At 45.9% G+C, this 288,358-nt stretch overlaps 1 protein-coding gene across 1 annotated transcript; it reads right to left on the bottom strand.

Annotated features, from left to right (window-relative positions):
- Positions 1 to 119,783: 119,783 nt before the first annotated feature.
- Positions 119,784 to 232,965, bottom strand: TMEM50A (transmembrane protein 50A). Its single transcript, XM_069622700.1, has 7 exons — positions 232,776 to 232,965; positions 214,637 to 214,740; positions 212,423 to 212,535; positions 184,253 to 184,320; positions 155,970 to 156,062; positions 120,972 to 121,038; positions 119,784 to 120,191 (listed from the first exon to the last, which is right to left on the bottom strand). Exons 2-7 carry the CDS (start codon positions 214,727 to 214,729, stop codon positions 120,146 to 120,148), a joined length of 480 nt encoding a protein of 159 aa, XP_069478801.1. The 5' UTR covers positions 214,730 to 214,740; positions 232,776 to 232,965; the 3' UTR covers positions 119,784 to 120,145.
- Positions 232,966 to 288,358: the final 55,393 nt, after the last annotated feature.

The following is a 288,358-nucleotide window of genomic DNA, read 5'->3' as shown; positions in this document are numbered from 1 at the left end:
CTGGAAAGCGTTCGTAAATGCACATCAGTAGAATAAACAAACAGTCTCTCAGTATGCGAATACAGTTAATCAGAAAGTTGGAGCAAAGGCAGTCCTTGATAAGCAGCACTGGTAGGAACGGTCTTATTCCAAATAGATGATTCAGATAGAACAGGAAGAAAAGGACCAAGCAGCGTAGCACTGAAGCGGATCTCAGCAGATCTTGATCAAAGAGCCGGAACTCAGATGGAAAGCAAAGGCGTTCGTGCAAGCGTAAGATGAAATGAGAACAGGAGTTCAGTTTTGAGCGAAAGTGAAGAGCCGCAGAGCCCGTAGAACTGAAAGTTGAGTGGGGAGGCTCCTGCGGTTTAATGGCAGTAAAGGAAAACTACCGTGGCAACAAATCCTAAGAGTAATCCTGATAAGCAGAAACAGAATACAAAGCTGAGGTCTGGTAACGAGAGTTCACAGTCAAAGGTTCACGGAGGGTAATCCGAGGAAGCCAAACAGTGCCGTAGGTGGGGCTACAAAAAGGCACGTAGTAACGTACAATTAGCAGCAACGAAGTTCCCACGGCTGAAGGCCTTAAGGAACAAGGGGGCGTGGCTTCCGTGTAAGTGAAGCATGTCCGATCAGCTGACTAGCACGTTTACGTGACCTGAACAGTTTCCAAGGCAACTCGTAACGATGCCAAAGCGGATTCCATGGTCGAGAAGTTCTTCGTAAGAAAGCTCTTTGCTGCCGCTGCCGTAACGTAACACAGCCAGTTCCAGTTGTCAACTTTCTGATTATCATTTTTGTGGCCAGGTTTGCTTGTTGCACCATCAGTTGATTTTTGATTACACTCAACAGTGATTTTGATCCGCTCTCCCAATTGTGCTTCTTGTAAGGGGCTGTCAGGCAGGCAACGAACAATGATGTTTTCCTTCTCACCTACCCAATCATCCATGGGTGCAGGTTGTTGTTCAATGTGTCTTTTTTTGCCTTATGTTTTTTTTGATAGTCACTGGCATCCTTGTTATAGCTCTCGACGTTTTGATCGACTCTAGTTTCAAAGATAACAAATCCAAACAGTTGTAGAAAAGATGCAGCGCCCAGCAGCAGTTCACAAATTAACCTTGAATCAATGTGAGGGCACACTCTATCATAGTGCGGCTCTTCAACAAATTCAACGGTCTTGATGATGGTGGATTCATTAGTCCTCAATCATGGCACGTGATGTAATAAGCGCAATACGTTGTTTCTATTCAGAATTAAACCATCTTTTATGGGTATGATCCATTCAAGTATTAGAAGGTATTTAGAGTTTGTTTTGTAAGATCCTTCTGAGCCATTAGTTTTGAGATGCTTACTCTCGTTCTTTGTCATGTTTTTTCTTTCAGTTTTCTTTTCATGATCCATATTTTGTTTCTTACAAAATACATTGTGTGTTTCCGTCATCATTTTTATATCCTGCTTGAACAGCAATTGTCTCTGTCCAACCACCTTCGTGTTTCATCCTCCTACTTTGGGCTGCTGCTCTACTAATCTTTGTCTTTTTTCATCCAATGTGTAGAAACTTGAGTCCAACACCTCAGCAATCTTAGGCTTTGTTGTCTACTTCAGAAGTATGAGTCTACACACTTGATTAAACCTTACTGGTGGTCCTTCTTTATGTGCCAAGATATCCTCGCTTGACTCCTCAGGATTATCTTCAGCATCGCTTCACGCGTTTGCAACTTTTTGAGGACACTCTTCTTCGGGCTCCTCTTCTTCCTCGTATATTGATAAATGTATCAGTTCCACTGTCTCATTCTCTTCTCGATCAATTGCCTCAGCATCACACTTATTTCCATTTGTATTGGCAGGAGGTATGAGTTCCTTTGGGTCTACTAGATATATTAATCGTACGCTCGGTTTTAACTGTGACATTCACTGTTTTGATGTTTCTTAGGCATTTTCGTGAATTATTAGTCATCCTGTTTTTCCTTTTAGTTTGATTTTTTGTTTTTTTGATGTGATTGCTCGTGTTTGGCTTCCTTCCACTTGGCTTTGTTGTAAAGATGCAAAAAATTCCTTCCTTATCCATATGTTGTTTAGTTTTGTCGATCTCATTGGTTTCAGGGTTTCCAATTATTCCATCACCATTAGCCGAGGTAGATAGTATAGAAAAAAACACCTCCTCCAAACTAAGTTGTTTTGTCTCTCGCCTATTCACCATGGGCGCCACAATCTCTGGTTCCTCTGTTATTTCAATCACATTTCGACAACTTTCTCTCTGGTGCCATTAGTTGAACTTCCGCATTTTCTACTTTTTTGTCAGACCCTACACTTTGTATTCTTTCATGTTGTGTATGTCTCAGTGTGTTTTGGTTACAGGACTCCTGTTCTTCATGCGTAATCAAGCTGGTCTGAGCATGTATACCCTGTTGATGTTTTAGTAAGCCCATAGCTTCCCTAGCCACTTCTGCAAATAATCTTTTATCCTCATTGTTATTTCGCCCAAGCTCAGTTAAATTCTTTAATGTGCATTCAATTTGCTTGTTTTCAGCCATCAATTTCAATGTATTCATATTCGATTCAACTTCTATATTTACTAGTTTAGAATTCATTAGAGCCGTTAGTGTATTTAAATCTTTAATGTTTTCCTTCAGTTGTTCATACATTTTAAGGTATGGCACAACAGTGATAATCACTGTCGACATGACTATAGGTTGTAAGACTCGAAGGACTAGTTTAGGCAAGTCCGTCACATCAGCCTTAGAATCACATGTAGGCATCTTTCTTTTATATGCAGATCGTCTAATTTTGGGAAAAGCTTGTTCAATGAAATAGGAATCCGACGAGGTCTCATTGGAGGATATCGAGCTAGAGCTTTGTTCAGCTGTAACATTTACAGCCTCAATTGAATTCACTTTTTCTGTTTTGGAGGATGTATACGTTTGTTTTTTACCAGTGTTTTTGTTGGGCTCATTAGATGGTCTCCAGCAATGACTATCCTTTCTTTGTGAGCAGTTTAATGTGGGTGATGAGCTAAGATCAATTATTCTGCGTTTTTGCGCTCTTTCATGCCATAAAGCGGCTGTCGCTGTTTTAGTCCCTGTGTTAGACCCTACTGTTACAGAGTCTCTCGAAACTCGAATTCTAAACTCTGCTTTCCCATTCTCTTTTGTGTCTTTTTGGGTTTTATTGTTCAGGTCATTGTTCATTTGTGTTATGTCACATAGCAGTTTGTCAGCTACAGCCAAAGATTTTGTTCTTACATTTGAGCCCAACAGTATGCATTCCGCATCAGCTCCCAACGCGTTGTGGCTTTGAAAGCTTTTCATGCTGTGCTGTATGTTGTGGAACACCTCATTCAGCTCATTCGACTCAGGAACCTGTTGGAAATCCAAAGCTGGAGCTATTTGCCATGCCACAGCTGCGTTGTTTTTTCGGCCAGACTCACACATGTGAGATTTGAAGCCATCAGTCCTTTTTGTAGCTGAGATGTTCATGGGGGCCTTACACAAATGTCTTTTTTCTACTTCCACTGACAAAGGTTGAGATCTTCGCGTTATTCTCACAGAGGTCCCCTGCGTCTTCCTCGTCATAAACCGGCATAAGATTTTGATGTCGCATTCCCCTCCTCATTTGGAAGCTCATTGCCACAGCTTTGCATCTTCTGTGGTGACATACTAACAGATTCCAAGGGCACGGCGGCCGGTAGATCCCGCTCTATGAATGCACATGACGTTTGTATGTTGTCTTCTTTGTAAAACTCTCCACGCCCAGACCTTGTAATAACAGGTCCAGGGCTTCGGAAGGTGGACAATACAATATCGATTGGGCGCCACCACCTCACAATTGGGTTTGCTTGCCTCCGTTGATATACTAGGCGTGCCACTTGCATAAGGGATCTCACTGCCGTGATTGTCTTTTGAAAGACTTTTTAACTTTACACTGCTGCAATTGCAGTGACATTTAAATGCCCCATTCAATCTACTATGCAAGACTCCTTCCTTCTCTCCTTCATTGACATTTGAACGGGTGAGTTCACCGGGAGACAATACAACATCACACTCGCTCAGACAGCTCACAGACTTGCTTACTTGTGACATGCAGCATTCCCTTCTCCGCTTTGGTAAGTCAACCGAAGTGTCCCTTAGATCCACAGCTCCTCTCCGCAATCGTGTCACCGGCTGTGGGGGCTTTCTCGTCAGGTGCGCCTGCGTCGGCAGCTCAGCTTCCATCTGCGGCCTGCCCAGTTATACAATCAAGCATTGTAAGGCAGGTCGCTTACTCTAGCAGTAGTTTCTCCTGCCGAGACCACCCACCGCAGAACCACCAGAGCCTCCAAAGACTCACAAGACTCTGTACCGACTCCGCGCCGCTCCGGAGGGTGGGGATGCTTTCAGAGTCACGCACCTCCTCCGGTGATGAAAACAGTGGAAAGACTTCCACAAAGTCAATTCTGCTGCACAGAATATCATTCACCTCCACCTCTCACAAGACTCTGCACCGACTTACTTTAATTGTTGACTGTAACATTGTTAAATTTTGTTGTTATTTTTATGGTTTGTTTTGTATTAGCGAAATACACTTTTTTGACTTAACTCGACTTGATAATGAATAACATTTGGTGTCTCATTTCAAGACACACTACTAGGTCATGTTATGTTGATTGATGATTGTAAATTGCACATCTACCGTGCATAATGCACACATCACCCCCATTGAGCCGGTGGGAGATCTAGCTGCGACCCTAAACACGTTGACACTTTGGGGTGATGTTGACACAGCGGTGGGCGGTGATCTGCCGCCCCGATTTTGCACAGGTGTGCTAGAAAATAATTAGGCCCTGGCACTTTTTTATTTACAAATTAAGCCCTGGTTACACCCCACCTTCCGCAGGTGCTTTACACAGGCAAATTGCTTTACAAACTGGGGCTTCCATAATGCCTTTCTTTCCCTTACAAAGTACCATACCTTATCTTTCACCCATGCTTCTCTTTCTCTCTGAAAGATGTCCATGGTTGATTATTATGGCTATGGAAAATCACACTCCCGGGGTAAGGCAGACCAATTTTCCCTATAGCTGGACAAAATACCATAAACTGTCAGGCATCCCGCTCTTATAGGGATATGGGTCTCCATCAAGTGCTATATTTTCAGTACAGTCATGTAGCGTCACTCTTTCTTGGCTCAATTAAACAGTCACAGGGATATAGCGCCCACCTGCTTCTTCATGGCTCACTCTGACGTTTGCATGGGCCATTAGGAGCATTTGCTCTAGGCAGTATTTCCAGGGCTCAGGTGCATCTACCGGACTTTGTTCACAGGGGTTCCTGTTGTGTACATCCGGCTCTCACAGGGGTAGTGTTTCTGAAGCAGGGTGGTGAGAAGGTACAACAAAAACTTTGATAGTCACACAATGAAAGATTGACCCCACAGCATGTGCTTGGAAGAAATGTAAGCTTTACATAAATAATGGAAAAAGGGAAAATTCACTTCCTTTTCAGGTAAGTAATGTTTTTGAAGCTAAATGTATAAATCAGGCATCAATAGTTTAAAGTCTGTGAAGGTTATGGAAATTCTTTTTCGGAGGTTGGCTCGAACTTTTAAAAGGTAAATAAAGGTTTTCTTATCTTTTCATAAATCGAGGGAAAGGGTTTGTGGAAAAGTGCTGTTGTTTGCGGAAAAGATCTCAAACAGTTGCAGACCCAATTTTCTGATCAGATCTGAAGGATCACAGACCCTTGGATACAAATAGGAGAAACTCAGTGCCAGAGGAACCAGGGTACTTGCCAGCTGTCCCCAGATGAGGACAGTCAGATCCAGCAGTCACGGGTCATCTGCACTAAAAGGGATCCTGCTGTCAGAAGTCTCTTGAATATGAACTCCCAAATCCGTAATATCTCCCTCCTCCTTCTCTTCACCTGATCCCTCGGAAGATGACACAGGTCTTCTGTCCTTCCTTCTTCTGCTGGTCTTCTTCTTTTTGAAGAGGTATGGCCTTCCTCGGATGGAAGCCACTGAGCCGCCGGTTTGTGGCGACACAGGACACCTGTAAGAATAGGAATGAAGCCAAAAAGGCTGAAAAAACACTCTTGGGAAGTAGTCCGATGGATTAACTGAAGAATAGACGTTCCTTGGTCTTGGGCTCTGTAGTATGTAGAATGGAAGTCACAAGAATACAGTCCAAAGTGCAAGGAGCATTTGCCGGGGTGAAAGGGCGAAATGGTGAATCAGGAAAGGTAGGTCCACCAAACTTAGAACAGAGGAGAAAACCAGGAACGTGGCAGTCTCCGAACAGCAAACAGAAAACGGAAGGAAGAGGCAAGGAAAGAATGAAAGAGCAACGGATCAGAAGGAAATAGACGAGAGGAAAAACAAATGGAGATGAGAAAGGAAAGAAAAGAGGACGCTGCGGAAGGAAGGTGGCAGCAGACGAGCGGGCAGAAGGTGGAGGAGCAAACCAAGCGGAAACTGAAGCGAGACACAGAACAAGAGCAAAGGTGAGAAAAAACAGAACAGCGGGGCAGTGGCAGCTACAAGCAGAAAACTCAGTAGCGTCTTACTCAAATCGAAAGAAACACAGGGGGATGCAACGCAAAGCCGGAAGTGAAAGGCAGGGTTAATAAAGGAAACCAAAATCGGCCCAGAAGACTAGACCGTAGAGGAACAGAACGTGAATTACGTGCAGAGCTACTCAATGGCGGCAAAATCTCCATGTCTGCTACAAGCGCCAGGTGAGCATGCGCATGATACCTGCTTCTGAGACATGGGATGAAGGCATGGCCATGAGCTTCGGGGAGATGGGAGCTTTGGGCAGGTGAAGTGATCCAACTGTCCCCGCCAGTTCAGAGAGAAGTGGCACCACAAATGGTTTCTTCTTCATAGCTGGAGAGGCAGCAGAACATTTGTGTTGTGGCAGCATGACCAGATGAGTGGGTAAGTGGTCTTCTTGTATCCCTACACTCTAGGCTGGGGTGACCCCAGTATCCAATCACTCATCAAGATACAGTCAAACATTTGGCTTCCACCAACTGCAGAATCCCCAAGTACTCAGGGTGGGGGTACATTTTTATTGAAATGTTTTTATTGTGCCTTTAAACTCGTAACACTCTTACAAACATATAAGCACTGTCCCCTGTTGAAATCGGTCGTGGTCCATAAGTACCCACACCTATTGCCAAATGTTACACTATTTCTACAAAGTTATATCCAAAGGTTACAAAGTTCTCGTATCTAACCTAGGCCATGCTCCCAACGCATTCCAGTTCGTTACCAACATCCCAGTACAGATCTCTAGATCCTATCTGTGGCATCAATATTGCTCCAGGGGAGGGAATGTATCATATCCCACATTGCAGCTGATATGGGGTTTAATTATGGGGTTTATCATCTGGGTTCATCCAGCTGCCGTGGTACCGTCCTTCGCTCCAAGAACAAGGCAGCATCAGTGAAATCCACACAGCCGGTGATTTGGGGAGACCCATACAAGACCGGTCTGTGTTAAAGGTAAGGTTGCAAGCAGCAACATTGTATGGCGAGCGCTGGAACGAAAATTGTGGGTGATCAATCAGAGATCTCTGTAAGGTATCCAGCTGAGAAGTGGCAAAAGCGAAAGTGAGGAAAAGGGCATATCAAGAAGAGAACGAGTAATTGTATTTCATAGTGGTCCAGCGACGGGTTGAACAAAATTCTGCACACAGTCAAAAGTCTTTGATTTTGATGAAGTAGAGAACGTTTGAAAAAGTAGACACATTTGGTCCGAACCCGGCAGAGGGAGACCAATTGAAAGTTTTGTGTTAAAATGGGTCTGAGCCCGGCAGAGGGGGACCCAGGGTGAACACTAAATCACCCTAGAAGTTGTACATGTGAAACCCTAAGAGGAAAGGAACTTTAATGTTTGTTGTGTTGTGTCAGGGCCTCTGAAATAAGAGACTTTGGGCCTCATTACGACCCTTGCGCACCCGGAATTAAGGGTGCCGGTACAGGACCGGCCCCCTTCATTCCGGGTGCACGTATTACGAGGTTCCCTTCGCAGGACCCGGATAAGACGTCTGGTAAAACCAGACGTCTTTTCCGGTTCCCGCAAGGGGAAGAGGGAGGAAATAACGGGCCAGATGTAATCTGCCCGTTATTACCTCCCTCCCTATTCCCATTGAGCCCTATGGGGGCTCAAATGGGAACGGGGATGGGTTCCTGCAAGGAGGAATTACCGGCTCCTCCTATGTTGGAATGACCCAGTTATTCCTCATTGCAGGAACCCAGTAAAGGAGCCCGGTTTGGAGACAGCCATGGAGCTAATAGCTCCATGGCTGCCTCCAAACTCGTAATGAGGCCCTTTGAATTGCAAAGAGACGTTGGCACAGAAGGCCCTGATGTAAAGGGTTTGAACTGCATCCTCGTGGTAGAGAAGCCAGAGAGTGTGCTAAACTCAAGTGTGCCGCCTTGTCCCATGCTGAAAACGTGGGGAAGGGAAGCCAAGGGCTTATATTTCCTGACCTATTATTTCCTGAACACTTTTATTTTGCATAACATTGTTTCCCACACTATTTGTATTTAGAAGTAACAATTGGCAATAGGTTTATTAGTATAGGCCTTTTTATTTTGACAGACTCGACTAGGACTGCGTTATTATTATTTGATGGTCGTAGCTTGCTCCCATCTTTAGATTTAGGATTAGATAAGCATTTTTCAAACCCAATTGATGTTCAATAAACACCCTTGAACTGTGATCACTTGTGTCTGTCTACTGTTTGATACCATACCTTCTTTACAGGGGTATGAAATCAAATAGACTTACAACACATGGATAATGAAATGAATGAAAGTTATCTTTACTGAATACCAAATTGAATGATACATACACAACTCTCCTTATTGAACAAATGAATGAAGGAAACACGAACAAGTGCCTTTATTTATTTACTGCATTGAATGAAACTAGGAAGGAGGCATTTATTTAAGCAACATCTTTGGCAAATTGAACTACTTATCTGATTACAATGAACAAGTGAAAGTAACTTACCTAAGTGAAAACCACATTTATGAGTGAAAGCAACATCTTTGGGAAATTGAACTACTTATCTGAATGCAAGAAACTTTGAATAAAGCAGAATTCAGATCAAGAAACATCATATGTGATAAAGTTGTGAAGCTGTGGCTTATGAAACTGCCTGTTGATCAAACGTTTGAACTCTGAAAGAAACCTGGAAGTTCCTGATTGCGTGACCTGTAGTGGGTGAACCGTATGGTCTGAAACTGCACCAAGACCAGAGAACTACTATATGGTGAATCAAGAACTATTGAAAGCAAATGCTGTGTTCCTGGTTGCGCAACCTGTAATGGGTGGACTGTGTGGTCTCAAACTGCACCAAGACCAGGGAACCCCTAAAAGATAACAAGGAAGTTTGCTGTGGTGAAAGAAAGAAAACAACAGATGGTGAATACCAGACTTGGGGAAGGGAGCCCTGACTTATAAAGTCTTGTGAAAACCCAGTCTACAGATAAAGCTTCAAGATACTTCTTTTTGTGTTATATTTGAACATTGAACTTGGGAAAGGAAACCCTACGCATTGGAGCCTTAGAACTGTGTTACCGTGGAACTGTATTAGATATGGGGAAGGGCACCCTGATGTGGAATTATATTTCTTCAAGTCTACACAAAGGTAAATTGAACATTGTGGTGAACCTATCGACCGTGGGGGGAAAGAAGGTGAAGAGTAAGCCAGAGCTGGAACACAGCTCAGAACTTTTTGTTTGAATCACAGCTTAGATTATGGTTGACATCCCTCTGCATTGTTTTGTATTAGTTGTGAGGGCAAGCATAGGTTGAACATTCTGACACAGACTTTCCTTAGTTTCTTTAGGTAGGGAAAGCCCGCCTTAGTATAGGGCAGGTTAGACCTTATTAAATCCTGACATTTTCTTTAATAAAGATTTGTTCAGCTTTGAATCTGTTGTCTGTGTCTACTTATGTGATGCCAATCTCACAAAACATAATCATTTTCTTTCATTTCCCCCGTTCCCTAATGAGTAAACCCAAAAGACACACTTTTGAGACACATTCGAAGTTACCCTTTCCAGTTTGTTCACGTTTTCGATCACCTTTTGCCAGAAACATGTTTTAACCGGACATTCCCATACCATATGCCATAAATCAGCATTTCCAGTTGACACCTAGGAGTGCATCTGTGTGTAATGTCATTGTTGACATTGAAATGCATTCTTTACGGGATCCTATGTATAATGTAAAATTGTATCAGTTGAAACCATGCATCACATGATACTGTCTTAATCTGTGAGCATATGTTTAACCATTCCCCATTGCCTAATGGTTCTCCAATATATTTTTCCCATAGTTCTTTCACATTAAGCTGTGGTACCTCTACCCTAACTGCAGACTCTGATATAGTTGAGATATTTCATGTCCTGTCACCCCATATTTAGCATCATATTTAATAGTGGCGTTATCAGTGGTTCCTCCGTTATCAATTCCCTCCTGAACGCCAGTACTTTAACAAACCTATACTAGTACAACAATTGTGCTTGGGTCATTCTGTATTTTCCCCTGCAATATGCGAAGGGCATAAATCATCCACCCTCAAAATCAGTCTCCCACCAATTTGAATCCTTGCCTAGCACATCCTTCATCATCCCTGCCCCTACTCATGTCAGCTATCTGTGTAATTTCTCTGAAAGGGATATCCGGGCTATATGCTGTATTTAAACGCAACCTAACACATGTATGCTTCCACACTTGTAACTACCCATACAATCCTGGAGGTTCCTGTATCGTCTACCGGTCTCCTAATCAGTTCTGACCCGTTCCGATAGGAAGGAAGTTCCCCAACAGTTTCCATCTGCCCTGCCCTGCAACTGGCTCCACCCAATCACAAATTGTAGTTGCACTGCTAAAAAGTATCATTTGTAATCTGGGAGTGTGAGCCCACCATCCTGGTATTTCCTGCGTATCGTGGATAGCGTTGCCCAATTTTTTTTTTCGGCCCATAGGAGTTCAGCAATTCTGCTGTAGTTTTTAAAAAAAATGGGTTAATCATATAGGGTATATTTAAGAACATGTATAGGAGTCTTGGAAGGGTCACCATCTTGTATATTGCCAATCTGCTCATCAAGGGAGGGGTTTCATGAAAAAGACCAAATGCACATTCTCCCCAGACAGGCATCTGCATATGCCAATAAGAACTGGTTTAGGTTGCTGTGGGTGCCTGCTGCGGGAGGCAGGTATACTGTACTGTGGCCATATATGTCCTCTTTCTCTAACACACACATAAAAGGACAAGTTATAGTCATCTGGCCCCTCATGGCTTCTAGTGGGACAAAGATAACCTCCATTTTAGGTACCTGGAGGCGTGGGTCAAAAGGGACTTAAGCTAGACAAAATCGCTGCATTTTGCACAACGGAAATATGCCACCAGCCTAACCAAATGATTAAGGGGGAGGATACATCCACCCTGGCACAATGGGGCATGTTTGGGGTGCCTCTGCATTAGGGGTTTGAGTACACTTAAGGCAGAGCACAAAAAGTACAGAGCCACTCTCCCAGAGAGGCTGGGAGGAAAAAGGGAGTCAGACACCAAAGAACTGAGCACCACCAGTAAAAAAGAGGACTTTCCACCGAAAAAATTCCTAGCCAATTCTCTGCCATAATTCACATTCACAGGGATATTGCGCCTAGCTCGCTATTTGTAATGCAGCCAGGAGAGAGTTTCTGGCCTATTTATGCCTGATCCAGGGTTTTACTTCACTAGTGTGCTTTTAAAGGGATGTAGAACTTCATCACACTGATTATAAGTGGCAGGATGTCAGTGTCAATCCCCGTTTTTGGAGATCCATAAGATTACATAGCGATTGTGCAGGAATTACTACGGGTGGTAAATCTGCTACAGTAATACTTCCAGGTTTGGTGTCAATGGGTGGGAATACCTCCAGCCAAGTGCTGGAGGTATCACCTCCACTTAAAAGTAAAGTAAAGTGCAGTAAAAGTGGCAGTAATTCCATAGTATCAGTACAGCAGTGCAGTCCAAACGTGTCATTGCTATCCTCGTAATATGGCCCAGTGAGGGATATCCTGCCCTTCTCCCTGTCCCACCTTCTGAGTCCCTTCAGAACCTTCAGGGGGACCTGCTCCTAGGGCCTTTCACCTTGCTGAGCATCAGAGCTTAGTTAGCCTTCCCAGTTCGCACAGGACTCTGAGGACCTCTGTCTTTTTCAATCTGCAATCCTGTGTCCCCTCTTCTGCAGCACCACTGGTATCTCTCTTCTGAGATGCTCCCTTACACTGGAAGGATTGCTTCTCTTCCAATCATGCCATGCCTTGCACTTGCCTTTGTACCTTATTCTAATTCCTTTGCTAATTGATTATGTCTTGATTCTTGGTAAATCTTGCGAATGATCTGGTTTGCTCCAGCTTAAACGGTTCGCAGCTCTTCATGATTATAAAAAGCAGGGTGGGCATCTTAATGTTAAACGAAATTCTTGCCTATGCTTTCTGCCCTTGCGCTGCTTGGCTGTGGATACCTGCCTCCACTGGTCTCTCTGCTTCTCTGTTCTTCCTGAAGCTCTCAATGCTGATGGTATCGTTCCATGTACCTACAGGCGTCCTGGTTTGCTAGCAGGACCCCACAGGGGCAGAGGCAATTTACAGTTTATCTGGTTATTTGCTCAAGTGCTCCCACCAGCTCTCGCCGATCAACACAGGGATCCCCTCTTGTATACGTGATCCCGCCACACGGGATTCTTGGGGAAAATTTCCATCCATTTATGCTTGTCCACGATAGGCCACATGGGTAAGAGTCTAGGGTCCTGCACTGGATATTGAGTTTTCCCCAAAGCTTCTACAATACAAGTATTGCCCTATGTAAGCCTAGTTGGGATCGCCAGTTCCCAAGTGCATGAATGAACTTTGGATAGGGCTTTGACATGGGGTCATGATACACCCTCGAGTTTTTTTGCATGGAGTCTACATCACTCGGATCAGTGCAAGGCCATGGAGGGGCACTCAGCAGTTCACAAGCTGTGCCACCTCTAAGTAGCTCAAGGCTCTGGCTAAAATGCCTAGTATGATGGTTTTTCTAGGCTTCAGAGTCTCCTTCAGTCTTTGCAACATACGCTTGCCCTTCTGGGAAACCTCTCCCATATATTTGTATTAATTCTTGGGAGATTAGTCTGGCTCATTATCATCTTATTCCACATTCCTTCCTAAAACCAAAACCTCCTCTAATGGTGTATTTGTTCTGATTTTACTTTTGGGGGCAATCATTTGATTCATTTACTGTTGCCTCCTGCAGGCAAGAGTCTCTTTTCGCTTGCCGGTCTTCCAGCGATCAAGTGATTTACCCTCACAGCATTAATGTCCTGGCAGGCGAGACAACGCAGAGGGTGCGCCTAATGCATGCCAAAGTGGTGCAAAACGCAAGCCTGTTTGTGCTCGTCCGGGCGTAGCTCGGGCCATGGGTGCCCTTGCTTCGTTTTTTCTAAAAACACTAGACAAATATGGTCTTGTGAGGACCTGTTGCATTTAGCACCTCAGGTCACAGTTATGCCTCTTGGTATGACCCCCACCTCCAATCGTAACCACTAAAGTTGGTGTGGTGACCCGCCCAGAGTCACCAGGGTGGCTCGCCCTGGATACCAGGATCACCCAGCGTTACCAACGGAGCTGCGGGAACACTGCGGACGGAACGCAGGGGGACCTGTGCAGGGTCCAGATCACCGGACTAGAACACTGTGGCTGGGGGCACGCAGCTGACAGCAGCCTTTGGCTCTTGGGGGCTCCCAGGCCGGGGCTGTAACAAAGGACGTGGTCATACGGCGACAGACACACACAGACAACACAGACTCAGAGTTGTCACTTCCTGGGGCTCTGCTGCAGTGACCCTCACGTGCCAGCAGTGCCCCTTTTATTAAGACGAGTCATGACAAAGTCATGACTCGTTCCTCAAAGGGGCGATACGCCCACAGTTAAATGGCCAATAGACAACAGTTGGTATTTTTAAAGGGCTATTGGTGAATGCACGTTCGATTTTCTCACATGCAGCCTCCTGCCATGATTTCATCTTGGAGCTTAGCCCAGATCTTGTGGGGGTAACTGAGACTTGGCTGAGGGATTCCTCGGGCCCTGAAAAAGACCAATCCCTCCCCAACTCTTACGATATTCTTCACTTGGACCGGATAGCCACCCACTCTGGTGAGGGCATTGCTTTAATTTACAGAACCCCAATTACTGCCTCTCTCGCATGACATAAAACTGGAAACTATGCTTGTTTGTATTATGGTTTCCCCTGTCCTTATCCTTCATATAAATTGCATATAGGCCCCCTTGGGCATACTCTCTATTTTACAATCAGTTTCTTGATTTAGCAGCTAATCTGCATCAGCATTTCTCCAATCTTATAATTATGGGTCATTTTAATTTGAAATGTAATCTCCCTGTTTCGCTTGTGGCAGCCCAGTTCTTTGTAGCCATGGCCGATTTGGGTCTGGAACAGTTAGTTACTGGCCGTACTCAATCTCTGGGCAATGCGCTTGACTTGATCTTTCCAGCCAACTCTTTGGTCACTGCTTTCCTCCCTTTTCCATTGTTATGGTCTGAGCACTCTGTGGTAACATTTTCAGTCCAGGCACATAATGTGGAATGTGTGCTTAATCACCCAAAGGATCTTGTCTCTTTGGTGCGGTCTCTTTAATCTAGAATTGACACACCTGCTAGCATTACTCCTACCCAAGCATTATGTGACGAGAGATCTTGAGGCGCACTTGGCACAGGGTAGCCAAAGAGGACATTATAGCTGACATTCAAGCTGAATGCAATGCGACCCGTTTGGTGGACTTCGCATTTTTTAACGCAGAGGTTTATTTTAGTTGTTGATCTCTTGGCACCACTTAAACAGCTGAGGGCCGCATGTCGACCCTCCGAACCCTGGTTTAAGGGTGAGCTGCGATCTCTCCACCTGTAAAAGCGCCAAAAGCAACGCAAGAGGCGGTCTTCCTATTCTTTGGAAGACAGGGGTTCATTTAAAAGCAGCTCAAATAGTTGCCACCAGGCAATTAGTCTTGCAAAATCGGTCTTTCATACACATAATGTGGAATGCGTGATTAATCACCCAAAGGATCTTTTCTCTTTGGTGCGGTCTCTTTAATCTAGAATTGACACAGCTGCTAGCATTACTCCTACCCAAGCATTATGTGATTTGTTGTCTGACTTTTTTTATTAAGAAGGTCAATGACATCTGCAACCTGATTGTCTCAACAGGGTTGCGTACTGATACCTTTGATGTCCCTTGACCCTAATGTGCCAGCTAATTTCCTTCCTATTTCTCTTCTTCCTTTCCCCATGAAGCTCTTGGAATCATTGGTCTCTCCTTTACTCACCTCTTTTCTCAAAAACTCTAAGTTTCTAAATCCTTTCCAGTCAGACTTTCGACCTGGTCGAGGCATGAAGAACGTCCTCCTCTTCATCTTAGATGACATGACGTGACTGGTCGCCCGGGGAGGGGGGTGGGGAAGTAGGTGCATTGATTCTTTTATATTTCTCTGCATCTTTTGATAGAGTGGATCACCCTGTGCTGCTACAACGCCTCTTCCTGACCAGCCTTTGCCGGGCTGGTTCTTTCCTGGTGTTCCTCCTTCCTGACGGATAGGACACAGATTCCTGCACTTACCTCTTTTCTGTTGCAAACCCATACATTTGTTTGTGGTGTCTCGCAGGGCTACGCTTTGTCCCCTGTTGTTCAACATTTACATCCAGCCTCTTTTGCTGCTTATCAGCTCCCACAGCTTCTGTTGCTACTCCAATGCTGATGACAGAAATCATCGTCCGGCTTGACTTGGCATAGCCAGACACAGCGTCTCAGCTTAGGGATAGTCTGGCGGTGGTGGGTAGCTGGATGGGTAGCAATTGGCTAAAGCAGAATGGAGACAAGATGAACGTGTTGGAGGTGGGTCCCCCTTTGGTCCCCTTTCTGGCTTTCCTTCCCCCTCTTCCATTAGGTCGCCTGCTTGTTGTCCTGCGGAACTTGGCCGATGCCCCTCACCTGATCCTCAGGTGAAGAATCTTGGATTCATATTTTCGACAGCAGACTTCTATCTCTAAGGGTGTGATGATTCCAAATGTGTTTCTCATCCTTCACCCGATATCCAACATGGCCGCCGATTTTGCACCAAGAAATCGCCCACTCCGCGGTCCTGAGGAGACCAACTCCAAGATGGCCGCCGCAGCAGTAACCATCGCAAACGCACAGCACAGGCTAGTTGTTTTCTCCCAGGAAGCCTCTCAATCTTCCACCTTAACTTCCTGTTTACCTTCTTATAGCCCAGCAACTTCAGAAGGAAGATGCGTTGATACTCTCACAGGAGCCGGCACACGCTTCGTAAGTTCGCTCGCTAGAATTACGGAAAGCTCTCTCTCTTCCAAACTATTCCTCTACCTCATACTCACGTTCTTGTTTTTCTCTCCTATCTTTGGTTTCAGAAGGTATTACGGAATCCTTCTTTTTCATTTCCGGGGTCGGATCTTCATCCAAGCACGCTTAGAACCGGAATCCTCTTCATACCTCCTTCTAGTGAGTTCCTAGGTATAATCTGTGGTCCATCTTTTGTTTTCGGTTTTGGACTTCGGATCATCATTCTTCATTCTTCCTTTTTAGCGATATCCTGTTGGAATTCTTTGGACGCTTCTTTTCAACTCAGGCTGGCTCAAAAAAGACTTGAAAGGGAAAGGGTAGGCTTTCCTCCTTATCCATCCCGCTATTTCAGGACAATATTTGTTTATCCTAATCTTATGGGCTTTTTCTTTCTATCATTATAGAGCCACTTATCTTTTTCTTTCCAACGGAGATCCTTTACCTCTCCGTACTTTTCCTGTTAGACTATGGTAAGCTCCTAAACCTTTCTATAGGTATTCCTCTTTTCACCAGACTATCAGGATTAACTGTGTTTCTTTTACCCACTACATATAGCCCAGTTACTAAAGCAACTCGCCTAATCAGCCAGAAGAATACCCAGATCAACTCTCTTCGCCTGGTCTTCACAGGGAAACAACGTACACCAGCAGCTCTTCTAGGGTTTTATTCCCCACGAGGGTTTCCCTCAGGGTTTCACGAAGGACAAGCTCTTGCAGGTCCTTTGAGAAATTCTCAGGAGAATTTCTCTTATTCTTCAAAGGATCACACCCTATTCGTAGAATCACCAGGGGTTCTTCGGGTACCTGTTCATCCTACGAGATCTCAGGTAGGTGGTCTTTGCTTCTTTCCCAGAGTATTTTGGAACAAATTTGTTGTTCATTCTTAAACAACTATAATAGGCATAACAGTTAGCAACGCCCGAGTGTTTTATTTGTTCCTATTTACGCTGGGCAAGAGGCATAAGAATCACAAATCATGGATTCACAACAGCAGCAACAGCAAATCCAACAGCTGATTGCTGCCGTTCAATCCTTAACAACTGAAGTACAGCAGTTAAAACATGAGAATAATTCCTTAAGACAACTCCAACAGCAAACAGCCCAACAGGCTGCAGCCCCTCGTACCCCACACTGCTCAGAAGTTCCTCCAGGACCCTTACCTGGAGGACAGTTTGATGGTAACCCGCATAAAGTTAAGGAGTTCTTGGACTCCTGTACTGTGCAATTTGCTTTTAAAACAGCGTATTTTCATACCGATAGAGATCGTGTGGGATATATGGTCGCTCAAATGACTGGACCAGCACTGGCTTGGGCCACACCATTAATCACTAACAATAATCCCATTTTAGATTCTCATACCGCATTTTGCAATAGCATCCGTACCATGTTTGGCCGTCAAGAGATTCGTGTGGCTTCACAGGAACACCTCCTAGATCTAAAACAAGGAAGTTTAGACATTTTGACCTATATAACCAAATTCAAGCAGATGGCAAGTGAAACCACTTGGTCAGATGACGCTCAAGTCACACTCTTCAGAAGGGGTTTATCTGAAGACCTCAAGGATGAGGTGTCTCGGGTCCCACGTCCCACTACACTATCTGAATTCATTGCATTGGTAATGCAAATTGATTACCGCATGAAGGAAAGAGTACTAGAGAGAAAAAAGGGAAGGAATCCACGAATTACGTTCGTTCCTTCTTCACGTTCACAGTCTAATGATGAACCTATGCAATTGGGTACAACAGCTCGAGGTCCCTTGACTCCCGAGGAAAGAAACCGTAGGAGGACCTTGGGTTTATGTATGTACTGCGGTTCGAATAACCACATAGTACAGGATTGCCCAATTTCACCACCTAGGCGTTCGGGAAACGCCAGCTCCCGGCCGTAAGAGGAACCACGGTACGGGAACCAGCATGTAAACAAGGTTCCTCTCCCACATCTTTCTCATCCTTCTGTACCAGTCAGAGCAATTCTCAGATGGTGGTACTCATGGTATCCTTCTCTTTTGGTAATCGTCTGCTTCAAAACATACCAGCACTAGTGGACAGTGGTGCGGCCGGAAATTTTATTGATGATCAATGGGCCATTTCACACGGTATTCCTAGGTCCTCAAAGGTAGAGCCCATTCCAGTGGAAAGTGTGGACGGTAGTCCCTTAGTTTCCGGGCCCATCAAGGATCATACCAACCCCTTCATGATGATCATCTCAACTCATCAAGAGATCCTCACACTGGACATTATTCGAACAGCCCACCATCCGGTAATTCTTGGATTACCATGGTTAAGGAAACATAACCCGTTTATTAACTGGACTGCTGGATCTTTCTTTCTGGGATCTGAGTACTGCATCACCCATTGTGTCAAGAATCAGCAAACTGTGAAGGTTGATTCGACTCCATTACCCTTGAACAACCAAGGGGTAACCTCTCTTAACCAGGTTTCTGGGCTTCCAGAATGTTATCATAAATTTCAGGAAGTGTTCTCTGTCTCGGAATACACCCAACTACCCCCTAACCGTAGGGATGACTGTTCTATTGAGCTGGTTCCCGATCAGCCATTACCATTTGGACGAATGTACATCTTGTCGGAGAACGAAAAGGAGGTTCTTCGTGAATATCTCAGAACCCATTTAAAGAATGGACTGATTACCGAATCCACTTCACCTGCTGCTGCCTCTCTGTTTTTCGTTTCTAAAAGAAACTCCAAGGAACTCCGTCCGTGCATAGATTTCCGTGGACTGAACAAGATCACAGTTCCAGATAAATACCCTATGCCATTAATACCTGACATTCTTGAAGCAGTCAAAGGGGCCAACATCTATACCAAATTAGATCTCAGGGGTGCATATCATCTCATCCGGATAAAACCGGGTGACGAATGGAAGACGGCATTTAGAACTCCATTTGGACATTTTCAATACAGAGTAATGCCTTTTGGATTGTCCAACGCCCCGGCTATTTTCCAGAGGTTTATGGATCATATCTTTGCAGACCTGTTACTTCACAATATGGTCGTCTATCTAGATGATATCTTGATATTCTCCTTCAGTGTTCAAGAACATCAGAAACATGTTGAAGAGGTGTTGCGGCGGCTCCAGCAAAATCATTTGTATTGCAAGATAGAAAAATGCTCCTTCCATCAAACTCAGGTTACTTACCTAGGATATGTTCTTTCGGCCAGAGGAATGGAAATGGACCCTGAAAAGGTTTCTGCAGTTCAAAACTGGCCTACTCCCTCTTCCGGCAAAGACATTCAACGCTTTGTTGGATTCGCAAATTTTTATCGAAGGTTTATTCCTGAATTTTCAAGGCTCACCCAACCTTTGACAAATTTGCTCAAAAAGGGAGTAAAGTTTTCATGGTCTCCTACTACAGACCAAGCATTCAACAAACTTAAGGAGTTGTTTACTTCAGCTCCTATCCTGTTGACACCGGATCAATCCCGCAGGTTCATTGTTGAAACTGATGCTTCTCAGTACGCCCTAGGTGCTGTCCTGCTTCAACTTGATAATTCTAATCAAGAACGCCCTGTAGCGTATTTATCCAAGACACTTGCCCCTGCTGAACTGAACTATACAGTTCTGGAAAAAGAACTTCTTGCCATCAAGCGAGCCTTTGAGGAATGGCGCCATTTACTCTTAGGGGCCAAACACCCAGTTGAAGTCAGGACGGATCATCATAATCTTCGGATTCTTCAATATGCACAAACCTGCAATAGTCGCCAGGCTCGTTGGGCGCATTTCTTTTCTCCATACAGAATTACTTTTTCATTTATTCCTGGAAGGGACAATTCAAAAGCTGATGCTCTTTCACGCAAGGAACACCTTCCTGATGAACCTTTTAAAGCGGAACCCATCTTTCCTCTTACGGCTTCAGGTTTACAAACCACATCGGATTTCTTGTCACGACTCAAGGTTCAATCCAGACACATTACCAAGGACCAATTATCACGTGCCAATAGAATGACTTTGACCAAGGTTGATGATTGTTATTTTCATGAAAATAAAGCTTTCATCCCCACTCGACCCCTACAAAAAGAAGTCTTGGACATGTGTCACTCTTCACTGACAGCGGGACACCGTGGATTCCTATCAACTCTAGAATTGATGTCTCGTTATTTCTGGTGGCCGACGTTCCGGAAGGATGTCAAAGAATATGTTGGATCCTGCCCTGTCTGCTTACAAACCAAAGTTCCTCGAAAAGCACCTTTTGGGGAATTGGTAAAGATGCCATTACCCTCTCGCCCTTGGCAGATAATATCTACGGATTTTATCGTTGACCTCCCACCTTCAGAGGGTTGCTCCACTATAATGGTAACCATCGATACCCTGACCAAAATGGCTCACTTTACTCCACTTGTAGGAGTACCCTCAGCAGCACGGATGGCTCGAATCTTTATCAGTAACATCTTCACGTTACATGGTTTACCCGAGACTATTATCTCTGACAGAGGGTCACAGTATACCTCACGATATTGGAAGCTTATCTGTTCCCACCTTGGTATTTCTCGGGCTCTCAGTTCTGGCTATCACCCCCAATCCAATGGCCAGACTGAGAGACTTAATCAAACACTGGAAGGATATCTCCGAAGTTATGTATCAGCAGCTCAAGACAACTGGAAAGAACTTCTACCCATGGCCGAGTTCACATATAATAATTCATACCATTCTGCCATAAAAACAACTCCTTTTAATTGTACTTATGGATTCAATCCCACATCTTTTCCCACAATGAGGAAATCTGAAACCAAATTTCCAGATGTGGACTCTTTAATGCTTCAAATACGTCACGGACATAGTTCAGCCTTGACAGCATTACAAAATTCTCAAAACAAAAGAAAACATTTTGCAGATCGACACAGAACCCCAGCTCCAGTGATTAAAAAAGGAGATTGGGTTTGGCTATCATCTAGATTTCTTCCTCGCCATCTGGTACCATCCAAGCTCTCTCCACGATTCTTTGGTCCGTTTCGGGTCATTTCAACTGTAGGTACAGCTGCCTTTAAACTCCGACTTCCGGTCTCCTGGTTCCGGATTCATCCTGTCTTTCACGTCTCACAATTAAAACCAGACAATCGAAGTATTTTTCATCCTGTGGTCTCGGTTCGCCCTCCCCCAGAAATGTGTAAAACCGGACCAGAATATGAAGTTAAAGAAATTTGTGACTCCAGATATCATCGGGGTCGGTTACAGTACCTAGTGGACTGGAAGGGATATTCTCCTTCCGACCGCACATGGGAACCTGAAGCTGAAATTCATGCTCCTCGCCTCGTTAAACAGTTTCACCTCAAACACCCGTCTAAACCGGGAGGAAGCAGATCTAAAAAGGGGCATACTGTGATGATTCCAAATGTGTTTCTCATCCTTCACCCGATATCCAACATGGCCGCCGATTTTGCACCAAGAAATCGCCCACTCCGCGGTCCTGAGGAGACCAACTCCAAGATGGCCGCCGCAGCAGTAACCATCGCAAACGCACAGCACAGGCTAGTTGTTTTCTCCCAGGAAGCCTCTCAATCTTCCACCTTAACTTCCTGTTTACCTTCTTATAGCCCAGCAACTTCAGAAGGAAGATGCGTTGCTACTCTCACAGGAGCCGGCACACGCTTCGTAAGTTCGCTCGCTAGAATTACGGAAAGCTCTCTCTCTTCCAAACTATTCCTCTACCTCATACTCACGTTCTTGTTTTTCTCTCCTATCTTTGGTTTCAGAAGGTATTACGGAATCCTTCTTTTTCATTTCCGGGGTCGGATCTTCATCCAAGCACGCTTAGAACCGGAATCCTCTTCATACCTCCTTCTAGTGAGTTCCTAGGTATAATCTGTGGTCCATCTTTTGTTTTCGGTTTTGGACTTCGGATCATCATTCTTCATTCTTCCTTTTTAGCGATATCCTGTTGGAATTCTTTGGACGCTTCTTTTCAACTCAGGCTGGCTCAAAAAAGACTTGAAAGGGAAAGGGTAGGCTTTCCTCCTTATCCATCCCGCTATTTCAGGACAATATTTGTTTATCCTAATCTTATGGGCTTTTTCTTTCTATCATTATAGAGCCACTTATCTTTTTCTTTCCAACGGAGATCCTTTACCTCTCCGTACTTTTCCTGTTAGACTATGGTAAGCTCCTAAACCTTTCTATAGGTATTCCTCTTTTCACCAGACTATCAGGATTAACTGTGTTTCTTTTACCCACTACATATAGCCCAGTTACTAAAGCAACTCGCCTAATCAGCCAGAAGAATACCCAGATCAACTCTCTTCGCCTGGTCTTCACAGGGAAACAACGTACACCAGCAGCTCTTCTAGGGTTTTATTCCCCACGAGGGTTTCCCTCAGGGTTTCACGAAGGACAAGCTCTTGCAGGTCCTTTGAGAAATTCTCAGGAGAATTTCTCTTATTCTTCAAAGGATCACACCCTATTCGTAGAATCACCAGGGGTTCTTCGGGTACCTGTTCATCCTACGAGATCTCAGGTAGGTGGTCTTTGCTTCTTTCCCAGAGTATTTTGGAACAAATTTGTTGTTCATTCTTAAACAACTATAATAGGCATAACAAAGGGTCTTGCGAAAGGTTTTGCCTTTCCTTCAGGCGCATCTTTGTACTCTAGTAGTATCCTCCCTTATTCTGAGCTATATATACTACTGTAATTCTCTCTTTTTGGCTCAACCACTCCATTTTGCATCGCTTACAGCTACTGCAAAATGTTGCGGCATCGAGTTGCTACTGCAACTCCTTACGGCTCACATATTTCTCCGGTTCTCTTGTCACTTCACTGGTTGCCGGTTCAAATACGGATTACTTTTAAATCTCTCTGTATAGTTCACATGGCATATTACTGGCGGGCAGCAGAGTACATACAGGAGAGGTTTCTACCATACGTGCCTAGCCGCTCACTTTGCTCATCTGATGCTCGCTTTTTTGTGGTTCCCAGATGCCGTTTTACTCGAATGGGTGGCCGCTCATTCTCTATTGCAGTAGCCAAATTATGGAATGCTCTCCCCTTTTCTCTTCAAGCTACGGAAGACCATTTCACATTCTGTCACTTACTGAAAACCCATCTGTTTTAGGCAGCCCTAATCTGGTCAGTCTTCAGCCAGCGCCATGATGCCTTTCGCGAACGTGCGCTTTATAAGAATATATAACATAACATAAAATATAACATTCTCCGTGGCTTAAAGCTAGGGGACTAGGGGGAATGTACCATAGAAATTATTCATGAAAATATCCCTCTTCAGAGGCCAGGAGGGATTCCTAATGTCTTTTTGTTGGAAGGCAAACTCTATTGAGGATGATGGAAGTCTTTTTTGGGTTACATGCTGACCCATTCTTGTAACCACACTCCACATCATTCTTTGAGCTCAGCCCATCTATGGGGTTTAGGTTCCCAACTGAATTGTCAGCTTCTATCAAATTGCCGATATTATGGGGTTGGGCAGACAAGGCATGACTGCTTCTTTCATGGGTAGCAATGTGTCACCTATCAGGAAGGACGCCTGTGCCTTTTGGTAGGTTTCTTGGACCATGGCCACACAAAGAGAGTCTCAGAGGCCTACAGTAACATGCCTCGCCAGAGACCCCAGGCTCTTGTAATTCTGAAGGGCATATATTTCTGTCTCAGATTCAGGTACCCCCTTTAGGCCAGCAGGTCCTTCTCCATGATTTTCCAGTGTAGCTCTGATTTTTCTCCCAGGGGCCACATCATCCCTCATTCCATAGGTTCTTCTCCCTGGAGTTTGGGGCACTGCCAAGTGATGTGCCACAGCTTCCTGATGGTGAAACATAATGATGGTCTTTCCAGAGCGGGAAATCCTTTTGGAGTATCACAGAGGGCATAGAGTGTGGGCACAGCACAAAACAAGACAAGTTGATCAGAATAACCCAAGTGTTTTATTAGTCAAATAAACACAAATTTGGTTCTAGGAGGTGAGGACAATAACTAACTGATAGGTGGAAAAATATGCAACTAAAAGTAGGCTTGAGTTAAGCGGAGACAGTGTTCTCTTGGGTGTTCTCAACCCCACACCAAAACAGAGAAGAACATCAATTCAGGTGGTGCAGAGATTCAAAAGGTGTGACAAAGAAATAGGTTTCTTCCAGTAATTCCATACAAACAAGTGGAATGTGAAATCCATAACAATGAATCATGAGCAAAGAATAGGTCTCTTACAAAGTTCCTGGCTGTGTCTGGCTTTGCTCCCTGTAATGTCCAGTGTCGAAACCCTCTGCCAGAGAGTCAGTGGTTAGGTCCCTCCAAGGCCAGCATCCCTAGCATGGCAGAGTTGTAAGTTCTTTTCCAGTCTGAAACTGAGATGGGGGTGTCTCGTTAACAGTTGTTTCTCCTAGGGATTCTGGGATGTGCTTGGGAAGTTTTTCACCTGCCCACCTTCCTGTTTTATGGGCCCTAGACACCTGGACCTTCCCCTTCTCGCTATCTCTGTCATAGCCGTCCTAGCCTTCTTTGAGAGCACACCGTTGTGTACCTCCTCCCACCTGTAGAGTCTGGCCTGGACTGACCTGGTCCACAAAAACCTCCCTATTCTCTCTGGCTAGTACAAAGGTATATGTTCACCTCCCACTTTTGTGGTTTTGCAACTCTCTCTCTAGCCTTTCTCTGCCACAGATGCCAGATGGTACTGGCTGTCTCTCACCCCCCTCTTCAAGTCCTACTCTCCAGATGGTAACTCCCTTCCTCAACCTCCTCTGTAAAATGTTCTCTAAATGGTAACTCTCTCTATCCAACCTTCTCAGTATCACTTTCCCCAGATGGCTGCATTCTTCCTCCAACCACCTCAGTATAACCTTTTCCGATTGGTAACTGTTTCCAGATGGTAACTCTCTTTCCCTACCGTAGTTTCCTCCATGCCAACAACCTCCTCCCAGCTGCCCTCTCAATAGAGCTCTTGCTTATCAATTATTCTATTTTATTTATTTATTTCAGTTTTTGTAGTGCGCTACATGCCATTAGGCCTCAGAGCGCAGCATGAAAGGTACAGAGAGAGGGGTCGAAGGCAAAGGGAGTTCTATTCAGGTTGATTAAAAAGGAAGGTCTTCACGCATTTCTTAACGGCGGATAGTGAATAGGAGGTTTTAATGCTTCCAGGAAATGCATTCCATTCCCATGGTGCATTAAACTCAAAGCTACAATCGCCTACGTGTTCAGGCGGGGTTTCCGCTGTTTGAGCAGATGTGTGTCGAAAGAGCGCATAGATCTGCTGAATGGTTTCTCGATAATCTGTTCAATGAGGCTATTACAGTAATCCAGGCATGTATCTATCCGCGAGGTATCCAGGAGAGATCTATTTGGGATGTTGAGATGAGGTCTAATCTTGTGTAGAAGTTTAGTTACATAACCGCACGAAGGCCGGATTTGCGAGACATGATTTTTCATGGAGAGGGTATCGTCGAGTGTCACTCCCAAGGTTTTCACAGATTTGCTCATGGGAATAGAGTTCCCGGCAATGATAAAGGATTCATATTGTTGTGCCAGACTCTTTAGTCTTGGACTCAAAGACAAAATTAGTAACTCTGTTTTAGCGTCATTGAGAGCTAATGAGTTAGTTGCCATCCATGCTTGAAATTTTGGATTTATGAAATTCACTGCATCTACATCTTTCTGGTAGTTGCCTGAGAGTTCAGAGAGGATCTGCGTGTGATCCGGGTAATGTGCAAATTGGACACCATGATCCTCCATAAGATCAAGAAAAGGTTGAATGTAAATGTTAAAAAGCAACGGGGAAAGGCAAGAACCCCGCATGTATTTGGCCTGCAAACTCTCCACTGCCACTCTGCAGCTTCTTGGACCCAGGAAGGATGCAATCCATTTTGCTGCCTTGGTGAACAGTTAGCAATGGATAGTAGTCTATTGTGAAGCAGACTGTGGTCAATGATATCGAAAAGCTGCAGAAAGATCTAATAATTATAGCAGCGCAGGATGTTTCCTTTTGATGATATCTGTGATATTGGATTTAAGGTCCAAAGGAGCAGTTTCAGTGCCGTGCTGTGGACTGAAACCAGACTGATATTGTTTGGGAATATGCTGTTCCACTATGAATTTCTGCAGCTGAACATACGCCACTTTATCTATGACTTTCAATAGATAGGAGATGTTAGTGATGGGTCTGTAGATTTTAGAGATGGGAGGGTCAAGAGAGTCTTTTTTCAGAAGGGGAGTAACCCAGGCTTCCTGATTGTTACTTTGGCGCTTTGCATTAAGGCCATCCTTTTCACCAAAGTTGGCCAGTTGTTTGCCAATAGCTTGACGATGTCCTTTGATTTTATGTGTAAATTCGTCCTGAATTTGTTGACACCATGCATTGTCCCTATGAATAGGTGTCAAGGCAGAAGTGTGATCTTCAAAGTCTTTCAGGATTTTGAATAGCTATTTTGAACTGGATTTGGCGTTATCTATACTGGTGTTATAAAAGTTCTCTTTGGACTCAATTATAATCCTCTTGTATATTTGAAAAGATTGTTTGTATTTTTCCAGAGTGGTAGGACATGGGTTCTTCCTCCATTCTCGCTCATTAGTTCTTTTATTTTGCCTGGCTACAATGATCTTGTCAGAAAACCAAGGTTTGTTAATAGCTTCGGCTTTAGTGATCTTTGTTTTTTTTGGGGCTAAGGTGACTATGATGTAATTTTTAGCAGAGGTTAGGCGCTTATAAAGTTCAGATGTGTCTCCGTTATGTGAATTAATATCAACTGGTTTGGTAGATACCAAAGTAGAGACTCAAGTGGGTGTGACATTTTTAAAGTTTCTGGCAGTGGTTTTGGATCTGATGTTAGTATCAAGTTTTGGGAGAGGACTAGGTAGTATAATTGTCGAGTTGACAATGAGGTGATCAGACCATGGGCAGCCGAAGTGCTGGTTGCGCGAGTTTGATTATTGTGCACTAATAACCAATCCAGGCTATGGCCCCATGAGTGAGTTGGTGCATTAACCTGTTAGGTGAAGCCAATTGCTTCCAAGGCTGAAAGAAGCGAAGTGGCGGGAGCATCTAAAGGGTCTTCTGCCCAGAGATTGAAGTCACCCATAACAATAATCAGTGAGTTCATTTTAGTTATATTGTTTAGCATTCCAGGTAGTTATTCTTCAAAAAGTGGCATGGATTGCAGTGGCTTATAAAGCATAATGAGAATCAGGGAGGTGTTGTGGTGCGTTTTTATGTTTATCATAAGTGATTCACGGTCATCCAGGTGCTGCACCTTAGAGTTATGGCAATTAAAGTTTCCTTCACAATAATTGCAACACCCCAACCCTGCTTGTTGATCCTATCTGTCCTAAAAATGTTATAGTCCGGCGGAATTGCCGTATTCATTGATATCTGAGAAGAGTCAGAGAGCCATGTCTCTGAAAGTGCCAGAATATCCGGCATATGCATAGCTAGATATTTATTTTTTTTAATGATTTTATTAATTTTCCAAAAACAAACAAACCAAACCCAACTTACAGTGGATACATCATGTCAATCATAAATACACATACATTGTTACATTCCAGCCCATTGTATCTCCCCTTCCCTCCCCCCCTCCCAAGCCTACTCCCCCTCATTTTCAGTCTCCACCTCTTGCTGTGGGGATTCCTCTTCAGCAGAGCCCATTGAGTCTCCATCACTTGATCCATCATGCGAGGGCCCAAATAGTTCAGCTATCAATTGCCTCCAACCCGCTAGGGATCCGGCTTCTTCTTCTGTCTGCCCTTTACACGCTTCCTGCCATACCATTGTTTCCGCCTCCGCCCACTTCTGCAAATCCCTCCACCACGTTTCCATATTGGGCCTATGACATGCTTTCCAGCCCATCGCAATCCTTCTCTTTGCCAGGACATACGCTAGATCTTTCAATTTGCTTACATGTTTAAGCTTATGCGGTCTGGGGAACCCTCCTAGCAAACAGGCCCACGCAGTATCCACCTTCATGAGGATCCCCCTATCTTCCATTTTCTGTGCTATTTCTATATGCATAGCTAGATAATCCACAATTTCGACCGCATGTTTAACCATGGATCGGGTATTTAAAAGGGAGATAGTGAGGTGATTGGAATCCGGAGAGTACACAACATTAGCAGGAAGGCCATAAGGTTACCATTTGTTATTACAGGGGTCGATCCTTTTAGAGCAATGGATTGGGGCTGTAAACTTAATGCTGGATGCATCGCCAAACTCCCAGAGTACACCAAGGTAAAAAATAAACCAGTGGATAAGAATCTGTAGTGAGACAAGGCAAGGGAAATCAGTCAACCGGACAATGAAGCCGTGCAGAGACTCAATTTAGGAAACAGGGGCAACATAATGCCCTGCACGCCCCTTGCACGAACCAGCACTAACCGGTTTAGTCGCACTGTCGCAGTTGCGCCTGGAGGTGGACTATAAACTCACAAGGACTACAAGAATTATGGGGGCTGAAGTCCAAGAGCGTGCAGCGTGGCTAGACCAATGCTGATTCAAATGGCACTTAAAATACAATAAGGCGCAGCACAAAAGAATCTCCTCCAAACACCTTCCTTCAGCTCCTTCTCGAACAACCCGCCTCTCGCCCCCCACAAAACCCTTTGACTGAGCAAGCTGGCTCTTATAGCCTGGTCTCTTTTCCCATTGAATGGTGCTTGGGGGCATGGACTGTACCTGCGCAGTGTGGAGTGGGTTGGTCTGTGACTGGGCCATGTGTACGCGGGCTGAAAGGGGACTTCCTTGAGCTTATATCATTCCCATTGGAATCCTGCTGACACAGCCTATTATGAACTGGATCCTTATGTTTTCCCAGTGTGTAAATCAAAGAGTTAGAAACAACTTTGGTAAGTAAGCGGAGCTGATCAGTATGCATGTAACATTTCACTACAGGGAAATGGCAACATGTTGCTTACAGGAGGCTGGTGGAAGCAGGAGAACATGTTTTGTTTGTTTTGTATTTTGCATAGGTAGCACACGTAAGTTAAATTTCAGGTGTGTTTATCAAGTGCACCTTCATATCCATGGTAGTGCCAGCTCCTGTGCTTGTCTGACTACTTTTGTTTAATGGTTCCTCTGGCAGCGGGCCAAAGCAAAGGAAGAAATGTATTTCCACCATCATAATGAATTTAGATTGTTGCAACTTTGTTTCCTCAAGTCATTAAAGGAGAAGTTCTTTCAGGAATGTTATTAACCCAATGGATAGGGCAGGTATTTGTGAGCATACATCAATCACAATTATTTTCTTTTCAATGCATCTTACCTTCGATTTCATGACATTTAGACATACGAACTGCATGGTTTGGAAACCGCCATCTTGTGATAATCTTAACCGTTGATCAATCGCCCTCATTTCAAGTGCCCTGGTGACAGAAAATCATAACACAACCCCCAAGCTGACATTAGCAGATGCTAACTTTAAGTTTACTCCCCTTGTCCCCACATCAGTGCATGTCTCTTTCGAAGGTCCTCTGGGTGTAATCTATTGACGTGTCTCCATGGAAATTACAAGACACCTGTTTGCTCAATAAATATCAACAAACCATTTCTGATCAGACAACATTGTAGTTTGTGCTGTCTTCGTGTCCGTCTTTTTAATTCTGAGCATCCATGACTCCTTTTTGCTCTGTTAAGCTACCTAACAAGTACGACAAATAGAACCTAAAAAGGTACTTACACTAGCTCTAAAGACTTTTCTCTACAAGTGCTTTCACTTCCAATAATTATTACATAATTGTCAAATGTCTTAACTAAACCAGGTTTAAATTGTATATTTACATCAGTTGTTTTGTTCATATCCCAATGAAAACATTTAGACTGGCCGATTCCTGTTGTCTTTGCACTATGGATTTTTATAACATGTCTGTTTCTTCTCCTCATAATTTTCTTAGACATGCCATTTTAAAATAAAACATCAATGCATTATTTTATCCACATTACAAAATATGCATTTTTCTGCCAGAGTCCATTTTCTGTTTCTTCAATCCTCAATAATGATGGCATCAATGCAACCATACCTTTACGAGCCTGAGTATACCGGAGAGGAAATGCGAGTGAGAGAAAGTCACCAAAAAGATGGTGAATCGAATGAAAGTGGTGACGATTGCTCGCAGCATCCTGATCCTCGCATGGAAGTTGTTTACCCTTGGTGTACGTGCCATCGCTGTGAGATAATGCCAACTTTGGCGGAGAACAGTTGTTGCAGGGAATACTGCTTGGCCTACATAGACAAAGAAGAACCTCCACCACTAAGGTTAAACAAGCTGCAAGACTTCAGGGCAGGCTGCCTTACACGATCCGTGTTGAGAATGCTGATAATGCAGATACACAAACTTAGAGCGACTGTTCGCTCTCGTGCTCCTAAAAATGAGTAAGCATTGTGTCTATCCACATTTTTATAAAACCCTTATTTCAGAAAATTTGACTGTGAATACTTTAATCACAAGGTGTCTCACCCGCTGATCCCTGGAGATCTGTCATCCAGGTGACCAGGACACGGCCATCGCTATTGGATCCAGTTCCTGGATGTGGAACAGTGGGAGGGGATCACCTGGATGAGGGGTCTTCAGAGAGTGGAAGCGGGACACTGAGGGTTGAGACGCAGTATCCCCTTCCCTGTAACAACTTTTCCCCATCCTACCATGTAGGATATTTAGAAGCTCTACCCCTACCCCCTTTTTCCCCACACAAACACTTTCTTAAACAGTAACGGACAACGGACTAACACCAGAGCTGTTTACCTGACATGTCCCAAAACACGGGTCAGGCATAATCACGCACACCTGACGGCCCTTTACCTTCCCTACAGAGATAAAAGGCGGAGCATGAAAGCACACTTTGAGCAAGGCCGAATGCACCAAGAGACAGCGACAACAAACCAGCAGTTCAAAAGGAGAAGAAAGGCAGTGAGACCTGGAAGGATGACGAAGGGGGAATTGCCCTTGCCTCCGAAAGGGAAAGCATAAGACTGGGAGTTGCAGCTGGCATGTGGAACAGGAGATGTCAATGGTACACGGGGGCCTCCAGCTTTAATAACTCAAACGGAAAGGCAAGCTGGCTACTGTGGTACTATCCTTGACTCTAGAGAACAAAGGAGTCAATGGTTTCAGCACAGCCGGTGAGTCGGAGGAAGCTGATAGCAAACAGAACTGTGTTGAGCCCAAGGTTGCGACTATCAACATTGTGAATGCAAGGAACTTGTACATGAAAGAACTTGTGTGTGTATTTGAACTTTAAAGAAAGCCCATTTATGGTCCAGGTGCAGAGTGGCCCGGCGCTACGTGGGCGCTCATTCGTAAGACTCTGACCGTGAACTGTTTTGAAACTGCAAGTACCAGAAGGCCCTAGGAGAGGGTGGTGTGAGGCGTCACAGTGGTCCTACAAGGGTCACGTAAAATACTTTGTACAATCGAAAGTCGCTGACCTATTACCAAGAGAAAGCAAGGGGAAGGGAACCCCCCCTCGCTTTCTGAGAAAGGTTGTGAAGTTGTGAACTAAGGCAAGTGTGAACACGACGGAGGGATGCCAAAGGGAGAGCTAACAAGAGTGAATCCTGTACTGTGATAAAGCAAGTTGAACTGTGCATGTGAAAAGGATGTGGTGCAGCCGATGGAGGGAGGCCCAAGTTTCAAGGAGGATCCAAGCCTGGCAGAGGGAGATCCTTGGGGCGAAGATCAATTGCCCAAGGTGCAAGATCAACGAAGGAACTTTTTTTTGTTTGTTGTCTTGAACCAGCAGGCCTTCTAAGGCAAGAGACTTTAAGGTGCTGGTATTGTTGAACCGTAACTGTAACCTCGTGCTAGCGAGGTCCAGGAGTGTGCTGTGCTCAGATGTCCCGCCTCGTCCCGTGTCTAAAACGTGGGGAAGGGAGACCCAGTCATACCATCCTAACCTATCATTTTTGTGAACACTTCTTTTGTTTTTTGGTAAACATTATCCCACACTCTTTCTGTAACTTAGCGGTAAGGACTGGCAATAGTTTTTTGTTTTTTTTAGCATAGCCCTTTTTTATTTGACAAGACGCACTAGGACTGCCTTATTATTGTTATTTGATGTTCGTTCCCTGCTCCCATCTTAGATTTAGGTTTAGATTAGGCGTTTAGCTCACCCATTATAAAGTTCAATAAACACCCTTGAACTGTGATCACTTGTATCTGTCTTTACTGTTGCCACCATGAGTTCCATACACAAAGTATGTTTTTAAATTCCTACATATACCTTATTTTTTCCAAGATAGGCCACTAAAGATCAATGCAATTATTTGATTCATTCAACAAAACTATTTCTCTATATTTTACACAGATGGTATAGGTTTGTGGTTTATCAAATATTTACTTGGTGGATTCCCGGAAGACTGGGATTCTGCGTCTGACGTGTCATACCGGCCTGTGTCATTCGGCCCATCTGTGAACAATTTCTCAGTGCCTCCGGACAATGCACAGGATTTGTACAGTCAGAACTACCACCAGCTCAGTATAATTTGTATCTTGTATATACTTTCAGATATATTTTTTAAAAATTCAGTTTTTATTCAACTATTTTACAAAAAAATATGTCTATACTAATTTTGTATTGTTTATTTTCTAATTATTTCAAGTTACTGTATTTCATTTCAAATTCTTTTGTTTTCCTACAGAATTTCACGTGTTTCTTATATGTTCCTAGACAACATAAACCAAAGCACTAACCCTAACATCACAATACCCAATACTCAGTACTTGCATTATAAACGGGATTGCATTTCTTATTCTTATTATTTCTTCACATGTAATTTTTTTGTTTCAGTACTGTAAAATTCATTCAATTGTAATTAGGAGTAGACAAGTCTTTTATTAAATGTTAACAATCCTCACACTTTGACAGTCATATGAAAGAAAAGCAATGAAGTAATATGATGACAAGTGAATGAATGTCCAAGTCACCAACACTGCCCTGAATACATTTCCAATATTTAATCAAACTAGATCTATACAAACACTTCTCAATCACTATAAATGCACTGTTATCACTTTGTCCATGCCTTTTCGCTTGGGTTGAATTTTGGGCCAGCAGGTACACCAGAGTGTCAGTGAATTTACAACTCAACATGTTCTTGCGTCTATCGACACTCGTCCACCCAAGACCTGGTGTCTCCATACGGAGGGGTCATGCATCTAGGGACCAATGGCTACCCCAGACCAAGTCTCCATACTCCCCTTTGAAGACCCTGTCCCTGCAATCAACATATGTGTGTGTCCTTTGATAAGGTGCTGGGCCTATTCCGCTTGCTATGTCCAGATAGACCTCCCACCCTTATCAAAGGCAGTCTCACTTAAATAATGTACTTGCAATGAGTATGGGTAGATGGGCATGCACAAGTGCTGAATACCATGTACAACTCAAAGGGGTCTTGCCTCTAAGGACCAATGGCGACACCATACCTGGTATCTCCATACTCCCCTTTGAAGACGCTGTCCCTGCAATCAACATATTTCTGTGATCATTCATGAGGCCCTGGGCTCTTCTGCTTGCTTCATCCTTACCCACCCCCACCCTTATCAAAAAGCAGTTCTCACTTGGAACAATGGGACCAATGCGCTTGCAATAGTTGTTGGTATATATCCACATTGTTTTACGAAATTTGACATCATCAGTCCTTCACCTCCATCAATCATTACACATGGCCACATGCCAAAATATGGCCATGTAACGATACTATATCACACCCCTAAAAAATTACCAACAATATTCAGGGGCAGTTGTTCCACGTGAAATATTCACATACACACTCACTTTTAAAAGTGTTTATAAATTAATTTAAATCCTTAACAAGAAAACATCTCTGCAGTCTACTATGGATATCATCATTGCACAGCTTGTTATCTTCGTTGCTGAATCTCCTCATGTATTTCCCAAGTACAGGTAATTGAACTCTTGGTTATTACAGTGTTCTCCTTTTCAACTTTGTACATTTATAGTGCATTTTACTCAATGTACATCCAGATTTGCTTTTCATATATCTCAATTTCTTCTCCCTTCTCAATCTTTCTATATATTATTATATCTTGAATTCCTACATTACAAGATAGGGTCTTTATTGAATGTGTAATGTTTTGTCATCGCTCTTACCTTTTTGTGGCACAATGGATGGTCAAAGTACCAGTAATACGTTTCTTTGTGTGACAGACCCTTGACATAAAACCAGGTGGTTAGTCTGGTGGGTCAGACTAGCTTATAGGGCAGTTACCAAACTCTAAAGCGCTTTGTATTTGCGAGGTTTTTATTGTTGAATCAATCACTGTCATACTTTAATAATTATTCACTTTTTATGAGATCTTCCTTAGCATAAAATAATGCCTTTGTGTATTTTATGGGGGTGTCTTAATATCAGCCATGATAACACTACTGCTACAGTGATGCACATTTTCCCTAAGGATATGTTGTTGATACAAACATGGTTGCTCAATAGTGGCTTTCCAGTATCTGAGCTTGACAGCTGTAAGGGAGGCAAGGTACCACATGTATGACACTGACACAAGAGTTACACGTTTCAAAACCTTTATTAGATTCATGGGGTTTGAAGAAACTCCTACTTTGCCCTATAGCTAGGATGGAAATAGTCTCTGCCATCAAATAATAAAGAAAACACAGTCCTAGTCAGTCTTTATCAAATCTAAATGGCCTATACAAACAAAACCTAATGCCTGCCCTATCTCTTATACAAAAAGTGTGTAAAGGGGAATGTGTATGTAAAGGAAAGTCAGTGTTATCACATACATTAAAGATCAAGATGGCTGAATCAGCTCTCCTCCCCACGTTGGAAAGCACAGAGTAAGGCGGCCCCCGTAAACAGGATGGCACACTGTTGCTCAAGTTATCAACAAAAGGCAGTTCAAAATGTGGATCGAGGCCCACTTGGCCTTCCACGTTAAAGTCACTTAGTCTAATGTTCCAAAAGTTCTTTCAAAGTTCAACAAAAGTTCACGTAGGTCTCCCTCTGTCGGGCTCGGACCTCTCAAGACATTAATAGTTCACGTAAGTCGCCCTCAGTCACGCTGGGAACTTTCAACCAAAAAGTCCCTGATTCAACATAGATCTCCCTCAGTCGGCCATGGACCTTGCAATCACAGCACTTGCAGGGGTTCCCTTCTTCAAACTTTATTCAGATTTGTTAGGGGTTCCCTCCCCCTAACTTATTTCACGCTTTCGGTTTCCCTCAGTCGGGCTCAGACCTTTCACTGATGTCCAACACTTTCGAATGTGCAAGGCTTTTACCATAGACCTCCGCATGACCACTTCGACTTTCACTTCAACTTTCCCTTATGTTATTTGCCCCAGTGTCTCTTGGTAGTTCCATACCACAAAAGTTCAAAAATAGCTTCCTCTTGAAGCAATTACCTTTCAACTTCCCCTTTCGTCTGGGTTAATCTTGACCATTGTACATTTCAGAGTTTGTTCACTTTATATCAAGACATTAATCATTTTGCAGAGACTTTCGAGTGGGCTACTTCCTTTTGCCGGACCACTCCGCTACTGTGTATCACGGACTTCACAGTTATCGGTAACTTAAAGTTCAATACTGGTTTGCTTTCTTTCGCATCTCATCAGCATGTGCACAACTTTCAATTGTAAGATACACTGTTGCAGCTTCAATGTTTCCTTCACACACACGGCCTTTCGTGTCTTTCGCTAACTCACCAGCTGTGTGCATTCCTTTCTTGTCTTTGAGGCTTTAATTAACGGGTCAAGGTTAATGCCACAGGCTTGGTCTCACCTTCCCAATTCTGTCGTTCACCGGGAAGGGTCGCCGGCGTCCTTGAAACACAATACAGGTTTCCTCCTGTCTGGGATTTGTCTTTCTCCACGTATCCTTCACGCTTTCCCAGAGGCAACGACCTCCAGCAGGGATCGTCAGGGTTTCCCTACCCTTTGCTTTAGTCCCTTGATCGGTAATCCTGCTCCAGTGGTTTTGCCAGAAGATCTGCTCCTTCTTGTGTTCGACCTTGCTCAGATTGTGTCTCAACGTTCCGCCTTTTATCCATGTGAGGGGTGCTAATGAGTATCAGATGTATGTGATTAAGGTCAAGTGCCTGACCTGATTAGTGGGACATATCCAATGAGATATGTATGTGTTGGCCTCTCTTCCTCGGCCCAGTGTTCGTGTTGAAAGGGGGAGATTTGGGATGCTGGAGCATCCTATAAAATAGAATGAGGTATGTGCACAGGAAAGGGAGGGATACCACGTCTCACCATTGTACACTCCCCGAAGACCCCCCACCCAGCTAATCCTCCCGCACTGGTCCACTCCCAGGGTCTGGATCCAAACACGATGGCCGTGCCCTGGCTCCCTCAGAGAGAGATCCCTAGGGACTAGTAAGTGAGACACCCTTTGGTTTCTCACACAGCAGAGCCAATGATTTCTTCAAGCATGTGAGGGGTAATCGATTCTGTGTCTGCAGCAGGCGCTTCTCGGATCAAAGTTCACTAAAAAGTATCAGCCTAGACTAGAGGTTTTCAAACTGTGGGACGCCCCCCCCCCCCACAGGGTGTTGCGGCCACATCCCAGGGGGGGCCTGAGAGCCCAGCATGAAATGTAAAAGAACATTTATTTATTTTTAGATTGGAGGAAATGGGCAAGGGCAGCTCACATGGTCAGACTGGACCATAACAAAAAAAGTGGCCAGCAGTTGCAAATGGATATTCAGTCCTTTAGTCAGAGGGCCTCATTACACGGACGGCGGTGGACCAAGGTGCTATTAGCACCTTGGTCCATGCCGGTAAAATACCGGCACCGCCTTGGTGGAAAGGGGAATTACCGCCCTATTCCAAGGTTGGTGGGGCAGTAATTCCCCCTTCCCCCATTGCCCTTCCCCATTCCCATTTTTGCCCCATAGGGCATAATGGGAATGGGGAAGGTGCTAATTACGGCACCGCAAATTGCGGTACCGTAATTAGCTCCCTGGTCCCTTTGCGGGTTGGTTTTTAACGCCTGCAAAAAGCAGGCGTTAAATTCTCCAACCCGCAAAGGGACCTCGTAGTAAGGCGGTAAGGGTTTACAGGTACCGGTAAAATACCAGTACCGGTAAACCCTTACCGCCTACCGTGTAATGAGGCCCACAGACTGTTTGAATAGTACCCAAGTGGTGTTTTTGTTCAAATGTAAACAAATTGTGATATTTAAAGAAAATGTATTCAGCAACAATGGTCAAATCTACTAGCTGCATAGTGAAGTAACTCCTCAAACTGGCCCACATTGGCCAAAAAAGTGGGCCATTTTGACTGGCCTACACTAGCATTTTCCATTTTTGGTACGGTCATTGCTCTATTACCCTATAGGCCAGACCAAGCCTGGCGGCTCATCCATAATGGGCGAGGGGAGGTGTCCACCTACTGCCCCCCCCACCCATTATGGAGGAGCAGAGGAGCCAGCCAAGTGAAACACTGAGCACTTCCTCAGCTGCTTTTTCCAGCTGAGGGAGTGCTCCTGGGCTGGCTGAACTGTCAAAGGGAAACACTGTTTGCCTTTGACAGTTCAGTTCCCCAGCCGCACATGATCACTGAGCCATGCAACGCTGGGGGCGTTTTGCTTCACCAGTCTTGCATAGCTCATTGGAAATGCTGGGTGGGGCACTGCATGTATGTATGAGCGAGGGGGTGCTCCTCCGCCTCCTCGCACATACGGGCGGAGCAACCTAGAGCAGGGCATTTTAGCAACTACGCATAGGCCCCTGCAGAAGGTACGTTTATGGTGATTTATTTTTTATTTAAATATGTGTATGGATGCGTGTATGCTGTGTTATGGGACTGTGGTGGGAGCAGGATGGGTGGGAGTATTGGGATAGTGGTGGGAGCAGGATGGGGAGAGCCCAGGGTCTGTACTGGGAGTAGGGTGCGGTGACGGCGTGCAAAAGTTCACCTGGCACATTTGGGGGGGCCCGGCCTGCCCAAATTATGCTCAGGTGGGGCCCAGGCCAACGAAGTTTGAAGACCACTGCCCTAGACTCACTCGTAAATTGCTTCCCAATGCTTTTCTAACTGTGTTTCATCACCCACAGAGTCAGGTGAGTAGTAAACATGAATGATTAATGTATGTTTATACATACACATCTATATATATATATTTATAAAAATTGATCACATAATCTCTTGACCTTGTGTGCCAATTTCTAATGGGATGATAGGCTGTAAGTTTATTGGAAATATTGGTGTAGATATGTTATTGTACATTTTTGTATTATGTTTCAATTTACATATGTCTTTACATTTTAGACTTTGAGCTTGAATATATTCATTATTTTTGGAAACCCAAAAATGTCACTGCAATGTGTGCCTTTGTGAAATGTTAAATGTGAAATGTTAACATGTATCTGTCCTTACTATGGTAATTTTTCAAATGGATTCATAAAAATATCTGTCATTACGTAGCCACACTGATGGAAGTCCAGACCATTACCTCTGAAGAAATGACAGACACTTGCAATAACCGAACAGTGAGCCATACTGACATGAACAGAAACTGGTATATAGTGTATTCAATTTTCAATGTTTTAGAAATAATATATCTTTTCTATTGATGTTAAGGATTTCAATCAGGCGACACACACCTTGGTCACGGCCTAGTATGCAGCGCACGACTGAAATGCTTATCTATTTATATATTTAGATTCAATATTGAGATGGTACACCACTCATATCACACCCCCTTTTCAAATACCCCGGGTCACAATGAACCATGGACCAGGCTGGTTGGTAAAATACAATATTTATTTCTTTATTTTAAAATTCAAAAGAAATCATACACTTTTTAGTATGGGGCAGCAATCACCAATGGGGTGATAATTACAATGAAAATGTGAGCAATGCACTGGGTTTAACCGTCTAGTGGAACATACACAGCACAGCGGAATAGGAGCACTTTTTCATTTAGGAAAGATAGAACTCAAGTTAAAATTTTCCCCTGCAATGTTCCCTCAACCTCCAAATAATTGAATTCTGAAGGGATAGAAAGACACAGCAGGTAATCAGGAATAATAAGCAAGAATCAGAAATCCAAATCTGACCTTCCCTCCCCAAATAAGAGATAAAAACGGATTTCAAACCCCTTGCAATGTGATGAAATGACACTCGGAAATGGACATATAAATAATGAATGTGTGTTAAAAACCTTGCAGCAAATACAATTCCTTAGTAGAGCAACAATGCATCGACACTATCAATCACAAAGAATGGAATACCAAGAGCATACAATTCGAAAACGAGAGGAAAGTTTAAAACAGATTGCAGCCAAATGACATGTGTGAAAGTTGAATTTTTTTCATTCCCGCCTAAAATTAACCAAACGGTTTTTAATAAAAATGGGTGAAATACACTGTTTGGAGTGTGGTTTTTTGGCTGGGGAATAGAGGTAAATCTCAGGTACAATATGGAAGGGAAAGTAAGTCTCTAGCTGGAAAATTGACAGATATATGGAAGGTAGTGTGAGGTTCCTTTTTAGGAAAATAGAGCAGTGGAAAGAGGAATCGGTTTTAAAATTGAAAGGCAAATCTTACTTAAACTAGATTTAATGGCTAAGAAAAGAGGAACGCCACCTGTGAATATAAAAGTGACGCTGCAGTTGTAACCCTTCACGCAGTGTACCCCTTTTCTTAAGGGAAAATTAATTTATTTAAACACAATATCGCTAATGACTTAGGATCTATGTAAAACAGAAATTAAGAGAAACGTGGCGCTAACACTAGAAATCAAGGGCAAGGTTGCACAGATAATTCAGACAGTTCTACAAGTTATCAGGATAAGGATAGGATGACTTAGAGTGGGGATAAGGATCAAGGCAAGAGAAGGTATACTATGGGTTTCTACGGGATGGTTATTTATACTTACAGTCCACTTTTAGTTTGGGATTTTTGGACCGTCAATGGTTCTGGTCACTACACGGCAGCGCGCCTGGCAAACAGCAGGGCAGTTCTGGTCACCGGATGGCACTTCTGGAATGGCAATTCTGGTCTCTGGATACTAAAGGTCAAGTGGATGGTAGGATGGCAAGATGGCAGCATGGCAGGATGGCGGCGTTTAATGGGCAGCAAGCCAGGCTGGTTCAGGATGCTTCCCAAAAGAATACCACAGCTTTCCCCTTTGCTTATTTGGGAATTTTAGTGGGATTTCAGTTCTCCAGCATGGGGTCTGGCATGGATTCACATGCTCATGAATATTCCCCGTCGTCAGGCTGGGAATCCTCGGTAAAGAAAAAACCAGTATCAGTTTCGTTTCTGATCTGTCTTTCGTAGTAGTAACCAATCACTGATCTCTGCGTCATACTGACCACAGCCAATGACTGCCCTCTACCTAAGCCCCGCCTCTGGCAGCCATCTTCAGATTTTTACCGCACGTTCAAGTGTTGGGATCCTCGTGCTATTGCTCTCGAGCGTTAGTGCTATTTTTTCACGTTTTTTCTCAAAAACTTTGTTTTTTCGGTCAAAAAGAGCCTCAAGCTCCACCGACTCTTCATCCGATCAACGGGGACCCGTGTCAGATTCGTCTACGCCCCTCAAGAGTGAAGATTTCGTTGAGCTACGCTTTTGGAGGACTCCAGAAGTTTCTCAGGCCCATCTCGGACATGGCCCAGGAGAAGGGAAGCTCGACGCCCGGAAAACTGTTCAGGGTCTGCCCTGGATGCCAGCTGCAGAATGTCTTTAAGGAGGACGAACACTCCTTTTGTCTTTACTGCCTACATGAGGACAAGACGCACGTGGAGAAGGACTGTGCGTTTTGCGGCAACATGTCGGAGCGGACCATGAAGGACCGCCATCAACGTCTCACCAACTGGCTGGAAGGGAAGAGCCCGTCAGGCGAGAAGAAGAGGAAGAAATCCAAGCGGTCTTCTAAGACCTTTGAGGACGCCCCGGCGACGGGGGTCCAACACAAGGCCAAGCACCGCGAGTCCGCTGGCACCGGGAGCACCGAACGGTCGGGCTCTATGGGCGCCAGGCAGGGCGCATCCTCCCCGGCACCATCAACCACGAGCCAACGCTCTGGTTCGGGTAAGAGGAAGGCCGAGCACCCGGCAAAGCTCCTGGAGAGGCCCCGGTCGAGCTCGAAGGCCCCATCAGAGGGGGAGCGAGGCAGTGTCCCCCCCCCAAGGAGAAGGCGGTGAGCACACCTAGGGTGGTGAAAGCCTTAATCCATCCGGCCAAGGCCTCTATCGAGACAGTCGCGGCGGCCCTGGCTCAGCCTGTGGAGGCTACACCAGTGGTGGCGACCTCGGGGCTCAGAGTTTCCCTGCCACCGCGGAGGGAGTCCTCTTTTATGCCCATCGACAGGACCCCTGTGAAACCCCCGGCGGAGAAGAAAAAGGGGGGGCAGGAGGTCGTCGTGGATTCGGCCTCAACCTCTGAGGAAGAGCTGATCGAGGTCTTAAGCCCCGGCGTTGGCGTGGAAGAAGACCAGCCCGTCGGGAGGGATCCCGACGCAGGAGACAACGATATCGTCGAGGGTGCCGACGGGGCCCATGACCGCCCGTCGGACTCCCCTCTACCAGCGCCGCAAGACAACTCGGCGGCCATTTTGTTGGCTATACAGTCCTTATGCTCGGAGATAAGGACGAGACTGCCGTTACCACCAGCGGAGGAACCACTCCCGTCGGGGGACCCGGAGCCAGGCCCTTCTGGGAGCCCTCCCCCTAAGAAAAGAAGGATTCACCCTCCACCTCCTTTTCAGCCGTCGCGCCCCGTTCAGCCCTCCTCCCTGTCCACGACTCGTGGGGATGATACGGGGACTGACACGGCCGCGACGGGTACGGACGACGAGGTCTACGATGAGGATCTGCCGTCGCCACCTCCCACCCGGGCTTCCCCGCCCGACGAGATTGGATCGTTTCACTCCATGATCGCCAGGGCATCCGAGCTCTTCCAGCTCTGCCCGGAGGAGAAAAAGAAGGAAGGTTTCCTTTATCAACGGCGCGAGGCCAAGAGGAAGACGGTCCTCGCCGTGCCTCTACTGGACGATATTTAGGATGAGGGCCTCGCCCTCCTCAAGAACCCATCCACGACGCCGGCTAGAAGGGATCGGTACGAGAAGAAGTACCGGGTCCCGGACGCGGTCCCCTTGTGCCTCCGGGCACAGCCGACCCCGGACTCCGTCGTCTCTGCGGCGGCCAGGAAGAAAGCGGGGGAGGGGTGCAGCCTCCACGTCGACTTCCCCGCCGGACGGCGAGGGAAAGAAATTGGATACGATGGGGCGCTGGGTCATCTCGTCTGCAGCGACGACGATTAAGGCGGCCAACGCCTTGGCTATCGTAGCCCGCTATGACAGGGAGCTGTGGTACAAACTGGCCCCCCTGCTGGACTTCCTACCGGACGACAAGAGGGCGGATGCCCTAGAGATCTTGCAGGAAGGTGAGGTGGCGTCGGACCACGCCATCACGATTGCGACGGACATCGCCGACACTGGATTTCGCCAGTTGGGCAACGGCGTGTGCCTTAGGCGGCGTGGATGGCTCAAGGCTACTGACTTCCGTCAAGACGTGCAGACCAGAGTCTTGGACATGCCGTTCGATGGAAACAACCTGTTTGGGAAAACAGTGGACGATTCCCTTCAAGCCATCAAAGCAGACACGGAGACGCCCCGGGCTCTCGGGGTTCTCCAGCAACGGCGGCCGCCCTTTCGGAGCGGCGGAGGCAAGGGCGCCTCCAAAGGTTCCGGCGGTGGGTTTTCCACCTACCATCAAGCGGCCCGTTCGTCATCGCAGGAAGCTTACAGGGGACGAGGCAAGTCAGGCGGACCCCGCCGTCATCGCCAAGGAGGTCAAGGCGGCAAAGCCTCGTCGAAGCAGGACTGAACCGGCCGTGGGGTCGGGCCCCCACCGAAGCACCCTGGTGGGAGGCCGGCTGGCGAGCTTCGTCAGCGTGTGGGAGTCCATCTCCACCGACCGTTGGGTGCTGGACGCCCTAGCCCAGGGCCACGCGCTCGAGTTTCAAAGAAGGTGCCCGTGCGTCCCCCCTGTGGCCAGGAAAGAACTTCACGTCCCTCCACTTCTCTTAGAGGTAAAGGCGATGCTCAAGAAGGGTGCCATCGAACTCGTCCCAAAGAGGCTTCGGGGCTCCGGAGTTTACTCAAGATACTTCCTCGTGAAGAAGAAGACGGGAGGATGGCGCTCCATCCTGGACCTTCGACGACTGAACAAATTCATCAAGGCACAGAAGTTCCGGATGGTCACCCTCCAACACGTCCTGGGTCAGCTGGAGGAGGGCGATTTCCTGTCGTCGTTGGATTTGGAGGATGCCTACTTCCATATTCCCATCCTAAAGGGACACCGAAAGTTTCTCAGGTTTGTGGTCCAAGGGCGTCACTATCAGTTCAGAGCCCTTCCCTTCGGACTACGGTCGGCACCCAGGGTGTTCACCAAGTGCCTCGCACCGGTGGCGGCGCAGCTGCGCCGAGAGGGGATCCACGTCTACCCCTACCTGGACGACTGGCTCATCCGAGCCAAGACGAGGGAGCTCGCCGTGGAGCACACAGCAAGGACCGTCCAACTTCTCACGGACCTGGGATTCTCCGTAAACTACGCCAAGTCCCACCTGGTGCCCGCGCAAGACGCACTGTTTCTGGGAGCGAAGCTCGACACAGTGTCCCTTCTGGCCTCCCCGTCGGAGGAAAGGACGAGGGCCATTCTGGGCAAGGTACAGCGGATGCTGGTTGTGGACGCGGCCAAGGTGAGGTCCATCAAGTCCCTCCTCGGAATGATGTCTTCTTGCATCTACCTCATCCCCCTGTGCAGGTTCCGGATGCGCCCGTTGCAGGAGTTCCTGGACGCGCACTGGATCCAGACGACGGGCAGCTTCGAGGAGAGGATCACACTCGACGAGAGTTTCCGACAAGCGATCCGGTGGTGGGGCACCCGCGCGCATCTGATGGCGGGCATGGACTTCCAGACCCCCGGCCACCAGGAGACTGTGACCATGGATGCCTCCCTGGAAGGTTGGGGAGCGCACACCGAAAATCTGCACGCGAGAGGCCTTTGGCTCCCGACTGAGAAGTCCCTCCATATCAACGTCCTGGAGCTCCGTGCAGTGTTTTGGGCCCTCAGGTCTTTCCTTCCATCCCTCAAGGGCAAGGTGGTGAGGATCTTCACCGACAACACCACCACCATGGTTTACATCAGGAAACAGGGCGGAACCAGGTCCCCAGCCCTGTCCAGGGAGGCGCAGGACCTGTGGCATTGGGCCGTCGCCCAAAGGATGTTTCTGGTGCCGTTTCATCTGGCAGGGATAAAAAACACCATCGCCGACTCACTCAGCAGGGAGCTGCGCTCGTGCCACGAGTGGGAACTATGACAGGATCTAGTGGACCGCCTCTTCCGACAGTGGGGCACACCCCAGATCGATCTGTTCGCGACGGCGACGAACTCCAAGTGCCGGAGGTTCGCCAGCAGGTTTCCCCAGCCGAGGAGCATGGGCGATGCTTTCTCGTTCCCCTGGGAGGGCCTGTTCCTATACGCGTTCCCTCCATTGCCATTGCTGATCCGGCTCATCAACCAGCTCAAGAGGTCACGGTGCAGGATGATCCTTGTCGCACCTGCGTGGCCGAGGCAGATATGGTTCCCGGACCTTCTGGACTTGTCAGCGTCCCCGTCAATCAAGCTGCCAGTGGACGCAGATCTGCTCTCCAGGGAAGGAGGCGCCATCCTCCATCACGACCCGAAGTCACTGAACTTGCAGGCCTGGCTCCTGCAGCGTTAGAGTTTGGAGGATATGACATACCGGCCGACTGCAGAGAGGTTCTTGCAAAGGCCAGGGCGTCCTCGACTCTTAAATGCTACGGACACAAATGGAAGAGGTTCTCTGTCTGGTGCCACGCACAGAAAATTAACCCTCTACGGATTACAGCTCCCCAAGTACTGCCGTACCTACTGACGCTGGCCAAAGCTGGACTGGCGCACGCGTCCATCAAGATTCATCTTGCTGCGATCTCCCGATACACCAGAACCACGGGGCGGACGTCCTTGTGGTCTCATCGTCTGGTGAAAGAGTTCATGAAGGGACTGTTCAGATCGTTCCCGCCGGTGAAGGCTCCGGCCCCGGGGTGGGAGCTCAACGTGGTGCTGACCAAGCTCATGGGACCTCCGTTCGAGCCTCTGCACTCGGCCCCGTTGAAGTTCTTGTCGTGGAAAACAGCGTTTCTTGTGGCCATCACCTCCGCACGATGGGTGGGAGAGATCCAGGCCCTTTCCTGCAAGGCCCCGTACTTGACTTTTCACGACACAAGGGTAGTGCTCAGGACGCACCCCTCCTTCATGCCCAAGGTGCCGTCGGACTTCCACCTCAACAAACCCTTGGTGTTGCCTGTTTTCTTCCCGTCGTCTTCGTCTCCGGCTGAGAGGACTTTGCACTCGCTGGATGTGGCTAGAGCGCTGAAGTTCTACGTGGACCGCACAAAGTGTTTTCGGAAGACGTCACAACTCTTTGTGAACTTTGGACCTGTCAATCAGGGGAAGGCTCTCTCGAAGGCTTCCATTTCCAGATGGCTCTCTGGCTGTATCATGTACTGTCATCGGTTGGCAAACCGACCGCTGCCTGGCCGTCCGAGAGCCCATTCCACCAGAGCGATCGCAGCTACCACGGCGTTCCTATCTGGTGTGCCCCTGCTGGACATCTGCAGGGCTGCTACGTGGAGGTCGACGCACACCTTCACGAAATTCTACTGCGTCGATCGGGATTCCAGGGAGGAGTCCAGGGTCGGTCAAGCAGTGCTGCGCAACCTGTTCGCCTAAGGTGAGCCTGGTGAGGAGGTAAGGTTTGCTTAATGTTGAGTTTGATGTAATGCTTAATGTTGAGCCTTTGCCACCTCCCGTGGTTGTGCATGTGTGTACTGCTATGTATTCTTTATTCATGAGCATGTGAATCCATGCCAGACCCCATGCAGGAGAAGGAACAAGTTACTTACCTGTAACTGTTGTTCTCCAGCATGGGTCTGGCATGGATTCACATGCGAACCCTCCCGCCTACCCCTCTGCGGCTCTTCACTTGGTCATATTGCCACTTCACGTGCTTCCAAATCTGAAGATGGCTGCCAGAGGCGGGGCTTAGGTAGAGGGCAGTCATTGGCTGTGGTCAGTATGACGCAGAGATCAGTGATTGGTTACTACTACGAAAGACAGATCAGAAACGAAACTGATACTGGTTTTTTCTTTACCGAGGATTCCCAGCCTGACGACGGGGAATATTCATGAGCATGTGAATCCATGCTGGAGAACAACAGTTACAGGTAAGTAACTTGTTCCATTTGAGGCCTTGCTGGAGCAGGATCAGCACTGCTTGAGTTTTGCAGTGGGCCCTGGAGTAGGGTCAGCAATGCTTTGGCCTTGTAGTTGGGATCTGGAATCTGGATGGATGGAACAGGAACGCAGCGCAGGAACGTCAGGAAGAGTGTGATTAGAGTCTTGTCAGGGACTCTTATTTATATGGCATAGTGACATTATAGACTATATTGCGAGGCTGGCTTAACTAAGCATGCCTCTAAACAACTCAATTGGACAGGGATACTAGTGCCCGCCTTGCTCTAAGCTGGCTGGATTTCCAGAAAATGATGTCAGATTTATGACGTGAGTTTTACAATGTCCAAAAACCTCCCACAGTTATTTTACTAAAATCCGATTTTGCCACAAACGTATATTTATACAATTGCAATCTCTTAGCAAATTATATACACGGGTTACACGGGTTACATATTTTGTGCAGCACATAGCAGTCCAATCCTCCAGTCCGGGAGACCTTGTTTCGCCCTTCTACCAGTTTTTCACGATTTTCAATGGGAATTATATTACTCAAAATTCTATAACTTTATGCATGTGTGTGGATTATCATAAGGGATGTATGCACAAAAATTCACATTTTCAACATGGATGCTTTTCTTATAATCCGCAATGCTTTGCCATTTCTGTCCTTTTAAACTGCAAAAATCTTACATTTTTACAAAGTCTTGCTGCAGAGATAAACAGTCTTTAAAGTTTATTTATAGAATAGTCTTTGGAAACAAATGGCAGTCCTTTGTCACTGGATCATTTTTTTTCTTCCTTCAACTGCTACCAACTGTCATTTCCTTCAAAGTAAGGTGGGGGTTTCTCAGCTCGATTGAAGGTTTATTGCCCCTTCACACTTCAAACTTCCTTGCCCTGGGAGTTCCATTGACAGTGGGTTAGCCTAGACTAGATTCTTTCCAACCTAGCAATTATCATTTAGGTGTTAGTATCTGCTGAGAGTTTATGGTGTGGCTCCCTTCCTTAGGGGAGAAGATATTAGCTCTGCCATCTGGAATATCCTGTTTTTGAGAGCTTTCAAATCCAGCCCATGTGGTTTAAAATCTTTATTTTCTCATTTTGGGTCCTGAATTAAAACAAACCTGTGGAATAAAATAGCCCCTTTGTGTGTTATCACCAACAACACAACCCCTTTACATTGCTAAATAAGGCAAACTTTCATTCAACAATTTACTTTTTTTTCTTTCATTTGCAAAGGCCCATTTTTACATGTGTGGTGAAAAGCTAGCATTTCTTTCTTTAAATTCAGTTCTGCAGCTCCATCAGATTCCCACACTGTCTTTGCAGCTATAGTCATTTTCTTGAATGCAGGAGTTTTATCTGAAGCACAGATACATTGAAACTGACGTGGCTCAGATAGTTAGAGCCTCTTTGAATTGCTGAGCTTTGGATACTTTTGTAAAGAAATAAACGCGTGTTCCCGTGCAAGTAAAATAAAGTTCCTCGTTGATTTCTTTCAGAGTTGGTTTGATAGGGCCTGTCATTCAGAAATCATGCCTGGTTTTGGTGGAGCACAATGAAATATATTGGGCATGGCAGGGCCTTATTAATCACAGTGGTTTCAGAATGAACAGATGGAATAAGCGTCAAAGCAGCATTTTTTTAAAGGGGAAAAATCATTTTTAAGTGGGATTTTGGGGTTTTGCAGCAAACCAACACTGCTTTTTCGCTTTCTTCCTTTTGTATGTGTCAGAACACACTGGCATGCTCCTTCAGTGTGTCCCCTGGTTCCATCCTGCCCAATGTATGCTTGGCAAGAAGGTGCAGCCATCTTTTTGTTGCTGCAAACGCAGTTTTGATGCCATGGCTCTCACAGGAGCCGGCGCAGCCATTTTGCTGGGAAATACTCTTGAGTGGGTCAATATGTCCCACATTGACCATTGTTATGAATAGATCAATTAAATAAAGGACCACACTTCATCATAGACAACTATTCTGGAATCCACATAAAGCTCACTTCCCTTCCAATTAAAATGTTTTCAATTCTAAATTTGTCTCCAAGTATACTATAGAAGTCTACGGTAAACTTTTAACAAATTGATCATTATTATTGATTATGTGTCTTTTTGACAATATTTTGAATTTAGAATTTTATGACAGTATTTACTCTCTTTTAAATTAAATTTATATTGCTATACTTCTCTCAAACATTATAATTGTAAATAAACATGGCACCTTCTTATGCCAACCTTTATATGGGCAGCCTTGAACTAAAACACGCCTGGCTGCACAAAGCATTCACAGAAGACAACAACATCGTCTTCTGGGGCAGGTACATAGACGACATTTTGGTAATATGGAAAGCAATCAAACAACCTTGCAAGAATATCACAGATATCTTAATGACAATAACTATAACCTCAAACTGACAATGGAAGAAAGCACCAATCACATCCATTTTTTGGACCTGCAACTATACATTGAAAACAACAAAATACAAACTACACTCTATATAAAACCAACTGCAGGAAACAGCATTCTTCATGCCCGTAGTAATCACCCATCGCACACAATCAAGAACATACCATATGGGGAATACATCAGGATAACACGCAACTGCACTCAAGATACAGAAACGAGAAAACATATTGAGACAGCAACTGTAAAATTCCTCAAAAGAGGATATAATAACAAACAATTGAATGAAGCACAAGCCAAGGTCAAACAATGCAACCGTACAGATCTTTTGCAAAATAAAAAGAAACAAGACCCCATAGAAAAACAGGACAACAAAATCTGATTTGTGACCACTTATAGCACAGACAACAAGATCCTAAGGAAAATCCTACACAAACACTAGAATATATTGACACTGGACAATGACATTAAGAACTATGTTGGAGATCAGCCTCTCATTGCCTATCGAAAGGCGAAAAACCTCAAACAAATCCTATGCCCATCACACTTCACACAAAATGTCACACCAAAAGGGAGAAGTTAAATTTGGTCAAAAGACAAACTGAAAGATTTCTACAAGTGTGGACAATGCAAATACTGCAAGTTTGCAGAAAACTGCAAAAAAAACAATCAGTCTGCCCAATCGCAAAACATATACAATCATGGACTTTATGGACTGTAATACAAACTATACAGTCTATGCTGTCATCTGCATATGTGCCAAGATTTATATAGGAAGCACGGTAAGGCCCTTGAAAATCCGAATTTCAGAAAATCTACGAACCATCTGAAATAAAGATATAAGATACCCACTTGGCAAACATTTCTCACTGGAACACGCGACAAAAGACACAGATGGGATAAGATTCTTTGGAATAGAACAGGTAAAAACTGGACAAAGAGGAGGAAATAGGGAGAAAAAACTTCGCCAACATGAAGCGAAATGGATATGTATCCTTGATTGTTGTAATCATGGCCTGAACTCAGACACAGAAATGGGACATTTCTTGTACACTAAAAGCAACCTAAAAATCATGGACTAATGCAATTTTAGATTCAAATAGACCAATGATGTATGAAAGGAATGATATATTACTGTGTTAATTGTGTAAACTAACGAACCTACATCAACTAATGTTGACCATCAACTTCTTGTAAACAAACAATGCAGCAAACTCTGGTATAAACATTAGCTTAAATTAGAAAGCTCTGATATAGTGACACTCTGTGAGCCGTGTAACCTACGGCTACTAGTGGCAACAGTTATTGTTAGGTCAACAATTGGCATAGTCAGGCAATTATAAATAGTAATGTCTCCATCTCACCCTTCATCTTACCTTATAACATCCAGGGCTAAGGCTTCCTTTACCCCACACTACTATAGAGTATAGCCCAAACATATTAAGGGCAAGCAAATTCCCTGCATCGCCCCAAAAAACAAACGTTCCCGATCCAAAATGGCGATCGGGCCGTTTTTGGAGCGCATTGACGTCATTACGTCACGTAGCGACGTCGCAGACGCAATACAAATGGCGGCCATTTCCAGAGATGCATCGGACACTCGTATCCGATGCATCTCTGTAAAATTGGAGCGATGAGCGAATGAATTGAAAAATCACAGGTAAGCCCAATACTGCCACTGTATCAACTTTAGATTGCAGCTTAATAATAGGGGGACCAAAACTGTAACTAACAACGGTCCTTTTCCTTACAGAGACCGTTTAGCATATTGAAAACAAACAGCCACAACAGGCGACTTTGAATGCCATGATAATCCCCTATGAAGTAGTACCACAAAGTAAGTGTCTTTGGTAAATCATACTATAAATTGACAATGGGCACTTAAGGGCTTACGTGTATTAAGGATATTTCTCTTGTTCCCTTTCTCTCCCACAGTCAAATTGCATGATCTATAACTAAGACAGCTCCTCACTACAATTCCCTCCTGAGGAACCATGCCTAATCCAAGCATGGGGAAACACGTGTAGAGGGTACTAGAAGGTATTAGAGGGTGCCAGTAAGAAAATATGCAATAGAAATGCAACAATCAGCAATAAGTGTACAAAGAAGAAATGTTTTGAAAACCACAGTAAGACATGACAATGAAAATGAAATTGTTTATATAATTTTCAAACAAATAGAAATCAGAAAATTAAACAATATTCATCAAAAATGGAGCAATTCTAAAAAGTTTTTGAACATAATATACAATTTGGAGCGCAAAGTGGAGTGTCTGTGGTGTTTGTATGTTACATATTATTACTTACATTGGTCAGTCGCAATGTTTCCAGCTCCACATGTAGCAAACAAATAAGCCAAGCAAAGTATAGATACTACTTTGAAAACCAAGGTAGCTCGCTACAGTTGCTACAGACTGAAATTCTTTCAAATAAACATATTTTATATACAGAAGGATGCCAGTACTTCGGCAACATATTCTTCTTCAATTGCAACCGGTCAGGCGGAGAAGGTATGACATGTGATACAATATTGAATGATATTCATTCGAATTGGAACTATTTTATTCTAAATAATAGAATGTATGAGAAATGAATCAAAGTTAGCTTGGATTGTGGAAATAATTGAAAGTTTCGCATTTTGTTTACAAGGAATAACATATTCGAAAAATATGAATGTATGCAATCGTCAATGTAGTGTCACTCTCCTTGACAGTAATCCATTCCTAAAAGTATGATTGTTGATCAATTACATGGATTCTTTTATTCTCCAAATGCTCTGTGTATGTATTTATATACTGTTACTGTACAACTAAAGAGCAAGAAATGAAAATTTGCATTATAATCCTACATATTTTTTATGTAAATAATTTTAAAGGATGAGAGTCTTGTGCTAGTTCTAACGCCAATTCCCTGTTACACCACTGAAGTTCAACAGGTACATTTCAAAGTCAATTTTTGTTCACAGTTTCTTTTTTTATATTTTTACCTTTTCTTTGGTCTTTGCATCACTTGTTGAAATTCGTCAAGCATAACATAGTCACTTATCAAGATGTAATTCTTGTTAACAAACAAGTTAGTTATCGATTAGCTAATTATTATCCGATGTTTATTGCACGTGTTTTTATGTACAAGGAGCCTACTACTGAAGCAATCGAGATGGAAGAGACACAAGGACCACAGGTATATAAATAATAGTGACAGTCATCATTTATCATTCATTTGACTTTTTAACGTTCCTTTATTTGTGTAAAGTGTTCATCAACGTGAAAAAGTGTATTTGTTGTAACTGTATTTATGTTTCCAGGCACTGAAGATATTTACAACCCTTACTCTCACAAAGAGAAGACTGTGTTCATCCCTGACAAAATTGCTGTATGCAAAAGGAGTCCGATATGGATGGGGATTTCCGTTCTTGATCACTTTTGAATTGGAAGGACATAAGTACAGGCTGGTTACAGAAGAGGAACTAAACAGAGTCTCAGGAGTGCTGTTTGAGGAGGGGGAATCGGCCTCAGGACCACAAGGGGACAATGACAGAAATAGACTATGGCGAATCAAGGGGCCTATTAGGAGAAGAATCCACAGCTCAAGGAAATTTAGGAAACTGAACACCACACCAGCCAGCACATCCTGAGCAGGCTTTCCGACGAGCCTGTGAGTGTGACACTGGTAGTCTTCGACATGATTGAGTTTACTCTCATGACTTAAAGTGGAGGGGTTGAATGGGAATGTGATTGATGCATTGAAATTGATTAGGACTGTTGGGGCACGTAGGAATAAGAGGCAAAAAAGCAGTTTGTGGTTATTTGGTTGGTTGACGTTGTGGGGGCTGGGGTGGGGGCATCGTTGATTGAGGTGATAGAAGTGGGGGCCTGGGTCTCAGATCTGTTTGGTGGTTTGGCACTTGCCTAGTGTTGGTAACTGGGAGGGTCTGGACGCCGGGGGGGTGGGTATGGGAGATGGCAGGGAGAAGGGGTCTTCTAACTTATAAAATGGCTCTTACAACGTTCACACAAGGACTTTGTGGGGGGGGGTTGACTCTGACTCAGAGATTCGGTTGGGGGGAAAGATTTCTTTATGGCTGACTTGGTGGAGGTAACCAGGGGAGACAGTCTGCAGGTATGTACATTGAATGTGAAGGTGCTCAGCTCCCCTACCAAGAGGTCTTTGGTCACAAGGGAATTTAGAAAGTCTGAGATTGACGATTTATTCCTTCAGGAAACAAAGTGTCTGAGGGGCGAGGAACGTAGGATTCCCTGCTGCCTGATTGGATGTGAATATTGGGTATCAGGGATTATGAGAAAGGCAGGAGTCAGGATTTCGGTCCGGAAAGGACTCAGGATGGAAGTTACAAAGGTGTGGTCAGACTTAGTAGGAAGGGGGCACTATTGATCTCAGGTTGGATCAAAAAAATAACGTTCACGTTTGCCACAGTTTATGCGCCAAATCAGGGTCAAAGGAGATTCCTTCAGGGAACCCTAGAGAAAGTAATGAATGAGGGACTTGGACATTTTATAGTTGGTTGAGATTTTAATCTGTGGATGGATGTCAGTTTGGACAGGCAGACTAAGCACTCAGGGGAACAGGAATCCCAGAAACAAGGGGGCATGGAGCTATATGGGCAGCGGGACATATGGCATCACTTCCACCCACAGGAAAGAGAGTTTACTTTCAATTCCGCCAGACATGGAACTTTAACGAGAATAGACTATCCCTACATTGCAAGGGATTTATGGGATTTGGCATTGGGATCATGGATTCACCCAGTTAGTTGGTCAGGCCATGACATGGTGTCAGTGGATATTGAATGGAGTGGTCTATGCCCTAGGAGCTCTTAGTGGAGATGCAATGAGTCTCTGTGGAAAAACACTGTGTTTAAAAAAGAAATGGAGAGTGGAATCAAAGAATTCTTCCTTATTAATGATACAGGGGAGGTGCGAAAGGGAATCGTATGGGATGCTGCAAAGGCCACATGGAGAGGCATGTTGATCAGGGAGGGGCCCGTAAAAAGAGGGAGCGTACCCTTATTGAGAAAGGACTATGGATTAAAATAGGAACCTTGGAAAGGCTTGCACAGTTATCCACTAGTGGCAGGGAGGACCACATTATGGAGGCTATGGACATGACAGAGGAACTGAGATTGTTGAAACAGAAATTTTGTGAAAAGGGAGATAAGGCAGACGCTCTTCTTGCAGCGAGGTTAAGGGGACAAGGCGTAGAGAGATGGGTCTCGGAGACAGAGAGAAGGGAGGAGACAACAGAGGTTTCAGTAGAAGGGATTCAGGAGGCATTTGCCTCATTTTATGAGGTTTTATATAGTAGCAAAGGGACCCCCGATACGGAATGGATTAAGAATTACTTAGACGAGTCAAGCCCCCCATTGCTAACTGAAGAAAAATCTGGTGCTTTGGATGCTCCCATCACCAAAGAAATTAAGAATGCTATAGAGCGCCTTCGGCTGGGGAAAGTACCAGGGGAAGATGGCTTTACCTCAGGATTTTATAAGTCCTTTCTGCCGGTCGTGCTCCCCTTCCTCCCCTTCCTCACAATACTGTTTATCGACATTATGGAGTCAGGTAGAACCCCAGATTCATTTGTCTAGGCCCTCATTACAGTAATACCAAATGAGAGCGGGCCCTAGGTCTTGTGGTTCCTACCGCCCAATTTCTCTCTTAAAATATAGATGCTAAAAATATATACTAGGGTCTTGGCTGGCAGTTTGGAGGGACACTTACCGAGGCTGGTTCACTCTGACCAGGTGGGATTTGTCAAAGGGCGCCAGGGAAAAGGCCTTTGATAGGGTAGAGTGGGACTTTTTAAAGGCAGTGCTGACCAAATTTGGGATAGGCAAGAGACTTATATATATATTTTTTTTGGTTTATATTAAACCTTTACAAACTTTATAAGAGCAGTTTCTTTATATCATTGTAAGATAACCATAAAATACATCAGAACAGACAAATCCTCAAAAAAAACACATTAAACAGAAGTCAACACAATCAAGCAGGCTAAATAAAAACAAATCACCTAGTTCAAACTATAGGTTCTTAGCACTGTCAGTGAACATTAGAATCTTCCTTACAGAAACTTAGTAAAGGGCACATACATTTCTCAGAAAGGTTGCTACACATATGTTTAAATTATCACCACTATATTATGTAACATTCCCGTAAAAATGAATTCCCTATTAACATTGGCAGTATTTTGAACGTACTGTGCAAAGTACATAAGCCTATTGACCTTCAATGCCGGACATACCAACAAAATGTATTGTAGAGCTTTAACCATCCCTTCAATTAGACAAAATCGACACCAACACCACGCTTCAGAATTACTATTGCTGATGACGTTAATTTGATTAGTAGGTATGATGTTGAACCTAAAACGCATAAAATCGTTTCGGATTCGTTTAGAGGGGTATTTCATTAAGTAGTTTTCCATAACCGGATACCATTTATGTGTCGAACATACTTGATTATACAAGGTTGATTCCAAGATGTTGTTTTTGGTTTTTAACCAATCAAAACCAAAGAGACTCTTCTAGGTTTGTTCAGTAGGGTAATAATGAACATGCCTAAAGTTTTGAGAATGTTCAAAGTCTGCAAGTTAAGGTTGTGAATAAAAGGGTTACCTGAGTCCTCACGTACACATAAGTACAATTCCCTTTCCTCCCCGAGTTACATTTCTGCCACAAGCCCAATCTTTTCCATCTTGCATGTGCCAAAAGGGAATTTAGACCAAATTCATATTTTATCAGATCATATGGTATGCATTTTGGTAGGAAAAAAAGAACTGACTTCCAAATTTAGCTCTCAATAAATGACAAGTCACCCTCACAGTTTTTCAACTGGAGTTCAACACCGTACATAAGTCTAGGGATAATTTTTTTAAGGTAGAATTCCCTAAGCGGTACTATCGTGAATTTGCCAAATTTACCTTCTAGTGCACGCATTTGTCTGATGGCTACATCTGCCTTTAATTTTAATTGAGTCTTCAACAGGGATCTAGCATTAATTCCTGATATAGAAAAACCTAAACACTTGAATGCCTGTTGTGCTTTGATAATTTTATTTCCACACATCCAAGTATATGCATTCTCTTTTTTGTTCGCTCTCCCAAGGCGTACAATAACCATTTTGAAGGGTTGATTTTAAGTGAAAGTCCACTGACAAATTCTTCGAATGCTTTAAGCAATCTTTGTAGGCCCACTTTAGTATTATCCATGAGCAGAAAATCATCCACGTAGGCCAGCCAAGGGAGTTAAACCGTCGACAATCTAGGCACTACTAGACCCTTGTTCGTCAGGACAGAATCCGCTCCACTGACGTATAGATTAAATATCGTCGGTGCCAGCCTACAACCCTGACGGAGCCCATTGTGTATTTTGAGTTCATTTGATAAAGTGCCTTCAGCATCCAATCTAACTCTCATTCCAGTATCAGTGTAAATGGCCATAACAATATCCAGGAGAGAGGAGGGCATATCTAGCTTTCTTAGCACAGCCCACAAGATATTTCTGTCTACAAGGTCAAATGCAGAACTTAAATCCATGGATGCGACAAAGGTCGATCTAGCTCCCTTGCTTAATCATTTAGCAATCAAACAATTTATAATTAGACCCCCACAATCCGTACCCATGTTTTTTTGGAAGCCTATTTGCCTAAAATCGAGAATATGTTTCTCTTTGATCCATTTCTGAATATCTTTAAGCACCAAGGCAGAGAACAGTTTCGATTCTGGATCTGCAATGGAAATGGTCCTGTAACTAGAGGGCCATTGAAGAGGACCCTTCTTAAAAACTGGAATAATTATCGACACCCTCCATGATTGAGAAATAATTTTTGTATTTTCGATGTTTTTAAATAGGACAAACAATATTTTGGCCCATATGTCCAGGTCTAACTTGAGAATTTTGTTCGATAAATTGTTCGGGCCTGGTGCCCTTGAGTTTTTCGATTGAATAATCAGGTCCGCAATGTCCCTCTTTGTATAGTCCATCTGCCATAGAAAGTTACTATTTGATTTTGCAGATTCAGTAATTCCCTTAGTATCATACAATTTTGAAAAGTGCCCCAGCCAATCGTTTTCACTGATAGGGTTAAAAAGTACCTCTTTCTGCGGTTTGTTGAGGTCATTAACTAGGTTCCAAAAGTTGGCAGAGTTCGATCCACGTAAGAAACTCGGTGTCCGGTCATTTGGTCGAAAATAAATGGTCGAATGACCATTTGATCGAATCAAAATGGTCGGAAAAAAAAGGTCGAATTTATTTATTTATTTATTTACATATTTTATTTTAGTTTTGGTTGCTTAACAAATATGTTTTAATAAAGAAAAAGGGGGGTTGGGGGGGGAACCCCCCCTAAAATAAATAAAATTTAAAAAAATCGACCTTTTTTTTTCGACCATTTTACTTCGATCAAATGGTCATTCGACCATTTGGTTTTCGACCAAATGACTGATAACCAAGGAACTCATCATATCCTCGCCATCCCGCTGAAATCTGCTACTTCTATGATAAATATACCAATTTTTGTAACTTTGTTTTATTTTATTTTTCATGCTGGTCATACAAGCTGAAGAATATCCTGAATTGTTGATGTTTCTAATCTCTTTCCTCTTCAAACGTTTGCGATCCCAATCTTCCTTATCAAAGCTATTGGTAATAGGGCTCCGCAAAGTTTTCTTGTATCTGAAAAACGTCTCCATTTTGAAAAGAGACGTCCCTATATATTCTGTAAACTTTAAGGCAGAATATTGTTCTGCCCTCTGGTAATAAGGGAATCTCTCGTGATCTTTTACCATGATTGCAATGAAGTTGACATTTTTTTTACCAGTCCATTTTATTATATTGCCTACACAATTTGTTACCAGACCATGTTTATATATAGTTTTTGCAGATAGTTGAGGAAGAGTATGGATATCTATTATAAGCATACAGCGGTCACTCAAGTTGTTTTTCAACAGTTTCAAATTTCCCCATACATTTGAACAAACCCACCGAACAGAAAATGTAATCTATAGTAGATTCATATCCTCTTGCTTTCCACGTAGAACAATTATTTCTTAATAGTTCTAGTCCCCAAACCTTGGCAAAGTGTAACCAAATGCTACCCCGGAGCTTGGAGTTTCCCCCTGATTTACCTGAAAGGTCTAAGTTAGAGATGTATAAATCACCCACTAACGTATCAACAAGACAGTCTGCCTTCAGGTCACCCGCAATTACAAGGTGATCCCCTGGATTCGCTACCAACCAAGTTTCTACTAGAGAGCCTAAATTACACAATTCCTTCCAAAGTTGGGAGTCAGAAAGTTCTGAGGGATTCCAATAAATGAGTTCTGAGGGATTCCAATAAATGTTAACTAACAAGAAAGCGGTATCCACTGCATTAAACTTAATTAAATACCCAACCACTAAAAAGTGTTAGGCAAAATACCATTCCCCTTTCATTGTTGACCGCTATAATAAGTCCTCCCATTTGGACGACCCACATTGCCACCTTGTGCACATAAAGAAGAACAGTGTAGCCTTCCCAGCATAAGTGTACCCTAGACCATGATTCTTGAATGAAAACATAGTGGCATAATGAGAGTTTCTTCATAAAGTTCACATTATGCAACAAATTCACTGACCCTCTTGAATTCCAACTGAGTAGTTTTAAAGTTTGAAAAGGGCTAGAGGGGCTTCCCCACTTGTTTAAGGGAATCAATAGATCCACGTAAAGACAGTGCTAGCCACCTCCAGTCCTGTTTTTCCAGGTTATCATCTGATGCCTGGTTGCCTGTAGCCGAAGAAAGAGAAGGAGCTTCCTTCTCACACGTAGTCGATTTCAAGGAATTGTGTATGTTGTTGGGCAAAGTATGTACAAATTCAAAAATGTCGAAGCCTCAACATTGGAGCTGTGCGGCCTCCTTCAGTAACAGATTTCTCACCAGTGGCGAGGGAATCAACAATCGTACGTTGTCTAGTCTATACTTGTGTATAAAGTCGACTAGCTCAATATCTGCTGTTGAAATAAGGCTTAGTTCCTCAATTTGGCCCAATAAAGATAAAATATAAGGCCTGTTTAGAGGTGTGTTACCTGGGTCATTAAATAAGGTTGTCAAAACGAGCCCAGGCAACTCAGGGCGAGCCGGATCTTTCAAGTCTGAGACCCGGTTGACCGAAAGTTGTTCCATACCCCCTCCCAGAGGAATTAGTTACCCCCCTACCAACATCTCCCAGGGTATTATCACTTGCTGAATTAGTTACCCTCCTACCAGCATCTGCACAGTACTCCTCATAAGTCAAAACTGGCTTACTATCGAGGGGTTGCCCAACCAAAAGGTTCCTGATTTCCAGCGGCTGTTTCTCTCTCAAAACCTTTATAATCGATTGGTATATCTCATCATCCTTAGTAGACTGAAGAGACAAGGCAAGAGACTTATAAGTGGTATAATGGCGATCTATTCCTCCCTGAGGGATTGTGTGGCGCTCAACGGAGGATACTCACACTGGTTCGATCTAGGCAGAGGGACGAGGCAAGGTTGCCTACTTTCTCCAGCTCTCTTTGTGCTTTCATTGGAACCCCTGGCCCATAGGTTGAGAGAGGACTGTAGAGTAGAAGGATTTGGGGTGGGAGGGACAATATACAAAATTGGACTGATTGTATGCGGACAACATGCTCCTGTATGTGGTAAACCCACTGATCTCTGCACTGGCTGTGGTCTATTTGATTGAACAATATGGGCACATGGCATAGTACAAAATGAAAATGGGCAAATCAGTCCTTTTCTCCTTGCACAGAAATAGGGGTGACGATTTGGGGCGTTTCTCAACTCTAGGCATGAAAGCTAATGTGGGAACACTACGTTACTTGGGTATTAACGTCACAAGAGAACTTAAGGGACTGTATGAAGAAACTTGTCCCCCTGGATGACAGAATTGGAGAAAGACCTAGAGAAATGGAACAAGCTGACATTCTCTTGCTTGGGGCATTTGAATGTGCTTAAAATTGTGGTTTTGCCTAAGATTTTGTACCTGTTCCAGATGCTGCCCATTCAGATTCCTGACCTCTACTTCAAAGTAACTAATGGAACTCTTCCACGATTTCTGTGGCAGGGGAAGAAACTCAGGGTTTCCGGTTAGGTCCTAAGTCTTGCCAAGGAAAGTGGGGGGTGGGATTGCCAGATGTACATTTGTATTACAAGGCCGCTCAGCTTAGGATTCTGATTCCACACCTTAGATTACAGGGAGACCTACAATGGGTAGGATTGGACAACCATCATCGACAACCAGCTACGGTAGGAGAATGGTTGTGAGTCCCTAGAGCTAGGTTACCACGAAGGATATAGGAACATCCCATTCTGGGAAATATCTGGAGTATATGGCAACAAGGTGCAGGGTTTTGTGGCGTTACATCGTGGCCTTCACCATTGGGTCATCTCTGGGTACTGGCAGTCAGGGACGCTATTCCAAAAGGGTTGGACAGATATGGATAGACGGTAGGTTTGTCACAATAACAGAGCTTGAATTGGTCCTAGAAATAGGTACACTCTCCTTATTTTCTTACTTACAGTTGAAGGGCGTTCTAACGAGACTTAGAGTGAAAAGATACAGAGGGAGCTCACACCCTTCGAGAGGATCTCAGATACCGTGTCAGATTCCAAGGGATTGATTGGTACTTTATAAAGGACCGTAGTTGAGAAGAGAAGGGGCTCCTCTGATAGGCTGAGGCAGAGATGGGAGGGAGACCTGGTGATGGAGCTTGACCCTCAAACGTGGCAGAGAATGTGCTGGGGTGCCTTCCAGATGTCGAATTCCTGCCAGTACAAACTACACGCCATTAAACTGTTGCATAGATGGTAATATGACCCAGTTAGGCTTTCCAGAATTTACCAAAGTGTGAGTCCAATGTGCTGGCATGATTCCGGATCAAGGATCGACTATTGGCATATGTGGTGGGGATGTGCCGTGGTCCAATCCTACTAGGAGGAGGTCTTAAACTGGATTAGGGACCTGGAAGGGATCACAAGAAGGAAAACACCAATGCTGGTTTTGTTTGGTTTACAAGAACTTGAGGGAGAATACATTAGACTACCGAAAATGGTCCATGTTTTACTACTTGCGGGAAGGGCATGCCTGGCGGCACATTTGTAGAGAGAGCTGCTGCCCGGTAAGAAATAATTGATCATCACAGCCCGAAATCTATATTTAATGGAACGCTTAACAGCAGCAATCCACGGAGACCCCGGATCTGTTGAAATGGAACAGACAAGCTTTTGCTGTAAATACATTCAACAAGGTTGAAGAGAACCCAATCTGACATTGTGTAGAGAGGGAGCCACAACGCTTCCAGTACTTTACTCTTTTAATGTTATGAAACGATACTCAAACTGCCAACAAAACTGGTCTTAGAGAACATTGAAACCTCAAAAAGGTAGACAAGTGAGATTTTTAAGGAACTCGTGGTAGCAACAGTAAAGACAGACACAAGAGATCACAGTTGAAGGGTGTTTATTGAACTTGATAATGGGTGAGATAAACGCCTTGTGAAACCTGATAGTATGGCGAAGCCTGGTTTGTTATAATTATGGAATCATTACTCATTGTTATGGAATCATTACCCATTTAGGGATTAGTTATCCATCATTCATTCTGATTAGTACATGAAGTAGCATCATTAGACTATCCACATTATTCTGCCACATATATGCAGCCATTTGTATTTGCTTATAGAACGAGGCCTGTTATTTTTGAAGTGCCATGAAGAGCCATGTAGAGACACGTTATACATCTAGAGATATGTTATGTATTATGTATGCATTATGTAGTGCTTGGGTTTGTGTGAATGAGAGAGTAAGCACTAGAGAAAGAATGAGGCCTATGGACACACAGAAGCGCCGTGGAGTGCGAAGTTGTTATGAGTTAGTGTGAAGAAAGGAATGTAAACAGTTTCTTGGCAGGAAGGTCGTAACTTTGTCCGAGAAACAAATGAGACGGCCTGGCTTATCAGCATCCTGGAGGCCTTGTGTTTGCAGACAGCAGAGACAGAGAAGGTGGGGGCCAGGCAGCAGGGAGTGCTTTTGCATGGAGAGGAGAGATGGTCTGTTCTTTGAGGAGAGAGGGATTTCATGGATAGTGAATGGAGAAATATGAATAGATGGTAGGATGCTTCGCAGACAGAAGGCCATGGTATAGATATGATGGCAAATGTCACGATGACAGAACACGGAGTAATTGAACAAGTAAAGTACATGCAACACAGACATTTAGGCACTACTCAAATATAGAATTGCTGACATTGACAGAGAGGCATTTTAGCTTAGTGAGAGACATGTAACCATGGAGAAAGTGTGACGTGAATTGACACTATAACTGGAAGCCTGAAATTGAAGTAGGGAGTTTGATGAGAGAGAGACATCTAGTTGTTGGAGATGGAGATTTGAAGTAGTTGCTAATCTGCTGGTCTGCTGTATGGGATGTTGTTGAAGATGCAGTTCTAAGATTGAGGGAGCTGACTCTAAGATGGGAGAGAGATGTTTGGCGGTGGCATAGGTGAGACGCTTGGATGACTTTGAGAGAGGAAGCTTGGGAAAACATTCTGCAGCAGAGCTGATGAGATCTGGCAGAGAGAGGCCTGGCCCTGACACTGACTGTCTGGTTGCAGAAGTTAGCGGGAGAGGAGACACACGGAGCTGGAAAGGGGAGTATTGCTGAAAAAGACACGTGCATGGGGGAATTAGAACAGACACTCACACAGAGCTTTGGGTTTGGAGAAGGGGAAATCAGCCAGGGATTGTCTTAAAGAGAGAGAGAGTGAGGAATGGTGTGGATTGGAGAGGAATGCTGAATGCTGACACTTGCCATATGTATATTGCATTAGACATGATAGATCCAGCTAATCACAGGCTTGCATTAGAAGCGTGTAAGGCTTACAGTTATTTCACTGCATGGTAGATTTGCACCAAAAGCATAAAAGGTGCATTATAGTAGTGCTTGCATCATGCATTGTTATGTATGAATAAAAGTGTTTCTATTGTTTGAATCGATTCATGTGTTTTCTTTGTGTCTTATGTTAATGTGTCCATTGGAGTAAGATAGGAGTATGTTGTTAGGAGTAATCTAGGAGTAACACAGTGCACAAAGTCCCTGAGATAGACGAGCAGGGGGGGCATAGTGATCCACACCCCCCTAGGAGATTGTCTAGGATTGTCTAAGACTGATGCATGGTCACCCACTAGGGGCAGGCCAAAGTCAGATTTGTATTACGGTCTCACAGCCTAATCTAAACCTAAATCTAAGATGGGAGCAAGCTACAACAATTAAATAATAATAAGGCAGTCCTAGTGGCGTCTTGTCAAATAAAAAGGGCCTAAACTAAAAAAAACTATTTCCAGTCCTTACCGCTAAGTTACAAAAAGAGTGTGGGATAATGTTCACCAGTACAGAAAGAAGTTTTCACAAAAATTATAAGTCAGGATGGTATGGCTGGGTCTCCCTTCTCCATGTTTTAGGCACGAGACATAGTGGGACTTCTGAGCACTGCACACTGCTGGGCCTCGCTAGCACGAGGTTACAGTTCCAATTCAATGATACCAGCACCTTCAGGGGCCAAGTCTCTTTCCTTAAATTCTCTTGCCTTAGAATGCCTGCTGGTTCAAGACAACAAACAAACAAAAGTTATTTCAGTGATCTTGAATCTTGGGCAATTGCTCTTTGCCCCTAGGATCTCCCTCTGCCGGGCTCAGATCCTCCTTGCAACTTGACCTCCAGTCAGGTTCAACACAGCCTTTTCAAATGCACAATTCAACTTGCTTTATCACAGTACGGGAGTCACTCTTGTTAGCTCTCCCCTTGACATCTCTTCGTCGGATTCACACTTGCCTTAGTTCACAACTTCACAACCTTTCTCAGAAAGCGAGGGGGTTCTCTTCTCGGTAATGGGTCAGAGACTTTCAATTGTACAAAGGATTTTACGTGACCCTTGTGGGACCACTCAGATGCCTCACGCCACCCTCCCCTAGGGCCTTCTGGTACTGGCAGTTACAAAACAGGTCCGGGTCAGAGTTTTTCAAATGAGCACCCACGTGGCGCCAGACCCCTCTGCACCTGGAACTTAACTGGGATTTCTTCAAAGTTCAAATACACACACAAGTTTTTTCTTGTACGATTTCCTTGCATTTACAATGTTGCTACTAGCAACCTTGGGCTCAACACAGTTCGGTTTGCTATGAACTTCCTCTGACACACCGGCTGTTGGCTTCTTTGTTCTCTGGAGTCAAGGAGAGTACCACGGTAGCCAGCTTGCCTCTCCGTCTGCATTATCAAACCAGGAGGCCCCCGCGTACCATTGACATCTCCTGTTCCGCACACCAGCTGCACCGCCCGGTCGTAGGCTTTCCCTTTCGGAGTCTTCGTGGGTCTGAGTTGCAAAGGGCAAGGGCAATTACCCCTTCGTCGTCCTTCCAGGTCACACCACCTTTTTTCTCCTTTTGAACTGCCGGTTTGGTGGTGTTGTCTCCTCCAGCATTCGGCCTTGCTCAAAGTGTGCTTTCGTGCTCTGCCTTTCATCCCTTTGGGGAAGGTAAAGGGCTGTCAGGTGTGTGTGATTATTCTTAATTGCCTGACTCTGCCTGACGCGTGTGTTGGGACATGTCAGGTAAACGGCTCTGGTGTTAGTCCGTTGTCTGTTACCGGATAAGAAAGTGTTCGTGTGGGAAAAAGGGGGGTGCTTAGAGTTTCTAAATATCCTACCGGGTAGGATGGGGAAAAGGTATTACAGGGAAGGGGATACCGTGTCTCACTTCCACTCCCTCAAGACCCCTCATCCAAGTGATCCTCCCCCACTGGTCTACCCCCCAGGAACTGGATCCAATAGCGATGGCTGTGTCCTGGACACCTGGATGACAGATCTCCGGGAACCAGCGGGTGAGACACTGTCAGGTTTCTCACAGAATGAACACGTGAGTGCCATACAGAGTTGTAATGAGAGCGGGCGGGGTAGGTGCGACTTTAGGGAAGTGGGACTGGGGGCAGAGGGGATAAGTAGAAAGACACTGGGCCTCATTACGACCCTTGCGGAAATCAACAGACCGGACCGCCATAGCGTAAATAGCGTTTCCGCCATTGCACGATGGAGCAAAGTGCGGCTAATTCCGACCCATCGGGCACGAGCATTACGCCATGGCGGAATCCGAAAGGCTGCGATGGCGGAAATGACCCCAAAACGCCCCTTACCGCCGTCGTACGCCGCACTAGGTGCAATTCCGCCACCCATCTTAGCGGTCACCGTAATGAGCGGTCACCGTAATGAGCGGGCACCGCAAATTACGGCCACCGTAAATATACGGAAACGGAAGTAAAAGCATGTAGCCGGAACGGGAAACAGCACGCCGCACAACCATAAAATGAGAATCCCAACACAACCATTAAAAATCCGACCCTGACACACATCCCAACTCGTTAGCAACTCCAGTTAAAAATATAAATATGGGAAAAGTAGCTAAGAAAGCGTGTGATCGCAAGCGGCAGGTCCACTTCTCCTGTGAGGAACTGACCGTGCTGACAGAGACCCTCCAGGAGAATGCCGCCGTCGTCTTCTCCAGTCAAATGACCAGGACGGCCCTTGCCAACAAGAAGACCATATGGGCCCTGGTGGCACAGCGCGTAAGTGCGGTGGGGACCACACCCCGCACGCCACAGCAATGTCGAAAGCGATGGGACGACCTGCGGATACGCATCCGCAGCATACTTTCTGCGAACAGAAACATTGCCACAGCTACCGGGGGAGGATCAGATTCGCCCATCAAGTTGACCCCCTGGGAGGAAATCTGTGCCTCCACCATAGGAATGGAGAGCATAGAGGGAGTCGGAGGGATGGAGAAAGGAGTGCCGACATCCGGAGAATCAGGTAGGTCGGCCAAAAGAAACAATGCCAAATCCACAAAGTACGAACATGTGCAGTACCATGTGTGCCCATATTGCAATACATACTTTGGCCTGATAGCGCCCTCTAAAACTCAGAATAAATAAATTAATTAATTAAGATCCTAAAAACACCCCCTACATGTGCAGCATGCACCCCCAACTGCAGGCTGCCAAATAAAAGCATCATCAATGCACACAAAAATGAGACCACCTCCAAGGGCCAGTCCCAAATCACCCTCATGTACCACCCCAATGCATGTGATACATTGCCATTCCAATATCCACAGACCCATAACTAACGCTCGCCCTCCTTTACTCCACCACAGGGTCCGATTCCAACGACGAGCTGCAGGACACCCCTACCAGCACACCTGCAAAGAGGGCCAAGACCAACGTCCAAAGACCCTCCACCTCAGGTGCACGGATCAAGACACGGCAGCAGCAGGAATCAAGTGGCAGCACACTTGAGGGGACTGCTACAGGCACCCCAGCAGCCAGCATGTCCACAACACCAGCACCACAGGTCCCCCCAAAGGATGTATCAGATGGCACTGCTTCTGGTGGTAGCAGCACCATAGGTGACACAGCTGTCATGCCAGCATGCTCCGACACAGAAAACAGTGCTGGCGACGTGGGACCCATCCATGACCTGTCCCAATCCCCCTGTATGTTCCATCCCCTACACCATGATGAAACCACGCAGGGGCACCCACAAGACGACGACTGGCCAACCCCCACAAGCCCTGTGCCAAGGCAACATGTGTCGAGCAGCCCCACTGTCACACCACCGCAAATGTCCATGGCCCGGCAGAGGCAACAGTCCCTCGACCAGCTGATCGAGCAACAGCAGCAAGTGGCCACGCTACTCAAGGATCATGCAAATGAATGTGGGGGTTCTAGGGCAGCCATGGAAACATCCACTGAGACACTCAGGGCACAAATAGAGCAAAGTAGTGAGAGCCTTAGGGGAGAAATGGAGAGAAGCACCGAGAGCCTGAGAGCACAAATGGAGAAAAGCACCGAGATCCTGAGAGCACAAATGGAGAAAAGCACCGAGAGCCTGAGGGGGGAACTGCATGCGACGTCCAAAGACGTATGTGCTGAACTTGCCGCTGTGCGCCGTGTGCTCACTGAGCTCTCACAAACCCTTAGGGACATGCATGGACGCGAGCAGGCAGAGACATCATCCGTTGCAAGTTCCGTCCAGGGCAGCCCCCAACGTAGATCTGGCAGGAACCTGCGCTCCACGGGCAGGGGTGCCCCTGACACCCGTAGAGGGGGCTTGCAATAGCGTCTACCCACGGACAAAATGCATATTTGGACACTGGTGTTCGGGGGGGAGGTAGGAGGGTGGAGGGAGTGTGTTGGGCTTTTCTGGGTGGCGGGTCCATAGGGTGTATAAAGCAAATCACATTAGCAATACAGTTCATTATCATCCAATGTGATGTGTGGACATTTATCTTTGCGTACGAGGCCTTCATAGGCGTACAGTCCAAAATGTGCCTGTACTACACACACACACAGTGCCACAGGTCCCCTTTCCATAGAATAGGCACCATGCGTGAGTGCTAGAAGCATGCATCTATGATGCTCTGTCGGATTTCACATGCATCCTGTGCCTCATGGACTCCTTGAGGTGCCGCCATATCCCCACCCTCATCATGACCATCTTCAGGTGCTTGCAGTTCTGCGTCAGGGGGCATGGGCACATTTCTACGTATGCACATGTTGTGCAGCATGACACATGCCATGACCATCTTTGAAACCTTCTCATGGCTGTACATGAGTGCCCCGCCAGACCTGCTGAGGCAGCGGAAACGAGCCTTCAGTAGGCCGAATGCCTGTTCAATGACTACGCGGGTACGTGAGTGGGCATGGTTGTACTCCTCCTCATGCTGGTTCTGTGGGTTCCGGATTGGTGTAAGGAGCCATCTCTTCAGTGGATACCCGGCATCACCTGTATGTGGCAAATAAAGGGTGTTAGTGGAATGAGAGTGCTATGTACGCCCCCCCCCCCCTTCCTGCAAGGTCATTGACGCATAAAATGGGCCACGATGTCATGCATGGAATGAGACTCACCGAGTAGCCAGGATCTGTGCCCTGCGTGTCGCTCCATGTAGCGTGGTATTCTTGTGTTCCTCAGGACCATTGAATCATGGGTAGATCCTGGAAATCGGGCACAACAATGTGTAAAGATCTTGTTGGAGTCACACACCATTTGCACATTGATTGAATGATATTGTTTCCGGTTGCGGTACTGGACCTCCATGGCATGTGGGACAACCAATTCAACATGGGTGCAGTCGATGGCACCAATGCAACCCGGGATTCCGCCAAGTGCATGGAATCCCACTTTTGCGTTGGTAATCTCCTGGTCCGTGCGTGGTAGTGTGATGTGGTCGTCGGCGTGCTTCAGGAGGGCATCGAGCACTTGGAAGAGTGTCCGTGAGAACAGTGGCTGTGAAATGCCATGCAACTGTCCGACTGTGTGCTGGTAGGTGCCTGTGGCCAGGAAGTGGAGTACAGACACCACCTTCAGTAGGGGTGGGATGGCGGTTGGGCTATCTATCATGCTGACAAGGTCAGCGTTTGTCATGTCCACAATGGCGATTATGGTGTCCCGGTCCAAACGGTAGAGGGTGTGGATCTGCTCAGCACTGAGGTTGAACGGATTAGCTCGGAGGCGTGGGATTGCGGGCTGCCTGCGTGGTGGTAGTGGCAGTGCTTGTGGGCCTTGCTGACCCTGCCTTGCCCTCCTTCTCCTGCATCTCCTCTGTGCGGCTGGTTGTTGTGGCTGTTGTTGTTCGTCGTCTTCTTGTAGTTGTAGTACTTGCAGTGCTATCTGGTCCCCCAGGGCCAACATCGCTAGTCCTGCCGGTAGCATTTTGGAGTGGGTGTGGTTGTGGGAGGGGTTTGGGTGTGCTATTTATGTGCTGTCAGGCTGTATGGGCTCCACCTGTGCTGATTGATTGAACCTGTGGCAGCTGCAATCCCTTCTGGGCGAGCACGTCCCGCACGAAACGCTGCATTTGGCCGCATGGCATCTTGCAATTGCAATCATGTATCAAATCCCGATGGCAGTGTAATGTACTTTGAATGAATATTATGCTATGATCCCATTGTTACACATACTATATTTGCAGTCGCGAACATACTTGTGAAGGGTCAGTGGTATGTAGGGCTCGATCGACGGCGGACCCTCATGCAGCACAGTAACGAACTTCACCGACGGGCGTGGTGTCCCATTCGTGATTGTAGCCAGTTAGCATTATCACACACAGCCGCACTACATAGATGTAATTGTGAATGCAAGCGTTCACAGAAGCCTTTTCGACGTAATGTTGCAAATGAGGAATTCGAAGGACAGCGCTTTTGGTTTTGAACTAGCGGCGAGGATACGCCCACAGGTCTGCCTGGAAATGTAACGTTCTATTGTAGAATGTCCTTGGGACAGGGCCCATAACGAGCAAGCAATGAATTATATGAATTGAATGGGATGCGCAATAGCGTAGTGGACGATAAGGCAGGACGTTCCCAAATCCATGTTGCTTCACAACACTACAGATCCGGCCAGGAGCACAGTGGTTTTTGCAGACTGCACTACGCACAGACGCAATGGAAGTTTCCAATATTATGTGAGTGAATCTTCATGCGTTTTCATGGCGGGATGAGGGGATGTTGAATGGATGCATGGACAATTGATTTGATTTGAATCTGCCATGTACATGGGTTCTATGAATCGATCCCCTTCCCCTGCGCTATGTGATGCAAAGCTGCCATAGTGGGACCAACGTCTATCTGCCCTTGTTGGATCCTCCCTGTCTCGACGCGCCTTCATACACTTGTGTCTGAGCACGTTACTAATCCCATGTTATGGGTTCTGTCTTGACGGACGCATGCACAGTAACAGACGTTAGTAATGGTGTATTCACCTCGATTAATTTCGTTATGATTCGCTACTGATTTAGGGGTGTATATATTCCTTTGGAGTGGGCTAGCATGCATATGGCTGTGGATTTGGTGTGTTGAATGAAGTGTGTGATGCATCAGTAGTCCTGAAGGCCATACGGTTAATTTGTCTTTCATTTGGGTGACAGGTATCTCCTGCCCTTTTGCAGATGCCATCTGTACGCCACTCCTCCAGATGGGTTTTACTCTCGACACCTGCAGCTTCGGGTTAATCAGTGGAGCACCATTACGATCTTATGGGACGATCGCCAATGGGGCACATGCCCTTACGCAGTACTGGTGGCTAGGTGCAACATTACAGCCTTTCAGCTGGACTAGTGCCTACCTCATGGGACGGACCTGCGGTTCTGGGCGCTTCCATGTTGCCTTTTGGAACGTTAATGTAGGCCCTGTGTGCCATGAAGGGACAGGGCGTCGCACAAGTGGAAGCTGGTCAATTATTGCGGATGCAGCACTCGGTGATGATGGATGTTTTGTTGTTAATGCGCAAATTGCTGTATGTCCTTTGTTATTTGGATGTGCATTTAAATTGTATTCCGATATTTGCCGTGTTGCGTAATTCTTTACAGGTGATGTAGCAATTTTCGATTTGTGGCGCTATGTATTGTGAGATGATCTGCATTGTGTTCCGGCTTCTGAGTTGAGTTGCGTGGTACTGTACTGGCCGCGTTTGCCTACGTTGCACAGTAAGGTCACGGATAGGGGCTGCCATTGTGACTGTTTTCATGATGTGCTGCTCAGGGGCGGGGGATTAGCTTTTGCCCAACTGGTGCCTGTCAGCCAGGTCGATTGGTGGAATGCTGGGATTATCAGTATATGGCTGGTCACAGGTGCCTGTGTTTGCGTGCGTTTGTTGGCGGGAGACTGGGGTCATGTCCATTGGTATAGCTTCTGTATTCGTGCCATCTGTGCCCTGCAGCTCCCATCGGCCCCTCTTGAGATGGCCTGGCTGCTCAGTCACTCTGCCAACTTGTGTGGTACATGCTTGTGCTGATGGTTGGTTTGTTTACTGGCAAGGGTACAGGGCTGGTGCAATCTCCCTCAGGGTACTGCTTTGGATGTTGCCTTACACTGGTGGCAAGCGATGGGGGACTACTGTTGTTTTGTGTCTTGTAATCTTAATGTTCATTTTGCTGTACTTGTACCTTCACATGCCTGTGCTGCATCAGTACGGCAATGGTGACATGCCGAATATGGATGGCCACTCACGAGGCACTTGGAGCCCCTGCATGCATTTCTACGTTGGCATGCATGGGTGACTTGTACATTTCACTGGTAGCATAGTGTGACTACATTGCGCCTGCCAGGAGTTGTGCAATGTGGCCAGGGAGTGGAGTACAGGCACTCAGTAGGGCCATTTGCGGTTGGTTCACGATGCCGTATTTCTCACCATGGCGGTATGGTACTTTCCGCCATGCTTGATGGCGTTCAGTACATGTCCGCTAGGGTCAGAATTCGCGTACCGTTGCGCCATGGCGGAAATTCCGGTTTTGCAGGGCGCGCGTGCGCGTACTTGGTGCAGTTAGCGTTGCCGTTCACTGCGGTGTCGCTAATGGCATCGTACTTTATGGTGACGGGTCATAATCGCAACGAGCGGTATTCGATGGCGGTATTGCATTTCCGCCATCGTTTTTCCATTTCCGCAAGGGTCGTAATGAGGCCCACTGTTTGTTTTGTTTATGTTGAAATGTTGCTTATCCATGTTTTTCAGACGTCTTGTATCTAAAGTGAAATGTGCTCTTTTCTTGAAAAATTTAATAAAGTAGAAACAATTAAAAAAAAGGCGTGTATGTCATGGTCACCATTTGCCCGAGGATGGGTTCTTCAACCAAAACTGGAGCATCACCATCACAAACTGAACCATCATCTCGATCTTCTGGGACGATCGTGCCGCTCCTGCTTTTACATTTGCGGTGCCTGTCATCAGAACCAACATGGCCGCATATCATCAACGAAACCAAGCAGAGAGCATCTTTTTATTACAGATGTGTAACAAATCATATTTTCTCACAAACGGAATGCCATTCACTTCGAGAGAAAATGGATGATGGAATTGCATTGAATTCTATTTTACTCCAAGAAACATTCACCTGCACAATACAAGCACTTGGATTAAAACATAGAAGAAAGGAATCTGAAAGATTGCATGGAATGTGACCATCAACCTAAAGGTGATTACTGTGGCTTGGAGTAAACAATCTGCTCATCCATTGATTATGCGCGACAAAAGTTGTAATGGCTCCGTTGGATGTTGTGAGGGGTCAGTAATGTGAGGCACACAACTGAGTTTAGAGTTTTCAAAGTTTAACCTTTTAATTTGAAATGAAACAATATAAAAGCCCTAACTAAACCTACTCTACCAGGGGATTCCCTACCTATTCTAAGATCTAAGGGAAACTCTCCTAGCATACACAAATCTAAACCTCACACTAAACAATCCAACAATCAAAATAAAGCAACAATAAAATAATTAAAAGATTACCAAATAATTAAGGTCTTGGTTGACTTATGCTTTCTCTGGGCAGATTCCACTCCCCCAGAATTGTCCAAAGTAAATTCTTTCCAAAGAAAACAAAGTCTCAAATAAGTTCTTGAAAAGTTCCAAAGGAAATAGAAAGTCACTCAAATGAAAATCCACAAGTAACAGTTTCTTCTTCTCTGGATGAAAAGCTCCCTTTTTTCAAAGTTCCATAAACAAAACAGCACCAATGGTAATCCTGGATAAAGTTAAAAGCAAAAATAGCACGTCCACTTTAACAACAACGTTACTTTCTGCAACGTCTTGTATACAATTTTTCAGGATGCTTCTTTTAATGAAATTGCTCTCTCTCTGTGACAACTTCCTTTTGTCAGGCTTACTATGAGAGCAGGCTTCACTGTGTAGGGGAGGCATGGTATCACAAGTATGACACGGACACAATTTGTTAAATCTTTATTAACTTTGTGGGGTTTGGAAAAACTCATACTTTACCCTATAACTCGGATGGGTGTCATCTAGGCCATCAAATAATAAAGAGAACAGTCTTAATCGTGTCTGTCAAATCAAAATGGCCTATGCTAACAAAACCTAATGCCTGCCCTGAAGGTGTCTCACCCGCTAGTCCCCGGAGATCCAGGTGGCCAGGACACGGCCATCGCTATTGGATCCAGTTCCTGGGTGTGGACCAGTGGGGGAGGATCACCTGGATGGGGGGGTTTGGGGAATAGAAGTGGGACACCGACGGGTGAGATGTTGTACCCTCTTCCTTATAATACCTTTTCCCCATCCTACCCCATAGGATATTTAGAAGCTCTTTGCCCCCTTTTCCGACACAAACACTTACTTACACCGTGGCAGACAACAGACTAACACCAGAGCAGTTAACCTGACCTGTCCCAACACAAGGGTCAGGCAGAGTCAGGCAATTGACAACAACTACACACACCTAACGGCCCTTTCCCTTCCCCACAGGGATAAAAGGCAGAGCATGAGAGCACACTTTGAGCAAGGACATATGCACGAGGAAGCAGCTATTCCAGGACGGCAGTTCAAACTGAAAAGAAAGGCGGCAAGACCAAAAGGATAATAAGGAGGGAAGTGCCCTTTTTGACCCAAACCTGCGAATCCTCAGTGAAAGGAATCATAAGACCAGGAACTACAGCTGACCTGTGGTGTAACAGATGCCAACGGTGCACAGGACCCCCCCGCACTGAGAACCGAGGCGGGGAGGAGCGCTTGCAACCGTGGTACCGTTCTTGACTCTAGATGCAAGAAACGACAAGGAGGTCAGCACAGGCAGTGATTCGGAGGGAGAACCGATAGTATACCGGACGGTGTTTAACGAAAGTTGCAAACAGCAACTTGTTATGAACAAAGAACTTGTGTGCTAGTGAACTTTTAAAGCCCAGGGAAAGACCAGCTGTAGAGTGGTCCGGCGCCACGTGGGAGTCCATTCGAAAGACTCTGGCTGGTCCCCTTTTCTTGTGTACGTTATAGTAATAAGAGGACGTAGGAAAGGCCAACATAAAGAGTTAAGGTGGTCATACAAGGGTCGAGCCAAAATCCATTGTACAATCGAAAGTCCTTAACCCATTATCACATTTTTGACATTGTGAAACAGGCATGTGCACCCGGCTGAGAGACACGCTGTATGAACAATAAGTGGGGAATTCCTGACTGGGGGCTTAATAGAAAGCCTGACTGGGGGCTAGAAAAAGCTAGGGGAAGGGAATCCCGCAAGGTATTACGAATAAAGTGAACTGTGTGAAACTGGCAATTGTGAACCCGACTGAGGGAAGCCAAGGTTACAAAAAGGATCAGAGCCCGGTTGAGGGGGACCCACGGGTGAAGGGAAATCACCCGACGGGAAGATTACTTAAAGGAACTATTTGTTTGTTGTTTATAGTACATCAGGCCCTCTGAGGCAAGAGACTTGGTGTAGAAGAGACTTGGCCACAGAAGGCCCTGATATTTTCCAAACAAACTCTAAGCTCATGCTGGAGAAGCCCAGGTGTGTGCTGTGCTCGAGAGTCCCGCCTGGTCCATTGCTAATGATGTGGGGAAGAGAGACCTCAGTAATACCATCCTGACTTATCATTTTGTGAACACTTCTTTCTTTTCTGATGAACATTATCCCACACTATTTTGTAACTTAATGGTAAGGATTGGCAACCGTTTTATTTAGTATAGGCCCTTTTAATTTGACAATACGCAACCAGGACGGCCTTATTATTATTTGATGGTCGTAGCTTGCTCCCATCTTAGATTTAGGTTTAGATTAGGCATTTTTCTTACCCATTTATACAGTTTAATAAACACCCTTGAACTGTGATCACTTGTCTCTGTCTTTACTGTTGCCACCATGAGTTCCTTACACCTATATCTTTTACAAAAATGTGTGAAGGATGTATGTGTATAAAAGGAAAAACAGTGTTCGACAAAGAATAAATGTGGCTGAACCAGCTCTCCGTCCCGCGTTTAGACAGCACGGAATAAGGCAGTCTCTATAGGCAGGATGAAACACTCGGGCTTTAACACTGAAATAGTTTGGAACGTGGATCAAGGCCTGCCTGGCCTTCCACTTCAAAGGCTCTTGTTCAAGTCTTTCCCAAATAACGAAATAAATGTTCACACCGATCCCCCTCTGTCAGGCTCAGACCTTTTAAAAAAACAATAGCAAAAGTTCAACATTGGTCCCCCTCTGCAGGGCTCAGACCTTGCACAGTTCAACGTTGGTCTCCTTCTGCCGGGCTCAGACCTTGCACAGTTCACCACTTGCTGGGGCTCCCTTCCCCAAGCCTTTTACAATTCGGGTCTCCCTCTGCCAGGCTCAGACCACTTTTCGGAGGTCGAAGACTTTCAAATGTGCTGGGCTTCTTTGACAGACCACCGCAGGACCACTTTGACTCAGAATTCAATGTTCAATTTTTCATCTCTCCCCTTCTCTCGGAGTTAACTTCGTTCACTTTCACTTTTACAGTTCATTCACGTTTATCGCCTCAAACAATGCACCTTTCACAGAGACATTCGAGTGGGCTACTCCTTTTCGATGGACCACTCTGTTACTCAGTATTGCGGATTCCACAGCTGTTTTCATCTTTAAAGTTCATTCACAGGTCTGCCTTTCCTTGCGTCTCATCCACACTAATGCAGCCTTCACTTGTGATATATTGTTGCAAACTTCAATCATTCTTAGCACACACCGGTCTCTCAGGTCACTTGCCAGCTCACTGGCAGTGTTTGGTTCTCTATTGCTTTTCCAATTTCCAATTCACAAGTCAAGGTTAGTACCACAAGCTTGGCCTCGACCTCCCCAACTCTATCGTTAACCGGGGAGGGTCGCTGGCATCCTTGAAACACAATTCAATCTTCGATATTGGGATCTGGCCTTTTCCACGTATTTTTCACGTCAGGGACGCCGAGTACGCGGGTGCTCCGGGGCCCGGGCACCCGCCGGCAAAATGAAGTCGGAACTGAGCCCCTTCCCAGGACGGAGAGAAGAGATGCAGTATGGATGGCCCTTTGTTACATCCATACTGCGTCTCTCTATGGCCCAGGTAAAAGCTGCGAACATTTGTAACTAAACCCTCCCCTCTAGGCCTTCATATTGGTGGATGGTCCTGGAGGGGAGGGCTTAGGGGCTACCGGAAGCTTCTGTTGTTTTGCTTCCGGTTCGCCCGTGTTTAAGGAAGCAGCGTCAGGCAGGCACACGGGACAACACCACCAGCCGAAGCAGAGAGTAGCAAGTTCAGGAAGCAGCATCAGGTAAGAGTTTGTATTTTCCTTTTTCTTTAACAGTTTAGTCCTCTTTTTCCTTAACCCCCAACCATAGTTATTTAATTTCCCCAACACCCCTTTCCCTTCTGCTATGTCTGTGCCTCCATTTCTAAAAATCATTTTGGGTTGGGTATACTTCTACATCCGTGCAACCCTCAGGTGCACAGATGTAGAGGTACACCCAACCCAAACGATTTTTAGAACTGAGGCACAGATGCAAAGCAAGATGTTCTTGCTTTGCATCTGTCCCTCAATTTCAAAAAATCATTTTGGGTTGGATGTATATGTATATCTGTGCACCCCTCTTGCATTGCATCTGTGCCGCCATCAGTTTTGGGTTGGGTGTACTTCTACATCTGTGCACCCCTCTTGCCAAGGGCCATCCACTACCTGTAAGCGGTAGTGTGGGAGAATTGCACAGTGCTCCTCCTAGTCCATGCCCCCCTATACATCCGTTTTGGGTTGGGTGTACTTCTACATCTGTGCACACCTCTTGCCAAGAGGGGTGCACAGATGTAGAAGTACAGCCAACCCAAAACAATCTTACCTCTACAACTATGCACCCCTCTTGCTTTGCATCTGTGCCTCCGTTTCTAAAAATCGTTGTGGGTTGTGTGTACCTCGGCATTTGTGCACCCCTCTTGCATAGATGGGTGCACAGATGTAGAAGTACACCCAACCCATAACTGATATTGCCCCATAATCTAGAGCTTCAGAGTCTAGATCACTGGACACAGAGAGGGCATGGACTGCAAAAGACACTCCGGCCTCCCAGGATGCGTTCCTCCATGTAGAACATGGCTGTACCATTTAGACCCTATTATAGGATGGCTTCTCTGTGTGGCAGAGTTGCCACCTTTCCTTGGGAAGGGGTCAGGCAACACACCTTTTATGGCTTAAATATCCTACAAATGGATCGTAATAGTGATTTCCAAACACACAGAGTTAGTTGGATGGCCCTAGTTGGCCAAGGGGCTGAAATGTAGCTCCTGGAAGCTGTTGGTGCCAGGCCCACCACGCTCTACTAGGCTACAGGAATGACCTGAATAGCTCCCTGCATTTTCTATCCTGTAGCAGTGCGCAAGACGTGGTACATTACCCCTGTGAGGGGTAAACTCAGCATCAGTTTATGTGTCAGTGTGAGTGACACCGTATGACGGTTACTTACTCAACATTTGTCCGATTTAGGGGGAGCTTCCCAAGCAGAAGAGTAAGCCTTCAGTTTATAGGCCAGCGTTTCCTTGGTACTGAATGCCCTATTCAATCCTGATCTGGCCGCAAAGGTTTTATCGAAGATAGCGATTGGCAAGCGGCAATCTAGGGACAGGGCTTCCGTTGATCTGGTGCCTCCATGAATCAAATCTTCTAACCCATGCACTCTACTCTAGCACATTCAGAATGCCCTGAGCCTTAATGTTCCCAGTGAAACAAGAGCTAGCTGACTGACAGCCACCAATTAACATTGCCCCTAGGATAGCCTTTTTTTTAAAAACTTTATTTTTCAATTTTCAAAACATTTCAAAACAAGCGCACCCATTTAGGGGTGCAATAATAATGCGCCATCCCGAGTTCCCCCACCCTCCCACCCCTACCACCATCCCTCCAGGTTCGCTGATGTGTCCGCAGTAGTTCAGTCAGTATAGGTGCGGATATCAACCTCTGTGATTGGGCAGACTAGGAAACATTGTCCTGTACGCTTAGTCTTTCTGGCGAGTACGCTGTGGATTCCTCTGCTTCATTGATTAGGTATGTAATGAATGGTCCCCATATGTCTGGGGGGCGGGCATGTTGAGGTAATGTCTTAATAAAGTCCGTCTCCACATCTTGGCAGTAGAGGACATCTTTGCACCAGTTTTCTACTGTCAGGGCCGGGCCTCGACCCCATGACATGGCTATCCTCCTGCAAGCAAGTGTCAACAGAACTCCTGCTAGTTTCCGTATTGCTGGTCACAGTTGCTTGGTCATCCCGAGTAGTTTCACTGTCGGGATGGGTTGTAGGTCTTCCCCCACTATTGCCGATGTACTCTGTAGGAGCTGTGTCCAGAATGTGATCAGCCTGGGGCAGTCCCACACCAGATGAAAGCAGTCTGCAGCTGGGGCACCACATCTTTTGCACACCGCAGCGGATTCTGGTTGCTGTAGACATTTCTTCGCCGACATAAAGTACGTTTGATGCAGGAAGTTGAAGTGGATTTGTTTGAGCCGTGTGTTTAATGCAATTTTTTGCGTTTGCCTTAGGATGAATGTCCACTCCTCATCTGGGATTGATGCGCCTGCAAGGGTCTTTCCCATCTCATTTTTGCACGTGTGTTAGATGGTACTGTGTCAGTTACAAGAGATCTGTAGATAGAGGCGACCAATCGTCCTTCACCCTGTGTCTGGATCACATTGTGTAGTTATTGCCAAGTTGGTGGCTGTGGGAATGAGGGAAGAAGTGCTTGGAGGGTGTATCGGAGTCTGAAGTACAGGAAAGTGTCCAGGGAGGTGACACCCCCCCCCCTCTCAGTCACCTGTACCTTCGTTGAATAGGTCCCCTAGCGTGTTTAGCTGGAGTTTCGCAACCCACTGATGGAAGACCCTTTCCGATGTCAGGGGGATTCCTGGAATGAATTTGATTGGGAGGAGGGGGGAGAATCTGACCTGAATGTTATATTTTTGGGCCATCTTTTTCCAGATCCCATAGGTTGCAAGAACCAAGTTCAGAGTGGTGTGGGGCACAGGGTGTTGACTAATAATGACAGCTCTCAACAGGTGGGGTGTCGCTAGGGCTCGCTCAATTTGAACGTGCGGCCTGACGAAGTGTGCGGCGTACCAGTGGCCGAGAAACTGAGCCTGGGTCGCCCAATAATATCGTTCCATATCGGGAAATGCGAGGCCACCACTGGACACTGGTAGTATTAATGTCAAATAAGCTACTCTTGCTGGTTTGCCTGCCCAGAATAGGTTTAGGGTTAAGCTTTTAATTTTTTTCAGAAAGGACTGTGGCAATATGATGGGTATATTGGAGAAGAGGTGAAGTAGTTTCGGGAGAATAACCATTTTTACCAGTGAGGCCCTCCCCCACAAGGTCAGTGGGAGCGTCCTCCAACGGATCACTCTCTCCTGCAATGACTTCAGCGTTGTCTCATAGTTGTCGTGGAATATATCTTGGTAGTTCAGTGACATCAGTATCCCCAGGTATCGTAGATTGAGACCTCCCATGCGAAATGATAGTCATCAGTGAAAGGCTTAGTTGCCGGGGTTCGCGGGAATATGATTGATTTGGTATGGTTGATTTTCAGGTCAGAAACTGCGCCGAATGTTATTACTTCCCTCATAACCGGGTTTAGGTTTCCGCTGGGGTCATGAATGAACAACGCTACATTGTCCGCGTAGAGGGATATTATTAGCCTGTGTGGCCCGATAGTAAGCCCTCTGTGGAGTTGCTGGGAACGCAGGTTAGAGGCCAGGGGTTCCATTATCAATGCAAATATCAGCAGTGAGAGTGGACAGCCCTGCCTGGTGCCTCGTTGGAGATTGATCGGAGCAGGTTTTGTTGACCCTAGGACAATGGTGGCTTGGGATTTAGTATACAGCAAAGAGATTAAGTTGATGAAATGAGCCCCGACACCCAACTGGGTAAGTACTGCGAAGAGGAAAGGCCACTCGACAGAGTCGAAGGCCTTCTCGGCGTCGAACAGGACTGCAACGGCCTGGTGGGTGGGATCAAGTGCTTCAATGATTCCAAACAGCCTTCTGATGCCAAAGGTCGTGTTGCATCCGGGCACAAATCCTGCTTGGTCTGCGAGCACCAGAGCCGGCCTCAGGGGGAGCAGCCTGTGGGTCAGTATTTTTGCTAGAATTTTATTGTCAAGGTTTAGTAAGGAAATGGATCTGTATGATGTACACTCCTCAGAGGGTTTGCCTGTTTTGTGTAGAAGGATTATGTTGGCTTCGCGAAGGGTCCGAGGCAGGGACTTGGTGTTTAATGCCTCTTCATACACCTCCGCAAGGAGGGGGGCAGGGAGTTTGCGAAGGCTTTGTAAAATTCCCCCGTGAGGCCATCAGGCCCAGGTGCTTTGGTATTGGGTAGGGTTTTGATCGCCTCTGCGATTTCCTCTGCCGTAATAGGTTTGTTGTGGGGTTCATGTAGGTCTCTCTCTACCCAGTATAGTTCGGTGTCTGTTAAGTACTTACATAAGGTGTCTGAGTTGGAGTTGTGCTTGGAGGTGTACAGTTCTTGGTAGAAACTCCTGAATTCCTCCACGATTTCTCCCTCCGTATGTACCATCGTGCCTTGTTTAGTGTGAATCCTCTCGACCGTCGTCGGCTTCCTGTCGGCATTGATCAACTTCGCGAGGAGAGCTCCCGGTTTTTGGCCTTCTCCATATTGACGGATCAGTCGTCTTCGTCCTAGGAATTTTAACTCACGGCCCCAATTCCGAGCCCAGTGATGTTCCTTTCCTGGGAGGAAATGGCCACATCTACCTCGTGTCTCTTCAGTTATTGTAGGATTTTCCTTGTTTTGGATGTAAGGTTACCCCCCACTAATGTTCCATGTGGCGACCTTGAATTACCTTACTGGTTTTCTTATGTAAGCAAGTTTTGCCTGGCATGTTCTGAGGGGTTGTGGGGCTGTGCGAAGGATAGACATGAAGGGGTGTAGGAGTTCCTTTTGGTGGTCTGTGGCAGTATACCGTGACTCCCGGGGGGCCTGGGTGTGAGCGGGTGGTGGGTGGCACATTTCCCAATTTAACCCTCATAACTTTCCTTTCACGGACAACCCCCAACTTATCCGTTTGGATACCCCTTGTGAGCGGGGGCTGCATTGCTGCGTGTCCATCCCATCTTTACCTTCCCAATAACATTTAACTAAAGTTAACTTTTGACTGTGCAAGAGGCACCACGGGCCACCCAAGTTGCGCGGCCCTGGAGTACTTAGCGCCGAAGTTAGTTTTGGTTGACTTGCCATCTTCTATTTTACTGTTGGCTCTGGTCGGTTAAGTCGGGTTTCTTTAGTTTCCTTCTCTTTGTGTGTGTGCGCGGCTGGGGTATGACGCATCACATCCAGCCTGGTCCAGGTACGTGCTGGTTTCCTCAGGTGACGGAAAGAAGTGGATTCTCCCGCCATGTTGTATTCTGAGCCGAGCCGGGAAGAGCATTGAGTAGGTGATTTGATTATCTCGGAGCCTTTGCCTGATGTTCACAAAGGATCTCCTCTGAGCTTTGACCGCCGGTGAAAAGTCCGGATGGAAATGTATTCTGTTGCCATCGTGGTGTAGTTCTCCCTTTTCCCTGTCGAGTCGAAGGATGGCGTCTCGGTCCTTTTAATTGAGCACTCTTGCAATAATTGGATGGGGGGAGCTCCTGGGACGGGCTTAGTTGATGAGATTCTGTGGTCTCTATCGATGATGAAGAGGTGAGATAGAGCTTTACGTCCGAAAGGAGTGGTTAACAGCGTTTCCACATAGTCCTCCATTTTTCGTTTGTAGCTAGTGTTCTCTTACCCCGACAATACTGATGTCATTTCGTCTTGAGCGGCCTTCTGAGTCTTCGCTCCGGGCGTTAGCCGCCTTCATTTGAGCTTCGAGCTGTCACCCTGGTCTCGAGGGCTGATGCTCCATCATCGAGGTTGGACACACGGTGCTCCACCTTATTTAGGCGTTCTGTGTGAGTGTCTAGCCGATGTTGAAAAAGATCTACCTTGGAGGACAGGCCATCCATCTTGTTATTCAGGCTCCCTATGCCTGCCTTCAAGTCCAAGAGGAGCTCCCTGATGTCTGTTGCACCCGCTCCTCCGTCCTCCTGGTGTGCTTTGCCCGTTGGGGGCTCATTATCCTCCAACAGTCTGGGCGTCTTGGGCACCGAACCGGCCTCAAAGTTTAACTTTCTCTGCATTTTGTCGGTTTTCCCCATTTTGTTTGCGTACTGAAGGGTATTTGTTAACAGGGTTTGGCGTCTATGCTCGGACTGCAAGTCCGCCGCCGTTATTTGGTGGCTAAGCATTGTGAGTCACTTGTGGCAGCTGTTCAGGTTTGTAGAGCTGTCTCTCGGTTGGGCAGCCTCTGCTGGAGTGACTAGTGGTGGCTTGAATCCCCCTTGTACTCGCCGGGTTGTGAGGCGACAGGCTTCAGGGAGATGCAAGTCCAAATACCGGCGGCACGCTGCTCGTGGTGGTTGGCCTGTTTCCCCCACAATATACAAGTGTCTCACTAGCTGGGTTTTTTCTCTCCCCCTCCCTGGCTAAGTCGGGGGTTGGTCTGTGGGCTTGTGGTTTCACACTCGGAGCGGAATGCTCCTCCGGCAGCATTTTTGGAGCCTTATAAGGCTAGGGGCCTCGGTTTTGAGGCGCTCTGCGGGAGAGTATGGCAGGGTTGGTTGGGAAGCATGGTATTGCACTTGCGTATTGCGAGCTCCGCCAAAGCTGCCAGTCAGCCGAGAGCCGACCCAAGTGCGCGCCGTACCTGCCCAGTTCTCCGCGTTGCCTAGTCCGGATTTGGACTGTCAGCGGGGCCTCCGTCGGTGTGCTTCGAGAGACGTCCCACATGTTGGCTCTGAAATTCTGATTCCTCCCGTCTCCGCCAACGTGGCTGGTCCGGCGATGCTTTCTTTTGCTCCGGCACGCGGGGGCTAGGGTTGCAGGGACCACAAGCGATCTGAACGGTCCACCTGCTCTACCGCTCCTCTCCGGTCTGCCGGCTTGAGGGATGGGTCCGCTTCCGTGTGCATGGGGGCTCGGCTGAGAGCGGGTCCTCCGTGCTCTGTAATCTGCGCGACTGCACTCGGCTGGGTTTGGGAGGCACAACGCTCGTGAGTGCCCAGGGAGGGCTCAGTTAGCTGCTGGCTCGGCTGAGAGTGGGTCCTCCACGCTCTGTAATGTGCGCGGCTGCGCTTGGCTGGGTTTGGGAGGCCCACCGCTCGTGCATGCTCATGAAGGGCTCAGATAGCAGCTCTCCACTCCGCCTTTACTGTCCACGGCGGGCCAGACCGCCCCTCCCTGCGCGGTCTTTGCTTGGCTTTGGGGGAGAGCGCAGGCCCTCAGCTGTCCGCCGATCCCCGGTGCTTGTGTTGGCACGTAGCAGCACAAGGTGAAGAATGAGGGGTCCAGACCTCCGATTTTGTGCAGGATTTCACCGCCTTATAAGTTGCAGGCTTCCCAACAGCGATGTTCTCAACATAAAGGCGTTAGTCAGCCAAAACTTGCAGGATTAATCAGGATTAGTTACGGGCCGCGCGGGAGCTCACTGAGATGCGGCCATCTTGGTCAGCTCACTGGCGCCCTCTGCACCTAGGATAGCCTTGACTAACAAAGGTTCCTGCTTCAGTGCCAGCATTCAACAAACAGTAAACATCCACAAAACCAAGACCAGCTCCATGAAAGGGTCTACCTAGATGGTTGGCAGCGTCTGTGTTGCTCCGCGTCATCTTGCTCCCAAGGCAGGCCCGTTGCCCCTGAGCTATCCACCCAAGTTGCATCCACATTGCAAGGTAATGAGGTAATGAGGCCTGCTGTTGAAAGTATGCAAGGGGCCACCGTCACTATTTTGTAGCGTATCACAATAGAAAAATCACAGTGTGCAGCCTGAAGGTCCTGGAAAGTGTGAAAATGGCAGATGGTGTACAATGAAAAAGTCAATATCATAGCATAACAGGAAATTGCAGAGTGGGAGGATAACCTGGATGATTATAGAGATGTGGAGTAGAGGCAGTGATGGTGCACTGGAATGCAACTGGGAGGCTTGCATCTCCTTCTTACTTGATTTTAGTATATGCAGGAAATGCTAGCCAATGTTTCCACTGTTCTGCCCCCCCCCTCCACAAAAGTTGGCTACTACGTGCAAACGCGGTCTTATAACTGCCGGTGATGTCATTTCCTATTTTTGGGCATCCCCGGGAAATTCATAAATTGGCTCCCCTGTATCGCGGCCTCCTGTAGGGAACTCCTGGGGTTTTCGACCCGCTGCTCTCATCCCTTGGCCCATCGCTCTGCTCCAGTAGGTTCACCTTCACCCTGGAAGTTCTCCTCGTACTCGTGTTCCACCTTGCTCAGAGTGCGGTGCGTCTCTAGTTATCCGTGTGAGGAGAGCTAATTGCAATCAGGTGTATGCACTTGAAGTCAAGTGCCTGACTTTGTCTGACCCGATTAGCGGGACATGTCCAGTACAATGTATAAGAGTTAGTCTTGTTACTCTCAGTTGCCCTCTTCCTCGGCCTAGTGTTTGTGCAGAAAGGGGGTGGGGGTTTGGGGCATCAGATCTTAAAAAATATGAGGGGTTGGATGTACAAAAAAGGGGGAATACTGCGTCTCATCATCGGCTGCATCACCCCCACTCCCTGAAGACCTCTCACCCAGGTGATCTTCCTGCACTGGTCCACCCCCAGGGTCTGGATGCAAAGGCGTTGGCCTTGCCCTGGTCACCTGAGAGAGAGATCCCTGGGGATTAGCGAGTGAGACACCCTTTGGTTTTTCACATCTTTCTCACAGACTGCTTCTACTTCAACTTCTTCAACATGTAACAGTTCTGACAAAATTCTAGACAACCACAGTTCAACTTCTTGCGCCACAACTTGATATTGTGGAAATGCTATTATGTAACTTACACAATACTCTTCGACTTCTACAGGTGGGAAGGCACTCTTCTTTCTACTTCTACTAGAAATGGCAGCCTATTTGCCTTTCCACTAAGTCTTGTAGCTACCACAAAATCTGCTTCAGCTTCTGACTGCCACAATGTCATCTTTACTGATGGGTGATTGTTTCTTACGACAAGTACCCAGCTCCCTTCCCCAGCTTCATATGCACCTCCTGTGTCTCCAAGGTTTTACCCCAAAGCTGTAATGCCACTCTCCCAGTTTTATATGCCTTTGTCACTCTTGTATCAGAAGACCCTGGGTTAGTATTAGCTTCAATAACTTCAAGACAACATGCTTCAGCTATTATTCTGACTGCTTTCCTCTTTGGAAGTTTCTGTCTATTGGCTTGGGCAAAGCTTGTTCTGATTCTGAGTTTATCAACTTCAGCAACCTCTGCAATATTAAAATGTATGATGTTACAAGAGTTAATGTTCATTTCACAATCTATTTTAGACATACGCGATAACTTCTTGATGTCAAACTTCATCTTGCGACTTTCGTTCCCTTCTAAAAACAACAGCTTTCGTGTTTAACAATGATCGGGAAACAGAATATTGCATACATGGCCTCTCTGAAGTGATGTTTCCTTGTAACTAAATAGGATAGTCTGTTACTGTTTATGCAATCATTACCTCTACCGTTCTCCCTGTCAATAGGAGACACGCAACTGCTCCGGTTAATGATTTTGAACTTACAAGGGGAAAAGAGAAACTTTCTTCAGACGTGAGGACTTCATTTATTGCTGGGTAAGCACCTGATAAATTTCCCTTTGTTTAACAAGACTTCCCAGAACTACAAAGACTTTCACTCGCTTTACCTTCAGCTCTAATGAAGTTCAGCTGGTTACAGTTACCGGCAAGGAGTTTCTACTGCTCTGGAGTACGGTCTTTCATTTACCGGCTCCAATATTATTTGTGGGGCTGGAGGTGCTCAAAGGTGGCAGTTTCGAGGTTACCTGGTGGTAGGGGGAAGCGGAAGGAGGCATGTGTTCTATGTTGGTTAGGAGTGTAGTTGTGGTAGTCGGGTCTTGTCGTGAGTATGTTAGTTACGCTTGATGGTACAATTTCCCGGGTGTTTAGAACTTGGTAGAGTTGAGGAGTGTTCTGATTGGTGTGTCAGTGTTGTGCTGTGAGATGGGAGGGTGGGTTTCTTGTTGGTGTGTGTGTTGGTGTGCTTGTTGCAGAAGAGAAGGAGGTGTTAGGGTAGGTATGTATGTAGGTATGTCTTTTGCAGTAAGAGAAGGAGGTGTTAGGGTTGGACTTCATCCTGATTGTATGAGGTGTGCATGGACCTGTGTTTCCTGTTGGAATGTGTGTGGTGAGCTTGGAATGGTGAGTGTGGAATGTTTGTGTATGAAGAGGTTCCAGCCAAGGCAGTTGGAAGATGTAAGCCTGGGTGGTGGGAGCCAGTGGGCACTTGTCCTGATTCCTCTTGGTCTGCTTATAACCTGATGACACCTGATTGTATCTGAAGATATCCAATTAAAGTAACCGTGAAGAGTACCGGACAGCGTATCCAGAGTATCCTTTATGTTTAAACCCAATGACTGAGAGGCAGTCATAACAATATCTTTGTCAGGATGCCTTCACAGCACTTTTACTTCCACTTCAACAACTTCAACATCTACAAAAGTTTACCATGAGTGCATACTCCTTTGTCTCATAGAGTTCCACTTCACTTGTGCTACTGAAGTCTTGCATCTACTGGCAACCAAAGATACTACTACTGCTTCAGTATTTTGTAACTTCAAACAGGTTATGACAAGATACACTTTCAGGTACTTCAATACCTTCAAATAGACAAGGCACTCTTCCTCTGAATATCCCTTTTCTAAAAGGTAGCCTCTTTGCCTCTCTTGTCTATCTGCAACCAACAACCTCTAATTGCCTTTGGGACAGTCTCCTCTCTTCCTTCTACAGTCTTTGACAATGTAGGCTGTATCAGCTTCCAAGAATATCTATAAGTAGAAAGTTTCCCTTCCCCAGCCTTGCCTTCATCCCTGTGCCAACTGTTAACCAGAATAATTACCCAGAAGTCTTGGTGCCACTCTCTTGGCTTGAGGAAATGCTTGCACACTGGTCGCTTAGGCAAGGTTGAACTTCTATTGGGCTCTCAGTATTGGTTAGATTGTTTTCTGGCTTTGGGAAAGGCTGCTTTCAGTCTTAATAGGGTAAAACTCTTGTCTTGGGCAATCCTTGCTCTCTCCAACTTCAAATATAATGGTTGAACACGTGACTTATTTTTATGAGCAATTGTTGTTTACGTGTATATAAGGATTCAAAGTTCACTCTTCCCTTGAAAAGCGAAATTGGGCACATGTGACCATTTCTTCAAATGTTTTACACAGTTTAACAATGGTTTTTCGTAGCGTTTGCTTTTTACACAATTGAAAGAGAAAATACCCGACCACACGCGAGTGCTACATTTCGATTGTCCCATTGTTAAGAACTCAAAAAACAACTTCAGCTCACTTCTGCTTATACGCGAGTGAATATTAAGCTGGATACTGTTGCCGGCAAGGCTCGCACAAGGAATCAGAACGGCAGGTTTGACTCACTGGTAGTGTGTTCGCTTCTCCATGTGTTGTACAACTTCTACTGCTTCTGGCTTCACTTGGGAACAACACCCTTCCTCGATGAAGGTGTCTCCGGTGCATCCATTAAATTAAGGAGCCCCTCTTGCTCCTGAGACCCACTACTTTACAACAGCTCCTCGACTCTGTCTCCGACACGCTTCTTGCACGGCAACCTCAGCATTTAGGCTCTCATGGGGAAAGGTAACCTTCCTGAACGCCTTCTGATGTGCAGAATCTGCACCTCAGAGTTTGGGAGAATAGGGCCCACACAAAACAAGCAGGTGAACTCTGCTGTATCAACCTTCCAGTGACCCATTATTTCTCCCACTTAGGCCTGGAATGCCAACACTGCGCCTTCTTCCTTCTGCTTCTGCTGCAACTGAACTCACTCCAGTCACAGTTCCAGCTCCTTCTAACTGCCTGCAACCTGAGGTGGCCTTTTATGCCTCACAGGTTCATTCAGGTGTGGGCTGTTAGGCTTAATTGCCTGACTATTACTACAGCATGACTCTTCAGCTGTCATGATGCCTACCCCCAGGCATCAGGACAAAGCCCATCAGCTCCGGGAGCAGGCCTCCAGGCACTTATTAAAACCCCAACAGCCCGGCTGGGGGCTGTTTGGGTTCAGTCCTGGCACCTTAGGCGCCAGGCTCATCATAGGAATCAGTCCTGGCGCCTTAGGCGCCAGGCTCATAGACTTTACTTACCTGATGCGGACCATGCTGCAAGTGAGTCCAAGCCAACGTGAGGCCTGGATGGGACTATTTTATTACAGGGACTATTTTTTACTCGGGCGTGGTTCTGGGGCACTTCTTACCTGGAACTACTTTGGAGGCTATTTAAACCACGCCCGAACAGCACCACATGCTCCGCGTTATTCTGCATCCAGCAGCGTAACGCTCACCGTGCCTGCAGCCAGTTTCCAATCTTCTTCCACGCCCGCGTCGAATCTGGAGCTCGTAAAAACAAGAGGAAAGAAAAGGACAAGGTTAGAAAACAAACTATTTTCAAATTCCTCACCTGATTCCGGATCCATCTCGCCTCCGGACCTGGAAAGAACATCATTTCAGTACGCGTCGCATCTCCAGCTGCAGCACCGCGCCATACTCACCAGTCCTCGCAGCATCTTCCGATTCGGCGATGCCTCCATCATTTCTTCGCCGAACTCCGGCACCTGGGGGACAAAAGAAAACAACAAGGTGAGCCGAGAAAACCAACAAATATAACTCTTATCACCATAGACTTTCCTGATTTACCACCGGAGGCATTATTCTATAACTCGCCACATCTTCATGTGCCGCACCTGCAAAGAGAGAGAAAACAACACGTTAAACACGTGTAACATTTACCGGACAGCGTCAAGTAATACAGACTCTTACCTGAGCGCCACCAGCTACCATGAGAGCATCTTCTCACGAACTCAGCTGCAAGACAAGGAAGGAAGGGGGGAACAAGAGTGAACATCGGACATATTGAACTCTATGAACTTGATACTTACTGGTCCTAGCCAGGAACCTCAGAGTCAATACTCTCCGGAACTCTCCCACGCCTTCAAACGGTGAAGTAACTGGCATCAACGCGCCCCTGCAATCCATGCAGGATGGAGAGCTCATCTTTCAAGAGTATAAGTTGAAAGGGCACTTTGGAGTGATGAGTGGGGAGGACTGTGGGGGTGCCATCACTTGAATCCACGGGTGGCTAAATCCATCTCTCCACTTGCAGGAGAATACTTCTACGGGTCAGGCAGACAAGATTCGGAGGGCCAGTCCAGTCAGTCATCTCTGCACTACGCATCACATTGGTGGAGACCGCAGCCGTCCGGGTCCGACCGACGACCCTGTGGGAGCCAGGTGAGCGTAACAGAATGCGAAGCCTCTCTATAAATCCCCACCCGGGCGTTATGGAAACCGACCAACTGGCCCAATTACTGGGGGAATTTAGGGCAGAAGTGCACTCCGCTCGCCAAGAGACTAATGCCCTCCGGAGAGATCTGATTGTTTCGAAGGAGCGCACTGACGATCTGGCTAGGCAGCTGCTGCAAAACCAAGCAGGGCAAACACCTTTACCAGGACTCGGGGGGAATCCAACTCCTGTTTCATCGAGCAATCCGGTGCAAGTGGTTTTACCAGGGGCTATTCCTTTAGCTCCACCTGAACGCTTTCCTGGGGACCCAAAAAGGTTCGCCGTGTTTATGAACCAATGTCGCTTGCACTTTCTATGCAGACCTGGAGCTTTTCTGAATGACCAAGCCAAAGTAGCTTTTGTATTATCATACTTGAGTGGCAGTGCAGCTGATTGGTCGATTCCATTAGTCAATCAGGATGAGCCTCTTCTTCGGGACTTTCAGGGTTTTCAAATGAGCATGGAAAGACTATTCGCTAGACATTCCCAGGGACAGGCCCTGGATAACAAACTTTCATCCCTACGACAAGGTAACCAGGATCTGTTAACCTATATCGCAACCTTTAATAGGCTGGTATAGAAACCGGATGGCCAGAGGTAAAACGAATTACACTATTTCATCGTGGACTTCGGGGAGAACTTAAAGATGTTTTGGCCCAAGTTGTGAACCCACCTCAGGATTGCGCAGAACATATAGACTTAGTGGTCCAGTTAGACCATCGGCTTCAGAATAGAAAGGCTGACCGAGCTAAGTTCGAGAATCGGGTATTGGTTAAACCCAACGTCACCCCTAAAGGAACAGATGTAGCAGAACCTAGGCAGATCGGGCGGGTTAAGGGACCCTTAACTCAAAAGGAAAGAGAAAGGAGACGGAAGATGCAATTGTGTCTATACTGTGGGGCCTCAGGACATTTTCTACGGGATTGCCCTATAAAACCATCCAAGAAAATAGTCGGAGTCGCTGATAGAAATCAAACAGAACCTGATTCGGGAAACGACCACGCCCGACAAGCGTAGAGGTCCGCTTGCCGAGCTTGAAGAAGGACACTCGGACCCCACACCTATTCATACAAATGGTCCTTATTGATCCAAGGCAGCCATCACGTATGCACACAGTAAGGGCATACATTGACAGCGGGGCCGTAGGGAACTATATGGACCACGAATTGGCTTCTAGGATGAATCTACCTTTCTGCAAAAAAACCTCTTCGGATGTCATCACCACAGTTGATGGAACTGAAATCGCCTCTGGGCCTGTAACTCATTCCACCACAGAGATGACACTGTTGGGCCAAGATGGGCATCGAGAGACTATTGTGTTTGACTTAATCAAAGCCCCGCAGTTCCAAATAATACTGGGGATACCTTGGTTGGAAACACATAATCCTAGTATTGATTGGCGAGAGAAGAGAATAACCTTCCCGGATTGTGCACAGACCTGTTACCCGGAAAAAACCTTGAACAAAGGCCTGGCCACAGTTGCTAACCCAGTCGCGCAGTTACCTCAGGAATATCAAGAATTCCAAGATGTTTTTCAAAAAGAACAGGCAAACACCTTACCACCTCACAGATCATACGCTTGTCAAATCAGCCTCATACCCGGTGCACAACCCCCATGCAGTAGGATCTACGCCCTTACGGAACCCGAAAACCTTCACCTACGACAATACTTGGACCAATACCTTGCTAATGGCTTTATTCGTCCATCCAAGTCCCCTGCATCCTCAGCTTTGTTCTTCGTGCCTAAAAAGGAAGGTGACCTCAGAACATGCATAGACTACCATGCATTAAATCAGATTACGGTGAAGAACCGATACCCATTGCCTCTGATCCCCGAATTACTAGAACAAGTAAAGGATGCTTGCATCTACACTAAATTGGATCTCCGAGAGGCATATCATCTGGTACGTGTAAAGAAAGGCGACGAATGGAAGACTGCCTTTCGCACCAAGTACGGATTATTCGAATATCAGGTGATGCCCTTCGGGTTGTGCAATTCCAGTAGCCTTCCAGTATTTTATGAACGATGTCCTTCGTGAACTCATTGACGTCTGTGTTGTCGTACACATAGACGATATTCTAGTGTACTCCTCCTCAGAATCAGACCACGTTAAGCATGTGCGTGCAGTCCTTGAGAAACTACGCCAGCACAAGTTATATGCAAAATTGGAAAAATGTGTTTTTCATACTACGGAAGTTGAATTCCTTGGATTTATCCTGACTCCAAAAGGAGTCCGAATGGACTCTCGAAAGGTGGATGCAATTCTCAAGTGGCCATCACCCAGTTCAGTTAAAGGGGTACAAAGCATGCTCGGATTTGCTAATTTCTACCGCAGGTTCATTCTGGATTTCTCACATGTTGTACACCCCATCACAGCACTTTTGCGAAAAAACAAACGCTTCTTGTGGACCGAAGAGGCTGAAAAGGCCTTCCAAGTGCTGAAAGCAAAATTCACGTCTGCACCTGCCTTAAAGCATCCCCGCCCTGAACTTCCATACATAGTTTAAACTGATGCATCCAGTTTAGCCATGGGAGCTGTCCTGTCCCAGAAGGATCCCGAAACCGGTCAACTTCACCCAGTAGCATTTTGGTCCAGAAAGTTCTCGGCACCCAAGTTAAGCTATGCGGTTACCGATAAAGAGTTATTAGCCATAAAATCCGCCTTCAAGGCTTGGCGGCATTATCTTCTCGGTGCCAGGCATACCATCACTGTAATCACCGATCACCGGAACATGCAGTATTTAAAAACAGTCAAAGCCCAATCATCGCGCCAACTTCGATGGGCATTTTTCTTTGCCGAGTTCGATTTCGTGATCACTTATCGACCAGGCTGTAAAAACGGCAAGGCAGATGCCTTATACGGAATAGGGATGGGAGAAGCATATGCGAACCCGGAACCGGTGCCTATAATTTCAGAACAAAGAATTCTTGGCATAACTACTCTACAGACACTAGAGGATATTCATGTAAAAATCCAACAACTCTTCGATCCAACAGCCTTGCAGGACTGGGTAAAGAAAGGCCCGGACAACTGAGTCATCAATGACCTACCTTGTTATCAAGGGCGACTATTTCTACCACACAAGGAACTACAAGAACTAGTCATCTCCAATTATCATGACACCCTGATGGAAGGGCACCCAGGTATTGCAAAAACTGAAGCTAAAATTAAGAGACAATTCAGGGGGCCCACCTGGCGAAAAGACGTAAAGTCATTTGTGATGTCTTGTGGCATTTGCGCCCAAAACAAAAGTCAAAAGAAAAAAACAACTGGTCTTTTACAACCTTTGGATGTTCTACCTACACCATGGCACACCTTATCTTTAGACTTTATTACAGATCTACCTCCATGTAATGGATTTAACACCATTCTAGTTATTATGGATCTTTTTTCCAAGATGGCCCACTTTATTCCTTTAAAGGGATTACCTTCTGCTTCAATTCTGGCCAAGGAGTTCCTCAAGAACATTGCTCGAATACACGGATTTCCTTCCGTATTGGTCTCTGACCGAGGTAGTCAATTCATTTCACAATTTTGGAAGAAATGTCAATTGGCTCAAATCGACGTGAGGCTATCAACCAGTCACCATCCCCAAACCGATGGTCAGACGGAGAGGAGCAACCAGACCCTTGAACAGTACCTACGTTGCATGCTACACCAGACCGAAAGTAATTGGAAAGATATTTTATGGATTTCCGAGTATGCATACAATAACTCAGTACATTCAAGAACCGGACAAAGCCCCTTTTATACCATATATGGACATCACCCCCGAACCTCAGAACTAGATTCGCCTCAGCACTTACAAATGCCCACAGTTAGTCATTTGCACTCTACTATTACACAAGCCTTTAAGGAGGCAACAGAACATTTGAAACAAGCAAAAGAGAAATATAAGAAAAATGCTGATCAATATAGAAGTGAAACTCCACAATACCAGATTGGGGATCAAGTTTGGCTGGCTACAAAACACATACCTCTGAAGGGAACTCAGACTTTTAACCCTAGATATTTGGGACCTTACACCATTAAGGCCATTATCAACCCGGTGGCCGTCAAATTGGAATTACCCTCTAATATGCGAATTCATCCTGTCTTTCATGTTTCACTTTTAAAACCAGTTCAACCAGGAACAAGATTAACCAAACCACCCAACCCCATCTTGATAGATGGAGAACCTGAATTCGAGGTAAAAAATATCCTGGACTCCAAGATGGTTAAAGGATAGTTCCGGGAATTTTTTTTTATTGTCCCTAGGGGTCGGCCATGTGTTTGTAAGCATAAATCGGTAGATCGTAGAAAACTTTCCTATGGACCTTACCCGACTTTTCGCCCATTATCGCACTCGAAATCAGCCTCCATTTTGTGATAATCCTATCATTTCGCCCCATCGACCTGGCTCACCTGCCTTTGCGGCACTAAATCAAATCCCCCTCCCCTCAGCCTGACATCAGCAGACGCGTACTGCCCATTTCAAGCACGTCTCGTGTCAACAATCGCTGCGCCTCAGCTATTGACGTGTTGCCATGGAAATGGCAGGACGCCTCTTTCCCCAATAAGTATAAACAGACCGTTTCACAACACACAGCAGCAGATTTTCGATTCCATTCCTCTCTCTGTGTTACTTTGAGTATTCTGTGACTCGTTTCAGTGCTCTGGTCAGCTACCTTCGTCGCTTGTAGCCCGTGTAAACACCTGTACCATCTCGGTAAATTATTTTACTCTGTTTACCACACAATGGCTACAATAATGCCCTACATGTACGAGCCCGAGTACACCGAGGAGGAACTACTGGAAAGGGAAGCACGCGGAAACGATGGGGATTCGGACGGCAGTTGGGAGGACCTGTCAACGGATGAAGAGCCTGGACCATGTCGCATGGACGGCGTCTCCACCTGGTGCACGTGCAATCGGTGCGAGTTAATGCCCACTGAGGAGGAGAACTGCTGCTGCCGTGAAAATTCCGGGTGCTTGGCCTACATTTCTGAAAGCGAGCAAAGTCTGCAGGAAGGCGAGCAAAGTCCGCAATGCATCACCGAGCTGCCAGAGTTCAGGGAAGCCTGCCTCTCACGGACCGTGTTGAGGATGATGATGGTGCTTATGCACGAACTTCGCGGCACTGTTCGTCCGCGTAATCCGAGTAACGAGTAAGTATACTCTGTTTGTGATGTCAGTGATGCCACTACTATTTCATGGTCGTCTCCCACATATAAAAGTACATCTACATATCATTCGAACGCATGTAAATTGGTTCCATATTGTGCATTTTCTAGATATATTTTTTTTCTAAGCAAAATGACATGTTTTACCTGAATCGACATTGATAAGAAAGTTTTGTCAGTTTAATACAGTTTGCATCTTTCTTTTTCACAGGTGGTACAGGCTGGTGGCCTATCGTTGCTTCACTTGGTGGCTTCACGGGAGGCTCGGACACCGCGTTCGGAGAGTAATACCTGCCTGTGCGGTACTTGCCATTAGACAACATTTCCCCAGTGACAGTGGACAATACCGCGGATTTTCCCTCGATGTCTTGCAACCTCAAATTTACAATGTGTAATTTTTATTATTTATGTTTATTTTAATTAAAATCTAAAATAAAGCCCAACATATATTTTAACAATGGTTGTTTTTATTTTTTAAATGAATCTAGTGTGTCTCTGTTGAATGGCCTTCCATTGCCTTGTCACACCACATGTCTCCGGCCAGCATCCTCCCTCACGCTGGCCGCCCACCTTCAATCCACATAACCGTTGAACCCATATATGCAGCAGTCATACATATATTATTTTGTGGGTTGGCATGAAGCGTTGGCAATAAAAAGCCGTTCGATTTTATTGATACAAAACATGGTTATAGGTAAATAATAAATATGGTTGATCATAATAAATCCTCTTTTTGGGCACCGGGTACAGAGATGACCCCCATATATTCTCCTGGGAGGGTGAGGTATTTATAAACTCACCCCCCTGCCTTCCATGTAGTAGATCCTGCAGCCATCCTCTTACATTCAGTTAGATGGCCTCTCCTTGGTGAGGCCCTGCGGCAAACGGGTCTTGTCTGCACGACCACCGCCCCAATCCACCCCCCGCCCTATCAAAGGCAGTTCGCACCGGGGTACTTGTGCTGCCGGCAAGTGGAGCTGTCAGGGAGCGATAAAGGCCAAGAGGTGCCAAAGACCATGTACACTTCAAAGTGGTCTATAGAGCATGGGCTGTTGTTCCCATGTCTACCTCCAGACCCCGTGTCTCCTGCCAAGCATCCCCCCTCACGCTGGACGCCCCCCTGCAATACACATAAGTGTGTCTCCATTCACGCGTCTTCCTGTGTCTTGTCTGCACGACCACCGCCCCAATCCACCCCCCGCCCTATCAAAGGCAGTTCGCACCGGGGTACTTGTGCTGCCGGCAAGTGGAGCTGTCAGGGAGCGATAAAGGCCAAGAGGTGCCAAAGACCATGTACACTTCAAAGTGGTCTATAGAGCATGGGCTGTTGTTCCCATGTCTACCTCCAGACCCCGTGTCTCCTGCCAAGCATCCCCCCTCACGCTGGACGCCCCCCTGCAATACACGTCATTCATTCAAAAACACACCCCTGTTTCGAATTCTTTATAACCCACTTCATATTTCTAATGAGAACTTCTTTGCGCTTTGCTAGTCAACCCGTGAAGGTGCTGGTTATCTGCTCTTCGTCTCTGTGAACTTCCGTGACCACTTTGAGCAAACTCGTCAGTGTGCAACCTGTGAACTGCTCCCTGTTCTACGACAAGAAACTACTCTGATCCCTGCATCTAACTGTTTGTTCGTCAAGGTAAGGCCATGTACCATAATCATTTTGCGTCCAATTTTTTAATTTATATCTATTTGCTAGTAGTCATCAAATTGCATCCATGTTTTCTTTTCGTTCACGACAGTACATGCAAGGAACTAGTCACATGTTCTGAGTTTAGTCAAATTATATTTTTCTATTTTTTTAAAGTTATTGAAATACTTATCATGTGTCATTTAATTTTTTAACACATTGGTATTCATAGAGAATTGTTGATCTTTACTTTTCAGAACTTTCCACAATGCCTGCCTGTTCCATTGGCGGTTGCCCTTCGAAGACCCATAATAAATCTGAAGGTACTATAATGCATGTTTTCCCTAAGACAATAGATCAGATAAGAGAATGGGTCCGATATTGCGGATATCCACCGTCTGAGCTAGAAAGTAGAGTCCTAGAAGTCTTTGCAGACAAGAGGGGTGATCGATACCGCATCTGCAGCAGGCACTTTAGCCCAGACATGTACTCCACATCATTGCTAATAAAGAAGAAAACACCGCGAGCGAGGCGAAAATTGCTCTCAACCGCTATCCCCACTCTATTCGTCCACATCCCTCCACTGGTGAGTCAAGTTTACGGATTTAGCTCTCGGCCTTGCGGTAGTGTGAGTAGCATTAGCTAACCATAATTTCCCCATTTATGTCTCCACTCAATATGAAGGTGGAAGATTCTCCATCCGTGTCGTTATTGCAGTCATCAGCCACTTCAAGCGCCTATCGGGTAATCTTACTTAGCTATTCTGCCACTGACTTGTTTTAGGCATGTAAATCAATAGTTTTAATTTATCGTGTAATTATTTTACCTAATGGTACACCACAGTACTCGTCCTCTAGTCTTTGTTTTCAGTTATAATTATTGTTATCCAAAATAATGCAAGTACTGTCTTTCAGGGAGATGCTGAGGAGTCCAACGCATTGACGACAACCGTAGATGTCACTCAGATGCTCGAGGTACGTTTCCGGACAGTTCCATCGATGGAGATCATCAGATCTTGCATTCTTGTAGCGTGATTGTTACACACAATGTTTCTTTCGTTTTTAGCCATGTCCTTCTGTCGTCGCCCTCCTATGTGTCTTCTTTTTTCAATATTGTGTTCATTACTAATGAAAGTCCTATGTTTCAGGGAGTCGATGGAGCATTAGTCCAAGAAGAAGGGGGAGCATGCAGTTACGGGTCGGCGCAACAGCTTGCAGAAGTGTGCACCGCAGTTACAGCGTCCCTTGATGTTCTTATGCATTTCGAGGTATGGATACTGACAGATCGATCAAGCGAGATCAAATGATGTGATTACATCCGCTATACTTCCTTCTTTATTAACGCAAGTACTATGTTTCAGGGAGCTGACGGAGCTTCTTCTACAAGAACATCACCCCTAGTAGTTGATGCAGATCTCTGGGTGGTGACACTTCCAACGATGGAGCAAATCGAATCATATTTAGATATCCATTATTTATTTTAGACAACTGATCATTTGTGCAGGTCTATTTAGATGAGCCGTTGACGCCTGCACAAAGTTTATGTTCTTTTTAACAAAATAGAAAACCATACTAATGCAATTACTGTGTTTCAGGGAGTTGCTGAAGCGTCATCTTCAATAATATCATCAATGGAAGTCTATGCGGAGCCCGAGGTATGGATCTTGACAGTTCCATCTAACTAGATCAACAATGCGTGAATAATTGTCGTTTGAATGTTCTACACAATGCGTTCATTCGTGTTTTGCTATTGAGATGTACGTATGGGTATTGGTCCCCAAGTACATTTTGTGTTTTCAATATTATTATACATACTAATGAAAGTTCTATGTTTCAGGGAGTCGATGGAGCGTCAGTGCGTGATGGATGTGCTTATCATGAAAATATAGTCGTTGCAGCACGAGAGGAAGTGGAGACATGCACACACGAGTCGGAGCAACAGCGTCCAGATGTTGAAGTTCGAGGCAAGAAAGTTTCAAAGAAAAGAAAGCAAAAGAAGGTTAGTGTCCTGTTCACTATATTATGTTGTCTTTCACTGTCAATAGTTCAATACTGTAAGTTGTGTTTAAACTGAACATCCCTTTTCTATTCTGTCCTCTAGTTGCGAGTGGGTGTAAGAACTCGATCTACACAGACAGTGAAGCGAACGAGAGATGTTGCTTGTCAAACCTTTTGGCAGGGACTTGAGACTGGAGATGCATCGTGCCAATGGGAAGAATATGAATTGATTGACAACGGAGCTATACCACCACCAGCCATTGATAGTGAATGTCCTCCTGGTAGTTTGGATGCAGTCGGAGATCAATTCACAGAATCCACACCCGCAAAAAATAAGAGGGCGAGAAAGTTGAAAACATTGTTTTTTTCTCCCATTTCCGGCCAAGGAACAGTTGTTGCAGAAGAGAGTGAAATGGACGACAATGAAACACCATCAATATCACTCAGCATAGCGGAAGACGATATCAGAGATTGTACCTTTCATGTGAGTGACATGTCCTCAACGTTACAGGCCGAACCAGCTGGGATGCAGAGTGACAGTATAAGGAAGGAGGCCAAATTCATTGTATTCGATAGCTGTTTGATGGATATTATTATGATGATGAAATGTGGGCATTGGGTTGGTGGAGAAGTATGTGGGGAGCCATTGATTAATGTGACTCGTGCAATTCGAGGCACTAACCTTAAAATACATGCCACCTGTACACAATATCATCCGTTCTCATGGTCTGCACAACCCATGCTGGGGCAACTGCCAGCAGGCAATCTACTTTGTGCAGCGGCCGCACTTTTTAGTGGTTCAAGTTTTAAAAAGTTACAGTATTTCTTTCAGTTTGTGGGAATCCATTTCATTGCGAAAACTCAGTTCTACAAATACCAAACCGATTATCTATTTCCAGCCATCAGCGAAGCATGGAGAATGGAAAAAATGTCAATGGAAAGTACATTCGCGGGCAAACGCTTCAGGCTAGCCGGTGATGGACAGTGCGACAGCCCAGGATTTTCAGCCAAGTACTGCACCTACCACTTTCAGGACATGGAAAGTAAGAAAATTGTGAGTTCGGTGGTCGTGCAGGTGTCACAAAGTACATCCTCAGTGGCCATGGAGAAAGTTGGCTTTGTAGCATCATTGCAAGAACTACAATCGCGGGGAATGGTGATCGACCTGATAGCCACGGACAGACACGTTTCAATTGCCAAGACAATGAGAGAAGAGTACAAAAATATAAATCACCAATTTGACGTATGGCATCTTGCAAAAACAATCAATAAGAAATTGTCGGCTGCAGGAAAAAAAAAAAATACGCAAGGTATTTCGCAGTGGTCCAAGTCAATCAGCAACCATCTTTGGTGGAGCTCAAAAACATGCGAAGGGTCGTTGGAAATTCTACTGGAAAAATGGCGGTCAGTAATGTTGCACTGCAGCAACGTACATCGATGGTCGACCAATGAACATTTCCACAAATGTGAACATGGCCATTTGTCCACAGAGGAGGCACGGAAGAAGAAGTGGTTGATTCCTTCATCACCCACTCACAAGGCCATTGAAAAGATTGTATTTGATAAAGCTATAACAAGAGATTTGAGGGGACTCACGGAATTCTGCCACACAGGAGATTTGGAGGTGTTCCACAATATGTGCCTAAAGTACAGGCCCAAAAGGTTGCATTTTGGCATGGAAGGCATGATAAATCGGACTCTTCTAGCGGTCTTGGCACATAACCACAATGTTGGCCGTCAACAAAGTAGGACGACCGGAACTTTAGGGAAGCTTCGCTACAATAAGGCCTTCACTAAAAGAAGTAAACAATGGGTGATCAAACCAGTGTTTGAGGATATGCAATATGAGTTTATTGAGAGACTTATCGTAGATGTCCTCGATAGGCACATACATGGAGTGTTGAACGAACCTATGCAGGGGACAACTGCATTGCCACCCAACATTGCCTCTGTTCCATGTCCACCTAAAGCAGAGCTCATTGAGAAATACACATCACGGTTTAAATGATTGTAATTTGATTGTCTGTTCTCTCGAGTCTCCTCATGTTGCAGGCCCATTGCATACGTGTAGCTATGTATTAGGTGTAAATAAAAGTCATTGCTCAGTGTACATGCAATGTGTCTCTCGAACCTTGTTGATTTGCGCATTAAATTAACCAAACAGTAATATAAATCATTTTTACAAAAATTATAGAATGTTTCCGTATTACAAACACATTGCCGACCCATAGGGACAGTAAAAAAAAAAAAAGGCACGCAGACAAGATGCCCTTACACTAACTGTAGCTAGCAAACTAGAAATGTCTGCTCGCTCACAGTGAAGGTCAGCTGCTTTGATGTTTTGCTCGGGTGGCGGAACGGCCCACGACCCAGTATAAGGTTCTATTGTGATTTGACCTTGACAGGCCGGGACCATCCCGAAAGACTAAGAAAAGATAATGAATAAAATTTCAGAAACGAAACGATGAGCCACGTTCATTAGAATAAGTAACCTCGGCATAGAAGGAGTGGTTTTTCGGTTCTGCCCTACACAGAGAGAAAATGGAAAATGCAAATATAATGTAAGTAACTTTTGATGAGTTTATACCGCAATTTAATTACTATACAGTGGCTTTATAGACGGGTTCAGTTGTACTTGTTCGTTCTATGTGGCATATTGTTTTCTACCCTTTCTTGAGAACCATCTCCGTTTACGGAAGCACCTCAAAACCTTCGACTTTGCTTCTGCTTTCTCTCTCCCTCTCCCCTGCTACAACTGGTCCACTGTCTGCGACCTCGGTCCTGGGCCCTTCCACTCTCCACCTGCACTGCCTCCCTGTCAACCCCTGCACTGGGGGACTGTCTCAGTATCGTACAGCCCCCCCCTTCCCAGCACTTGTTCTGCACTTACCTTGCACTTGCCACCAGCTGGCCCTATTTATTTATTATTTTATGCTACTTACCTTGTACTCCCCTCCCCCCCACCCCCTCCCTGCCTCGCCACGCCTTTAAACACTTGTGTACACCCAGTAGCGCTGTCATAACTATGAAATGAATAATTTTAATAAGGATCCGATGGTGAAACTAATTTCATTTTTTATGTTTTTAGGTACGTCGTTCACTACTGTCTGTGTCACGAGTACCAGACACCGGTGGACGGCTTCTACAGCCGCCAGTTGCTTCTCCGCGTGAACAACGTTACCACCCTGACCATTTTATGGGACGATCGCCAAGTACAAGTATGCCCTTACGCGGTACTAACGGTTAGATGCAACATGCCTACCGTTGTGGTGGCCTAGTGCCTCGTTGTTGGAACAGCCATGCGATTATCAGTGCGACCGAAGAGCTTATTGTTATCGTAAACCAACACCCTGTGTACTGCACACGGACATTGCTTCCCTCAAGACGAACTAATTTGGACCAAGAGCAAATAAAAATGCAAATCGCTGAATATTCTCTAAACATTTGATGTCCAATAAATGTACTTTGCCAAATGTACAATCTTGCCGTTTGCTTTTAAACCACGGTTTCACATTCCGAATTGTGGCGCTGTATTGTGAGATGCTCTAAGACCCTGTGTACAGCAAAGGAACATCGCGTGCCTCAAAACGAACTTTTTGGAACATGAGCAAATAAAAATGCAAATCGCTGAATATTCTCTAAACATTTGATGTCAAATAAATGTACTTTACCACATTTACAATCTTGCGGTTTGATTTCAAAGTACAGTTTCATATTCCGAATTGTGGAGCGCTGTATTGTGAGCTGATCTGTGTTGATTTCCGGGTTCTGTGTGGAGTCGCGTAGAAGACGCCTGGGCGCGTTTGCCTACGCAGCACAGTAACGTCACGGGGAGAGGCGGGGAATATGAATGTTTTGATGAAGTCTGTTTCAGGGGCGGGGGATTTGATTTAGTGCCGAAATGGCAGGTGAGCCAGGTAGATGGGGCGAAATGATAGGATTATCACAAAATGGAGGCTGATTTCGAGTGCGATAATGGGCGAAAAGTCGGGTAAGGTCCATAGGAAAGTTTTCTACGATCTACCGATTTATGCTTACAAACACATGGCCGACCCCTAGGGACAATAAAAAAAAATTCCCGGAACTATCCTTTAAATCAAAACCTTTTTATTTAATCGATTGGAAGGGCAACGGACCACAAGAAAGGTCATGGGAGCCTAGTGACCACGTTCATGCACCTCGGTTGGTGAAGAGATTCCATCGGGCCTTCCCAGACAAACCAGGGCCAAGGGGAAGAACAACTTTAGGAGGGGCCTTGGGGGGGGGGGGGGGGGGAGTGCTGTCATGATGCCTACCCCCCGGCATCAGGACCAAGCCCATCAGCTCCGGGAGCAGGCATCCAGACAATTATTAAAACCCCAACAGCCCCGGCTGGGGGCTGTTGGGGTTCAGTCCTGGCGCCAGGCTCATCATAGGAATCAGTCATGGCGCCTTAGGCGCCAGGCTCATAGACTTTACTTACCTGATGCAGACCATGCTGCAAGTGAGTCCAAGCCAACGTGAGGCCTGGATGGGACTATTTTATTACAGGGACTATTTTTTACTCGGGCGTGGTTCTGGGGCACTTCTTACCTGGAACTACTTTGGAGGCTATTTAAACCACGCCCGAACAGCAGCACACGCTTCGCGTTATTCTGCATCCAGCAGCGTAACGCTCACCATGCCTGCAGCCAGTATCCAGTCTTCTGCCACGCCCGCCTCGAATCTGGAGCTCCTAAAAACAAGAGGAAAGAAAAGGACAAGGTTAGAAAAAAAAACTATTTTCAAATTCCTCACCTGATTCCGGATCCATCTCGCCTCCGGACCTGGAAAGAACATCATTTCAGTACGCGTTGCATCTCCAGCTGCAGCGCCGCGCCATACTCACCAGTCCTCGCAGAATCTTCCGATTCGGCGCTGCCTCCATCATTTCTTCGCCGAACTCCGGCACCTGGGGGACAAAAGAAAACAACAAGGTGAGCCGAGAAAACCAACAAATATAACTCTTATCACCATAGACTTACCTGATTTACCACCGGAGGAATTATTCTATAACTCTCCACATCTTCATGTGCCTCACCTACAAAGAGATAGAAAACAACACATAAAACACGTGTAACATTTACTGGACAGCGTCGGGTAATACAGACTCTTACCTGAGCACCACCAGCTACCATGAGAGCATCTTCTCACGAACTCAGCTGCAAGACAAGGAAGGAAGGGGGGAACAAGAGTGCACATCGGACATATTGAACTCTATGAACTTGATACTTACTGGTCCTAGCCAGGAACCTCAGAGTCAATACTCTCTGGAACTCTCCCACGCCTTCAAACCAGTGAAGTAACTGGCATCAACGCGCCCCTGCAATCCATGCAGGATGGAGAGCTCATCTTTCAAGAGTATAAGGTGAGATTGCTAAAATGGCACTTCGGAGTGATAAGTGGGGAGGACTGTGGGGGGTTCCATCACTTGAATCCACGGGTGGCTAAATCCATCTCTCCACTTGCAGGAGAATACTTCTACGGTTCAAGCAGACAAGATTCGGAGGGCCAGTCCAGTCAGTCATCTCTGCACTACGCATCACATTGGTGGAGACCGCAGCCGTCCGGGTCCGACCGACGCCCCTGTGGGAGCCAGGTGAGCGTAACATCAGCCCTCTTCTTCATCCCAGTACTTATGGGATTATGGACTTGTAATCCCCAACAACAAAGTTAGTTCTTCTAACTTCTGTTGTTTAGCAAACAGCCATCCAAAGTGTATAGTTACGGGGAAAGGTAAACAGAGGGGTTTTCCAGTCTTCCTGTCTTGTTCCCCCATGTGATCCTCCCACAGTACACCACCCCAGGGTCGGGATCAGGAAGCGTCTTCCTTTCTCTGGTCACATGAGAAGGGCCCCAGGCCAGGTTTCTGGGAGGAATCCCTACTGATTCATCACAGAACTTAGCAATACCTATTTACCTCAAATTTCTTCTTCATATCTGATAGCAATAATTGCAGAACTACTTCCTGTGGCACTGCTCTGCTAATCCCACTGAGCCTGAAATATACTTAGATGTGTGGATGGAAACAGGGAGGTGGGTGTAGAGGGTAGGATGCTTTGTGTCTGTTAGCTCCTATTTTTGGTTGGAATTATTTTTACTCCCTGTTTTTTGTCTGCCTAGAATTAGGGAGTAAAAGTGGCTAGTACACCACTCTGTAGGGCTGGCCTCAATCTTTACTCAAAGTCCTTGTAGGTATTGGGTGTCATGGGTTGTGGTTTTCCCTAAATAGCTCTCCCTTGAGATTATGTGAGGGAGGGCTGGGTAAAGCTAACCCTCCTCTTCCCTCGTTGAGGGTGATTAACTCTCCTGGTGGGTAGAGGGAAGTGGGAAGATCAGTGGACCTGTTTTTCTGGATTCTGGGTCACATGATACCCAAGATTTGCTCTCCTCTCCCATGCCATTTGTGGTGTTACCCTCAGGCCTAATAGAATTTGCCATTCAGGAAACCATGCCTGGTAGGTATCTGGAATAGCTCACAGAAGATAAAGACATTCTGTGGTTTAGGACAGCCCATGGGACGGACCTACAGGTCAGTTTCTGTTGATCATACTGCTGACACTGCGTTGTGGTATTCCAAAAGAACATGTGACACAGATCATAAGGTTCCAAAAACATGTTCATTGAAAGGTAAGAGGTGGTTGGGATAAACAACTACATGGATTGCGGCTTATCTCAAACTAAACTTGGAGTTCTTTTTCTTTTTCCCTTGCTTTGGCCCCTTCCCCTCATCATCCTATCCTTTACCTTAACTTTCTTTTAATACCTATCCCCTGACCCGCTCAGCCATTCCGTCTCTGTCTCCATCACAAGGCAGGGGACATTCACACTGCCACATAGCTGGCCAATAAGGGGGATTAGAACTTTCCCTGCCTTTATTTCTAACCTAATAGGGCAGGCCAGACCAGACCTGGAAGCCTAGCCCCTGACCCCCACTTCGCCAGCACTAAAAGAGCCTGAAGCTCCACTAAGCAGACCCACAACTCCAGAGCAGTATAAGAGGGATTTCCCCTTAAAGGTACTAGTTTCCCTGCACTGCTGCTTGCATACTGTTACCGCTTCAGAGGTCACATCAAACAAAGGGCTGAGTGGTGAGAGTCCCTATGAAGATTTCTGGTGAGAATCTGGATATGACCTTCATAGTAGATCTCTCTGAGACTTTATAGTTTTGTTGTATAGGGTTTATTAAGGAAGGTCTGCAGATTTGAAGGGGTAGAAATAGATGGTGCCAGTTCAGAGTGATCTTTGTGTGGCATTTTAGAATGGCCTGCCTAGGGGCATTGCGGAGGGTCTAGTTTTGTCTTTGTAGGGGTGATCATGGTGGTTTCTTTGTAAAATGGTCTGGATCTGGCTCTTTAGCTGGTGTGGATGGGGACGGTGCATAGGTTGCGAATGCAGATCTATGTGGGGTTTGGGGGGTTGATGGTACCTTTTAGAGGGGGTTTGGATGGGGCTTTGTTAGTGGTCTTTTGCAAGGGGCTTTGGAGGGGTGTGGTCTGGATAGGGGTTTGCAGAGTGGGGTTCAGAATTTGGCTTTGTAGAGTTGGAATGTGGATGCTGCTTTATAAAAAGAGGTTTAGAAGGGACTTTGCGCAGTGGGGTCTGGACATTTGATGTTACAGTCTTGGTGGGGCTTTGTAGAAGGTGGCCTCAATGTAGTTGAAATCTGGATGGGGCTTTATAGAGGTGTCTGAGATGAGATTGAATAGGGGTGGGCTAGTCCTGAGGGGTTCTGCATTGGGGTTGAGCACAGTGGGGTCTGGGTGAGGCTGCAATGAGGGAATCTGTGTGAATCTGTGCACAACATCTGCATTCTGGGATATGTAGTAAATGTATCAAGCATCCAAAAGATATTATCAGGGAAAGAGAAGCCCGAGATTGCCTTTTCGGCAATGGAGTGAATTTCCCAAGGAATCACCAAGACACTTTCTGAACATTAATGCCATTCTGAAAACTATCTTAAAGTAATTACACCCTGAAAGTTTAAAACTAAAACTTGTAAATAGAATCTGCAAATCTTTTTGTGAACTTTGTTTGCTAGTTTGCAACACTGGGCACGATGAAAGGAGTGCGGGTCACTGCTACTGAGGATGCTTTCGAAGAGTGACCCCCAGAGAAAGCAGGAAGGGCTGTGTAATGGATCATTCCCGCTTTTCTAGCAAACAATTAAAAACATAGTTTATGCCACTAAATGCAAGAAAGCCCACGCCCTTACTGTAAAATGTTGGGACTGCAAGGGGTAATCAGCAGGAATCCACCGTTATTGCTCCCACACTCTGGTACGCGCCAGCGCCCTCTATCCAAGAAGAGCCCTCTTATCTGATCTTTCATTAAAAAAGTCAAAACTGCACTGTTTAACAAATGTTATTCACAATGTAACCCTTCTTTTTACAATGCATTGATTGTAATGTAATCTACTCTAGCGCCGTGATACTTCCGAGTCAGGGCGCTATCAACAAATGAACTAAATAAATAAATAAAGATCGAGAGTGGGCTGCTTGCTCATTGACATGGTGGTCACACTGTTGAAGGGAGTAAGAGAGAAGCTGGGGTGGGAATTAAAAGTACAATTGGCAGGCCAGGGTTTTATCCATTCTTGTCTCCACCTATGCTGTTGATATCACACCCAGAAGCCTCAGAGAACAGAGGAGCAGCTTTAAGATCCTAGGAACCTATGGAGATCCTGGAAGGGTAAGGGTAAAAAAAAACTTCAGGAGGCACATAGAGGGGGCATTTGAGCTGTCGAACCTTCTTGTGAATCTGACATGAAGCTGCAGACGGACTGGAGACTGTTAAGTATCAGCCCAGTAAAACCGGTTGTGAAGAGACTGGAAGGACCCCTGGAGATGGTTGAGTCTCACCTCTGTAAACAAGCTTGTGGTGAGGCTGGAAGGAACAGGGAAACCGGTTGCCTCTCCTCTCGCCTCTGTAGAAGAGCTTATGAATATGCTGGAAGGACATCTGGCGACAGTTACCACTCACCACAGGAAAAGAGCTTGTGAAGTGGCTGGAAGGACCCCAGAGAAGGTTGCATCTCACCACAGTAAAAGAGCTTGTGAATAGAATGGCAAGTCACCTGGAGAAGGTTGAATCTCCAGGCTCGGACTGGCTTATAGGGCAATAAGCCCATGGCTGAAACAAAAACGCAAAAGGCTTGTGTGGGCCAGTTTTTTGTGTCAAAGTGGGGCACTTATTTGGCCAATGTGGAACAGTTTGATGAGTTACTTCACTATGCGTTTAATCGATTTCACCAGTCTTGCTGAATACATTTTCTTTAAAATGTACAATTGTCATCACATTGTATCAAAAACCTCCACATTGGGTACTATTCAAACAGCATCCCATTTGCAACTGTGGGCCACTTTTTCATTGGTGCCTGAGACAATTTTATGCCCCAGTCCGATCCTTTGAATCTCACCTCTGTAATCAAGCTTGTGAAGAGGCTGGAAGGACCTCTGGAGAGGGTTGAGTCTCACCTCTGTAAACAAGCTTGTGAAGAGAAGGATCGGGGACACCGGTTGCCTCTGTAAAAGAGCTTGTGAAGATGCTGGAATAACCCCTAGAGACAGTTACCTCTCACCACAGGAAAAGAGCTTGTGAAGAGGCTGGAAGGACCCAGGGACGTCATTTCACCAAAATGCCAGGGGTAGCGGAAATGACCTCACATGACCCTTGACCTCTGATGACATCACAGGAAGAGATGCCATTTGACCCCACCCTGAAGTGACATAACAGGAAGCGATGTAACACGACCTTTCACCCCTTGACAAAACAGGAAGTGGCATCACATTGTTCCTAAGTACAATACAAAACAAATTGTTACAATATCACTATAATGTGATATGCATTTCATAAAAGAATGGATCACCATATGTATCGTTAATATCAGTGTGTATATGTCCTTATTACCAAATTACTGTGAAAGCAAGCAAACATCCAAGGCCAAATGATAATGATGTGTTATTACATAGCACTTACGCTTAACGGCTTTATATAGAACAAATATACATACAATATCATCCAACCTGTGTTGGTACTCATATATCGACCTCAGAAAGATGAAAGGCTGAGTTGAAGTGTTTAGGAACCGACTAAATCAGTGATTCACCCCCTGAAGTGTGCCTGAAATAAACCTGTAATGAGTCTGGCAATTATTGTATAGAAATCCAAAAAGACGAAATATTTATCATTCCTATTCTATTCTTTGTTATTTAGGGTCATTGCTGAAGTGTTACACTTGTGGAACACCCCTTTTTTTTTAAGAGGCCTGAACAAGAAAGCCCGCCATTCCAGAAACAAAGAGCCACATGGCGCTGGCAACAGCCCAGGAGCTTACATTTAAAAATAAATAAAAAAGAATAACAAATATTCTTTTTTTTAGGGATAGCAAGGGAGACTGCAGGGGTAGCAAGGTAGACCTCAGGGGTCACAGCTGCAACCCCTGGTGACCCCCAAATGACGTCCCTGGAAGGGCCCTGGAGAGGTTTGCATCTCACCACCGTAAAAGAGCTTGTGAATAGAATGTCAAGACACCTGGAGAAGGTTGAATCTCACCTCTGTAATCAAGCTTGTGAAGAGGCTGGCAGGAACAGGGAAACTGGTTGCCCTCGCATCTGTAAAAGAGCTTGTGAAGATGCTGGAAGAACCCCTAGAGACAGTTATGTCTCACCACAGGAAAAGAGCTCATCTGGAAGGACCCCAAAGAAGGTTGCATCTCACCACAGTAGTAGAGCTTGTGAATAGAAAGTAAAGACAACTGGAGAAGGTTGAATCTCACCTCTGTAAACAAGCTTGTGAAGAGGCTGAAAGGAACAGGGTAACCGGTTGCCTCTCGTCTCTGTAAAAGAGCTTGTGAAGATGCCAGAAGGACTCCTAGAGACAGTTTCTTCTCACCACAGGAAAATAGCTTGACTGGAAGGACACCAGAGAAGGTTGCATCTCACCACAGTAGTAGAGCTTGTGAATAGAAAGTAAAGACAACTGGAGAAGGTTGAATCTCACCTCTGTAATCAAGCTTGTGAAGAAGCTGGAAGGTACAGGGAATCCGGTTGCCTCTCGCCTGTGTAAAAGAGCTTGTGAAGATGGTGGAAGGACCCCAGGAAACCAGCTTGTGAAGAGGCTAGAAGGACCTCAGAGAGGGTTGCATCTCACCACAGTAAAAGAGCTTATGAATAGAATGGCGGGAAACCTGGAGAAGGTTGAATGTGTACCACATAGGTATTCCTTGTGGAAATAGTGGAAATTCCACAAGTAAATTCCCATTTTGTCCTTTTCCGTCATGGCTACCCTCTGATCCATTCAATCCAACCAATGTCCCCAGTTTAGTGTTTTTAAAAATGGCCACTGTTACCTTTAAAATCTCTCTATGCACAACAGACTGCGCCTTACTTCTAAGCTTACTACTAGCAATCTCTCCACTAGTCACTTGCGTCTATCACAGTGATATACGTTTTTGTGTATTTCCTGCCATGTGTGGGGGCTAATCATTTCAGCGCACCACAACGAAAGGAAACCATTGTTTCTCTCGTGCCGCATGCTGTTTGCACAACAACGCAGAGAAACCTTTTCATGGTATTCCCAGTGCCGCGTACCAAAGTGCGCACCATAAACGCGGATAAACATTTCTGCATTCCGCGTGCTAAAGGTTCGATCATCTTTAGTCTTATGCTACTGTTTCCTAACAATTCACAAGCCTTGAGAACTATCAAAACTCGTGCATCTTTAGCTGAGATATCTACCAATTACGCAACTCGTTCCACAGGACCAACCATACGCAACTCATGCATCAGTATCCGGCTTATGCGCAACACATGCACCTATCCTCCAGTTAAAAGAGATTGGGATTCTCCCAACAGGAAGCACAAAGATCTAATCACCTTGGAATTCTTCCTACTAAGGTCCATTCTGCCATACATATCTCTATATTCTAATTCCACACTAATACCCTTTATGTTTCTTTCCTTTTTGGTCCCATCGTGATAGCAGACCTCCCGGTGTATGCGCTCAGGTGAGGAAACCATCCCTTTCAACTTTATTTCTGAAGTTAATTCAGATTAATCATCGACCACTCTGCAAGGGTTTTTTCCGATGGAGGGCTTCCCTTACTTATCATTTTGGGTTCAGAGGTGTAGTGGGGAAGGCTACCCACAAACGTCTCTATGTACCTGTATTCCATCAGGTAAGGGCTCTGTGAACCAAGTACACAGTCTATTGTATTATCTTCTTTGTGACCTGCTAACAATCATAACAGAATCTCACCACTGTAAACAAGCTTTTGAAGAGGCTGGAAGGACCTCTGGAGAAGGTTGTGTGTCACCACAGTAAAAGAGCTTGTGAATAGAATGGCGGGACACATGGAGAAGGTTGAATCTCACCTCTGTAAACAAGCTTCTGCAGAGAGTGGAAGAACATCTGGCGACGGTTGTGTCTCGCCACAGTAAAAGATTTTGTGAATAGAATGGCGCGACACAAAGAGAAGGTTAAATCTCTACTCTGTGAAAAGGCTTGTGAAGAGGGTGGAAGGACCTCTGGAGAAGGTTAAGTCTCACCTCCTGTAAACAAGCGTGTGAAGGAGCGGGATGAATTCCGAGAGGTGCTTGCGTTTCACCCTGTAAAAGAGCTTAGAAAGGAACTGGAAGGATAACTGGAGACGGTGCAGTCTCATCTCCTGTACAAAGGCCTTGTGAAGAGGCTGGAAGCACCCCTGGGGAAGGTTGAGTCTCACCTCTCTAAACAAGCATGTTAAGGAGCGGAATGAACTCCCAGAGGTGCTTCCGTCTCACCCTGTAAAAGAGCTTAGGTAGGATCTGGAAGGCTACCTGGAGATGGTGCAGTCTCATCTCCTGTAAAAATGCCTTGTGAAGAGGCTGGAAGAACTCCTGGAGAAGGTTGAATCTCACCTCTGTAAAAGAGCTTGTGACAAGGCTTGAAGGACCCCTATAGAGGATTGCATCTCACCTCTGTAAACAAGCTGTGGGGTTGGGGAGGTTGTACTATAGGTCCTAAACAGAGACCACAAAAATGTTAGCTGCTAAAGATCTAAAGATGGGATTTACACAGTAAAGGAGAGCAACAGACTTTCTCACATATTTGTCACTTTCCTTTTGTTTAAACTTTGTCACTGTCCCCTTGTGTATTATTCCTCTCTGTCTCACCCTTCTTCCACACACAGTGGGCCTCATCATGAGTTGGGCGGTATCCCGGCGGTTATACTGCCGGTATACCGCCCAACGGTAATAGTGCATCCTCGCTATGCTTTCCATTCTGTTGCTCCTCACCCTCCTATTTCTCTTGCAGCCACCCCTTTTAGTGTCTTTGCTTGTTTCACACTGCATTCTTTCTCTTGGCTCTATATAACTCCTGCACGGTCTCTGCTCTCGTGCTCATCACTCCCCCTCTTGCTCATTTCTCCTTCCCCTCCTTCTCTTCTTTTATTTTCTCTACTATGTTGTCTGCTCTCTTAATGTTCTGTCACTTCTATTTCTCTCATTTACAATCTCTCTCAAGTTTCTGTCCTTTTTATCCCTCCTTTCAGTTTATTCCCTACTCAGTGTCACTCTCTTACACTCTGTCTCTCTCTTTTTGCCTCTCTCTTTCTCTGTCACCTTTTTTCCCTCCCATTACTTGTTACGCTCACTTGGCTCCCACAGGGGCGACGGTCGGAACTGGATAGCTGCAGCCTCTATCAACGTGAATTGTAGTGCAGAGATGACTGACTGGACAGGCCTGCTCAATTTCGTCTGCTTGACCCGTAGGAGTATTCTCCTGAAAGCGGAGAAAAGGAAATAGCCACCTGTGGATTGAGCGAGCACACCCCCACCGTCTTCCCACTAATCACCTCCGATATTCCCTTTCACCAGTCTCACCTTATGGTTTTGAATGATGAGCTCTCCATCCTGTGTGAAGTGCAGGGGCCCGTAGATAACCAGTTACTTCACTGGTCCGAAGGAATTGGGTGAGTACCAGACGAATATTGACTCCGAGGTAAGTGGTGAGGTATTTGCTTCTTAAGAGTTCAAAATGTCCGTTATTCACTCTTGTCCTTCCTTCGAGGTTGTCTCGTAGCAGATGATTGCGTTTAGGTAAGAGTCTGTGTTACCCAACACTGTCTGGTAAAAAATGCCTGTGCTTAACCTGTTGCTTTCTCTCTCCTTCTCTCTCCTTACAGGTGCAGCGTAAGACGATGTGGCGTGTAGAAGAATAATATCTCCGGCAGTAACTCGGTAAGTCTATAGTGATGATAGAAATTGTCTTTGTTGGTTTTCTCGGCTCACCTTATTGTCTTTCTTCGTCCACTTAGGTGTCAGGAGTTCGGCGATGAATGATGGAGCAGCGCCGGGTCGAAGGAGGTACTGGGAAGACTGGTAAGTTTAGTAAGTTTAGCGCAGCGCTGCAGCTGGCGGTGCGATGCGCACCAAATAAAGTATTTTCCTTGTTCGGGTGCGCGAAGGATCCAGGATCAGATGAAGAATCAAGGTAATGTTCTTGCTCTAACCTTTTCTTCTTATTTCCTTTCTAGGAGCTCCAGGTTTGAGGCGGGCATGACAGAACACTGGATGCTGGACAGACAGGCACGGTGAGCGTTACGCTGCAGGATGAAGAATAACGCGAAGCTTGTGCTGCTCATCGGGCGTGGTTTAAATAGCCTCCAAAGTATTCCCAGGTAAGAAGTTCCCCAAGACCAAACCCGAGTAAAAAAATAGTCCCTGAAACAAAGTAGTTCCTTCGAGGCCTCACGTTGGCTTGGATTCTTTGCAGCATGGTCTGTATGAGGTAAGTTTCTTCATGTGAGCCTGGCGCCTGTGGCGCCAGGACTGATCCCATATATGAGCCTGGCGCCGTACCCAGATAGCCCCTAGCTGGGGTGGCTGGGTTTTCAATAGGTGTCTGGATGCCTGCTACCTGGACTGATGGACTTGGTCTGGATGTCCGGGGGTAGGCATCATGACATTACTCTATCACTTCTCAGTTCTCTTTCAAATTATTTCTCTCACTCTCTTTCTCATTCTCTCCATTTGTCGTTTTCTTTCTTTCTTTTGCCGCTTTCAATACTGTGGACCATTCTCTGCTCTTGTACTCTCTTTCCTCTTTTGGTTTTAGGGGTTCAGTTCTTTCGTGTTTTTTTTTATTTTTCTAATAGAACTTTTTCTGTTTTATGGGGTGGTAAGGTTTCGAACACCATTCCCTCTAGAGCACAGCGTTCCCCAAGCCTCAGTCCTGGGTCTGTTTCTTTTTTCACTCTATACCTCTCTAATCGTTCGTGGGATTTCTTCCTTTGGCATCTCTCTTCACTTTTACGCTGATGATAGTTTTCCTTTCTTTCTCTTTTACGCCTGAAATTCGTGACACTCTTACTTCTGGTCTTTCAGCCATTAAATCTTGGATGGTTTTACACTTTCTTACTCTTAACGCTTGGAAAAACCAAGGTCCTATTTTTCCCAGCCACCACCATCTATCTCCTTTCCACCATCAACTCTCTCTATTTCTCCCACCGCACGAAATATTTGTCTCTATTTTGGCTCTAATCTTTCTTTTGCCCATCACATTTCCCTTACTTCCCGCTCTTGTCATTTTCACTTGCACAACATTCACAAAGTCCGTCCCTCTCATACTTTTCACGCAACTAAACTGCTTATTTCTTCTCTTATATTTTCTCGACTCTTCTATTGCTCTGTTACACTTTTTGGTCTTCCTTTGTCTCGTCTTGCTCGTCTGAAATCTATTAATCACTCTTCCATTCGTGTACTCTGCCTGCTTTCTTACCGTGACTATTTCAGTTTCACTTGCATCTCTTGGATGGTTACCTTTTAATTCTCAACTTAAATTTCATTTTCTCTTGGTTAGTTTTTAAATCTCTCGATGGGTTAGCCCCAGACTATCTCGATTTTCTGTCGTCCTTCTATAGTCCTTCTCGTTCACTTCCCTCTTCCTCTCATTTTTAGCTGACTGTCCCACACCCACCTTGCACCCAGTCTCGCTTTCGTTCTTTTGAGTTTCATTCTCCTCTTCATTGGAACCTTCTTCTGTTTTCCCTTCGATCTATCACGGTCTACTCTCTTTTTCAGATCTCTTTGAAAAACCGCCTACTTCACTATCCTTGATGGTTTGCTTTCAGATTGGATATCTGGATTACGCTATGTCAATAATTTTATACCGTTGTTTTTTTAACTATTGACATCGCTTTGGATAAAAGCGCTCTATAAGATTCAATAAAATATAAATAAAATACAAATACAGAATTTCATGACCTTGCATAATAAATGATTATCCGTTTTCCTTGATAGGCTACATGTTACAACCATGATTTCTTTTTACAGCATGACTCAAGTCAACAAATGTGGTTGATCATTGAGACCTGACGCTTTTACTCTGGACAGTTGTTTTAACACATTTGTATCCATGATATCAGCACAGCCTGTCACCCTAGATCTGTAACTATATGGTAATTTAGCTTCTAAATTCATCAAAATGGGTATATTAACCAGACTTCGGTTCACATCATCTACAAAGCAAGGGATGCCCAATCCTGTATGTACAGAATAATTTGGGGCCAACCGAGGGAGCACTAGCAGTTGTTTACTGAACTTGTTTTATACTTTCTGCATAAATGTCATTATCTCTCCCCCTCTCCCCAGTCTTCTTCCATACATTGCCACAGATGTATCCTTAACCTCAAATGCACTGAGAATGTAGGCCACCGACTGGGTCTTAAAGCCCCCCCCCCCAAAAAAAACTTTTAAAAAAGCCTATATCATTCTACCTGCTAGTTTCATTGTATGGCTTCTACTAGTTAGATGAGGGTCAAATTTTACACCTAGATGGGGAGAGCAAACACGTTTGCCTGTCATTTATATCAGCGCATCTCCCCAGAGCTAGAAAAGAGCTTCTGTTACACTACGGCAGCAAAGAGCTTTCTTCCGAAGACCTTCCCAACCATGGACTCCGTTTTGGCATCGTTACAAGTTGCCTTGGAAAATGTTCAGGTCACGTAAGGTGCCTTGGAAAATGTTCAGCTGATCGGACGTGCTTCGCTTACACGGAAGCCATGCCCCCTTGTTCCTTAAAGCCTTCAGCCGCGGGAACTTCGTTGCTGCTAATTGTACGTTACTACGTGCCTTTTCGTAGCCCACCTACGGCATTGTTTGCCTTCCTCGGATTACCCTCCGTGAACCTTGGACGCTGAACTCTCGTTACCAGACCTCAGCTTTGTACTCTGATTCTGTTTATCTGGATTACCCCAAGGACTTGTTGCCACGGTAGTTTACCCTTACTGCCGTTAAACCGCAGGAGCCTCCCCGCTCGACCTTCAGTTTCTACGGGCTCTGCGGTTCTTCGCTTCCGCTCAAAACTGAACTCCAGTTCCCATTCATATTACGTTTGCACAAACGCCCTTGTTTTTCCATCTGGAGTCTCCAGCTCTACAATTTTCTAAGATCTGCTTCAGTGTGACTTTGCTTGGTTCTTTCTTCCTGTTCAATCTGAATTCTATTTGGACTATAAGACCATTCTTACCAGTGCTGCTCATCAAGGACTTCCTTTGCTCCAACTACCTGCTTAACTGTTTGTTCTTTCTACTGAAGTGCATTTACAAACGCTTTCCAGGACATGCACCAACCCGGCTCTAGTGCGTCCCTCGTGCTTTTCGGGTTGTCTTCCCTATACTTACCTTCCCATTTATGATTTTTTCCTGTCGTTTTCATCAACCATTTGGATTTTGTTCTCACTATTGAAACTGCTCCAGGATTTCCTCTCAGGTCTACTCTCATACATTATCTCAGGTACCGGCAGTTTTATTGTGTTTAATAGAATTAATTTAAACTAAACAAGTTAGGCATTATACTCAAAACCTTTTCTGCATCTCTTGCAGCATTGGTCTGGTGGTGCGCTCAATCCGGCTCTTTTGCATTATAGATTACTCTGTCTGTTCTTACATAAACAGAGTGATACATCGTGAAAAAGAACCCCTCTCGAAGAGGAAGCCCGATTCTTGAAATCAGGGGAACTGGGTTTTCGGAGGAGTCTACGGCTCATCCTACATCTCGATCCATGTTGGGGTCACGTACACCTTCCGGCTCGGTGAGCAACAGCTTCTCTGATACTGCGGTTAAAGAACTGTGAGCCCGCAACATTGCACCAAATGAATAAAATTTACTTTGCGTTAAACAACGTTTCTTCCTGCACAGAGCCCTCCTAACGAAGGCCAGATTTGATAGGCTGCCAATTGGTGCAGTACAGAAGGCCTGGTCTAAAGAGAATGATTGGGATGGGTTTTTGGAGACGTTATGCCATTTTGTTTTATTCTGTTTGCCGTTTCATGATGTATGCGTTACATTTTTGATGAATAAACAAAGAGCCGGGCGGAGACGTTCAATTCTGTGGGATGGTGGGGGGTTTGGTGGGGTACGCTTTCTACGTTTTAAATGTTATTTTATGGAACTATTTCTGCCTAATACAACTGTGACGCTGTACAGGAGATAGATACAATGTTTACTGATGTGTGATGTTTCATGTATTTACAAGGCTGAAAATGGACTGATTTTTAAACTGCGATTATTGTGTTGGTTTTATGGATTGTAACGATGCGAAATAAAATTGGATATGGAGTTTCTTCTACCTCCCTAGGATTTTTGGTCTGCTTAGGGGGCACTTCAGGCTCTGTCAGTTGGAGCGATGGTGCATTGAATTAGTCTGGCATGGCCTTATTATCCAGTCCACCACCACTGTTTTGTTCTTAGCTACTGTAGAGTAGGAAAGGATTCAGGTCACAAGGACTGACCTGCAAAGTAGCATTGTGTAATGCTCACTGTGTAATGTTATTAGTCTCTTATAAGGCACATATCACCACTGTAGTGGTCTTAAAGCGTGGAGAATTGTCCCTTTAGCAGCAACCTTTGATTCCACTGAGATCTGTAGAGTGAAAAGGAACCCGGGCCTAGAAGACCAGGAAAGGCAGAGTGGGAAAAGGGGGACAAAAATGCTCAGACTTAACGCACATCATGCAGGGAAATAAAAACATAATGGCAAGTGATGGTGATCAATTGGATGCAAGCGTAGCTTTTGGTGTTACGAACATATGAGAATTTCATGGAGAAGGGACGAGAGCTTCCCAATTTGACAGCACATCTTTCATGGAGGCAGTAACTATTGTGCTGGTGAGATTACATTAAATCATGGTGTGGATGTGTGATGGTCTCAAGATTTTGCAGGCACGCCTAGTAGTTGTATGGACTACTAACCAGATAACCTCCTGCTTATAGCCAGAGAGCAATCTGGTAAAGCTGAGACCTCTGATAAGTCCTCTCATCCAGGAATTGGCGGTGTGCAGAATGAAAGCTGGGGACACAGCATGAGAGTTTGACACATAATCTCATAGCATATTGACCTCAGGTGGAGAAGAGAGAACAATTGTCGTAGTGAGCTGGTAAATAAGTCACTGGAATGCAGTATGAAAGAATTAAATCGGAATGAAGGTTTTAAAATAACGCACGATAGGCTAGCTCTACCAAATGAGACATTCACAATAAGAACAACACTGGACGAGGGTAACTGTTCATTGTAAGGCCTGCATGCAGAAAGCAACTGTCAGTTAAGGTACAGGTGTTGAGGCCTTACCAACCTATGTTCAAGCAATACACAAGGGAACAGGAGAGCACACATTTTTCCATTTACTCCTTAGGCCCCGCACGGATACATTCTATAAAAGGGAAAGTTAGGAGTAACTAACATCACTCTTAAATGAGGGTGGGTTTTTGCTCTGCACCTCCTTTGGGAGCGAAACCCTACACTAGGCTGCCCAGAGGTTCTCAAGACCTGCTTGGGCTGATGCTGGGCTCTTCGGGGAGTTAACCTGCATAATTCACTGAACCCCCTTCTGAACTTGGGCAGCAGTTACCTTGTCCTGTTAATGGAGGACAGCAGAGGAATCTTAGGTTCAGAGGGATTGTATTTGCAGTTCTACTTTGGGCATTGTGTCTCTTTTTATGAACATGAAAGCAGTGCCTATAATGTTTAATATGTATTGGGGGTTTGTGGCATGCTACATGGCACCTTTCCCTTGCTTTCTGAGCCCTTGTCGGCGTTGTCCTAGATAGCACAGAAATTACACTAAGTCTTAGGAGACAGTTCAAGGGTCTATTTTTCTATGCAAGGGTCATCCATCCCTCTCACATTTTGTCATGACTCCTCATACCCAACCCAGGCATCCATAAGCGTGGTTAATGCTATTGAATGTTAACCCCTAACGTCTTCTAATGGAGGTTCCCTAAAAGGAGGCCATCTAAAAACTCCCTCAGGGACTTCCTAACTCCTCCTGCGCTAACCAAAGATTAGTATTCTAATGGGGATGGTGCCTTGCCCTTACTCGGTTGAACTCAGGCTAGATCAGTCACATCAACTCACTGCCTCTTGTTTACTCTTACAACCACCCTTTTCGCGTACTCCTGCCACCAGTCCTATCCACTCATGTTTCAAACCACCTATTCTTCACCTCCACCCTTTGATGTTTCTTCTCCATCCACTTCACTGCTACTCCCTTCCTCATCACTAGTCTCTCACTACTACTCCCTCTTCCCAACACTACTCTCCTCCCAGTACTCAAACACCCTCCTTTCACTCAATACCATCCTATTCACACACACTCCTTACAATAATCCTCCTGTCCCACTCACCACCCAAACACCCACACTCACACTGCAATAGGATATGATATGGCATTTATCACGCGCCTGTACACAAGTGTTTCTAGGCGCGACCCTTACCCTTACTAAACTAATACCTCCCATTCTCTAATAAACTCCTCCACTCTTTCCTTCCGCCTGCTGTCTCTTGGTACACCACCTCCACTGACCTCACTTGAACTACCCATCTTACCCGATTCCAATCCCCCTGGCTTATGTTGCCCTCTTGGGGATGGTCCTCCTTTCCCTGTCCATGTCTTTCGGTCTTCCCTGCCCCAGGGGAGTTTGTGCAAAGAAAAAAGCAGAAAGAGCAAGCTAAGCACCACCCACTCACTCCGCATGTTTGTCCCCTAATTTCCATGGTGGCCCTGGAGAACCCACATTCCAGTTTGTTTGTAGTTTGGGCCTGTGTCTCAGGGTTCAGGTAGGTAAGTCTATGTGTGGGGGGTCCCAGACTTGTCCCTGGTGGTCTAGGGCAATCAAAGGGGTTATTTTCTCCACCTTTAGGAGCACTCCGTATTCCGATTCATCTCTGTGTGGACTTAGTCAGAGCGTCCCTGCTTGCTCTCCAGCGGATGATTTGCGGACAAAGGCGTCCAACCTGTGTTGGCTGGAGGATTGCCTTCTCTCGTTTCAGTCTCTGGCTTTCCAAGAGGGGAGGTATGGAGCTTACTTGCCTTTTCAAAATAAAATAATAATAACAATAGAGAAACAGAGAAACAGGCCTGTTGAGCATTGCTGGTTTGAGACATGGTGCGAGACAAATGGTTACTGCTAATATGGATTGGGTCCAACTATCCATCTAGCTTTTCCCTCAGGGCCTGGACTGGCTTTTGATTGCTTTGTGTCATAATACTGGCCTTGTCACAATAATTACACAAGGTTAGAGGCTGGCAGTTCAAGACACAACATTAAAATTGGAAACTGTAGCGGTTGCCATTATGACAAAGTTAAAAGAAATTGTGATGGTAGAAGCACATGGGAGCAGACCAGCAAGTGGATTCTACCCAGGTGGCGATTACATATATGAGACTTACACAAAGACGCACACACAGACACACTGTGTTCTGACCTAGTATTTGTTCTTTACTACAGAGAGAAAGGTTTTACAAAATGCACGTTTGTATCACTTTTTATTAGCAATATTGATCAGTACAAAGCCCAATTGGTTGAAGATAAATAAGCTTTACAACCATACATTTTATGAAACACTTATTTTACTATAGAAACATATTAAACAGAATATAATCCAAAAGGGTTGTTTCATTACTTCATAATCCAGTGAAAGTACAAAACATTTAAATCCGAAAAATAAGCAATGTAAAAAAAAGGAAGTGTATTTAGCTTCTCATAATTTCATATTTTCCAATAGATAACATCAAATAATAGTTATATGACAGTAATGCATACAAAGTGGTTTTACATGATCTTGAAATGTGCAGTATAAAAAAGCCTGGCTGAATTCTCCTTCAACAAATTCACTGCCATAAGTCTTCCGTGCGGCCAAACTTGAAGACCAATCCGCTAATGGTAAAAAGAAATTAAAATTATTCAGGCAGGTTCGAAACAAATGGATGTAAGGTCAATATTCTAAGTGAGGAAATTGGACAAGGACAAATGCCCGGCCTGCAAATCATTAGTGCATTCAGAAAATTAACAAAATATGCAGGCAACTGCTAGTGACTGGGAAATGCAAAGTGATTTCATGCATGTGATTTCAACTAATATTAAAGGCATTTGCACATCTCAGCAGACTTCCATTTCCAGATATTTTAATGTGCACCTTCCATAGTAAGCAAACCTGCCCCATCAATTCATCTACACTGCGCAGTGCGCGCTGTGGAAAAGCAATCATGCTTAAGGCAAACCGGGCTGTTAATTTGTCGCTATTCAAATAATAAATACATAAAAACAAATATAAAGCACCTGAAAGTAGAACTTGCTTGTCTGCAGAACTGAAGTGTGTGGACTTGAGCTAAATGCATATTTGTGAGGACCCTCAAGGCCAACATGAACACGGGTACACTGGCAGTTCTTACTTAATACCCAGTCCAAAGGGACATTGCCACATCAGTTGTAAATATGTACTTGGGAGGGAATAGGTCTTTATACAGACCTTCCACAATCTGCAGAGATTTCAACCTGGCAACCACAAATGCTCAATTTGCCGTTGTCTACAGTGCCCCAAAATTACAGAGCTCATGGTAATAAGGTGCACAGGTTTGGCAAATGGAAAGTACAGGATATAAGAATAAAAATTCTCAAAATCAGTTGAAATGTATAATTAAAAGCAATAGGACTTACCCAAAAAATATAAAAGCATTCTGGAAAAAGACTGCTATTCCCGGGTAGACCTCCTTGGATTTATCTTCTGGAAAACAAACAATTTACAACCCGGTTACAAAAAAGGTATGCACTAGGGACATCAAGTTACTATATGTTAACTTTTCATACAACACAGGAATCCAGATTCAGATCTGGAGGGTCGCTGCCTTTTTGGAGCAAAAATGGAAAACCGCCTGTTCTGCAGCAACAGGCAATAATAAATCACCCATATTTTCAAGTTCAGTGGAGACCTTGAGAATATCTGCTGTGGACCAAGCAGCACTCAAGTCTCTTGCTAAACAGTCAAAAAGCAGGAACCATCCATCTCAAGCTAGGGTTCATTTCTAGGTCAAACACTTTTATATATAGTAGTCTACTGCAATTCAAAACGTGTTCGACATTGTGATTATATTTCTGAATGTTTAAATACAACCACAAAGGTTAGTGTTTAAAAATGTATCCAAAGATACCCACCCTACTAAGATGTGACTATTGGCCATTCCCTAGCACTGCACCAGTTCAAGAGAAGAACATGCACTGAAAGGAAACAGCCAGGATTCCCTTACTGGCTACCAAGAGCTGGACCAGGCTTTTGCTGGGTCCCCTAGGACAGCCTCACCGGACCCAGAGTTATTGGGCAGCCATAACAGACCCATGCACCACATTAACCAGGAGGCCTCAGTGTTCCCCATCCAGGATAGCGGATATGCGCTTACCAGGAATGGGAAAAAGCGTGCCAGCACAATGTCAGCATTTTGCAATTTCAAGTCCGGAACGAAGCAGACATAAAAATTGAAGAAAGGTGTTGAGAGTAGTGTCCCAGCCACCTGTCAACATCTTCCAGAGGTTGGCTACCTTCGCGATGGATCCTTTTTGTTACCTCAGGTAAAGCTTTGTTTGTTATTGTGATTTTGTTTTTCTAGATTTTGAAAATCGTATCATGCCGAGGGGAGGTGGGGCGGGAAGAGGTGAGAGCAGGAGTTGAATCTACTTCTGGCTCTTGGGGAAGGAAATGGACAGCTCCCTGCCTTGCCTTCCATTATTCCTCAAAGGACAAACCCCAAACATGAGGAGGGAATTCCACAGGTGTTGTAACCAGTGTTGCAAAGCTTGTAAACCTGACGACAATTTCCCCTTTTAGAAGTGTGATATTGAGTGGTTCACACCAAGCTCCAGCAAAAAACAGGTAATTTCCTCTCTGTGGAAAGGACCCCGGGACCCATAAGAAACACCCTAATATTAGCCCTTATGTTCCTGTCCACTTGCAGCTCCGGGGAGGCCCTGTACTAAGCGTGAGCCCTATCTGTGACTGATACTTAATACACACAGACTGTCCCTCCAGCGGGGCCACAGAGATAAGTCATCCCCTGCCAGGAACAGAAGACTGGAATCGAATCTCTATGCTGTTTTTCCAATGGGTTCAGTCTTCCCCAGAGTTGGAGGCATACTGGCTCAGATTTCTGAGAGCGATTTGGCGAAAGAGGTAGCAAATCTGGCATCGTAGCTTCTAGAGCTTATAAATGGAATAATCCTGTGATGAGGCCTCCTGTTTATCATCCAGTGGTGAAGACTGAGGAAATCTGGGGGTCAAGGGAAGCCACATATAGCCAGAGAAGATGTCCAAAAGACAGGACTTAAACCACAGGGCACGGCTATTCTGTGTATATCGAGAGCACTAAAAAAAGCCGATAGAGACAGTTCACTGCCACAAGCCTATCCTAGGCAGACAAAAAAGGCAAACAAAATGTTGCCAAACAAAAGTGGAAAAAGGATACGAAGTACCCCTGCAAGGTAGTGTGTGCTACATTGAAACAAACAGAAAACATGACCAAGGAAAACAGTCCCCCTGCACTGGTAGCCTTTTATGGCCTCACCAGTGCCACCAAAATAAATTAGTTAAGCACGTAAGTAAACGTATAAAGGCTTTACTTACCTCAAAGATGAAGCAAGGGTTCAAGACACAAGAAATGCTGCCAGGGGGATATCCATGGTGGAATAATGCACAGAGGGAGGTTCTTCCACAAGGAGTCGTTACGTGGGATAGATTTGTAAAGGACCCCGCCTTACCATAGCAGTTACCTTTTCTTTAAAAGGTAGGTATTCCCCCTTTTCCCCACCCTGGTGTTTAAGGGTAGGATTTTCACAACCCCATATCTGGGATCTCCAGAATTTATAAAATGATTTAGATTTGTTGGGTGGCATTTGTGAAGGCGTCATGAAACAAGACACAGACAACCTATTCAGAATTCAAAATAAAACACTTTATTAACCTGAATGTCAGGATGGAAAAAGGTCTACCTATGCTAAGGTGGAATTTCCCAACCGAGGTGAAACTAAGGGAAGTCTGAGTCAAAGAATTCAACTTGAGAATTTGTCTGTGTCCAAAACTTATCCTTGCCCTCACAACTAATCTATACAATGTGTAGGGATGGCAGCAACCAAAAGAAACAGTGTCCAACATAAAGTTCGGAGCTTCTTCCAGCTCGCAGATTCCCCGTCAGTTCATTCTCCCCCCCCCCCCCCCCCCCCCAAGTAGAAAACTATCCAACACAAGTCTCAAAATGACCTTTAAGTTCAGGATGATACCGTTTTAACCAATACTCACGGTTCCCTTGCCCAAGTAACACAGCTCCAACACAAAAGAACCTTGAGACTCCGTCCTCAAGTCAGTAAATGTTTCAAGTGTCAGGGTTCCTTTCCTCAAGACTTATTTTCAGTATCATAAAAATATCCTTTGTTTTCTTAGGGTTCTTTGCCATACTTGTGCCCTCTTTTTATTGTAGTTTTTCATGTGAATATCTTGACTCTACTAGAATAAACCAGTTCTAGTTAATTCTACTTTCAATGCAGATTTCTGTTATATGTAGTTTTCATACAATTTAGTATTTAATATGGCTCTCTTTGGTTCAATGTTAGAAGTCCCATTAACTTTAGAATTCAGCATACAATAGTTTCACTTGAATTTGTTTTGTTCATTTTAGTATTCAGCTTATAGTGGTTTTACTTGAATTTAAAGTACTGTTCACTTCTGAACTCAATATGTAACAGTTCTGCTAATTTTTATAGAGTCTTCATTCAGTTTGGTGTTCAAATAGACAAGGGTTGTACTCGTAACACACTCGCAATTCAACCCGCTGTTTAATATTCTTTTAGTTTGCTTTAAACGAAATGCCCAATACTGAGACTTTCAAAAACGTGTCTCCTTAAACACGCGCCCACTCTGATACAAAGTATTCCTCTAGAATAGAAAATGTTCAAATGCTCGCACACCGGGTATCTCCTTTGCTAGAAACGCACTGGTCACGTTCAAAGCTTTCCCAGCATTTTGACCACATGGCCTTCTGCTTTTCACGTCAGGGTTCCAACTACGGCCCCTCAGCCACTCCTGTGTCGACCTCTTAACACAGGGGAACGAGCATCTTGACCACATGGGAAAGGGACACCCTTCACAACATAAGGGCTGCTCTACGGAGCCCCAGCTCCCACGCCACACTTCCATAGACCGCCTCTCTCTCTGCAGACCTCAGTGTCTCATCGCGCTTCTTAAATAAGTTTCCCTTCTGCTTGCATCCGCCACCCTGCTGTTTCTCCTTGCTCTCTTCCTTGCTGAGCTGGTCTCCTTTTATGCACCTGCAGCCCCTTGGCAGGCTGCAGATGTCCAATTAGCCCTGCTCGACAACAATCAAAAGGGACACGCCTGCCCCATACATCTCTTAGCAGGCATCTTCCTCGTCTCAGTACCAGAGTGGTAAAAGAGTGTAGTCTTCATTGTTCTAAGTCGCCTCTTCTTCGTCCCAGTGCTAGAGTGGTAAGAGTGAGTGGTGTTCATTACTCTCAGTCTCCTCTTCGTCTCAGTACTGTCAAGTGTCATATGTGGAGGAATGATGCGAACGGACTTACAATGGCCCACAAAAGGTTGGGGGGGAGGGTTAGGATGGGTGTCAATAGGAAAAGGGGGATACCATGTCTTGCCCATCTTACCCTTAACCTTTTTCACCCTCTTTCTGGTGCGGCTGGTCTGGTGATACCTTCCATTACTTTCTAGGTGCGGAGGACATGGGTAATAATATCCCACAATTGCCTCTGGAACAGAGGACCCTTCCTGGAAGGGAAATGCTGAATACTACGTCTCGCCTGAGAACATCTCATTCCCAATCCCCAAGGACCCTCCACCCAGGTGATCCTCCCTCGCGTCTTCGCCCCTAGAGTCAGGATCCAAAAGCGATGGCCTTTCCCTGGCTATGTGCGCAAAGGACCCAAGGGGTATCGCTACATATTATCCCCACCAAAAATATCGCTGTATATATGGTCATCTGGAATGGGCATAAGCGATATTTGGGGGGTTTTTGGGAGCAGGGGTTGCGGGGGTGTCCCCCGCTCCTTTAAAAATAATGCAGGGGTTGCAGTGGTATCCCCCACAGGTTCCATGCCTTAATAGCGCCACAGAAATATGGCGATGTTTTTGCGGGGATATTAACACATGGAACCACCCAAGGGGAGTAGATGTGATAACACCCTCAGGATTCTCACACCTTACAGGTAGTCCCGCAGACTGGACTAGAGCCCCCACATGGTTTTTCCTGGAATGCTTCTCTGCCCAAGTCTCTGCATGACTCCTAATCTAGATTTCCTTCTACCTTGGCCACGTATGCTGCGAGTTATCCAACATCCACCCCTTCTCTCTGTTCTGGTACCAAGTTGGCTTTGCCATCACAGGTGCCGACTTTACTCCTTCCTGTTTCACTACTCTCTCTAGAATGCAATCCTAGTACCCACAAGATCGGGAGGTTTCCTCCTCCATTTATACAGGTGGAGATGGAGTAATAGGAGGAACGAGGGATTGGTGTTGTGGGTCTGCTTCCCCATCAGTCTTGTTTCTTGCGATAAAGCACTGGCAATGTACAAGTGTCTCCTTCGAAGTCTGATTTTTTTTATGAGTTGATACCGCTCAGGGCCCTGGCCTCGTGGTTACAAAACCATTGATCCACCATGTTAGGGTCGGTGGTAGTGTCATCGCAGCCCCCAGAGCTGGCATTCCACTATCTTTATTTGCAGGCAAGATCTTTCAGCGTTCAGGCACGTAGTGCAGCCACTCAAACTTTGAGATATCTTGCACTGCCGTGTTTGGCGCCTGCTCCCATTTTAGCTGCATGTCAGGGTTTGCCCATGCAATGTGCTCTGGAATCTCGTACCCTCTCCACGCATTAAATCGTGAATGGCAGTCTCTATTTAGAATATCATTCGCTGCCTTTTGGAACTTCTCAAATTCTCTTTGAGATGGATTTTCATGGGAAGACCAAGTTACTCTTACATGGTAACGTTCTTTCGATGGGATGGTCCAACGACATATTCCATATCTATGACAGTAATCACCACAGCTGTGCTGCTTCGGAAAATCTTCGGCGTCTGCGTCCTGCGTCGATGACATTGATACGCCGCCCTCGAGGACCTCCTCCGACGGCACTGGATGTTGGAAGTAAAACGCACGACGCCCGTAGCCTCAGTTGTAGTTTTTTCCCAGAACGTGTGCCACCGGTCTTCTGCCAGTCTGACACACAAAGCCTTGCGGAAACGTAAACTGCAATCGCATAAGAATTCTGTAGCAGGGAAGGAGCGATATGGAATACGTTGTCGGACCATCCCATCGGAAGAACGTTACCAGGTAAGAGAGTAACTTGTTCTTCAAGGGGATTGGGTCCTCCGACGTATTCCATATCTATGACAGACTCCCAAAGCAGTACCAATGCAAGGAGGTGGGAAAGGAATTTAGAAAACAGAAATTTAGCATGCCCAATCAAATTGCGGAGTAAAGGACCGCCTTGCCAAAGGCCAGATCCTGCCCCCAGATGGAATCGAGGGAATAGTGACGTACAAAAGTATGTACCTAAGCCCAGGTGGCTGCATCACAGATGTTTCGAATAGGAACACCCCTCTGCAGGGCAGTAGAGGCAGCCATACCCCTTGTAGAATGGGCCCGTAAGCCGACCGGTGGGTCCTTACCCGCCAAGCGGTAACACTCAGATAGCCAAAATAATCCAGCAAGACAAAGTCTGTTTCGTCACAGCCTGTCCCAAACGCTTACCAGCGTAACCAATGAAGAGCTGATCGTCCACTCTGACCCAGGACATGCGTGAAATATAAAAGCTTAACGCTCTCGTAGGATCAAGCCTATGGAGCCTCTCCTCTTCCTTACCAGGATGTGGAGGAGGATAAAATGCTGAAAGAACAACCTTCTGGCCTAAATGAAATTCCGATACCACCTTCGGAAGAAAAGAAGGACGAACTCTAAGGACAACCCTGTCCTTATGAAACACAGTGAAGGGTGGCTTAACTGAAAGTGCCTGTAACTCACTCACTCTGCGAGCGGAAGTGACCGCAACTAAAAATACAGTTTTAAGAGTTAACAGTCTCAGAGGGCATTTATGCAAAGGCTCAAACGGAGCACCCATCAGAAACTTGAGAACAAGGTTCAAATCCCAACCAGGCACCTGGAAAGGCGACGGAGGAAACACATTAGTGAGCCCTTTCAGAAACTGAGAAATTAAAGGAATTTTAAAATAGGAACACTCTTCAGACGAGCGCTTAAATATGGACAGCACCGCCAGGTAACCTTTAATGGTACTCACTTGAAGGCCCCTGTGGGCCAAAGAAAGCAAAAAAAGACAGAACCATGGCAATTTCACATGCAAAAGGATCCACATTCTTAACCCTGCAAAAGTCGCAGAACTTGCTCCAACAGCAACGGTACAGAGACTTTGTTGCGGGCCTTCTGGCCGAAAGCAACAAACACCTCCATCACGTCTTTAGGGAGGTCCCAATCCTTATACCTCAACCTTTCAGAAACCAAGCGTGAAGGTTGAGGGACCTGACCTCTGGATGGAGAACCTGACCCCCTCCTCCCGTGAGAGCAGATCGTCTCGGTAAGGAAGACGACGTGGAGGGCAGATGGACAAGTCGAGAAGGTCGGGGGCCCACGCCGGAGCAATGAGGATCATCCGGGAACCGAACCTCCGTAACCTCCGCAGTACTTGTGGGCTGACGGAGACTGGAGGAAATGCGTACAGCAGTGGGAATGACTACTCCACCACGAACGCGTCTCCTAAGGCTCCGTTTGGATGAAATTCCCACGAGCAGAACCTCTCGCACTTCCGGTTGACACTGGAGGCAAAGAGATCCACTTCAGGGGTGCCACAAAGGGCAAAGATCTCCAGGAGAATCTCCTGAGCCAACTCCCACTCGTGAGAGATTGCGCTCTGCCTGCTCAGAGCATCTGCCGCCTCGTTTTCGTCTCCTGCCAGATGAACTGCCGAGATCGAAACTTCCTGCTGGATTGCCCAGAACCAGAGCAGCATCGCCTCCCTGCACAGAGGAAGTGACCATGCCCCCTCATTTTTGTTGAGGTAGTGCATGGCCACCGTGTTGTCTGTCAGGATCAGGACATTCTTTCCACGCACAGTCGGCAGAAAAGCCTTCAGGGCTAGCCTGACGGCCCTGAGCTCCAACAGATTGATATGGAGTCTGGACGTCCAACGACCGCCGACTGTCAACTCGTTGACATGAGCTCCCCATCCCATGAGGGATGCGTCCGTCACGATCGTCACCTCCGGCCAAGCCAGCCAAAATGGAGCCCCCTCATCAGATTGCTTTCGTCGGCCCACCACAGAAGGTCCCGGGCGACCGAAGACGGCACCTGAACAGGGTCCGACATCCTGCCGGAGGACTGAGACCACTGGAGCTTGAGTGCCCATTGCAAAGATCTCATCCGCAACCTGGCCTCTGGCACCAGAAGAATGCAGGATGCCATGAGGCCGAGCAGTCTCAAGAACTCGAACGCTGGGAGAGTCTGGGCAAGTTGAAACTTGTGCACCATCTGCTGAATGTGATGAGCCCTCACCTGGGGAGGAAAACACTGCCCCAGGGACGTGTCGAGCACTGCTCCGATGTACTGGAGCCTCCGAGTTGGTGTTAAATGGGACTTCTTTAAGTTGAGGGAGAAGCCCAGCTTGTGGAGGGGGTGGCAGGTGACTGACAGATGATCCAGGACTTGCTCGGGAGAGCGCGCCCTGATCAACCAATCGTCCAGGTAGGGGTAGACGTGAATTCCCCCCTTTCCTGAGGTGCGCTGCCACCACTACCATGAGCTTGGTGAAGACCCTCGGGGCGGAGGTCAATCCGAACGGCAGGACCCGAAACTGAAAGTGCGAGTCGCCAACCGCAAACCTCAGGTACTTCTTGTGCTTTGGATGGATTGGCACATGAAAATAAGCGTCCTTGAGGTCGAGAGACACCAACCAGTCCTGAAGTTGAAGGGCCTGGAGGACTTGAGAGAGAGTAACCACCTTGAACTTGTCCTTCCTGAGGAGTTTGTTCAAACCGCGCAGGTCCATGATGGGTCTCAATCCCCCGTCTTTCTTGGAAATCAAAAAATAAGGGGAATACCATCCCTTGTTCCTCTCCGCTACAGGCACCAGTTCTATGGCGCCTTTCTCCAGCAGGGATTGAATTTCCTGCGCAAGGAGCAGATCCAGATTCTTCAAAGAGAGATTCCGCGGTGGATTGTCTTGAGGCCTCTGCCGGAAAGGAAGACAGCAGCCGTGGGTTATGAACTCCAGAACCCACACATTTGAAGTAATAGCGCGCCACTCCGCAAGATGCTGCGCCAGCCTTACCCCAACCAGCGAACCATGGGACATGGCCTCATGACTGAGCTGAAGCGGCTGCAGCGTTGCCCGAGGGCAAAGAGGCAACAGCCCGAGCGGCCGTGGCACCTCGAGTACCTTGCTTTCCACCTCTGGCACTCCTACGGTGGCCCCTTTGACTGGCAGCTCCTCTCGCTTTACCAAAGGATGAGTCATAACGAAAGGAACCTCCCCTCCATTGCTGTCCCCTAGGATGAAAAGGTGGAGGTTGTCGAACTGCAGCGCCCAGCGACTTTGCTGCAGCTTTCGAGGTCTGCAACCTCTCAAGGCTCTCGTCAGCCTTGCTGCCAAAAAGATGTTCCCCGTCAAAGGGCATGTTGAGGAGCCAGGCCTGCACATCAGGAGCAAACCCCGACTTCTGCAACCACGCAAACCTGCGTATCACGGTGCTCGCCGCCATGGACCGGCTGACGCAATCTGCCATGTCCAAACCCGACTGAACGGCCTCACACATGGCATCCTTGCCATCCTGAACCATGGCAAGGAAACCATCCCGTTCGTCCCCTTCGGGAATATGTTCAGCCGCCAAGGAGAAACAGTTCCACAGAGTGTGCGTGAAACGAGACAAGGCACATATGGAGTTGGCCGCCTGAAGCGCCATACCCCCCCGGCAGAAAACACTTTATTCGCCCAGCCATCAAAACGCTTGTCGTCCCTATCAGGAGGGATGGTAGGGTACGACGCCTGCTTTGCCGGGGCCGTAGCCGCCTGCACCACCAAACTCTCTGGAGTAGGGTGCTTGGACAAGTAGCAGGGGTCACTACTGGCTGGGCGGTATTTTCGCGGCAAAGACTTGCCCACTGCCGGGAGACTCTCCGGAGCAGTCCAAGCCGCCGCCACCCTCCTCTGTAGAGCCATATGAAACGGCAGTACCGGGTCAGTTGGTGGACCAATGTAAGGTCATCCTGAACAAACTCCCCTGGGGGAGCAGACCATCCCAAGTACTTGGTGACCCTTGACATAAGGCGCCGGTACGAAGAATCGGCATGAGAGCCAGGCTCAGGCCTAAAAAACTCCACCTCCGGAGAGGTGCCCAGCCCACTAGCATCATGCAGGGACTGCCTGAGGTCCTCAAACTGGCTATGGCCCGAGAGAATCTCGCAGGCACCGTGTCAGGCACCGTGTCAGAGCCCTCATCCACCTCTGAAATGAACTCCAGATGGCGGTAAGAAGGCACAGAACTGGAACCAAAGCCATGCTTGACCTTGGCCAGAGCCTTTCTAGGTGGATCCCCCGTGCCACGGGGGACCCCCGTCGACACAGCCTCGAAAGGCTTTGAGTGAATCGGCGCCGGCGTCGAGAGAATAGGCGTTGACGACAGACGCGGGCCAAGAGGCATCAACGGCGTCGACACAGGCCTCGAAGGCGGAGCACTGAGCGTGTCCCTCGACATCCTGGACGCCGACGACAACTTCCTCGGAGGCGGAACCTCGAGAGAGTCAGTCGACGACCTCAGCACCACAGGCGTCGATGCCTTCACAGGTTCACACGGTCTTGAGCGCGTCGAGGACCGGGACCTGGACCGGGCATGCCGAGAACGATTCCCCTTGTCAGAGCGGGACCTTTCCCGTGAATCGTGACGACCACCCGAGCCCGAAGGCGTGCGAGCGGTGTCTCTCGGCTGATCACGACCGACCCCACTCGAGGCGCGGACGGACCAGTGCCCTGCGATTCGAGAATCGCCAACATTTTCTTACCGAAGGAAGCCCATTCCTCCGGTGTCGCATGCTTGGTGGGGTAAGCGACCCGCCGACGGGCGGAGTACTCGGATGAGACCGACTCCGGGACCGAGACCCACTGGACTTCCGACGACGACACAGAGAGTCGCCCCTCGAGTCGTCCGTTGAAAGCCCCGCAGATCTAGACTTCCAGGGGTTGGACAGCTTACCTACCGATAACTTCTTCTTGCGCTCCCGCAAGGCTTTCGACGTGAGCGACTGGCAGTCAACACAGTCATCCGTGTCATGGGCCTCCCCGAGGCACCAGAGGCAGGCGTCGTGCGAGTCCGTGACCGACATCTTGGACCCACAGTCCCTGCACTTCTTAAAGCCCGGACGCGGTGTGGAAGACGAGGTAGACATCTTCGCGAAGAAATATCTCACAAACACCAAACAGGTTTGAAGAACCGAGAAAACAACAGAAACTGCAAAGAGTCAAGGCGCGCCGAGATTCTCGAAGCGAACACGTTCGCGGAAAAAACGGAACTGAGGCTACGGGCGTCGTACGTCCTACTTATAACATCCAGTGACGTCGGCCGACCGAGGAGGTTCTCGAGGGCGGCGTATCGATCTCATCGACGCAAGACGCAGACGCCGAAGATTTTCTGAAGCAGCACAGCTGTGGTGATTACGGTCATAGATATGGAATACGTCGGAGGACCCAATCCCCTCGAAATATTCATTTAGGGAATCAAATGCCTCCGTAAAAGAGAGGATACTTACCCAGGATCCAGTTTGGATACCGGGCTACAACCTTTGTGTGCCAGAACTTGTCAGGACTGCTTTTGGGATTGTATACTGTTAGGGAGAATTCTCAGAAATGTGCCAATTCCCTCCACCTTAGAGACCCCCAGCAACTTTGCTGGATTTTGAGGACTTGTTTTTTAACCTGGAGAGAGTGAGACCCTTTTTTCCCTCCACTCTCTCATGTATTTTTTATGTGATTTTTTTAACTCTGTTTCTTTTAGTTGTGGAGTCTGATAAACTCCATAGGCATAATCTTTTACATTGTGTCACACAGCACCTTTAGAGCAGTGACACAGGAAAGTCTTTCAGATTTCCAAAGGCTTAAATACCTTCTCTTGAATAAACTACTGTTTCCAAGAGCAGTAAAGTGAAATTGACTTTACTTACCTTTGTAACTTCCTAGACCCAGCACACACTATCTTACAATAGGATGTTGGAGGGGTTACCTAGTATCCCCTTTGTCTAGATTCTCATATAAAACATTTTATGGTACCCTTTTCTCACTGAATGGCTGGTGGCAGTGGTTTTGTTGTAACTACCGTGGTGTGCATTTACCGCGGTCTGCGTTCGCAGCTGCAGTAAAGCACCCAAGGGTGCCATTTTTGTCAAAATGGCCCTGGTTGTCTTTTTTCACCATTTCTTTTTGGAAAGGTGATTCTTGAGATTTACTCTGCATGCCAAACCCGGTTTGGTCCCATTGTTTGCTTTGCCTTTGGCAGAATTCACGAGTCAAGCCCGCCTCTGGCTCCATGGCGTCTGGGGTAGGCAGGAAGTGAGGGACGTGCCCAAAACTCCCTGTGCTTAGTCTCCTAGGAGACCCAAATGCACTCTGTGGTGATTGGCTGGCTGACTGTCCGGCAAGGACAGCCACCCTGCTGGGTGAGTGACAGCTAGGTTGGAATGAATGGGAGAAACCTGAATAATAGGCAAGGCTTTTGTCTTGGAAGGCAGAGTGGACCACCGGACGAAGGAACCGAAGAAGAACTTGAAGAGGACGCCTGCGCAACTCCTGGATGGTTGGTTTGCCAGGTGAAGACTTGCTGCTGTGCTGAAACGCCAAATTCGTATCGACGGAGAAACCCCTGCAAGGGCGACTTCTCCCCTTGAGTTGGTGGGACAAATCAACTCCAAAGTAAGCCACCTGGACATCCATCTCGGAGCTGGTTGAATTTCCACAGAGTTGCTGCTGGAAACCATATAGCCAGGGAGAGGATCACCAGATTGAGCGCGTTGCTTTAAAGCTGGCCTAGAGCTTCAGGAAGATCCTCCGGACTCCCAGGAAGCAGGATGGACCGATCCTGAGCCCCTTCAACAGAGTGCGGGACCCCATAGGCAAGGAAAGTCCATCTCGACAGCCAGGAACCGCTGTGTTGCTATTTGCGGTAGACGCGAGGAGCTGAAACACTATACAGCCACTGATTTGAAGATTGCTGGTTGCGAGCGGTGACTGTCCCATTGCAGTGCAGGAGCCCCCCAAGTCCTCCCTCTTGTCCCCACGACTGAGGCCCAGCTGTCACCGGAAACTGTTTTCCACCAAGCTTATACCAAAGGTTGGGTTACCTATACGTGTGGTCAAGTTGTGTGTAGCGCGCCAAAAGGGCACTGCATACAAACTGTGCCCAACATATACTCCCTAAAAGCATTCCTGCTAGGAGGTGTTGCTGGGCAGATGCAGGGTTTGTGGCGATCCACCATTGGACAACCCTTCCTGGTTTAAATGGTGCAGATCCTTGTCATTTGTGGGGAAGTGTAACCCACAGTCTGGATTTTGGATAAGAGGAGCCCAGCCCGCCCTGCTCGAGGTCTCCTACTGAACCAAGAGTCCGAAGAAGAGGATCCTGTACTGAAGACCTGGAAGACAGCTGCTACGGACAATCAGCATTGCCAAAGGCAACTCCCGGAGAAGCCCTACTGCTCTTCCACCAACCAGAACAGACCATTGTCGGTGCCATCTTCTCCTGAACCAATGGGAACATTTGGTCCTGCTTCCTACAGCAGAGGCCTGTCGTTGGAAATGTCCCCACACCATCCTGAGGGCTGCCCATCCACTGCCACAGCCTCTCTGCTGCTACAGTCACCGTCCCGAGCTGGAGTTTAGAACACTGCTGATCCTCAAGTTATGGCCCACAACATCACTGCTACTGCGGTCAACTGTGAAGAGGCACCTTTCCTGGAGCTTGTTTCTTGCTGCAGCCATGAGTTGGGCATCTTGATCCATGACTAGGTTTCTGTTGCTGGACTACGTTTGCTGAGTCCTGGTGGTCCATTCTAATCATGGGAGTAGCTGTGGATGCTGTCCTGTGGTATCTGGCCTGTCCAGATGCAAGTCTTTCGTAGTCATCCCTCAAACTAAGATATGGACCACCACATGCAACCCCTGGACCACCATCACCAGAACAAATAACTGAACTGTCTGCAGCCATTCTGGGTACCGTAGGGGTAGTCACCTAGATAAATCGCAGTAAGGGGACCGAGTGTGCCTGTTTCGGAGGCCCCATTGCCCCATAGGGATTGTGTGGGTGTAAAGTCCACTCCTCTTTCCTGACTGTGATTGGAGACGTCCTAGCCAAAGATCCCTGGGTAAACACTAGAGTGGTGGGAAAGGGAGTGTCCCCCTTAATGTCTATGGATTACCCATTTGACATAAAAGGACTTTTAAAATACATTATAATTAGTCACTTTTTAGCTTTGGGCTTACGTATGAATGGGAACTTGGACTTCCCAGAAACCAGGTACTTAATCTCAACACTGACTCTTTTGGGACAATGCATAATAACTTACATGTTAGGGAAGGGATGCATAAGCTTGGTATCTGCATTATAATATATAGAAAATATTGTATTTGACTGTGTTCTATTGCCACTTACTAATGCAGTTTGTGCAATGCATTTCTTTGTTGAAATACTTTTAAGTGTGTTGGGGGGTGAGGAGGGAGTGAAGGTATTGCTAACAGTGCATGCATGTTGACAGGAGTGTTTTGTAGTTTATATTATACTTCATTACCAAATAAACAGTATGTTTTAGTGTTTTAGATCTGTGTACTACTTCATTACTTGGCTGTTCCCAAGTGTTGTTAACCATACTTGCACACCAGCACTCGACAAAATGAAGCCAGCTTTACTACTCTGCAGACGTTATCAGAGAGAGTTTGGCTAGCTAGAGTAAGTGCCAATTACCATGGTCACCAACTAGGCTGGCCTCCCAGAACCCTCCTTCAGGCTGGTTCTGAAAAGAGACAATGCCATCTCTTCACCAGGAAGGAAAACTCAAGGGCAATGAAAAGACAGACCAAGACCTCAACAGAGGGTCGGTCACATCAAGGCCTCGACAAATACCAAGAAGTGCACTGCGGCACTAAAAACCTGCTGACATGGGAGTGTCTTGGAGGGTACAATCCTTTGTACAGATTAAACAACCCAAGAGTTTGGGGATTTGGACCTGGGAACTAGAATGGGACTCAGGAGGCTACATGCTTTAGACTTGGGCTGTGCTCAATTGCTTTCTGTCCCTCCCTCATACATTTTGCTGTAGAACATCCCTAGAGTGAACTTCCTCCGAGAGGCCTTCCTCCACCGCCACTTTCCACACGAGAAATACAATTGTTGAAACATGTGTATGTGTGTCCTGTGACACCTCCATGGAGGTCTGGAGTAAGCCATTATCTTGCTTCTAAAGTCAGTCCTCTGGAAAAAGCAGGGTATGAGCTTAGGGGATGTGCATGAACAATTCATCAAGAGAAATTAGCAGGGCTTTTACCAAAGACTGTTTTCACAAACAAGGACTGTCCCTTAAGTCCATAGCTGATCGCCAACGAGGGGTTGCAATTGAAAGACGAGAATTGAACAAATTAAAGATCAATCGGTCTGAAGACCACTGGTGGAATTCTAGTTGTATACATTCCCTTATATCAACAGCTCATCCATGACCACCTAACTCTCAATTTTAAGTGGTGTTGCGATAAGAAACTTCAAATCATTCAGTGAAAAGAGCAGACAAGACCAAGGGAATGCTTTTCCTGGAAACATTGCTCCACTGCAAATTAATCACCAATGTCCTAGAGTAAACTTTAGGATGTGCATGCATATTTCACAGCTTGACAATACAAGTGCTGGTCTCACATGTGCTGGCCTTGACGCATTTTAAAAATACCAGCTCTTGACAACATACTGTGATGAATCCGTAGATGTCGTCACTTCTCCCCAAGGGGCAGTCCCTTCCCATGAGGCCAGGGAGGTGAGGCCGCTACCCAAAAGTCCCCCTGGGGTGGTACTCAGTGGGAGGATCTCATGGGGGGGGAGAGACTCCCCCTCTGAGGATCCTAGAGAACATCTCAGGAGAACACAGTATACAAACCCACACTTCACATCCTACACACCTCCTTACACTAGGAGCCCCAATTACCCATTTAATACTTCCATGTAGGTCTGTAAGGCGACAAGCTTAACACCCACTAAGATGAGGAAGAGTAGGGACGACCTGGTGAAGACTCCCTTGTTCTAGAAAAACAGCAATGTCCTTCCCACCCCCCGGGCATCTGAGTAGAACATTTGAGAACGGGGAACTTAAGGCGGGAAGCAGAAAGGAAGCCTTCAGCCCCAGCACATGGCAACAGGTCCGCAAAGGGAAGGACCTCCAACTCGGAGACGCCCACGCACCAGAGATACAGCGAGAATGACCAGAGGAAGAACCGGCCGCGCGCCCAGAACCACGCAGGGACCGTTGGGGGCTGGAAACCACAGCTGAACAAAACCCTGTATCAAAATAACAAGTGGGGAAAACTTCCTTGTCACAGTACTTGACGGGCGAATAGACAAGTCTGGAAGAAGTAGGAGGAAGAGAGAAAAGGGTCTGGGTCCGAAAGACCAGCCAGCAAGGGGAAGATAGTGGTCATCTTTGTGGCTGTACCTGCCAGGAGAGTGAGCCAGGTCTGCCAAAACTAAAGAACAGAGAGATACGGGTTTGAGACCCGTGACAACAGAGGGCAGCAGAAAGATTAAATCCCTCTTCCTTGGGGCACCACTTGGCAAGCCAGAGAACCAAGTGCACCATAATGGGGAAGCCTGGGCCAAGGACTCTACTGGTACATGAACTGTATTGCTGTGAAACCCAAGGGGGAAAATGAAAGGCCAGGGGGAAGGGTGTCATTCCCCCCTGGTGTTGGGAACTGTGAAACTAAAAGGCAAGAAAGGAAAGGGAGTAGTTTTGATCACCAAAGAGTATACAATAGATAAGAAATCAGATTTGACGGTAAGCAATGAGCTTCTTACAATGGGATGAGTTTGAGAAACATTCTGACCAGGTGGTGGAGCGGAGTAAATGGAACAGTCACCGGGGACCATACCTAAGTAGGTATAGACAGATTAAAGAAAATGAACATTGGACATTTTTAAGTGCAGGTAGGCGTTACGGCCAGCTGAGCTCGCGATGTGACCATTATGGGCGAACTACTAGAATGGGGGCAGAGGAAGTGAGGGACGGCGGCAGGTCAGAGGCAAGGGAATCTTCTTTAGCTAGAAGGCAGTAGAGCGATAGGTTAAGAGGGTAACTCTGTGGCGAGGAGGTAGGCTTTTAGTTTGGTTTTGAACAAATCTGTGTGGACTGTTTCTCGGATGTCCGAGGGAAGAGAATTCCATGAGCATGTAACAAGAAGACAGAAGGAGTGGAAGAGAGAGGAAGCACAAGGGTAGTCGAGGTGGCAGAGCAGAGATTATGTGAAGGCTTGTAGAGTTGGATAATGTGAATGGGTCTTGTACCGACACGGTCGCCACTTGCATGGTCAATTGGTGCTCTGGCGGATCTGCAATGGGGCGTGGGGGGTTTTGTTAGTTGGGTTGAGAGGCAAAAGAGCAAGAGAGCTTTGATAGGCTGTTGGCAGCTTCAGCTTGGAGAAACTGGTCACTGAGCATTTACGGTCAGTAGCAGTCATGTAGTGTTGAGGTCTGGTTGTGTATGGTTTGGTTTCATGTGTAGTGTAGTGAAGTGAAGGGTGTGTGGCTTATGGAGCAGTAGAGGTATGGTTGTGTTTAGTTCAGATCCATCTAAGTGTGGTACATTTCCTACCCCCAACAATCCATCTAGTGTGATACATTTCCTACTCCCAACAGGTCACCATCTCAGGGAGGACAGCACAGCACGATACAGATGTTACACCATGCCTATCTCAGGGCGCCATAGGGAGCATAAAGCTAGCCTAAACAGTTAGGCCAGATGCGAAACATAGATAATCAACACAAACAAATATGGGTAATTTACACAATGCGGCTACATGCAAGATGAGGTCAATCTATACAAGTAGACTAAATGTAGGTAGGCATATGATATCAGGTAATAAGAGTGGTGGGGTACTCTCTGCCCACGCCAAACCTAGTGGAGCTGCTTGGTAGGGAGCTGCCCTTTGCCTCTGGCTCTTAGCCAATGGCTTGCCGGGCAAGGCGGCCCGGGTTCCTCCTTCAAGAGGACAGTTTCTGCCAATTGCTGAACAGAAGGGCTGATGGTGGGCGGGATAAGGACACGGGAGGGAAGCTGACTGGGCTACGGGCACAGGAGGTACAAAGTTAAAAACAAAATGGACAGGCCATTAATGGGCAGGAGGACCATCACCTAGCCAGAGAGCACTCACCTGCAGCACAACCCGGTGAGGTGGGATTTCAGGGAGAAGGACCCTCTGTTGCCTCAATGTTAGAGGCAGTCTGCTTTCTGATTGGGAACCAATCGGAGGATAGACACACTGGTGCCTTACCGTAGATAGATTTGTGAACCAGAAGACATTTAAATCTGTTTGCATGGTCAGCCATCCAGCCTGGTGAGGGTACCAGGAAGTAGGTGTGAAGTGAGGGAATTTAAAGAGAGTCCTGGTAGCAAAGATAATGATCTTGTCGAGAGGACAGAAAGCATAGTTGGGGAGACCAAAGCGGATGCTGGCACAGTAGTCCAGTTTAGAGATGATAGGAGTGGCTAAGAGATGCTTGTTGGTGTTGAAAGGAGGTGCCTGATTTTTCTAATATTTAGGAGGTTGAGGCAAGCTGCTGTTCCAATTTTGGAGATGATAGTAGAGGTGTGAGAAGGAACATAGATGACGTATAGGTTTCTAGCCGAGGAACAGTAGGTGAGAGTGTCAGGTGGGAACAGGATAGGCAGAGGAAGAGCAGAGGGCGAGCTTTTGGCAGGGAAGAAGAGCACCTCTGCTTTGGTAGAGTTTAACATCAGAGTGAGAAGCCATCCAATATTTAATGGCAGAGACACAGTTGGAATGTTGATAGAGAAATCAGAGGAGAATTCAGGAAAAGAATATGTGCGTGTCGTCCGCAAAGAGTTGGTACAAGAACCCAAAGTAGGAGATTAGTGCCCCAAAAGCAGAGGTGTAGAGTATAAAGATGAGCGGACCCAAGACGAACCTTGTTGAACACCAACAGTTAGAGCAGTGGGTTGAGAGCGGTCATTGCTCCAGGAGATGGAGAATTGGTGAGGTGCAAGGTAGGGGTTCAATCCAGGCAAGGGCTTGATCGCAAAACCCAAGAATACAGAGTATTAAGGATATCAGAGTGATCAACAGTGCCAAAGGCAGCATACAACGTAAGGAGAATTAGGATAAAGGATAGGTTGGAGTGCTTAGCAGAAGCAATGAAGTTGGAGACAGTCACGAGAGTAGTTTCTGTGGAGTGATAGGGGCGGAAATCTGCTTGTAGGGGGTCTCAAAGGTTGTGAATGTCTAAGAAATTGCTAAGACTGTTGAACACAACCCTTTCGAGTATTTAAGAGTAGTGCGGAAGGAGAGACACAGTGGGAAAGTTAGCCAGTCGGTTCGGGTCAGCCTGTTGCTTTTTTAGGAGAGGGATGACCGTGGCTGTTTTGAAAACAGAGGGCAAGCAAGTGGAGTCGAAGGACAGGTTGAAGAGTTCAGCTAGGTGAGAGGCCACTAAACGGGGCAATAGGCTTAACTAGCCGAGGAGCAAGAAGGTCTGATGGGGCACAAGAGGGGTAAGCCTTCATCAGTAGAGATAGCACTTCATCAGTCTTAGTCTGAGTAAAGTGGGAGAGGCAGAGGATGATGGTATAGTAGGCAGAGTGTACAACTTAGAAGGAGGGAGTGCGAGTAAGGTCCGGAGATAGTCTCTAATTTTGGAAATGTTTGCAGCTAAGTATTCAGCTAGGTCATTAGCTAGGAGTGGAGTTGATAGTTACAGACGTAGAAGGAGTGAATATAGAGTGCCCTGTAGCTGGTGAGGATGGTTGGAGTGACAGTCAATGAGGTTTAAGTAGAATTCCCTTTTTGCTCCATCAAGAGTTGACTTGAGAGAGTTCAGGACAGATCGGTAGAGCTGCATGTCCTCATGCGAGTGGGTGCACCTCCAATTGTTAAGCAGCCGATGCATACCTGTGCGGAGAGAGCGTATGAATGGGGTGACCCATGGGTGTGGATGCGCAGACTTAGGGGTGAAAGGAAGAAGTGGGAAGTGAGAGGGGAATGAGTCATATAGTAGGGATTGGATGCTGGAGGAGACAGTTAGTGGAAGAAGCATTGGGTGTGAAGGAGGAGAGTGAGAACTTTAGGTCGGAGAGGAAGGGGGGAAAATGGCAGAAGTTTTACATTTCCTTTTCGTAATAGGTGAAGCAAGTGGTGAGGAAAGGTCAGAGGGTGGAAAGGAGATGGTGGTGGAAACAATTGAGTGATCATATATCGATGATGTGACAGTAGTATTAGAGGCTGAGAAAGAGGTGGAGATGAATAAGAGATCCAAAGAGTTACCCCCTGTGTGGGTAGGTAGGTTATGTATAGAGTGGATAGCGTGGTGATTAAGAAAAGACTGACATTCATATTTCTGGAAGTGGTTGGAGAGGGACAGTTAAAGTAACTTAAGAGAATGAGGTGGTGATTAATGGAAAGACAATTAATAAGTTGCCCAAGATCATCAAAGAATGGTCCAGTGGGACCAGGAGGGTGATAGATGGAGAGATGTGATCAGAGTAAGGCATAGCAATAGTATAGATGGTGAATTCAAAAGCAGTAGGAGAGGACATGACATTGGAGATTTGTGAGGCATTGAGACAGGAAGGGAGTAGGTGTCGGACGCCTCCACCTCTGCCCGTCAGTCGAGGAGAGTCATGTAAGTGACAGATGGAGAAATCCAGGTTCTCGTGATAGAAAGAAGGCCTAGGGGAGGAGAGCTGAAGTGAACACAGCCAGTGATAAAGGAAGGTTTGTTGCATAAAGACTGAGTAATCCAGAGTGCAATGTTCAGTTGATGAGGTAAGGAAGAGTAGAGAAGTTGAGTCTCGGAGGAAGAGAGGCGAGGTGAAAGGGTGTTAAGAGGAGGTATGGTGGGCTTGTCGGCTTGGTTTGTTGGATGGAGGTGGAAGAGAGATGGAGTAGTGCGAGTTTCGTGTTGTGAGTTTTAAAATAGGAATAGGAAAGGAGGAAGTTGTAGCGTGATTGAAGAAAGCGTAGAGAGAGTCGAGTAGTAGGAGCAGCAGGAGTGAATGCACTATAGGTGAGTAGCAGAGTGTGGAGAGACGGTACAGTAATTAGGAAGCTAGGGGTACTCACAGGTGCATGCAAATAGTTGTTTTAGTGGAGTGTTGGAGTTAGATTTGAATGTTGTTTGTGTGCTGTATGTAAGGCATTTTTGTGGCAAACAGAGAACACAGAATGAAATGGAGAAGGTTATAGTAGTAGCTCTTAGCTCTGTCTTCCCTTAACATGGGGCTAACAGGGAACACAGAATGAAATAGAGAAGGGTATAGTAACAACCCTTCGCTCAGCTTCCCTTAGCTCTGGATGCCAGGGCGAATGGAAGCCCAAAGTAACCCAGAAGTAACTTTGTCAGAAGTCACAGGGGCAATCCCTAGATTGATCATGGAAGCTTCTTTTAGGTCTCTTGACCTCTGCAGGCAGCCTCAGGCAGATAAGGCTAAGACAGTAATTTACAACTTATATGACGAAGCGAGGACTGCGGGCTGTGATGAAGTCATTGTGGCCACATAAGCCAAAGCAGACTGGGGGCCTAGAAGGAGCCACTTGCTTTGTGTTATGATGGAATCCATGCAGGCAGTACATGGTCGATGTCCCAGTGCTCTCCCAGTCCTTACAATACATTTTGATTATTATTTATGATTTGTAAAGCACCACACGCCCGAAGGCCTCAGAGCGCTAAAGGAAATGAGGAAAAAGCAGCGGTAGAGTGGTCTCAAGAAGAGAAAGATCAACCAAAGTCAACCTGAAAAGCAAAAGAGAATCTAACCAGGAACAAAAAAATAGGTTTTCAGGGCCTGAAACATGAGGCAGGGGGAAGACAGCAAATGGAGAGAGGCAGACTGTTACAGAGAGTGGGGGCAGCAAAGTCAAACATGGAATTGCCAGCATGCTGCAACTTGAAGCAAACAACATCCAGCTGAAAGGAATCCTTGGAATGAAGACATCTCCTAGGAATAAAGTGGTTGATGCGACTGGCAGGATGAGCAGGGCCAGAAACTTGTAGGCATTTATGGATTAAAATCTTTTTTTTAACACATGCCTGGACTGGAACCAGTGTAGAGACTGCCTAGCAGCAGTGATACGATCTGGGCGGGCAACATCACAGACAATACGCTGCTCTGGATAACTTGCAATGTATTCAAGTTAGCTTATGAGGTACCTATAAAGAAGGCCATTACAGTAATCTAGCTTTGCCCCCAGAATTGCCCTAGCTATAATACAGCAGTTGGTGTCAGAAAGGTACATGCAAAAAGGGACAGTGTGTCTCCTACAGCTAGCCAGCGGAGAATCCATAGTCAAGTTAGAAAACCTGCAATCATGCACTTAGGCAACTGAGGAGAGACAGAAACATGTGTGGCTTAAAGGAGGGAGAGAGAGATAACCCACAAGGGGCACTGGTAGGAAGACCGGGCCAGAGCAGAAAGGGAAAGCCAGTCGCAGCCTTTATTGTCCCAGTCAATTTATTTCTGACCGTATAAAAGGCAGACAGTTTCAATTAGCTTTGTGGGGTAAGAGGACGGCATTGCCAAGAGATGGCCTTGAGAACAGAGAGAAGAGCTGGAGGAGAGGGCAAGATGGAGTAAAAGGGAGAAGTTGGAAAAGAAGGAAGGAGGAGGACCAGAAGCGAGAAATTGAGAAGGAGTAAAAGCTGCAGAAGGAATTAGTGGGGGAGCAATTACAAGAACAGGAGAGCAAGAAGTGGAGTTTAAGTATCTAGAGTCACCTATTATCCGAGTCTGGTGGTGGGGTGGGAGAGACTGGTCAGGCCATCAGCTTAAACCTGAGGTCCCGAATTAGTACCCACATGCAGGGGAAATGGCAAGTAAATTCTAGCCAGAGAAACCCGGATTGTGAGCAGAGGGTTAATACCCAAGTTGTCCTAGACAGGGTAAGCCAAGGCAAGGAGAACCAGTAGGGAAGGATGGGTGGGGTTGGGGCTCCTGCCCATGCAAACAGTACTTCTAAGCGTGACAGCAAATCCAGAAGGTGACTGCTAGCACAGGAGAGGGACCTGGCATTGCAGACCCCATTCCACACACAGGGCCCAATGACCACTGGAGGCCATCTACCATTCCAGGAGGCTATATGGCTAAGATGCAAACACCAAGCTCAGATCAGGATCTTGGAGGGCGACCCCATGACGACAAAAGAAGGGTGCTGGATCTGTGGGGGAGTCAAGGCAATGATGCACATCTCTTGTGGCTTATTGTTCAACAAATCTTTATTTAAATTAACAAGATGATAAGAATTAGGGTTAGATAAACGCCTAACAGGTACTGGGGGAATTCTAAGAGACATACTTTTAAAGGAAACCGTCAGGATGGGTTGAACTCAATAGTGATCCCTCAGCTCTCAGAGTGTTCCTCTAGTGATCGACGGAAGATCCACAGCTGTTCTTACAAGTCCTCAACCCTCCAGTGATGCCCTAAGCTACAATGAAATGTCCATAGGAAGGGAACAACAGAACATTCCAAATCCTAAGCTTCATGAGTCTCTAGCCTCCAGACTAACTGCCCTGTGCTAATAACGCAAAGGTTCCTAGGATTAAGCCAAAGAACAAGTTCATAAACCTACCTTTTAAACCCACCCCTAGTCGAATGCATAAACACAAACTTGATCCTTGGGTCTAGCAAAATTTACAACGGGCCCCTCCAGGATCTTGGATTTCAAAATTCACAGCCGGTCCCTTCCTTGAACTCTGCTTTAAGATTAACTACAGGTCCCACATGGACCACCTGTCCTCAGTTTCTCCTTGTATCTGGGTTATTGCTTCCTCCTCCTCTTTTGTATGTATCAAGAGCACAGGACTCACAGTCGGCCTCTCCCATAAACCACAGGTTATATGACACAATAGGGCTCTCCAATAGGCCTCAGATTCAAAATGTATAGCATGCCTCGCACTTGCCTTGGCCACTCCCGCCAGGGTCTGGAATCTCCCATTATATTACCTTCCCCCAGGAATTGGAAGTGTGAAGCCCCAGTGTTTAGGAAAGATTTTCTTTTTGCTGCCTTCCTGCCATAGAATTCTATGGGACACCCTATCCTTTTGCCATTGTTTGCTTTCAGACTTCTCTTCTGGAGGCAAGAAAAGACCTCAGCTTTTTGCTCACTCTTATAGGCGACCATCAGCCTCATGAGTTGGCCTGTGCGGAAAGATGCCGGTATACGGTAATAGTGGCACGTTAATTCCGCACCGGCCAACTCATAATGAGGCTGATAGTTTCCAGTACTCTTAGGACTGATCATCAGCCTCATTACGAGTTGGCTGGTGTGGAATTAACGTGCCAATATTACCGTAAATCAGCACATTTTCACACCAGCCAACTACAGGTTTGCCAGTGAGGTGCCTGAATTACCTCCAGCTCTTGTCAGGTACCTTACCGGCAAAAATCGCCAGAACTGAATAATTTTTCTCACTGGAAGTGAGAGTACGGGAGAAGTAGGCAACGGGATGTTCCATCTTGTCCTTTCCCATCTGTAGGAGAAGCGCACTTAAAGCACCGTCTGATGCATCTGCCTCGACTATGAATGGTCTAGACTGGTCCGGCTGCAGCAGAATGGGTGCGGTGGTGAACAATGTTTTGAGCTTCTGGAAGGCTTCTTGAGTTTCTTGGGTACATGAAAACTTCACCTCCTTAAGCAAGGAGGTGACGGGCAGGACTATATCTGAGAAGTTCGGGATGAACAGTCAATAAAAGTTGGCTAAACCCAAAAACCTTTGAACCTCATTGACTGAAGTGGGTTCTGACCAACTTAGGATAGCCTTCACCTTCTCAGGGTCCATCCGTACCCCCACTGAAGATAGGATAAACCCTAAATACGAAACAGCTGAGGCTTGGAATTCGTATTTCTCCAGCTTGGCGTACAATTGGTTTTCATTCAAGCATCGTAACACCGCTCTCACATGTAGTAGATGCTCCTTTAGGGTAGGGGAGAAGATCAGGATGTCGTCCAGATGGAACTGTATGAAATAACCGGGAAAAAAAGGCCCGACTTAAAGTCTGAAAAGTGCATACCACCAAATGTTCGAACACCAAACGTTTGAACCTCTTCGGTGGCATGCATTTTAGGTTAGTGTAAAAAAAAAAAAAAATGCAGGGGTGTCCCCCGCAACACCCTGCTCACTATACTTTACAGTATAGTGAGCGGAAAGTTGCGGGGGAAACCCCTGCAGGTGCCTAAAAAATAAAAAAAAATAAACTACAAAACAGAAAAAAGGACCCTGTAGCGCTGGTTCCCGATCACGGAAGTGAAAGGGAAATGGCGCCGCAGGGACACAGCACGTCTTGAAAGGTAAGTAGGATGGGGGTATGTTGGGGGGTGTGGGTGTGTTGTGGGTTGGGGTGTTGTTTGTAGGGGTTTTTAATGTATGTTCGCATAGGAAATGTACAAACCTTTTGTGGTTCGCACATTTCTCATGCAAACTTTTTCATAGCAGAGTTCCGCGACGGAAAAAATCACGCAGATCCATCAGATAAACTACAACCAAGACAAACAGGAGGTCCGAGAATAGCTTATCCAGAAACCTCTGGAACACCACTGGGGCGTTAACCAGACCAAAAGGCATAACCTGGTACTCAAACAGCCCCAGTGGAGTCCTGAAGGCTGTCTTCCAATTCATCCCGCTTCTTATTCTCAACAGAAGATATGCCCCTCTAAGGTCCAGCTTGGTAAACACTGTGAACCCTGGACTGCTTTAACTATGTCTCTTATTAAGGGCATTGGGTACCGGTCCCGGACATTTATCTGGTTGGGTCCCCTGTAATCTATGCAGGGGCGTAACTCGGCAGAACCCTTCTTGGAGATGAAAAATAAAGAAGCCCCTCCGGAAGACTTGGACCCTGTGAAAGTTGGCATCAGAGTTTTTGGAGTACTTCAGAAAGCGTTCCCCTGTTTATTGGAGACACGCGACCACTCCGGCAACATTTAAAAGTTAGTCAATGGGAAATGAACTGGTTTTCTCCACACGCGAGCACTCCAACTTGTACTAGAAGTGTGAGCGATACATTTCCATGGTAAAGAATAGCTTTCACAACAGTTTTTGCTCGCTTCTAGTTTAACACAAGCCAGTTTAGTGCTGATAATAGTTACCGGCAAGGGTTTATGAGTGAACTTGAGCACCAATCTTCACTCACCGGCTTCAGGAACACAGATTGTGGGCTGCTTCCACTTCCCGACTTCTTACTCTTCTACTATGGCTTTAGGCACTCTTGGGACCCACACTCCTTTGCAGCACGGGTGTCTTTTGGTCCGGCCACACCAACTTGGAGTCTCCTGCACTCCTTTGTCCCGCGGCTTGCTTCTTGCAGTGGGCCTCAGGCTCCGGCACGGTCAAGACATCCCGGCATCCCTTAAGTGATCACACTTCCTCATGAACTGCCAGCCTTCTAGCTCTTGCTCCAGATCATTCTTCCTCCTTTCTCCTGCTGCAGCCTTTTATGCCTCTTAGGTAGGACAATTGATTTCAGGTGCAGGCCATTACTATTAATTGCCTGACCCTGGCAAAGGCTGTGCCTGTCCTCCACTTCTACATGCCTCTTCAGCCCTCTTCGTCTCAGTCCCTGTGGGATTCTGGGACATGTAGTTCAAAGTTAGGTTTTTCCACTTATTGTATATTTTTAAGGGCAGATTGAATTCCCTCAATATTTTTTATAGCAGGGCTTTTGGTTTTAACTCAGAGGAAGATGTGGTAGAGAAGGCAACACTTCTGCCACTCTGTGTAGTATGCCTTTGATATTGAGGAGGGCATTTGATTTTAAGTACACAAAAGATTTGTTATTTTAGTACAATAGGTATGGGTGTTACAACCTTAGGGTTTACCACCTTAGTTTTTGCAGAAGGTTGAGGGATATTAAAATGACAATAGCAAGTCATAAAATAAGCAGTGTGGCATAGCAATTTGCTATGCAATTCTGTAGGTTTGCTAATTAAATTGACACTTGTTTAGCAAAGTTAGTTATTTAAGTTACCCTGAGCATTTCTCTCTTGCCCTCAGGGCTCTTGCCAACCTCTGTCTCTGCTCACTGCAAGTTCATAGGGGATAATGAGAGAGTGCAGCTTTAATTCTCTTCGCGACTCTTAAGTGCCAAAGGCCTCTATGGGAGTGCTAGGCAAGATTTAAAAAAATAATAATTGCAAATAAGAAGTTATCGGGACACTTTTATTAAGTGAACTATATCCTATCAAAGACCACTATGTGTTCACTTTATTATTTTTAAAAGACAGTCCTACATTTCCATAACTAAGGGTTAAAGTTGCTACACAATGCATAATTACAATAAAACACTGCATGGGCTCCATTTTTTTACAGTAATTTTTAGGTTAGTGTATCTAAATCTCAGTGTTAACTACATTTAATGTTGTTGGGAAGATGCATCATAGAAGTGAACACTTTTGAAAAATGAACATGACCACCTGGCCAAATGCTTTTGATGGCAAACCTAGTTCTGTAATCTGATGGTTGAGTACAACTGTGCAACTGGTGCTCAACCCATGAGCTGATCCCATATTCCTTGACATTGTATCTTATCACCCTTATACCAGCTACCCTGAATGTAAGATGGTCGCAAACTACAATATTCCACCTAGTTTGCACAGTTCTCTGTCGGCAGTGCCGCCACCTTGCTTCGTCTCTTACTTTCGAGTGGCTTGTGTCCTCCAACGTATTCCTCATCTTCGATGTATTCCATCCAGCTTTAGCTGCTTTGGAATAATTTTCTCAGCAGAGGGCGGCGTGCGTCAATGTCGTCGAGTCGATGGTCCCTCGAAGGCCCCCGTCGAGGGTGATGTCATCGGGTATACAAGTAGCATGCACAGCGCCCGTTGGCCTCAGTTACATTTTTCCGCGGTGCATGTTGCTTCGGAGATTCGGCGCACCTCGAGTTATGTGATGCAGTGAATATTACTGCTATATATCGATATGTCATCATCGACGCCGACTACGACCCCGCGATCGGGTTTCAAAAAGTGTAAATCTTGCGGTTCGAAAATGTCTATCACGGACCGGCACCGAGAATGTATGTGGTGTCTTGGGGAAGCCCACGGCATGGAGGTCTGTACGAAGTGTGAGGCGATGACGGGAAAGGCCTTGCGAGAGACGAAAGGAAAACTACAGGTAGGTCGTAAATCCGACCGGAAAGCCTCTAGCGTCGAGTCGAGGTCCCGTGAGAAGTCTCCTGGACGCAAAAGGCATCGGTCCATGTCCCGAAGCGATTCCCATTGCTCGTCGTCTTCGATGAAAAAAAAAAATAATAGAAGAAAAGACACCACAGGTCCCCCTCCACCACGTCGTCCTCGGACGAATCCCCAAAAAGAATTAAATGCCCCACAAAACATTCTTCCTCCGAATAGTGGGAAGCATTCAGAGTTAAAATGATGGAGGTGTTCGAGAAAGCGAAGCCTCGGACCGCGCCTTCTTCGGAAGCCGGCCGGGAGCGTCATCGCTCCGACACTCGCACGCCCTCGAGCCCGGGTGATCGAAGAAGGCAGGATCGAGAACCTTCCAGGATGCCGACCGAGAGACTGCTCCAGTTGAGTCGACCGCTCGAGGTCACCGCCGCCGTCCGAAACCCAACGCACCTTGAAGGGAAAATCTTCGAAGAGTGCCTCAACGCCCTTGAAGCCAGCTCCGTCGACGACCACTATTCCGTCGACGCCTTTGTCGACCCCGAAGCCCTTGGCGCCAAGGTTCCAAAGGCTCCAGTTCCCCCAACTCAGAAAAAGGGTCCACTAACAGACCTCTCCCACCTCTCCCAGAAAAGGTTTTTAAACCTCTTCCTAGGATGGAATTTTTCAAGTCCCTGACCTCAATTTTTGAGGAACAGGAGAGATCTGAGGAGGAGAATGTACCCTTTGGACTGGAATATGGTACCCCAAAAATGCCTGATTTCTGAAGAAAGCAGGATGAGGGACCTGGTGGAATCCTTACATAATGCTAATGGCATTGATACATCTCCTGAAACATATTTTGGCAGGCCAGAACCAGGGGAGCATGCCGGTCCCTCATACCGTCAACTAATGACAAGAGTGGTCGATTATTTAGGATGGGCTAGACCACCAACCCAATTCATGCAGGATGATTTGACCGATATATTGGACCATGGTCCCACCGAAGATCCAATCCTACTCCCCTTCCATGTAGCCTTGCAAAATAAGGTGGCCAAAAATTGGGAGACTCCGGATTGTATTCCTCCAGTGAATAAATCCCTTACTTCAAAATACCGCCATGCCAGTAGCGACCCCGGCTATCTGTTTAAGCATCCCACTCCCGAGAGTCTGGTGGTCCTGGCAGCCACAGCTTCAAATAAAATGGCATATCCTTCTATCCCTGCGGACAGGGACGATAAGCATGTGGATGGCTGGGAACCCAAGGTATTTTCAGCTGGGAGTTTGGCGTTAAAATCAGCCAACTCTACATGTGCCTGGGCAAAGTTTTCGTACACTCTGTGGGAGTGCATTGCAATGGCGGCAGAGCACATACCAGAAGGGGATGAAAGGGAAGGATTCCTAGCCATTGTTAGAGATGGAAAGGAGGCCATGCAGGAATCCCTTCAATCTGGATTGGACAATGCAGATAGTGTGAGCAGGTCCATGGGTACTAGCACGGTAATACGCAGATTTGCGTGGTTACGGAAGTCAGGTTTCGCACCAGATATACAGAACCGCCTTCTGAACATGTCCTTTGACGGGTCTCACCTTTTTGGCAGCAAGGCTGACGAGAGCCTTGAGAGGTTGCAGACCTTAAAAGCAGCGGCCAAGTCTTTAGGAGCTGCTATTAGGCAACCTTAGCCTTTTCGTGCACCAGGACAACCTTGGAGGGGACGATTCTATTGTTACTACTAATTTGCAAATGCAAGAGGAACGGCCAGTCAAAGGGGCCAGAGAAAGGCCACTCACGGTGGACGAGGAAAACGTGCAAAGCCAGCTCCAGCTGCAGCCACTTTGCCATCAGCGGCCGCAGCAACCGCCACAAAACCACTTTGAGGACTTGCATCACAAGACACCTGTGGGAGGCAGGCTGTCACAGCATCTGCAAGAATGGCGAACCATTACTTCAGATGTTTGGGCTCTAAAAATAATAGCCCAAGGTTACTGCCTTCCTTTTCTAATGCAACCTCAAAACAATCCACCAGGGAGACACCCTTTGAAGTTTTCTGATTCGCTCCTACAGCAGGAAGTTCTAACCCTGCTGGAGAAAGGTGATATAGAGCCAGTACCTGTAGCGGAGAGGAACAAGGGATGGTACTCCCCATATTTTGATTCCCAAAAAGGACGGAGGACAAGTTCCTCAGGAAGGACAAGTTCAAGATGGTCACTCTTTCTCAGATCCTTCAGGCTCTCCAACTTCTGGATTGGTTGGTGTCATTGGACCTCCAGGATGCTTATTTTCATGTGCCAATTCATCTCAAGCACAGAAAATACCTGAGGTTCGTAGTTGGCGACTCACACCATCAGTTTCGAGTCCTGCCATTCAGATTGACCTCCGCCTCGAGGGCCTCCACCAAGCTAATAGTAATGGTGGCAGCGCACCTCAGGAGAGGGGGGATTCACGTCTACCCCTACCTCGACGATTGATCAGGGCACGTTCTGCCAAACAAGCACTGGATCATCTGAAAGTCACCTGCCACTTCCTCCACAAACTGGGCTTCTCCCTCAATTTTAAGAAGTCACAAATGACACCTTCCCAACAGCGCCAGTACATAGGGGCTGTATTAGACACATCCTTGGGAAAGAGCTCGCCTCCCAAGTTGAGGGCTCAAGACATTCTTCAGATGGTTTCCAAATTCCAAAATGCCCAAAATCTCCAGGCCTACGACTTCTTAATGTTACGCGGCCTCATGGCATCCTGCATCTTCCTAGTTCCAGAGGCACGCCTGAGGATGAGATCCCTTCAATGGGCTCTAAAGACTCGATGGTCCCAGTTCTCAGGTCAAATGACGGATTTTCTTCAGATTCCGAACAAAGTTCGGCAGGATCTTCTGTGGTGGACATGCACAGAGTATATCCTAAAAGGAGAGCATTTTTGGCAACCATGCCCCGAGATTACAGTAGTGACGGATGCCTCACTCATGGAGTGGGGAGCTCATGCCAACGATCTGACAATCAGCGGTCGCTGGTCTCCTTCGGAGTCCAAACTACACATCAACCTTTTAGAGCTGAGAGCAATCAGACTAGCGCTGAAGGCTTTTCTACCATCTGTCAGAGGAAGAAAATGTCTTGATAATGACAGACAACACAGTGGCCATGCATTATCTAAACAGGAGAGGTGGTGTAGGGTCATTACCTCTGTGCAGAGAGGCAATGCAGCTCTGGTATTGGGCAATTCAAGAAGGAATCTCCTTAACGGCAGTTCATCTAGCCGGTGAGGAGAATATGGCAGCGGACGCTCTGAGCAGGCAGAGCACAGTGTCCCACGAGTGGGAACTGGCTCAGGAAGTCATTCAAGAGATCTTCGCCCTTTGGGGAACCCCTCAAGTAGACCTATTTGCGACCGGAATCAACCGGAAGTGCGAAAGGTATTGCCCAAGGGAATTCCCCCCCACCCCCGAGAGGAGCCCTAGGGGACGCGTTCGTGGTGGAGTGAAACTTCCCACTATTATACGCGTTCCCTCCGATTCCCGTCATTCCTCAGGTCATCAGGAGACAGACGGTTCGGAAACCGCATTATCCTAATTGCCCCCGATTGGGCCAGGAGAACGTGGTACCCGGACCTTCTAGACATGTCCATCTGTCCCCCGGTACGTCTTTCTCAGAAAGAGGACCTTCTCTCGCAAATGGAAGGTCAGGTTCTCCATCCAGAGGTCAAGATTCTCAACCTTCATGCTTGGTATCTGAAAGGCTGAGATACAAGGATTGGAACCCTCCAGATGACGCCATGGAGGTGTTGCTTTCGTCAAGAAGACCAGCAACAAAATCTCTATACCGTTACCGTTGGAAAAAGTTTCGCAACTGGTGCAGAGAAAAGAATGTTGATCCTTTTCTATGTTCTATTCAGGAAGTACTGTCCTTCCTCTTGTCCCTAGCACATAGAGGTCTAAATGTTGGGACCATTAGAGGTCATCTTGCAGCGCTTTCCATCTTCAAACGGTCGTCGGAAGAATGCTCCTATTTCAAAATTCCTTTAGTAGTACAATTCTTAAAAGGACTCGCCAATGTGTTTCCCCCTTATCCTTTCCAAGTACCAATTTCGGATCTTAATCTGGTTCTAAAATTCTTAATGTGTGCCCCTTTTGAACCCTCGTCCTTCTGGGCCACCCTATACTGTGTTCCATAGGGACAAAGTGGTATTAAGGGTTAAACCCTAATTTTTACCTAAAGTTGTGTCCGATTTTCATTGAAATCAGAACATTTTTCTACCTGCATACTACCCTCCACCTCATCTTAGTAAGGAGGAGGAAAGATTGCACAGGTTGGACCCTTTCCAAGCTTAGAGTGGATAATCAACTTTTCATTGCCTACACCGGAAGGAAATTGGGTCAATCGGTGTCAAAACAAACCATATCACGTTGGATTGTGCTTTGCATTTCAGAATGTTACAGATTAGCAGAGAAAGACCCACCAGAAGGCTTAAGGGCCCATTCCACCAGAGGCATCGCCTCTTCGACAGCCCTTCAAAGAGGTGTTACCATAAAATCCATTTGTGAAGCAGCAACTTGGTCTTCGCTGCATACTTTTTCAAAATTCTATAGTCTGGATGCTTCCCAGTCTAAGGAGCTGAATTTTGGTAAAGCAGTACTATATTCAGCCATTTAAGGGCTTAAAAAAATCTACTTCCTCCTCCAAAGAGAATTGTCCATACTGCTTTGGGAGTCTATCTAAGATGAGGAATACGTTGGAGGACACAATCCACTTGAAGAACAAGTTACTTACCAACTGGTAACGTTCTTTCGATTGGATGTTCCTCCAACGTATTCCTCATCGCCCTCCCAGCCTACCCATCTGTACATTTTTCCAGGTTATTGCCAGTTCAACTCTCGCAAGGCTGGTACCTGACTACCGGCACAATCTACATAGTAGAACAAGAGTGAGGGGGAAAAACAGAACTGAGGCCAACGGGCGCCGCGCGTGCTACTTGTATACCCGATGGGCCTTCGAGGGACCATCGACTCGACGACTGACGCACCGTGCCCTCAGCCGAGAAAATGTTTCCGAAGCAGCTAAAGCTGGATGGAATACATCTAAGATGAGGAATACATTGGAGGAACATCCAATCGAAAGAATGTTACCAGTTGGTAAGTAACTTGCTCTTCTGTCCTCTTACTGACAGCAGTGCCTCCACTCTGCTTCGTCTCTTACTTTGTTCTCTTACAAAATGAAAACACAAAGATAACTGCAGATATATTACACTACCATACACTGTAGATAGCCTTCAGATGTCTCTTTGCTCTACGATTGTGATTGCATTATATATATATATATGCACCTGTGGGAGAGAGCTGTATTCAGAGCCTTTTCATCACATCTATTTAGTTTTACAGTTACAGACATTCATCCAAAGTCTTTTTACCCACTTGCATAGTCGAGTAGATTTCATGAAGGGCGAGTACCATTCGCGGGCGATGTTTGAACCTTTTATTCAACATTTACTGTGTTTGCTGTAAATGTCAAATAAAGGTTTCAGTGCGCATAGCAGGCCTCTCTGGATGGCAGCAGCATGCTAAACATAAAGTGGGTTTGTGGTGACGTGCACCATTTTACAGAAAGCACATTTAAATTTGTTGTCACCTGTTGCCATGGGTCGAGTTCATTTCTCTTAGGTTGAGTAAGTAAACGAAGTTACTCGACCTGCAGGTCTTAAGGAATTTTAAAGAATTGGCAAGGCTTGACTCATCTCACTAATGTCTTACTTCATACTTCCTGTATACATATATATAGTGGTCCTTCTATTTTGTATGTTCTTTTGTATATTACTGTACAGCAATGTAACCAAGCTGAAAATATCCTTTCTGCCCTTCTGCGCCCTGATACCCTCGGGTCCGGCGCGCAATACAACAAACAAGCGGTACACAAAACTGCTGTATTGTTGCTCATTTTTTTGTCTTGGGTACAAAAACCTTCTGATGACTTTAAAAAATAGTAATGCAACATTGCTTATCAAATGGGTTTGTTTGCTAATCAAGAACATTTTAATTAGCAAACTCTGCTAATCAATTTTTGAAAACTAATTGATGCCTTGAATACGAAATAACCTCTTCTGGCATAGTGGTTAAAATATCCTGTTCAGAGGAGAAATACTGTGTCTGATCCCACGGAATCTCCTCACTACCTTGGGCCCCGCAGTAGACCACCCCCAGGGTTGGTATTAGGAAGCGTCGGCCCTCCCCTGGCCACCTGGTAGGACACTTTAGGCAGGGTTTTAGTGGGGGTTCTGCAGCAATCTTCAAACTGCATCAAAGAGAAGAAGGCCAAATAAATAAAATCAGAAATTCATTGGGACAAGGCACAACCACACAAGACAAGAAGGAGAAGGGCCGGGGGTAGTCATGCAACTAGCAGGAAAAGAGGGTAGACTTGGTGTGGGCGGCTTTTTAAGGAACTTGCACACCTACAGGATCTCCATTTTAGCCTTGATCAAATCTTTTTAAGTCCATAGTGCGCCCTGGCGAGGAGGTTTCAGAGCATGCTAGAGGGCTCGCACCAATGTTGGTCTTGCAGAATCACACAATCCATAAACAAATCAATCCGGTCACGGACATCTTTCCAAAAGTACATTACTCGCTCACACTCCCAGAATATATGGATATAAGATTCTACACTCTTTTTGCACACCCAGCAAACATAAGATTAACTCAGTAGTTTGCACAACATTCTTGCCAGAGTCCAGTTTAATCTGCGAATCTTTTTCTACCACACTCAAGCATAGGTCTACATTCATGCCACTTTTATCCGCACACTGCATAGACCAGGTTGACTCCCCTATCAGCACACCAAAAATCCCTTTCCAAGGTTTTTCTATACATCCACTCAATGACGTAGACTAACCACTTCTAACCCAAACATCTTCTAAAGGCCAGTGGCTGACAGAGGATAGGTTGAGCTGAGAGCATAGAACATCAGTACTCACTCTTGAATCATAGCCCGTGTGCCAGTCTAAACCCCACACTGCAGAAACCATATGCAGCTGTGTCATTCTCTAGGGCAGCGCCATGTAGTTAGTCCCAGCTGCCAAACTAGGTAGTGTAAGCAGGCCCTGTGCATACTGTTAATGTGAGGACAACAGTGCCACTGTCTCCTCATTTAAACCACCTCCAAATGATTCCTTGATGGCTTGCACATCTTCACCAGCATTATGTCACCATACAACGTTATTATTAAATTGAGAAACCTCTCAAGCTCTCAGTACCTCGAACGACGTAGCCTCCAAAAAGGATCCACATAGAAGCAATCAGGGATCCAAAAGCGAGCATAAATCCAATGAACAACCAGATACGGGCACCTAAAAGGTAAAGCGTATGTTAATAGGTAACCTCTTTACCTATATAGAAGCATGGAAACAATATTAGCAATAACTGAACATAATAAGGAAAAGTTACATACCTGCAACACTTTTTCAGTTCGGTTTTTGTCAGAATCTCAAGCTTGGCATGCTCCTGCCATCATAAATCTGGTACAACAACCAACCAACCAAAATGTTTTGAAAAACAACTATTTTGGGAAACAGGCTGCACAAGAATAGGCAATCAATGGCTCTCTAGAGGTTTTAAGATTAGGAGTCCCACAATTTCTCACCAATGCCTGAACTGGCTGGGATAGTCCATTAAGTCAGAGTTCCTATTTTGGAGATTCTAGGACCACTTTTTGGGGTTCCTCAACTTTTTGCTTTTTTTGGATCATCAACATCATTTTGATGGAAGGGCAACTTCTCCTTTAGTCCCCCTACCATTACGACCCTTTATACCCAATTTAAGGCATATGGTATTGAGGTTGTCCCAAAGGCTTTGAAACACATTGTGTATAGGCGCTATATAAATAAACTATCATATCATATCACCCAGTCTCAGGGATGCTATATGGGTACCCTATTTTTGCATTACGGTTATTTTATCACCCTACATCGGTTTTAGGGAGTATGTTGGTGGTAGCTAGACTTTAGTTTTAGCTTCACCACTGGCACACTCTTTGTAAATGTATTGGTAGCCCAATGTGCCCGTTTGGTCGCCATTCCATATGTTAAAATCCTGCTCTCTGCCATTCTGTAGAATAGGACTTCTTTTTTTCAGGCAACCACAACCTGGCCTCAAAATGGCTGTTCAGACCATATAGGCTCTTTGTGTGCCCACAAATACAGCCTTCATGTTGGCTCCAACTGGTTTAGGCCAATTTATGTCCCTGGGCTCTCACTCTCACTTCCTGTGGGGGTGTTTTTGGCTAAGTGGCAGTTCCAGTGACCAACCATTTTGGTTGGTCATTTTACTTTTTACCCTGACCCCCCTTAAGCGAGTGGCTGGCTGGCATTTGGCAAATCCCCTTTTGCAGTGCCATGTAACTTCTGCCCTCCCCTGCTTCCCTCTCTTACCGCTTTGCTTCAGGGATAGGAGAGTAGCAGGTCTGCCAACTTGCTGAAGGAGTTTCTACATGCTTTCACCTCACTTGGCGACATTTGCTGATTGTATTGTCTTGGCATAATCTGGGGGGTTTCTTTGCCTCTGGAAGTCAACTCTGTAGTTCTGGAAGACTCCTCCTGACCCCATCTGTTCGGCCGAGCCCTGAACTCGACAACCATTTTCTGAGTGGGCCAGAGCCATATCCTGCCAGGATCGTCTGTCCTGCTGTGGATCGCTGCTGGTGTCCGTAGGGGTCCTACGGCTCCACCATTTCACCAATTGTTCAGCATAGGGCCCCATAGTGTCTACAGCCGTTTTCTGCATCCTGGGATAGTGTGCAGCTATACAGTCTTCATCTTTCATCTACTGAGCTGCCGGGACCAGTCTTTGTGGGTTCCCACATCTTCCTGGGGTCCCCCTCACCGAAATCTCCATTGCAGCATTGAAGGTCGGTATCTTAAGATCCTTTGTTCTGTTCTACGGCCGTTGGCTCACGGTGCATGCCCCTGGGAACTAAATCCTGGAAATCACACCTGTTAAAGGAGCCCTGTGCTATCAGGTTGTTTCATGCTGCTGGAGCCGTTCTCAATGAAACCACTGATGAGAGTCCTTACTTTTGGGTCCTGGGGTGGGCTATTTGTGATAGTGACTCAGGGATCCCTCCGGTCTAGGGCACCGATTCTCTTGGGGTGTGTCCATACCGCATTTCCCACAGACTTCTATTGTGGCTCCTCCTGCGCTGCTGTTTCTGACTATGGGACTCTTGGTCCGCTGGACTAGTTCTTGACTCTTGACCACTGAACTACTTCTTTTGAGCTTTTTCTGGGGTTGCTAACCATGGAATCCACGCCTATGCGGTCGAGCGGACTTACCTCCACTAAAGCAGAAGACCCATTAACTCTTCCCTATCATTTCCTATGGAAATTTTAACCGCCTCTGGAACTCTGTCAAATTGACTCTGGGGTTTTGTTACGCAAGTTTTCCTAAAGTCCACTTCGAGGCAAGGATCTACAAAAATATCCCTTGGTATACAGGTCCTCAACTCTTAGTATAAATCTGTGCTACCCACAGGATGTGGTAGAATGGCAGAGCAGTCAGGCTTATTTTAGGAGGAGGATGTAAGCTGTAGGTAAATACACTGAACCAAGTCAATACATAGTCCATATAAACAAGTCAGGTAAGTAAATACTCTTTTTGACTAACCAATACACTTAGGAAATATCAAAAAAACTTTAAAAAGGTGACTGCTGAATATTAGTTGCTTGCGCTTACAATTGTTACAGAAAATGACAGTTCTACCTTATTACGTGTAGTGCCTCGAACCCCATTTGTTACAGAGAAATGACAGTTTCATTCATTTATAAAGTCGCACAAAGTCTATAGGAAGGAAAATGAGGGTTATTCGCAGTAGTATATTTCACAGCAGAACTTTTTAAGGCTTCGACTGCTTTGGCAGTCCAATCCCTAACTATCCAAGAGTTCATCAAAGTGAGCGTAGGAGGGGAGCAAAAGTCTTATGCAGCAGCAGAAAAGGCAAAGATCCTCTGGATACTTTAAGCACTTAAATAAAAATGCTATAGTAGATAACACAAGTTATAGGGATCCTGCAAAGGACTCCGAAAAGGACACAAGCTGCTAAGCCTGGACCACAGGTGTGGGTGGCCATCGAAACACATTGTAACACACTCCAGTCACACTGGAGCGACTCTTCAGCTTGAGGGAAGCTCTACCTTGAGCACCACAGTACCTTAGGTTAGATGAAGCAAATGCAGTTCAACTCTTTCCTGTGCAGCAGTGACAGACCCGGTCTCCTGATGCCTCGGTCTGGTGGACTCTGAATGGGTTATCACAGCAGCAGTCGCAAGAAAGGCCCCTCAGCAAAAATGTCTTTGATCTCCCATGCCGGTCTGTGTTTTTGGCACCTTTTTATCAGCTCCAACAAAGGACGGTTATCGCCCGGTCGATCTTCCTCGGTTCTTAGGTCCTGCAGTCTGGTGAGGAGACTTGGATGAGTAGGATCGTGCCTGTGGAGGTCCGACTGGAGATCACTAAAGTTCTGGGCGGCTTCCTCAAAGACAGTGCACTGCAAATGGGTCGGAGGTTCCCTGGTATTTGCGGTTTGAGAACCTGGACGGTCGCAGCATCTCGGGGGATAGCTCGATATTCAGTTCGTCTTGGGGCTGGTGGGTGCCACCAGCCAAAGGGAAGGAGGAGTCCTCTTTGGAGCTCCTCTGTCAATAAGAAAACGTGGTCAGGACAGCAGTGGTAGCTTCACAGTGAACGGAAGGTATTACCCAAATTGTTCGAACACAATTGTTCGAATTACCGAATTGACCGAAAGTCGAGGGTCCGAATTGACCTTTGCACAATTGACCGCACATATATATATATATATATATTTGTATATATAATGGGGGGTTGCGGGGGGGTTTCCCCCCGCATATATGTAACACTTGACCTTCACAATTCGGTCAATTGTGCAAAGGTCAATTGTAATTCGAACAATTGTAGTTCGAACAATTCGTATACATCCGAACGGAAGGCTCCGCCGACCTCTCTGGTTAACTTCAGATCTTCTGTTCTAGTGGTCGACAGTTCCTTCGGCCTCAGGAAGCTTACCTTATATTCGGATTTCCTATTCATTCCTCTGTAAACTCTCCCTGCAGTTTACAGAAAGGGGTGGGTGGCTGTCCAGTCAGGACAGCTAGCCCTCCCCAATAGGAACTGGTTCCATTCAGGCACTCTGGAAGACAGGGAGTGTTGAACTCCTCTCCTGATTTCTGCCTTCACAGACACAATGGATCCTAGGTGGGGACACAAAGGGTTCCCGCCAAAGGCAAAAACCTTGCACACAGACCGCCCCCTGCCCAGAATGGTAGAAGAAGGGCTAAAAAAGGACAACCACACAAGGAATGGCGAAAACAAAGTAAGGAGCCACTATGTTAGGACATAGGTGACCCTTTTGTGATTAACCGAGGCTGCGAACATAGTCTGCGGTTTGAAAAAAGCACAAACTTTGGTAGAACACGTCCACTGCCATCAGCCATAACTATAGGGTTGATACTGTGACTAAAAAGTAACAGGAGCAGATAGGAGGATGATACTAGGTATCCCCTTAGCACGCCACATAAGGTGGTGTGTGCTAATCTCTCATAAGTTAAAGTTTTAGGAAGGATACAAAGTATCCCTCCATCCTTAAGTAGTTTTTAAGGATAGACAAAGAATCTCAAATAAGAACGCAAAGGGTCCCCAGCAACACTGCAAAAGTGTAAAACTCCATAGAATAAGGTGCAACAAAAAAAAAAACAGAGTTCCCAAAGGTCAGAGCAAATAAGAATGAATGAGGGGAAAAAGGCTCCCCTCATTCAGGAGAGGAAAAAGCCCCCCCTCATTTAGGAGAACGAAAAAGGCCCAGGAGTCCTGCAAAACGTGCTGGGGGTCTCACTAGGAGAGGGGATTAAGCATAAAACGGATGCACCTTCCTAACAGGCATTCCTTGACATTTTTGTACTTATTTTTTATTTTTAATTCACTTTTATAAATGCATGCTCTGCATTTCTCCAATGGGACTGTATTTGTAACATTGCGACCTATCTTGGTAACACTGGAAACGTTTTTACCTAAAACATATGAACCAGGCAACTGTTTGTAAACATGTTCTAAAAACATTCTTGAAAGCATTTAGCTTCGGTTTGAAACTGTTTCCTACACCTTAATTCATGGTTTTATCATCATATGAGCATTTGTATTCATTTTTAAGATGATCTGGGGTTCCAAAAATATGTGCAGTATTGTTGTAGGCCTTAGGGATTTACTAAGCATAGTTGACCTCGTGGATAATTTGTCTGTTTCCCTTTTTCTCCCATGCCCTACTACATTGGTGCACAACAAAAGGCCCGCAGGCCAAAAGCAGCCCCTCAGGACATTATGTCCCTCCAAGTCAGCAGAGTATAATGATGAAGTGTTGCCTGGCGTGAGGTCAGTTGTCCTTGGATCCTGATACGTGCAGTTTTACTTCTATTTAAAACATGATTATGTCCCATAATACAAATTAATCAAAGTGTAATGCCCATTACAAGGCAATGTATCACAAAGGTTATGGTTAAAAATAGAGCAATAAATAAGAATTACGCCTAGAAATCCATGCTTTTTTCCAACTTAAATTCATGCACCAGCGACCCTGTCACTCACTTATCCCCATGCAGTCCGGTCCACTGTATGAGACTTGTGTGGTACATTAGGCCCTCCGACAAAATCAGTTGTGCACCCTTGCCCTACTATATGTGTTAGGTCCCGACCACAAGGTCTTGGGTCCCTCACATATACCATTGTTGGGGTATTGCTTTAGAACCCTGTACAGTATTGTGCAGGCCCATATGGCGCTTTTCTGCTTGTTCGGCTTTGTGGTTCCCTTATTCTCCCCACCCCCTGTGAATTTATGTCGGGTGCCTACCTCTCAGTACCAAGTACATATTGCTCATTGTAATAACTAATAACTGTATGGAAGTACCTACAGCCTATTGGTGGGGGTGACATGGTGACCATCTAGCTGGGGAGACCTGGGGTCAACAGTAGAGTTCCAAAACCAGAGGTCCAAAGGAGGATGGCAGCAGTCTGTAACAAACCAGCCATATTAATAATACAGCTGTGGTTTAGGAGAGTACAGAGAACACACAAGCTAGGTAGCCCTGCAGGGAGGGCCCAGTGACTAGACTGGAATTCAAAGTCCTAGAGAAAGCTACTCACGGGGATACCTGCAGGGAAAACAGCCCATAAATCATAAGTGCAGCGGTAGGGTTCAGGTCTAGAGGCTGCTTCAAGACTCCAATGAGAATACCAAAGCCCCAGAAAGTGACAGAATGAGAGCACAGGAATCAAACAACCCATGCATATGGCCCATGGGGCGCAGGGCACCACAGCGACAACAGCGATGGAGCATGTAGAGGACCAAGCAAGATCATAAGTGGTTCAAGGGGGTCCACGGATCAGCCAAGCAGCAGAAAATGGTCCCTCGATGAGGCACTGTAAGGAAGGCATGGCCTCAACAGTAAGACGAACCCAAGTGACCACAGTTCAACAGTGATTATTGAGTCCTAGTGGTGTCTTGTCAAAATAAAAGGATCTATACTAAAAAAAAACTATTGCCAATACTTACCTCAAAATACAAATAGTGTGGGAAACGCAAAAAGAAAGAAGTGTTCACAAATTGACGTCAGGATGTTCAGGCCATTGATCTCCCTTCCTTTTCCTCTTCTGATTTTCACAAGTATTCACATCGGGTGATTCACTATTCACCCCGGATCCCCCTCAGTCAGGCTCAGATCCAGTTAGTACAAAGTTCTGCACAGGCTTCCCTCTGCTGGGCTCAAGACGGCCTTTCACTTTGCACTCTATCACACAATGTTGGTAGGTTATTCTTTTCCGGGTGACTGTTCACACTGGCTCAGATCCCTTCAACACAATTAGTCTCCCTCAGCCGAGCTCTGACTAATGTCAATTTTAACAACAAGTATCGAAGACCTTTGAATGTGCAAAGAGTTTGGCTTGACACGTTGCAGGACCACTTCAATTTCACAATTCTCTTTCTTTTAATGTTCGCACCTTTTCGGTTGGGTACCCAACAGACTTTTGAATGAGCACCCACGTGATGCCGGACCACTGTTTACGGTATCATATTTTAGCTTCAAAGTTCATTCACTCATCCGCTGTTTTAATAATCTTCTTCATACAATGTTGCTGCTTGCAACCTTGGCTTCCACACAGCCTGGTTTGGTATCAGTCTCCCCAACTCACCGGCTGTGCTGACTTCACTGGTATTGCTTTGATGTAGGTGTCAAGGACAGTACCATGGCAGCAAACACTTCTCTATGCCTGGACTATCGACGTGGGTTCCAGGTCTTACTTTTCCTATTCTCGTAGGCTTGTGAAAATGCAGTCTTTGGTGAAAAGGTGAAGGGCATTTCCCTCCTTGCAATTCTCTTAGGTCTTGCCGGAGACACCAGAGCAGATTGTAAAGAGGGAGGGCCCCCTCATCGCCTGGTGGGGAGGTGAGGGCTCCCTACTCAAGGGCATGTGCCCTCCTCCCGGCATCGACAGGAGAAACAGACCCAAGCAGACAGGCGATCCCCAGGGCGTCTCATAAAAGGGTGCAGCCGTGACATTCTCCCGTCAGTGGGTCATTGAAGACACCCAAGTGCTGGTTTCATTAGGCCAGCAGGAGGCGGCGTATGGATGTGAGAGTGAAGTTAGACACCTCGAATATACACCTGAGGCTGAATGGTTGCCTCACAAGACGACAGGTCTACCGCAGGAGAGGAATCCGCGGCAACTAAAAAAGATGGTGCAGCACTTATGGAAGAAATCAGGAGCATGAGAGCAGACATTGGAGGAAGGATAGAATCACGCAAAGGATTGATAACATGGAGGAGAGGCCAGAGGAAGAGGATCACAATCAGTCCTCCCTTAACACTTTAGATACCTAAATGGGCATGCGTACGTCCGAAATGGAGATGCGAGAGGAGGAGTTCATACTGAAAATGGACGACCTTGAAAACCATGAAATGCACAACTTAAGACTATTTGGGATCCCAGATAAGGAAGGGGAGACGGAGGCGGACCAGAGAAGAACATTACACAAAGTCACGAAACTTGTGTTTGAGGAGGATACCATCGAAGCGAAAATCAAGAGAATTCATAGAGCAGGTGGTTCAGTAGGAGGCCAGGAATCAGTCCTCCCCAGTTTCCATAATTACTCAGAAAAACTTAAGATTCGAGAGAAATCGAAGGAGAGAAGCCCGGTAATGTACGGCACATCTAGAGTATCAATCTTCCAGAATCTGGCCTCCCTGACCCTCGTCAAGAGAAGATTGTGCTCATCCCTAACAAAATGGTTGAATTAGAAAAGGGTTCGGTACAGGTGGGGGATCCGGTTCACCATTGCTTTTGAAGTTGACTGGTATGAATATAAGCCGATAAATGAGGAGGACATTCGGAGAGTCACAGGGGAGCTAGTGGGGGAAGCCGGAACCTCACAGAGCGTGAGAGAGAAAGCAGATGGCGATAAGACAGTGGCTTGTTAGGGAGAATTCTCAGAAATGTATTAATCCCCTTGACCCGTAGACACCCCCAGATCTTTTGCTGGACTTCAAGACTTTTAATTTATCATCCTGCAGAGAGTGAGACCTTTAATCCACTCTCTCGTGTATTTTAATTTGATTTTAACCCCGTGTCTCTTTTGGTTTTGGAGTCTGGCAAACTCCATAGGCATCATCTTTTTACATTGTGACACACAGCACCCTCAGTGCAGGGTCACAGAGAAATCCTTTGGATTTCTGCTAAGGTTTAAAATACCTTCTCTTAGATAAACTACTGATTCCAAGAGTAGTCAAGTGAAATTGACTTTACTTACATTTTTCTCTTTGTAGACCCAGCAGAAGCTATCTTGCAATATAGTGCGGGAGTGGTTACTTAGTATCCCCTTTGTCTACCTTCTCATGGAACATTTTTAGGTTACCCTTTCTACAATTAATGGCTGGTGGCAGTGGTTTACTTTTTCCTACCATTGTACGTTTTTACTGCAGGCTGCCCTCGCAGCTGCAGTATTGCACCCATGGGTGACCATTTTGTCAAAATGGCCCCAACTTCTTTTTTCACCATTTCTTGTTGGAAAGGTCCTTCTTGAGCAAGGTCTGGTCCCTTTGTCCGTTTTGTCTTTAGCTGGATTCACTAGTGAAGCCCGCCTGTTGCTCCAGCATGTCTGGCAGGGCAGAAAGCGAGGGAGGTTCCCGAAACTCCCTGTGCCTAGTTTCCTTGGTTACAGGAATGCACCCAAAAGTGATTGGCCGGCTGGCTGCAAATGAATGGGAGAGACTTGCATAAAAGGCGAGTTATTTTGCAAGGATGGTAGAGTCGACCACTGGACGAAGGAACCGAAGAAGAAGCTTGCTGCACCCTCCTGGACCATTGGTTTGCCAGGCGAAGCCCTGCTGCAGTGCTGAAACTGAATTTCTAATCGACTAGAGAAGCCTGGAAAGGAAGACTTCTCCCTTTGGGTTGGGGAGACCAATCAGCCCAAAGACTAACTCGACTGGAACCCCTCTCTCTGCTGGCTGTACTTCACTGCTGCTGCAGGAACCGAGTTCCAGGATACAGGAATACCAGAATCGAGTGCATCGCCTTTAAGCCGGACCGGAGATTCAGGAAGATCCTCCGACTCCCTCGAAGCAGGACTGACCAAGCCTGAGCCACCTCAACAGAGTGCTACACCCCCGAATCAAGGAAGTCCACCAGGTATCCAAGAACCGCAGTGGTACCATTTGCGAGTATCTGAAACCACTAAGTGCCGCTGTTCTGAATTGCACCCATTACTGCCGCCGACTTTTGATTCGTAGTGCAGGAGTCCCCAGACGTCCTCCGTCTTGTCCCCACGACTGAGGCCCAGGAACACAGGATCTGCAGGACTACAACAGGAACAGAAGCCAGCTGGAACCTTTTCTTCAGACTCAAGGTACTGTGAACTAAGGGGTACTTACCTCTTGTTGTGTGTAGCTTGCTTGCTCTCACTGGAGACTTGCATTTGCTGCCCTTTGCAGAGTTGCTTGCAGCATTTGCCCTCCATAAGCCTCCCAGCTTGTGGTTCAACAGTGATTTTTCTTTATACAACAAAACTCTCTTCAACATTGTGCAAGACTTCTGTGCTAATCCTCAAGCGGCGCCTCAGCTCCCCTAGACTTTGCTCAATTGACATTGGCTGTCCTGGCTCCCTGAAGATGCTTCTCACCCTCTGACTTTGTGTTCAACTTTCCCCCCAAAATGTCATACATACCCTCCTTGTATAGCTGAGAAAGGGTTAACCTACATTGCATTGGGGGATTCTAAAGTGCTTACCTGTTTGAAAAACTTGTTAACCATTGTTTCCTTCACTAACCTTTTACTTTTTGCCACAACTTCAGTATTACCATTTAAGTGTGAAATGTGATATATTAATGTCCAGAGTATCCTAACTATTGCAGTCACCTCGGGGTGTTGGAATATCTGTGTGCCATCCCAAAAGGGCATCTACTTACTTTATTGAACTGAAGGAGTGTGTTGTTTTGAAGTGTATTTTTAGGTGGTGCATATTGCTCCCTTCTAAAGAAGGCCTATTTTCAAACTAACTGTTAAATTAATAAATCATTATTTTATCAAGCGACCTTGAGTATAAGTGTTATTTGAATACATGTCACTGTGAACCTCCAAGTTGCAACCCTACAGTTCACATTGACCCCTCTTGAGATACGCCTGGCTGCTCAGTCACGCTACCAACTTGTGTAGTACAGGCCTATACCAAAGGTTGGGTTACCGATTGCCAAGAGGACAAGGCTGGTGTAGTCTCCCACAGGGTTACTACATACAATCTTGCCTAACACTTGTCAAGGGACCGAAAAGAAGACGGATGCCAGGATCCAGAAAACATAGGAAGCTGAACACATCGCCGGCGGCAAACACCTGACCCAAAACTGGAGTAGAACTTGTAGTAAAAACTCAGACTGGGGTGCCTTGATTCAAAGAAATGCAGAAAGGGTACCAGTCAGGGTTCTAATGTGTGTCTTACTGCCTTACGCTTGAGAGGGGAAGGGTTAGAGGTTTAGAGGGTTGCTGGCATTTCTGAAGTTGAAGTTAAGGTTTCTCATTTGATCACTGGGGGGGAGGGGGGTGCTTGGGGCTCTAGATTAAAGCGATGTTGAAGGAAGGGATCCAGATGGATTGGGTTCTGTTGGTGGTTCAGTCTCAACCTGGAGATGTTAACTGGGGGTAGTCCGGCACCTTGTGGGATTTGGGGGGCGGAAACTGGGTTCTTGGTACGGGTCTTCTCTTATTGGTTTTCCTCGTCTGCGGAATGACAGGCACTGGCTGCCCAGGAGGAGAGGAGGGCCCTCCCTCAGTGGTGTAACATGATGGCTGTAGCGGGTGACAGGGTATGGGAGGGTATGGGAGGGCCATCTGAGGATTGGGACTTTGAATGTCAAGGGATTGAATTCACCCACGAGAGGTCCCCAGTTGGTAGGGAATTCTGGAGAGCGGAACTGGATGTCCTGTTCCTCCAGGAGACTAAATTTAGTAAAGGGTAGGAATGTAGGGTCCCATGTGGATTGATTGGTCGGGCATACTGGGGCTCAGGGCTCTTAAGGAAAGCGGGGATGGGTACCCTCATAGGGAAAGCTTTGAAAATTGAGGTTTTCGAAGGTCTGATGTGGATGGAAGGGCTCTTCTAATCTCTGGCACCATCAAAAGGGTATGCTTTACGCTTGCCAAAATGTATGGCCTGAACCGGGGACAGCTGAGATTCCTGAAGAATACCCTCCTGAAAATAATGCTTGAAGCTTTTGGCCGCCTTAAAATAGGAGGGGACTTAAATATATGGGCCGATGTTCAGACAGACAGGTGCTGACGGCGGGCACACATGAACTGCTGAGAGAGGGATTATGGGGAGGTACTTGAGATGCTGGAGGTATATGGGTTACGTGACATATGGCGGCATTTCACCCAAAAGAAAGGGGATACACATTACCCCCCACACAGAACTTTCACTAGGATTGATTACATGTATACCTCGAGGGACCTATGGGAAGAAGCACAGGGTTCAGAGATTCACCTGATCACCTGTTCCGACCACGATATGGTAACAGCGGACCTAAATTGGCTGGGGAGGATTCCTAATGGAAGGTCCCAGTGTTCCACTTAGAAATGGCTAAGGAAATCGGGAAGTATTTGAGAACAAGTCACACGTGGGAGGTTCCAAAAAGAATAGTATGGGAAGTTGGGAAGGCGACCTGGAGAGGAATTCTGATTAGGGAAGAGGCAAGGAAGAAGAGGGAGCAAACACTTACTGAAAATAGGCTCAGGGCAGAGGTCACATGCATGTGGTTCTACGGAGGGGCGAGAGCAATGCGTTATGGAGGCAAGGGAGAAAAGAGGAATTGATGCTGCTGGTGGAAGGGAACAGAATTGGAAACTTGCAATTTCGAAAACAGAAGAAGTTTAATGGGAAGGGTTATTAGGCAGATGCACTCCTGGCAGCTAGACAGGGGGCAGCGAGCGGAAAGGTGGGTGGCAAAGATAGAAGGGAGGGATAAAGTACAGGACTCCTCGAGCAACGGGATTCAAGAGGCCTTTGCTTCCTTCTACGAAAAGCTGTATGAAACAGAGGCTAGTCCAGAGGCCAGACACATAACATACTTAGCAGGTATGCAATTACCCAGACTGTCCGATGAAGAATCGGATGCACTGGAGGCCCTCATAACAGAGGAAGAAATTAAGAGGGCAGTGGCGAGGTTACCGTTGGAAAAGGCCCCCGGGGAGGAAGGATTTTTGGCTCGGTTTTACAAGTCCTTCCTTACTTCCCTACTGCCATTTATGGTATAGCTGTTCAATGACATTCTAAATACGAGGGCAGCCACTGAGTCTTTCTCTTGGGCATCGATAACGGTGATACAGAAGGAGGACAGGGACCCCCCCGGATATGTGGATCATACTGTCCGATTTGTCTCCTTAACAAGCATACCAACATTTATACCAAGGTGCTTGTGGCTAGTTTTGGGGAGTTCAGGCCGAAACTGATCCACCCGGATCAAGTGGGTTTCATCAAGGGACGAAAGAGGGCCGACACAATGAGGAAAACCTTACACTGGATGCCTGCAGCCTGGGGGGATGAATGGGGACCCCTCCCTCCTCTCAGTGGATGCCAAAAAAAGCATTTGACATGGTGGAGAAGGGATTTCTCAAAACAGTGCTCGCTAAAGTAGGTATGGCAGACAGGCTTCTTCGGGGCTAATGGCAGTTTACACATCCCCCCCCCAGGCGTGCGTTGCTGTGAATGGGGGATATTCCCATTGGTTTGGGTTGCTTAGGGGAACCAGGCAGGGCTGTCCCCTCTCTCAGACGTTATTTGCACTCACTAGAACCTCTCACCCAGAGGATTACGGAGGACCCCCATGTAGAAAGATCCCTGGTGGGAAGGGTGAACTATAAAGTTGCACTATATGCAGATGCTTTGCTTTTCCCCCCACTTCCATACTGAGAGTGATTCAGTTGATTGAGCAGTATGGAGCCCTATCTGCATTCAAGATCAATAGGGCCAAGTCATGTCCTCTTCCCCCTGGATAGGGATAGGGATGGGAAAATGGAAAGGTTCAACTCATTGGGGGTGCAGGTCAGTCTGGGCACACTACGATACCTGGGGATCTACCTCACACGTGTCATGGGAGATTTGAGGGAAACTCGCCCCATCCCCCGCGATATCCAAACTTAGGGCAGATTTGGCTAAATGGAGCAAGTTAACCATATCATGGTACGGGCACTTTCTATGCTCTCAAGATGGTTTGCTTACCGAGGTTTCTTTATGCATTCCAGATGCTCCTAATCCTGATTGCAGACGCATTCTTCCGTGAGCTATTGGTTGCTCTCCTGGGCTTTCTGCGGCAGGGGAAAAAGGCTAGGATATCCAGTGACGTCCTGACCCTACCTAAGGAGAAGGGTAGAGTGGGGCTCCCAGACCTGAAACTTTACTATAAAGCTGTGCAGCTGAGGGTCCTCATACCTCATCTCAGGGCCCAGATGGACCTCCAATGGATTACCCTAGACAACTTACAACTATCCCCGTCCACAGTGGGGGTGCCGTGAAGCAAGCTCCCTCATAGAATCTGGGAGCATTCGATTGTGGAGACCATATGCAGCATTTGGCGACAATGAGCCGAAATTAAAAAGGTGAACGACCTGGCCCCCACTCCTGGGTCACTTCTGTGTACACGGTGTTCGAGAGGCGATCCCAAACCCCGAAAGATTCCAGAAATGGTTTGAGGCTAGTCTGGAAAGTTTGACCATCTTTGGAAGGGGGGGGGGGGCCTTTATTATCATAACCAACCTGGAGGAGGTGCTGGGCACTGGGAAGCTCTTGATTTTCTCGTAACGTCAATTAAAGGGGGTGTTTACAGGAGGGGTTTGGAGGGATAGGATACAGAGGGACCTATTGGTGGACTCAGGGAATAGGTGGTATAGACACATGGAGATGGTTATGGACCCGGCTCTTTGGGGTACACTATGCAGGGGTCCCTCTCAGATAACGATCTTGAGTCAATATAAGCTGAACGCCATCAAGCTCCTCCATAGGTGGCAATATGACCCTACCAGACTCTCTAAAATGTTTCAAAATGTCAACCGCTCCCGTTGGCTTGGATGTGGTGTTGCAGCCAATTATTGGCATATGTGCTGGGAGAGCGCAAGGGTGCAAATCTTCTGGGATGAAGTCCTGGGGTGGATTAAAGAGCTAGACGGGATCACCCGGGCAAATCGCCCATGATGGTCTTGTTTGGTATGGAGGAGGAGGAGGAGGAGGATGATGAATACGTCAGACTGTCGAAAATGGCATTGTCTCTGCTTTTGGCAGCGTGGGCCTACCTAGCCATGAAGTGAAAAAATGCTCACACCCAAGGTGAAAAAAAAAGGGAGTGGATCAACGAGGCCTTGAATATATGTCTCATGGAAAGGAGAACGGCGGGACTCCATGACCGGGCAGGTCCTCATGAGATGGAATGGGGAGAATTCCTCGATAAATATAGGACGACCAGAGCAGACCGATTTGTGGCGAGTGTGAGTGAATGAAGGAAGGAGGGGGAAACGGCTGGGGTTGAGTCAAAAGGAGGGATACATCGGTCCAAAAGTTGTTGGACTTCTTTTTTAAGGAACACCTGTGGGGCGGCCAAGTATGGAATATCACCGTTCACAATTTCTAGTCAATTGAAGGTTCATAAAGGTGGTTTTTGGAGAAGACAACATTACCAAGGAAGAGGTGGGGAAACGGGGTGCTGAAAAGGGAAAAGGTGTAGATGTTCATTGTTGTTGATTTAATAAATCTTGTAATAAAAAGAAAATGTGAAGAAAAATGAATAAATAGAACACTTGCTATAATACAACAGAGTGACCCGGAGAGATGTGATCGCCTATTGAAAGTCTCTGTATTGAAATGGCAAGTAATCTGAAGTGAAAGTGTGAAAGATTTCAAAGTAACAAGTGTGATGCTAGCGGTTTGAAGGCTTGTGCTTGATCGAGGGAGGCAAGAACTGCCTACAGATGAAGGTCTGAGCCCGGACGAAGGGGACACGAGTGAATCAGTGAAAGTGCATCAAGAGCTCCTGAGTGTTATATGCTAGTAGAACTGGCAAAGCTGACTGAACTGTGATTTGAAGGCTATAGTGAACAAGGCGGAGGGATGCCAAGTGAAAGCAAGGGAAAATGAATCCCGCATTTTGATAAAGTGACTAAACAGTGGTGTAAAGACAAAGGTGAACCCAATGAAGGGGTATCACGAGAAAACCAGGGAAGAGGAGATCCTGCATGGTGAGATCTTGGGGAAGGTCTTGTGATGCCAAGCAAAAGACATTCATTCGAAGGATCCTGCCTTTTCAGAAGAGACCGCTTCCTGATGCCTATAGAATCAAGGGGCGCTCACAGTCATGCCACTGTTCGGCCTCGTCCTGTGAAGTAACGTGGGGGAGGGAATTCACTATTTCAGCATCCTGAAATTCCAAAACCCTTTTGGACATTTCAGTTTGCACTACACTCTTTTGTTATACCCATCATTGTCCCACACCCTTTTGTTATATGGAGTAAGGATTTGAAGATTGGTTTATTAGTATAGGCCATTTTGGTTTGACACAACACGTCTAGGACAGCGTTTTCTTTACTTTGATGGCCGTAGCTTGCTCCCATCTTAGATTTAGGTTTAGTTTAGGCGTTTTTCTCACCCATATACTATTCAATAAACACCCTTGGATTGTACTCGTGTCTGTCGTACTTCTGATAACCCTGCCTCCCTTACAGTACCAAGTGGCTACCATATATTGATGCAGAAAAAAGGCTCCCCACCTGGCATAGCCAAAACAATAGGATGGGTGCCACCAGCTGACATCCCCAACTTATTTACAAAGAAAGAGAACTGACCTGAGAACAAACCTGAGTGCTTCCTTGCTCTACTACATTGCCTGATCTTTCCTATTGGGTCATGTATGTGCAGGCACAAGTTACAAGTGGATTATTAAGGGCTGCACAACCAGAAAATGTTGCACTACCAGGGTGACTTCAGTAGACATCCCTCTGAAAGCAACACAAAAAAAAAGGGAGGAAATACCTCAGAAGCCAGCAAAATGTTTAGCAGATCCACAGAATTAGTAAAGTGAACCAAAAAGACGGAATTCTTCCCCAACATACTACTTTGCCCAAATGAGAATAGCGCCTTTCATCAGGGTCTGTCACAGATAGCACACAAATCACTCTGGAGACTTGAGGAAGGGCCAAGGGTTTGTATTGAAATATGTGGGGGCCCCAGGGTCATGCCTCCCTTTCTCGTTTCCCATGGTATGTCCTTCCTAACTCAGGCGTTGGCTATCTCTCAGGTTAGTACTATCGATGGATAACCTGTGTTATAGCTGTTTTTGCTAATGGCAACTCCCTAAGTGCTGGCTGTCTGAACTCCCTCCAGGGCATCCTAACTTTCCCTAACCTAGCCAGGGGATTGGGAAATTGTATTGCACTTACTCAGACTTCAAGCAAGATCTCCCATTCTCCCCTAAACCAAACCTCCAGCCAATCCTCTATCCCTCAGACGATTCTATCGCCCATTTCCCACCTCCACCATTAAATGTTGCCACTCCTCACACTCCACTTTTTTATCCCGTTCTTCCAACTCGTCTGTTACTACTCTTCGCCACACCCACTACTCACATCCTACAACCACTGCTCTCCTCCTTCCCCCTACTACGTTCTTCCTCCCATTCTTATTCTTCTCCTCCTCCTCTCACTCCTATTCTCCTCAAACACCCTTTTTCAACCAGCATCTTTCCCTTCACATTCCCTCCCTACGCTGTTATCTTCTATTCACTCGCCCCCCATGCACCCTACTACCTTCCTCACCCAGAGAACTCACACCTTCTATTCTAGTAAAAAATCCCCCTGCCATTATCCCAACTGGATGCCTTACCTAACCATTGACTGATCTTTCCTATTGGGTCATGTATGTGCAGGCACAAGTTACAAGTAGAGAACTAAGCCATGCCCACTTTCTCCACACGCGTCACTGGTCTAAAAAGTGTGGCGGGAATCGGTGCCCAGGCCTGTGTACCAGGTTCTGTCACCAAGAGACTTCTGGGTAAGTTGGAGTTCTCCCTCAGGGTCCCTTAAATGCCCGGCTTCCTGGTGGTCTAGGGGACAATGGATACATGATGCGAACTGAGTTGCATTGGGTTGCGTTGGGGCGTTCAGTGTACCCAGATATGGTTGCTGCATGGGTTGGTGTTTGGCCTTTTTTCACCTGGCACAGGGAGGACGTGGAGCCTCCGACACAGTGGTCACTCCACCGCAGGCTTTACTTCCCAGGCAGCCCGTTTCTTCATAGACTCAGACACAGAGCATCAGTCTTCCCCCTCTAAATGGAAAAAGAAAACACATACCAGTATGTTGTCCAAGTATGTGTTTAGAGTACATAGATCTGCACACAAACATTTCAGCATATGGAACAAAGGGATTTTGGGGTCCGATTTGTTTTTCCACCCCAACTGACGATTTGATTTAACTCTCCCCTGATGCATGTCCAGTCTTTCTCTCCCGTTCCTGACAAGGCAAGAGCCTCTGCCTTGTTGCAACAAGAAGTAGTGCAAATCAAAGATATTTACAGAACACCATGTTGCTGACTTTAAAATATCTCTGGTGTTGCGGGCTAAAGGGTGAACTGACCCATCTTCTGCCTAATCTAGCTGTGGGCTTTCTGTGGTCCCATGAGGTTTTAGTTCATTGCCTTATAAGCAGGCCGTTAAGTCGTCATAGCCAACAAGGATAATAAGTGAGAGGGTCACTGGGTCAAATGGAGAGGACCCTGGATTCCTGTCCCTTCTCCACTGTTCGGACTTAAAACTCCTTGCCCCAGTCCCAGTCTGTTATCTCCTGCCATTACATGGTCCTGTCTAGGACTGGCCTGACGGAAACCTTGTACTCTTGCATTCTGTGCACAGGCTTTCCTCACTATCTTTCACTCTCAGCATTTCTTCTGCCTCCTTTGACTAACTCCACCTCCTCCGATGCTACTACTTCCGTATCTCACTTACTACACCAATTTTTACAACTCCTCCTGGTCTGTAGGTTTAACCACCTACTCCTGCCCCTGGTCTTCTACCACCTCCAGTCTACATCTGGGTCATTATGTTCTCTCCATCTCCTGGACCTGTAGTCCTTCAGAAGACTCATCACTGGCATATTGTTAACTCTAGCCACTTCCACTGTACGGTCTCCGGTGTGGTTACCACCACCTCCTTCTGCTCGTTCATTCCAAACAGCACCTTCAGCCGAATGTCCACTCTTACCTCCTATTGCCACCAACCTTTCCACTACTCCCAGCGCAGTCGTCCGTCTGATCTTGCCTCCTGCCGTTACCACCTTCTTCGTATCCACTACAACCTTTTGTATACGCCCGCCTCCTCAATTTACCACCTTCTCCTTGACCTACTTTCACACACCCACGTCTTCTCTACACGCAAGTCTTCTGTACACGCTTGCCTTCCTAGGCTACCACCTCCTCTTTTACTCTCCCCACTTTCGTCTGTAAATCTTGATCCCCGATTCCTGAGGTTACCACCTCATCCTTGATACCCTTAGCTCTCATCACCATGTCCAGCTCTCCACTGATTCCACCTTTCTAGTTTTCTCAATCCCTACAGCCTCCGATTCTTCCACTGCACTTCAGCCTTCTCCAAGCACAAGCTTCAATCACCACACACTCACCAACTGGGGGTAGCTGCATTAATAGTGTTCCCTCCTCCCCACCCCCTTGGGTAGGCTTTTTACTAAGGGTCTGCACCTTTGAGTGGTAATCAAGGGAGTGCTGGGTTCTCCCATCTTTCCTGAGCTCAACTAGGGCTGCTGGGGGTTGGACCAAACCTACTATAGGTGGCCTGCCATCTTGAATTTAAGATATTCCCCCCCTGAGGCAGTCTGCAATGAGCTAAGGGCTGTGGTGTGCTCACTGTGTGAATAACAGACTGGGGATTGTCTGGGTAAGCTTTCTTTGAAGTAGGTGTAATATTTCACAAGCAGGGGGCGTGGCTTGGTGCCGTGGTGAGTGGCATGTATTCCCGATAGCCCCTAGTCTTGGCCCGACAATCAAGTGGATTATAGCATGTTTAAACCTGAACCGCAGTATGAAAATATGAAAACAAGGTGGGGCACAACATGGGGATCGCTGAGCTGGAGTGATAACCCATATGATCTAAACCGAGCCGCGGAATCGAAGCGCCACCCACTCAACGGGAAACCCAAAATGGCAGTCAGGGCCCGATCCGGCTGTCCTTTGGACAAATGCAGTCTGTCTGGGGCACCAACAAGACCCCCCATGCAGTCATTGGTGAGAGCAGTGTCCTGCAGCTCCCAGGGTGATCCATAGCAGGCAACAGCGGCAGATTGGCGATCGGGTGAGGGAAGTAGTCTGGGCGGGCATGGTGAGGTGATTCCGAACGCAGCAGAGTTCTGTTCTGTGGTGGTGGTCCCCTACCAGACGACTTACTGCCCCGCACCCACCCGGGAGCTTAGGGATGGAACGCAGAATGTAACATATGCAGTACTGACTTTCCATGTCGGGTAAGAGAAACCGTCCTGGCGTGGCAGGCAATCATAGCAAGCAACACAGTATCACCAGAAGGGATAGACACAAGGGATAGCCCGGCACCATAGAAGTAGCAGTGCATCCCATGGCTCCTCCGGCAGGCTGGTTCTCTCCCTTCCTCGGTCCTCGGTTGGCACCCTGAGCCAAGCCCATGAGGATCGCGCTGGGGTGCTCCTCGCAACACCTGCAAGCTGTCCGTAGCGAACAAACTGCACCACGCCAGAGGCACCGCTACCATCGGGGCAACGGTCCTGCCCTGGGGGCTCTGGTGGGCTGTGGGTAAGAACCTGTGCATCTCCCCCGCAGTGGTAACAAGGCACCAGCCCACGACATACTGCAACCCTCCCTCATCCACGCTGGGATATACAAGCGACCTGCTGCGCACAAAGGTCCTATGGGCAGGGCGCCCGAGTTCAGAGCACTAAACGACGGAAATCCACTTGGCATTTCCCCTACACCACCCATCTCGGGGGTCCCAATCAGATAGACACTTTGCCCACGAAGCGGCAGTGGACTAAGCCCGCAGGCAGCAGACCGCCTCTCCACTGGAGCAAAACCTTGCCAGTACACTGCGACATGGGAGTAGTGAGAGGCCCATCTGGGCCCTGCAGGTACAAGTGGGAGGGCGAACAGCATGCTAAAACCTCTCTCGGGTCACACCACAGCAGTACAGCAGCAGAGTCATCCAACGCAGGTCCACAGCAGGAGCATCCGGACTTGACACCCCATCATAAACAAAGGCAAAAGCCAGAATCCATCAGATTACCAGCGAGTGGATCCCTTGGAACCCGTAAAGTAACATGGTGAAAACCCCTAAAAGCAGCAAAGCAAATGGACATCTCCACCCTGCTCTCAGCTACTGCAATGGAGAGGACGAAAAGGGGAGAACGGGCCGTGTAATTAGCTCAAGGAGGTGACACAGATCACACCAATGCGCCTCCAGTACAAGCAGTAACTAAGTCAGATCTCCAGGAGCTAGTGGCAGCCATGACAAAGGAATATCAAAAAGGCACTGAGGAGCTCATGAAGAACATCACCAGCCTGGAAAAACGAATGGACAAGGTCGAAAACAGAGCAGTTGAAGTTGAAACCACCCTATGCGACCAATCGTACGAAAGTGAGATAGGAGCAGACAGGATCACGATGCTGGAAACCAGATGTGAAGCGCTGGAACTCCAGCAAGAAGACTCAGAACCGCTCCCGGCGTAACAACATCCTCCTGCAGGGAATTCCAAGGTCCATCACAGATGCTGAGCTAGGTGACTTCACTCGGGACCTCTTCCGATTCACCCGACATTGCCTGACAGCGCCCCACTGGAACTGGATAGGGTGCACCACACCAGAGCAAGACAAGCGCTAGCCACTCCCCCGGACGTCCTGGCAAGAGTCAATTTTAGGAAAAATTCTCAGAATTGGGCCAATTCCCTTCTACCTTAGAGAGCCCCAGCTCTTTTGCTGGACCTTAGGACTTTTAATTTTGATCCTGAAAAGAGCAAGACCTTTTTCCCCCTCTCTCATGTATTTTTCTTTGATTTGAACACTGTTTCTTTTTGTTTTGGAGTCTGACAAACTCCATAGGCATCATTGTTTTGCATTGTGACACACAGCACCTTCAGTGCAGTGGCACAGGGAAGACTTTCCAGATTTCCCAAAGGTTTAAATACCTTCTCTTGGTTAAACTACTGTTTCCAAGAGCAGTAAATTGAAATTGACTTTACTTATTTGTTTTTTGCAACTTTGTAGACCCAGCACACACTATCTTTATACATACAATGTATTTATTTTTATTATTTTTAGAGTGTTGGAGGGGTTACTTAGTATCCCCTTTGTCTACTTTCTCATGTGACATTTTTATGTTACCCTTTCCATAATTAATGGCTGGTGGCAGTGGTTTGCTTTTTCCTACCATTGTGTGTTTTCACTGTGGGCAGCGTTCGCAGCTGCAGTATAGTACTGATGGGTGCCCATTTTGTCAAAATGGCCCTAGTCTTCTTTTTTTTGGCATTTCTTGTTGTAAAGGTCCTTCTTGAGATTTACTTTGCGCCACCAAACCAGGTTTGGTCCCTTTGTTCGTTTGGTTTTTGTCAGGGTTCACTGGTGAAGCTTGCCTCTGGCTCCAGCATGTCTGGCAGGGTAGGAAGCAAGGGAGGTGCCGGAAACTCCCTGTGCTTAGTCTCCTTGGTTACAGGAATGGACCCAAAGGTGATTGGCTGTCTGTCCTTGGAGGACAGTCACCCTGCTGTGTGAGTGACAGCTAGGCTGCAAATGAAAGGGAGAGACTTGTATAAAAGGCAAGGTATTTTGCAAGGAAGGCAGAGTCAACCACTGGACGAAGGAAGCTGCAGTGGCGAAGCTCCGAGTTCGCCTAGACTATAAAAGCCCTGCAAAGGATGACTTCTCCCCTTGGGTTGGTGGGACCAATCGACCCCAAGACGAACGAGACTGGAAATCCTCTCTTTGCTGGCTGTACTTCCATTGCTGCTGTAGGAACCGAGTGCCAGGGGACCGGAACACCAGAACCGAGTGCATCGTTTTTAAGCCGGACACGAGCTCCAGGAAGATTCTCCGGACTCCCTCGAAGCCAGGCTTACCAAGACTGAGCCACCTCAACAGAGTGCTGGACCCCATAAGCAAGGAAAGTCAACAAGGTGTCCAAGAACCGCAGTGGTGCTATTCGCGAGAAGCTGAAACCGCGAAGTGCCGCTGATCTGAACGTTGCCCATTGCTGCCGCCGACCTTGGAATCATAGTGCAAGGAGTCCCCAGACATCCTTCCTCTTGTCCCCATGACCGAGGCCCGGGAACAACAGGATCTGCCATACTACAATAGGAACAGAAGCCAGCTGGAACCAATTTCTTCAGACCTAAGGTACTGTGAACTAAGGGGTACTTACCTCTTGTTGTGTAAATTGCTTGCTCTCAGTTCAGACTTGCATTGGATCCCTGTTGCAGAGTTGCTTGCAGCTTTGCCCATTACAAACATCCAAGCTTGTGGCCCAAATGTGATTTCATTTTCAACAAAGCTCCCTTTTAACATTGTGCACAACGTTTTACTTACCTTCAATAAGTGCCTCAGCTCCCCTAGACTTTGCTCAATTGACTTTGGCTGTCCTGGCTCCCCGCAGACTCTTCTCACCTCGGACTTTGTGTTTTGATCTGTCCCTCCAAAAGTCATACATCCTTTACTTGTATAGCTGGGAAAGGGTTAATCGTATTGCATTGGGCGGTTCAAAAGTGTTTAGCCGTTTGAGAAACGTGTTCACCATTGTTTCCTTCCGTAACCTTTTCCTTTTTGACATCAAACTCAGTATTGATTTAAATGTGTAAGTGTTCTAACTCTTGAAGTCACCTCAGGGTGTAGAAGTATCTATGTGCCATTCCCAAAGGGTATCTACATATTTGCTGCGCTCTAAAGAAAGCCTATTCAAACTGGCTGTTAAATAATTGTTTAATCAAGAAACCTTGAGTATAAGTGTTATTTTGGATACTTGTCACTGTGAAAGTCTATGTTACAACACTAAGGCCCACATTGACTCCTCTTGAGGTAAGTCTGGTGGCTCAGTCACTCTACCAACTTGTGTAGTACACGCTTATACCAAAAGGTTGGGTTAACTATTGCCAAGAGGACAAGGCTGGTGCAGTCACCCACAAAGGTACTGCATACAGTCTTGCCTAACAGTCCACTTTTACAGGGTCAAGGAGGAGATAATGCAAGAAGCCAGGAATTCAATGCGCACTCAATTTCAGGGATGGCTCCATCACACTATATCAGGATCTAGCCGCCACCACGTTGCAAAAAAGGAATAACCTAAAACCAGTGACCGAATGGCTGTGAGAAAAGCAAGTTCCCTACTGATGGGGATTCCCTACCGTTCTGAACTTCAATCTGGAGGATAAACCGTGGCAAATCCACGCCATGAAAGAAGCATAAAAACTCCTGAACCCAGTGAGCGGGGGGTGTGGGGGGGGGGGGGGGGGAAAGAGTGCGAAGCACCGATGGGGGACGGGGGGGCGCAACATGCCAGGAGGACACACTGACAAGCCCCACGAAGCCATAATCCCGGGTGGACCGCAGACTAAGAATCAAGGGTTCGACTCACAAAAACAAATAAAGCAACAGAGAACGAGACAGAACACGTTACCTGGAGACAAGAGGGCGCCACTCTGAAACAAGAGGATCTAACACTCCGGAAGGCAAACTCACACTCTAGAAGACACCTGCAGCCCTTGACATAGTGGGGCTCGTGGACACTTGGAGACTTGCTAATGAAGGAGTCCATAACTACACATTTTATTACCACGTACATAAAGGTATCTCTAGACTAGATCTCATCCTGATGTATAGTGTGCTATTCCCCTGCATCGAAGAGGTACAGATCCAACCCAAAGTGCTGTCTGACTATGCCCCAGTATTAGCACGGGTGCGAGTGACAGGGCCTACCAGACCCACCACAAAGACACTGGAAGCTGCAGGACTCACTACTACAAGATATAGCTTTCAGAGAGGAAATAGCCATGGCACTCACCTGTTATTTTAAAGGAAAACAGCGCAGTGGTGTGCTCAGAGACAACTGTCTGGGATGCAACGAAACCAGTGGTTCGGGGAATTCAAATCAGTTTTGCTGCGACGATTAAGAGGGCGGGGCAGCAACAAACGAGACTAAAAGAGATGGTGGTGGAACTGGAAGAAGGGTTCAACAGGCAGGCTCCAAACCACTAAAGCAGAGAGAACTCAAAAAAGCTAAATCCGCCCTGGAAATGTACCTAGCAAAACAAATCCACCAGAGCATTAGCGTTCACTAAACAATATTACTTTATGAAAAGCAATAAAGCAAACGGTGCACAAACTAAAAAAGCTACAATATCACTCAAGGGCCCAGGCATAACCATCCTATATGCAGAGGGGGATAAGATGGAGGCAATGGTGAATCACCATAGGGAAATAATGGTGGGTGCTCCAGCGGGAAAAGCAGCGCAAATCAGCTACTTGAAGGCTACTATGCGAGGGGTGACTTCACTCCATCTAGAATCCCTCGAACACCCAATCACAAAAGGAGGTAACGGAAGCAATACAATCCATGAAAAATGCTGCCCCAGGCCTGGAACGGGTTCACAACTCCATGTTATAAAGACATATACATACATTCTAGCCCCCTAACTAGCGTCATTATTAAACTCCTTTCTGATAACAGAAAGCATTATCCCCTCTATGGAGGAATCCTTAACAGTGCTCATCCCAAAACCAGGGAAAGACCCAGAGCAGTGTGTCTTCTCGATCAATAACGTTAATGAACAACGAGACTAAAATCTTCTCGAAAATACTGGCAGTCAGACTGTTGAGGTTCATCCCCTGAACAAATCCACCCGGACCAAACTGGGTTCATCCCAGGCCGCACTACGCAAGATAACATCAGACAAACCCTAAATTTAATCGAGAGCACAGCCAGGATAGGAACGGATCTAGAGGTGGGTCTCGCTTAACGCCCACAAGGCGTTTGATCTACTAGATTGGGGGTACATCAGCGACACACAGTGCAGTGACACAGGGAAGTTTTAGATTTCCCAAAGTTTTAAATACCTTCTCTTCGTGAAACTACCCTTTCATAGAGCAGGAAATTGAATTTGATTTTACTTACTACTCACATTTTGTAACTCTCTAGACCCAGCACATACCTATCTTACCATAGGGTGCTGGAGGGGTTACTTAGTATCCCCTTTGTCTAGTTTCTCATGTAACATCTTTAGGTTACCCTTTCTACAATTAATGGCTGGTGGCAGTGGTTTACCTTTTACTACCATTGTGTGTTTTTACTGCGGGCTGCAATCGCAGCTGCAGTAAGGCACCCATAGGTGCCCATTTTGTCAAAATTGCTTAGTCTTCTTTTTTCGCCAATTCTTGTTGTAAAGGCCCTTCTTGAGATTTACTCTGCGTGCGAAACCGGATTTGGTCCCTTTGTTCGTTTTGTCTTTGGCAGGATTCACGAGTGAAACCCAGCTCCGGCTCCAGCATGTCTGGCAGGGGCAGGAAGTGAGGGAGGTGCCTGAAACTCCCTGCGCTTAATCCCCTTGGTTACAGGAATCACCCAAAGGTGATTGGCCGGCTGGCTGTCCTTGGAGGACAGAAACCCTGTTGTGTGATTGACAGCTAGGATGGAATGAATGGGAGAAACCTGCATAAAAGGAGAGGCTTTTGGCTTGGAAGGCAGAGTCGAACACTGGACGAAGGAATCTGAAGAGAAATGCCTGCTGCTACTCCTGGACCGTTGGTTTGCCCGGTGAAGCCCTGCTGCTGTGCTGTAGCTCCAAATTCGCCTCGACTACAGAAGCCCGCAAGGACGACTTCTCCCCTTGGGTTGGTGGGACCAATCAACCTCAAAGTGAACTCGCCTCGACATCCTCTCTGAGCAGGCTGTACTTCCATTGCTGCTGCAGGAAACGAAGTGCCAGGGAGAGGAACACTAGATCGAGTGTATAGCTTTTAAGTTCGGACTCGAGCCTCAGGAAGATCCTCCAGACTCCCTTGAAGCAGGACTGACCAAGCCTGAGCCACCTCAACAGAGTGCTGGACCCCAGATGCAAGGAAAGTCTGAAGTGGTATCCGAGAACCACACTGTTTCTATACACGCAAGGAGCTGAAACTGCAAATTGCCGCTGAATTGAAGTTTGCCCATTGCTGTTGCTGACCTTCCCATTTTAGTGCAGGAGTCCCCAGGCGTCCTCCCTCTTGTCCCCATGACTGAGGCCCAGGAACAACAGGATCTGCAGAGCTGTACAGGAACAGAAGCCAGCTGGAAGCATTTCTTCTAACCTAAGGTACTGTAATACTAAGGGGACTTGCCTCTTGTTATGTAGCCTTGTTTGTTCTCAGTTGAGTCCGGTCTTGGTTGCTTTTACAGAGTTGCTTGCAGCTTTGCCTTTCACACACCTCCCAGCTTGGGGCCCTTCTGAGATTCTTTATTTCTACAAACATGCCTAAAACATTGTGCAAGACTTTTACTTACCTACAAGAAGTGCTTCAGTTCACCTAGACTTTTGCTCAATTGACATTGGCTGGCCAGGCTCCCTGAAAGACTCTTCTTAACTCTGACTTTGTGTTTTACCTTTCCCCAGGAAAGGGTTAATTTACTTTGCATTGCGGGTTTAAAAGTACTTACCTGCTTCCGATTATTTCTGTGACTTGTGTTTTTGTTCCCAAACCCTTTTCTTTGACACCAACTCCGTATTGCTCTAAAGGTACCAGTGATATATTAATGTCCACAGTGTCCTAGTTATTTAAGTCACTTCAAGGTGTAGAAACCATCGGTGTGCCATCCCAAATGGGTACTTGCTGATTTAGAGAAACTAATAGTGTGTATTTTGAAATGTACTTGTATGTTGCTTATATATTGTCCCCTCCTGAAGAAGGCTTATTGAACTGACTGTTAAATACATATATAATAGTTTAATCAAGAAACCTGGAGTGCAAGAGTGTGTTTGAACACTTATCACTGTGAATATCTGTCTAAAAGCCCTACTGTGCACATTGACCCCTCTTGAGATAACCCTGGCTGCTCAGCCACACTGCCACCTCTGTAGTACAGACTTATAGCAAGGTTGGGTTGCTATTGCCAGGTGGTCATGGTTGTTTTAGTCTACCAAAGGGTACTGCACACAATCTTGCCTAAAAGTGAGACAGCAGCTGATCCCAACTCGCCTGTCACACTTAAGCAAATTATTTTTAAACAAAAAAAACTTGTTGGTCAGAGTTAGAAAAGATATGGTCCTGTAATACGCACCACGATGCCTATTTCACGAGGGCTCATAGGTTCGCCTTAGTTGTATGTGCATTTATATTGCATTCTGTTTCTGAATTTGTGGTTTAAATGTGCAATCATGGGGTGTTTCTGCGCAATTGTGCAAAGGGGTGAACAAAGAACATCAGAGACCTTTAAGGATTGGGCTGCTCCTTATGGCACAAGTGATGAGATGCGCAGTATTTTCTTTTAAACATATCAAAGGCCTGCCTAAACCTCACAAGTGAGATCCCCCTTTGCTCGATGTGCCCAGAGACCCAAAATCGGACTACACACATTAGGCCAAACAAGGCTTAAACCGACTTGTGGCAGCTTGTTATTTAATGCAGACTTATGGGCTGAGCTGGATGTTCCAAATAGGATAAGCAAATTAGATGTATGTGTATATTTGGGTCTCTTGCTAGCTGTCTCTAGGGACTCCTGGTACTGCTCATTCCAGAGGCCAAACAATCTTTGGGTGTTCTTGTTGTCTACCCAATGTATTCCCTGTGGGTTGTAAACTTCAACTTAAGGCATCCACTGCTTATTTCGTTGGCTAAAAAAAAAAAAAAAAAAGAAGAGGAAAAGAACTGCCATAAGCTGTAGAAGATTTATACATATAGGCTTACCTGTTTGGCCTAAGCACCCCTCACTGTAGCTCTCCCCACGAACTTGTCCATTCGACACTGCATTAATCCTGCAAGTAAATTTAAACATACATTAGCAGTCTACTTTGTATGACCTAGTATTTGCTGGTCAGACACTAATCTTGCATAATCTACATTTGGAACCTTAAAGCAGTAGGTTAGGGTCAATGGAAGAGCATGCTTCTAGAAGATCATATGACCTGCAGGTGATAGGACTGAACATACACTGTGCAACTCATCCATTCTAGCTCAGGTAAAAAGAGTACCTTTGAGTAAAGCAATAAAGACCTTATTCAAGTGCAAAACAAACATTCTGTATGTGCTATACAATCATGTCTGCTACATTACAATTAGACTGTTGGCAGTGAATGATTAAGGAGGGGTTTGCTATCGGAAAACCATGCATCAAATCCACAAAGAAAGAGTAAAGTATAAAATAAACCATTACTGCTGAAAACTGAAACGGTTATCTTTTTTCATCTCAGAATTAAACAAGTATATTCATTATTAAGGATCAGTCACCATGCTACTGCTGTCCAAAGGTTTGCAGCAACTGACATTTATAAAAAAAGACCCAACAAAATGTTTCGCAAGTAATGCAAACGGACTCCAAAAGCACGTAAAATTCTCTATGAGCTATGCTGCATTATAAACCTTCAATAAAAAGGTAACAATTATGGTACCGGGAAGAGCCAACCTTGCTTTGTAAAGCAACACTTTGCTGCATGGAACAGGGGAGGGCATTAACCAGTGGTTCGAGTCACTTGAAGATGTAGGAGCATTGCTAGGACACAAAGGTAGCTTATTTGGAAGGTGGCGGGTGAAAGGACAAGGATGTGCTCCCGGAATAGCAGAGTCCTACGTCATTTCCTGAAGGAGGGACTTGGGGGCAGCAGGAGAGTGGATGTTTATTCTACAGTGCGGTGTGTAATGACACAAACGTTTTTTCCTACAGCATTACTTCAGTCTGGCTTAGGCGCTGGAGGGGAGCATGAATCCAAATATGGCACGTCATGAATTAGACTCTGGGGCTGGGGAAAGAAGACAATGTAGGCTGTTTTTTGGGGGGCCTTTATGGTCCTGTTTCTTGGGTCGTATGATGGGGCTGTGTGGAGTGGAAGGCCACATTCAGACAGGAAAATTAAGAGTTGGTGTATGTGGTAAACTATGAGAGCTTGGATGGTGATCTTTTAGTTTGTGGCCGGCTGAAGAGTTATTTTTTGGTGCATTGGTAGTTAGCATGGCAAGGACTTGCCAATATCTGTGAGAACTGGATGACATTATCTAGGTGAACGTTAATGAGCCAGGAATGTTTCCAGGATCATCCAGTTTCCAAACAACCAGTAATATACTGTAACTGACACAAAAGGAACAGACTAATATATGTACTTTTCAGCTATAGGGCTTTAATCTTTTCAAAACTATGTGGAAATACCAGTCACTCTAGTATTGTATGGGAATAATTTATATTCTACTACAAATTAATCGTCCGGTCGACAAGACATTCTGTCATGACAGGGATAACAGATTAACTCCAGAAGCTCATGAGCTAAAGGATGTATCGGGTAATAAAATCGCAGCAAAAATGTCGCAGGTAAAATAAAATTGGGGCAAAAATGCTGTGGTTTGATCTGGTAAAGGTGTACCCCATTTTACCATTTAAGGCCATTTTTGCCGCGATGTTAAGACATGGAACCCTAAAGGGTGATTAGGCTTGCTGTACCCTGCTTGTGCTTAGGGTTTGGTACATTTATGTTTCCTATGGTGATAAGAATACTACATAGAGATAAAACATTAACTAGCTTGAGAAGGTCATGATAATTGACTTGCGGTATCTGGCTTACATGTACGGGGATACCTATTTCTGTTTTCTGTGATCCCATGAAATTTCATAGTTATCCATCATAACATCCGTCTCTCCCTAGAAGCAATTCTAACGTTCCATGAACTGGATTATCTGACATCCCATTAACCTCGGTTTAAGTGGGGGGGGGGGACATGGGTGGGGTTTTCCATTATGTTCACCCCGACTAGCCACCTTCCCCACTTCACTCCAAAAGACATCACCCGTCACGCTGATGCTTTCCCTGTAACATCGTTCCTCCCCTCAACCATGCATAGCTCCCTCCAATTTGCATTTCAGGTTGTTGGCACTGTACACCTTCACACCACATCTTCCATCCCTCACCTCCTTGCAGTGTGTGCGGCGAATGTGACCACATGCAACCTTCCTTGACATAGTCTTCACCCAAATGTATACTTAGTTGATGGACTGAGTGACGAATATTCAATGTTATGGTTGTGATAGTCCCACACATGAGAGCAAGACCTATTAGCTAGCGAAAGGTAAAGCACAGTAGAGACTGTTGTAGCAAACAGCAGGTTATTGCTTACGAACCGTGAACGTACAGGAGCTATGGACAGAGCAAAACCACAGCAATAAGTGATGAAAGTGATCATAGCCATGTTTTGGGAGTTTACATGATAAGAGATCTGATTGGCTGACACGGACAAGGGCCCATGGTATTACCCAAATTGTTCATTTACAATTGTTCGAATGAACAATTGACCGAATTTAAAGGGTCACAATATACCTTTTCACAATTGACCGAATTGTGAAGGTCAATTGTACCATATATGTGGGGGTAAACCCCCCACAAAACGCCAAACCCCCAACACCCATATATATAAATATATATATGGGTGTTGGGGGTTTGGCGTTGGGTGGGGGGTTTCCCCCCCCACATATATGGTACAATTGACCTTCACAATTCGGTCAATTGTGAAAAGGTAAATTGTCATTCGAACAGTTGTAAAACGAACAATTCGTATACAACCGGGCCCATAAGGCTGTTCAAAGCATTACGTTAGCCTCCTTCCGAGGCGCACGCGCTACCAGCGACGGGATTTGCATCACTAATGAAGCGTATCATACTGCCTGAAAATAGTAAAAGGGATCATGCGAGTGCTAGATGCGGATAAGGTTTTATGAAGTGTAATGGAATTAACCCCTAGAAGCAGTGGCTTATAAAATACGAGTAAACCAGGTGGAATTGTACAGGTCTCAAATGGTGCTGCAAAGCCCTGCCCGGAAAGGTCAGAGGAAGTCCCAATAGTAAGTTAATGCAAATGACTAAATGTTTCTTACTCTTTTCTATGTATTCACTATTGCGTAAAACCCTATAAAAACACAGATAATTCAATGCTATGACGAAGGGGTGGAATGGGGCACAATTTTGGAACCGGGATAATCTGCCAATGATCCTATCCATGTTTGCAGAGCTGTATGGAAATCAATGCTCTCTCAAGAAAGAACTTGGTACATTATATATTGCATTGATCTTCAGCTTTGGACACAGTGGTCCTTAATGTTTTATGGGCAAAGATGCATAAGCTAGGTATCCCGGAACATCTTATCTATTGGATTATAAAATGTCACTCAAATACATCCTATAAAATTCGGATCACCCAAGGTGGGGGCAATCACAGAGTCAGTTCAATCATTTTTAGGGCTTAAGCAAGGGTGCAACTTTGCAGCATTGTTGTTTAGTATCTATCTTATATGGATGTAATTTGGAAAGCATCTGAAACTTTCGCGGCAAGGCCATGTTCATTAAAGCTGCATTGGCTGGCCTTCGTCGACGATATCATTCTATTTGACTTGACATCAACTGGCCTGCAATCAAAACAAAATCGGTTTTCTGAATTTGCCTATCAGCATAATCTCAAACCGAATCCTTCAAAAACAAACATTATGATATTCAAAACTGGCAAAAAACTTCGAAATTTGGCTGGAATATTGATGGTCAAACAGTATATCAATTGCAAGAAATAACTTATCTTGGATATCGTTTAAGTATTGTGACAACAATAAAATCGTGGGTTGCGTAAGCCAAATGAAATTCATTTTTGTAAAATATTGTACATTTTCTGTGATGCCACTTTTAGAATTTTTTTACCTTAAAAGGGTGGAACTGGTACTTTTATATGCCTTAGATATTTGTTTGTGTGATTTACAAAAACAGATTGACTCAATGCAGGGTAGTCTGATGAAAGCTGCCTTACATATATCTTCTGCAATTCCAAATTGTATTATCCGGCATGAGATGGGTTTGATTTCCTTATCAACTAGATGGACATGGTGTGCACTCTCAAACTATAGCAAAAAAGTTAATTCACCTGGTAATTCACTATATCAAGACGTATTTGAATTTATGAAAGGTCGTTGCTCTAGTTCCTTTACATCTTACAATCTGAGAATGCTTAAAATCGGTCAATAACCCTTAAAACTTGTGTGATTTGGGAGTGGATCATGATGATCTGTATATTCGTCTGGGTTATGTGAAACAAACTTTTTGAATTGGATTGGTGTAAAACCATAGAGGAAATAAGGGCTTTGAGTATGCTAAATTTCAACGTAAAAGAGATGGCTGTTGTGCATACCTTGCAATATTTCCGTGTAATAATGCTAGAAGGTAGTATCTTAGATTTAGATTAAATCAGTTCCATACCATGGAAAGAACTAAGTATTGGAGAAATTTGAGATAATAATGTTGTGCCAAAATGTCGATTTCCAAACTGTGTAGTCTAATGAAACTCTAAAACATCTGATCTTAGAATGTTCACATTTTAGAGATGTTGGAACTAAACTCCTGAAGAGATTTGTAAAGTTAATTATGAAGACTGCATGGAGTCACTTTGGAACCAGTTAATGGAAGGAGTAGACGAAGCATTAATTTTTGCATCAGTGGCATTCTTAAGAATATTTGAAAAGGAGATTTCAGCATTTTATTAATTTTTATGGTTGTAGATTTAGTTGATTGTTATGTGGTATGTTTATTATGTATTTTATATTTTGCAAATTGATTGTATTTGATACGTGTAATTTTATGATACATGTCTACTTTTGTAAAGGTTTGTTTTAACCATAAACAAATAAAAAAATCCTCTCTCTACTTTTGCTGCCTGGTGCAGTCACGCCTCGAATCGCCACACCCAGACGAGATTGCAACAGGGGTAGTGGAGCGCTTCCCCTCAACCCCTGTGTGTACTGTGGTAAGCCAGAAGGAGGACTCGGAGCAGAGGACATAGGCTTCAAGTCTTTTTTTTTTGTACTTAAAGAAAATGCCTCACTTGCCCTATTGCTAGAGGGAGGATTCCCTACCTAACAAACTAAACTAAGGTGCTTGTTGTTAGTCCAATTGAAATATTCCTCTGTCCAAACCCATCAGCTAACTGGCCCTACCACTTGTCAAAACATAACCAAAATAGTGGAGTGCCCTGTACTCTTGGGAAAGTCTCTCCAGGTATTCCAGGGACCTTTCCCTGGATCAAGTTCCAGTGTTCCAATCGTCTAACAGGTCTTCCTTAATATACAGTTCTTGTCAACCACTCCATGGTTCCCCAACAACTCCACAACTTCACACAACAAGCAGTCACTCTGCTCTTTTCTCCTGGTCTCGGCTGCTGTTTGCCGAGTGGTTCCTTCTCCAATCTGGCTTTACTCTGGCATCTTCATCAGAGGCTCCCGTCCTTTGGGACCACCGCTGGCTCAACATGGCTCAGCCCCTCATAGGCATGGCTACATCAGAGCATTGCCTCTGCATGTGTTCTCTCCTCCGCCACTCCAGTGACACCGGCTTTTTATTCTCATAGCTGAAATGAGAGGGGGGTGGATCGTCGTCAGAGGATGTTAAATGCATAGAAAGTTCCTCATTCTTTGAAGTATAACACGTACAAGGGAATGGGGGATGACGTTGGCTCCCCATGTTAAATTCCGTATTTTCTGTCACACCCACTTTCACCTCTAAGACCCCGCACTCCTGCCTCTGATTCTTGACCTCTATCCACCTCTCTTCTCTCCTCTGATGTCTCACTCCTTCTGTGCCTTGCCTACACCCTTTGTTGTTACTCCTCGAATCTACTACTCCATCCTGCACTCCACTACACCCTCCTGCTACTCAAACAATGTCCTTTCACTCTGTATGATACACTTCACAGTCATTGCTAAAGCTAACTCTGGCAACAATACGCCACACAAACACTGCAATGAGACTTCCACTCACTAGCTAATGTCTCACCTGCTCCTGAAAACACGTCCACACTCTGCCGCTCCTTCCTCCCTCCTGCTAGTCTCTTGGTCGTCCACCATCTCCTCAGACCTCACCCGAATAACCCACACTTTCTGTTTGCTGCGGTTTTTTTTTTATCCTACTCCTCTCCTGCCTGGATTGTGCCTCAGTCCCTGGCCAATCTGACCCAGTTGCGCCCCAATCCCCCCACACTCCCGACCAAGACTTGGTGTACGCAGCAAATGTCATACATAATGGGCTACGCCCCACCCACATCCTCAGCACAGCCTCGCTGGGGAAATGCAATGGCTGCAAGGGAGGGTGAATGTTCCAGTTATGCGGCTTTGTTTCTGTTACTACTCAGGTTATGAGGGATTGAGTCCCTCAATATAATCTGTAGTAGTCAGGGGGTCAGTTGGTAGTGCTAGATGCTTGGTGTGTAATGGCGGCACTGCAATATCTCTCTGGCCGCCATGTGCAGATGGTGTTGCTGCATTGCTCTCTTCTCCTCTGCAGCCAGCTGGTGCCCAGAGTCTGGGGATATGCTCGATGGTGGCCACATTGTGGCTGTCGCTGGGCTGGTGTGGTTCACTTGACATCGGTTCTCACTTGGTTGGTCCTGGTTTCTTGGTTCAGAATAGTCGTCACAAGGAGACTGCAGAAAAGACTTGCAAGCATCTGTTACAGGGTCTATGGTAGTTGATGTATGTTCACTGTTCAGAAAGATGGTGGCACAAGCTGGGGCAGGAATTCGGGCCCTCAACTTCCACTGTCCACCTCAGGGGTAGGACTTGCTCTGGACTTCTTCCTGGTAGGCCTTCCACCCACGGCAGAGTGGAGATCTTATCCCCTTTTGAGAAGGCCAGACTACTGTACTACAGAACAACAGTGAGAGATAGGAGAGTGTCATCAGGGCCTGAGAGAAAGAAGACAAAGTTTGGCTTGAGTGTCAGAAAGGAACAACCCTACAAACCCTTCGCACTAACCTGAACAATAGAGTAGATCTAATCTAGGAAGGAGGGAGAATGGAGAGGTAAGGCGATTGCCTTAAGTTCCTCACTCACAGCAAGGTCGAAGTTAGACAGTGTGGGTCTAGGTACTAACCTGGGAAGCAGGGATGCCTGGTTTGGAGCGGTACGGGGGTTGGGGGGGGGTGCTGCCTTTGTTAGACAAGAGAGACGGTCAGCCCGTAATGCCCTGCCAAAATGTTTAATAGAAGACCCTTAGAGCATGTCTGGGAGTTGGCCTGTTTAGGCCATCTGTGATGAACAATGCAGAAATACAATTGGGGTAATTTGACATCTCATGTAGGTAGTTGAGGGAAGTGGATGATGGAGTCTAAGAAGCAAAATGCAAAGAATGGAAGCCTTTAGAGAAAATGTAATTCTATGCATATTCAATATCGATAAAAAGGGGTGGAATTTCTGAAACAAGGGGAAAATAATCAATTTTAAAAAGCCTGGTAGATAGGGGCATAGCTGCATATTTTATTTATACCATTTATTGAAATGAGACTTGTAGGTATTTTGAAAAATGGAGCACCGGGACAAAGGGAGTCAGGCTATGCCAATTTCCTGTAGAAGGGACATAGGACTTGATTAAACTATAATTTATGATACACATTATTTTTCCCTTTTTGTCTTCTAAACTAGAAGCATGGAAGCTCTCTTATCTGAGAAAAGGATCATGCTAGATATGGAATCTGTGTGGGCATGCATGGTAGGGGGCTTCTCTAGACTGCGCAGACTGAAACACGTGAGCAAACTCAAGGACTTGGCATACATACTGGCGTTATGGAATGAAGCGGCCAACAGGTGGGGGCAGGAGGAATCGGAAACTCTGATGGGCTGGAGACATCTAGTGGCCATGCTCTCTGGGTCCACCCAGGCTTGCCCAAGTGAACATGACTCCTTGGATATTACAGAGTGGGAGATACCCCCAGAGGAAACAACGGCAGAGGGCAGAGTGGAGTAGGCTCAAGTTAAGGGGGAGGGTAATGTGAAGGCAGTGCACGATTTACAATACTGTATACGATGCTTGAAGTTATACGACATGCACTGTATGGTTTGTTTTTGTTGATTTGTTGTAAAAAATAATAGAAACGTTTTTTAAAAAAAAGAAAGCATGGAAGGTCTTCTTAAACGGGTTTGCAGAAGATTCAATAAGAATGCTGGAATATAGAATTAGGAGTTTAGCATACAAATGTAAAGTAAAGTAACTAGACAAAATACAGAGAGTGTAAAAAGGTTCCAGAGAGGGAAGCATGGTCAAATTCACCCATCTGAAATAGCCTGTTCACATCATTGTACCAACAATTGAGAGATTTAAAAAGATGGGGGAACAAGGAGAAGAAAACAGACAGGCACCTCTAATTTAAATCACAATGCAACATACGCGACCGCAGGGCAAGTGGACCTCCAAATTCCCCTTAGCACAGTAATGCAGAACACCCCTCAAGCCACGCCCATGCAAGCAACTAACGCTTCCTCCGACAAGTCTGCCCAATGCGACAGTTACCAGAACAGAGTGCCATTTGTGCCGGAAGTGCGGTACATGGAAATCCGGGAGTTGAGGAATAAGTCTAAAGAATTTCTGAATGTCTGGGATAAGCCAGAACGATTTACTGAGAAGTTCAAAACAGTGATTCAATGCTACCTTCCTCGTGCGATAATCAGCTAATAAGCGTGATAATGCCTGCAAAAGTGGGCCAACATTTGACTCAAGTGGGGAAAAGAGAACTGATGTAGATTTGGTACAAGCTACAGATGCTTTGATACTGAAAATAGCAATTATGTGGCCACAAAACGATGGAATGGAATAGGATACATAAAGCAAAAGAAAGATGACACAACCAGATTATTTTGATCGCTTGAAAGTGGTCTTTTAACATCATGCTAGTACAAACAAGCATCCTGAGACAGCTCTAATGGTCACTTCTGTTCAAGGGCTTTTGCCTAAAATACAGTAGCAGTTGAAGAGCATTTGTGTAGGGTGGTAATCAAAGCCCCTCTCTTCACCAGTGTCTATAGCAAATCATTATGTTTCTTGTCAAGAGCGAGTGTAAATGAATGCTGCTTCAATTACAGACTATGCAGCAACAATGGCAGGGATGGGCAATGTATATGAATGTGGAAGGAGGAAGCCAGCAGCTGTGAGGGGAACTCGGAGACCAAGGGCAAGATGTAGAGCTCACAGATGCAATGCCCCAGACTCACAAGGTAATCAACATCGGTTTGTGGCAAGTAATACAACATGTCACTATTGTAAGCAGGAGAGACAATGGAAGTTTGAGTGCCCAAATCTGCCCCAATTCCAAGCCACAGGCGCAGTTATGCCCTCTCCCCCTCCTTTTCCAAACATGAACACAACGAATGTTCAACTAAAGGTCTAACACAATGGCAAGGAAAGCCAAGGGGAACATGACCTCATTCAGATGGGATTTCATGATGAATAGGTATTAGAGGGCAAAAAAGGTACACATTTACCATGTTCAGTAAATAAGGTAGCAAATGGTTCTGTAATCAAACATAGGAATCTCACCCATTTGCAGCTTTCATTTGAAACTCTCCGAACCACAGGGATGACTAATAACCCTCTGATTCATCCTATGACCAAACCCTAAACCGTACCCATTGGCGCAACTCCAATCAAATATGCATTTAGTTTGAGACCATTGGCACAGGTGAAATCGTTAGGACATGACATTGTGTAAACTCAGATACACCATCTATAGTACTTTGGATGGAGTCTTCTTGGATATCCCAAACCAACATGAAAACGAGGCAATATCGATGTTAGAACCTATAGAGAAAAAAAAGAAAGAGGCTAGACAAGTACATTTGGAGGGGGTATTATTGAAAGTTAGAGGTTTGTCACAACATTTTGAAGATAGGGCTGATAGAAAATTCTGAACCAGTACACCTCCAAGTAGCTTCAAACAAAGCATTACCAGAAAAGCACCAATACCCTTTTACAGCCTTAAGAGGATGAGAGTATCTCAGTAATGATCAAATCATTAGATCAAAAGGATTCTGGTCTCCGCTTCTAGCTTGTGTAACTCACAAGTTCTGCCAATAAAGAAACTTGTAAGAGAGGTTTACAGATTTGTACAAGATCTTAGGGCATCTTGGGCAGTAAAATCAATAGTTTTACTCACATTTCCATTAGTCCCAAATCCAGAATCTATATGATCATACATTCGGACTACAGCTACATACTCACAAGTATCGATTTATGCTCTGCATTCTGTAATATCCCTAAACATCCAGCAAGTCAACACCTATTCGCATCTATTAATTCTAGGTTCTAGTCCATGTAGACACCTTCCCCGAGGTTACACAGAAAGTCCACACCCCCCCCCTTTGGCCAAATATTAAAGACTTAAACGATATCCACTTCCAGGGGGTTTGGTGCCGGTACAGTACAAGGAAAATCTCCTTGTGTCGCCTTCTTACGCAAAGTTTGTAAGACACATTACTTCTGTTGACTGCGTTGGGTAAAAAGGTGTACGACCAATTCAAGTAGAAACTACAATTATGTAGACCAAGGGTTTGTTATTTAGGTCACATCGTACCAGAGGAGGCTAGAAGCATTACAACCTCCACCGCACAAGCTATTCTAAAATTGCCCAAACCGACAACAGTTAGGCAAATGAGGTTCTTTCTGGGTATGACAGGATATTAGGATATGCGAACATCATAGGTCAATTGCAAGAAATGGCTGACTGTATGCATACAACCAACCAGCTTAAGTTGTTCGAGGTGGCAGAGAAAGTCTTTGTAGAAATAAAACAAGCTCTGTACTTGCAAGTGCACCAGTACTTAGGCTCCCCGATTACCAAAAACACGTATTCTCTATTGCCAGAAAAAAGGTTATGCACAAGCAGTATTAACAAAAAAGCATTTTACAGTACAAAGCTAGATCTCATAGCAGCAAAATTGCACCTGGCTTGTAATCTGTAGCCACAGTTACATTGGCTGTGCAAAGCTCAGAAAACACTGCAATAGGTTTGTCTCCCGTTGCATCAGTGCTCCGTGCACATACTACATTAATGCTTAAAATGAAAGCACAGCATCGGTCTGCCTCACAATTGAGTAGTTATGAACATACTTTGTTGAATTTAGCTAATGTGACCCCTCACATGATGCTCAGTGCTAAAACACAGCCTTTCTACTGCCAAGCACAGCATATGTGGAGCCCCACTACTGCAATCCAGCTGCAATGGCCCATAATGACTTACTAGAGCCCCCATTGCAAAATGCAGATGAGGAATGTTACAATGATGGTTCTTGCTTGCGAAATGAGAAGGGAGAGTCAACATCACGTTAAGCAGTGCATACTGCACAGTAAAGTAGCTGAAAAAGGATTGTTGCCAGATGTGTTCTCAGGACAAGTAGCGGAATTAGTAGCAAAGTAGAAGTGTGTTACAGTGCTCACCAATTTCTACTACGCATTTGGGATAGTGAAATAGTATGCAATGCTGTGGAAAGAAAGGTTTCTTAAAAGCTTTAGGCACGCCTATAAAAACTACCCATCATGCCCTTCTTGAATTCTTAATGATACCCAAAGATTTGTCAGTCAAAGTGCACAGCACACCAAATCCCCAAGAAATGACCTTGTTGCAGACAAATCAGCGAAGAAGGCTGCACATTCTTCAATTTCTCTGGCAGGGAAAATGATGCCACAAATCCAAGCGCAGTGTAGTGTTCCACCTTATTCTGCTATTTAAGATAGGACGGTGCTCTTGATAAAAACGCAAAGCAGCGATAATCTGTGGCAATTGCGTGAAAGTCATTTACTGGTTCACAAAGCACTTTGGCATCATTACACACGCATGCCCCATGGTGTTGCACACGTAGCTAAAGATGGGATGGCGGCACAGTCACAAAAAGAAGAATGGTATGGCTCCAGGTTTTTTTTCAATCATCAGAGCACTTATGCCACCGATGTTTAATCTGCAAGCATCAGAAGGTGGGCAAAAGTGTAAACGTGGGGGGGTGGGAGTGCGCTGTTGAGCAGCCGACAAAATGGCTACCTAGCCTAGGAGCTCCGTGGCCCACTGAACGCAATCCGCGTTCAACGGCAGAATCCTCCATCAGGGAGCCCTGAAACCTTGCTCCACGGTATCCTGAAACTGCGGGGCACACACGGCCCAAAAAACCGAGGAAAAATGCTCAAGCAGTCCCAGGATACATTTGTCTGCATTGCCTGCTGTGTGAGGCTGTGCCGGGCCTACTTCCTGGAATGACAGCGTTCGGGGCGGCCACTGTAGCCACAGACAGCGCTGTCCTGCTGCGGCGTGAAATGCTGCCTGCAAGCCCTCCGAACCTGTGCGGGAGAGCGGCGAAGCTGCTAGGGAACTTGGACCCGGATGGTGAGGCCCCGGCCTGAGGGCGAGTCATCGGCCCCCTCTAGCTTTGCCGCCGCGGGCCTTGGCTGACTGCGGGTGGCAACGGTAAGTGCCCCCCAGGGGGAAGTGAGAGCAGGGATTCTGCTAGAGTAGGCGGCCTCTGCGGGACTCGTCGGCCATGGTGGGGCCGCGGGGTCTCCCACCTCCCCCCCCACTTTTTTCCTATCTCTTGCTGGCCTGCCGGGGCGCCGCGGTGGCCTCCCTCTCCCAGCCCCCTGCACGCCGGACTGTGCCACCAGGGAGTACCACCAGTTTGAGGCTTTCACATGCCTCCTCCCTCAGGTCCCCCTTGGAACAGCGGGCCTGGCACCTGAATAGCGCTACAGGAGCGCATTGCAAAATGTTAGCTCTCCAGCCTGCCACCCACACCCCAAACACACGCCAACCTACCCAGGGGGCCTACAGGGAAGTACCTCTGAATTACAGACTGCTAGGCTTGCCCACGTCCGCAAATACAGCCCCCCCTGGAGCGCTGGTAGCCTCCCTTGAAGTTTCATCCCCGCAAGAGGGGACTGGGACAAAGGGTGCTTGCTCTGCTCAAGCCATACATACTGGGAGCGGTAGGTCATATCCGCCTGGACATTAAGGAGCTCCCCCAACCCCACCCCATCAACAACACTCAGCTCTGCACGTCCACAAAGCTATAAAGAGTCCCAAAGAAACATACTGGACATAATGGAGGTCGCCTGGCGACCCTCACCCCTGCCCGGCCACCAGGTCTGCTGCCACCACAATTCATCCAATGGACGTCTTAAAATATGACCCCCTTCGCTGCACACTGTGACCACTCACCCTACCTCGTATGTGTGCTCCCCCCCTGGCAGAGATAGTCACCCATACTGCCAGGCCTTGACCACCCTGGCGTGGGAGTCTGTGGTGCACTGCCACTCTTACAGGAGGACCTCTTGACCTACGGTCACCAACGAACCTGCCCAGTGAGATGCCATCCCCCATCACTGCAATGTCTAACAGATCGCGGGGACCAACAAGGTTTCCCAGGGCAGCGTCTAGGCCGGAGCGGGGCCCCTCCGACGCAGAACATGAAGAGGTGGACATACCGTTGGATTCCCCTCAGCCCGACCTAACAACAATGATGCAATCCATGGCACAAAACACAGCCTTTCATGAGAAACCCAATGATATCAACGCAAATGTGGCCTCGCTAAAATCCAAACTAGACCAACATGGGGCCAGAATCAACGAGGCAGAAAACAGAATCGGAACCAATGAGGACGGAGTCCAGGCCCTACAAAATACAGTCACGGAGCTCGTGTGCGACATGAAGCAGGTCAAAGCCAAGTGCGATGACCTAGAATCTAGGTCGCGAAGAAACAACATTGGCATAGTGGGTGTTCCCGAATCGGCGCTCAAGGGACGAATGGAACTCGCAGTTGAAAAACTGCTCAAATATCTCCTGGGCAACCCTGAGCTGTCACCGTTCTTCACTGTCGAGCGAGCTCACCGCGCACTGGCACCCCGTCCCAAGCCGGGTGACTTTCTCGGACCGATAATAGCGAAGCTCTTAAGCTACAAAGACCGAGACCTCATACTCCGCATGGCTAGGGAAAAAGGAGAACTAAGGCTAGACTCACAAATCATTAGATTATTCCCGGACTTCTCTGTGGGGATACAGATGGAGCGACAGCAATTCGGGGGTGTGAAACAAATGCTAAGAGATAGAAAAATTGAGTATGCAATGCTTTTCCCTGCTTGCTTGAAATTCACCCACCGCAACAAACTCTACTTCTTCACGGTCCCTGATGAGGCAATCAAGTTCATTGAGGCACACATCCCGCTAACGGAACCGGTGGAGGAACTAATGGACCATGATTAAGGCGAATGGTCCCTCAACTCTCACGATGGTCTGCCTCCTGGGTGCAACCCGCTGTCCTCCCCCCCCACCCCCACAGTTGCTCACAGCATCTCCTCTGCTAATCGGCACTTTAGCCAACGGTGCCCCTACGCTACCACCTTATGAGCACCATTAACGGAAGGGGAGAACATTCTGGATCCGCTTTAGCCTTACATGCTGGGATGGAACCCCGGCAGACTGGCCTCACCTGTATGCACCATGCTGGGGCCTCATCTGATTAGATCTCGAATCTCAATGATTAGTTTGTTTTTTGTAACCTAATGTAACCTAATGCATCATCAGCCGTTTGAAGATAAATGATGTTTCATCATAATAGTATTAACAAATGTTGGTTACACAGCAGCGGCGGCCCCCTCTGCAGCTGCAATGCCTTCTAAGGCAGAGTTTTTGCGTTTAAGCCCCTATTGGGCTATCGGTCGAGCGCTGCCTAGTTGGGGATGGCACGCGACTGTCCGTTCTATGGGTGGGAAATATCAAACTGCTAGTTGGAATTGAGCGGTGAGGGTGGGGGGTATTGATGTTGGAGAATGTTACATAAAAACTGGCAGGAAAGGTGTGACTGGTTTCGAAAAGAGGCGTGTTCACACTGCAGCAGCACATAGTGTGGAATGCAGAGACAGATCCTTCAAGTGGGATGTCCCATAAACTTCTCTCATGTCTATTAAAATGATGACGTGGAATGTTCGGGAGTTAACTAATTTCACAAAGGCCCGCAGGATCACTGCATAGGCGCAGAGACATAAAATCAAGATACTCCTGCTGCAGGAGACGCACGCTCTGAGGCACCTTGCATCAAACTTGCCACAGTCCTGGGGCCCCAATAGGTTTTATACACAATACTCCACTCAATCCAGGGGAGTGTTGACCCTGATCCACAAATCAGTAAAATTTACACTCCACACGTCCCACATAGACACGGGGGGCAGATACGTGATCCTTCACTATACACTGGCTAATGAGGAATGCTTGCTTGTAAACTTGTATGGTCCGAACACTGACTCCCCAGAATGTGTGGACGAGGTGGCCACTCTCCTCATGAGGTATGTGGAAGTCCCCATCATATGGGGAGGAGGGAAGACATGAACCTTATACTGCACAGTGTCCATGATAGAACAGGTAGCACCCGTAGAGCCATGTCCCGTACCGCCAAACAACTCCATACACACATGATGTCCCTGAATCTACATGACGTATGGAGAACTCTCCATCCCCAAGTAAGAGATTATACTTTTTTACTCAACAGTACACGACAGCTCTTCAAGAATAGATATGTTCCTGGTGTTGGGTTGTCGGGTGGGAAGGATAGCAGACATCAAGATACTAGCGCGCAGACTCTCGGCTCATTCCCGGTGGTGATGCAGATCCAACTGGGGCCCGGAAAGCCCGCCCACCCTGCCTGGCGTTTCAAATCAGAGGCCCTACGCGACATAGTTTTCAAAGCCGAGATTCTATATCAGATATAAACACCTTTTTTGATAGCAACAAACGGCATGACACATCCGAAGGGACCCGCTGAGAGGCGTTTAAAGTATACATCAGAGGGATGTGCATCTCTAGGGAAGCTGGGGTGCTAAAAGCCATAAGACAAGCCTTACACACTTCAGAAACTAAGCTCAAAGCACTAGAATGAGACCATGCCGCTACACCCACCCCGGCAACCTTGGCAAAGATCAGAGCAGAGCTTGAACTCTTTGAAGCTCACGCCCTCAGCGAGGTACAGTACTATGCTCGGCCCTTGGCGCTGCGCGGAGATATGGTGAAGGAGACAGACCAGGAAGAACCCTGGCCAGGTTGGTACGCGCAGGGGTAGGCAAGACCCGTATTTATAACATCATAGACGCACAAGGCACGCGACATTGGTCTGATCAGGGTATAGTTGACACCTTTGCAGACTTTTACGCAAATCTGTCCAGCCCCCAGCAAGAAAACACAGTCCACGAAATGGAAGAACTGCTTGAGCGTATCCCAATGACCTTTATTTCCCAAAGCACCAGAGAACAACTTGATGCCCCATTCACCTTGGAAGAGATAGTCCAGGTTATCTCAGACCTCCCAAAGGGCAAGGCCCCGGGCCTGATGGGCTCAAATAGGAGTTCTACCAAGAACACGTTGCCATTCTGGCACCCATACTAATACGGACATGAAAATCTTTGCTAAGGTAAAAGCGAACAGGTTCCTCCCAATCATGCTGCATCTGGTCCATGCGGACCAAAGCGGATTTGTCCCAGGCCCCTCAACGTCTCTCAATATTCGCCGACTGTTCAATGTGATGTCCAGAATACATGTGGGCAGTGCTGGAGAAAATGGGCGTGGGACCACATATGATATCCTATATAAAACTGTTATATACAGAACCAATGGCCGAGGTCCTGGTAAACTCTACGACATCTCCCCCCTTTGCGTTACATAGGGGCAGCCGCCAGGGTTGTCCGTTCTTCCCTATTCTATTCGCGCTCGCCATTGAGCCCATGACGGACAACGTCAGGGATCAGCATACCCGCAAGGGAATATGCCTACAAGACACGCCGGAAATCATCTCACAATACACCGACTATGTACTCTTGTATGTCAGAAACCCATCCATACATCTAGACCCGATCATCCGCGACATAACCAAAATAGGCACATACTGGAGCTTCACCATGAACTATTCCAAATCAGAAATGTTTCCACTTACGGTGGCAACCCAGCAGCCGTCATGTGAATTCCCCCTACGCTGGTCCTCGGGTGGCATCAAGTACCTGGGGGTTCAAGTATCACTATCCAAATCCTCCCTGTTGGCAGATAACTATGCGACTACGGCACAGCTCATAGAATCAAAAATGGAACGATGGTGCAACCTTCCACTATCTCTCGCGGGAAAACTATCCCTAATAAAAATGATAGTGGTCCCCAAGCTCCTCTATGTCTTTGCCAATGTCCAGGTATGGCCAGGGAAGCAATATTTCAAGAATCCCCACTCGGCATGCGCCCAATTCCTCTGGCACTCCAGCGCGGTCCGCAAGAAGTGGCAACATATGACCCTTCCCTATGAAAAGGGCGGCTTCGCAGCCCCAGACTTAACATTGTATTGGATCGTGGCACAGGCCCAACACGCCACACTCGCATCCGCCCCCACGTGAAACTAGAGAAACTGGCGGGAGAGGGATCCCTAATATTGCATCGCACATTTCAAACTGATGTCCCAGCGGACCCTGTGGCTGCCACCATCAGGGCATGGAACAGGCTATTGCACTCGCGACAGGAGCATCGCCCATACTATAAGTGGCTCCCCAGCTGGCAATTCCCGGGACTCTCCCCCACACACGATAGACACCTCCTACAACATTGGACGGACCTGGGCTATCGAGCATTAACAGATCTATAGCCAGATGGTAAATTCATCACCCCACAGACATGGCGCCCTGAGCACTCCGATTCGCAGCTAGAGCTGGTACAATACTTCAGACTAAGAGCGGCAGTCCGAGTAATGTGGCCCTCCTATCCAGACAAGCCCCCGAACTCACTTGAGATCCAATACAAAGCCAACTCGGCTGGCGGCAAGGGCATAACATTCGCTCTGTATAAAATGCTGTTGGGAAAATCAGGAAATGCACCCCTCAAACCACACGAGGACTGGGCGGGGGAGCTGGGATTGGAAATTACTCAAGGTAAGTGGAAACAAATGTGTGCCCACAAGCGTAATGTTTCCCTCAATGCTAGATTCAGGTGCATACAATACAAACTCCTTAACATATTATATTACACACCACATAAAGCAGCGAAATTCACACGCACCCTGATCCACACCTGCCCGAAATGCAGATCCGAAGGGGCAGACCATATCCATATGTTCTGGTCCTGCAATGCGCTTGGGGCGTTTTGGACAGAAGTGACGAAAGCACTCTCAGAGATAATTGGAACCCTGGTGGACCCCGACCCACTAGCCTTGCTGTTTGGAATATGGTCCGGGGATGATGCAAAAAAAAAAAAAAAGTCTACGTTTTTTAATATAAGCGCCATAGTCGCCAAAAAATGTATATTGCAATGTTGGAAGCGCCGCTCCCTCCCCCCCCCCCCTACATTCGTAATGTGGTTGAAATCCCTCACTTGGACACAAGCGTGCGAAGAGGAATACATTGGCTCCCTCCCCACGACATCTCGCCCCAAAAATGTGTGGACTGAGTTTTGCAGCTACCTGAATAACAGAGACAGTGTCGAGTGGAGATCCACCCCATCGCCAAGCCTGCTTGGAGCCCCCCGACTCCTGAACACTGCACGCTCTATCGTGCTGACAGCTCCCTCCCCCCCCCCCACTGTGTACTGCTCAAACAATTGTAAAGGTTTATTGACAATGAGACACTGTAGTTCCTTTCTGTCTCTGCGTAATGCATGTTGTACCTGTCGCAACTTCCTGTCAATAAATAAGTTTGGAAAAAAACAAAAGTGTAAACGTGGAGTGGCGAACACATTCAAACCCATGGACTGCCTTTGCTCACAGAGTGCAAGGAGGTACTTGTGAGAGCACCAGGTTCCGAATGGTGTCACAGATGGCCTTACGAATACCCAGAATCCAGATAAAGGTTCAAGGGTTCCATTTGGTAGAACTCTAATGAAGCGGAAGCTTGATGATAGTTCTACTGCATTCCATCATCTGTTTTAATTTGCTGAATTCATCGATTTTGTGGGCAGGGGGTCCACTCCCAAACCCCCCCCCCCCCCATCACAGCTATTTACAACCTATTCCCCACACCCCTCATATCCCTTAACCACCCACCCACCCCACACAATATTTTTCGATTAGGAAAAACAAAAACAAGAAAATCGCCAGCAAAAAGCCCAACAAAAATATAACGACGATGAATGATAATCGCACGCTTGATGATGCATGAATAAAATATGCCGCAATAAGGGCTGTCCGTCTGTCGTCTACAATAGGCTTCACACCTCCCCAACACAGACTCCGCTTTTCCCCTGGGTTGGAAACTAGAGATCAGTAATGCCTACTATCTAGAATTCTGACATGAGGTTGAGGCCTTGAGGCCATACTCATGCTATGATTTCGTAGGGGAGAAACTATCCTAACAGTTCTCGGAGGTGGCTGGTTTCAATATAATCTGATGCTTTTTCAAATGTCCAGTTCCTTGTACTGGACACTTCTATACCCTTGTGATCCTGTTCCTGACATTGCTTTCCTCACTTCACTATTCCACTACCTTCTTCTCCTTTCCTTCCATCTCTACACTCCCTCTTTCTGTCCCTCTGATGGTCACACAAACTCCTACTATCCCGCACTCTCCAGTTGTCTTCTCTCCTCCCCTCCCACTGCCATTCACTCCCTTCATGCTCTCATACACTCCTCTTACTCATTTATTCTCCTACTCTAACCCTCTCGCACATATCCCACCAACCACGCATGCACTTTTCTACACAGGTACCACTCTCTCTCTCTCTCTCTCACAGCCAATACCGCACTTTTTAACAATCGCTCCCATAGTCTCCTCCATGATCCTTTCCAACGGTCTTCCTCCGTCTGTTTTTTGGTCCGCTCCCTCTCCACCTGCCATCACCCAAACAATCCACACTTAGCACTTCATTTCTTCCCTTTTTAGAGGGCCAATTCCTTTCTTCCGACTCTCCATCCCCACCCTCCATTGAGCGAGGTGCTCACATACTTCTAGGGACCAACCTATACCAGTCTTTTCCCTATGGACTGGCTCATACCGGGGAAAAGCTTGAAAAAGGTTTAAGCTCCGCTCCTTTCCCAAAATGGCTTAATTAACATTCTATCATGGCCGCTTGACAAGCTGCTGGTCTGGCGTATGGTTTTCTTTCTCATGAGTAAGATAGTTCGTTTTCTGGAGCATGGGATTTCTGGGATTTGTAGTCCTGTAAAGAAAACGACCATGCCCAGAATGGGGTATGGCCAGCATTGGGTGATTGATAGTGTTACCCCATCACTTGTAACAAGGCACATAAAGGAGGGCAGAAACTGGGGTCCTCCCAACTCCCTCACGCTGCGGAAGAACTGATGGGAAAAAAGCTCTGGTAGGCCTTCTGCCCCAGTTTGTCACAGGGGATAGGGACCCCTCTCAAAGTCAAGTCCTTGACCCTGTCGCAGTGGGTAAAAAGAGGAAATCAATAGTATGAGTACTCCAAAATGAGCACCAAAGATTCACCGTAAATCAAACGCAATGGCCACAGAAAATGGAAACAATGACTGCGCCGGGGTTCCATGTGCCTATGGTAGAGGATGATGTTCCAAAGGGAAGGTGTTTTATGAAAGTCTTCAAAATTCATAGTGAACGGTGATGAATTTAAGGACGACGTCACTGTTTTTTCACCAACAAACAATATTTCGGGGGTTAATATACAAAATGACCAAAAGAGTTTACCTTCATCTTGTAACCTGAACTCTTTTGTCTCAGAACATTTAAGGTACTTGTACAGCCCAACACAAGTGACAGGAGTACATAATACTGCGACGAGGAGGCCCACGACAGATGCAAGGGAAAAGAACCAGCAACGTTCTAGATGTCTGGCTGCGAAGCAAACCGGCCTGAAAATAAGAAGAGAAACTACAATATAGAAAAAGAGGTTCTAGTGGTTGTGGAAGCAGTAGAGAGAAGTGGTAGGGGAATCAGTGGCAGTATCCGCAATGATCGTAGTAGATCCTGTGGAGGAGTGAAAAGGGAAAGCAGAAGCCATGTAACACAACAGAAACAAAACGGCAGCAGAAAGGGAGCAGGAGACCCGTGTGCACTATTTGACAGTGCAAGAGAGAGGAGGAAGTGAAAGGGACGAGAGGGTAGACTTGTGAACTACTGCCAAAAAGAAGAGGCAACCCCTCTCACAGCTCAAGTGCTGGCAGAAACCAGGGCTTGGGAGAGTGGTGGCACTTCCGTTTTGTGTGGCACAGCCAACACACTGATCTGCTGACTCGAGGCGGGCAGACAGTGCTGACCGGGTCAGTAGGACTCTGATGGATCCACTGCTGCTACGGGAGATGCAGCACAACAGCGTGTTGGAGAATGCAAGCCTCTTCCTAGAGTGTTGGCAGCGAGTGACAAAAGACTGTGCACGGCCATGAACGAGAAGGACAGAGAGCGAAAGTCCATTCCTGAGGAACTTCACCGCCTGTCTGCCTGTCGGTGACTAGCAGAGTGGGAGTCCCGCACCGACAGAGGCGTTGCAGGAGAGAAGCAGCAAGGCGGCAAAGAAGCGGAATCAACAGGAAAGAAAACAGTATGCTCGGGCGATGGAGGGCTGGTTACCAGGTAAAGGCAACAGAAGAGCAACCTTGCTAGAGCGAGGACCGAAGACTCTGGCAAACAAGCCCAGTGAAGCTGTCCAGTATAAAATTGGAAACCTTTTGAGGCTGGCGAACCAGACCTGGGCAGTGAGCCCTGGCTGGGAGGAATTAAGGGGAGGTACCAAGTTCTCTTTATTATAAAAGGAAGAGTTGGACCTCAGAAAAAGGAGAACACTATCTTGTTCTTATCTCAGGGATCAGAGAACATAACATGAAAAGTACTTGGTAGGAGAATACCAAGTCTGCCAGAATATTAAGTGGGTCAAAGCGGAACCCCCCACTTGACCAAAGAGGTAAATGGGGTAGACAAATAAACAGATTCCCTGCGCTACCAGTCCATATCCGCCTGGAAACCACCATAGGAAGTTGAGAATGAAAGGAATAAAACACTGTCAGATAGGAGAAATATATGACAATTGTGGGGGCTGGTGCACATCGTGGAGGCCTGTGACTGCGTGGAAAGGACGGCAGGAAGCAACTAGGACAAAGGTTGCTGAAGACCTAAACAGGCGTTGAGAGGAACGGAAACAAAGACCAGGGAAGAGCTTGTTCCCCTGGCCCACCAAGACCAGGAAAGGGTTTGTTCCCCTGGCACACCAAGTCCAGGAAAGGGTTTGTTCCCCTGGCATTTACTGAATAAAGAAGAACACGCAGGGATCACTAAGCCAAATGAGCAGTGAGGCAACATTAGTAGAAGAAAGGCTGCAAGAAGCAAGTCCCCTTATTTGATTTTCCCTTGTAGTAGTTTTGGTAGTATTAGAATGCGAGGGTCAGATTAGGGTTTTGACACAGGACTGTGGACATTCATTTGGTCATCCAGACAACTGTTTCATTAGTTAGCTTTGTTAAGGCAGGGAATCCCCTCAGAGTTCAGACTGAGGAATTTGGTGCACCCGTTTTATTATTTAAATTAAAGTACTGTGGACCAAGCCAAGCAGTGTCTGACTCCTTACTCGGACGCCTCACAGAACTGTCAATTAAACGTTATTGCATGGGAGATGATGAAACAGCTTGCCTAGATAAACTACATATATTTCCTTTTACCAATTCTAGACTTTCAACTGACTTCTCATTTTCCAAATGGTTTAACAGGAGTGGCAATAAAATGTGCGCAACTGAAGGGCATGCAGGTGATGAAAGTAGAATGCAGAAAAGTTTAAAATGGGATCAACTCAGTGGTTTCAGCCTGTAACATCTACAGGGGAGGGGTTCATGAACAGTGATGAGGATAATTTGAAAAAGCATGGTCACAACTGACTAACGTAGATGCAAGTCTAGGAGCAGGACAGATCATTGAAGACTTAATAAGTATCACACAAACCGTGCTAACAATTCTCATATTCAACTTTGACAATTGCAGGTTGGAAGAATGAATGGAGCATCGCCACTGGAGAAGTGTAAAATTACCTGAATCCATGATCCACAATGACATCAAACATCAGTCCCAGTCTGAGGTGTTGAATGACGAATTGGGAGTCCCAGATCCGTTGTGGTACTGGAGAAACCTGCAGATTTCCAATGGAATTACGTCATGGACACAGTGAGTTGTTCCTTCCGAGAGTATGGGTCTGTTTGAGTGATGTGGGCTCCAACAGACCTGGTAAAGCCAGGGATCTGGGCAAGTCGCATATAGGACGGGATGATCCATTGAGAGGTCTTGAAAACACCAGTTCCAGGAGGAGAGGATTGCTATGTGGTGAGCATTCTCAATATGAAGTCAGACTTCCGAAACAACTGGAAATTATGGATCAGAGAACAGCTACAAAGTATGGAGAAAGTGATGCCAGGCTGTATAGCAACTGTTGAAGGTCAGAACTGTTGGAAAGAAAGTGCTTAAGTTTGATGCCGAATGAAAATCAAATGTTTCTCTGACATGATAGCTGTGTGCATCCAAAGGAAAAGTTAGAACTGGACGTGAGCTTTACGTTATGGACGACGACAGAGCAACATGCTCTGTTCTGGCCTGCAGAACTGAAATACGAAGTACATCTAGAATTAAAAGAAATTCAATGGATCTGCTATTGTCCACTACCACTTTAGTAATCTGTTTTAACTTTTACCCGAGGTGCAGAGACTGTCAAACAAAAACAAAAAAAAGGAACTACATGAATTGCAAGCTACATTTAATCATGAGAAGAATGCTTTTGGAGATCACAAATTAAAGAGTCACCCTTTGTACCGCACTTCATGTATTGTGTCAGCAAGATGCTAAAAATACCCAATCCATATAAATGGATAATAATTACAGCAATAGTAGTCATTTTTTCAATTTCTCACTCGGTTGGTCGTGATGCTGCTGCAAAAGCCTTGAGAATGCTTTTCAAATTCACAATGAATGGTTGTTGCTCAAGAATATAGAAAGTACATTTATGAATACTAATACATGTTTTATATACAGGTCTGAATAAACGTATAGCAGGATACACGAATGCAAAAAGTCAAAAATTAAATGGTTAGATTAGGGAATAAGGTACGATGACCCCCCCCCACACACACAGATTGCATGCTAAGAAATGAATACGACAAACAAAAAAACAAAATATGCATGGAGGTTGTGCGGCAATCTGTTGACGCAAACTGTTTCTTATCAGCCGCAGGCATACATGAACTATAGACAACACCGCAGCCATAGCTGAAGTCCTAACGTGATGACCACAGCCATGTTTTGGAGAGGTGCAGGTTATTAGATCATATTTGGTGGCACACGCACAAGGGTCCTTAAGGTAATGGAGCATAAGGTTAGACTCTATCCTGGGCGCAGGTTTCCCAGTGACACACTTTGTATCATTAATGTAAACAGCTAAATGGCTCTTTTGTAAAAACCCAATTGAGTAAACCCCCCATCATTACCATGAGATGTATGTGCTCTGTGGAAGAGTGGCACAATTTTGAGGATATCGGGAAAGTTGTCCAGACCATAGCTACACAACTAAAATACATATAGTGTCCATCTTTGCTGCCAGAGGTTGCTTATTGGATGTGGTGAGAAATATGTGTTTGTACAAGAACAGAACTAAAGAGGAGCTTGTGGGTTAAAAATGATACATTCAGCAAACAAACTGGATTTCTAATCATGTGTGCCAGGAAGGATAACTGTAGCTTGTGTGGTAGGTCAGACAGAGGAGGCAAACATGAGGCATAGTCCAACACTGATTTATTAAGTAAAGAAAAACCTGTTCTAGTTCCTACTTCTAAAGTGAGTTCCTGATGCCATAAAATAACAAAAAAGGTGCATGTCAGGGTGTCTCAACCAAAGAATTCAGTCCACCGCCCCAAACCAAAGCTAACCTTACACTGTTCGGTTCTATGAAAAAGTAGGAAAGAAGGATCCTAAGCCGTGGCTTAGTTAAGAGTTTACTTCAACCCGGAAAGTAGTGGCGGCTGGTTTCTAATCTTCACCCCAGAGTTTAACGAGAATCTTGCGTCACAAAACCAAAGAATGTTTTCAAAAGAAAAACGTCTCTCAAAGTTCCTGTTGTGTTCAAAACAATGTCCTCATCCAACCATCGGATGTGATCCTTCTTTAGGGATATGCAGATTTACACCAGGGGTTTCAGCATTCCCAAGTCCAAGAATGTTAGTTCCTGGGCCCTTACTCACGGCGCCCTCGCATAGATGCCGGGCTTCCTCAGTCCGGTTCTCAGTTTCTTTACCTTTCAGTTGTTTGATCCTTTCTTTAGCCCCAGGGGGTCTCTTGGAGGCACTGGCCCGGTTGGTTGCTCGGTTTCATTCACCCCTTCCTGGGTTATACCATCTGTTGGCCCCTTATGGGCTATGGGCTACTCTGGCCCCTTAAACTTATTATGTTTCGTTCACCATGTCCTTGGGTATGCTCTCGGTTTGCCCCCGGTGGGCTGACTTCTCTGGTCCCTTCAGTGGCGTTGACGCCTGTGCTCCTGGATTCTGGTACATGTAGACTGCGGTGGTGGTGCAACGTCCTTGCCTCAGCGGCCCCTCTTTGGCTCGAGGTTCTGCCTTCATCAAATGTACAACATTCTCTGCAGGGGGTCCACCCACCACAGCGTCAGCTTCGTACTGTGCTCTTCCACGAGGCTGCGTTCCCCATTCTAAGGCAGGTGCTCGTTATCGCTCGTTAATCAGAGGCGGGGACGAAGTGATGCAAGAGTCAAGGCATAGTATATGATCCACTTTTTAAAAACCTTTTTGAGCCTGTCAACAGTTTGGATGCATCCATTTCAGTTGCCTTAATGACCAGATAATATTTTTGTTGGGCCCTGAAAGTTCACTTTTGGCTCCTCCTACCCGAATTCAATAGGGCATGCTCCATATTTCCGTCAGTTGCATTTGAGTTTCCTCTATGTTTCATACAGATTGATTAGATAGACTGATTTTCAAAAGTGTATGTTTTGTGTACCGTTTTAATGTATTGCTTATATGTTTTTAATTTTAAATTGTAGACATCCATATATTATAAACAAACAGATAAAGCACATATTTTACATAGGTGTTATGCAAAGGTTCTTTGAAAACCTGTGTTTTTGCAATCCCTTATATTATCTGACAAGGTCACATTAACTACGCCTTATTTAAGCCACAGAGGGGCTCTAGGGTACAGGAATGTAACCTGCTAGGCAATGAATGAACTGGAGACGGTACATGGATGACTCCCCAGTGTCCCACGCCATCCAGTTTCACGCTATCAGAGGTGGATCCTATACCACATTTCCAGTAAAGAAATGTTTGGGCGAAGTTAGTAAGACCTCCCTTCATACCCTTGCACCTCTATGATGCCTCACTCACTACACCCACCTAATGGATCCTCCGCCAGCATGCATTGAAACAAACAAGTAAAGCATTCTGAGTTGCCATCTGCATGTAGAGAGAGCATGGGTAGTACAGAAGCTGCTGCTACAGCACGCGCTGGTTAGAGCGCAACAGGTCTTCTGGCGGTGGCCCATGAGGAAAGGGCAAATTCACTCAATGACAACGGTTCACCTTTTGGGAGACATGGGGGAGACTCAAGCCAGCATCGCAGATCCAGGCACTGGGAACGCCACTTTGAACTGATTTCAAAACAATGGCTCTGTCTTTTCAGGCATCAGCCACCAGAGAACAGCTCGAAACTAGTGAGAACTACCAACCGGATTTTAATAACCGGTCACAATGGGGAACAAAACGCTGAGAGAAAGAGTTACAAAAAAGGGTTAACCAATCACGTGATGACAAGCAACAGGCAGGTGAATACCTGGTCAGCACCATTTTTGGACTATACAAGAGCCCTAGGCTCGGCAGTCAGGGCCATAGACAGGGGTTAAAGACTAGAAAGAGAAGGTGTATGGCTTGAGGCCAAGAGACAGAAGTGTAAAGCCAAGAGCATTGTCTAAACTAGGTCCTTTTCCCACCTTTGCACATGGCTATGAGAGTTTACCCTAGAATCTACCAGGCCAATCTTGCTAAGGGCTACATCTTATATGAGACCAAACGAAGAAGCCAAGACAACTGGCCTAGGATGGTTGTCCAATGAGGATGGTTAGCAATACCACAGCCTGAATAAAGTCCTAGACAAGGGGGAAAAACCTGCCAAAACAGAGTGCATGTTGTTTGCTGGGGATAATGGAGTCAGAGGGAAGATATCCCTGTATAGAGCGTGAGAATATCCACACTGACAAAAACACCCTAAGCAAGCAGTGGTGGTGGTAGTGGTGGGGCGGGGTGTCCATTTCATGGTAGGTGACAAAGAAGCAAAAAGGGCACTACATCCCTATGATCAAGATTGACAAGAAACGTGTAGGGTGCTATATCCAAGAGTCTGCACCTTAGGGAATTCTCTGTCGATCCGTACCTATCTCAACACCTTTACCATAGCATAGTTTCCAAAAGTGCATTAGTTAATGTCGTGGAATGTGGAACCTGGGGTGCTATAGATTCCAGGTCTGACCGATGGATGGGTCCTTCAGGAAGGGAGCTACACTGGAAAGGTATATTGTACCTGCACTCCTGTCTAACCTTCTAAACGTATACCTGTAACAAAGTATATTTCATGTTGTACTAACCTGGTTCTGCGTGCTTCAGGAATCTTTCCTGCTTCGCCTGTTGACCAGCCCACTACACAGTCTTTTTTTTACATTATTTCTAGAGAAATTCCCCCTAAACCTTTAAGAGAAATTTCCAACTACCCCCAAAATATACAACAAAGCAAACTAGCCTGTTAAACGCCAACTCAGAGACTGTGAAACAGACATGGAAACTTTAGGTGGACCTGTACCGCCATCAGATTACAAAGCCACATAGTCTATAAGCAAAAAGTGTAAAGAGAGAACAAAATGTATCATTTTCAATTATGTATATATTTTGATGCTTTTCAGCCCATATCCCCATAAGAGTTTACCCAGATGATAAACTCAGTAAAAGTGCAAAAGTGTGTGTGGGCACGACAGAGTGCTATTGGTTCCATGTCACAGTTAACAGACAACAAATTAGGGTAACATCCTCCTCGCTTTGAAAAGTAGAAACTTCAAAAAGATGCTGGTAAATACAGTGTACTTACATTAAAAATGCGACCGTTGCAATAACACCACATGCATGGTACGAGTGATTGAATTGGTCCATGTGTGGATATTTAACAGCAGCATCTATGATAATCCACCATCCTGTAAAAAACTATTCAGAGAAAACAATGTGAAAGCACACTCACTTCAGTGACATGTGAGAAGGTACAATTGTCTTTCTAAATAATTACAAGTCTACTGCCAAGATTTAAAAATGTTCATGAATTAAGGCAGAAAAAAGGACATAAATCCTACTGCATCTTGAAACGAGCAGAAAGCCAACTATACATCTTTCGGCTTTTTTGCACATTACAACTTAGCACACATTGTTTTATGGAAAGACTGCTTGTTCTCTTTTAGAGGAGCACACGCACCCCTTTCTAGTTGTCTCCATCGTACCCTGATCTTTTCCTCAGCTCCCTCCTCCCCAGTGCCCTGCTCATCTTCTCGATACTTCTTGTGAACCTCTGTTAACCCAAGAAGCCCCTCACCTATACTAATACTACCATCTTAGTCTGAGCCATTCCTACGCATGTTCATCTTCAGCTTGCAGCATATGGACAGTTCCACCACTTTAGCAATAGATTGTGAGAAAGACTCCTCTGCATGGCTATCTGCCTTTTTTTCTAATTGATCACAACACGCTGAAGCACAGAGCCACACTTCGCCTTTTTTTATTCACTTGGGGTCAAGATTCACGCAATCATCTTCCTCTGCAATTCTCCTCTCAATAAATGCTTGCATATTTTCTAGTTTCGATTCTTTGCTTTTTGAACCGTGAATATCTATTTTGTGAAACCACTCATCTTTTAGATGCCATAATAAGGTTATACACTCTTTGCTCAGTTATTAAAATCGAATTTTAACACCGAACACTTTATGACTTCACTAAACCTGAATGATCTAACGTGTCAGCACACCGCCGATATGATCCCTGCAAAACATCCATTTAAGAAAGCAATAACACTTTTCAAGGATTACACCGTTTTTCAATTGCTCAGTGGTCCTCTCCCCTATTCTTTTACGTGAACATGATCTTAGTTCCCAAATGCTTGCGATTAAATGCATGCCCAGCTGAGCTTCAAACAGCCACAATATGTGGAATTATTATTGCGTTCATAACCAGTCTTTTGGGATCACTCCAGGAGGCTTTCCAGAAAGCAAATATATTTATTGGGTTTTAAGAACGCGCCACATTGCGTGTGAGTACAATAACAATCTATAGACAGTAATCTTGAGAGCAAGGGGGAGGCCGAAAAGAGGACTTTTTTTTTTATAAATGTCAAATAACTACTTCTAAATATGAATTCAGCAAGATTCTAGGAAATCGCAAAGCCTAAGCCATGACAACCTGTTGGGCGTCACTGAAGCTAAATTCTGGACAGAATCTTCTTGTACACCCCCTTTTGGGGGTTCCAAGTCTATGGACGGTTTGGCAAAAAGCTGTTTTACTTATATGTCTCAGTTGAAGTTTTTGTTTCCTTCTGCTCTTGGATAAGTTTGTTTTTGCCCCTGCCCGCACCCCCCTCTCCTTTACTGCACTGTATTGGTGGATTTTAGCCATTGCTACAAAATCCATTTAAAAGCCATTTATTGGACCTGCAACTCCTTTGTAAAAAAAGATGGCAATGAGTAAATACATTCATGAATCATTTCTATCTTCGCACCTCTCCTTAACCCTCTGCCTCATGCTTGTAAGCATACTTCTCTTCTAGAAACTTCATTTTATTTTCAATATGATTAGCCTTTTTTGAAAATCCAACAACCGTTACTAGAATTAGTTCACAATTTCTCAATATTATTGTTCCTAGCGCAAAAGAAATAACTTTTTGCCCAAATGACCTTCAGAGTTGAACATTTTCTTAGGCCAGGCTCTGAAAACACAAGATTTGGTGTGCATGCCATTTTGAGGTTGACACAAACTACCAGGCCATAGCTGTGTACACGAAAAATAATATTTCAGAAATCTATAGCGGGGAGGTGCATAGAAACGCGTACATGATTCTATTTGCTTTAGCTATGTTTTTACTATGCACAGCTCCTAAACGTAGTTAAACATTTGATTATTAGTTATAAAGTAAGTATTTCTATAAATGTACTTATTCAATGGCACATTGAAAAGAGATGCAAGATATACAATATGGTAAAACTGCGTTTAGAAACGATTAAAAAAGACGAACTAAACATTGTAAATTTAAGTGTATAGTTTATACCAATACGCCAGCAGCAATGGACGCAACAGTGTTTCGCTTCTCTCCCCAATCAATACATTCGGAGCAGCTCATACGATCCAAAAAGCCCGACATTCTAGGTTTTCCTATAAACAAAAAAAGATAAATATTACAAAACAAATCTATTTATTACCATTATTTAAGAAGTGAGCTTTAAACAATGCAAATTACAATTGAACTTGCTTCAGTGAACTAACCCTTTACAAAGTGAAATAAATCCAGACAAGTAAATAAACAATGAGCACACCTTCTACTAAGGGACAACAATTGAAGGGGGTGCATAATACAGAGGGACCCACAGTAAGGTCAATGTAGAGGTTACAAAGTGCTGGGTGAAGAAGCGAGAAAAAACCGGAAAGGAATTTTGGAAAATGGGAGGGGGCATGGGCGGTAAAGAGATTCAAGGCCGTGCTGTGGATATTGCATTTGAGAAAAGATTTAAGGAGACAGAGTAAAACCAACGATGGCTGTTAAGGCATTCTAGATGTTTGAGGAAAAGTGAATGAAGGGGAGATGGCAGGTATAACAATAGGAGACAAATGGGAAGCAGTAGTTGATGAGCATTGGCGAGAATGTAAGTGTATTTTATTTATTTAGCATTTGTTAGGCGCCTATAAAACAGAATGGTGTTTCCAGGCGCCACAAGGCACAATGGGGAGGGAACAAGGGGAGAAAGAATATTGGCAAAATAAAACAGTAAATACACAAACGTAGTCCTACTAGGCTTTGTGGCATTCAGACGTGCAAGTGCAGTGAGAAGTGCAGGGTAGGGATGGGTTGGAGGGGGTGTGGGAAAAGAGCAAAGAATGGACAAGTGCTGGTGTGGGCCCAGAGGGCAGTCCCAAGGGGAGCCAATGGAGGACAAATCCCAGAGTGGGGTGCATAGCCGCCAGGGGGGCCCATAGGTGGCAGTGCTGAGGGGAGGGGCGGGTGCCGACTGGGAGAAAGCCCTGATAACCTGTGCGATTCATGAGGACCAGGTCGCCAATCTCAGCGGCAGTGGGGTGATTAGCAGGGAAGGGATAGAGGGAAAAAGGTAGAGAAAAGCAGAGTTTTGAGGAGTTTCCGGAACCTAAGGATGTATGTCTGAGAGGGGCAGGGAGGCTGTTCCAAAGGGAGGCACCAGCCGAGGAGAGAAACCTGCCCCCCCCCCGCCCCCCCACTCTCAGCTTGGAGAAGCGTTTCACAAGCAGAGAGTTGGAATTAGAGGAGCAGAGGGCTCTAGCAGGGGTGTATTTAGGGAGGGAAAGTTGGAGATAGCGTGGTCCAAGGCTCCAGAAAGCCTTGTTGTGGATGATGCAGAGGATCTTGAATTTGATCCTTGCGGCCACTGGGAGCTAGTGGAGAGATTCAAAGGCTGGAGAGATACGGACACTGGGCTTCAGTCCAGGGATTAGTCTTGCAGCCCTATTCTGGATTAGCTGAAGGGGGCGCACAGAAGAAAGGGGGAGATTGAGCAATAAACATTTGCGTTAGTCCAGCCTAGAGAGGGCCAGAGCTCTGGAGAAATTGAGCTTCTGGCGGAGGTGAGGAAAATAAGAATACATCCAAGAAGGTGAAGCTGGAAGTGGGCTCCCTTGGAAGAGGACCCTGAGGTTTTTGGGAGTAGGGGGAAAAGAAGTGTGACCAGAGGGTAGAGGGGAAATAGGGTGCAGGTGTCCCAATCAGAAGGATCTCCGTCTTACTGGCATTAAGACGGATCATTAGCTGCACACCATGCCTGGATGGCGGTCAGAAATGAGAGAGGAGAAAGAAGTAGTAGAGGGAAGTTTGAAGGAAAGCTGTGCGTCATCATCATAAAACTGGAAAGGAGGAGATCAGGTGAGCAAGAGGGGCAAGATAAACAGTCAAGAACCACAGCGATACGATAGAGCCCTGAGGGACACCGCAGGTAGAGAGTGTAGTGGTGGAGGAGAAAGGGCCCAGCTGCAACTGGGAGGGCTGGTTAGTGAGGTATGAGGTGAATCAATCCAGTGCCAGGTCTGTGATGCCAAAGGTATCACAGAGTCATTTTATGAGGATAGAATGGTTGACTGTGTCAAAGGCAGAGGTGAGATCCAGGAGAATGAGAACAGCAGGAGAGTTAAGAGTCAGGATTTGTGAGCATGTCTTCACAGGTGTTCAGAAGAGCAGTTTCTGTGCCTCTGGATGTCTGGAATCCAGATTGATGGTCATTGAGGCAGCCAACAAGTTCAATGTGAAGGGTCAGTTGGGGGAGGACCAGTTTCTCCAAGAGTTTGCCCATGATCGGGGTAGAGGAGATAGGCCAATAGTAATCCTGGCAAGAAGGGTCTGCAGATAGCTTTTTAAGAGAGGGTGCACAGTGGAGTGCTTGAGGGATAGAAGGAAAGAGGCAGTGGCAAAGGAGTGGTTGCAGAAGTCGGCAAGAGCCGGGGCGAGAGAAGAGATGTTGTCCTTAATGGTTCTAGAGGCACAGGTGGGGGGTCACCTGTTTGGAGGAGACCTTCATAGAGCGGTCAGCTTTAGAGAACTTATCAGGTGCTTTAGGCAGGATGAAGGAGAGAGGGGGGTGGAAGGAGAGGATCCATGGGAGGCAAAGTGGCAGTTGCAGGAGTAGAGATGAGGGGGGGGGAAGAGACAGAGGACAGGATGTCCTGAATTTTAGATGTGAAGTGGGAGGCGAGAGCAGTGCAGAGAGCCTGGGCGGGAAGGCGAAAGGTAGAAACTGCAGTTGGGTTGGCAAGTTCCTTGCAGATTTTGAAAAGTTCAGCCGTGTTGTTAGTGGCTCCAGAGATACAGGCTTGGATATGGGCCCTCTACTTGGAGCAGATAGAGAAGTGATATGAACTTTGGAACAGGCAACAGGCCAGTTTGTCAGAGGATGAGCCTGATTTCTGCCACTTCCATTCGGCAACTCTGCAGTTCCGTTTTAGAGATACTAGATTGGAGTCATACCGGCCGTTGCACTGGAGGGAGGTTTCAGATAGATCCTCATGACAGAGGCAAGGATATTGAGGGCGTTAGAGATGGAGAAGTGCAGATTAGCAAGGACAGAGTCAAAAGGGCGAGTCAAAGGCAGAGGAGGAAGAGGGGGGGGGGAAATCAAGGGGAGGCAAAAGCAGCGACTGAAATTCGCTTCATCGGTCGAATGATGGTTAAGGAGGCTGGCAGTACTGGGGGCGGGGGGGCTCAGATACAGGGCAAAGGGGCCCAACCGGTAGGAGAGAGTGGTCAGACCAGGAGAGGGGGTGGTGACCTGGTTAGAGATTAGGTCTGTCGCTAGAGATGAGGGAATCCAGAGTGTGTCCGGCTGAGTAGGTCAGACCGCCGGAAGGAAGAATAGAGAGAGTGAGGGAGTCACCGAGGACACAAAACTGTGAGGTGGCTGATTCAAGGGAGTCAAGGTAGATATTGAAATCACCAAGGAGGAGGGGTAGAGAGGGAGGAGACAAGGTCAATCTATTCAGAGCTATAACATACTATTAGCTTAATAGTAGGGCTCCCTGCTCTGTAGAGAGCTTTGTACTTTGGTGTGTGTACCGGATGGAATTAACGTTATGAATACGGGTTCAGCAGCAGACTGTTGGATGATCGGAAAATGTGTCAAGTGCAGTGTGTGGTTTATACAAGGGAGCCCTGCATCACATGGGAGACTCAGGTCAATCCCTCTTCATTCTGATGGAGAAGTTACAGGGTTGCAGGGGAGATGCAGGTAGGCAACCATTTGTATTACCTGCTGCTTTAATAGCAAGCTGAAAAGGTACGCGTGATCATTTCTTGCAGGTGAAAGAATAGTTACTTGAATTAGCTGACAGAAAATAGGGAAGGTGGTCAGTGACAACTCAATAACAGCCATCCACTCTTCTACGGTCACCCTGCTTGGCTGCCAATCCCCAAAGCCACAGCATCCCCTTTAGGATAAGAGATGGTTCCTCCCCGCTTCGTGAAACACAGAAATAAATCCTAAACTCCATCTTTTATCCTCCTCTCATTGACCACTTGGAACAAACTTCTGAAACCTGTGTTATATAAAACTGCCTCAACACCAGGTTGTTGTGGTGGGGAAATGAGAGAAGTATCATGCGAGATGTTGCTTGGGGCCCTTAAGAGATTAGGGGGTAGTCCACTAGGATGAACAATAAGGTATTCTGGCCTCTACCGCGATCGTCTTCCTTGCCCACCACGGCAAAACAGCCAGACAGAAAAAGTTCCAGGACATATCATGTCATATACTTAATGAGGTCTAGTGCATTATGGAAAATGTAATCACAGAGGGAAGAAGCAAGCAGTCCGTTAAGTGGTGGGGGTACCTTGGTATGGGACGGTAAAACACAGCATGGTATGCAAGTAATGATGCCTGCAAGTCTGTATCTAGCAAACAAGGTGTAGCGGGCATACAAGGGCTATACATGCCATAGAAAGCTGTTCCTGGAGATGTCACAATAAATCTAGGTACTAGATACAAATAGATTGCTACACCCATAATATGTCAGCAGTAATTGGTCCTTTGAAGCTGCATACCAGTCATGTGATGGTCGAACTTAACCATACAAAGTTTCCCCTACATGCTCAAAGTTGCTAGCTACAGTCCAGGCATATAAAGTCGCTCTTCCCCATCAGTTATCCACATGCCACTTCTTGCTTGCCAAGAGTCAATCATCACTTGCAATTGGCAAGTGCACAGTTTGGAGGCCTGCATGTAAGACTGCCAATGGCAATAAATACAACCAGACAGACTTTGTTAATGCTAGACATAACCGGTCAAGTCAAACATGAATGCAAGAATGTGGGCCCTGCCCAAACACTGACACAGCTTAAATGATGGAAATCTGGCTACTGAGATTCCTTTGCATTGCAGCTAGTGAAGGAGAAATAATATTTGTTCCATGATCCCATGTGAATGCTGTCCCGGTTTAGTACTGAGGGGCACTGCAAAAGTTATGCGCTGTTCCAAATACACCAGATCTCTGCTCCCTACTCCTCTTACCAATTATAGCCAACAGGGTACGGAATTGAGTTGAGCTGGGAGCTAGTTAGGCCCTGCTTGTAGTCTAGAAGAGCCTGGTAACATGGCACCAGCAGCTACCAGGAGCTGCTTTTGGCTCCCAGGTCAACGGATGTAGAACAAACATTCCTATGTGAATTTCACTCTGTCCGTTTGGGACAATCTATGAATAACCATTAGGACACATCCAGTGCTCCAGATAAGATTCTGAAGTGGGAGTATGTTACTCCCCATTTTTTAAAGTTGGGAGTAAAAAGTTAAGTCCCATTCCCAGTGGGAGCATTTAATAAACGAGTAACAATATGTAAAACAGAAATGCTTTTTTAAGAATAATTTTTTTGCATCAGGTTATTCATGCACATGAAAAGGTAAATGTGTACATCTTCATATTACGAAGTAATAATAGTAGAACTTCTTCCTGTGGCACTACATGCATTAATGGTGCAAACATATCCATGGCGCTGTGTGGATGAAAGCAGGGGACAAGCATGCTCGGATGTGCCCGTTTCCCCCATTTTATTTTTTGGGAGTATCTGCCTATTTTTAATCGAGTAAAAGTGGTGGATACACCCCCTTATCTTTTACACAGGGCTAGCCACATCTACCCTACTTTTAATGCATAAGGGGACCATGTACACAAAATTGACAAAATGGTATTTTTGCATCACGTGCAAGCTAGATTTGCGGAACGCTATGTACTTACTTGCTCTTTGTCCAGCCCTGGTAGCTCCTGGCCACTGGTAAATCCCGGATACCCAGGAGCTGCTTTTAGCTCCTGCTTATTTTGAAGAATCCTGTGGATACCTCACTAAACCCTGCCTACAGTCTCCTCCAAGGTGGCCAAGAGAGGGCCGACGCTTCCTGATCCCAATCCTGGGGGTGGTGTACTGCAGGATGATCAGCTGGGTGGAGACAAACCCCAGGGTAGTGGGGAGATTTCGTGGGATGAAACACAGTATTTTTCCTCTAACATGGAGACTCTTACCACTATACCAGAAGAGGTTATGGCTTACAGTCATTTTAAAGTCTCTCAACCTCCTATGGAATCTAAGGTGGTAAACCCTAAGGTTGTAACACCAAAGCATATTTTACCAAAGGAAAGAATTATTTTGGTTCCTAAAATCAAATGCCCTCCTCAATACCAAAGGTACACTACAAGGAATGTCAGAAATGTTGTCTTCTCTAAATCATTTTCTTCTAGCAAAGTTAAAACCTGCAGCCCCTGTGTTATTTACTAAGAGAATTAAATCTACCCATGAAAATACTGACGAAGTAGAAAAACCTGACTTTTTCTGAAGCAAACTACATGTCCCAGAATTCTATAGGGACTGAGACGAGGAAGTGGGCTAAAGAAGCATGTAGATGTGGATACGCAATTAGGCCTAACAGCCTTTGCAAGCGTCAGGCAATCGAAAACAATGGCTCACACCTGAAGCCAATTGCCAAACCTGTGCGGCATAAAAGGCTGCAGTAGGAGAAGCGAGAAGGAACGAGGTTGAGCAGGAGCCTGATGGCTGGCAGCAGTAGTAGTAGTAGTAGAGGAGTATGAGGCTGACAATTCACAAGGAAGTGTTATCACAGAAAGGACGCTGGAACATGGCGACAGCAGATTTCACCTGCAAGCTCTGAGGGGGTACTGTGGTCTCAAACCCTGCATTGCTGTAGTGCCACTGAGGAAGATGTGTGGAAAGTGGAGCTTTCACCAGGTGTGCCATTTGGCAGCGATTGCAGAGCCGTGACCGAGCTGAGGCCTGTAGCAGAAGGCACGACGAGGGACTGAGGAGCAAAGGAGACTCCCAATTGGCATGGCCGGACCAGAAACACCCGTGACTGCAGAAGGGTGTGGGTCCCAAGAGTGTCCGAAGTAGAAGTAGCAGTTCAGGAAGTCAGGAAAGTCAAGGAGCCTGCAACCGCAGTGTTCCTGGAGCCAGCGAGTGAAGCTCAGCATTCAGGTTCACACAGCAAGCCTTGCCGGTAACTGCTCCCAGCTCAGAAGTAACTTGCGTAGGTTCAAAAGTGAGTATAATTCATTCGTCGTTAATAATGAAAATTTTACTGGAGCACTATTAGTGAGAGAAATAGTGTTCACGCAAGACGAAAACCCTATTATTTCCATTGTTGAACTATTTACTGTTGCTGGAGTGGTCGCGTGTCTCAAGAAAACACCTGTTAAAACACCATTCTGAAAAACTAGCATTGACTTTCACTAGTCTAACAAGTGAATGCAGCATCAATGCTGGGACGCGTGTGGCCAATATTATTTCCCTAAAGGAGTCTGAAACAGTCTACGCGATATTAAATAAGAAATACTATCATTGGTATCTAAGGTTAAAGATCTACCTTTAAGAGTGGTTGCGTGTGCTTAAATCAGTTTTTCCTTTGAAGACTGAACCATGTAGTATTCAGAACACTCATTCTTCAAATCCCGAAGTTGTTGTACTAACTAGTAGAACAAGTATTACCCAAGCCAAGAGGATAACCCTGTCCATAGTGAAATCAATCCTATTAAGATCTATACAACGGATCTGCAAGGTTGTTGAAGATCCAGTGTCCTCTGATACAAGTGTGCCATTGTTACCTGAAGCTAGAAGAGTGGCAACACAGTTTCAGGGTTATTACAGGAACCAAGAAGGTGTGAAAGGTGGGGGCAGGGGGCTGGGTGCTTGTAAAAGAGGATTGTAGAAGGTGATAATCTGTAATTCTGAAGACTGCTGAAGTTGAGAGTCAGTCTTGGAGCAGAGGAAGGTTTTCCTTGTGGCCGACAGAAGAGGCAAAGAGGTTGCCCTTTTCTTGGAGTATAGAAAACAAGAGTGCCTTGCCTATCTGTAGAGGTCGAAGTGTCTTGTCTTTATATGCCTAGCAATTCTGACGTATAAAGTTGTAGAAGAAGAAACAGAAGTACCTGAACTGTCGTAGTGTATAAAATGTCAGTGGATGTCACATTGAAGTTGGTTGAAGTAATAGCATACTGTTGAACAAACAAGACTGTTCCCACGGTAACAGTGGTAGAAGGGTAAGACTGTTCCCACGGTAACAGTGGTAGAAGGGTAGTTTTCAAGAGGAAAACAACAACCCAAAGAGAGGTAACCTGATAATTATACCAAATGTAATTCTGAGGTCTTCATCAATTATAATGCAACCCGTTACCCTAATCTTTGAACTGTGGCAATTCATCTTGCAAGGAAGACATCCAGGACTACCATTGGTGCGATTTTCTTGGCTGAAATGGGAAGGGGTTCTTTTCAACTGAAAGCTGAAGAAGTGTTAGCAGTGGATTGTTTAATGAACTTTTGTGTGGACTTGAAACTCTTAAGAACTGGTTCAAGACTTTTCTTTTCCTTTGAACATTTAGAGAATGGACTTTGGAAAACCAAGGGGGGGGAAGGGTGATCACCCAGGACAGGAGAATCTCATCCAAAATACTGGTTAAATATTGTTCATTTTTTTATGTTGTTTTATCATTTCCTTTGAATGTTTTGTTGTTTAATGTGAGGGCCAGTTTGTTTAGGTCAGGAGTTATTCACTTAGCCTTTACACCAGGTAGGGAAATCCGGGATTTAGTAGGAATAGCAAGGATTAATTTGCCAAATGTTTCTTTAATAAAATACCTTATCTTGAGAAAAATACAAGCAGTCGTCTGCCTCGCTTTACTGACCCCTCACCTTATCCATATTTTATTTCGCCCCCTGCACATCCATCCAGACATAAGATGGTCTTTTGCCAGCACTGTAACAAGGTATCAGGCATTTTGCAACCAGTTCCTAATAAAACATGGATAGTAACCTGCACCCATCCAATCAAAGCATACCAGCACTCCTCACTCGAATGTGAACACCCCAGGTCTTAATGTAAGCACCCCGGGTCTTCCCCACCACTGTAACGCAAATGCATCTGGTAGGTTATACCCCTCTCCCCTTAGAAACGTATGGTGCCCCCGAGACCACTCATGCCAACATAATTGGACTGCTGCCATCCCTTCCCCATGCTCAAGCCAAACATTACCGATGCCATGAGGTTCTCTCCCCATTGTCAGGGACGCCTGCAGAGAAAGGCCAACTGTGGTGTTGGAGAACATATATTACAATGGTCGGTGCTCTTTGTTCCTAGGCACCAAAGCATCCTTCATGTGGCCTTCTTATCCCTGAACAAATAGTGAAAACCTCTTGCAAACAGAGAATGAGGAAGTACTGTGTGGGATGGTGGATCCTTCAAGAGGTGTACATAAATGTAGATTTGGTGCAAATGTAAGGGGTGGGGGGGTTCTGGGAGTTTCTCTCTACCGGCCTGTATCCTGGGCTTGAGTCTCAAACAGAGTCTTTAGCTCACCATCCTTTCACAGAAGAGAAATGTCCACTGCATATCAGTCTTTGTCCTGCCCACCATCCTTTCACAGAAGAGAAATGTCCACTGCATATCAGTCTTTGTCCTGCCCAAGGGCAGTCCAGCACCAAAATGCCAGGCAATTCTCTTCTGAACAAGAATACCAACAGTATCCCCAGACACGTGTTTCGGCCTGGTTGCTATTTGGTGCAAATGCCAGAATCCATTCAGATAAGTTCTATTTCCAGCTTATTGTTTGAGCGAAATAAAATGTTAAATAAGCATTAGTAATGCCAATAGGTTTGGCCCGTTTTTAGGGTGTGTTGTGTAATATATATATGGGTGTATTGGTGCAAAGTTTGGGCTGAGGATGTTGATATGTGGGGAATACATGAGTGGTTGTATAAGTCCAGAGGTAAACATTTCAAGTGGCAAACTACTAGTCAGGCATAAAAAGATCACAGGCTGCCTCAATTATCCCAATACACATTGTACAACATGTCTTACTCGCAAAAATTCAATTAGCTCTACTGCAAGTGTTCAGACATGTATGAGTGGATTAACTAAATCGAAGTAATGTTTATAAGCACCAATCATCCATGCACATTCACATATGTATATTCCTTGGGTGCAATATCATCCATTGTGAGGTCATATTTGGCGGATAGGTGAACTGCAGCCTCTCAAATCCGATTCATCATTGTGTGCCATTTTTTCTATTGCTGCATGAATAGGCTAAGAAAGGACTTTCAGCCATTACACTACAGTTGCGTTGCTATTCACCATACACATAAAAACAGTGGTTCATGCAAAGTATTAGGACTGAAGTGAAACGGGACACTGCTCAGGAGAGGAGCTGGAGAGAGGGGTGGGGAAATACAAGAACGAGTGTTCTGTTTCTGGAGCTCAGAGTCATTGAATTCGCTAATCTCCCAACAATGACTCATGGGGGCGGAGCAAATACACATGACAGGGAGCACAAACGGAGGCTTGGTTAGCCTCTGGGTTCTACTGTACAGATACAAAGCCTGGGAGAGCCTGTCACAAAAAGCAAAAACAAAGGTTGGAAGAGCCCGTGACATTAAGCAAAAACAAAAGGCTAGGAGAGCCACCCTTACCACACTAAACAAAACAAAAGGCTGGGAGAGCCCGTCACAAAAAGCAAAACCAAAAGGCTGGGAGAGCCCGTCACAAAAAGCAAAACCAAAAGGCTGGGAGAGCCCGTCACAAAAAGCAACAGCAAAGGCTGGGAGAGCCCGTCACAAAAAGCAACAACAAAGGATGGGAGAGCCCGTCACAAAAAGCAACAACAAAGGATGGGAGAGCCCGTCACAAAAAGCAACAACAAAGGATGGGAGAGCCACCCTTACCACACTAAACAAAAACAAAAGGCTGGGAGAGCCTGTCACAAAAAGCAAAAACAAAAGGCTGGGAGAGGCCGTCACAAAAAGCAACAGCAAAGGCTGGGAGAGCCTGTCACAAAAAGCAAAAACAAAAGGCTGGGAGAGCCTGTCACAAAAAGCAACAACAAAGGATGGGAGAGCCGCCCTTACCACACTAAACAAAAACAAAGCCTGGGAGAGCCCGTCACAAAAAGCAAAAACAAAAGGCTGGGAGAGCCCGTCACAAAAAGCAAAAACAAAAGGCTGGGAGAGCCCGTCACAAAAAGCAACAACAAAGGCTGGGAGAGCATGTCACATTAAGCAAAAACAAAGGTTAGCAGAGCCTCCGTCTCACACGAAGCAAAAGCAGGACAAGGCTCAGTCACATTCAGTTTACTGATCTCTTAAGGCTATAGCATGTGAGTTTAGGCACTACTCGTGTCAATTTAACTTTATCTCTTAAGCTCAAAGTTAACCATTGCGAAGACCAGTGTTCCCTGCAACTTTCTTTATCCATATTAAAGTACACACATTTCTCGGCTGTGTGCAGGATTAGGTCAACGAAAAATATGAACCGTGAAAAATAAACGCCCACTTCTGGAGGGAAGTTTTTGGTTGGTGTGTGATCTGGTGGGGCCAATTCAAGAAATAGTTTGAAATGTATTTGTATTTTATTTATTTATTTTTTACATTTGTAAAGTGCACTAGTAGCCCTGGGGCATCGAGGCGCTGGTCCAAGGAAATGTAGTAGTTCTATACTACAGAAAATGCTCCTGGTTATAATGGGCATAGGCGTTAAGATCGGCGTCATGATCGCTTTGTGGAAGGCTAGGTGAGATATTATTCCTCTAAGGTGAGGAGGTAGCGAGTTCCAGTGGGAGGCAACAATGAAGGGGAAGCTGGAGCCTCTGGCGCGTGTTAAAATGTAGCGCTCAATCAGAGATCCAGTGAAATGTTCTCACCAAGAAAGATCTTATAGATCGAGCTTGCTTACATTGGGTTCAGGTCCCTTTGCCAACATAGGATTATTCTATGTTTCTCCCTCTTACTCCTTCTGTAAATAAGGTGTACCGCATGGGTTTCCAAGAAGAGTGATACAGCACGTATATACAACTGACTTTCAAACTCTCCTTTGTATCAAGGACGAAAGAAATAGAAATATGATCATGTCAGAAAGGGAGCCCATACAGACCGGTTCAAAGCAAAGCACCCCAAACCTCCTAAGGCTTCTATGCTGAGCCCAAGCTCCAACCTCATGAATCAGGGCTTTGATTTACTAACACATATAGACAGGGATCGCTCTGTTCAGAAAGTACTGAAATAGCATATGGGCCACGGCTCTGTACATTGTTGGACAAAGAGTCAGACTCCTCTCGGGGGAGATGGCAGCCAAGGTAGGGATTAAGCAGCACATCTGAATGCCCACCACCCTTACCAAAATATCTGAAGGAGAAAGAAAAGTCAGGTTTTAATGACTGAGAAGCAGGGCGTAATCTGGACTTGAGCGTCTTAATGCCAGATGTCCAAAGACATTTTGGTGTTTGCAGATAAGTATTCAAACAGAATACTCAATTGTATTTTAAATTGAAATCACCACATGCTCTATTCAAAAGAACCCATTTGTTTCTGGTTCTTCATAAATACTAACTGAAGCTTCCTCGAGAAATCCTCCCCACCCCCCAAACCCCAACAAGGTTTACTTCATGTATGCATTTTTGAAGAGGTAATCATTTGTAAATAGTTTGTTAAAAATTAAATAAAACAGTGTTTCCTATGAATATAACACTGTCTGTGCCTGTTCTGAGATGTGGAAGATGGAAGTATTCAGGCCTGTCCTTTAAAAGCAGTAAACTGGGGAAGCAACTGGTGATGGCGAATGGCGCATTCACGTTTTCCATGAGGCGGAGGCGGGGCACGAGCAGCAAATTAGATCATGGATGGTGTGTTGCCAAGTTATTTATTGTGTGGAAGGAGGCAACGTTATTTATTGTGTGCAAGGAGGCTGGGGTGAGACACAGAATGGAGGGCATTTAGACACAAGCTTACAAAGAGTTTCATCTGCACTGCCACATCAGCCTAGCACTAAATCTAAGATTAAAACCTACGAAACTCCTCATAATCTTTGCTAAACTTCATCCATTGAGAAACCCCAGCAAAGAGCGAGGGTGAGTTTCCAAAAGGCTGCAGGCAAGCAAAGACCCTGGCTTGGGATATCTGCCTAATAATACCTTGCAAAGCCATTCTTCTACACATGGTCAGAGGAACTTGTGCATCACTGAATCAGTTCATTTAAAGAAAAGATAAATGTTTTTACTTTCAAGACCTTTCTCTCTACTGTGCGTCATTGTGCCACTGCATCTCCCTAGTACAAGAGAGCCTGTCGCAGCTATAAAGCAGTCTCAACCAACCTCGTCCCCCTTTCACCCCCCAATATATTTTACACCATGAATTCTCTCTCTATAGTTGAAGGAAAAATGGTGCAATAGGCCCAGAATTTTAAAAAGGAGAGAAAGACTTCCAAGGATCATGACCAGTAGATTTCGTTCACCCTGTAAAAAAAATCCAAATTGATGCGTTAATGTGAGGTCAGAAGCCTTCTCTGCAATGCTCATCAACAAGCCAAGTCTGCTTCCTCAAAGTAAAATATTAAAAAGGCCAGTGGGCACTCCCCCCATTGACCAAAACAATTTTCAAGAAAAGGCCAAGCTAGTTTTTCACCAATCGGTCAAGGATGTGGCCTACAGAAGGGCAGGTCGGACTTTACAGTGACCAATATAGGTTCTCTGTGGGTTTTAACAGGGCAGTTACTCAGGCACTCGTCCTTCTTCCTTTCTCATGAGCAGACAGAACGGAAACCTATGTTCCTGTAGACAATAAACAGACACTGCTTGAACCACCGAGTTGCAGAAGAACTGGATAAATAGAGTAGAGCGGCAACCACTACCTGTTGGTGTCATTAAAGTGTCTCAGCGAGATTCCAGCTTAGAGATATCACTTCTCATTTGGCTGCAATTCTTTAAACGGACCATAGCAGCACTTTTCAAAAATGACTAATGCACTTTTAGTAAGACATATCCAACACTTCAGTGGAGCTGCCATCATTCTGGCATGACAGGACTGTTCAGCAGAGCTGCAATAGCATGCATGCACATCCTCACATGGGTGCATGCATTACATGTATTGCAACAGTACCAAAACGTCTCACCGGGGCTGCACTACAGGGACAGAGACTACACTACACTTCAGGTTTGCTATACTTTTGACTAGTTGGTAGAGACTTAAGCAGGGCAGCACTACCGTAAATAGTACACTACTGTCATTAATGCGAGTCTCCTCTGAGAAGCCAGGATCTGAATGGGCAAATCTTTTCTCTTAGATCATGACCAGATGTAAGGCACACCGATGGTGCCCAGGTGGCCTGTTCCATGCACTGCTTAACCCACATTAAACACCAAACTATCAAATACAAGTGTGTGGCTGATATGTGCATTGCTCTTATAGGGCTATACCCAAGACAAACTATGGTCAAATACACTTTGCTTCTTCCACTACTGCACTGTATAATCATTCCAGACTGGTTTTTGTTATCAAATGCCTGTTCACTTCTGTCTGCTTTCCCGCCAGGTGCTCGGACTCCCAACGAGCAGTCCAGTCAGTGCTCCAGATACGATGATGAAGTGGGTTTATTTTACTCCCCATTATTTAAAGCTGGAAGTAAAAGTATTTCCTAGGAGTCAAAAAGTAAATCTCATTCTCAATGGGAGTATTTTAGAAGCGAGTAAAAAATATATAAAACAGAAATGTTTTTGTAATAGCCCCTACCTAGTCATGCACATTAAAATATAAATGTTTAATTCTAGGACAGGTAGTTACTTTAGTGGAACTATGTCTAGTACGGGTCCAAACATAGCCATGAAGCTGCGTGGGGAAAAGCAGGGGGACAGACTCTAATTTGTCTGTTTACTATTTTTACACTCCCATTTTCTTTTTTGGTAGTATTTGCCTTTTTTTAATGGAGTAAAAGCGGTAGATACACATATTATCCATAGGACTGCGTCTTACCATACAAATCGTACCTGGGAACCGGTTCAATGGTGCAATAGGAAAAGACAAAGAGGGCCCACCTTCACCATAACGGCCGCCAACCTCTAAAGCACCATGCCTAGAAAATGCAGCGTTCCGGGGGACTGCTTGAGCTTTTGAATACTGTTGAGAACATGGTTCTTTTCCAAACTTGAATGTAGCTAAATAGACTGAGGGAGGAGTTATATTGCGGGATACTGACCTGATCCAGGAGGGCCATACGTTGTGGAAGGGCCAGTAGCCTAAGCGAGAACGTCCCCTCCCAAGGTCAATAAGGCTATTAGCTCTTAGTGGTAATAGCAATATATGAATTGGAGTTGCAGTGCTGAAGTATAAAAGGTTATTTTATTTGTGAGTAAATTACATAAACACAATGAATTAGCAACTTAATTGTGGTTTAATAAAAAGTGATTACTTACAAAAGGTAAACATTTCAATTGTTAGTTTGGTTGAACTGACACTTATATAACATGAGCATGCATTGGATATAAAGGACCTAGCTCAAAATTGGATGTTGCCTGTCATTTGTAAGGGCAGTGAAAAACATATGCTCCCAAAGTCTTGGAAGACATTTTGCTGAGATATAACATGCGTGTTTCCTGAATGCAGAGAAATGTTCTCCATTGCTCCCAGGTCTGCTTCTGAAGCCAAAATGTTTGGAATGCTGTCAATATCAGTAGAAACTGACTGCATTCCGTGAGTTTTAATTGGCCAGGAGTCAAAGAAACACAGATATGCTAATAAGGAACATGGGAAGACTGCTACCCTGCGTGCAGGTGAAAGGGTAGGAAAACACGGATACATCCTCCTAGCACTAAGAAACGCAATGACATGAACATGGCTGCGTACACGGGATAGACAGAACATGTGCCCAGACATTCCACTTACAATCCTTGAACACAAACATTCCATCCACCTGAAGGAAAGAAGAAACTCAAGACAGCAAACCTTCAAGGGCGAAACATGTTTGGGGATGCTTGTGGTCTCGTGCCGAAGGGATGTGGCCTAGCAGTTCGGGCTGGACTGCCCCTTTTGGGGTGGGGCCAAGCCTGATTTGCATATGGTCTTTCCCTTCTGTAATGGCTTGGCAGGCGAAGAACGGTGGTCTGGAGGGTTGCCCAGAGCATTGCCAGTGGTTAAGATTAAGTCTAAACCTTCCAGCCATCAGCTCTTTGTTTTTGCTATGTCACCCCGAGTGGGACGGGTATGCCCAGACGTGGGTCCCGTGCCTGCTGAGGCCTAGAGACCCAAGCTACTCCTCACTGATGAGCCTCAACAAGGGTGAAACATGTTTGGGGATGCTTGTGGTCTCGTGCAGAGGGATGTGGCCTAGCAGTTCAGGCTGGACTGCCCCTTTTGGGGTGGGGGCCAAGCCTGATTTGCATGTGGTCTTTCCCTTCTGTAATGGCTTGGCAGGTGAAGAACGGTGGTCTGGAGGGTTGCGGAGAGCATTGCCAGTGGTTAAGATTAAGTCTAAACCTTCCAGCCATCACCTCTTTGTTTTTGCGCACTACACAAGACACAATTCAGCACTTCATATGCTTGTATACTTGAATGGGAAAGTTGAACAAAGTGAGCCCTGTGCACACAACACATGGGTCACTTGCCATCTATACAGAGAGAGCTAAAGTGGGATGGTGGGTCTGGATTCTTGCGCTAGCCTAAGTAATCATCAATTATATAAACATAAGAAATTTGGAACAATAAGGAATGTTAATAGTTATTTCTTGTCAATTTGTGTTGACAGTCAAACATTTCAGTCCTTCAGCAAACATGTGTTTCGACAAGTTGTCTTTCCTGCGAAAGCCGACAAGGAATCTAAAAAGGGACATACTGCTTCCCATTAGGGATATATAACTGTTACACAGCTGCTGCACACTTGAAAATGTCGGCATAACTGTTCAGCGAGTGAACTACAACAGATCTTAGAAACCAACTACTTAAAAGAGAGTCTAAAACCAGACCATCCAGGTCGCTCAAGAACTCAACATTGCCTTGACAAAGTCAACTTGTGGGAACACGTGTTGGCTGAAGGACTGAAATGTTTGACTGTCAAGAAAAATGTACAACACAACTATTAAAATGTATTATTGTTCCAAATTAGTTATGTTTACTTAATTGGTGATTACCTAGGCTATCGCAACAATCCAGACCCACCATCACACTTTCACCGATTACCTTTGGGGTTGGGAGTAGAGCCTCAGGGCTCTGGGTGTGCAGCAAGCCAGATCATAAGTCAGATCGTGAAGCGCCCTACTAGTCGGATCGACTCAAGCCATTAGAACCTATACAGACTGAAGCAGACAGCTGAATTTCCACGTGAATTGGAGATACTTAGCAGAAAATACAAAAAAGTCAGAAATCAAAAGTCTCTGCTATAAATGAATACATCGTGGTTAGGGTTCCCATTCTGCACATCAATAATGATGTACTGGCGCGTTGTGAAGAAATCGTTTTTATATGCGAGCATGGGGGAAAAGAACACACAAGAGCAAGATGCACGTTTTCCTCCGATCTTTTTCGGGTCCACGAGACACGTGAAAATACCAAGGTAAAGTATCAGCAAATATGATATCAACATAAATCCACATAAAGAACGGGTGGAGAAGTGTAATATTTGGACTCTCCCCTCACCCGCCCCCCATACTGCTAGGGCACATACACTAGAGCTTTCACTACGTTCCACGTCGGGCGTGAGCATCCGACGCAACACATCTTTCTAGTCTGCATCTTTGGACAGAGCACTGCGTCTTGTTGGACGATATTTCTGTTCCTACTAACCTAGCATTCTGAAACGGAACTTTAATTCATTTGTTTCCCATTTTAAATGCAGGGCTGCAAGTCCCTGAGTGCAGTGAAAACATGGAATGACGAGCTCTACAAACACCTGACTTCAAACAACATGGCTGAATAGGCCATCCAAAGCTAGATGTATTCTTTGCATTCTGGTTTTGCCTTTTTAAACACGGAATTACAGTTTCAAGCCTGCAATGGGATAAAACAGATGGAATTGCTCAAACGGTCCTGATTTCGGAAGAATGTGGATTGCCTGTAATGGGCTTTAAATTGCATTCTGGGACTTGTATTTTTTTCTTATTGTGTTAAACCGTAATAGAGGACTGCAAGTGCTGGTCAGCAAATAAAACATAGCCCATATTGCGTGTATTAATCAGCGTTGACCTCGCTCGCACCCCTAGTAGCCCAGAACATCTTTTTAGCGCCGTGGGCCGATCCACAATGTGCTGAATGCAGAACACAAAGGCTACAGCGCAATCACGCTTTTAGTACTTTTCACCGCCAGTACTTCCCTAATAATCTGTGCGGCTCTGATGGCCTCGCCGGCCTCTTTTCCTTTCATTTCTATTCTTACCTGGAAGGCGCTGCTTCCGTGGGAACTGCTTTTTGATAACAAGAGTCCCTTTTTGTTTTGTTTCCTTCTCGCTTCCGATCCCAGTGGCAGGTCACAAGACGGAGCGTGACGGCCCAGAGCCGCTGATTGGCAGCTGAGAAAAAGAAACGCCCCCAAGCACCATCCCATTGGCGTTGGTACCTTGGATCCTGGGAGTCTATGGTCCAATGGTGCAGAGTTAAGGGTCAGACCCGGAAGTCGGGAAGAAATTAAAGAAGGCCCGCTCCTGTCATAGGGCAGCTGAGCAATAACTGCAGCGCCCCATATGGTACTGTTTATAGCAGATAAAACAGTGCCACAGAAGAAACGTCAACACAACATTACCACACTGAAACACCCGTCCATGCATGGAACAAGCATTGGCAATGCCAACAGTTTGGGCTTTTCTGTAGGCATGGTAAAGGCCATTACCAGGCACTGCTGCAGTGCTCTTAACTGGCCATCAATGATGGTAGCAGCTGCAAAATTATTCAAGTACCTGGGCATGTAATAGCAGAGCCTGGCAAATGCAGAGTACTTATTAACAGGCCTTCAGTGGACACATGTTGAGCTTATAAATCCAGTAGCTAAAGGCAGACCTGGTTAAGACATTTTCGTTACACCAGCAGCATGTTTATAGCTCCAATTAAGCCATTAACTCTTGGAAGACTGCTTTGAAAAAGCAGTACAACTACATGTTCCTCCTAGATCAAACCTCCCCGTTGTGGTGTCGCCACCATAGTGCTAAAGAGAGGAACAGTCCTCTCTCTTTGTTGTTTGGTCGTGTGAGTGGGCTGCGCCCCACGCAGGAGGAAAGGGAGGGGTTACCGCGCAGAGCGGCAGTTCATGGTTGGAAGTAATAAAGTGTTAGACGTGTTGCACCCCAGCTCCTGTGTCCGTCTCTATTCCTTGGGGACGAGGGACACCGGAGAACGTGAGGAGGTCCACGTGAGGACACCACATCTGGCGACGAGGCGGACACGCGCCCAGCCGTGCCCGCCACCTCGGGCCAAACGGCGCCTGCGGTTCCCCCCCCCCCCGGCTACCGGAGATCAGGGGTTTGGAGTGGGAACTTTTTCCAGCCGTCGAAAGAGGCCACAAGCGCGCATCCCACGGGTGGAGCGGAAACTGCGGCTCCCCGTGTGTCGACTTTCGGGGACGAGGAAAGAGAAACCTTTTCTCCCGCCAACGGCACCGCCTCAATGCGCGCATCTCACGGGTGGAGCAGGGATCGTGGCTCCCCGTGTACTGCATCCCGGGCGAGGAAAGTAGAAGTTTCTCCCGCCGACGGCGCCAACACAGGCAGACATACCTCCAGCGCTGCGGGTGGAGCGGCGGCTCCCTGCACTGCGCATCCGGGCGGTTGAGGAGCTCCGACCTCCCGCCAACGACAGCGAACCTCCGGACACATCGGGCCCACCCGGCACTGCGATAAGGGTAAGCAATAACCCCAGTGCTGGTAGTGAGCCCATCTGCAAGGCCTCATAGGCCCCACCATTCCCCAGCCTACGTGAGGAGAGTGTATTCCCTCGAACACAGCGCCCCCTAGTGACAGGCTGACGCCACCGCACCTGCAGACACCAGACAAACCAAGTCAAGCCCATGAGTGGCTCCGGAGAGGAATCACCTACCACCACAGTGACCCCAGCCCGCAGGGCATCACTCACAGTCCCAGTAACACCAGCACAAGAGGAGGAATCCTCCGCCCCAACATCCCCACACAGGAAAATGACGGACAGCCTTCTGGCCCAACTGCCAGCAAACTTTGATCTCACAGAGACAAGCACCTTGGGGTCTAGGTGGAGAAGATGGCTAAGAGACTTTGAAGTATGCTTGAAGGCAGCTGGTTCACTAGAAGATGAACAAAAACTAAACCTTCTAAATCATGCGGTTGGCTCCAATGTGCGAGATATCCTTGAAGAAATGCCGGTAGACACCATTGATTCATACGTCAAACTAAAGACGTCACTCACGGAATACTTCACACCTCACACGAACGTAGATTACGAACGGCACGTATTCCACACCACCAAGCAAAACAAAGGAGAGTCCATAGACGCATTCGTCATGAGACTGAGGACAAAAATGAAGCATTGTGACTTCAACAACTACTCGAATGAGGAGGCCCTCAGGTCGCAGATCATAGTGGGATGCGAAAGTGCAGAATTCCGAAAGAGACTACTACAGCAGCCGAGAAGTCTAGAAGAGATCCTGCGTCTAGCGAGATCGGACGCTGCCCTTGCAGCGCAAGTGGAAGGCCTAGACGACATAAGGATCACGCACGGCAAACAAGAAAGCATCCACAAGCTGGAGGCCATGTCAAGAACAAACCAAGACCCTTTCTGCTACAGGTGTGGTCACGAATACCCACACGAAGGGACCTGCCCGGCCATGGGACAAACGTGCTCCGCATGTGGCGGCGATGATCACTACAAGTCGGTGTGCCTAATTTTTCGCAGCAGAGTGAGAGGAGCCAACAGAAACGGAAAGACCGTGGCGGAACCAGAACAACACCAAAGCTCCCGCTACAGCAGGTCAGCGCACCACTCCCAGGAACAATGGCGACGTCGCCCTCACGACGACCAACCGGAAAGAAGACAGGAGAGGAGAGATTGGAGGGAGAGCAAAGCCACTCAGCCAAAAGCAAGACGACGACCCAGAAGATACGTGAGGTGCCTCATAGAACAATCACAGTCAGAGAGTATATCAAGCGCATCTTCAGAAGAGAGATCCCGCAAGCCGGAAATCCAACAAGAAGCACCGCGGAAGAAGGGGTATCTATATGCCCTTGGAAATGACAAGGCGAAAGAACACAGTCCTATGCTAAGAATAAGAGTAAACCAAACCCCGGCGGAATTCCTCATAGACACGGGAGCAACCGTGAACGTAATAAGCGAAGAGGTATACCAAAACATACCGAACGCCCCTCGCCTACAGCCCGCAAGAGCCCTCATCTATCCCTATGGCTCAAAGACACCCCTAGCGTGCAAAGGGTTCTTCATGGCATCCTGCCAGTACAAAGAGCATAAGAAAAGCATCCCCATGCACGTGCTAGAAGCTGCCACCGAGAGTGGCTGCATATTGAGTTATCGGTCAGCCATAGAGATGGGGCTCATTCACATATTATACCGCCTCATGGTGCACAAGTATCTAGACCCCACAGCAAGCATCGATCAAATATTCCCGGCGCTCTTCAAAGGTCTAGGAAAACTGAAGGGAAAACAAATTGAACTCCACATCGACCCCCACGTCACCCCAGTAGCCCAGCATTACAGGGGCATCCCCATCAATATCCAACAGCAAGTTGAAAACGAACTAACTAAGCTATTAGAAGCTGACATCATTGAGCCCGCGGAAGGCCCCACCCCGTGGGTCTCTCCCATAGTACCAGTACCCAAGCGAGACTCTTCAGATATTAGGATATGCGTAGACATGAGGAGACCGAATGAAGCCATCCTAAGAGAACGACACCAAGCCCCCCGGATAACGGACATGGTACACCTCTTGAACGGGGCGACAACATTCTCGAAGTTAGACCTAAACAAAGGATACCACCAGCTAGAACTCAGCAAAACCTCACGATACATAACGACTTTTGCCACTCATCTAGGTCTATTCCGCTATAAGCGACTCAGTTTCGGAGTATCCTCAGCCGCCGAAATTTTCCAGGAGGAGATCCACAATGTCATCAAGCATGTGCCCAACTGCTTAAATTACAGCGACGACATTCTGGTCTTCGGCCAAACCCAAGAACAACATGACGACACATTGATGAGAGTCTGCATGGCCCTAGAGGAAGCCCAACTAACGCTCAATAAGGAAAAATGTGAGTTCCGCAAGAAGACACTCAGATTCTTCGGACACATATTTTCGGAAAAGGGCATGACACCAGATCCCGAGAAAGTGAGTGCGCTTCGTGAGGCTGAACCGCCGACAACAACATCGGACCTCAGATCATTCCTGGGGCTCGCAAGCTACTGTACAAGATACATATGTGACTTTGCTTCCATCAGCGAACCACTAAGAGCTCTAACCAAACTGAACATTGAGTTTGTGTGGTCGACCAAATGCCAAGAAGCATTCCAAATCATCAAAGACCGCATCTCAGATGCCCGATACCTGGCGTACTTTGACCCCAAAAAGACAACAGAACTGGTTGTAGATGCCAGTCCCGTTGGACTGGGTGCTATCCTCACGCAGTTGGATGATAAAGACGGAGGAGGGAAACACATAGTATCATACGCCAGTCGAAGCCTATCAAAAACTGAACAAGCCTATTCTCAGGCAGAAAAGGAAGGGCTAGCGGTTGTATGGGCCTGCGAACACTTTCACCTGTTCCTATATGGGAAACCTTTCACAGTAGTGACAGACCACCAGGCACTTACGTTCATCTATGGCAACCCACAAGCCAAAATGCCGCCAAGGATAGCACGATGGGCACTCCGGCTGCAGGATTATCGATTCACCATAATACACCGACCAGGGAAAGAACAAAATCCCGCAGACTTTCTCTCCCGACACCCTAAAATAGAAAGCGAACCCGAACAATCCATAGCGGACCAATACATCAGATATGTCGTCCACAACAGCACCCCGCAAGGACTCAACACAGAACTAATAACGAGAGAATCTAACGCAGACCAGGGCATACAAACCATCTTGAGGTGCCTTGAAACAGGAAGGTGGAAGCATGCAAAACAGATCCGAGAAACCATGAGCGAGGAAATCAAGCAAGACATCACGTGCTTCCTGGCCGTAAAGGAAGAACTCGCAAAATCAGAGGAAGGACTATTACTAAAGGGGACGAAGCTGGTAATACCACGAAGCTTACGCCAGAAAGTGCTCGAGCTAGCGCACGAAGGACATCGGGGAATCGTGTCCACAAAAAGGATGCTGAGGCAAAAATTATGGTTTCCCCAACTAGATACCTTGGTAGAGGAATTATTAAGCAACTGTCCAACCTGCGTCATCACAAAGCCACATACGGTCCCAGAACCATTAAGAATGACCACCTTACCAGAAGGAACTTGGGAAGAGATCGCCATCGACCATTTTGGGCCCATGGAAGGGGGTGAATACATCCTGGTAGCCATAGACGAATACTCCAGGTATCCCGATCTACAGATCATCCCATCCACCGCTGCGCATCACACCATACCGGCTCTGGACCGAATGTTCACAACATATGGCATACCCAAGATCGTAAAATCCGACAACGGACCACCTTTCACAGGACAGGACTTTCAAAGATTCGCAGAGTACATGGGTTTCCGTCATCGCAAGATCACACCACTATGGCCCCAAGCGAATGGCACTGTGGAAAGGTTCATGAGCAATATCAAGCGCACCACTCAGATCGCACGCCTTACAGGCGAACCTGTTGAGAAAATGCTGTATCGACTAATGCGTGACTATAGGAACACCCCACACAGCACCACGGGGAAGTCACCATCAGAGGTAATGTTCGGGCGCATGATCAGAACGCGGCTACCGCAGGCACCTGATCGCAATGGACATTACGAAGAGGATGCAGAGATGAGAACAAGAGATTCCATCAGGAAGGAACACATGAAGGAAGCGGCCGACCGCGAGCGCGGAGCCAAAGAGAGCGACCTGGTGCCGGGGGACATGGTCGTAGTGCGACAACAACAACAGCGCAAGAATATGACTCCATTCAATGAGGAGCCACTCATCATCACTAGGAAAAGAGGATCGCTCATTACGGCCGAAGGAGATCACCGGTCCATAACGCGAAACTCTTCACACTTCAGAAAGATGCCGGGCCTTCACCATGATAAGGGACCAAGTGCACATGACTCATTCTCACACTGGGACGCCCCCTACGAAGGAGACCAAGAAGATTCTGGAGATGACGTGACACCCGAAGAGTGGAGGGCACCCGCCATAAGCATGGATCGACGTCCATCGAGAATCAAGAAAAAGCCCACTCGTCTCATTGAAGAAATGGGCTGAGGACGCAACTAACTGTTTAGTGATGGGAGGGTGTGGTGTCGCCACCATAGTGCTAAAGAGAGGAACAGTCCTCTCTCTTTGTTGTTTGGTCGTGTGAGTGGGCTGCGCCCCACGCAGGAGGAAAGGGAGGGGTTACCGCGCAGAGCGGCAGTTCATGGTTGGAAGTAATAAAGTGTTAGACGTGTTGCACCCCAGCTCCTGTGTCCGTCTCTATTCCTTGGGGACGAGGGACACCGGAGAACGTGAGGAGGTCCACGTGAGGACACCACACCCGTGCTCATCAAATTCTGTCAATTAACTGTTTATGAAAGTTAATTCTTCAACTCCAAGCGGGCGCAGAATGTGAAAGTGGTCCTGGCCTGTTCACACTATGAAAAAAAACGAAATCTACAATGCATACATGCCAACATTCCGATGCACCTGGGAGGGAGATTTCTTTAGGGAAATCCGGGGGACAAAAATTTCCCCATAGGAATGTATTGGGAAAATAATTATTTTAGGTGGGAGTACGTGAAAAATAGTGGTATTTTTCACTGAAAAATCGTGAGTCTCCCGCATGAATCGGGAGGGTTGGCATGTATGACAATGTTACTCGCACATCTCTTGCACCATACACATTAATTTCTGAATTTGTATACAATTGAATCCTCAAAGCAGATTTTTCAATGGAGACAGCTCAAACAATTGATGACTGTTTATTCTAACATAACAACGCCAAAAACATAAATAAAGAAAGCATTTTCTTTTTTTAAACTTTATTTCATCAACTTGATCCAAATATGAGTATGTCCAAAAATAGCCAACACGTGTTTCGCATAGCCCCCAAAATATATTTCAGTGGAGGCTAAGGAACTTCCTCATGGCTATCACAGAGTATGTTGATGTACAGAAATATATAGTACGACAGGAAATTAATCACCCAAAACTGTAGAAGACTACACAAATGTAACCAAGAAACAAAACTAGTATTACTCTTCAACAACATACAATTATATCTGATATGATTAAATTCTCCTTTCGTGCACACTGGCAAGTTCTGCTAATTAGCTCGAACCTGTAACAACTTCCAATAATTCGACAAACATATTTCCACATTTTCCATAATTTGCCATTTCATAATTCTACATGCAGGTTCTTAGAATATTGTAGCATGTGTATATTGTGCCCTGAGAAAAACACTGGCAGGCCCTTCGATTACAACGGTTGATGGTAAAGTTTCATTAAAGCTAACTCAACATTCCCAGTGATCCCAGAAGGTGATCCCAGAAGGATATGTTTTGGGCAGCAAATGGTTGGGAATGGCCGTAGGGATTATCATGGCCATGGGCAGTCAATGGGTGGATAAATAACCAAACAGCACCTACATGCGTATATGCTTATTCTCCGTAGCTGTTCTCTAATGCAATAGTTTCGACTTATTGGTGGCGCTTTAACGCCACATAATAGCCAACATTAAAAATGAGATACACATGTACTCCCATTAGTGATGGAGTAGAATAGTACCAACTTTAAATTAGGACAACTACCAATTAAACCTAGTAGAGTAGTCCAACAGAAAAAAAAACACTGCGTACCCACCTACCTTGCCAAAGTTTCAAAATGAATGAATATAGGGGTTAACTCTGTGTAAATCAGGGAACGTTTGGGTCATTTGGTGAAACATTGTAAATGTCAATTTACGTGTCTTGGTGTGTAGGAACATTACAATTTAAAGAAAGACACAGAGGCATACATTTCGCACAGTCTTCTTTATAGAAACTGCCAGCAGCAAATAACGACAGGGTAAACATTAAAAAGCTAGAAATGAACATCATGAACATGTCTAGGGCATGGCTCTCAACCCTTTATGCCCCGAATAAAGAATTAAAGAATTTTGTTTTGGCAGGTGAGATCCCATTGAAGTGAATAGACGTGTAAGGGGCTTGGTGAACTGATTGCATGGCGGCTGACACTCGCCAAAAGGGTGCAAGTTGAGAAGTATGGTTTAGGGTAAATCCGAGTGATTCTAATCAGTATGCACATCTGTAGAGGCATGTTGCAAGTTCCTCTTCTTTGCACATATTCTAAACCCATCCACCAACTGGAACATGGGACAAAACATCCTTACCCAGACACTGAGTAAAAGAAATAAACATAAAGTCCTCAAAAGGTATAGTTTGTCTCCCTCTCACAGACCTCCATAAAGACCTCAAAATGCATTGGCTAACTACAAAGGAGCAATAAAGTTAAGTAAGGGTGGGAAAATCTACATGTGTTTATTATAATTGAAAATTTCCCTCACAGCTAGCTAAGAATAAGTATTTTAGGTGAAGACATGGAGGCAGCGATTTGGCACATTCAAAGCGCATCAACAACCACTCGCAAAACATGCAGAATCATTTTGATAAGTAGAGTCACTTGACCAATCAGCCAATCCCAGAATGTCTTGCAGGGAACCACCAGACCAAAAAATATTTTCAGAGTGTGTCACCCGTGGAAAGATGAACACCAGAAATGTAGATATCAATACCAGAGAGAGACATGAACCGTCAAATCCACCTAGCAACAGTAGGAGAGTTGACAGGAGCAAGGTTTTCTTAAAAGAAATAAGCAGCTGTAAATGATTGAGATAGGCCATGGCTCTTTTTGTTTTAAACATTTGACTACACAGAACATTTCTTGCCCAGGAAAATCAGGGTAACTCACTTACATGGAAGGACATTTATTAAGCCTGTAAATGTTGAAGCAGACCCCAAAGGGAGAAAATAACCTATTGGTAACATCCAAAGTTTTAACATCGGAAAATCCTCTAAATGAGAAGCCCCTTAGCAATATGGTTACAGTTGCATACACCTGTTTCAAAGAGAACATTTAATTTCATGGGCAAGACAAAAACAAATTAAATACCAAATTAGCATTGAATAGGACAGTGGATTTGGGTCCCAGTGGTTTAGAAATGTAGCCCCTCGAGAAGGTGAGAAATCAATGGTTGACTACGAATGTTCATCGCATCCACAAACTCATGCCCTTCTGAAAGGGCTGATCTGTACAAATTAAGCATATGAAAAGCTTTACCTTGTTCAAACAAATGGGATACAAAATGTTCCATATCTACGGGAGATGCTGTAATGGGATCCAATGATCGCGCCACACACCAGTGAACCCAAACTCACCAAACTGAGTGATAACCCTTAGAAGATCCAGGGCCCAGAACACCAACACAAGAAAGGAAGCTTTTGCCAAGAACTCCTGAAATCATCCACACTCCCACTGGAAAGATCCCTGCAGAACTAAGTTATGATGATTGCCATCTAGGTTGTGATGAATCCTACGGATCCCTCACTGAACCCTTGCTTTAAGTCTCCTCACAGGTGGTCAGGAAAAGGCAGATGCTTCCTGATCCTGACCTTGGTGTGGTGGGCGGCAGGGTGTACTGCGGGAGGAGACAAGGCCCCGGGTTGTGAGGAGATCCTGTGGGATTAGACGCAGTATTTATCCGTTAAAAGGAAAAACCTTTCAAAGTTGCCAAAGCAGGTAATGACCTATTGTCATTATGATCTATCAGAACCACATATAATATCTGTGGCTATGGGCATAACTGACATAAAACATGAACAAACCCTAAGAACAGAAAGACCCTTCGAGGCACTTAAGGATAAAAACCCTCCCCACTCCCAAAGTTATAATGGAAGGAAATGTAATAATGTTGCCTTAAACAAACTGTCTTCTGCTTTTGCAATGGATTCTGATGGTACATCCGTAAATACCTTTAAGGGAAATACACCTACCCTTAAAAACAAGAAGTTGATAAAAAGAACTAACTTTGTTGTTGAGGACTACAAGTCCCATAATCCCATAAATACTGGGACGAAGGTAGAGGAGTGGAAGGTTATGTTGTAATAGTAATCAGGCAATTAAGCCTAACAGCCCACACCTGAAGGAACCTGAGAGGCATAAAAGGCCCCCTCAGGTGCAGGCAATTAGAAGGAGCTGGAACTGTGGCTGTAGTTCATGCAGTAGTAGCAGAAGGAAGAAGGCACAGTGTTGGCAATCCAGGCAGAAGTGGAAGAACCAAAGGGACGCCGAAACTTTGATACAGCAGATTTCACCGGCTTGTTCTGTGAGGGTCTGGTTTCCCCCAGGTGCAGAGGCTGCACAGCAGAAGACGTGCAGGAAGACTGTCTTTCCCTATGTAAGCCTAATTGGAGAGGTTGCCGTGCAAGAAGCATGTCGGAGACCGAGGCGAGGAGCTGTTGTAAAGCCGTGGGTCTTAGGAGCGTGAGGGGCTCCTTAATCAAGTGGCCGGACCAGAGGCACCTTCATCGATTAATGGTGTGGGTTCCAAGGGAAGTCTGAAGCAATAGAAGTTGTGCAACGCGTGGGGAAAGGATCACAGAAGCCGGTGAATCAAACCTGGCATTCTGATTCCTTGCATGAGCACTGGCGGCAACAGTATGCAGCTTAATATTCACTCGCATATAAGCAGAAGCGAGCTGAAGTTGTTCGTTGAGGTCTTAACAATGGGACAAGTAGCACTTGCGTGTGGTCAGGTATTTTCTCTTTCACTTGCATGAAGAACAAACTCTATGGAAAGCCATTGTTCGCTTTTCAAGGGAAAAGTGAATTTTGAATCTTTATTCACGTGAACAACAATTGCTCATAAAGAAATTTCAAGTGTTTTAAACGTTGTATCTGCACTTGGAGAGTGAGCAAGCATTGACCAAGCCAAGAGTATAACCCGCCTAAAGCTGAAAGCAGCCTTTCTCAAAGCCAGAAAACAATCTAACCAATACTGTGAGCCCAATAGAAATTTAACCTTGCCTAAGATACAAGTGTGCAAGCATTACCTTAAGCCAAGAGAGTGGCACCATGGCTTCTGGGTAATTATTGTGGCTAACAGTCGGCAGAGAGATAAAGGCACAGAGAGTAAGGGAAACTTGCTGCTTATAAATATTATTTGAAGTTCACACACGCTATATTGTCAAAGACTGTAAGAGAAAGAGCGAAGTGGGTCTTAAAGGCAAATTATGTCATACAATCGGGTAGAGTCATGTAACAGGCAGGGGGGCATAGGTGCAGTTACAAAGGGTACCGCAGTTACTTACATAGCAGACATTGTCATACATGTTAGCATGTAACACAGAGTTGTTGGATTTCTTTCTCTGGTGAGTCAACGATGTGGTCTGGTTAGGAGAAAAGCTGAGTTTTAAGAGCTTTACGGAAGATCCAATATGAGTTCTCAGCCTTCAAGGATGGGGGAGGTCTTTCCAGAGTTTTGCAGCAAGGCAAGGCAAACTTGAGGCTCCGGCTTTGCATCGCTTTACTTTTGAGATGATTAGTCGATCAGTGTAGGGAGCCCTTGTGGGTCTTGTGGAGTGAACTTTGGTGATTTCTTGGGATAGGTAAGGAGGTGCAGTATTGGAAAGGCACTTGGGGGTAATGGAGAGTGTTTTAAAGGTGAAACGCTCCTGGATGGGTAGCCAATGTGCTTCTCTTCTGGCCTTCGAGATGTGCTCTCTTTTCGGGGTATTGAGGGCTGCTCTCAGGGAATTGTTTTGTATGACCTGAAGTATGTGGATGTTTGCAGATGAGGTGCCTGTGAATAAGAGATTACAGTAGTCGATCTTGGGGCCAATGATTGCACAGGCAATGGAGAGGCAATTCTTTTTTGAGAGGAAGGGTCTTGAGGAATTGAAGACCTTGGTGGCATAAGCTGCTGAAGAGGCGATGGCGTTTACTTGTCTAGTCATATTAAGAGTGGCATCAAGGTAGACTCCTAGAGTCTTGACTGTAGTTGAGACAGGGATTAGACAATTGTCAATCCAGAAGGCAGTGTGTTGATTGTTAAGGGCTTTGAGGGCATTTGGTGTGCCGACAATTAAGATTCTGTTTTTGTCACTGTTCAGGCACAGATGGTTTGCTGCCATCCAGGCCTGTATTGTATTGTATTGTATTGTAAATCTTGTTGAGGGTGTCAGAGTTATCTGTGTAGTTGTCTGAGAGTGGGATCAGGATTTGGGTGTCGTCGGCATAGTTGGTGTATGCTATGCAGAGTGAGTCAAGGATATTGAAGAGTGGCCTGGTGTTACGCTCACCTGGTATCCACAGGGACGCCACTCAGCCTGGGTTGGTTGCTGGTATCTTCTTCCCAGTTTTCCCAGATGTGGTCTGCGTAGGATGTTCTGCTTGAAAATACAGGAGGGCTGTGTTCAACACTGGCCGACTGAGGCAAGTATCCTCACACGACCCCGTGTGACTTCAGCCCCTCTGGGCCCTCTCCTCACCTTGTTGTGGAATTAGGCGTGCTCTCCGTCCTGCCTTCTTCGCAGGGGCGCATTGTCTTCGGTGGCCGTGTGCGGCCAAGTTACTTTACTGGCGCGGGCCCGTTTGGTGTCTCTCAGGTAGGTCTTATTGCAGCAGTTTTGTATAGCGTTGTTATTCTTGCATGCCTTTCTTGTTTAATAATGTCTTTTTTCTCCCCTGGGTGTGCAGAGCTTCAGCGTGGCGAACTGGCTGAGATGGGCCTCGCCGGTAAATGATGGCGCGTGATGTGCGCTACAATGTGGTAAGTAAGCGCTAAGCGCAGCGCTGTCTTGTCTTGCCTTTGCTAACCTGTTTTCTTCCTTCCTTACAGGTCGCAGTATTTCTCCAGCGTGTGTGGAACTTCGGAGCGGTGCCGGCCGGGAGGCGGCCAGCCAGGTAAGCTTCTTGTGCAGTTTGTGGTTTCGTAATGTCAAATATGCCTTCTCTAATATTGTCCTTTCCTTTCCTCTTTCAGGTCTTTCGGTCTGGTAGGTATGCAGAATCCAGAGAAAGCTGTTCACTGGAGCTGAAAGCGGATAATAGGATGGAGACTGCAGGTAAGATGCTGCTAACGATGTCCCTTTTGTCTCCTTTGCAGGTTCGCTTCTCTGAGGCTCGTGGGTATGACAGGACACGGTGAGCGTCACGTTGCAGTCTGCAAAGTAACGCAAAGCGTGCTTTTTTGTTCGGGTGTGGTTTAAATAGCCTCAACAAAGTAGTCTAGGTAAAGTAGTCCCTAGGCCACCACACCCAAAACACTATACTGCATAGCTTGGTTCCCAGGAACCAAGCTATGTGGGTGCCTCCATGTTGGCTGAAGGCCCCAAATGAAAAAAGTAGTCCCCCTGCACACATGTTCTTCAAGGTGTATGAGCCTAGCACCATAGGCGCCAGGACTGGCCCCCAGAGAGCTTTGGGAGTGGGTGCCAGGCCTTCAAGGCCTTAATGGAGACCCGAGCCCTAATCCCAGCTGGCAAGTGGGCTTGCCAGTGGGGGTCTGGGGTGAGAGTCGTGACACCTGGTAAAGATATTCTACAGGGTTGGAGCGATGCAAGGTCCTTGGGGGACACCACAAGTGATGGCAGAGGGAGGGGCCTTAGTCGTCTCCGAGATGACCCTCATTACCCTTCCTTGAAGGAAGGATGCGATCCAAGCAGTAGCTTGTGAGGAAAAACTGTTGTATATGGTGTGATGGTGGCAGAGGATCTGGTGGTTGACTAGGTCAAAGGAGGCAGATAAGTCTAGGAGGAGGAGCCGTACATGGTTGCCCGATCTCGTCTAGCTGGTTTTTCAAGTACAGGAGGGCAAGTTCGGTACTGTGCCCCGGGCGGAAGCCAGATTAATGAATCCCTAGGATTCTGTTATCCTCCAGGAACTGTTGGACTTGCAGATAGGCTGCACGGTCCAGGATTCTTAGTAGAAAGGGGACGGTGGTGATTGGCCTGTAGTTTGTTAGATGCAAGACTTGAGTAGTACAAGTGGAATAATAAGAGGCAGAGGAGAATGTTCTCATGATAAACTCTAGTAGAAGTGTAGTTGTTGACGTAGAAGCAGCAGTACTGTGAAGTCATCCTGACAAAGATACCTACTGTCAATCCTAATCTTGTGAATAGAAACATAACTGTTAATTAAGACCTGTGTTTCACTAACATTTATAGACGTTGTATTTCTTTTGAACTGTGGCAAATCTTCTTGCATAACTGCAAATGGTGGCAAAGCATTGTGCTGGGAATAACATTGGTGTTATTGTGAGGAAGTGGAAAGTACTTGTTTCACCAAGAAGAAAATCTTTGCTATTGTTGGAACTTTGGTTGACAAAACTTTACCTTGACATTGAAACATCAAGAACTGATCTGAGCCTATATTACCTACATGGATTTCCTTGGTTTTTTTTTGTTGAACATTGGAGATTAATTCATTTTCAATTCTGGGTAAGGGAGCCCACCCACGTTATGGGGGGATTATCAAGAAATGGTGAATATGATTGTTGGTTATTTGAATTGCCATATATTTCCTTTGTATTTGATGTTTAAATGTGAGGGCTAGACAACCTGTGTTAGAGTGCTTCCCTTCAGTTTTGTTAGGCAGGGAAATCCTCATCAGAGTAGGGACAGTGAGGCATTTAATATAATTTATGATTTAATAAAATGGCATGTTTTGAACAATCATCAAAAAGTTGTTTGCCTCGTATTGCTGGCACCTCATAGGATCCAAACGAATATGAGGGAACATCGGATAAGGAGGAGGACATACATAAAAATGTACACCAGAGCTGAATACTAAGCCTGAGACTGCCAAAGGAGAGTTACCAGGACCACTGATGACTTCTGTATCCTGTAAGGAACTCATGGTGGCAATAGTAAAGACAGACATAATTGATCACAGTTCAAGGGTGTTTATTAAACTGTATGCAGGTTGGAGAAACACCTAATATAAACCTAAATCTAAGATGGGAGCAACTGTTGACCATCAAATGAAAAATAATGCCGTCCTAGTGGCGTTGTGTCAAATAAAAAGGGCCTATACTAAGAAACCTCCTTTACCAAAAGTCTCTTGCCTTCAAAGGCCTGATGTTTACTACAAACAAATACAGAGTTCCTTTTCACGTATAATCTGGGTGAGGGATTCACCCCTGGATCCCCTCTTCCGGCCACTGACCCTTCACAAATCGTATCTCAAAAATAACAATTGCTTCTCTCAATGGATTTTGGGTGATGGCTTCACTCCTGGATCTCCCTGGTTTGGGCTCGGACCCTTCAAAAACAGTTCCTTTCAGTATCAGGGCTTTCAGTGGTTTTATCTCCTGGTTCCGAGAGCCTGGTAGATTCTGAAGTATAAAAACAAAGGTTCTATCAAAAAGGTTTCTTCTTGGTATTCGGGTGATAGCTCTCCACCCGTGGTTCCCTATCTTCTGGGAGCAGACCCTTCTCCAATCTCAGCCTCCCTCCACCGGGTTCACTATGGCTTTTTGGGTTGATGGTCTTTCATCCTTGGGTCCCCCTCTTCTGGGCGCTGGCCCATCTCAAATCTTTAGCCTCCCTTCACTGGGTTCACTATGGCTTTCAACAAAATCTTCCTCTATCTTTTTCGTACAATACCTTTTCAACAGTCCACTGTGAACCTCCCTTTCTCGGGTTCACCCTAACAGTTTTTTCAGGACATTAGACTTTGCCTCCTCTTCGTCAGCATCCCTCGTCCGGGTTTACTCTTGCCAAATTTACATTCACTTTTGTTCTCAATGTTCGCGGGATTCACTTCCCTTGCTTTCTCACGAGTTGGGATTCACTTCTGTTGCTTTCTTTTCAGTTCTTAGTTCAAAGGCTTTCGACTGTACAGGGATTTTGCTTGACCGCCTGTATGACCACTTGGCGGTTCTCATACAGCCTTCTGGTATCTGTAGTTTCACTCAGACGGGGATTGACCAGCGTTTCTCAGAGCAGCACCCACGAGGTGCCGTTCCCCTTCTGCAGCTTGTCTCCCCTTTACAATTTTACAGTTCTTTGAACTTGGTTCAACTTGCCACTTTGCGACTTTCATTCACCACAGCCCGGCTCTTATCCGTTCTCCCCACGACTCACCGGCTGTGATGAACCGCTTGGCTTTCCTCGTAACTGGAGTCAAGGTCGGTACCACGGTAGCAAGAGTTTCCCTCACTCCCTCTTATCAGCGTCGACACGCTCTGTGTACTGTCTACATCTTTTGCAGCACACTTGGGCTATTGTCCTCAGTCTTACGATTCCCACTTCAGAGGTTTCGTGTGTCTGCGTCGAAAAGGGCAAGTTTGTATCTCTCCTTGTCAGCCTCTCAATAGTTGCCGCCTTTCTCCTCCTCTTGAACTGCCGGGTCTGGATAGCTGTCTCGTTGTGTGGTCTGCATTGCTCTTACTGTGCTCTCTTGCTCTCGTGCTCCACCTTTAATCCCTCTGGGGAAAGGAAAGGAAAGGGCCGTCAGGCGTGTATGATTAAGGTTAATTGCCTGACTTTGCCTGACCTTCATATCGTGACATGTCAGGTAAACAGTTTTTGAATTAGTCCTTTGTGATTTATGTCGGGAGAAAGTGCTTGTGCCGGAAAAGGGAAAGAGTAGAGTTTTAGAGTGTTTTGCGGGGTGGAAAGGGAAATAGGTGTCATAAGAAAGAAGGTGGTTAGGTAACTCGGAAAGGTAGGATCTGAAGGGTTTATGAAACAAACAGGAATGATAAGGATTCTTATCGTAAAATAAACAGGGGAAATTGTGGGAATAGTAGGGTTTGGTCATAGCAGACAAGGAGTTTGGAAAATAATAATGAAATGGATGAGGAGAAGAGTGACTGGAAGTATTCAGGTACGAACCAGGAAAACTGGGATTCTGGAGTTGTGGTTCTTAGCAAGTTTACCAGATGTGAGTGGGTTGTGGGCTTTACCTTTGGGTAAGGGAGATTCAATAGGTGGAAGGGATGACGAGCGGGAATAGCTTATAAAAGTTTCAGGGACTTTGTTCCCCTCACTCTCCTCCCTCTGATGGTACCGCCTCTCACCTGGGGTATTCCCTCGAACATGACCCCGGGTTTCTCTACTCAGGTGATCCTCCCCCACTGGTCCACCCCCAGGAACTGGATCCAACAGTGATGGCCATGTCCTGGCCACCTGAAAAAGGGATTCCTGGGCTCTACCCGGGGAAGCACCCTTAGGTTTCTTACAATCCTTACATGCTGACTCAGTCTCAGAAACATTATAAACGGAGGAAAGGCATAACTCTTGATTCAGATCCAATTTTCCTCGAAGGCATCCCATGCGACTGACTTCCGATGTGGCCTCTAGCTGAGGAACCATAGTAGCAGAGTATTAAGGGAAGACACAAAGGTCTACCTTTAGGGGACCCCGCAGAAAATCTATTTTGTGAAACAGATACGGATGTAGCCTATAATCGCTGGAGTGGAAAATGTGTCTGGAGTTTCAGTCAACTACAGTATTGAGTAAGCCGAGAAGGTATTCTGCGCAATCACCAGTCTGCCTTTCCAGACCAAAATGGCAAAAATCCATTACTCTCTGTGCCAAAAAGTGTGAATGGGTGTCCCCCATCTTGTTTATGTTTTGACAAGCTGAAATGACATTTCTCAGAACAATGCACAATTCAACCGATACTTTGCAAGATTCTTCAAAGCAAAGGGCCCCATCATCAACTCCAAACAGTTGATGTGAAGTTCCTTCTCTAAGGGAGTCCACTTCCCTCCTGTAGTGACTTCTCTGCAAAAAGACCCCAGCCCAACAGGCAGATTCCCGATTTTATGATGAGATTCAGGGACAGGCCAAAGATTGCTTTGTCATTCAAAGCGTATATGTGATACAACCACCACAGGAATTTTTCCCAACCTCCACAGAGAGATGAATCTCGACTGAGTAACTGAGGCCCTTCTTGGTGTAATTGGCCTTCTATCTCTGCAAAGCCCGATAATGAGGAGGATCCGGAAAGATTGCCTGAATCAATGCAGATAAGAGACACACAATATGACAGTATGCCCACAGAGATTATTTGGACCGCTAAAACTAGCCTGATCTCCTTCTTGATGGACTTGATCTTGGCCAAGGGAAGCTGTAAAGAGGCCTACATTGTATCTATGAAAAAACCCAGAACCTCTGACAATGAGTGAGATGGGGCTTCTTGCCATTTATTTCACCCCAGGTCCTGTAATAGTGATACTGTGATATGTAGGTGGAGAAATGCCATTGGTCTGGACTGCAACATTAACAGAATGTTGTTGTGACAAGGTCAGGGGCTTCACCCTGTTGGGAGGAGAGGAAGCTAGAGTAGGAGGCTTACCAGGGTGAATGCCAGACCGTGTCTTATCCCACAGGTGGGGGAGGGAGTTAAGGGGGCACAGTCCCTGAAACCCCTACCCCCAAATATGCCTTGAACGTGATGACATGACCACTTTCATTCACCAAATGCCATGCACTCTCCATTCTAGCCCGAGTTCTTGTTGTTGTTGTGCAGAACTACCCATACCAGAATGCACCAGTAGACTGAAGAACTTCAGCAGACCACAGAAAGAAAACAATGATTTCCAGAGGGCCGCTTACACAGAGGGCACAGCATAAGGAAACCACAGCTTGAAACCAGCGTAGCAGGCCAACCCAGTAACCCAGTGAACGCCATGGCTAGGACTGTTTCAATTGCCACAGAACAAAAGGTGGGGGATGGGGGGTCGAGAGGTACCTGTACCTTTTTTTCTTCACACTGAATTTTATTTTGTTTTGCGGGAGACCATCATGTCACAACAGTACAACTTGGTCATTTCCAAAAAAGAACAACATATAACATCAAACCCTTGAACAAACCCCGTCGCCCCCCCAGGCCCCCGGCCTCCCATGTTCTTAGCCACGTTAACTCACTCTCTCTTACTAGGCGTGTTTATCGTTTTTCCATTTAGTGGCGATGCATGCCCTTTTGGCCAGCAGTAATGCTGCAATCATTTTTGGTACCCTGAAGTATTCCCTCCCCCACCCTCCTCCTCCTACACCCCAAACAAAACCAGAGGAGGGTTTTTGTCTGTAGGTATTCCCTCCAGGTCCCTTGTCCAGCTGTGGACCTCATCCCAAAACACCTGTATCTGAGGGCAGGCCCACCACGTGCCAATAATCGGCCCTCCCCTTGCATCCCCTCCAGCACTGTGGGCTAACACCGGGGAACATCCTTGACAGTCTTACTGGGTCGTATTGCCATCTATGGAGGAGCTTGATCGTGTGCTCTCCGTACTGGCATGATAGGAACGTCTTATGAACCCTCATGCAAAGTCTGTCCCGGAGGGGCTCGTTGATTTCCATCCCCATGTCCCTTTCCCAGCACCCTCTTAGGTTCTCAATGGACAATTCCCCACCCACCCGCCCCAACCAAGGCTTTATACATGGCTGAGAATGACCCACGCATCCTCGTGCTCTGATCGATAAACTTCTCAAACAGGGTGAGTTCTCTACTGGTCTTGTCCCGTAGCCTTGCATCTGTAAGTACCCCTTTTAGCTGCAGGAACAGGAATACCGGGAGCCTGCCAATCCCCAAGGCCTCTTCTAAGTCCACTATCGAGATGAAGGTGCCCCCCTTGAAGAGCTGCCCTATCGTCTCCCGGCCCACTTCAAACCACTCCTGGAACCTTCCGGGGTCGGGTATGACATCTCTAATTCCGGGTACCCACAGGTGTCCCAGGGGCGAGGGCCACATAGTGACCCCCTTCATATCTGCCCCCTGTCTCCAAATTTCCCATATGGTACCCAAGATGAGGTGATCCCGTATTCTCTTTGGCAATTTATTCCTGTGTACCCACAACCATTCCCCCAATGTGGCTGGGCTCAGGTGGAAGGTTTCCATCGCCACCCATTGGTGGTCTGTCTGGGACCGCAAATGGGGAATCAATACTCTAAGCTGGGTTGCTTTATAGTAGAGCCAGAGGTCAGGCAGGCCGACCCCGCCTTTCTCCAATGGTAACGTTAAGGTGGACCTGGGGATTCCCCTGCTAGACAAACCTATGGAGTGCCCCCTGTATTTCTCGAAGGAAACCCTCCGGTATGTGTATCGGTAGAATTTGGAATAAATAAAGCACCCTCAGGAGGACCACCATTTTCAGTGCGTTCAGGCGGCCCAACCAGGAGATCGTTAGCTTTTGCCATTTCGTTATGTCCTCGCATATTCTCTGCTTCAGGGAGGGGAAGTTAGCCTCATATAAGCTCTGCAGGTCTCTGGTGAGATTGACACCCAAATACTTCATCAGGGACATGTTAATCTCTAACCCAAGTGGGGCAAATCTCCCAATCTCCCCATCCCTGCCTTTATCCAGGGGGAAGAGTACCGACTTCTCCCTATTGATCTTCAGCCCCACCATAGTACCATAGTGCTCAATGAGCCGGAGAGTCCTCAGAACAGAGATCTGGTGTTCGCACTGGTGTAACAACAGGTCATCTGCATACAAGGCAACCTTGTACTCTACCCCTCCCATTTGAATGCCCCTCACCCCTGGGTTATCTCTAATCCGCTGGGCAAGGGGTTCTATTGAGAACACGTACAGTGTTGGGGAGAGATGGCACCCTTGCCTGGTACCACTCCCAAGCTCAAACCATCTCGAGAAACCCCTGTTTACCATCACTGATGCTATAGGGGATGTATACACCGCTAAGATCCCACGAAGTAACCTGTCCCCTATTCCGAACTTGACCAGGACAGCCCTGAGAAAACTCCTTTCCACCCGATCAAAGGCCTTCTCCGCGTCTATCGAGAGGAGAGACGGACCCCCCCCCCATATCCCTGGATGCATGTATAAGATGCAAATTCTTCCTCATCGTGTCCACTCCCTGCCGGCCCATAATGAACCCCACCTGGTCCGAGTGAATCAGCCCAGCATTTAGCCTTCCGATCTCGTGGCTATGACCCTGGTATACAGTTGGCATCCATATTGAGGAGAGAAACTGGCCAGTACGCCTGCAGTTCCAAGGATCGCTACCCTCCTTGGGGATCACTGTAATCAAGGCACGGGAGAACGATTCCGGTGCCCTGCCTATGTAGAGTATGTGGTTAAACAGTTTTGTCAAGAAAGGGAATAGGACGGGGACGAATGCCTTATAGAACCCGGCGGTGAAGCCATCCTCCCCCGGTGCCTTTCCTACCGGCATTCGTGTCACTCCCCTTTTAACCTCCTCCTCCGTTATAGGGGCCTCCAGTACGAAGGTCTCATCCTCAGAGAATTTAGGGAGGTCAATAGCCTCCAGATAGGCGCCAATATCGGGAGCCTCCGAAGCGTATAGTTCCCCATAAAAGGCAGCAAATGCTTTGGGAATCTCGTCCCCAGTGAGGCCCGCAACCCATCTTTCCCTCTCATTTCTGCAACCCACCTGCCCTCTCAGTCGGGCGGACAATAAGGAGTCTGCTTTATCCCCCTTTTAGTAAAGCTTTTGTTTCAGGAAGAGCAGTCTAGAGACGACTTTCCCTTCCTCCAGCAGTCTCAATTTGTCTCAATTCCTCCCTCTTGCTTCCAGTATGCTCTCCTCCTGGTTCCCCGATGGGTCTTGGGCCTTCGCCTCCACTTGCCATATCTCCTCCCTCAGTCTCCTCTCAACCACCTCCCAGTCCCTCTTTTTACGGGCACCTTCCGGATCAGGATCCTTCTCCATGTGGCCTTCCCTGCCTCCCATACGGTCCTCACCTCCACCTCCCCATCATTGTTGACCTTAAAATATTCCTCTATTTCCTTGCACATCACAGAGGAGAACACAGGGTCCTTCCATAGCGAGTCATTGCACCTCCATTTTGATCCAGTTGGGGAGATACCTGCCCACTGTATACCTACCGTCACCATATCGTGGTCAGACCATGAGATCGGGACGGTCTCCGAGCTCTGGCCCTCCTCCCACAGATGTCTTGCAATATACAAATAATCATTCCTCGTGTATGTCCTGTGGGGTCGGGAATAAAATGTGAAACCTCTTATCCCCTGGTGGAGATGTCGCCATATGTCCCTTAGCCCCCACTCTCCCATTGAGTCGTAAAACTCATGGGGGGGGGTCATTACGACCCAGGCGCTAATTGCGCCAACTTTACCACCATGGTGTAAACTACGTTTACACCATGGTGGATGGCGGATTTACCGCCCCATTCCAAGGTGAGTGGGGCGGTAAATCCCCATTTCACATTTTCCCTTCCCCATTCCCATTTTTGCCCCATAGGGCATAATGGGAGTGGGGAAGGCGCTAATTACGCCACCGTAAATTACGGTGGCGTAATTAGCATCATGGCAGGTTAGCGCCATGGATTTTAACGGCTGCTAAGAGCAGCCGTTAAAATCAGAATAGGCGTTAAGGGTCGTAATGAGGCCCATGGTGTCCGGTCCCCAGTGTTTCTCACGTCCTATCCCCCCGACCCTGTCTATCCATGGCCGGGTCAGCCCATGTATTGAGGTCCCCCCACGCCCATGATCAGGATGCCCCGAGCTCTCTACTAGGATTTTTTGCCATTGTGTCCTTCAGGAAACATAATTGTACCTGGTTGGGTGCATACATAGTGTGCGTGTGCGTGCTTCGGGGCGAGATGATGCAGGGCACCGATGGGTGTCTGTAAGGCAGCAAGTGGGCCTCCAGCCAGGCCACCCGGTGCTGCAGTGTCTACTGGGCGGGTAGCAGGGCCTATGCATAGGAGGGCGCTGTGTATCACGCCATCCCCTTGGTTGAACACAAGTCCTTCCTAGTCCGAGCCCGCAGCTTGATGAGACAGAACCGTGAGTGTCTCCCTCGGTGGAAGTGGGGTCATATGAAGCTGAATGCGCACCTCAGCACTATGTGCCTCTTCCAATTGCCTACCCCACCTTCCGTTGCCCACAACGATCCTCGCTTTGGGGGATCTGCCAGTCCACATCAACAGTTCACGGAGGGGGCGCTTCTGCCCCCTGCCCGAAGTAACGCTCCTTTGCTCCCCACCTCGCCAGGGGGGCAAAGCGGTGTAGCTAGCACAACTCCCCTCAGTGCCAACTCTGCGATATCCCACTCCTGCTTCTGGTCGATCTATGTCGCGGGAAGCGACCTCACCAGTACTGGGTGGGTCACCAGTGTCTGCGGCTTGGGAGACTCTGGTGCCCCTCCCCTGCTCCGTGCAGGCCCACTGGGAGCCGACTCTTCCACTTTCACAGTCGGGTTCCAAGTGGGTATTCTCTGCGATTTCTGGCCCAATTTTCTTTGTGTTTGGGCCAGTAGTTGCAGCCAGGGTTCCTCCGCCACTCTATACAATCTGCTGGGGATGGGGAATCAAAAGTGCGGTATCAGAGCAATTTTAGGGACCCTAGATCAGGAGAGTCACAGAGCGGCTCCCTCCATCCGTGCCCCCTGGTGGCCACCGGTACCTGTAACTTTTAAATGCAGCAGGTGACCCCGGGGAAAAGGTCAGCTTCAGATTGGACCCCTGAGTCAGATGGCGGTGCCTATCCAATGGTGAGAGGAGGGAATAAGAAAAGCAGGAAGAAATAGGTGCACACAATCAGGGAGAGATACAGGATGTGTGGGTGGGTTGGGCAAGGTCAGGAGGCATGGAGGTGGACTGAGAGATCCTAAGAATGACGAAAGGTGTGGCCGATCCCTGAGGAATACCTCACACCTTCAATACGGAATAGGTCAAAATGACAGTATCCAAATTACCGACCACACAAAAGACCTAAAACGCATACCACAAAACGTTTGAACTACCAAAAGTTCGAACTTTTTGTGGTATTGTTTTTTTTTTGGTGGGGTCAGTAAAAGAAAATAAACACAAAGGCTGCGGGGGTGTCCACTACAACACCCCGCTCACTATGCTGTATAGCTCACCCTGTCAAAAGTAAAAAAATAAATTAAAAAAAAGAAGAAAAGGACCCTGCGGTGCTGGTTCCTGATCACGGAAGTGAAAGGGAACTGGCGCTGCAGGGACACAGCGGGTCGAAAGGAAAGGTAAGTGGAAGGTTGTGGGGGAGGGGGGGAGTGTCAGGGGGTGGAGGTGTGGGTGGGGTGTGTGTTTGGGGTTGTTTTAAAATGGATGTCCGCATGGGAAATGTACGAACATTTTTGTATTGCGTTCATTTCCCATGCAGACATTTCCGTTGCGGGTTAAACTCCATGTCAGAGTTGGTACAGGGTCCAATGTTTATAACGGACTAGGCCGCTCCCGTCCACCTTTTCATATGGCTCCACCGTTTGTGGGCTCCTTCCTGCACACTCGGTCAGAGCTTTTCTCACTGTGCTAAACTCTCCTCATCAGGCCCTTTTGTTCGGCGCCTTCATGAAGCTCCCGATAGCAATACAAGTCTCCCAAGCCCTGTCTGGTGAAACATGAGCTGACAGCTTTGCTCCACCCTGGTTACCATGCCTCAGATTCTTCTGGGTTTTTGAAAGGCATGCAGTCCCGTTCACATGGTTACCAATATGGAAGACAGACTCGGGATTTCACATGCATCACTTCCGCAGCCACTGGTTAGACATCTCAGTTTCATAAGTGGAGAAGCATCTCAATACATCTGCATTCTGATGTTGCGTACCAATCTGATGTTCAACCTGGAAACAAAATGGTTGAATTGGCAAAAAACTTCTTAAGATTCTCATGTTCGTGTCCTCACTATGGGAAGCGTAGCGTGATCAACACTCAACCTTGCCAAATATCCATGACCCTTTGTTAGGGAGAATTCTCAGTTTAGGCTGAATTTCCTAACCTAGTGAGTCCCCCAGCAGCTTTGCTGGATTTCTGGAGTTTGTTTTTTTCATCCTGCCAAGAGTGAGACTCTTTTCCTCCCACTCTTGGACATGATTTGTGGTATTTCCTTGAATGTTAATGTGTTCTATGGGCTATGGGGTCTTTTACTCCATAGGGCCTCATGTGTTTTGATATGTGTGTTACACCGCACCCTCCATGCCGTAACACTGGGGTGTCCTAGGTGATCCCCACCATAGACTCCATACCCTGGGACGGACTACTGTCTCCCAGGGCATGTAAAGTCACCATTGGCTTTACTAGACCTAAATTTACTAACAGAACCAGTACAAACCATCCTATTGTGGACGTACCGGTAGGGGTAATTCGATTGGGTCTGTTGTTCGAGGGGGCACTGTCCCGTACCCCCTTGTCGAGTTGTGGCTGGTGGCAGTGGATACTACTTTTTATATTCAACCGCGAATATATTCCTATGGGATTCTTCCCATTGTTCGAGGCTAATACTTTTTTACATTAGTCTCTAACATACCGCCGGTTTATTTGTCTTAAATAAATCCACCGGTTGGTATTTTCTGCCAGAACTCGGTTTTTAAAATGGCGTATGTATTCGCCTCTGTAACTCCGAAACAAAGGTTGAGCCCTTTGTTCCACTTTTGGCGGGCTTCTGCACAGAAGCCCTCCAGAGTGGTGCCATTCTATCTGGGTACCACAGAGGGAGTGGGAGGGGGTTTAGGCACCCTGGACTGAGTTGCCATGCCAACTCAAGTCGCACTCTGGTGTGATTGGCCCAAGTGGTGAGCCTCCCCGCTCATCACTTAGCATGTTTGATTGACAGCTAGGCTGAATGAATGGGGGTTTTCTGCATAAAAGCAGGGCTTTTGGGACTGGAACTTCAGAAGTCGCCACAGCACCTAAGAATCCGACGAGGATAAAGCTGAGCCGACCTGCAACAACGACACCTCCGGTGGAGCCCTGCTGAACCGACTCACCACTTCCCAACGACAGAGGAGGTCTCCCTGCTGGAGAGTCTCCTTCCCCTGACTGGTGGGAACAACCAGTCCCTTGCTTTTTCTTCGCTTCCAGGACGTCTAGTGGTCGAATTGCCCGTGCTGAGCACCCCGGAAACCGGATAGCCGCTAACCACTGTACCGCGACCAAAAGGTGGTGCCTTGTGACTGAGCACTCCGCGGCTGGTCTCTTCCCTGGTGGTGCAACGATCTTCAACTTTCCTCGACGACGAGATCCTCTCATCTTCTGGCAAAGCCCCGACTTGCATCCACCACCAGGAACAACTGCCCCCGCCGGAGCTCCGGCTGGTTTCCCTTGTGATGGTTAGCGTGAGGTGTCTTAAATCCTTACCTTTCCCCTGGGTCGCCTCCAGACCTTCTTAACTTTTGTTCTAAACTGGTCCAACTTTTCTGTGACATTTTGCTACAAAGACTTGAAGTGCATTTCCACTGTGGTATTTTTGGAACATATCGCCTTGCCTCTCTCCGAGTGGGCCTGGCCTCTGAACTTTGATCTACAGCAGACCCTGCCTTGCTTGCCTTGCATTTGTTTCGTAAAAGTGTTGGTACTGAGTTGGTTTCATACCCTGCCTTTTTCTCTCCCGTTATAACGAATATTAGAGTGCCATCTAGGTGAAAGCACTCACCTCTGTCTGCAAATAAGTGGTGCTGTTGAACATAGACTTGTCGAAATATTGTGATGGGATTGATATATACTTATAGTGATTGTGATTGAAGTTGTTTGCCCTATTAGTGCCAGTGTGTTTTTCATACATGTGTTTTTAAATAAATAATTATATATCTTTACACCCAAGCTCTGATCAGTGTCTGCTTGTTCTACTGTGTAAATTGCCCTATCTTGTATACTCCAAATACTGCCTAACTCGTCTTGAGAGAAGTCTGGCTGCTCAGCCACAGCTACCAGGTAAATCTGGGTGGTGCAGACTGCTACCAATTGGGTTTACTGCTAACTCCTGTAGACTTAAACTTTTTGCAGTGGTCCCAGAGGGAACTGCACAGGTTTCTGCCTAACACCCTTTGCAGTGCTTTGACTGGTGGACCAACCATTCCTGTGCCCTGCACCTAAAGCCTGGTGCTAGAGGATGTTGTAAGTGTCTTGGGACCATTCTTTAGACTTCCCATCCGAAGACAACGTCGCTCTGCTGCAGCAGTCAGCATTCTGAGCTGGAGTTGAGGCCTCTGCAGATCATCGACTTGTGACCTAAGATCATTTCTCCAGCTGTTGCTGCTTTTCTGGGTGAATAGTGGCCTTCATGGAGTCCAATCTTCAGTGCCGCCACAAATCTAACCTGCTGACCCTCATATTGGGTGTTCGTCACCGCTGCCATACTTCTGCTATGTCCTGCTCGTCACCACATGTCATGGGACCTGCTCTGGCTGCTGTCCTGAAGGGTCTAGCCTGTCCAGCTGCAAGTCTTTTGGAGCCGTCCCAGAACCGGAGATCAGACACACTGTATTGCTGCACCTAATTGCAACACCATTTTCAGCCTGGCCCTTCCTTCTTCCTCAACACTCTGAGCCTGCAGCAGCTGTGCTGATCCTCAGCTGCACGAGGAGCTGGGGATGAGCCATGCCGCGTAGCAGTTAAGCCCAGTAGGGTTTGGGGCGACTTAACAAATACTTAAAAGTTCAATTTTTAAACATTTTCTTTCAACAAAAAAAAGCATATTTAATATGCCCAGTGGGGCTTGGCTGCATCAATATTTGCTAGGATCTCTTCCTTGCACTTTCTGGTGTCTCCTATTCATTCTTTACCGACACATTAGCCCATTTGGGCTTCAGTTACCTGCCTGGGCCTCCAGTCTGCAACATGGCCGACACCATCGGCATCTAGGAAGTGCTTCGACATCCTGAACCAGCGGCAGATGTGATTGGCCTGCCTGGGCCTCTTCATGCCCAATCACTGAAGCCGGCAGGTGAACGCCGGCCCCTCCTAAGGCCCTTGTCTGAGCCTGTCGAAGCATGATGGGCATAGGGCACCTATACCTCCACCTCTCGGGACACTGCCTTTGCCGATACGTTGGCGTGCTCCTTCATGCACTAACTCTCTATTACTCACGCACAGTAAAAGTCATAACCACCTTGTTTCATATGCCTCTGAATGCCTACCCTGTCAAAACATTTCCTTTTGAAGGCACCCTCCACCTGTGCTGCCATTTTTGTTTTGTGTGATCCCAGTGTCTGTAACAAAAATTGAGGTTAGGTGCCCTTACATATGTTTTGTATGCTTTAATTGCTATTCCAGTGCATCCATCTCATGCTTCCCTTGGCTACTAGACCGCCTAAGGGCTGGTACTGTGCTGTGCAGCTCTTCCTCTTTGTACGCCCATCCTCCACCACTATGACACTCACCATCTCCCCTATCTTTTCCAACTGCTATACTCTCACTTATCCTCCCTCTCTCACAAAGTCTGTAAGAAAAAAATCTTCAAAAAGATATCCCCGACCACTAACACAGGCCTACCTATCGCAGACAACTATGCTATGTCAGCGCAATTTCAAGACAAATATTTACTGATATTCTCTTCTCTGTCCCTTATCCAGATCTATGTACTCCTCATCTCATCTCTACTCTCTGTCCACTTACATCCTCACCCATTAATGGTGGCACTAAATTGGAAGTCCTCTTGGCAGGCTTCAACTCATCCAGGTGTATCATTAATGTCTATCACACTGGGTCTATCTTAATTAAGGGTCCTCAACCCAACCTCCTTCTCTTTGATCAGCGCCTCCCATCCCTCATTAACTTCCTCCCCACTCCTGCTCCTTCTTCCACCCCTTCTGCCCACCCCCCGACTGGTGTACCACGCCCCTGTACCTCTACCGACATTTGTCTTCTTCTTGAAGACCATGGCCTCGATATCCTGGCTCTTACCGAGACGTGGTTCAAGGCCAGCTCAGTCACTGCTTTGGACTACTTTTTCCCTGATGGCTATAAGATCATCTGCAAGCCTCGCCCTAACCGTGCATGTGGTGGGGTTGCTCTTATCTGCCAGAGAGGGTCCCTTCTTCCCTCATACCCATCCAGCCGTACTCTTCCTTCGAGAGACTGGTTTGCAAGTTGGTCATCTCTCCCACCTCCTTTCTGACCATTGTAATTCTTTATTTGTAAAGCGCTTGTACACAGGTGAAATGCTTCAAGGCGGGAAGGGAACAAGGGATTACAGTCGTCATTCTTAGGCCTTGAAGATTCTGAATGATCTAACGGCAATAACTAGCATACTAGGTCAGAGGCAAATCTACTAGTGTAAGTGTGTGACAAAGAGTGAGGGGAGAGGGAAAGGAACGTACAGAACAATGAACTACAGTACTAGGTCTGGCGACATTTCCGATTGCTTGGTGGTTGGTCAACCAATGCGTATATGCATTAGTATTTCAGGCACGACCAAGCTAGCGAGGGGAGACCGAGGGAGGACTGGACAGACAGACTTGCTAAGAAGTGCACAGAAATGGGAAGTGTGAGGAAGGGGACAAGTGCGCCCAGCCCATCAGGGGCCTTGGTTAAGTACAGAATGGTTTCCCCTCTCATGGTGAATATTGCAGTAGTGCCAAGCAAAGTGCAGAGGCCCGAAGGCAAGTGCAGGACTGGCAGGGGAGCCTGGGACCTGTAGGGCTCTGGAGGTACATCAGGCGACCAGTCAGCATGCTGAGAAGGTGGGGGAAGAGAAAGAAGGAGGGAAAGAAGCAACGAGAGAGGAGGTTAGCAGGCGAAGGAGAGGGAGAAAGAGGAAGAGAAGAGGAAGGCCTTGAGGAATTACTGGAACTTAAGGAGGTCCGCTCAAGACAGAGAGAGGCAGGGAGGCTGTTCCAGAGGAAGGCACCTGCAGAGGCTATGGATCTACCCCCAAATCTCTGTTTGGAAAAACGTCTCACTCGCAGAGAGTTGGGAGAGGCCGAGCGGAGGTTTCTAGAAGGAGAGTATTTGGGAAGAGAGCACTGTAGATAGTAAAGGCCCAGGCACCAGAAAGCCTTGTGGTGTATGCAGAGGGACTTGAACTTGATCCTTGCAGCCATGGGGAGCCAGTGGAGTGATTTCAGCGCTGGAGAGATGCGGTTCCTGGGCTTGTGGCCAAGTCTCACAGTTCTGTTCTGGATAAGTTGAAGAGGTCGGAGAGGAGAAGTAGGAAGATTGAGAAAGAGACTGTTGCAGTAGTCCAGTCTGGAGAGAACCAGTGCTCTGGAGACATTGAGATTCTGGGGGAATGTGAGAAAGGGTAGAATACCTCTGAGGAGGTGCAGCTGGTCGTGAGATTTCTTGGACATGACCAAGATGTGAGAAGAGAAGGCGAGAGTAGAGTCGAAGATGACCCCCAGATTCTTTGCCTCACCGGTGGGTGGGGGCGCAGGACCAACAGAGGCCAGCCAGAGGGAGAGTGGGAAAGTGGGAGTGGGGGTCCCAATGAGGAGGATCTCTGTCTTGCTGGCATTAAGGCAGATATCATTAGCAGCACACCAGGACTGAATTGCGGACAGCCTAGAATGAGCGAGGAGGAAGAGGCCGAGGGTAGCCTGAAAGAGAGCTTTGTGTCATCCGCATAACACTGAAAGTTGGAGGTGAAGGCAGAGATCATGTGGGCCAATGGGTCAATGTAAACGTTGAAAAACCAGGGGATAGATTAGATCCCTGTGGGACACCACAAGTAGAGAGAGTGATAGCAGAGAGAAAGGACCCAAGTTCCCATTGCCACCATCTGCAGGCCACCTGACTCTACCGCCTTGTTCCTCTCTGAATGGGCTGATTTCTCCTCCTCTCTCCTCACAACCACCACTACTTCCCATGGGCGATTTTAACATCCACCTTGACTCCTCAATCACGGCATCCACTCTCTCCCATGACCACTGCACTTGACTTTCCCTTTCCATTCTCCCTTCTGGTCCAACCCACTCAGCTGAACAGACTCTTGACGCCTTCATTCACACCAATCTTTCATTCTCTTCCGAACTGATCACTCCACTCTCCTGGTCAGGCCACTCGCTCCTCTACTCACATCTGGGTACTCTTGGCAATCTGACCGCGCCTCCCCCAGCCATGCCAACCTTGTTCACGAACATCCGTCCAATGAAACGTGTGTCACCTGCTGCCTTTGCATCTACCTTCATCCCCCCTTTCCCCACTACAGACTATCTCCGACGCTGCTCTTAGTAGCCTCCATGCTGCTATCACCAATACCCTTGACATTCTGGCTTTCCCTAGTCTTGAGGATCTACGCGAAACATGCCTCTAAGCATAAGACCTGGTAAGACTTTGCACTTGCAGCCCTGAAATGCAAGTGCAAAGCTGCAGAACGGAAGTGGCAGACCTCAGGCTAACCCTCTGATAAACTGGCCTGTCGCCTGCTTCAAAGACAATACAGACTCTCCATTCGCACCAAGAAAAGGGCCCACATCCAGGCTCGTGTATCTGGTGCATCCAACAACACGGATTAACTTTTTAAAATCTGCAGGAAACTAGCCGTCTCCTCCTCACCTCTCCCAGGCTCTTTGCAACACATTGGCCACACACTTCACAGGCAAAAACTCAACACATCCTGAGCACCCTTGCGTCCCTCCTTACCCTATCCCCTTGCCTCCTATGGCCTCCCATCCTCCCTCTGCCTCTCTCTCCTTTTATTCTCCTGTCACACTTGATGAGGTCACCAGAGATGTCCGCTCCATGAAGGTGTCCTCCAAACAGGTTTCCCCCTGCTCCTCCAGACCCATTAAGGACAATATTGGCTCCCTTGCCCCTGCACTCGCTAATCTCTGCAACCACTCTTTTGCTACTGGATCTTTCCTCTCCTCCCTCAAGCACTCCTTTGTGCGTCACTTCCTGAAAAAAACTTCTGCAGACCCATCTTGCCCAGCCAACTACCGCCCCATATCGATCACCTCCTTCCTTAGGAAACTCTTGGAGAAGCTGGTCTTCCCCCAACTGACCCACCACACTGAACTTGTTGGTTGCCTCCACGAACCATCAATCTGGATTTCGAGCATCCAGAGGCACGGAAACTGCTCTTCTAAACACCCGTGAGGAACTGCTTGCATCTCTTGATTCCAATTCTCCAACTGTTTTCATTCTATCTGATCTCTCCTCTGCATTTGATAGGGCCAACCACTCCATCCTCATAAAACAGATCCACGTTACCCTAGGTATCTCAGAGCGGGCATTGGACTGGCTGTTCTCCTTCCTCAGTGACTGTCCATCCAAGGTTATTCTAGGCTCTTTCTCCTCCCCCACCTCTATCTCCACTTGCGGCGTCTCCCAGGGCTCCAACATGTCTCCCTGACTCTTTAACAACTACCTTGTTCCGCTTGCACACCTCATCTCCAGCTTCTCGCCAAACTTCCAGTGTTATGCGGTTGACACACAACTCTTCTTCAAACTCCCCTCTGATCTTCATCTTACCTCCTCCATCATTCCTGACTGCCCATCTCCCATCCAGTCCTGGTGTACTTTCAATGATCTCTGCCTCAAGACCAGCAAGACTGAGATCCTTCCTACTGGAAATCCTGCTCCCTCTTTTTGCCCCTCACTCTGGCCATCTTCCATGGGCTCTCCCCCCTCTCCTTCATCTGAAATCAGAAACCTTGGAGTCATCTTCGTCTCCTCTCCTTCATCCCTCACATTCAGGTCCTTGCCAAGAAGTCCCACTTTCAACTCCACCTCCTCAAAGGAATTCTTCCTTTCCTCACTTTCCTCCAGAAGCTCAATGTCTCTAGGGCACTGGTTCTCTCTAGGCTAGACTATTGTAATAGCCTTTTCTTTAACCTACTCTCTTCTTCCCTATGACCCCTCCAGCTAATCCAGAATAGGGCTGCAAGGTGTATCCTTTGCCTCAAGACCAGGGATCGTATCTCTCCAGCCCTAAAACCTCTCCACTGGCTCCCAGTTGCTGCACGGATCAAATTCAAATCCCTTTGCATCATCCACAAGGCTGTGTGGGGCCGGAGACCACACTATCTACAACATGCTCTCACTAAATGCTCTCCCTCCAGATCTTTACATTCTTCCAGCACCAACTCTCTGTGTGTTAAGCGCTTCACCAAACAGCGAGCTGGTGGTCCACCACGACCACGACGACCACCACCACCGACTTGGCCAGGGATATGGTACTTCCAGTATTAGGAATGTTCACCCAGGCTACTGGTTCCCATTCCCCTTTTATTGATACTGATAGTTTGGGACTTTACCTGCAGCCATCGCCCTATTTTCTTGTACTTCATTAATCCTCTGCGGATATTCCACCAGTCTCACCAATAGTTCCTTCTCCCCAGTCATGGACAAGCTGAGTTTCTGAGTTTGTTTGGGATCAAAGTTCATGACCAGCTTCTCCGCTCCATCCCTTTGCCTGGCTCTGGTGTTTGCGGGTACCTCGTTTGCACATTCAGTCAGCACTTTTCTTTGCATCAGTATCTTGCTAATCAGCTCTCCCAGCAACGGCTTCCAATAGAAATTCAGTTCTTGCATATCCTCAGCAGGTGAAACTCTGATTGGTGGTTTCTCTCCCTCTCCTGGCCAGAAAGACTGCCTACACTGCCAAGCATTTAGTATCTTTTCTGATTCTCTTGAATTTTTGAAAGTTGATCATTATGAATGACAGACTTATGTGAACTTCGTGGTAAAAATATGCACCCACATTATAGGTGGCGAAGAAAGAAATAATTTTACTTTATTGCCAAAAACAAAATTGTGCAGGTAACAATGGGCCGTGGGGGTGATGCGATTTCAACAAAGTCACAAAATAATTGGTCGATAACATCTGATTGATTGGAAGATCTTTTTAACCAGTCCTATGTCGAAACTAGTTGTGATGTTTCCATTCATTTAGAACATATTTTGAGCTAGAAAATCAGGAAGACACTAATAGAGTGTTGTTTCAGCTAGTTGATGTGCGAGTCATTTAAGAAGGCCTATTTTGTAAATATCTGTTCTCAGCCCTTCGACATTTGAGTCATTCAAGCAGCTGAATTAGAGTAATACAAAAAAAAACATTCTGCACTTCATTGTTGTTGCACTTTATTCATTGAATTTTATTTTAAAAAACGCACCTAATCCCATACCGGAGTACGGTTTCAAGCACGGATCCGGGATTCACATCTCTGTTGCTCTGCGTGGTCTTGCTTCCAAGACCAGCGTGTTGTACCCTATGCTATGCTCCGTTCAATTTATGCGTGGTTTTTGCACATATGCATCATGATGTATTTGTATGTATTTTAACCAATGATGAAATCGACTCATGTATTTAATAAAGTACATATTGTTTAATTCAACTGGGTAACATACATTAATGGTTATCTCCACCTCATGCAATAGCTTTCTGCATTTTTCCTATCCCTAGTGTTGATGGGTTAAAGGGATTACCCACCTTGTTCTTGTTGATGATAAGATCTTGATCATGAAGATGGTGATCCTCGGTAAGATGTTCTTTTGGTATTACCCAAAAGGACCTTTTACAATTGACCTTTTGTCCTAATTGACCTAATTATAGTGGTCCTAATTGACCTTCTGCACAATTGACCTTTATATTATTTTAGTTATTTTATATAGGTATCGGGTTGGTTTTGGATTATAAATAATATAAGGGGATTGGGTGGTGGGTTGCGGGAGGTTTTGGAGTAGGTGAGGGTTCCAGGTGGTTTCCCTCAGCATATATGTCGTAATTGAACTTTTAAAATAGGTCAATTCTCCCAAGGTCAATTGTGAAACGGTCAAATAGTATACATCCGTTATTTCTATCCTCAAATGTACCTCTACAGCCAGGACATGAATTCTCTACCAAGTTCTGCTCCCTCCAGGCTCAACTGGCTTGGGAATCTACTGCACCTAGACTTAGTTGTGGTATGCTTTCAGACCTTATCCAGTGTGGCATCCTCTAATATGGACCTTTATTTCCTAGTGATGCAAGCTTAATTTGTGGCATCCTTTGGCTGGGCGGCAATAGCTTTTCCATAGAGTTGGAATCCATTCCATCACACTATCCTTTTTAGCAGGATCCATGAAGACTGCAAATTCAAACCAGTCAGTTGCATGAGCCTGGCATGAAACAGACTTCAAACGTGTACATATTGGTAATCCCTACTTGAGTATATGCAGACAGCCAGAAGGCTCCTTGGTCGCTGTTGGGGCTTTTATTGATCAGATTGAGCAGGTGGCACTGCTCCAAATTACAAAATCAGTAGAGCATTCAAGGTGCACTGGCTTGCCTTCCCATGGACCCTCCTACTTCTCCTTTGCTCCAATACATTCTAAATGCTTCAGGGTGTAAGTATCATTGTAAGAGACCTTGATAATGTGTTCTCTTGAGTTATATAGACCTTACACTAGATGCACCGAATAAAGCAATACTAAGGAGCCGCTTTTTCCAACTCCTGACCTTATGACGCAACATGCCTGATCGACCTTCATGCATAGGACCATGGTCGTTGTCTCACTGGTGTTATCAAGACATCCTTTGCATCTACAGCTTTTACCCAGGACTCCCAGAATTTCTACTCAGAGTATAAATACTCGAAAACGTGACAGCTGGGTTAATCCTAAAACTGAAGAAATACAAGCACATTACCCTACACTACACTGGCTACCAATCAGAAAGAGAATGCACTTCAAAATTATATGTATTGCCCTCTGCACCCAAGGCAGCACAGGTCCAGAATCCATCGTCCACACTACTTGCCGCCAAGAACATTCCATTCCAATAACAATGTACCAGTAGCTGTACCAAACCTCAACAGGAAACGATATAGAGGGCTCCCTTTTCTGCTTCCTAGCTGCCAAACCTTTGCACTCTCTACCCAAACATCTCAGTAGGAAGACCAACACCTAACCTGCACAAAACACTAACAACCTGGCTCCATAAACAAGAACAGCAACAGAAATCCAAATTAATATACACTTACTCCAACTTCACACTATGGTATGAGCCTTTTAAAAGTAAAGATATTGCCAGGAACCCAAATGCTTCGCACAGACTAACCGAACTGAAAATAGGCCTTCTTCAATCAGACACTGCACAATTGAAACTGATTCTAAAAATTATTATCACAGACATTAAAAAGCACACATATTCACTTCACCAGCAGGTGCACACATTCTCCTTCCTAGAAGGAAAAGTATTTCTTATTCCCCACTAGCGAACCCTTGTGTGTCTGCTCCCGGATATAACATACTACCTTCTAAAATGTCTTACCACCTTACAGTACCTGCACATCTCCCACAGATGACCGCCACAGGTCTAGAAAATATTACATGAACATTATCAAGCTATGACTATTCTCCCCTCTTGACTCCTCTTTCACTGACCGCTTGAAATGGAAAACATTACTCGAGGCATATGTAGCCTCTCAGACCTTGGGTTATCCCCCTGGATAACATGACCCAAAGGTTCTCCGTGACACCTATACATGCATACTATCACACACGTCTGACGTGCATCAACACCACAAGATTCACATCTACCTATGCTGCTATCCCGCTAACAACCCCTCTATCTTTTAAAACAAGTTTTTTTGTTTTTGTTTTAACAGAGCCATGCCTCAGTGAGGCCAACAACTACTATAAAAGACCATGTTACATCCTGATAAAGAATGGTCCTGCTTATATTCACACTCAAAGGAGATCTCTCCCATCTTGCAATGGATCCAGGTGAAAACCTTCTTGATAGATTGTTCCTTACTGGTGCCCACCTTTGAGTTGGTATGAGTGTTGTTTGTCCTGGGTATGGACACCTGCATGCCACCTTCTCGCACGTGTTTTGGAAATGATAACTAGTGCACGCCTTTTGGTGGAAGGCCATTTGTGAATGGAATGATATTACTGGTCCCTCTACCTCCCCCGCTTAATCCCTTGGATTGCTTACTTGGGGGTTCCTTAAGAGCCAAAAAGATGTTTCCAAGTTGAAGTGTGTGGGATGTTTGCTAGCGAAACACTATGCTTTTTCACTTGGAAGGGGTGGTACATTGTTGATGACTCACATGGTTCAATGAGCACGAGGAAGGCTACTGTAGCACGAACTCCAACTCAAGCCGAGAATTTGGAGTGAGTCCGCTGATGCTTTTTCTTATGGCATCAAGAAGAGGCATGGCAGCACTCCAGTGCCGAGCCAGCACAAGAATTCGTAATGCCATCCAAAGGCTTGGATGGAGAAACATGCCTCTGAAATCCAGCACTGTGGAGACTCCTGCAGCTGGAACCTTAATGGAGAACAGGACTGTTCCTTCTTCCCGAGAGCAGCCACAAAGAACCTTTCTTTCTGTTGCCTGACCCCACTCTCATGCATGCTTAAGCAAGACTCACAAGCGGTCATGGTCATGCCCCGCCACCACAGACAGTCCTAATGAGGGATCTGAAATAGTTCAGGGGCTAAACTTAAAGGTCTCCATGGGAAATATTATGCACGCCGGGGCGAAGTAGTGGGGAAACACTGCTTTGCCATGTGTTCTACTTCGTTTCCTGCTCTCCTGTGGATCTCTGAAATGCTGCTGCTGTCTACGGTACCTTCTACTCCCAAAGACACTTCTTTGTGCTGCTTGTGTCATTTGGACACTATACTTACAGAACTTTATTCAAATGTCCATGTTTAGGATCCATTTGGACTGATTTTGCTGTGATTAAGCTTAAGGATACCTAGCCCTCCACCTTTTTGAACGTATCTCTATAAAATCAAGAACGTGCGCGCACCAGCGCGCGCATCAGGGTGAAGTACCGGTGAAGTACCACTTTGCTGCTTTGGGGCTTCGAGGTCGGCCGGTACCAGTGTCTTTTTGTTTGTTTCTGTAATTTCACCCATATTACATTCTATCAAAGCGTTTCCGAGCCTATGAAGTGGGGCTTGTATACCTTGCGCTCTGACATGCCTTCACCTGGACATTTGAATTCCATGAGCTCCAAGCTAAAAATGTCCGTTGATACTACGCGTAAGCAGGATTCCAACAACTCATGCTCCACGCCTTTGGCTCACGTAAGTAGAACCCACACATTCGACAAGCTTAATCCATCGGCGAATACTGATATTCGTTCGTTTATTTTTGGACAAAGGCTCACCTATTTCCTTGACGAAAGAAGGCGCACATAACTCTGTGACCCTTTCTAAGAAAGCACATGCAGTCTTGAATGGTGCAGCACCATCTATCGACCCCGGATTGAAGGGTCCCAGTCCCGCCGCACTCGTCTTGGCTAACACGGAGGTTCAAAATTCTACCGTACCAATTACAAAAAAATGACATGATATCTGGGAATGTTTGTAATGACAAGTTAAATATGCTGACTCCAATTATGATAAATGTCTCGCTGTCAGACAGTGTAGTCTTGCAAAATGCTTTGACAGCTCCTGCGGTGCCAAACATTAATGAAAAGTCATCAGATGCTCATTCTGATTCTGTTGTAATTGACCTGGAATCTGTAGGCTCCCATTTCTCGACTGGTGATGAGTCTCAAAATGTATCACGTTCCCCTGATTTGTTTCCCAGCATAAGCCATGAGGAGTCAGCTTTAGGCTTGTCATTTATTGCCCCGACTCCACAAAAACCTAATGTACCTCTGCCCATCACTTTCTCGCCTATTGCCCCTGCACTTGCTAATAATCTGTTAGAGATTACACTCAATGCGATGAATATGGCCCTTAGTACCATGGTGAAACTTTTTGAAACCCTTGATGCCAAAATGGTCCTACAAACTGCCAAATTTCTAGGATTTTGGATTGGCAAAAGGTTTATGACTTAATAGCCGGAAGACTGGAGCCAAGGCTGATGGGTCTGGAAATATTCCTAACTCTGTTGATGTTAATCCACAAGGCTCTCCTTCGAGGCTTTGTTTAAAACCGTTGCTTCCATCAACCACACCTCACTCACAGGGAGACTTAGTATTCCCAATACCTCTTATTGAAAAGCACAGGGAGACTTAGTATTCCCAATACCTCTTATTGAAAAGATTATAATGAACGACAACATTCAGCGGTTTCTGAGAAGTCAGATATCTCTAATAAATCCCAAGACACCCCCCTTTCAAATCGTGCTTATACGATCTTTACCAACGTGACACAAAAACAGATTACCATAAAATCCAATCACAAGACTTTGAATATCTCCAAGGGGAAAAAACCTAAAAAACATTAAAACGACAAAATCAAACATGGCACGAGCCATGAAGCATTTTTAGACTCCTTAAATACGCCGGAAAAGGACTCTGTCCTAGCTTTAACTAGCTTTAAAAATATAACCAATTAGCTCAAGCGAGAAAATCTAAAGCCTCTGCTACATTCTCATATGGTATACCTTCATATGCCCCGCTTGATTATCTAGTTATGGTTGCTAACAAATTGCATGCTGCTGAAAGACCAATAAGTATAGGTGCTCACCCTACCCATGAAAAAGCATTTCCCTATACACAGGAGAATTTCTTCACAGAACAGGCGGATTTGAGAACCTCACAGAAAGGAAACAACGGGAATCGGAGAGTGAGGTTCAGGGGCACATCTTATAGCTCCAGTGAAGATAGCACGGGAGAAGGAACGAACATGGCGAGATGTGGAAGGAATGCTGAATTCAACATGGGTCGGAGACAATATAGAGGTAGACAAGGTGGCAATAGGAGAAATGCCAATAGGGGAAACCCTAATGACCAACATTTTTTAGGACGGGACAGGACGGAATGGGAACCGGACCAGAGAGTGACACGGAGCATGAAAGCACTCTGGTAAATTTATCAAACTATGTACTTAGCCAAGCAGAAACCAAGACATTAGAGAAAGGCCTAGGATTTGTCACGACAAATAGGCATAATCGTTTTTTATTCAGAGAAGAATTCTCTGAACTTATGAGGAAGATACATCTTAGGCAGTACTTCGCTGGGTAAAGAGGAAATCAATAGAAAAGACAGTGCACTCCATACAAAATCCGATTTCATTCCGCCAGTAAGTTTACAAAGCGCCAGAGGCCAAAGTCTTTGAAAGAAGGGTCCTACAAGAAATTAGGAAACTTGAAGAGAAAACAGAGAGAGATAAATGTTTTCAAAATACAACCAAAGAATAAAAACTGGCCTTGACGCAACTACTTGAGAATTAATCAATAGTCATCCGAAAGGCTGACAAAGGTGGAGCAATTGTCGTCCAAAATAGAGAAGATTACATAGAAGAATGCATGAGACCGATGAACAATGCAAACAATTACCAGCCCCTGGATATAAATCCAACAGATAGATTAAAGTCTCAAAAGCTTTAGAAAGGGACTGGATAACCAAAAAGGAGGCGGATTTTCTTCAACAGGATAAACCCAGAACTCCGCAATTCTACGTGCTTCCAAAGATTCACTAAACCCTCACTAGACCACCAGGGAGGCCAATTGTGTCAGGCTGTGAATCAGTCCTAGAACCACTCTCAAGGTTCACAGATGCATTTATGCAACCCATGGTAAAAAAGATGCTGTCCTTTGATAAAGACACTACCGAACTAATAAAAGAAGTAGAAGGAAGACCATTCAATCCAGAAGAGGAAATCCTAATTTGTCTGGATGTAGTCGTACTATATACTAATATACCGCAGCAAGACTATGCTAGCCCCCAGTATAGCCCACCTGTACTTGGAGGCATTTGAGATAAGCATCATCTACAGTCAAAGTAATCCATACAAAGAACCATCGAACTATGGAAAAATACATAGATGATGTGCTTGTAATTTGGAAAGGGGATGAAGAAAGAATTCTGGACTTCTTTATATGGTTAAACACGCAGAACATACATCTAAAGTTCACACATAACCATAGTAGAGAAGAAATTGACTATCTTGACATCACGATTAAGGCCGACTCAACGAATGGAACACTCTTTGTGAGGCCTTATAGAAAACCAACAGATCGAAATTCCATCCTACATTATCAAAGCTTCCATCCAATCCACATTAGATACAACTTGCCCTTTAGCCAATTTTTAAGGGTCAAACGAAACAGTACCATTAAAGAGGATTACAAAGAGGGAGCCAGAAATTTGAGATATAATCTTCATAATCGAGGATACCCGGCCAACCTGACAAAGAAAGCCATGAAAAGGGCAGATAACAATAATCGGGAGGGCCTCTTGGAATACCAAATGAATAAGAAATAAAAAAGGTGGCATCGTTTTTGCTAATACATATAGCAACTTGTCAAATAGAATCCGCAAAATCATCTACCGGAACTGGAAGATTCTAGAAAAAGGCGACATTCCTATATAGAAACCGTTAATAGCGTTCCGAAGAAGTAAAACCATCAGAGATCAAATCATGAGGAACGATATTACAGCACGGAAGAAGAAACAGCACACATTGACTGAAACATGGGGATTAAAATCTCCAACAGGCCATTTCCCTTGTGGATCCTGTACCTGCTGCCAACAGACTAGTAAAACATCAGAAATAGATAAAGGTCTGGAAGTAAAATGGAAACAATACAGCATGACAAGCTGCAACTCGACCTTTTTAGTCTATGGCATCTGGTGCCCGTGTAAGAAACTATATGTGGGGAAAACGGAAAGAAAAATAAAACTAAGGATAACGGAGCACAAGAGCTGCATTAAAAACCGTGTTCATTCAGCACCCCTAGTAGGGCACTTTGTTGAAAATATTCACAAACCAGAAGACCTAATGTGGTCAATTATCTTCAAACTGAAACGGAGTAATGACATTAACATAGACCCGAAAAGGCTACTTAAAAAAGAAAAAGAGATGATTTTTCTCACTAAAAGTGCATTAACAGGCCTAAATGAAAGAATAGAATAAATACATGATGCCCGCAACAGAACAAACTGTGGACTATTAGACATAAAACATTTGTTGGCACAATCCATATGTCAAATATGTAGAGTCGTTTTTAAACGACATTATGGTTGAGGGTAAATAAAAACATATCACAAATAAAAAGGATCTAATTATGATGTTTGAAATCCTAAAAATAACTGGGGTTATGAGGTTTCCGTACCGGCAATTGGAATATACATTTGAAGGAACGAACGTACACTGAAGATAATAAACGCAATTATTAGAAGAAAGGACCTAAAACACATCAGTCTGACGGAACGACGTCACTGGGAAGACGAATCAACGTGAACTCCAGCCAATAAAAGAGAAGTAGTGGATCAACGATACGGATGTGCCGGAAAGATGAAACACGGACGGAAGGAGTTCCCAAAAAAGGAGGACGACGAGACAGTAGGAAGAAACATTACGGAGCAGTGATTAATACGCGGGCACATCTATTTTGAAGGTGCCCGAGAACTGCAGGAGTAACACGTCGGTGAAGACACTCTGGACCACGGGAGACCGCGTATCTGGAGGTGACATACAACATCTTTGATAGAGGTAAGAAGAGACCTTACCCCTTCCATATTTGAAAAAGACCCATAGCCTTGGAACAAACGCCGCAATATATGGGAGATATAATATCTAGCCCCCTCATATGACCAATATCTAATGTCTTAAATCTCACAGGGCACCAAATTCGGAGGTGTAGCTGAAATCGATTGAGCAACCAACAAGCTTCCTATCGAAGGCTGTTATATGAGACTTTGACAGATAGGTTCCAGAAGTGGAATAGACCTCCTTTCCTCTGAGTTAAAAGGCAGCGGAACGCATAAAAAATAATAAACACGGAGTGAGGTAACATTGTAAACTGAGAAATGAACAACTAAACACAAGTCAGCAGATGGTTGGGATTCAAATCGAATGTAATATTTTTCCACGTCTGTGTTTCTCTAAATATAGGGAAGGGAACATCTAACACTGAACCAAGAATAATCATATAGAAGTGAGCAACTTTTCCAAGCTGTAATTAAATCAACAGCCACTTGAATTGGGATACCATTCCCTTCACAGGTAATTGTGATACGCATCTCGCCTAAATAAATAATATCTAGGTATAATAGTTCCATACAAGGATATGGTAAGAGAACCCCAGAATAGGGAGAGGCATCATGTTTGAGCATGTTATACACGTGACAGGGTTTACTTACAAGTATACAGAGGATGTGTCAGTGAAGCAAAGGAGACAAGTGATAGGGTCGATTGGACCCATCTAAAAATGTATTTAAAACTTCAAAAAAATGTATGAACTATACTACATTAAAAGAGTGGTGAATAATAGAGCCCTCTTTACTCCTTGTGTTTCCACAGAACGTTATCCAGCAATTGACCAAGAGCTAAAACTGAAAGGGATAAGAAGAGAAATCCTAAAGCCCGGTGAAATCCAAGAATAAGGAACATTTCATAGAAAAAGAATGTTTTTAAATCTAGTGTGTTTTTTCTTCCCCAGAAGAATTTCCTGTTAGTATGTTAGTTGGTAAAGAGGAATGAAAAATGTTGTGTATGTTTGTTTGAGGAATGAAAGAATGGATGATTGGTGAACCATCAGTGTACATTAAAGGGGATACCAATAGACAGTACTCCACAATAACAAAAACCGTGATTGAGTATCCCAAGGTGTGGTTACAGGCAACAACACATTAGATCCAAGATGAATTGCCTTTGTGAGATGTATCATTGAAAAGGTTTGTTGAATTATAAAGTTAATCATTTGTATATGCAATAATTTACAAAGTGATAAGAAAAAATTGATAAAATTGTTTGTTTTAAACTACAATAAAATATGTATGTTTTTATAAGTGAAATGAAGCTGCTATATATATTTTTATATGAAAATAAAATTGTGATATCTTTTTTGATACAAAATCTTTTGTAGTATGTCGAAATTTAATTGGAAAAAGACATGCGCTTGGGGTCAATAGCTGGTTGAGTAGTGGAAAACAAGGGACCTCCTGCACATTTAATACCATATTGTAGGCAGTGTTTCTAAGACGGCTGTTGCAGTAAGGTCCAAGACAAAAATATAGGTCAAAAATCTCTAGTCTCCTAAATTTGTGTGCTCACCCCACACCCACTTTAGTGAATATCATTTCGCCCAACACAGAAAAAGAATATAAAGCACCTGAACTTCGACGGCAAGAAATTAGGAAAGCCGTTGATGCTTATATGTCAACCAAAAAAACACAAATCTTGTTCACTTCCTTTCCTATGGGCCCGAGCTCTATTGAGAATTTGCTTCCTTTTATGACAAAATTAAAATGTACCTCTACGTCACATCCTACAGGCCAAAAAACCGCAAGTGAAATGTCTATGCAGCTCATTGGGGAAAAAGAACATTTGGAGTCCCAGCCAGCATTGTCGAGTTTACAAAAAACAGTAGCCAATTGCAAGGCCCCTCCAATTGGCAATCCCGCCCCTAATGTTCCCTCAAGCTCATATATGGCAGACACTCATGTCAAATCGTCTCACTCTGTGTCCTATACTGGTGGTGACAAATTATTGCAGGCTTTCACTCCTGAACTTGTTCATTCCTTCCAGGGTTTAATAACCAACAACTCAGATTTAAACTCTAGATTCCAAACTTCCCCGCCCCCTGAGACTCAAGATAAGAAACTCAATTCAAGGCCTAAAATTGATAACTCATCCAAACAGACTGCTATGCACTCACTTATTATTAGTTGCAGGTCTGCTCCATTCTCTACATATGTTCTAAATCGGCGAAGTGTCATAGCCATCTTCTCTGAAATTCTCTCATTAGAGGATGCTAGCTCTAAAGATATCGATCAGGTGGAATTTACTATAGATAATGATTTGAGTGTTGCTAGATTGTGGATGAACTCACGTGTTGTGCTAAACACTAAATGGCTTACAAAATCTTAACTCTTTGAAATGGGCTTTGTTCTATCTGTGGCCCTATACACCATTAATGATAACAAAATCTACTCAACCACTGAACAGCCAGGCTTTAGCACTATTAAATCAATCCCTGTGTCTCACAATGTTCAAACGAGATAATGCTCCAGCCATTGCAGATGCTCTTGTCGTAGTAATGAAATATAACTAGATCTGCAAACTGACCTGAATATCATATCCTTGGTCAGTTGGAATAACAGAGGATTTAGCCACCTTATAAATAACCAACAGAATGGCCTTGAAAATTATGATGTAGCATTGCTCCAAGAAACATGGCTGTCTTCAGCCCCAATGTGGGACAATCATAATATTGATCTGATTCCTGCCAAGTGAGGTGTGAGGGGGAGACCCACATCAGGCCTATTAATTGCCAGCAAAATCAGCTCAGATATTATTGCTGAACCTTTGGCCTCCCTGAATTCCTTCTTGGAACTCTCTAAACTTCATATTCAAACTAGTACTTATGCAGTATTGAACATATACTGGAATCCGTTGGGCATCTCGACGCACAATTCTTTCATGATTTAAACCATCTGATGGCTATGATTTATCTCGCTCCTAACATCTCCCATATCGTTCTGGCTGGTGATCAAAATCTCCATTGCTAGATAACGCAGCGACTCAAAACAAAGAAAGGTTGTTACAGTGGTCACACTATATCAAAGCTCGCAACTTAATTATGTTGAATGGTGCTTTACCTGATGATATACCGCCTCGAGAAACTTGGCACAGGGGAAATGCTAACGCAATAATTGATTACATCTATGTGGACTCCAAACTGTTCCCCCTTTTTGGACAATTTCAAATAACCCCAGTCGATCATAGTGATCATGATATGCTAACGGTTAGATGGCTAGCCAGCAATAAATTGCAAGATAATAAACAATCACAAATGCAAGGGACAATGATCATTAATAATCAATCTAATCAACAGTCATGGGCTGAGAAATAGTTAAACTCCTTTAATGATCATTTCATCTCAGAGTTTCAGAAATTCTTGAGTGTTGAATCGGGTTGTGAAGTGGCCTACTATGATCTGATGCAGTTTCATCGCCATGTTCCTTCCCATGGCTCTATAAAATGCAAAACGCTGCATGTATTTAACCCGGACATAAAAGCGAAAAAATCACTATTTCGCTAACACAAACGGCAGGCAATGAAATTACCTACGGCCTTAAGAGGACCTAGACTGAAATCTCTTAAAACTAATTACAAAAATTGGTTGAGATCACAAAAAAGCTTGTTTGTACCAAATAGACAGGGAAAGGATTTTGGGTATAACGCAAAACTAAAATACAGCTCAAATTTGGACTGCTTTAAATAAGACGACTGCTGGTCCCCAAGTGGTATTGCAGTCTAACCGAGTAACTAAAAATGATTGGATTGCTCATTTTCCTGAGCTGTACGCTCTACCCCGATCTGTTCATAGAGCAGGCTGTAACAAAAAGGCATACCCATTCCATTTATCCTTTGATAAAGAAGATATTTTATCTTGTATTAATAAAGCAAGCCGCTCACAGGCCCCTGTGCCCGATGGGCTTTCCAACTATGCCTTAAAACAGTATCCCGAAATCTGGGCCACAATTTTGTTTAACATATTTTCTTACATAAATACTACACAACGAATACCCGATTCTTGTCAACATTCTATCATCTTGGCAATATATAAAAAGGGTGATCGGCAAAATCCTAATAGTTATAGGCCGATCACCCTTTTATATGCTCCTGGCAAGAATTTCAGTCGCATTATACTCAGAGACCTAAACTCTTGGACACTAGCTGCTCTTAAAAGAGATCCTTTCCAAACAGGGTTTGTCTCAGGCTTGGGTACATCCATAAACATCATTTTGTTAAACATGTTTAAATCCCATTGTGCTACGTGGAAACAACCACTGTACTTGGCTTTCGTGGACTTCCCCGTAGCCTTTGATTCCATTGACCGTTTACTTCTCCATGAGAAACTAAGACAATACGGATGTCCTGACTCCTTACTAACCTTAATCGATCTTCACTCGAACACTAGTATGCAAATCAGACTTATGCTCAAAGGGCTATTGTCATCATCTTTTGACACAAAACAAGGTTTAAAACAAGGTTGCATCTTGGCTGCTACACTTTTAAATTTATTTATTTTGGACATGGGTCAACACTTTTTAGCAACTACAGCAGATGCTCCGAAGCTAGGCAACCAACAGATAATGTGGCTGCTCTACGCGGACGATCTCATTCTTTTATCAAAAACTCAGAGCGGCCTGCAGAATCTTTTAGCTAAATTGGATGCTTATGCCAAAAGTAACAACTTAATGATTAATACAACCAAAACTCAAATTGTAGTCTGTGGTAAACCTAGGAGACAGAGACTATGTAAGTACTTGTGGACATTGCAAAATTCCAAACCCATGCTAGTACCTTACTACAAATATCTGGTGAGTCCATTCAGATAGCTCTATTAAGCATATACTCTTAGTTTATAATCTAAATTAGTTAATCTTATATTGCAGGCAAACATTTGAATTTTTAAGTATGCTAAATTTACATGCTGTCATATCATGACCGTCTACCAACAAAAAGTTGTTCCTATCATGATTTATGGTGCAGATACACAGATGCTCAGAAAACAAAAGTACTGGGACAAATTAGAGGCTTGCTTTTGAAAACAGGTTTTGAGACTCCCAAACTGTACTCCAATGGCCATACTAAGGTTTGAATTGGGAGCGCTATCTTTGTATGTACAAGTACTCTGGAAAATGTGTTGTTTATTGAGGAAGTGTTTCCTTGGCACCCAAACAAATAACATCTTGAGTGTTGTAGCTCATTATCTGCTAACATCCTCACATGTTTTTCCAAGACTCTGGCAAAATCTTATAATGGATGAATTATCGGATGCAGGTATATCCCTGGAGCTTTTTCTTGCTAACCCTGGACGAGCCTGATCAACTACTTTGAGTTGGCCTGACACATTTTCTATACCATTACCTTGTTTTGTTGCTAAACCTACCTGTGGTTCCAATAGGTATTTGGTCCTCCCCTGTTTGAACATATGCAAACTGACATCTAATCTCAGTTAACATTACTTCATACTACATAAATTGGCTTCTCTTCAAATCAACATCCACATACACAGATAATTAACTTACACTAGATCAGACTCCTAGCAGTAAAGAACAATAAATATATCATACATTACTGAACGTAGTTGTATTTCTGATGCTTGTATCTGCTTAGATTCACATGCTGAGCATAGGCCGACAACTAGTGGTAGTCGCAGAGTATTGCATGACTAATTATTCAAATTTTCGAAAAGGGAAGTCCACTGGGCTTGTTTGTAATACTATGCCTTGTGTGATGTGTACTGTACCCATGGTCCTTTACGCATCGAGTTCCCTCAGATTGTTTTGTTTCTAACACAAGGGAACATCAAGTGTTTGCATGAGTACAGGAAAGTCAAGATAGAAAAAATAAAAGGTGAAAGATATCTATGCATCTTCAGTTACAAGAGAGGAGGAAATGTGGGTGCATATGAATATAAGCAGATACAAGCATCAGAAATACGATTACTGTAAGTAATGTATGGCTTTTGAGGCTTGTGGATCTGCTTATAATCACATGCTGTGAATAGATTAGCGATCAGTGCCTGGAGAAGGAGGTGGAATATTTGAAGGTAAAGCGGAAAATAGATGTCTTAATACTGCTTGCCCCACCTGGGAATCTGCTTTTAAGTGTGCGTCTAAGAAGAAGCGTGTAAATGTGTGAATGGAACGCCAAGCAGCTGCTTTGCAAATTGCATCTAATGGAACATTTGCAATGAAAGCTGGAGTAGCCCCTGTACTTCGAGTAGAATGAAAGGTATGGATTTGTTAGATATCAAACTAGGAAGCATGACTATCCACAATGAGATCACTGACCTAGAAACATGATCTCCTTCCCTACCAGCTGCTCTGGAAACAAAGAGCTGATCTGTTTTCCGTAGTGGTTTAGTTTTCTCTAGGTAGTACATAATAGGTCTCCTTACATCCAGAGTATGGGGGCTTCTTTCGGCTGAATTTGTTGGGTTGGGTTTTGGGAAAAAAAGCTGAAGTTCAATGGATTAGTTAACATGGAACTTTCAGATGGATTTGGGTGAAAAGTGAGGATGTGTTCTGAGAACCAAATTGTCTTTGTGAATAGTACTAAAGGGATCTTGAACAGAAAGGCCTTGTAGTTCATTGACCCTTCTTATTGAAGTGATGGCTATAAGAAAAGCATTTAAGACGTGCCTTGTGTATTGGTTTAAAAGGTTGACCCATGAGTTTTGCGAGCACATTTAGGTCCCACCCCAGAGGTAGATTAGAAATCAGAAGGTATAACCTATTTATTCCTTCCATGAAAGCTTTGATTACAGGAACCTTTCACCATGACACTATGTTCTGCGAGGTGGTGTTAGCACAGAGTGCTGCTAAAGGCACTTTGAGTCAATTAAAGACTAACCCTGAGTCTAAAAGGTAAAGCAGATAGAATGAAGGGGAACAGTCAATTGGATTGATGTTGCATGACTTGCACCAAATGACAAATAAATAACAGTGTCTTGTGTTGGATTGTCATGCCTCTTTTAGGATGTCCATACACCTTTGTGGAGGGTTTAAAATTACCAAACTCTATGACTTCAGGAGCCAGGCTGCCAAGTTCAATGTTTGAGATATGGATGGAATGTTGTCCCCTTGTGTAGGAACAGCAAGTTGCATGGGCACAGAAGTTTGATTGGTTTGCATACAGTTTGAGTAGGTGTGTAAACCATGGTTGTCAAGTCCACATTCATGCCATTAGGATCAGAATGACTTGTTCAAGGTGCATTTTGTGAACAATCATGTTCAGGAGTGGTGTTGGGGGTTGGGGGGAAGCTTAAGCCAATTTTCCTGACCAGATAATTCACAGGGCGTTCCCCATGAACTTTGTTTGGGGAAACCTTGACACGAAGTCTGGGCATTTTGCGTTTTACTGAGTTGCAAACAGATCCAAGTCTGGTTGCCCCCATTGGGCAAAGACATTGTGTAAAACATCGGCGTGAATTTGCCACTCGTGTACTGCGGGAAGCTGCAGATTTCTTCTTAAATTGTCTGCTAGTGAATTGTGTTCCCCTGGAACGTGTTGAGATAGTAGGAAAATGTTTAATTGGGTAGACCATTTCCAAATCTTTGGGGCTAACCTGGACAGATAGTGTCCCACCCTGCTTATTGAAGTAGAACATGGCTGTGGTACTGTCTGTGAGGACTAGAACGGTTTGTCATGGCAAGTGATGTTGAAAAGCTTGTAGGGCCTCTAGGACTGCTAGCAATTCTAGCAGGTTGATGTGATTTCTTGCTGTTAATTGTGTCCACACGCCATGCGCAGGGTGATGAAGGAAATGTGCTCACCACCCTGAGAGTGAAGCATCTGTTGTTAGAGGAGCCTGCACTGCAGGGTTGCAAACAGGTATCTCTTTTAACATATTTTCTCTGGACCACCAGTGTAGAACCTGTACTAAGGACTGCGAAACGACCACTAGATCGTCCCACTGACCGCTTGCTTGAGTCCATTGTTTCGCTAGACACTCTTGCACAGTACGCATGCTCAACCGCATGTGTGGGTCCAGGTATACGTAAAACAGCGTCACCCTGAGGGATCCATATCATTTCATCGCGGGATGTTTTTTCGCAGGGTTTTTTACCACAAATGTTTTTACAAAAACACCTATAAAAAATGTTTAACATTATTTTTGGGGGGGGTTTCCACCCTAACCCCCTCATTTTCTTTCATTTGTATTTTGCATTTATTCCCAAACACGCACACCCCATATATATAATTACCACCCCCCCCCCTAAACAATTTGATGGGTTTATAAAAAAAAAAATCGCGGCAAACTAAAAACCACGAAAAACCCTCCCGCAATGAAAGTGCATCGTACCATCTTGAGAAGGCTCATTGACTTGTGCACGGTTATCTGACGACCAGCGACATAATCAGGGATTTGAAACAGCATATTTTGGAATCTTTCATTTGATGGAAAGACTAAGCTTTCTGGAGTATTTATTAGTGCTCCCAGGAATTACTTTACTTAACTGGGGACGAGACTTGACCTTTTCTCATTGATAGAGAACCCCAATTGGAAAAATAGATTGATTGTGGCTTGAGTGTTCTTTTGACACATTTGTGGTGCCTCTCCTGTTATGAGCCAGTCATCCAGATAAGGGTACACTGGGATGGATAACCTTTGCAAGTGCGCTGCTATCACTGCTAGACCCCTGGTGCTGATGAAATGCTGCAAGGGAGCACTTTGAACTGATAGTGGGTATCTCCTAATTGGAAGCGCAGGTATTTTCTGTGCACAGGCAACATTAAAATATGAAAGTATGCATCTTTCATATCTAATGTTGCCATGTAATCATTTTTAGTGGGAAATTACTTCTTGAAGTTTTGTCAGATGAAACTGTTGCAGTTTCACATATATATTGGCCTGGACGCAGGTCTAACACAGAGCACATAGTTAAATCCTTTTTCGGCAATAGGAAGTACACCGAATAGATACCCTTGTTTACCTCATGAGATGGAACTGGCTCTATTGCACCTTTTTGTAGGAAAGACTATTTCTTCCTGCAGGATTGTTTAATGTTGTGGAGAGATCTTCCTGTGTCTTGGTGGATGATGTTGGGGTTTCTCTAGAAACTCGACGGAGTAAACCTTTGCCACTGTTGATCGAACCCTGTGATCCACCCCCCCATTACTGGTCAAATACGGCCTCCAACTGGATAGGCAACCTGGAAAGGAACATCATTGCTTAGATGCTGCAGCGCCCCTAGCAGTGGGAGCTCTACCTTGAGTTCTTCTGTAGCCCCTGGACTGATAAGGGGTGGATTGACTTTGAGAGGCAAACCAAGAAGAGCACTGTCTCTGATTGTATCCTGCCTGTGACAAGCGTGGGAATCCCTGCTCGCGAAAGAAACAGTGTGTGCTAAATACCCCCCTTTGTATATAGGGTTTATTTGATATCTGCCCTAATATCATTAGGGTTGTCAACGGGAAATCATATTGTGCCTTCTTTATTGTATATATTGGCCTAAGCCCAGTCGCTCTGCGAAGAAATCCGCATAGCAAGGTCCTGACCTTAGATCACTTTTAGCCGCCATTTCATGTTCATCCGCCATTTTGATTCTCACTCCAAAGTCACCCTGTGTTCTAAGATGGTGGACAGTGTCGTTCTGCTTGTAACATCGCCGTCTCGACATCTGCATACGAGTTAATGCTTAAAGTGGCCACAGGCCAAATGTTAGGGTCATGTAATGAGACCGTGTCCTTCGTTGACCTGTGGATAGAGGATTACCTGTGCCAACGATACTAATCCATGAACATATATTATGCACAATACTGTTCGAGCATTTAATGAACACTTGTTTAATTATATTGTACAAGATATGTACGAAGGCTTAATGTTGAATCCAAAGACACACTGTTACTATTGTAACCTATTGGAGTATGTATTAAGGATAATCCATAAATGTATAGATGCATAAATTAGGAACGCACTCGGCATGAACCCCTAGCCCGAGAAATGGTTAACCTGCAAATGGGCTGGACATCAGGTTACAAACTGTATAAAGAGCACGAACATTCTGATGTACAGCCCCACTCACTTCACACACCGAACAGGGCTGGTATTCGCTATGTTGTACTGAGGGACTGATAGCTATCTGTTGCTTTGTCCTTTGAAAATGTTCAGTTGTAGAATAAAGATCTGTGTATCTTTGTAAACCGTGTTGGTGTATTTCCTTTTGGGGTACTCAGCCAAGATATCTTCTTTTGCTTTCACAGATGGCGCCCGAATAGGAACCCTCAAGATTGATGGCAGCTCATTGAAGGTTGACGCGGCTATCGCACCGGGATCGAACGGTGTAAAGGGGGCCCCTTTCCTGAATGAGAAGCAACACCTCAGCAGCACTGCTCGGACCTCCTTAGGATTTGATCAGGTGAGTCGTGACCCGATTCTTAAGTATCCTGATCATTTGTTTTGGCGTATTACACTTGTAAGTGCAATTATTGACCAGGTAACACCAGTATTCCGATATGCCTGGGAAACTGTCTGCCTGCTTCAGGGCATTATTCCGCAAAGACAGATAATCTTTGGAATTTAGCCGTCCAGCGCCACAGGAGGGGTCGCCGGCTTGTACTATGTACTGTAAGCATGGCATTGGTAGTATAGTGTTTAATGATATTTGGCACAGACAATCTAGACATGCTTCCGAACTTTAGTGGCCAATCAATGGTAGTTTTGAAATCCCTCGTATTGAGTACTTCGAATCCATTTTATTGAAAAAGGATAGACCTGCAGCATTTGACGTATTACAGAATTGGAAAAAAGAAGCTTTACAGCAGCTCAAGAGTAGGGAAAAACATGCGCGCCGTCATAAAACGAACGCCGAAAAAGCATTGTTAAATGACCAAAATAAACAGTCTGAGTCAGCTAGGAATATGGATAGGGCTTTCTCACTTGGTATCCAGAAGATCTAGCTTTCTAAAGACTTTCATGTTTCTGACGAACTGAAGGATAAATTGTTAAATGAACGAAAGCTTGGTGCCACTGCGCCACCTCCGTATGTTCCTCTTCCTGCTGCTTTGCCTCTTCCTGCTCCTCCTGCTCCTCCTATTGTTCCTCTTCCTCCAGTTGTTGATCCTCCTTTTGTCGCTGCTCCTCCACCTGCTCCTCCACTTTTGCCTGTTGTACCAGTGATAGCACCTCCGTTGAACTTGCCTACTCTTCCTCTTCCAAGTGGTTCAACACTGCTTGTAGTAGTAGGTATCGAGGGTCGTCACTGGCAATACTGTGTCTCCAGAGAAAAGGCGTGAGTTAACTGCGTGGGCTAAGCATTGCATGGAGATGGGTGATCAAGCTAATGTTTTTGCCACACTCTCTAAAATAGACAATTTTCCTGAGAAAAACGTTTTTATTGAGGGATTAGGGATTCACTTGTGTGTAATGTGCGACAGGTTAAATGATACAGATCTCCCACAAGGGTTGAGGGATCTGAACACTTTAGCGTTCTCTAGAGACACTGCGGAGAAAGTGCAAGAGCATGTTGAGAGGGTAATTGAGTATAGAAGGGAGCTGGAAAGGTTACAGAATGAAGATGAAGATGGAGATAGTTTGGGTACTATGATTGTACAAAAACGGTTCTTGTCGTAAATCGATAACTGAGGAAACGCGAATTTGCACAAAAAATGCAATTAGGTGGATTTTAGACACATTGATAACTCCCGTTGAAGTATATGACACATATAGTCAGTATACGCTAGAAATGCAGAGGAAAGTGATAAAGGTAATGGTAGAATACCTACAGGATGAGTGTGTAAAAAGAAAGATTTGTTGTCCCGCAGAGTTGTTGAGTATTTACAAGTGAGCTTTTTCATTTGACACTTCTTCGGCTGCTTTAGCGCTCGATTTGGCTCTGTTACTTAGTAAGCGTTCGGAGTTGCCTACTTCTCAGTTGCCTATGAGAGAGGTTCCTCCGACACTTGTCCCAAAAGTTGAGGTTCCAGTGGATGTCGGAACGGGTGCGCAGGCTTATGAAATTCCTGCACACTATGTATCACAGTTCGTTCACGTCCCGTTCTCGAGACAGGAAGTGAACACTATTAGACAATCTATTCCCAACATTAGGAAGAATCCGACAGGGTTCTACAAAGAAATATAGTCTGTTTTGCAATCATCGGTATTCGCTTTAAGTGATATTGATCTGTTATTTCCTGTACTCCCGCCTGTTGATTTGTGGAAACAGGTTAGAACTATAGACGATGTACCAGGGCTAGGAGATACATGGACTAACATAATTAGACTTGATGGAGAAAGGCCAGCTGGCGAAAGACCGCCTCAGGTGATACTAACTTTACCTGACAGAATAGTTGTGAAATTGAAAACTATAATTCCCGAAAAGAGAATTATCTGGGACAAGCTTACTGCTTGTGTCCAAGGGAAGTCTGAGGGTGCTACCGAGTTCTTTAATCGGTTCAAACAGGTATTTTCACATTTCTGTGGACAAGACTTAGGCACGGAGTCTGGGAAAAGATTATTCGTAGACAAATTTGTGCGTGGATTGCTGCCTGACATCCAGTCGCAAATTATGTCTTCTCAGAGCGCTTGGCAAGCGAAGTCTCAATCAGAAGTACTGCACATGGCTCAGTACTACGAGAATCATGTCAATCATGAAAAAGAAAGAGTCGAAAAGAGGAAAGGTGATTTGAAGACAAAAGTATTATTGTAGCAAATTGTTAAAGGCCCTAGAGGGGGTAATTCACAAATTTGATGTCAGTATGTTCCACAAGGTAATGCGCCCTTGGGTCCTGTAAACATTAACCAGTGTGCCTATTGTAGCCAAAAGGGTCATTGGCGTGCACAATGCCCGATCCTCTGACAGAGGTTAAATAACACATTTGGGAATATGGGTAGACGATCCAGAGGTCGCCCGGGTGTAGGGGGCCCTGGTAGAGGTCAGTTTTCACAGGATTCACAAAAACCTTTTTCACAGGACAATCAGGCATCAGGTGTGGACACTAGAAACTTTTTTGATCATCCTTCTGCCGTTTACCTCTCTGAAGAACTTCCTTTCGATGACATTCTGTTTCGCTAGGATTGCCCGAAGCAGGGTTTGGAACCCACGCCTATTCCCGTTAATCAGAAAGGTCCTTACGTTGAAATGATAGTGGAAAATAGGAAACATCTATTCTTGATAGATACAGCGGTACAGAAGTGTTCCATTGATCATTCTCGGGTTCCAAACATTCTACTGTCAGGGCAAACTAACGTTTCTGTAGGGTTTTCTGGCACACTAGTTGTCTGTCCAGTTTCTTCGCCGGTACCCATTTCTTTGGGTCCGTTTACGGACCATTGTCCATTCCTTTTGACTTCAAATTGTGGAGAGAATTTGTTGGGGTTGAATCTGTTGAAGGAATTAAATGCGATAATTCATTGTTATTCTGATGGAGTGCGTTTGACGATTTCGCCACAGCAACTTTCCGTCTCTCAATTCATGACCAGACCTTTGCCGCCAGAATTTAGTGATGTTCCGGAGTGTTTGTGGGCAGTTGATGACAATGACGTCAGTGTTTTGCAAATTGAGCCTGTTAAAATTGTCTAATTGCCACGCATTCCACAGTATAAGATTTCAGTCGATGGTGAGCAAGCTTTGAAATGCATCATCTCTGATTTTGTGTATCGAGGGGTGATTGAGGAAATTGCAGGTAGTTTGTGCAATAGTCTGATTTTGCCCATGTACAAAAAAGGCGATAATGCAATTCCTTTTCGTTTCATAATAGATCTACGTGCCATCAATAAGATCGTCACTCCACAATTTCCAATTGTGCCTGATGTGACGATATCAAC

This window comes from Ambystoma mexicanum, chromosome 11 (genome assembly GCF_040938575.1).
Source record: "Ambystoma mexicanum isolate Mex_15411 chromosome 11, UKY_AmexF1_1, whole genome shotgun sequence".
Classification (NCBI taxonomy): Eukaryota; Metazoa; Chordata; class Amphibia; order Caudata; family Ambystomatidae; genus Ambystoma; species Ambystoma mexicanum.
The sequence above is the reverse complement of the archived record's forward strand: the minus strand, read 5'-3'. Positions and strand labels throughout refer to the sequence as shown.

Excerpts from the sequence above, each read along its gene's own strand:
- TMEM50A (XM_069622700.1), bottom strand. The coding sequence starts at position 214,729 with ATGTCGGGCTTTTTGGATCGTATGAGCTGCTCCGAATGTATTGATTGG. Across the intron at positions 184,321-212,422 it reads GCAACGGTCGCATTTTTAAT|GATTAATGCAGTGTCGAATG; the intron begins GTAAGTACACTG and ends ATTTACTTGCAG. Across the intron at positions 121,039-155,969 it reads TGGAGGCTACGTCGTTCGAG|AAGATAAATCCAAGGAGGTC; the intron begins GTACTGAGAGCT and ends TTTGTTTTCCAG.